The sequence below is a fragment of the Schistocerca cancellata genome, chromosome 7 (genome assembly GCF_023864275.1).
Source record: "Schistocerca cancellata isolate TAMUIC-IGC-003103 chromosome 7, iqSchCanc2.1, whole genome shotgun sequence".
Lineage (NCBI taxonomy): Eukaryota > Metazoa > Arthropoda > Insecta > Orthoptera > Acrididae > Schistocerca > Schistocerca cancellata.
The window spans coordinates 330417567-330639495 of record NC_064632.1 but is presented as its reverse complement, the minus strand read 5'-3'; the positions used below and the strand labels follow the sequence as shown (position 1 = coordinate 330639495).

At 43.0% G+C, this 221929-nt stretch overlaps 1 protein-coding gene across 1 annotated transcript; it reads right to left on the bottom strand.

The window, feature by feature from the left end:
• Positions 1 to 3590: 3590 nt before the first annotated feature.
• LOC126092004 (sodium-coupled monocarboxylate transporter 1-like) lies at positions 3591 to 195470 on the bottom strand. The gene is made up of 15 exons (XM_049907380.1): positions 195377 to 195470; positions 142324 to 142558; positions 116394 to 116553; positions 102804 to 102869; positions 100935 to 100986; positions 92682 to 92749; positions 86343 to 86497; positions 80567 to 80707; positions 76485 to 76593; positions 62422 to 62531; positions 54570 to 54759; positions 40801 to 40887; positions 36049 to 36233; positions 20120 to 20312; positions 3591 to 4978 (listed from the first exon to the last, which is right to left on the bottom strand). Exons 2-15 carry the CDS (start codon positions 142512 to 142514, stop codon positions 4913 to 4915), a joined length of 1773 nt encoding a protein of 590 aa, XP_049763337.1. The 5' UTR covers positions 142515 to 142558; positions 195377 to 195470; the 3' UTR covers positions 3591 to 4912.
• Positions 195471 to 221929: the final 26459 nt, after the last annotated feature.

Here is a 221929-nt window from a genome sequence, read left to right as displayed (position 1 = left end):
CGTTACAAAGTGGATGACAAATTCACACACCATTGCGGCCTTCTACTACGCCTATCACATTTCTTGGCTGGCCTAGTGGACTTTTCTAGCCTTCAAGCAGTACTACAATGTCGTGGACATGTAAACTGTTTATAGTTGGGCTCAGCCGACGAAAACTAGCAACTACAGCAAATGATTTGTCTTATTGTGCAGAGAGGAGCTAATTATTAAAATTTCTCTCGAATAAATTACATTTATACATTGTTTTTACCTGGAAAATGAACAGTTATTTATGTTTGGTTTATGTCAACACTCTACCAAAGTCTTTCAATTCCCGTTAGTTTCAATACAAAAACTGGTTGCAAATATATTTGAAGAGAAGCTCCTACAGCTTTTATAGTTAGAATTCGTCCTTCTGAATGAAAACTTATATTACAATGCAATACACATCGGCACTAACACACACACACAATTACGTTAAAATGGTGATAATTTGACGTATGTGCTATCAAATACATGTAAAGATGTTGTTTGATCTCTGTTCTATGTTGATATTGTCTTTTCTGAATATGTTTGTGTGTACACTTTACATTGCATAACTTCAACGTTTACACTAACCAACTGCAACCAGACTTCTTTTTTAATCGACTTTAGCAGGACTATTATCTCTGTAGTCCAACGTGATTCGTATTGCTAGTCTTGTTCTACTCAACGAAATTACTGTCATACAATATAGTTTCTACTTTATTCTTGTGAACTTAATCGAACATCATATACATAAATTAAAAACTTTCAGTGTTAGCACTGCCTCATACTTTCTACGTAGACAACAAAAATACGAACACACATTCACACAAGCAAGCCAGAGAAAAGCCATTAATGTAGAACAATATTAATAATACTAATATACCATCATGTGCATTTTATATGAGTATATAAGAATAAACCACTAACGCAGAACAATGTTAATAATGTTCACATACTATCCTGTGCAATTTATGTGAGTATACGTTGTACACTAATTATGGTCTGTATTTAATTCCTTAACGCCACTTCAGAATTTCTATTATTTTTATATACAGAAAAGGCAAATCTTGTCGCTTCAGTTTTTATTATCTTCCTACTGACGAAACAGTTCGGTAATTAACATCTGACTGTGCTCATTTAAATCCGATTAATTGTTGGGCTCGACTTCCCATCTTAGACAAAACTTTACGCCAAGGCGTTTCAAGTTGAAACGTGTGCACACTTTGTTGTTTGTGAATGAAACCACATTCAAGACCTTTCATGATACGAAGATGGCCATTGGTGCTCCCTGTGTTCTTATATGGCTGTGAAAGTTCTTGAAAAGAGCCGAATTTTTCTCTATGAGGTGTTATGTGAACCATGGGCGAAAGAAGAACCAGTGCTTCCATTATAGAAGACATTAGCATCACACGAAGTTTATCTTCTCTTATCAGTGGAAGATACTTCCAATTCCTTCTGCACATTTTGAAAAGAAAAGGGGATAATTTAGAAAAGACCATATTGCAAGGTTAAATCGATGGCAGAAGACCGCGAGGAAGAGCAGAAATTAGATGGTTGGATCAAGCGAGGGAGGTTACAGGCCTACCTCTTTGTACTGTATTAAGAAGAGCTAAAGATCGTTGTGGATGGAGACATCTTGTCGAAAATTCAATTACTTGATAAATTAATCAAGAAATGAGTTGACAACACTTGGTAATGAGTAAACTGACTAATAATGATGTTTATTTGCTGAGTAGGAATCCTGGGTCCCAGTCCAAATTATTTTTGAAATGTTAGTTATTATAAGAAATATGATTTTACATGCATTGAAGACCAACGAGTATCGTGATAATTGCGTTTTGTGGTATTAATTTGTATCTGGATTGATTACCACATAGAGCGGTTTTCTCTTGTAGTAACAATTTTGTATAGTCAAAAAACTGTAACAAAAAGAGACTAGAAGTTCGGTTATGTGGGCTGCATGCAAAACAGCCTGATCACAATTCAGGTCATTTGGATATTTTTGGATATGAGAGTATATTATATGTTCGAGCTGTTGTATCACTTTCATGTTTTATCTATATTTGTGTTTCAGAAGCAATAGCAGTGCGTATGGTGTGTATGATGCTCCACTGACACTAATGTAGCAGTTGATGTACTTTCAGTTTTAACCCTTTTGGAATCGCCACTTTCCGAATGTACCAAAACGATACAACAGCACACAATGAGGAACCTAACCTGATTCAAACAAAATGGATGTTGTACCAAAGTGTTCTAAACAGTGAAGATCATATTAAAACTTCCGGGCTGATAGGCCGTGGTCGAAGTATAAAACTGGCTCCTGACGTTTCGTCTCCGACTGCGGGAGACATCCTCGAAGGTAAAGCGGCGAACTGCGAAGAGGAAGCGCTGATTATATAGGCAGTACAGAGGGCGCCACAGTCGATCGCGTGGCGTCGGCTAAGAGATTGTCTCTGGTAATGCCAACATTCTCGATTGAAAATAATCGATCGTCACGCTTGCGGTGCAACGCTGACATCCAAATTTTATCCAGTTTAACACCTTCGTCTTTCCTGTTAAAATTATTACGATGTTTATCAATCTCGATAGCCTCTCTATACAAGTGTGCATAATAATGCGAGGTTTTTGATATGACGCTCGTCTCGCTGAATTTTATTTCATGATTACCTTCCTGGTAAACATGTTCCGCTACGGCCGATTTATCCGTGTGACCCAGGCGGCAATTCCTCTTATGTTCGACAAGACGGGTGTTCACACTTCTCTTTGTGGTACCGATGTAAACCTGTCCACAACTACAAGGAATTTTATATACCCCCGGTGTAGCCAAAGGGTGTCGTGCATCTATTGCCGACCTTAAAAATTCTTTTATTTTCCTAGTGGGTCTGAAAATAATTTCCACCCCATACTTGCCTAAAACTTTCCCAAAGCGATCTGTGACCTTACTGATGAACGGAAGAAAAACTTTGCCCTTGGACGACTGTTGTTCGTCGTTACTCCTGATTCTCTGCCTAGAGCGAAGTGCTCGATCTATATCCTTGCTAGAATAGCCATTCTTCACGAAAGTTGACCGTAAATGTTCAATCTCATCTTTTAAATAAACAGGTTCACAAAGTTTGTGCACCCTATCTACCAAAGTTTTCATTACACCTCTTTTTCGTCTAGGGTGGTGGTTTGAATCTTTGTGTAGATAACGATCAGTATGTGTGGGCTTTCTATGCACCTTATGGCCCAACGTTCCGTGCCGTCGTTTAATCACAGACACATCCAGGAAGTTCAATTGCCCATTCCTTTCCGTCTCCATAGTGAATTGGATTTTCGGATTAATGCTGTTTAAATGTGTGAGGAAGGCATCCAACTCCTCTGCTCCGTGTGTCCATACTACGAACGTGTCATCGACATAGCGATACCATCTGGCTGGTCTCTTACTGGCAGTCTGCAACGCCCGTTGTTCAAAAGTCTCCATAAATAAGTTAGCAAAAATATTTTAAAAATTGGTACTAGGATTGCTCAGGGAATAGGTTATAAGGATTTAGAGATGATTTTCAAACAAACAAACCGTACAGAACTCTTAAAATTAACTTCGTTGTATTATCACTTTTTGTACACAGTGAAACGTTCTGGCATTTAGTAAACCAAGTTAAACAATATGTACTTTTTTACGTAAATCATTTTAAGAGACAAAACAGATTTACGGAACATTTCATACTTGCAACGAAAATTTGTGGTAACTGCAAGTCACAAAAATTTTCGTTTAAAGTGCTTTCGCTGAATCACTGGTTATCCTATCCACTCACATTTCTCGTCATTCCCTATGAATATGAGGAACTGATACTGTCAGTACCCTTCTGCAAACATGACAAAAAGTCTTCGTTTATGTGAAAGGTCCAAACCTACGCAATACATTAAATGAAGAAAGTTTCACCAAAAAAAGTAAATTTCACTAACCATGAATATCGTGCCAGCACAAAGTACATGGTAATGGTTGTTAAAAGTCCACTGAACTATTCCTTAAGTAAGTAAACGAACAATATGAGATGTAAAACAATGGAGAAACATGACACTTAATACATAAAACTTCAGTTACATAGACAAAATAAAGTTCAGTGAATGTTTGTTTATTAATTCGCACCTTGCTTAAAAAACACGTCGTAACCTATTTGTAACAACGGCACAGGAAATGTCATATTACGTTATCTCCAACGTAGACGAACATTTTTATGTGTGTTACACATGATATATCACTATTTCTGAAATGAGATTTTGTGTGTGACATATTTTGAATGTTTTATACACTCTGAAAATAAATCAGCGGCTACAGCTTGGAAGAAACTACTCTACGATATGGTCACATCTTACTTAAGACTCGCGACAGTAGCGTTCTTAAGCTATTCATGAGGATACTGTATCCCGAATACACATGTAAACTGTTTCTTCAGATAAAGTATCATTGCACGAAACCATGTAAAAAGAAGTTACGCAAGTACACTCTCGATCAATGTGATTAAGTTCCAAACTCAACTATCAAACTGCACTCAATTAGTCAGGTCGTCTCAGGACGATTCATTTCTATGCTATTTTCTGTATTTTGCACCAAGCAATGTGAATACCTTTTCACTTTGTTGATTTAATACTTCAAAAGCTAACGAAAAAAATCAAGGACACAGCAAATCAACATTTTGCCCATCAGAAAAGAAAAAAAAAGGGCTTCCAGTCATTTTACATCCGTTTCGTAAGAAGATTTGCGTTTATCGTTGGTTAATAGATATGGGATATCTCAAGTCTTTAAAGGTTGTATCTTAATCACAAGATTCCACCTTAGTATCTTATTATTATTAAAGCTCGTCACCGAATTCATTATCATCCTGAAAATTGATAATGTATTAAGAAAACACTAGAAAGTGCTGCGTCAGTCCACGTCTTTCAGTTTTCTTCTGTCCTCTTCTTCTTGTGAGATTACCCGCATCTCAACCGTCTGAAACATAAATCGTAACAATATATCATTAATTCGTTGTAAATAGACACCAGTAGATAGTGTGGTCGTGTATAGAGTTTAAACACTACGTTAATCAAAGGCTTAAACATAGCAATTCAGTACCGTGGATCACTTATGACTATACCAATTGTTAATTATTTTCCATTGATTCATGGTTTAGTAATTAATTTTTGTCTTTTTTCGATGAAACACTTACTAGTCTTGCTTGAGTAACATTGCAGTGCAGTTGTTATTGCAAAATATGTGGAGAAAAACAGTCACATTACGAATATCAGGATGCCGATAGCGAAGGGCACTGGTTTCGTTCTCTGCAAAAGAACTTGTGACTTCTACACTGAAGAGACAAAGAAACAGGTACAACTCCATAATATCTTGTAGGGGCCCCGAGGGCACACAGAAGTGCAGCAACATGACGTGGCAGGGACTCAACTAATGTCTGAAGTAGTGCTGGGGCGAACTGACACCATGAATCCTGCAGGGCTGTCCATAAATCCGTCAGAATACGAGGGGGTGGAGTTCTCTTCCGAACAGCTCGTTACAAGGTATCCCAAATATGCTCAATAATGTTCATCTCTGTGGAGTTTGGTGGCCAGCGTAAGTGTTTAAAGTCAGAAGAGTGTTCCTGGCGACACTTTATAGCAATTATGGACGTGCGGGGTGTCGCATTGTCCTGCTGGAATTGCCTACTTCCGTCGGAATGTACAATGGACGTGAATGGCTGCGAGTGATCAGAGAGGATGCTTACGGACGTGTCACCTGTCACAGACGTATCTAGACACATCAGGGGTCCATATCACTCCAAAAGTACACGCTGTAAGGGATCAACCGCCGCTTACGAATTGAGAACAATATATCATTGCTTCTCGCAGATCGCAGTCGGTACTATCGATAGTCCAGTGTACGGTGCACCAGAGTAGTGTTGGGACTCCAGACAAGTAAGTTGTTAACTGTAAGCGAGCAAGGCGGATTTCGGTAGAACGGCCGACCGCATTTACAACTGTTTAACGGCTGTGTGAGTCCCCCAACTTCGTCGGCCTGACCTCCAGAAAATACGAAAATGGCATTAATTGAGTGATTTGTTGATGTGTTTAAGTGTTCATTTGTGCACCGTGATTACGCGACAGCCATGCCGGACACCGACGATTTGGACTGCAGTGAGAATTGTGCATTCAGTGCTACATGAAGATTATCGGCGTGTGACGACATTAATAGGCGACCTGTGATGAGTTAACCGTTATTACTTTGTCAGACGAAGGGGGGTAACTGCCTCATTCGTGCTGTTTAGACAATAGATATAGAACATTAACATCAAATTATGTACCGATTATTGCTATCTGACATCCTAATTAGCTTTGTTGGATTTGATACGAAACAACTCCCGTGCAAATATTAACCCATCAGCCTTTATCAGTTACACACGCTCAAACTATTCTAGGCTGTTAGGCTATAATCCACTAGTCAATAATGGTGAGTGTAATAGGGAGTGTTTCAACGCCCCGCACCATTACAGAGCCTTGCCCAGCTGACATGCAGCGTCCGTGGATTCACGAGGTTGTCGCCATACCCGTACGCGTCCATCCGCTCGATACAATTTGAAACCAGACTCGTCCGACCAGGCAACCTGTTTCCAGTCATCAACGGTCCAACGTCGGTGTTGTCGGGTCCAGGCAAGGCGTGAAGCTTTGTGTCATGCAGTCAGTAAGGTTACACTAGTGGGCCGTCGGCCTTGAAAGCCCAGGTCGATGATGTTTCGTTGAATGGTTCCAACGCTGAGACTTCTTGGTGGCCTAGGATTGAAATCTGTAATAATTTGCGGAAGGGTTGCACTTCTGGCCGGCCGGTGTGGCCGAGCGGTTCTAGGCGCTTCAGTCTGGAATCGTGTGACCGCTACGGTGACAGGTTCGAATCCTGCCTCGGACATGGATGTGTGTGATGTCCTTAGGTTAGTTACGTTTAAGTAGTTCTAAGTTCTAGGGGACTTATGACCACAGATGTTAAGTCCCATAAAGCTGAGAGCCATTTGACCCATTTTTTTGCACTTCTGTCACATTGAACTGTTCTCTTCAGTCATAGTTGGTCCCGTTCTTGCAGGATCTTTTTCGGACCGCAGCGATGCCCGAGATTTGATGTTTTACCCTATTTCTGATATTCATGGCACACTCGTGAAATGCTCGTAAGGGAAAATCCTCACTTCATCGCTATCTCGAAGATGCTGTGTGGCATTGCTCGTGTGCCAACTATAACACCACGTTCAAACTCACTTAAATCTTGATAACCTGGCATTCTAGCAGCAGTAACTGATCTAATAACTGCACCAGACACCTGTTGTCTTATATAGGCATTTCCGACCGCAGCGCCGAGTTCTGCCTGTTTCCATATCTCTGTATTTGAGTACGCATGCCTATACCAGTTTCTTAGGCGCTTCAGTGTGAAATGATACAATTGAAAGTAACGTAATTTTCTCCAACTTAACGTTTCAATTTTATTTTTTGTGTATTTAAATGTGTTCTGAATGCAACAGTCAAGTTTCATGGTTATACATTAGTTTTCTTTCTTCTAGAAACAATCACAGAACACGCTTTGAATTGAAACCAGTGTCCGCCATGCATTTCCACCATCAGAAACGTTTATGTACCATATGGTGAACATAATGTTATTTGATTGTGCCTAGTAAAAATAAAGGTAACTGTTTTACACCTATCAGTCACTTTTCACCATAGAAAAAAAGCATCCTTATTTTTTCCAGATACAGCCTTTGTTTTGAAACTGATGCAATGCCCACTTTGAAGTCGTTAAAACGGAAAAAATTGATTTTCAGAAATGAGGTAGGTATAACAAATCGGCTTCACGAACTTGTGAAACAATTTATTTAAAACACGCATGCATGTAAAAAGGAAGATGACATCATTGTGCTTCACAACACAGGCGCAGCAGTATCGTATTTATCCGCAGATACTAGGCAGCGAATTTCAATTAAAAGTGCTCCCCTGTATACGAATTACATAATGTGTGTACGAGTACAGGTTTGACGCAGGAACGACGACATACAGAAGGTTCGGTCTGGCCGCGAGCCGTGCGCGGATAGCCAAAGCGGTTAAGGAGACCTCTTATTCGCAACTGCTAATAAATTTCATGTATTGAACACAAGTTATGAAAGTAACACCAACAAATCTAAAAGACAAGTAATGGGATGTAACTGAATTAAGTTAGGTGATAAGGAAATAAGAGACGATATGTAGCGTCGATTCTAAATATTTGGATAGTAAAATAACTGCTGATGATCGAAGTGGTGATTACACAAAATGCAAACTAGACAGTTTTGTTAACATAGAACATAAATTTAGATGTTAGGTCTTTTTGAAGGTATTTACCTGGATTGTAGTGTAGTACATAAGTGAAACATGGACAATAAACATTTCAAATTAGAAGAGAATAGAAGCTTTTAAAATGTGGTGCTTCAGAGAATACTGACGAATAAATGGGTGGATCGAATAAATAAAAGCAATTGGAGAAAAAAAGAATCTGATCGGGTCCACTAACAATATTCAAAGATGTTGGGGCCTCATGTCTTGGTAATGCATTTCCAAGCATTCCTCTAGGCGGCGGCGGAGTCCTACGATGAGGCTTTAAAGCGCCGTTCGCGGATCAGTTTATGGTCTTGTCACCTTTAGCGAGTATATGGGCGAGTGAGTCTTGTGGGACAGCGGCGGAGCTGTTGGCATGTGTAGATGATCGTGCAGCATTGGGGCAGATTACCTTGCACGGAAGTTCGGCGGTGGCATTTACAATATAGGACAGAAAAAAGGTCAGCATCGGACGTAATGATATCTGTCTTTTTTTATTGCACTGCAGATCTAAATTTTAACTGACGGTGCAGCAATCATCAGTGTGTTAGATGTAGTAATGTAGAATGAACGTAATTATAACGACACATATTGCAGTCTAACTCTGGAATGTGTATCGTTACAATTACGTTGATCCTACATAACTGCTTATAACTGATGTAACCTGACTGGTGTAACCTGACTGAGATAGCACGAGATCATGCAATAGGGCTACGAGAAGGTGGATGTTCCTTCTTCGATACTGCAGAAAGACTTAGCAGGAATGTAGTCACTGTACAAGATTACTGGTAGCGACGGTCCCGAGAATGTATGGTCGCAAGAAGACAGGGCTCCAAGCAGCCACGTGGCACTAACGACCGGAGAGACCATCGAGTTTGGTGATGGCTCTGGCGCTTCGTACTGCAGCTGCAGCAGCAATCTGAGCACCAGTTGGCACCACAGTGACACAACTAACTGTTACAAATTGGTTACTTCAAGGACAGCTCAGACATAGGCACCCTGTAACGTGTATTCCACTGAACACAATTCACAGGGCTGTGCGAATTCAGTGGTGTCAAGCGATAGCTCGTTGGAGGTCAGGGTGGATGTCTGTTGTGTTTTCTGCCAAGAGCCGGTTCTGCCTCGGTGCAATGGATGGCCAAGTGTTGGTCAGAAGGCGGCCAATTGAGCATCTGCGCTGGCCGCTGTGGCTGAGCGGTTCTCGGCGCTTCAGTCCGGAACCGCGCTGCTGCTACGGTCGCAAGTTCGAATCCTGTCTCGGGCATCGATGTGTGTGTGATGTCCTTAGGTTAGTTAGGTTTAAGTAGTTCCAAGTCTAGGGGACTGATGACCTCAGATGTTAAGTCCCATAGTGCTTAGAGCCATTTGAACCATCTGAGCGTCTGTAGCCAACCTGTCTGTGGGCTACACAGACTGGAACTGCACCTGGAGTTATGGTCTGGGATGCGATTTCGTATGACAGCAGGAGAACTCTCGTGGTTATCCCACGCACCCTAACTGCAAATCTGTACATCAGTCTGGTAACTCGACCTGTTGTGCTGTCATTGTTAAACAGTATTACAGTGGGTGTTTTCCAACAGGATAACGCACGCCTACAAAGAGCTGTTGTAACCCAACATGCTCTAAAGTGTGTCGACATATTGTATTGGCTTGCAGATCACCAGATCCGTCTCCATTCGACAGCAGATGACAACTCCTGCGTCATACAGAAACAGCATTAACCGTCCCTGTACTGACGAACCAAGTGCAACAGCCGTGGAACCCCATCCCACTAACCGACATCCGGCTCTTGTACAACACAGTGCAAGCACGTTTCTATTCTTCAATTCAACATTCTCACGTTTACACTGATTATTTATGTACCAACATTTCACGTTTGCAATGGCTTATCTCGTACTTAAATTAACTTTTGATCTTATAATGTGAATCACTTAAACAGATTACCTACACAAATACTTTTCTAAATGTCATTAGCCCATAGTAATTATTTTTTGGTGTTGTGATTTTTTTCCACCAGTTTATATGATTTAGTGGATACGCCATGAGGCGTTTTGTAGACGATGCTGTTGTATACAAGAAGACTGTAATGCCAGAAAACTGTAGCTAAATGCAGTATAACCAGCAGACGATCGATGATAGGTGCATCTGCCACTGAAGTTAAATATAAGGGAAGGCTTCTTTCCGTCTGAGGGTGTTGCTGCAACGTAGCGTTACTGCGACGAGGGTATATAAGCACCGACATGTAGACAAGGAACCGGTATGGGATTGGTGTATTGTCAATGTGCGTGCGGTTTATACAGAAGTGTGAACTAGGGCGAAGTTATTACTAAATGCGTCCAAATAGAACTAACGTGCAGTTATCCTTTTCTTGGGTGCCGAAGGACGAATACGTGTACACTACTATCGGAGAATGAAGGATGAACGCTGGAGAAATTACGGCTTGCAGATAATGTTAAACTGCGACAAGGGCTGCTGCTGCTTCATGATAGCGCACTTCCCCATATGGCAAATGCCGTAATGCAGAAGTTACGCCAGATGAAGTGGGAGGCTCTCGAGCACCCGCCCTGTAGTCCTGATCTCTCCCCACGCGATGATGACGCCTTCCGCCCTTAAAAAGGCCTTCAGGAGTCGACGATTCCTGTTGGAGGGAGATGTGGAGCAAACAGTTACAGATTTCTTCACGCAGCAGGGCACGGTGTTTTATCAAAAGGGTATCTCTAGCCTAATGCGTCGTTGGGATTGCCTCAACTCTCAAGATGATTTTTTCTGACTGACATCCCGATTCTCGTGTGTACGGCATTTCAATGGTAACTTTTTAATCGTCCATTACACAACTTTTAATGTAATGTATTGTATATAAACGTCGGCCGGTGTGGCGAGCGGTTCTAGGCGCTTCAGTCTGGAACTGCGCGACCGCTACGGTAGCAGGTTCGAATCCTGCCTCGGGCATGGATATGTGTGATGTTCTTAGGTTAGTTACGTCTAAGTAGTTCTATGTTCTAGGGGACTGATGATCTCCGATGTTAAATCCCATAGTTCTCAGAGCCATTTGAACCATTTTGAACCATTTGCATATAAACAGACGAAGAGATCCATCATTCCTCTTCGATTACGCTACCGGCAGTAAACAACAGTAAACAGAAACAACAGTAGAATACCCAAAAGTAACGGCCTGGAACGATCTAATATGGAATGATCACGTAAAGCCAATTGTAGGAAAAGCAGATGACAGCTTGAGAGTCCCTGGAAATTTTTTAAGAAAATGTAATTCATCCGAGAAAGAAGTGGCTTGCAAAATACTTGGTCGACAGAATCTTGAGTACCGAAAAATGGGGTGAACAGAAACAACGAAGTGAATGAAATTAAACTTCTAGAAATATTAAATGATATCGTGCCGGACGACATATGGGAATATCATTCAAAGATATGGTTCTCTAGGTTGGTAGTGAACCAGTCTAAAAGGCCAATTATAAATTTCAAAGTTGGCGACATCGTCAGTTGATACCCTATTTACTCTACGACCAACGCCGGATGTGGCAGTGAATTTGTTAAATTCGAATTTTATCTGTAAGTACCAACCAGAATTGTATTGTTTTAATTTAAGGATCTGGAAAGGAAGTGTGCAGTTCCGATTCATTAACCAAATATTCAGTTTTAAAAATTTAATTTGACTTGTGCTTCGGATGAATGAAAACTTAGGGCTAGAAATTTTGGGGGTGAACAGAAACAGCAATCGTCAGTGTTTCTTCAGAACGAGATCAAAAATTTGACGAAAATGAAGAACCATCTGGCACTCTTCTCAATCAAAGAGATTATGCTGCGATTAAAGTACATGGAAAAAGTAACCAGTCATTTAGATTGTATGCGTGTAGGATTTTTTATGTAGAAGGTAAAAGTTACGGTGGTGTTTATTAAAAAAATCAAGGTCAGTTAAACACGGTTACTTAAACAGGTCAGAAGTCATTTTACAGTCAAGAAGATTGTGCAGTGCACCCGCATTTAATTTCGTGTAATTCCGGTTTGAAATCCCTATGGCCGCAGGAGCGCATGGAGTCCGACTGTCGCCGATAGAGGGCAACTCGGAACAGAAGGTAGTTAAGGGCTGCGGCAACCTGGAGAGAGAGGAGAGTGTGACGGGCGACGTGGAACGCAAGTGAGACGGCGTGTTGTGGCCAAGCGTCTGCCGTGGTCCGTTGGAAAGAGTGGTGCCATTCCTCACTGCGGGTTTTGGAGGGGCCGAGTGTTGGTCGCAGCCGTGAACACTGCTCGTTAAAGGATACTTCGGTAAAACGCACAGTATTCGGCGTGTCATCTGCTCTTGAAGTAGCAAGCAGTTTGTGTCCATTGTGGTACCGGGTTGGAGTCCAGTCTGACCTTTGCAAGTACTGGACGCGGTGGCGTCTGCGAGATGATACCCGTCGGTTTCCGATTACGACTAATCTTTGTTACATCCTTCTCTCGGCGCACTATAAACAAGCGTTTGTCAATGGGTGCTAGATTTTACGAGAAATCACGGTAAGCGTTGATTAGTGTGCGCGTCACTTGGTCGTGTGGTGTCTATTTTGAGTCTGTATTGTTGCCCGGTGTTATGTATATAAATGTGTTATTTATGAAGCTGTCACTACTCCAAACTGATTTTACAATCTAAGGGTATTGAATGCAGATGTAATTCTTCTGATTTACGAATTGTACTTTATACTCAGTGAAAATTGTTGAATCTAGCTACCTTATTAAAAAAACTAAAGAAGAATGTCTGCATTTGCAGTATGTTTAATGTTTTTCTAAATAATCAACGAATTGTCTTTGTGTTACAGATTAGGTGATTGTATCTCTTGTTAACTGTGATCTCCGTGTGTACGATGATTGAAATTTTTAGTGAAGGTTTCTAGTACCTGGTAGCGACAATCGCCGTCCTATGTTAGTAGAGAAGGAGGAATTATTGCCTCTATCATCATAAATTTGAATCAGTCAATTTTGGCTACTTCGAAGGCAAGGGTATTTTGATAGTTAGTTGCAATAGCTGATGGTTGATATGTATGACATATTCATCTGATCATATGTTTTTCTGTTTGAAATGTAATTTTTTTTACCTTATTTAATATTCTTTACTAGAAGGAAGTGATTTTATACTGTTGCCGTTATGAGATGTTCGCTATCGCTTGTGTTACTGAAATTTAGTCTTTTCAGTCGATGTTATTCTTGGATTTCTTAAATTAATTAATTAGTGTTTTTAGAAATGTTAATAAATTCATCGGCTCAGTACCATACCACTCAACACCAGCTCCCTACCGCATTACAAAGATGTTGTTCGAAAGGTCTCCTTCTGGTTTTATCTATGACTTGTAGATTCAAAGACATGATAATTTTTAAAAACCATGTCACTGACTTAATGTTTTACCACACAAACAAAATTCATCAATTTAATGTTACTGTAACGTAATTAGAGATGCACTCTAAGGCAAAAATCGACGGACGACGAAGGAAGGGACGGAACCCCGTAGATGTGATATAAACGTACAGACAAACAAATGAAACAGAAAAATTGGATGATTTATTCAAGAAATGAGATTCACAAATTGATCAAGTTAGTTACGTGTTGGTCCTCCTGTTGGCCCTTACGCAAGATTTTATTCTGCTTGGCCCTCATTGATAGAGTTGTTGGATGTTCTTCTGAGGAATATCGTGCCAAATTATGTCCAATTGTAGAGTTAGATCGTCAAAATCCCGAGATGGTTGGAGGGACCAGCCCATAATGCTCCAAATGTTCTCAGTTGGGGAGAGATTCAGCGACCTTGCTGGCCAAAGAAGGGTTCGACAAGCACGAAGACAAGCAGTAGAAACTCTCGCTGTGTGCGGGCGGGAATTATCTTGCTTAAATGCAAGCCGAGGGTGGCTCGTTGGGTTGGGTTGATGCGTTTGGGGGAAGAGACCAAACAGTGAGGTCATCGGTCTCATCGGATTAGGGAAGGATGGGGAAGGAAGTCGGCCGTGCCCTTTCAAGGGAACCATCTCGGCATTTGCCTGGAGCGATTTAGGAAAATCATGGAAAACCTAAATCAGGATAGCCGGACGCGGGATTGAACCGTCGTCCTGCCGAATGCGAGTCTAGGGTGGCTCGTCATGAAGAGCAAGAAAACGGGGCGTATAATACAGTCAAGGTAGTGCTATGCTGTAAAGGTACCATTAATGACAACAGAAGGACCCTATTATGGAAAGAAATGGCACCCCTGACTCGTGGTTGTCGGCCGTATGGCCGGCGACAGTCACGTTGGTATCCCACCTCTGTCCTGGGGATCTCAAGGCACGTCTGGAATCTCATTGACTGGAGTGGCATTGTCTTCAGTGATGAGTCTCGCTTCGAACTGAGTCCCGATGATCAGCGAAGACTTGTCCAGAGACATCCTGGACAGCGGTGGGTTACCAACCTGGGCGTCACCCACCATACGACCCAACCAGGAGTGATCGTCTGGGTTGCCATTTCATTCCACAGCAGGTCTCCTATACTTGTCATCCGTGGCACCCATACAGCACAGTGGTACGCCTACGATATTCTACACACCGTTTTCATGCCGTTCATGACAAGCCTTTCTGGGCTTACATTTCGGCAATATAATGCCCACCCGCATAGTGCTTGAATTTCTACTGTTTGTCTCTCTGCTTGCCAATCCCTACCTTGGCCAACAAGGTCGCTGGATATCTTCACAATTGAGAACATTTGAAATTCCATGGGCAACCATCTCCGGATTTGACGAGCTAACGCGACATATGAACAGAAATTGGTAAGATATCCCCCAGGAGGACATCCAAAAACTCTGTCAATCAATGTGAAGCCAGAGAACTTGCTTGCATAAGGGCCAGAGTTGGACCAACGCGTTATTGAGTTGGTCAGTTTGTGAAGCTCGTTCTCTTAAATAAATCATCCAATTTTAATGAAATTGTAATCATTTGTACGTCTATACAAATAAATCACATCTACAGATTTTCGCCCCATTAGGATAATTCCTTCGTAGCGCGTTTTTTTTTTCTTACAGTGAGCAACACCGTTTACTCGGAAAAAAGAATTAAAAATGAAAAGAATTCATCCACTATTCTTAGTTTCGTAACGAGTAAAACGCTGATAATTTTGTTTCTTATTGTCCTAGAACCAAAATCGATTTTAACATATCGCTTTTCATCCAAAGGACCAATAAATAGAAACAATAAACAATTAACACTTCTGTTGCTATTCACGCCCCCCTATAGCGTGAATAGAAGTACCAAGTTTTTATTTTTTTATTTTATAAAACCATGATATAAGTCACAAAACTGAAATTAAGTTTAAAGTTAGTCACAAGATCCATATTCCGAGGCAATTTTGATTCTCATCTTTCTTTCTAAAATTATCAGTTTTTTTCTTTTAAGCCTAGGACCACCAAGTTGTTTTAGGTTACATGGAGTACCAACCAAGGGAAAAATTTGCCCGTATTATAGTAGGCCATAAATCTTGTAACAAGTATTTATTTGAAGTGCCTGTGTTGGGGAAGTGACGTAAGCTTATCAATATTCAGTGACATAGCTAAAACATAAATATCTGGAACTCGTAGTCTGTCCATAAAAGTAGAAATTAATACACAATTTTTCTCTGGTGTAAGGCATATCAAGCAGTAGTGCTCAAAACTTAGTCAAAGAAAGTTTCTATAAACTAGAAACATAAGTTCCATACTTCAATATATATGGGTTATATATGATCTAATAAGTGAATAATACACTTTTCTTCTTAACGAAAACTTCCAAAAACGGAAACAAAACACTTGTAAAAATATGTTGTTATGGTCTTCAGTCCTGATATTGGTTTGATGCCGCTCTCCGTGCTACACTATCCTGTGCAAGTTTATTCATCTCCCGGTACCTACTGCAACCTACATCCTTCTGAATCTGATTAGTGTATTTATCTCTTGGTCTTCCTCTACGATTTTTACCCTCCACGCTGCCCTCCAATGCTAAATTGGTGATCCCTTGATGCCTCAGAACATGTCCTACCAACCGGTCCCTTCTTCTCGTCAAGTTGAGCCACAAACTCCTCTTCTCCCCAATTCTATTCAATACCTCCTCATTAGTTATGTGATCTACCCATCTAATCTTCAGCATTCTTCTGTAGCACCACATTTCGAAAGCATCTATTCTCTTCTTGTCTAAACTATTTATCGTCCATGTTTCACTTCCATACATGGCTACACTCCATACAAATACTTTCAGAAACGACTTCCTGACACTTAAATCTATACTCGATGTTAACAAATTTCTCTTCTTCAGAAACGCTTTCCTTGCCATTACCAGTCTACATTTTATCTCTACTTCGACCATCATCAGTTATTTTGCTCCCCAAATAGCAAAACTCCTTTACTACTTTAAGTGTCTCATTTCCTAATCTAATTCCCTCAGCATCACCCGACTTAATTCGACTACATTCCATTATCCTCGTTTTACTTTTGTTTATTTTCATCTTATATACTCCTTTCGAGACACTGTCCATTCCGTTCAACTGCTCTTCCAAGTCCTTTGCTGTCTCTGATAGAATTACAGTGTCATCGGCGGACCTCAAAGTTTTTATTTCTTCTCCATGGATTTTAATACCTACTCCGAATTTTTCTTTTGTTTCCTTTACTGCTTGCTCAATATACAGGTTGAATAACGTTGGGGAGAGGCTACAACCCTGTCTCACTCCCTTCCCAACCAATGCTTCCCTTTCATACCCCTCGACTCTTATAACTGCCATCTGCTTTCTGTACAAATTCTAAATAGCCTTTAGCTCCCTGTATTTTACCCCCGCCACCTTCAGAATTTGAAAGAGAGTATTCCAATCAACATTGTCAAAAGCTTTCTCTAAGTCTACAATTGCTAGAAACGTAGGTTTGCCTTTTCTTAATCTTTCTTCTAAGATAAGTCGTAGGGTCAGTATTGCCTCACGTGTTCCAATATTTCTACGGAATCCAAACTGATCTTCCCCGAGGTCGGCTTTTATCAGTTTTTCCATTCGTCTCTAAAGAATTCGCGTTAGTATTTTGCAGCTGTGACTTATTAAACTGATAGTTCGGTAATTTTCACATCTGTCAACACCTGCTTTCTTTGGGATTGGAATTATTATATTCTTTTTGAAGTCTGAGGGTATTTCGCCTGTATCATACATCTTGCTCACCAGATGGTAGAGTTTTGTCAGAACTGGCTCTCCCAAGGCTGTTCTAATGGAATCTTGTCTACTCCGTGGACCTTGTTTCGATTCTGGTCTTTCAGTGCTCTGTCAAACTCTTCACGCAGTATCATATCTCGCATTTCATCTTCATCTACATCCTCTTCCATTTCCATAACATTGTCCTCAAGTACATCGCTCTTGTATAAACCCTCTATATACTCCTTCCATCTTTCTGCTTTCCCTTCTTTGCTCAGAACTGGGTTTCCATCAAAGCTCTTGATATTCATGCAAGTGGTTCTCCTTTCTCCAAAGGTCTCTTTAATTTTCCTGTACGCAGTATCTATTTTACCCCTAGTGAGATAAGCCTCTACATCCTTACATTTGTTCTCTAGCCATCCCTGCTTAGCCATTTTGCACTTCCTGTCGATCTCATTTCTGAGACGTTTGTATTCCTATTTGCCTGCTTCATTTACTGCGTTTTTATGTTTCCTCCTTTCATCAATTAAATTCAATATTTCTTCTGTTACCCAAGGATTTCTACTAGCCCTCGTCTTTTTACCTACTTGATCCTTTGCTGCCTCCACTATTTCATCCCTCAGAGCTACCCATTCTTCTTCAACTGTACTTCTTTCCCCCACTGCTGTCAATTGTTCCCTTATGCTCTCCCTGAAACTCTGCACAACCTCTGGTCTAGTCAGTTTATCCAGGTCCCCTCTCTTTAAATTTCCACCTTTTTGCAGTATCTTCAATTTTAATCTGCAGTTCATAACCAATAGATTGTAGTCAGAGTCCACATCTGCCCCTGGAAACGTCTTACAATTTAAAACCTGGTTCCTAAATCTCTGTCTTACCATTATAAAATCTGATACCTACTAGTATCTCCAGGATTCTTCCATGTATACAACCTTCTTTTATGATTCTTGAACCAAGTGTTAGCTATGATTAAGTAATGCTCTGTGCAAAATTCTACCAGGCGGATTCTTCTTTCATTTCTTAGCCCCAATCCATATTCACCTACTATGTTTCCTTCTCTCCCTTTTCCTACACTCGTATTCCAGTCACCCATGACTATTAAATTTTCGTCTCCCTTCACTATCTGAATAATTTCTTTTATCTCACCATACATTTCATCAATTTCTTCATCATCTGCAGAGCTAGTTGGCATATAAACTTGTACTACTGTAGTAGGCGTGGGCTTCGTGCCGATCGTGGCCACAATAATGCGTTCACTATGCTGTTTGTAGTAGCTTACCCGCACTCCTATTTTTTTATTCATTATTAAACCTACTCCTGCATTACCCCTATTTGATTTTGTATTTATAACCCTGTATTCACCTGACCAAAAGTCTTGTTCCTCCTGCCACCGAACTTCACTAATTCCCACTATATCTAACTTTAACCTATCCATTTCCCCTTTTAAATTTTCTAACCTATCTGCTCGATTAAGGGATCTGACATTCCACGCTCCGATCCGTAGAATCCCAGTTTTCTTTCTCCTGATAACAACGTCCTCTTGAGTAGTCCCCTCCCGGAACATAAAGGGTGCTGTATACCACAAACTTTCAAGAAACGCTCTTCAATTGAGACGATGTAAAAATATAGGGTCGTGTATATCACAAACTTTCAAGAAACGCTCTTCAATTTGAGAAGCTATTGTTATTTAGAGATGAAATTTTCCCCCTGCATTAAAAACAGTTAATTCTTAATGAGGGTTAGAGAGGTGGCGACAACCTCCCCATGCGAAGGATTTTGCGAATATGAGTAAACAAATGGAGATAGTACACAAAAGTAATAAAGAAGTGCCCATAAATTTACTTGAAGAAACAACGGTTTTCTGAAGGAATTGCTGGAGTTACTGCATGCCAGGGTTGTGAAATGAAACTTAGACACAGTTTGAATTATTGACACAGGTAGTACCAATCCAGTGCAAAATATGCCTTTGAATATAAAAGTTACATTTTTTAATTTGCAATTTTCAAAATTTTAGCCTGATAAAGGTACAGTATAGTACTTCATAAGGTGAAAGACAAAAATAAAAAGGCCCATAAACATAGAAGAACATTTGTTATGATTAATTTTAATATACCAAAAACTTATGGGCAACATTAGGCCTTGCTTGGTGGTTCTAGGGTACCCTTCATACGGTACTCATCATCGGTATGAGGCCTTCAACAGATTGGATTAATAGAAGCGACATAGGAAATACAGTTAAGAGTGGCGCGTTTCTCAGGTGAAGGTTCAGTATGTTCGGGAGGGTTATGGAGATCCTTAAGGAACTCCAGTGAGAGACTTTACGAGAGAGGTATTACGGGTAACAGACTTCAGTGTTGAAATTCTGTGAGCATACTGCACATTCAGAGACAAGTCAGGTAACATAATTATTCTCATATACGTCCCGCGAAACGATTACCACTAGAAAATGAGAGAAATTCCAACTCATACAGAGGTTTATCGACAGTCGTTCTTCCCACGCACCATTATCGAATGAAAAAGGGAAGGGGAGAAAATGATAGTGGTACGAGAAGTACCCTCTGCCACACACTTTAAAGGCTTGTAGAGTATACATAGTGAAGACGTAGACGTAGAGTGTTCAGACGGGAACGTTACCTTGTAGCCCTTGTCGAGTGGCTCTTTGGGCAGCCAGCGCCGCACCAGCGGACTGAAGAGGTGAGGCCCCGGTCGCGGCTCGTCTTCTCCAGGCCGCACCACGAGGCTCACCAGCTGCGACACCACCATCGTGATGGTCCAGCCCATCGCTGTGTACCACAGGTGTGACACCCGGTACACCGTCCACACATCGCTGTAACCAATCAACATTACAGCGTTCACACCGAAAGAACATATTCAAGAATGGAAAGGAAAATTGAGGGTCTGTTGCGTAACGATCAGTTTGGATTTAGAGAAGGTAAAGCCAGCCGGAAGGCAGTCTCGTGCTGCACTTGATAATGTAAGTAAGACTTACCTAAAGCCTTGTTCGTAGGATTTGTCGACAAAGATAATGCGTTCAACAGTATGGAACAATGCAACATGTTCGAAAATCTCAAGAAAACAGATCTGAGTTGTGTGGAAAAGTGGGTAATATACAAGATCAACTAACATTAATGTGGTCATTAATGTTTGACGTCAACGTGCAATGACCACTCGCAGACGGCATGTGGATGTACCAACAGTGGAGAGTATATAAGGCATGCCGGTTGGTGGTGGAACTCGGTGAAGCTGTCATAATGCTGAAACGGAGCTGACGTCCAAAGGGGCATGACCACTGGCTTTCGGCCAAGGGTGGAAGCATTCCCAAAATGGTACCATTCGAAACCGGCGCCGAGGCAGTAGGTGTACCAGGGGCCACTCATGACAGGGTGAACCACCGCTCCGGGGATGTATACGGGTGACTAGACGTACAAATATTGAGCAACTGATCCAAGTGGCTAACAACAGCGTTTCCTCAACGACCGTTCAGCGAACGTTGCTGCGTGTGGTACTCCGCAACAGGTGCCTGGTTCATGCACCCGTGCTGACTGCTGGTTATCGGCGACAAAGGCTAGAATCGGACTGCAAATGAACGTACACAGAGTGGCTATTTCAGATGCATTATGCTCCGTCAGACAAATGGCCATTGGCGTGTACATCGTGAGACATCTGAAACCAAACGCTTTGGAACAATCATCGGGAGGGTCCACGACGGAGGAGGGAGCGTTATGGTCTGCTGAATGTTTTCGTAGCGTTCCCTACTTGATCTGCAAGGCAAAGTAGATCAGTGCAAGCATGTATTTATCCTTGGGAACCATACTGAGGCTTTTGAGACCGTGTACAATATCTACAAAACTAAGACGAAACAGTAAGAATAAAAGATAAAAAACGAAATTCTTGGATTAAAATGTGTGTAAGACAGGGACGCTGCCTTTCACCCATACCGCTCAGTCTACACATCAAGGCAACTATGACAGACATAAAAGAAAGATTCAGCACTGTGTTTAAAGTTCAGGATGAAAGGGTATCAATAATACTGTTCACTGACACCATTTCTATCTTTAGTGGAAGGGAAAAAATATTACAGCATCTGATGAATGGAATGAACAGCCTTATAAGTATAGAATGTGGCTTGAGAATGGACCGAAGAAAGACAATAGTATTGAAAGGTAACTAAAATGATATTATCGATAGGCATAACATCAAAATTTCTAACCATTAAGCACATGAATTTAAGGAATTCTGGAAACTTAGAAGCAAAATTGTACGTGACGGATGAAGCAAGCAGGACATAGAAAGCGGAGTAGCGCTGGCAGAAAGGGCATTCCTGGTCGAGAGAAGTCTGCTAGTATCAAACATTGGGCTTAATCTGAGGAAGAAATTTCTGAGAATGTATGTTTTCAGCACCGTATGGTACGGTAGTGAATCATGGACTGTCGGAAACTCGGAACAGAAGAGATGTGGTGCTATAGAAGGATGTTGAAAATTACACCTTACGCAGAATGACCGAGGAGAGAGACATACGCAAAACACTCACAAGAAGGGTGAGGATAACAAGACACGTATTAGGACAAGGAATAACTTTTATGGTACTTGAGAGAGCTGTAGTGGGTAAAACTATAGGTTACGACTGAGAATTGAGTATAGCTGTAGTATCCGATAGCGATTAGAATGCCATGCCCAGCTCGCCCCTTCTCATCTGGAAATGATTTTATAATGTGAAAATTTCAAGTTTTAGTATGGTCATTGCTCCACATTAAACTTTTATTTTTGAGTTATCAGTCTTCTGACTGGTTTGATGCGTCCTAGCACGAATTGCACTCCTGTGCCAACCGTTTCATTTCAGAGTAGCAGTTTCAACCTACGTCCTCAATTATTTGAGGACTGTATTCCACTCTTTATCTTAATTTACAGTTTTTATCCTCTACATCTCCCTCTAGTACCATGGAAATTGTTCCCCGATGTCTTAAAAGATGTCCTATCAACTCGTCCCTTCTTCTTGTAAGCTTTTTTTACACATTTCTTTCATCGGCGATTTTGCGGAGGACCTCCTAATTCCTTCATTTCAGTGTTCTTCTGTCGCACCACAATTCAAATCTTTCGATTCTCTTCTGGTCTCGTTTTGCCACAGTCCGTATTTCACTACCATACCATGCTGAACTCCAAATTTACATTATCAGAACGTTCTTCCTCAAATTAAGGCCTATGTTTGACACGAGTAAACTTTTCTTGGCGAGGAACGCCCTATTTGCTAGTGATAATCTACTTTTTATGTCCTCCTTGCTTCGTACAGCATGGTTTATTTTGCTGCGTAGGTAACAGAATCCGTCTACTTCGTGATCCTCAATTGTGATACTTCTCATTACCTTCATCTTCCTTCGATGTATTCCTCATCCATATTCTGCACTTAGTAGACTGTTCATTCCATTCAATGGATCCTGTAATTTTTCTTTACTTTCACTGAGAATGGCAATGTCATCAGCTAATCTTATCATCGGTATCCTTTCACCTTAAATTTTAATCACTCTCTTGAACCTTTCTTTTATTTAGGTCATTGCTTATTTGATGTATAATAGGAACAGTGGGGGCAAAAGACTACCCCACTGTCTTATACTCTTTTTAATCCGAGCACTTCGTTCTTGATCTTGCACCCTCATTGTTCCCTTTTGGTCGTTGTACATATTATACGTTACTCATCTTTCTCTATAACTTACCACTATTTTTCTCAGAATTTCGAACATGTTGCACCATTTTATATTGTCGAACGCTTTTGTCAGGTCGGCAAATCCTATTAACGTGTCTTGATTTCTCTTGAGTTTTGCTTCAGTTATCAGCCGCTAGGACTGAACTTGCCCTCCCTAAGCCAAACTGACAGTCATCTAACACGTCCTCAATTTTCTTTTGCATTCTTATGTATATTATTCTTGTCAGCAATTTGGATGCATGAGCTGTTAAATTGAGTATGCGATAGTTGCGCCCGATTTGGCCTCCCAAAAATGGCTAGGTAGGTCAGTTGAAGAGCATACTGTTAGAATTCTCACGTCAAACAGATAGGTCGATAGTCCAGGATCATCGCTGACACAGACCTCACCGCCTGCCACGAAACGGCGTAAGAAGTTTACTGTCATGGTGGTGAAACTTATATAGAGACCTTGGTTCGCTACCACGCCACTTGAAGCGTTGTGACTTAATAAAACAATCATCTCACTTTCTTATTGGCTCATTCTTAATCTTACGAGTTCGTTTTCGTTTCATAGTTAACAGAAGTTGGTTTCATCACAATGTGCATCTGATTACGACTCCTCGTATGTATTTCACTCTTTGAACTGCGTTGTAAATATGTTACTCGTATTCTGATTGCGTTCTCGTATCCCTAATGTTGAGTGGGGTAAATGATTAAAAATTCGTTTTTGTTTCATATTAAACAGAAGCTGGTTTCGTTGCATGATGTTCTGTGAACTTACGTGTATCTTTTATTGCTTACAAATATGAGTTTGAACTGTTCGACTTAAATGCATTGTTAGTATGTTGCTCGCATTCTACGTTTTTTTTTTGCGTCCATTATCAGTACTTTCTCTCATTTTTGGAGAACTTCGTTGTAACTTGGTAGTCAAGGGAAGCAGGATTCAGTTACGATTTTTGAGGGGGCCGTAATCAGTTACTATTGGTTCCATTTTACAATTACACACATTTATTTTAAACGATAATTCCAGACTCAGCAATAAATAAAGATGTTGTTGTTGTTGTGGTCTTCAGTCCTGAGACTGGTTTGATGCAGCTCTCCATGCTACTCTGTCCCGTGCAAGCTTCTTCATCTCGCAGTACCTACTGCAGCCTACATCCTTCTGAATCTGCTTAGTGTATTCATCTCTTGGTCTCCCTCTACGATTTTTACCCTCCACGCTGCCCTCCAAAACTAAATTGGTGATCCCTCGATGTCTCAGAACCTGTCCTACCAACCGATCCCTTCTTCTAGTGAAGTTGTGCCATAAGCTCCCCTTCTGCCCAATTCTATTCAATACCTCCTCATTAGTTATGTGATCTACCCATCTATTCTTCAGCATTCTTCTGTAGCACCACATTTCTAAAGCTTCTATTCTCTTTCTGTCCAAACTATTTATTGTCCATGTTTCACTTCCATACATGGCTACACTCCATACAAATACTTTCAGAAACGACTTCCTGACACTTAAATCTATACTCGATGTTAACAAATTTCTCTTCTTCAGAAACGCTTTCCTTGCCATTACCAGTCTACATTTTATATCTTCTCTACTACGGTCATCATCAGTTATTTTGCTCCCTAAATAGCAAAACTCCTTCACTACTTTAAGTGTCTCATTTCTTAATCTAATTACCTCAGCATCACCCGACTTAATTCGACTACATTTCATTATCCTCGTTTTGCTTTTGTTGATGGTCATCTTATACCCTCCTTTCAAGACACTGTCCATTCCGTTCAACTGCTCTTCCAAGTCCTTTGCTGTCTCTGACAGAATTACAATATCATCGGCGAACCTCAAAGTTTTTATTTCTTCTCCATGGATTTTAATACCTACACCGAACTCTTCTTTGGTTTCCTTTATTGCTTGCTCAATATACAGACTGAATAACATCGGGGATAGGCTACAACCCTGTCTCACTCCCTTCCCAACCAATGCTTCCCTTTCATACCCCTCGACTCTTATAACTGCCATCTGTTTTCTGTACAAATTGTAAATAGCCTTTCGCTCCCAGTATTTTACCCCGCCACCTTCAGAATTTGAAAGAGAGTATTCCAATCAACATTGTCAAAAGCTTTCTCTAAGTCTACAAATACTAGAAACGTAGGTTTGCCTTTCCTTAATCTTTCTTCTAAGATCAGTCATAGGGTCAGTATTGCCTCACGTGTTCCAATATTTCTACGGAATCCAAACTGATATTCCCCGAGGTCGGCTTTTATCAGTTTTTCCATTCGTCTCTAAAGAATTCGCGTTAGTATTTTGCAGCTGTGACTTATTAAACTGATAGTTCGGTAATTTTCACATCTGTCAACACCTGCTTTCTTTGGGATTGGAATTATTATTTTCTTCTTGAAGCCTGAGGGTATTTCGCCTGTCTCATACTTCTTGCTCACCAGATGGTAGAGTTTTGTCAGGACTGGCTCTCCCAAGGCTGTCAGTAGTTCTAATGGAATGTTGTCTACTCCGTGGACCTTGTTTCGACTCTGGTCTTTCAGTGCTCTGTCAAACTCTTCACGCGGTATCGTATCTCCCATTTCATCTTCATCTACATTCTCTTCCATTGCTATAATATTGTTCTCAAGTACATCGGCCTTGTATAGACCCTCTATATACTCCTTCCACCTTTCTGCTTTCCATTCTTTGGTTAGAACTGGGTTTCCATCTGAGCTCTTGATATTCATGCAAGTGGTTCTCCTTTCTCCAAAGGTCTCTTTAATTTTCCTGTGCGCAGTATCTATTTTACCCCTAGTGAGATAAGCCTCTACATCCTTACATTTGTCCTCTAGTCATCCCTGCTTAGCCATTTTACACTTCCTGTCGATCTCATTTCTGAGACGTTTGTATTCCTTTTTGTCTGCTTCATTTACTGCGTTTTTATGTTTCCTCCTTTCATCAATGAAATTCAAAATTTCTTCTGTTACCCACGGGTTTCTACTAGCCCTCGTCTTTTTACCTATTTGATCCTCTGCGTCTTCACTATTTCATCCCTCAAAGTTACCCATTCTTCTTCTACTGTATTTCTTTCCCCCATTCCTGTCAATTGTTCCCTTATGCTCTCCCTGAAACTCTGTACAACCTCTGGTTCTCTCAGTTTATCCAGGTCCCATCTCCTTAAATTCCCACCTTTTTGCAGTTTCTTCAGTTTTAATCTACAGTTCATAACCAATAGATTGTGGTCAGAGTCCACATCTGCCCCTGGAAACGTCTTACAATTTAAAACCTGGTTCCTAAATCTCTGTCTTACCATCATATAATCTATCTGATACCTTTTAGTATCTCCAGGGTTCTTCTATGTATACAACCTTCTCTCATGATTCTTAAACCAAGTGTTAGCTATAAATAAAGATATCACACTTTATTAATGAAAGAATAAACAACTGTGTAATTAATAGTGCTTTCAGTGCGTTACAATTTACCAAATGAGCATAAAATGCAGACACAGCAAATAATGCTTTAAAATCATGCCATTGTGATCCCAATTAGAATTTTAAGGCAAGTAACGAAAGTCACAGCTGATGGCCTTTAACGCCAAGAACGGCAGTTATATAAAACAAATTAACAAACACACTGTAAAACAGGAATGCAATAGCAAAGGCTAATTTGAAAAGACAGGCAACTGATCACCAAATGGGTGAGTCAAAATGATGCTAAACTTGGTAACACAATCATTTAAACCTGCTGTAACACCAAGAATGGCAATTATATAAAAAATTTAAAAAACATACAGTAAAACAGCAAATACAACAGCAAATGTTAATTTAAAAGGACAAGCAACTGATCACCAAATGGGTGAGTCAAAATGGTGGTAAACGTGGTAGCACAGTCATTTAAACCTGCTGTAACGCCAAGAATGGCAATTATACACTCCTGGAAATTGAAATAAGAACACCGTGAATTCATTGTCCCAGGAAGGGGAAACTTTATTGACACTTTCCTGGGGTCAGATACATCACATGATCACACTGACAGAACCACAGGCACATAGACACAGGCAACAGAGCATGCACAATGTCGGCACTAGTACAGTGTATATCCACCTTTCGCAGCAATGCAGGCTGCTATTCTCCCATGGAGACGATCGTAGAGATGCTGGATGTAGTCCTGTGGAACGGCTTGCCATGCCATTTCCACCTGGCGCCTCAGCTGGACCAGCGTTCGTGCTGGACGAGCAGACCGCGTGAGACGACGCTTCATCCAGTCCCAAACATGCTCAATGGGGGACAGATCCGGAGAGCTTGCTGGCCAGGGTAGTTGACTTACACCTTCTAGAGCACGTTGGGTGGCACGGGATACATGCGGACGTGCATTGTCCTATTGGAACAGCAAGTTCCCTTGCCGGTCTAGGAATGGTAGAACGATGGGTTCGATGACGGTTTGGATGTACCGTGCACTATTCAGTGTCCCCTACACGATCACCAGTGGTGTACGGCCAGTGTAGGAGATCGCTCCCCACACCATGATGCCGGGTGTTGGCCCTGTGTGCCTCGGTCGTATGCAGTCCTGATTGTGGCGCTCACCTGCACGGTGCCAAACACGCATACGACCATCATTGGCACCAAGGCAGAAGCGACTCTCATCGCTGAAGACGACACGTCTCCATTCGTCCCTCCATTCACGCCTGTCGCGACACCACTGGAGGCGGGCTGCACGATGTTGGGGCGTGAGCGGAAGACGGCCTAACGGTGTGCGGGACCGTAGCCCAGCTTCATGGAGACGGTTGCGAATGGTCCTCGCCGATACCCCAGGAGCAACAGTGTCCCTAATTTGCTGGGAAGTGGCGGTGCGGTCCCCTACGGCACTGCGTAGGATCCTACGGTCTTGGCGTACATCCGTGCGTCGCTGCGGTCCGGTCCCAGGTCGACGGGCACGTGCACCTTCCGCCGACCACTGGCGACAACATCGATGTACTTTGGAGACCTCACGCCCCACGTGTTGAGCAATTCGGCGGTACGTCCACCCGGCCTCCCACATGCCCACTTTACGCCCTCGCTCAAAGTCCGTCAACTGCACATACGGTTCACGTCCACGCTGTCGCGGCATGCTACCAGTGTTAAAGACTGCGATGGAGCTCCGTATGCCACGGCAAACTGGCTGACACTGACGGCGGCGGTGCACAAATGCTGCGCAGCTAGCGCCATTCGACGGCCAACACCGCGGTTCCTGGTGTGTCCGCTGTGCCGTGCGTGTGATCATTGCTTGTACAGCCCTCTCGCAGTGTCCGGAGCAAGTATGGTGGGTCTGACACACCGGTGTCAATGTGTTCTTTTTTCCATTTCCAGGAGTGTATAAAAAAGCATTCCACTCGCTGCTCTTCGCCTCAGCAGCAACACGAACCCAAGTTACTGGATAATCGAGAGATGTCACAATGGTGGAGGTTTCTCTACTTGAATTGAAATGCATTCATCTTAAAGCCTGCAGGATCTGGTTTACGATGAGGTCGTGCACCCTCGTGACCACAGCCCTTCCGTCCAGCAGCCCATGCGCGCTGCTAGCGGTCCCAGCATGTTCTCGCACTGTGCGGACCTGGCTCCTCCTGAGTCCCAAACGAAACTGCACACTGACTCGACTCGGAAGAGCCACGACGTCGCCACAAAGATAGGGCCACAGTTACTACCTATCGATAACCACCACTGCTGCTACTAGCGGACAGGCAACGCTTGTGAAACCAAGTGGGGCCAGTCAACACGAGTAGAAGACAAACAAACGCAACCATGTCAACTTAACGGTACGGTCTGGCCGCCAACAGAGGACGGAAACCTACAAACAGCACCAACGCGAGCCGCACCACGGCTCATCTGCGTTAGCAGGTTTTGACAGGTTTGTGTATATCTGCCGATACCAGGCAAGCGACTTTCAAGCACAACGTCTAACATGTACGGAAATACACACAATGGATGTACGAGTACAGTTCGTAGACGCATGGTAGACGACATATGCAAGTTTGGGTGTGGCCATGAGTCGTGTACGGGTAGCCAGAGGATAAGACGACCGCTCGCGATAAGCGGGAAATCCGGGTTCGAGTCCCGGTCCAGCACAGATTTTCATTGTTGTCATTCCATTCTACAGCTGATAGTTGTCATCATTCGCAACTGCGAATTCATTTAATATATCACTTTGAAGATGGCTGTAAGTTTTTTTCTTTTTTTGATTCATCAATCGTGTGACTGGTTTGACGCAGGCCGGCACAAATTCCTCTCCTGTGCCAACCTCTTCACCTCAGAGTAGCACTTGCAGCCTTCATTCTCAATTATTTGCTGGTTTTATTCCAATAAATGTCTTCCTCTACAGTTTTTACCCTCTACAGCTTCCTCTAGTACCATTGAAGTTATTCTGTGGTGTCGTAACAAATGTTTACCATCCTGTTCCTTCTTCTTTAAGTGTTTTCCATATATTTCTTTCGTCGCCAATTCTGCAGGGATCTTCCTGTCCATCTAATCTTCAACATTCTTCAGTAGCACCAGATCTCAAACGTTTCGATTCTCTCCCGGTTTTCCCACAGTCCGTAATTAACCAGAACGCGAGAAACATATTTACGATGCAATTCAAGGGCTGCAGTATGTACAAGAATATGAAGTTGATAACAGCCACACTCTCGAAATTGCAATATTCGGTTTTACACTGACATAAACTTTACCGCCAGTGTACCAGAATCACCGATATATAAACGAAAAATAATATAAACTCGTATTTCGAAAAGGAATAGTACGGATTTATCTCTCGTATCTGAAGTTCACTGTCACGCCACTTTCCATGTCGTAAGACGGGCCTTGCACTTCTGATATTTTGGTGTTGCGTCGTTATTACACTGCTAACGTCATAAGGCTAATCACATCAGACCACTCTCAATCTGTATGATTATTGGTTGTGGTGTTAGCTGAAATCGCAAGTCCACCACGACTGTCTGATCTTATTAGGGATGCTAAAAGACAACATCAGACGGCAATTTCTCACCATACGTACTGAAATTCTGTTCACAATATTGTCCCTCTGCAACAGGAGTTGTTGTTGAATTACAGACGACATTTGACAACGTGCTATTAAGAACATCGTCTTTGCTAAAAACCAATACTTAGGCTAATTATTGATTTTTTATCGTATGAATCGGCATCAGTAGTCATTTTGTACACTTGTTTGGTTTCAATAAAAACCCATGTCATTGCAAGCATGTGTGTCAATTTTTAATTCTTTACTTTATTTTTCCGTGAAGAACTGAATTTTCAAATGTTAATAGGCTTTTGGGCCACCTTGCACATACGAGAGACGATTCGTGATGACGCTGAAAAGCAAGATCACAATCTCTCTACACAACTACAGACAAATCCAGCAAAACAGACAGAAGTTAATTAACCTTCAATGGCTTTCATTTAGGGTACGTTGAAGGACAAACATAAATTTTAGAATGAGGTCCTCTAAACACTGAAAAGTGGAAAAACATACACCACATTTTCAAGCCACCTCACATAAAAGAAATACCACGATCTTGGCACAAAAACGCCAGTCAGGAGTAACAATAATTTGTAGACAAGCTATCGTCCACATGCCACAACCCAAAAGATATCTAGTGCAGTAACATTTAGCGTAAGACACGCCACCTGCCTGACTTCAAGGAACTATTTGTTGGGGTTGTAATTTACGGCTCAAATTGTCGATAAAGATTTTGCCGAATTGTAGTTTCCAATAAAGCTGCGATTTCAGTCCATAATTTCGAGGTGTGCCCAGATTAAGATGTTTATCATCCTCAAGATTTCATAAATACATCTTGAACTAAACTTATCAGTTTCTCGTAGTCGATATTTCGTGAATGAGAACGTCGGCCGCTTCTACCAAAAACAAAAAAAAAAAAAAAACTAATTTGAGTTTCACTGATTGTCGTCCGAAATTTGTACTTTCGGACGTTGAGATCGGCTGTATTGTGACAGCGCATGGTCTGGCGTACAGATTTGAAACGCAAGGTCGTCGTCGATCTTCGCCGGAAGTCACAGAAGTCGGTGCCACTGTGACCACTGTCTAAGTGACAGTAGCATCTGCCAAGGCGTAGCCGATAGTCGCTACCAATATATTAATTTAATGGCTTCCAGAGATGACATCTACGTAACTGTATGAAAAATTAACTGTCTCGTCTTTTGTAAAAGCACATTGTAAATATGGTTGTACAATTGTTGAAATTGTAATTGTGTTTTGTAAAGTATTTGTGGACTGATAGAGAGAACGTCTTTTAAAGCATTTTCTTATTATATGAATGGATAGGGAAAAGTGTCCAGTGCAAAATGTTACTAGTGGATGTTGTTATCAATAATGACTAAGAAAGAACATTGAGGTTCCATGACATGATAGAGATGCAGAAATACGGAGTCTTATCGTAAAGTGGAGTGTAAAATGGATTTACCAGCTATAATAAGTGTTCAATAAATGATAAATGGGTATTTCAAGTTACTGTTTTGGCTGGAAACAGATGGGTATATTCGGTAACAGAAGACTCCGACCAAACAAACCTATGAATGTAACCACAGTCCATGAAATTATTGATTAAAAATCACCTGCAGTTGTGGAGATGCAACGGTATGTGTGATATAGTAATTAATAAAAAGAAAGAACTACGAACAGTGTACAGGGTTGTACAAAGTATTCGTTTTCTCTTACTGCAATCCATATATACAAAAGTTTTTTTTATTTTCCTCCCTATTGTTGGTCAAATGCACAAGTAGTAAACATTTGTATTGAGAATCGTGCTCCTAAGGTTTATCTTTCAAATACTAACCGAAGTTATATGCAGCTTGTCTGCATAAGTTAGATGGCTGTGATTTAAAAATAATTAAAGGAAGGTCAGTTGTGGTGAGACAACGAAAGAGAAAAAGTGGAATGTGTTTCGCTACAATTATAAGTACTGTCATACTCAATTATAGTTACAGCGTGAGGAGTGTACGAGTGAACAGCCGTGGCAAACACGAGGAGATTTAAGATAAAGATTGTTGCCGTTATTAAGACTGGTCCAGTAGTTGTTCTGAGCAGTTGTGTATTGCAGAATCTGTCAATACATAAAGGGCACGTGTGAAATCTCACTCGACTTCCAGTTCAGGGACAGTGCTTCTCATTGACAGTTACACTAAAAACCCCTGTTTTACAGATTCTTGTAAAGTTGTCTTTCTCCACTAAGTGTAAATAATGAGCAATTTAGTATGCAGATGAACAAATTGTGAAGAAGAAAGTCTTTTCTTGTTTAGTCTCATATTTGTGTCTTCTGCTGAGACATTTATGTATGTGTAGATAGTTTGGGATACTTGTGGACTATGTCGTCAGGTTTAGTAACTGTGTTAGAAGTCTACTAAGCATCAGAATTGTAAATGATACAATCCAGTGTAAAACAGGGGACTTAAAAATTTGCTCATCATATAACACTTGAAGCTGTTGTTGCAAAAGGTGCATGCTGTACTGGTTTTTCCAATGTTTGCTACTAACGTACCGTTTTCATTTGAGTCTTAATTGATCTGTGTGCACCTTAGTAGTGCTACCAAACCTTACAGTTTCATCAAACATTAGGCTACATATGATCCATTACTACAATTGGTATTTGTGTTCCTAAAGTGGTTCTAAATTCATATAATAACAAATTTTTCATGTATTTTGGGTGAATTCCAAGTACAGATCCAGGGTCTCATAAAAACATTCAGGTGTCCATTTATTGACAGCTATTTATTTATTTCTTTAACGGTAACTAATCTTGTTATCAGCCAAGAACATTTTTGTAAAAAGAGGATGGAGGGTAGATATGACACTTGGTGCTCTTGTGATGAGGCACTTTCCTAACAGTAAAATGGAGTTGATAGATGAGTAGAAATTAGTTGTATGAACATCTGTGTGAAGTATCCTGACGTTTCAGTAGAAAATAAAAATATTTTTTGAGGCAATTACTGCTGTTAGAGATAAAGTAACTAAAATGTGCAGTGAAAAATTTATAAAATATGGAATGGAGAGGAGCTGTGGTGCACTGGAGAACGGGACAGAGACACATACGAAACCAGTTCTGGAAAATGTACCAAACGAAACCACACTAGAGATTAAAAGGGGCCTACCTGGAAAATTTCTGCATCGCACTGTTTGAACACAGATGTTAGTAGGTGTGAAATTACTGTTTGCAACAGATCATAGGAAACTTCAAACAGGTCTACATTTTCAATTTTTACATCAATTTACTGTGCGAACTCTGTGAAGTGCAAGGCATCCCCACTGCACCAATTGTTAGGGCTTTTTCCCGTTTCACTCACGTATGGAACATGGAAAAAATAATTGTTTGAATGCCTCTGTGCACGCGGCAATTAATCTAATCATTTCTATCCCTATGGAAGCGATATGTTGGGAATATTTTCCTAAGGTCATCATCTGAAACCGCTTCTTAAAACTCAGTAGAGTTTCACAGGATAGTTTCCGTCTGTCTTCGAGAGTCTACCAGTTCAGATTCTTCAGTATCTCTGTGCCACTCTCCCACAGATTAAATCAAATCTGTGGCCTTTCATGCTGCCATTCTCTGTACGTGTTCAATATTCCCTGTTTGTCCTGTTTGGTACAGGTCCCACACACATGAGCAATATTCTAGGATGGGTCGCACGAGTGATTTGTTAGAAATCTCCTTTACAGATTGATTACATTTCCCAAGTATAAACTGAAGTCTGTTGCCTGCTTTACCCAAGACTGAGTCTATCTAATCGTTTCCACTTCACGTTCCTGCTAAGTGTTATACCCAAGTAATTGTATGAGTTTATAGATTTACTGCGGCTCACTAATATTATAAACATAGGATACTATGAATTTTCGTTTTGTAACGTGCACAGTTTTACATTTTCAACATTTAAAGTAAGTTGCCTGTCACTGTACCACTTTGAAATCATATCAAGGTCTCGCTTAACATTTGCTGAGTTTCGTTCAGATTGTACATCGTTGTAGGTAAACGTATCAGCTACGAAAAGTCTGGGGTTACTTTTAATATTCTTCGCAAGATGATTAATAATCAACGTGAACAGCGAGGGATCCAGCATAATTCCTTGAGGTACACCCGAAGTTACACTCCTGGAAATTGAAATAAGAACACCGTGAATTCATTGTCCCAGGAAGGGGAAACTTTATTGACACATTCCTGGGGTCAGATACATCACATGATCACACTGACAGAACCACAGGCACATAGACACAGGCAACAGAGCATGCACAATGTCGGCACTAGTACAGTGTATATCCACCTTTCGCAGCAATGCAGGCTGCTATTCTCCCGTGGAGACGATCGTAGAGATGCTGGATGTAGTCCTGTGGAACGGCTTGCCATGCCATTTCCACCTGGCGCCTCAGTTGGACCAGCGTTCGTGCTGGACGTGCAGACCGCGTGAGACGACGCTTCATCCAGTCCCAAACATGCTCAATGGGGGACAGATCCGGAGATCTTGCTGGCCAGGGTAGTTGACTTACACCTTCTAGAGCACGTTGGGTGGCACGGGATACATGCGGACGTGCATTGTCCTGTTGGAACAGCAAGTTCCCTTGCCGGTCTAGGAATGGTAGAACGATGGGTTCGATGACGGTTTGGATGTACCGTGCACTATTCAGTGTCCCCTCGACGATCACCAGTGGTGTACGGCCAGTGTAGGAGATCGCTCCCCACACCATGATGCCGGGTGTTGGCCCTGTGTGCCTCGGTCGTATGCAGTCCTGATTGTGGCGCTCACCTGCACGGCGCCAAACACGCATACGACCATCATTGGCACCAAGGCAGAAGCGACTCTCATCGCTGAAGACGACACGTCTCCATTCGTCCCTCCATTCACGCCTGTCGCGACACCACTGGAGGCGGGCTGCACGATGTTGGGGCGTGAGCGGAAGACGGCCTAACGGTGTGCGGGACCGTAGCCCAGCTTCATGGAGACGGTTGCGAATGGTCCTCGCCGATACCCCAGGAGCAACAGTGTCCCTAATTTGCTGGGAAGTGGCGGTGCGGTCCCCTACGGCACTGCGTAGGATCCTACGGTCTTGGCGTGCATCCGTGCGTCGCTGCGGTCCGGTCCCAGGTCGACGGGCACGTGCACCTTCCGCCGACCACTGGCGACAACATCGATGTACTGTGGAGACCTCACGCCTCACGTGTTGAGCAATTCGGCGGTAAGTCCACCCGGCCTCCCGCATGCCCACTATACGCCCTCTCTCAAAGTCCGTCAACTGCACATACGGTTCACGTCCACGCTGTCGCGGCATGCTACCAGTGTTAAAGACTGCGATGGAGCTCCGTATGCCACGGCAAACTGGCTGACACTGACGGCGGCGGTGCACAAATGCTGCGCAGCTAGCGCCATTCGACGGCCAACACCGCGGTTCCTGGTGTGTCCGCTGTGCCGTGCGTGTGATCATTGCTTGTACAGCCCTCTCGCAGTGTCCGGAGCAAGTATGGTGGGTCTGACACACCGGTGTCAATGTGTTCTTTTTTCCATTTCCAGGAGTGTATTTCGACACCTGACAATAATTCTCAGTCCAATGCTGCATCCTCCCTTCCACAAACTCCGCAATCCAGTCACATATTTCGTCTGATACCCCATATGATCGCAATTTTGATAATAAGCGTAGCTGTGGCACTAAATCAAATGCTTTTCAGAAATCTAAAAGTACTACACCTACCCGACTGCCTCGATCATTTGACTTTCAGGATTTGAAGTGAGAGTTCACATATGATCCATATTTTAGAAATCCTTACTGGTTGGCATGGAGGAGGTCGTTCTGTTCGAGATAGCTCTTACGTTGTAACTCAGAATATGTTCCTTCATTATGTATCTCTTAGATGACATGCAGGCAGTAGGTATACTTTACTTTTACCTGTTGTGGTAGTCGTCTGTGACAGCCACAGAACCGTTGTTGGTGCGGTCAAACTCGTAGAGGCACCCGTCAGTGGAGAATGGCTTGGTGGCGAAGCGGATGTCCCCCCTGGCCTGGTAGGTCTGGGCGCCCAGAGACAACCACGCCATCAGGGCCACGCTGGTCAGGCCGCCCACCAGCACACCCTGCGCATGCGCAAACAAACCATCAGGCACAACTAACGCATCCCAACACTGTAGAGGAGTGCACGTAAGGAGGCAGATCCTGAGACCATGTGCGGTGCCAAGCAGAAGTGTACGACATAAACTAACAGCAAATAGGATCATTCTTGTTCATCTGTTCGTATCGTGCACTTTGGATGCGTAAAGCATTTAGAGTTAATTTGATGTTACTTTACTTATGATCAAGATACGTAGCCACCGCAGTGTTCATTAAGGATTGCGTAAAGCAAGCACGACAACCACCCCGTTAACCCTTTGAGTCTGAACAAAAATATATATTTTTTTTAATTTCACATAATTCAGCTTCATCATCATAGTGAGTAACGAATACAAGAAGAAATTGGTAAAAAGTAAACTATCAATTTTTAAGGAGATGGTTGTACTTTGAAATATAAAAGTGACATATTTCACAAGACTGATGCTTGTTATCGTAGTAAGTAACGAATGTAATATGAAATTGGCAGAAAGTAAACAATCAATTGTTTTAAGGAGGTGGTTTCACTATGGAACCACTGGGACATACTGTTTTCAACCACTCAGTATTTCATATGGTATATTCGAAAAGAAATTCGCATTTTTGCTAGGCCAAATTCCACATCACAAATTTTCCATGAACTCATAACGCCTAAAACAACTTGTAGTCCTGAATAACAAGCAAAAATGGGCCTAAAACTTGACAAATTTTTTTATCATAACTACATACGGACCCAGTGGTTTCATTTCGATAATACTGATAAAAGACGTAGTACAAACTCAGATTTATGTTATAATAACTTAGATACAGTTGCTTTTACTGTTAGTGATCTCAACAAAGCAATATATCAAAATCTTCTGCAGTCCCGTAATACAGTCTGTCACTGTCACGCTATAAGTGACTGATATAATGCACCAAATTCGTAGAAGTACCTCAGTGTACCATTAGAAGTCTCTGACTTGCAATCTCATTGGTAGTTCCACCAGTACTACAAAAGTATTACAAAAATGGTAGTCTCAGGCCGAAACTACTAGGGCTTAAAGGGTTAAGAAGTTACGATAGTTTTTCAAGGGTATAAGTTGCTACAGGCAGGGTCCGAAGGAGAAGTCAAATAGGGCGCTTACTCTAGTTTGCAAGTTAACTTTGCAAGTTACCATTATATACAACACCCGGAGGATGTGGTGTGGGACGTGATAGAGAACACAATGCGAAGTATTTTCTATTCCTCTCTGTGATTCATCAGCCCTCTAATTGTTTGCAGATCAGAATAATGAACTCGACACGCAGGATTCGCTAACCGTCATTGATACACATGTAAGTAGTTACAAAAGCATTTGTGACTCATATTTTACAGCGAAAAAACACAATATGTATATAGCAATCAAAAAAGAGAAATAGGAATGGGAGAGCAAGAAAGAAGTGTTGGGTTAGGAAGGATGTGAGACAGGAATACAGTCTTTCTCTCTTACTATTAAGTGTGTAAATCGAAGAAACAATGACGGAAATAAAAAATAGATTCACGAGCGGTATTACACTTCAGGATGTACGGATAGTAATGATAAGATTCGCTGCTAGGATTGTTATCCTCAGTGACAGTGAAGAAAAATTACAAGACCTTTTGAACAGAAAGACCAGCCAGATGAGAGCAGAACAAGTGTTCAGAGTAAATAAAAAGACGAAAGTAATGAGAAGTAGCAGAAATGAGATTACTGATAAACTTAACATCAAATGGGGGTCAGAAGTAGGCGAAGCGAAGGAATTCTTCCACCTTGGGAGGGATTTGACACATGAAAATGGAGCAGATTTGCAGAATAGCTCTGGTAAAGAGTGAATTCTAAAAAAAAGTCCACTAGTATCAAACATTGGCACTGGTTTGAGGAAGAAGTTTCTGAGTTCTTACGTTTGGAACACAGCACTGTACGAAAGTGTCGTGGACAGTGCGGTAAAACAAGGGCTTCTAAGCGTTTGAGATGAGGTGCTGCAGAGGGCTGTCGTAAGTTATGTAGAAGAGAATCTCCACAGTCTCGGCGAGGAAAGAAATATGTCGAAAACACCGCCGTTAAAACGGGGCAGGAGGAGAGGGCGTGTGTTAAGAGACCAGAAAAAACTTCCTTGAAACTAGAGGAAGCTGTAAAGGGTAAAAGCGGTAGGGAAAGAGAGAAACTGGAGTATATCCAGCGAATATCCCCGTCATTGGGTGTAAGTGCTTCTTGGATGCGAAGAGATAGGTACAGAAATGGTGGTGCTCTGCATCAAAGCAGTCAGAAATCTGAAGAGGCCAAAAAAATCATTAATTAAAACTTCCGGGCTGAATTGCCGTGGTCCATATACAAAAATTCTTCTACTTATATATGGACCACGGCTATTCAGCCCGGAAGTTTTAATTAATGAAAACGCCGGCCGTGAAAGCTTACATGTTATGATCAGGCCAAAAAAATATTTTTAAAATATTTCATTATTTTTTTGACGCTGGATATTGTAGCGTCATATGAAAATGGTTTACTGTTCGAAGCAGGCTATTAAAGCAAGATAAATGATAACTTTTCCAGCAAGTTAAAAAGTCGCCGGTGGACAAAATGGTTTCGACCATCACAAAATCAGGCCTGTTCACAATTGTCCTCCACGATTAACTAAGGCCAGTTACCTTTTCAGTGTTGATATGTTTTGAAGACATATTCTTCCAATTTGCATTATAAAAAGAAATGATGTTCTAAAATGAACAAGAAAATGGAATGGACATAATCGTAGCACAGAATATGACTTAAGGATGAACAAAGCTAAGACGAAGGCGATGAAGTGTAGTGGAAAGAAGAGTAACAACGTGCTTGACATCAAATCTGGGAACGACTCATATTGGCACAAGTGAAAAAACGTCTCTTATCTGGTAAGTAACGTGACACGGGATGGCTGAAACGAGGAAGATATCAAAGGTTCACTGCTTGAAGAAAAGAGGGAAGCACCTGGAGAACAGGGTCAGTGTAACTTGCTAGTGGCGGTTATGTAAGTGATTAGAGTTGCAAATGTGTTTGACAGCTAGAATGGCTACCAGAATGCTTTGGTGTTAGTCGTGTTTAGTATTGTTACCGAGCCTGGTGTAAAGAGCGCCTAAAGAGCGTGAAAGGCACAAGCTGTCGAGTGATTACTGTAAGGGACACAGAGAGGCTCTTGACAGAGTTTGGAGAGGGCCACACTGTGGGTATTCTTTTGACTGATCGGTCAAATCGTACAGTATCCAGAAATGTGGGGAATTCGCGTGTGGCAGTGGCCAGTTATTGGATTACGTGCCAACCTCAGGGCAGGCATACTTGTCTTCAAGCTTCCTATCGAATACGTCTGGCCATAACAAGGAAGGATCGTCATATAGTGCATCAAGCACATGGTATGAGCATCGCATCTGTGCCTACCATCCGAGAACAAATAATGGACTCCCTAAAATATTGCCCGCATCTCGTGGTCGTGCGGTAGCGTTCTCGCTTCCCACGCTCGGGTTCCCGGGTTCGATTCCCGGCGGGGTCAGGGATTTTCTCTGCCTCGTGATGGCTGGGTGTTGTGTGATGTCCTTAGGTTAGTTAGGTTTAAGTAGTTCTAAGTTCTAGGGGACTGATGACCTAAGATGTTAAGTCCCATAGTGCTCAGAGCCATTTGAACCCTAAAATATTCTCTTATCTCACACAATTAACGGGAGACTAGCAGCAGCTGGACTAGGGTAATACCATCGCATAAATAGGCTGCCACTGACAAACAGCTGCGTTTGGTGTGGTGCCGTGACGGGAAAGCGTGGACTGCTAAGGAATGCCGGTGCAATCTATTCAGTGATGAACTGCGGTTTTGCACATTCTAAATGCCCATTGGCCCCGAATATGGTGGCGACCTGGGGAGACGTCTCATGCTTCTAATGTTAGAAAGAGGCACAACTGTGTTAATGCTGGCGTTATGGTGTGTGGAGCCATTGGGTATGACTTCAGAAAACGACTGGTATTGAAGGAACTGACGACGCATCCATGTTTCATAGACAACCTGCATCGTCATGTGTCACCTCGCATGTGATAGTATTATGATGCGGTTTTTGAACTGCTCAATGCTTGACTATACATAGTACATGACTCTATTAATTGTGTGCGTGATGTTGAGGTACTCCTGTGTCCAGCAGGAAGTCCCAATCTATCCTTTGTAAAACATGTGTGGAATCGTGTATCAAGGAAGAACGAAGTTGGTATCCTGAGCGTTCTAATGAAAAACAAGTAGATTAAAGCTTACCACCCTATCGACGTCGGGGGCTTGAGAGACAGAGTGCAATCTTGGAAAGGTCAAGTGAGAAAGGAAGTCATTTGCGGTCTTCTTTAAGAAAATGCGATAGTGCTCACATAGTATGACTCGAGAAACCTCAGCTGGGTTGGCTTGGCGGTAATTTCACCTTAACCCATCGCAAATACGGAGTAAGTCAACCACTACGCGTCCTTTGTCGAGCCTGAATTAGTCTTATTGAACTGCTCCACAGTTAAGGCACAGTGCGTACATCAGCATGGTTTGTTCTGTGACGGTGCTCCTCCCACTTACCCTTGAGTTGACACGTGGGAAGAACATTCCAACAGTAAACAGTCCCAGCGTCGGTCCATTGGTAATTGACCCCAAGGAAATAGACACCTGCAAAAAAGACAATACAACAACTAAAGTTATATCACAAACTAAGAATAAATAAAGCTGTTACCTCAAAGTAGTATATCGATATCGATTTGAAAGTGTAGTAGTAAAACTTAAAATTACAAAGAGGATGAATGTCTTTCTACTAAACAGCTTGACTGTGGTCGCTATACATTACTCGTGAATCTACTGCTCTCAACATTCGAAGATCGATTGTGACCATTGGATCAATATCTGATTGATTCTAGCTAAAAGCTCTTTGGTCCTAAAATTTCGCATATTAAAAATTGGTTTTGCTGTAAAGTACAGTACAAGTCGACTACAACAAAACATAGCTTGAAACTTCCTGCTTATTTTCATATAAATTACTTTATATACTTTTATCGTATCATCGGTCATCATAATATTTTTAACTTTTTCTTTTTGTTTCCTTCTTACAAATAATTTCTCATGTTGACAACGCTTATAACAGTCAGAGACATAAACTATCCGCTGTGAGTTTTGTCAGGGACAGCTTCCATGAGTTAATTCCTCAGAAGCTACGACAGGAAAGCACTGAATTTCCTGGTTTTAGATGCATTTTGAAAATAGATTTTTGAAGTAACTGAAGCATCTCAATTGGAACAGGTCAAAAATTCGGCGTTTCACACACCTAAATACGTATTATTTAAATCTATATGAATGAATTAGAACATCAGGACAGAAAGGTGGACTATTTTTCCCACACATTACCTACACAAAATCTTTACAGAGTCACGTACAACAGATCAAATGCTATTGTTTGATATAGACGACAATAACATATTTTTAGTTTTATTTAGGTTTTCTGTGGTATAATTTTACGTTTATGCCGCTGTCATCCCCAGATTATTCAGTTTTCATCAATGTCTAGTAAATATGATTGCCTTGCAAATAGAAACACCATTCTAGTACGAAACATTATGTCGTACAGAAAACTGGACTTCAGTCAAAATTAACGTCATACAAAACATAAACTGAGCTAAAAGTTATTTTGTCATTATTAAGTGTAGCTCGAATGTCACGAGCCATTGGTTAAAAGAAGATCTGCGTTATCTGAAGGTGAGAGGTGTGTGTCAGTTACAGATATAGACACGATGTGTGCCACACGTGTTACTTCTTTAACTAACACTGGCTTCGTGTGACACAGATTTTACTCTTGAGTTCAAATGGTTCAAATGGCTCTGAGCACTATGGGACTCAACATTTTAGGTCATAAGTCCCCTAGAACTTAGAACTACTTAAACCTAACTAACCTAAGGACATCACACACACCCATGCCCGAGGCAGGATTCGAACCTGCGACCGTAGCAGTCCAGCGGTTCCGGACTGCAGCGCCAGAACCGCTAGACCACCGCGGCCGGCACTCTTGAGTTGACACGTGGGAAGAACATTCCAATAGTAAACAGCACCAACGTCGGTCCATTGGTAATTGACCCCAAGGAAATAGACAACATATTGGCAATACTGATGGTAACCACATTAAAATTCGGAGAGGATGCCGCTATCATAGCCTGTATATAATTGTCAGTGATAAATATACAAAGAAATATACAAAGAAAGATACGCCAAGGTTGAGAGCTCGCTGAATGTGCATTGATAAACTTTAATCACTCTTAGACTTGCCACAAAGTAAAATACTGGCAACTGATGTATTCATACATCGCTGCTCTTACTACTTTAGCAGACGATATGCTTGAGTACAAAGGGACGAACATCTTCTGTCGATCCTGCTGAAGCAAGAAGGTCTTCGAGCGTGGATTACGCTTTGTTCTGTAAAACTGGTCAGGGACGTGACGTCAGACTTCGCTGACCGCTTCTCAGCCAGACACTTTGTGACTCAAACCCACTCCCTGCCGCGTCTGCTGAAGGCGGGGCCGCTCGTTGTGGCTGGGGGCTACGAGCCGCCTTATATGTATTGGACTTCGTAGCAAAATTTTCAGTGGTATTAAGTGCGTGGCCTTCAGTCTATTTTTCGTGTGAGGCGATGCGAATGTAAAGTGGGCGAATAATTTCCGTGTTACCTAGCAATTACTGAATCTTTGTCCATGCTGCTTCTCGACGAGTATGTGGAGTGTGTTCGAATGTTATTCTGTGCTTGATGGTGTCAACAGCTTTTATGATTATTCTTGCGTTAATCACAGAGAAAAATTAAGTTCGAAATTTCACCAAATTATTGATATTGGTTCTGTTGTTAACTGACGGTAACGTGCCACGCATTTGTGCCAAAATTTAAGTAGCGGTTGATTTATAACTCAGCCTCAGGTGTTGGCCCGTGCGGGCATTCATATTTCTTATCCACGCCATTTAGGTAGTTGATTAATCTGAGATTTTTTCCGTCACTTGCAGTAATTTAAATATTTGTAAATTTCGGGTTTTGAAAAGAATGTGCTTAAATTAGAAGTGGTAACACTACGACTGCACCGGTGGTTTTACTGTCCTTAGTGTGGGTAACTTAGACTTTTAGCTTGTATCGCTTCGATGTCGTACACCAGATCTTTAAAGTCCATGGATTTATTAACGAACTGACCCTTAGTTCCTTATAATTTAGTATGCAGGTTAGTGAAATAATTTATAAATAAACAAATCCCGTAGGATTAATAATGTTGTGGAAACAAGATAATTCTCGTTTCAACACGAGAAATATTTACTGAATAGCTGCCTCACTGACCAGTGACTGTTAACACCCTCTCCCTCAGATGTGGTTCAGCAAGCCTACTGCCCTAAATGTCACACTTTCTGAGCACTCAAACACTGATCATATATGTTAGGAACTTTGATATACATTGGACCTTCTTTTGCTTGCTATTTCTTTTTTCCATACACCATAATTTAACAGACGCTGTTTTTGATCAACTTGGTCAATCTGAGTAATTATTTCCGCATTTCTCCTCCACAGTTATCATGTTCGCAGTCAAATCCGTATGCAACATATTATGCAGCACAGATGGTTAATATAAATATAAACGCCTTTTGTTTCAGTTTCCCATCTACGTTCATCATAGACCAAGCTGAGAAGACAATGTTTCCGTTACGTGAACTTTCATTTCAGGGATACAAGCGGCGTAGTTTTTAGTTAAACAAATTTCAGAACATAACTTATTCATGAAGCATTTTAAGGCAGTTCAGGGCTTTTATAGCTTCATAAATCACTCATCCTACTACAGTTCAAGGTTTCAGAGGATAACAGTCATTAACAGAATAATTTTAGGCTTATAACGTATTTTATTTATAGGCTACATGAAAATTATTCTAACTAAATCTCAAGAGACGCTGTGGGCAAGCGATTCTAGAAGAGACAGTTAACTGAAATAAGTATATCCAGAGAGGTCGTGTGTTTGTTGGTGTGTCTACACGTCCACGGGGGATCGAAATACAGGGCTATTACAAATGATTAAAGGAGATTTCATAAATTCACTGTAGCTCCATTCATTGACATATGTTCACGACACGCTACAGATACGTAGAAAAACTCATAAAGTTTTGTTCGGCTGAAGCCGCACTTCAGGTTTCTGCCGCCAGAGCGCTCGGGAGCGCAGTGAGACAAAATGGCGACAGGAGCCGAGAAAGCGTATGTCGTGCTTGAAATGCACTCACATCAGTCAGTCATAACAGTGCAACGACACTTCAGGACGAAGTTCAACAAAGATCCACCAACTGCTAACTCCATTCGGCTATGGTATGCGCAGTTTAAGGCTTCTGGATGCCTCTGTAAGGGGAAATCAACGGGTCGGCCTGCAGTGAGCGAAGAAACGGTTGAACGCGTGTGGGCAAGTTTCACGCGTAGCCCGCGGAAGTCGACGAATAAAGCAAGCACGGAGCTAAACGTACCACAGCCGACGGTTTGGAAAATCTTACGGAAAAGGCTAAAGCAGAAGCCTTACCGTTTACAATTGCTACAAGCCCTGACACCCGATGACAAAGTCAAACGCTTTGAATTTTCGGCGCGGTTGCAACAGCTCATGGAAGAGGATGCGTTCAGTGCGAAACTTGTTTTCAGTGATGAAGCAACATTTTTTCTTAATGGTGAAGTGAACAGACACAATGTGCGAATCTGGGAGGTAGAGAATCCTCACGTATTCGTGCAGCAAATTCGCAATTCACCAAAAGTTAACGTGTTTTGTGCAATCTCACGGTTTAAAGTTTACGGGCCCTTTTTCTTCTGCGAAAAAAACGTTACAGGACACGTGTATCTGGACATGCTGGAAAATTGGCTCATGCCCCAGCTGGAGACCGACAGTGCCGACTTCATCTTTCAACAGGATGGTGCTCCACCGCACTTCCATAATGATGTTCGGCATTTCTTAAACAGGAGATTGGAAAACCGATGGATCGGTCGTGGTGGAGATCATGATCAGCAATTCATATCATGGTCACCACGCTCTCCCGACTTAATCCCATGCGATTTCTTTCTGTGGGGTTATGTGAAAGATTCAGTGTTTAAATCTCCTCTACCAAGAAACGTGCCAGAACTGCGAGCTCGCATCAACGATGCTTTCGAACTCATTGATGTGGACATGCTGCACCGAGTGTGGGAGGAACTTGATTTTCGGCTTGATGTCTGCCGAATCACTAAAGGGGTACATATCAAACATTTGTGAATGCCTAAAAAACTTTTTGAGTTTTTGTATGTGTGTGCAAAGCATTGTGAAAATATCTCAAATAATAAAGTTATTGTAGAGCTGTGAAATCGCTTCAATCATTTGTAATAACCCTGTACTTGTAGTATATATTAGATAGATCGCAAGATACTTCGTTTGGTGAGATAATGGTTGTGTTCTGTTCTTCAGACTCCAATCTATTTTCTCATTCTTTTTCCTTACATTAACTTTTTCGCTCTCGTTGGAACTCATCCACATTGCATCTTCAGTGTATTACATCAGGCAACATAAATCAGCTTTTGGACTATTATGAACAGGATTCAAAGTAACAGCTTATTAGGTTCAAACACTGCACAGGATGGAAGGGGGATGTACTGTTTTTGAACTTAAGTCCCACCTATGCATAGCCAAGTATCACACAGAGCGTGTGGTGATCAATGTTTGGAGAGCCTTCAACTCACAGTGCACAGCAGGGATTTCACAAAATATCGGAAGTCCATATCCTCGGTTTGACTGAGAGAAACACTAACGAAATGCACATTCTCGACATCGTTAAAAACAAAATCATCTTCGACCGCGGTATGCTGGCGATGGATGGCAGATGTGAGATCACCGTGTCTTGTGGGCGGCAGAGGTGTGTCAATTCATCCAGTAAGCATGTTGTTACAAGCTAGTGTTACAGGTGACGTAACTGCCTGTGGTTGGGATTGAAAGAGTGTAGTCTACTCCAGGCCTAACTCAGACCATCAATGTCACACTTGGAAGAGTGGTGCTATTGCCACGTACCTTACTGGAGAACAACTGGTGGTAGTGTTAAAATTCTAAGTGTAAATATCAGTACAAATAAATCAAAGTTTGAATCAGGCTTGAAGGCGTGTTCAGATAGCCTAACGGTTCAGGTGATTGCTTGCAAGAAGCAGGGAACTGCGATTGTGTCCGTGTGTGGCGCAAATTTTCAGTTGTCATTACGTACAAGCCCCCCATTTCGGCTTTGATGGGCCATTCATTGCCGAGCTCCTGTCGTGTCATTCTCTTCCACTGTCGTCATTCTGAAGAGGTGTGCAGAACATGGGTCAGTACAGCACTCACCAAACTGATGTCAGCTTTCCAGAAGTTGGAACCACTGCTTCCCATTCAAGTAGTTCTTCCAGTGGGCACCACTAGACATATGAACCCCGTTAAGATACACTCACGAAGAAAAATCCAAGAGTTTTTGTACTCTTAGTGCACATTTTTTCATCCTTCTAAGCCATACATCATGTCTTACGCCGGCGATAATAGCCTTCTTAGGCGCCAGTAGAGAACTTCTCCAGAAGTTTTTCCCATTGATCGATAAAACTGATGAAATTTCCTTGGGCTAAGGATTTTCTTGATAGTATTTGAAAAATAGAAACAGAACAGGAACAGAAATATCTTGGAGAAAATAAAGTTAAGGACAAACCACTCAGTACTATAGACATCAGGTGCTGACTGCATCTCGCACAACTAAGTCGTTTGGGGTGCCGCAACCTCTGACCCTACGGAAAAGAGCCCGCATGAACACTGAATTCTGAACTCCGTGGCCAGACCGGCAGCGCTGCAGATGTGTGAAGCACCGCACCTTTCCCTGCCTTCGCAAGGTCACGTGCCGAAAACAAGACCTTCCAAGAGACAGCTATTTAGGCCAGCGTGCGAGCTTAGCAGAGCAGTTCCACCGCAGCGAGCAACCAACCAGAAGATCTCCGCTACGCCTCACTGGGGTCTCCGCCTCCACTCCCGGGACAGCACGCCGCCTCCTCCAAATGGACTTTGTAAACAGCGGCGTGGTAGCTGAGAGCTCGTATAATATCTGCCAAGGTAGTACCACGTCTTTCCTTTGTGCGTCTATCCTTGCCGGACTTCGAAACTTTTCAAAATTTTTTGACTGTCCTTTGGAGTGCTTGTGTAAGATACTTTGACGGTGTTTTGTTTCCGCTACGTAAAGTAGAGTGCAGACTTTGTTTTCAAAGCCCAGAACTGAGGAACTTGCTTCATGCTGAACTTAACTTTAAAGTTGAGCCAAATCCCGAAATATGAATAAAGAGTTTTGTTATTAATTCCACGTGTTGAGGAGCGTAATTATTTTTTAGGATTCTGGAACACTAAGTTTGTTTGCGGAAGAATTTTATTTAATTTCAGACTTAAAGGATTTTTACCTGCGCAGTAGGTTGACGACTTTGTTAACGTTGTTTTAGAAGAAGAAACTTGTGTTACTATGGCTACCTGTCGGTTTAGTGGACATCTCCGTGGAACCAGATATATCACAAACCATCATGTAATCTACTATGGTAAAGTAAGAAATGTAGATACGACATTTTTAGGGGTGATGGAAAGAATAGCATGGGTAACGCATGTATTAACTTCATGCTGGCATTCGTTTATTTAGTTAGCACTGCTGTAAACTGACGATATCCTCAGAGACCTCAGATATCATAAATGAGCAGACAGTCAAAAAATTTTATCTATTAATAAATATTTAAATTAGCTCCTGGACTGAATACACCCTTTTATGTACCTGTTTGATTATAAAAATACCGTAAAGAAAAGGAATTGCCCAGAAGAATACTGCGCTCCTCTGATGATTATGTGAAAGGCGCATATTTTGTTGTTATCAACGCGTGTCGCAGGCTGAGACGGGCCATGCTGAAGGAACGCCGTGGACAGAGAGAGGTGGCTGGGTGGGAGCGTGGGTAGTTCTGAAAACGTTGGCGACGAATGACGTAGGAATGCGTGCAACCCGTATTTATGAAATTAACATTGGGGATATAATGTGGAGGGTACAAGAAAGACGCAGAATGGCATGTACTAGGGCGATCTTTAAAATAATCCGATTTTTGTACGTGAAAACGCTTAAAGATTGCAAAATACAACAAGTTTTATTAACGTTCTACATTTTGTTCTTCATGTCTACATATTTATTTCTCAGTATAGTCAACCTGACGACGAATATATTTCTCTCAGCGAGAGACCTGTTGATAGTGTCACAGTCGAATGTTTGATTTTGTGGGCGGAGCCACAATCTCAGCTCTGCTTGCTCCGCTTCGTCACTATCGAAGTGAAGTCCTCGCCGGTGTTCGGTGTTCTTTAAGTTTTGGAAACAGATGAAAATCGGATTTGGTCTAGTCAAGACTGTATGCATGGTGATCGACGACAGTAAACCTAAGGCGTCGGAATGTTGCAGATGTCGCAGCGCTCGTCTGTGGTCAGGTATTGCCATGCTGAAGGAGAGGATGCTGCTTGTGTTGAACTCTTCGCATTGGATACTCGAGTTCAGCATGTTGTTTTCAAACACTGAAATAGTTACATTACACATTGCCATTTTACACGCTACAATTCTGGGCCCTCTAGCGACAGATTACTGCAAATATGTAGACGTAAAGAATACAGACGTAGAATGTTATAACGTTTATTTTGCTTAAAAAGCTTTAAGAGTTTTTACATAAATAAGTCGGAGACATTACGTTTCAGTACGCCCTCGTAAAGTAATAGAACAAATTTTATTCGATAATGTAAGGAGTGTGATTATTCAGTCTGGTGCATACGGCACTAGTTTTATTAATCAACGGTTTGTACCTTCAAACAAAGCGGAAATGGTAACCCAGAACTTCAGATGAGTGATTTCTTGTCTCTTCTGTCATTTAATCATATTTACACAAATCGTCGGAGAGAAAGGAGTGCAACCAGACCTGATCACTATCTTACAGGTGACAGAGCGCATATCATTGGCATGCGCCAGAGGACACTTCTTCAAATGTACAATGCAGGGCACTCTTTGAATAGAACACCACAGGATGCAGGTCTCAAGAATAAATTTTGCTTGTCGCTCAGTCGTTCATGAATATCTCCTTTTGCGATCAGACTTCACCAATTAAAGAACTACAACCGTGGTTCAAATAGAAAGTAGATTCGACATTTAACGGACATCAACGTTTATAGTGAGGAAGATCCATAATGTGTTTGGAGTAGTCTTGAGAGTGTCTTTTAAGATGGCACATTCTTCTAGTTTTAGTAATTTGTTTCTGTTTCTGTCATTAAGTGGTTGTAATACCAAAAAATGTCGAATTTCCTGGTTCTTCCCTGATCACTTACTCATCGAGAACTATAATTAACTATGAAAAAATTGTTCAGTTTTTTCCTCGGGTTCCAATTTTCAAGCAGCAAATGTTCTAGCATAGTTGCTCTCCTGAATGTAATGTAACAGCATAAAACATCAGATTTTCCACGAGCCAAACATATATATTAGGCTTGGTGGTAGGAAAAGTGATCGGTCTGGCGCCAAGATGTTGTTGATGCTGATCCTAAGGGTAGAGACATTTTTTTCTGTGTTGCTTGGGGCTTTCCCGACGGACATGTTGTATATATGGTTCTCGGGCGAGACGTCGGATGTCATAGTGAAAACTCCACAATATTTCATCAGCGCAACTGGCCGAACACACTGCTAAGACATGACCAGAGCCCCCTATTTATACCTGTCTTAGGCAGGAAGTGCGCATGCGTGGAGGCGCCAATATTCGATGGCCAATAGCGACGATATCAACCGATAGCTGGAAAGACAGCAACGCCACCTACAGGATGAAGAACCAAAGACTGGTCCAATTCCAAATGGTGATGATTTGCTTGCATAAAAATGTATGGGCTATGATTTCTACTGGATTGGGGTTATCGCAAATCGAAGTTGGCATTAGATTTATCCCTTGCCTCATATCGAAAGACAGATCCATTTATATGTTTCTGCGACTAGATCTTACCAGGATGCCCCCATGTTAGTGGGCAGAACCTGGAATGCTGGAATGAATGTTGCTTCAGATCTGCCTCAAATTGACTTCCGGGTATGTTAGAAGCAAGAGATGCCTTAGGATATCCTGCAAGAGAAAGTACAAGGTATGACAAAATGAAAACGAGGCTGTAGTTAGAAGCAAAGAAATTTTTCGTAACTATTATAATTGCAGTTTTTGTGGAACTGCATAGCTTTACATAATTGCCACTGACATTGATATACCGATCCCAAAAGTAGAAATAGGATGTTTGGGTTAGTGATGGATTGAGTCTGCCACATTCTCTTGCACTTCCTTGTTACAGATGAATCTCTGACCTTTCAGAGATTGTTTTAAGTATCAAAACTATGCGAGTAGAATGGTCAGATACCGGGATGTAAGGAAGATGTTCTAGGACCTCCTACCTAACTTTATGAAGCAGTTCGGGAGTCTCCTAGGGCAAATGTCGCCCAGCGTTGTGCTGGAGAAGCACTGTACCATGCCAAAGATTCCTCTGTGGACTGTTTGAGCCTCAGCAAAATGTTGTAGTACTGCTCAGCATGAAATGCTGCATTGCTTGGTAGCCAGTCGATGAGTAGAGGTCATTCTTTGTCGAAAGATAAACTGAGCATAACTTTTCCGGCCTGCGGTGCAGAATGGATTTTTTCTGGACGAGGGGAGCCGGGATGCTGCCACTCCGTGCTCATCCGTTTGGAGGCCGGGTCGACGTGGTGACACAATGTTTATCAGACGCCGAAGTCTGAGCAACGAAAATTTATCCTTGCGCCCCGTAGCTCAACACAAGGGTTAGGCAAATACCCATTCTCGACGTCGTTTGTTTCTATGAAAGATCGTTGCGCTCCTACTGTGCTGAGACGTTGCCATAATGAAGCTTCTCGTGGGTTATGTGATGTGTAGTTCCTGTGCTTATCGACAGTTCAACAGCAATGTCACGTATTGTGATGATTCGTCAGCGTGGGAGCCGAAATCGCGGTGCTGGTGGTGACAACGTGCGCCTGCCCAGGGCGTGGCACATCCTTGATGCTTACACGTTTTGTCACATAGCCTTGACGCCAATGGAATATAGAGCACTGTGCAAGACACTGTTTTCCTTACATTCTGCGATAAATTTCTGAAGAATGCTCCCCTTCTGCGTGAAGAAATTGGATACCCGGTCTTGTGCTGATCGGGAGGAATCCATCATGCAACGAACTATGGAAACTACTCTCGAGAAATGAGGAAAATGCTGCGAAGCCGTTAACTTCGCCATTTCTCAACAAATACATTAACCCACTGGAATAACATACAACATCGCTACAGCGAAGAGCTCTTTTTTAGTAGGCATACCTTGTAATATAGACGGACTGTCTGCTGTCTCAGAATGATTCGATCAATGCAAGTTAGTTTCAGATAATAAAGTTTAATACAAATTCGTGATGAGGTTTACCACGAAGACGGATGTTGTCCTTACATATTCGATGATGACCATTGTGTTGAATGAAACTATGGTTCCAAGACATTTTCAAGTCTGAAACATCTATGATGTATATACGCAGAATGAAGTGACGAATGAAATTTTGTACCAAGTCCGGGATTCGAACCCACGTATCCTGCTCATTAGACAGGTGCACTAACCATTATGTCAGCTGACACAGAGGCTTTGCACCACTGCAGAGGCTACTCTAGTTCACCTCCCTCCTCAGTCCAAATTCCCATTCACGAATCAGCCCACTTGGTATTCTCCCTAAACTCGAAAAGCACTGCAGAGGTTTGCCAACTGTTTTGGAATAGCACCTCAGCATGGAACGAAACGGGGGATCGTGCCGGAAACCTGGGCACAGAGGCTTTAATTAAATGAAAGTATATCCTATCAGAAATCTTTATAAGTCTCGAACATCTATGATGTACCGGGTGATCAAAAAGTCAGTATAAATTTGAAAACTTAATAAACTACGGAATAATGTAGATAGAGAGGTAAAAATTGACACACATGCTTGAAATGACATGGGGTTTTATTAGAACAAAAAAAAAAAAACAAAGTTCACAAAGTGTCCTGCTACGGTCGCAGGTTCGAATCCTGCCTCGGGCATGGATGTGTGTGATGTCCTTAGGTTAGTTAGGTTTAAGTAGTTTTAAGTTCTAGGGGACTGATGACCACAGATGTTAAGTCCCATAGTGCTCAGAGCCATTTTTTGAACAAAGTGTCCGACAGAAGGCGCTGGACAGCGAAACGTCAATGACTGTCCATGATAATCGTGTATAAAAGGAGCTGTAATGAGAGAGAGAATCAGATGCGCCAGCAGTCGCATCATGTTGACGTTACCTGAAAAGGCGCTTTTAGTGAAGCTGTATTATCAGAATGGAGAATGTGCTAGTTCAGCGTTACGATCCTATCGCCATAGGAAGGGGATTCGAACGGGTAAAGGTCCGTTGACAAATGCAGCTGTGGCGAGAATGATTTCGAAGTTCGAAGCCACGGGTTGTTTAGACGATAGACCCCGTAGTGGCCGACCGAGCACAAGGCGTAATGCTGCTGAGACAGTTCAGGAAGAAATGGAGACTGTAGCGGGTTCGTCTATGCACGGGGAAGTCAGCGCTCGTGCAGTCGCACATCGCACCGGCATTCCATCCACTACTGTTTGCTTGGCACGGAGGCGTACCCTCCGACGCTATCCGGACAAAATCCATCGGCATCATGAACTGTTACCTGGCGATTTAGTGAAGCGGAGGGCATTTGCGGTGTGGGCGTTTCAAAAGATGGCGGAAGATGACGATTGGTTGAGTAACGTGTTGTGGACCGACGAAGCTCATTTCACGCTCCGAGGGTCTGTCAGCGCCCACAACTGCAGAATTTGGGCTACCGAAAATCCTAGAACTGTCGTGGAAACTCCATTGCTCGACGAGAAAGTCACGACATTGGTTGGATTTACCACATCTACCGTTATCGGGCGTTTTTTCTTCGAGGAAATGCGTGATTCTGGTTTTGTATCTGCTACCGTGACGGGTGAGAGGTACGCTGATATGTCACAGAATCGCATCATCCCCAGCCTGGCTGATAAACACCTGCTGGAACGTACGATGTTTATGCAGGATGGCGCTCCACCCCATATTGCTAGACGCGTGAAAGATCTCTTGCGTGAGTCGTTTGGTGATGATCGTGTACTCAGCCGCCACTTTCGTCATGCTTGGCCTCCCACGTCCCCAGACCTCAGTCGTTGCGATTATTGGCTTTGGGGTTACCTGAAGTCGCAAGTGTATCGTGATCGACCGACATCTCTAAGGGATGCTGAAAGACAACATCCGACGCTACTGCCTCACCATAACTCCGGACATGCTTTACAGTGCTGTTCACAACATTATTCCTCGACTACAGCTATTGTTGAGGAATGATGGTGGACATATTGAGCATTTCCTGTAAAGAACATCATCTTTGCTTTGTCTTACTTTGTTATGCTAATTATTGCTATTCTGATCAGATGAAGCGCCATCAGTCGGACATTTTTTGAACTTTTGTATTTTTTTGGTTCTAATAAAACCCCATGTCATTCCAAGCATGTGTGTCAATTTGTACGTCTCTATCTACATTATTCCACTCCAGTACTGGAATAAATGGAGTGGAATAATGTAGATAGAGACGTACATATTGACACACATGCTTGGAATTACTGTACTGGAGTGGAGTCCGAGAGAGCACCGGAGGCCTAGAGGAAGACCACCAGACAGATGGGACAAAGACATCAAGAAGATCGCTGGTAATACCTGGCAGAGAACTGCCTAAGACCGTCCCACTTGGAGAAGGCTTCTGAAAGCCTACCTGAATTCACGACTCGAAGAGGCCACATCATCTAATTATGGAATTGGCTGATGATGATGATGATGATCTACATTATTCCGTGATTTATTCAGTTTTCAAATTTATACTGACTTTTTGATCACCCGGTATATACACAGAATGAAGTGACAAATGAAAATGCCAAGGAGAGGATTGGAGCCCGGGTTTCCTGCTAACTAGACAGACGCACTGACAGTTACATCACCCTGACACAGGGGCATTGTACAGCTGCATAGAAACAACTGGCATGTCTCCTTTCACAATGCAAGTGAGCTGAGGCGTTATTGCTTGCTGAACAGGAGACCCGGGTTCGAGTCTCGTCCTTGGTACAAATTTTCATTCGTGGCTTCAGACTGCAAATATGCAACATGGTATTAGTTTCAGCTCACAGAGGCATATTCACAGGCAGTGAACGCCGTTTGTCTCCGTAAGTTAGGTTTAGGGAAAGAGCAGGCAGGGTACCTGCAGAACTGCCGATCCGAGCCTCTCGACGACGAAGACCAGGGCGGTGCAGGTGGCGCCCGAGATGACGACGACGGCCTTCATCAGCAGGTCCGCCTTCCTGTCCGACAGCCGCCACTTCGGGAAGAAAGTCTTGAAGAAGTCTTCAAACACCACGGCTGCCGTAGAGTTCAGCGCCGTCGACATGGAGCTGCGTGACACAGTCAAATGTTTTATGGATCATTCATGAACTTGGCTTGTAACTGACTGGAGTATCCTATGCAAATTCAAAGCCAGAACAGAAAAGTTTTGTATAAAGATCAGTTCATGGCGAACATCAACAGAATGTCAGTCAATGACGTCAGCCTCAAAAAGAAGTGTGTTCACACAAGGCGGAATGTCAACACAGCAACACTACGCTTAGCCCAATAATGAACTCTTTAAAATAAGGTTCGTAGTGATACAGATTTTTGTACTGTACCAATGAAGGATTGGTTGCCTAGGAAGTATGTGGTAAAATATGACTCACGGTATATTGTATGTAAATTTAAATGATTTTTCACAGTAATAATTGTTTAAAATGAAATTACAAAGTATGTGTTTGGGTTTTACTTTGTTGAATGTACGTCGTAGAGATGAGGTGAGCACTGAAATCTGTACTTCGTGTAACCCGCATCTAACAAGACTTCCTGCAAACGTGACGTCATTCCGACGTCACACGCAATATTGAAGACGAAAAGAGCTGTCTATTGACTTTCGTGTTCGTACGTCTCACAACACGTGAGGCGAACAAGGCGTTCAATACCATAACATTCTCCTCAGAGACATTTAGAGGTTAGGTTTTTTTCTTTAATGGAGGGTATGTTAACCTCGAAGTTATGCTGTTTATAAATGTGAAAATTTTTGCATTCGTGTGGAATGCTCTGTGGGTAAGGGGAAGATTAAAGTATTTGCAAGAATTAATCCCGAAACTTACAGAAAATGTTGTAGTATTTTATCTAATACGTCTTCATCAACTCACAATGTGAGACATGCAAAAAACATACTGAAGCCATGCATGTATATGATCAACATTGTCCGTTATTAAAAAGGGTAAATAGGGATTCAAGCAAACTGTTTAAAAAAGGTTCAAATGGCTCTGAGCACTATGGCACTTAACATCTGAGGTCATCAGCCCCATAGAACTTAGAACTACTTAAACCTAACCAACCTAAGGACATCACACGCATCCATGCCCGAGGAACTGTTTAAAGCGGCAACTCATTTAATTTATGTTATACGAATAAATGCTGTTTGAAAGCTCCATCCCATTGAGGACCTCTCGAAAACGTGTCGGTATTGGTACAGGTTGTTCTAATAAAATAACGAGAAACATCGCATTGATGGTTAAGGATGCAATTTAATTGATAGGCATATTTGTTTGGCAAAGAAGTGGTCTAAAAGAACCAGCTCGTTAGACTAAATTACCTTTTAATTCTTTTGCAAATGTATCAGTCTTTTCTATGCCTTTTGTTCAAAGTGGTAGTTTTTTTATCAGATGATCAACGTATTTTGAATATTTACTCATATTTGGGTGTTTCACACATAATTCACGATTTCACACTCATAACACTACACCACGATGAGATCATGGTGCAGGAGGACCGCCAATAAGTCATTACGTGACATTTAATTATAATAATAATTATACTGAATCGTACCAAAAACGAAGTGTTTCTATAAATCTTTGCTACCGTTTGTGCCGTCAAAAAGACGTCAAGAGTGCACGAAGTCTTGTGAACACTTGCCCGTGTGAGCCGGCCTGGGTGGCCGAGCGGTTCTAGGCGTTACAGTCTGGAACCGCGCGACCGCTACGATCGCAGGTTCGAATCCTCCCTCGGGCATGGAAGTGTGTGATGTCCTTAGGTTAGTTAGGTTTAAGTAGTTGTAAGTTATAGGGGACTGATGAACTTAGAAGTTAAGTTCCATCGTGCTCAGAGCCATTGGAACCATTTTTTTGCCCGTGTGAGAACAGCTCGAATCGAACGCTAACGAAAATCGATAGCAGTTCCTGTGGTTGTCGATAATGCATGTCAAAATGACTTCACGTTTGCAGAAAGTCTTGTGAAATGATTGTTATCCCTGTACTTCGCACAGCACTGAAAATTCACGTCACCGTATGCAGCTGACATGGTCAATGAACGTCCACCGTAAGAAGAAACCCGAAGCTGTGCGAAACCTCCTGCGGCGACTATGTGTACAATGAAACAAAATGAATAATACGCGAATGATTGAATGTCAGCGTTGTAAGTAGTTCTTGTCTGGCCACGACTAAGTGAACTACTATGTCGCTACTTGAAGTTTTTTCGTGTGTGGCATGGTATTGCATTTCTTATTGGTGAGTAAACCAAGTTGAAGTTATCGGGAACATGACTAATAACGGTCATGTGCTGAAGTTTATTTTCAAAATGTATCTTCATGAAAATAAAATCAATTGAGCATAAATATATTTAAAAAATAAATGGTGCAGTATAAACAGCAACACGAATTGATAGCAGTGACGACGATCATCCGCTTGAGAGGTGAAATAATATCGGTTGTCTCTTTCCTAAGCTGACTAATTTAGCGAGATGCCTCAAATGTGACTAGCGAAAGAAATTTCTGTACGGTATGGAACCTTATCTCGGATGGGCGAAGCAAAGTTGATCCGAGACGAGTCGATTCATTGCAAATATATGGACAGGGATTAATTTTGGGAATTTTGTTCCTGATAAATTTATTGTGGTATCGATAGCTACGATGCCACGGCGTAGGTGGAAGTTCTTAGGTTGGCACTACGAAACCGACACCGACGACAGCGCCCTCTAGCCGGCGCTGTGGAGATCTACGAGCTCCGCTCCAGATTCTACCCATTTGGGTACGCAAAGTTAAGTAAAAGAGTTGTAACCTAATTGTAGTACCGAGTGTTCTAACTTTTCATGCTCCTACTCACTTCCTACATTCGGCCTACCCTTCAGTTTACAGGAACAGACCCACGCGCCGCCTTCCAGGCGGGATACAAAATTTCTAATTTCTTAGGTGACCAAGTTCGTATATGGACACTTAAATCAGATCGAACATCGTTACAAAATTTGGTAGTTACGTAGTTTTCCTGTAAAGTTCCAGACTGTTTCCAGATTTTCGTTGTTGCATAAAGCTAGCTATTTTTCTTATGGATTACAATGACGTCACGATTAGAAACTGCCACTCAGGAGTACGCGTCTACAGTGGAAGCAAACTTATCTGACAAGGAGACGGCGCGAGCGTGGGGTCGGGGATTTGTCCGAAATTTTGTGTGGTGAAAGAGGACCCGTAACACCTCACGTGGTTAAAATATTACGACGCAGTACCCGGAAAATCCCGGAAAAAAATCGATCCAAAGTTTCTTAGGTGCCTTATGAGTATAAATGTTAGTCCATTGCCGAAACGCTAGAGGTCTCGAGTTCGATTCCTGTTCCGGCACTTTTTTTCTTCTGTTGCTTGCAAAATTGCAGCGCATTGTTACAGGAGAATCGTGAAATTAATTCCCAGGAAGACTGTATAAAAATTCATTCTATAATTCACCATCAGTTATCGTCACCAGTATTCCGAGACATGATTCAATATGCATGGTTTGCCTCAAAATTATCAGAAACTCAAAACATTTTCGTAAATGTTAATGGGGCATATTTTGTATAGATTTATTGCGAACGCCCAGTGATTGTAAAAAATCCGCTTTTATACGTTGCGCAAGATGTCGCAAAAATTATTGCTTTGTTTGTTTTTACGATAATTACCACTGCGGTTCTTCTTTATAATTATTATACACTCCTGGAAATTGAAATAAGAACACCTTGAATTAATTGTCCCAGGAAGGGGAAACTTTATTGACACATTCCTGGGGTCAGATACATCACATGATCACACTGACAGAACCACAGGCACATAGACACAGGCAACAGAGCATGCACAATGTCGGCACTAGTACAGTGTATATCCACCTTTCGCAGCAATGCAGGCTGCTATTCTCCCATGGAGACGATCGTAGAGATGCTGGATGTAGTCCTGTGGAACGGCTTGCCATGCCATTTCCACCTGGCGCCTCAGTTGGACCAGCGTTCGTGCTGGACGTGCAGACCGCGTGAGACGACGCTTCATCCAGTCCCAAACATGCTCAATGGGGGACAGATCCGGAGATCTTGCTGGCCAGGGTAGTTGACTTACACCTTCTAGAGCACGTTGGGTGGCACGGGATACATGCGGACGTGCATTGTCCTGTTGGAACAGCAAGTTCCCTTGCCGGTCTAGGAATGGTAGAACGATGGGTTCGATGACGGTTTGGATGTACCGTGCACCATTCAGTGTCCCCTCGACGATCACCAGTGGTGTACGGACAGTGTAGGAGATCGCTCCCCACACCATGATGCCGGGTGTTGGCCCTGTGTGCCTCGGTCGTATGCAGTCCTGATTGTGGCGCTCACCTGCACGGCGCCAAACACGCATACGACCATCATTGGCACCAAGGCAGAAGCGACTCTCATCGCTGAAGACGACACGTCTCCATTCGTCCCTCCATTCACGCCTGTCGCGACACCACTGGAGGCGGGCTGCACGATGTTGGGGCGTGAGCGGAAGACGGCCTAACGGTGTGCGGGACCGTAGCCCAGCTTCATGGAGACGGTTGCGAATGGTCCTCGCCGATACCCCAGGAGCAACAGTGTCCCTAATTTGCTGGGAAGTGGCGGTGCGGTCCCCTACGGCACTGCGTAGGATCCTACGGTCTTGGCGTGCATCCGTGCGTCGCTGCGGTCCGGTCCCAGGTCGACGGGCACGTGCACCTTCCGCCGACCACTGGCGACAAAATCGATGTACTGTGGAGACCTCACGCCCCATGTGTTGAGCAATTCGGCGGTACGTCCACCCGGCCTCCCGCATGCCCACTATACGCCCTCGCTCAAAGTCCGTCAACTGCACATACGGTTCACGTCCACGCTGTCGCGGCATGCTGCCAGTGTTAAAGACTGCGATGGAGCTCCGTATGCCACGGCAAACTGGCTGACACTGACGGCGGCGGTGCACAAATGCTGCGCAGCTAGCGCCATTCGACGGCCAACACCGCGGTTCCTGGTGTGTCCGCTGTGCCGTGCGTGTGATCATTGCTTGTACAGCCCTCTCGCAGTGTCCGGAGCAAGTATGGTGGGTCTGACACACCGGTGTCAATGTGTTCTTTTTTCCATTTCCAGGAGTGTATGTATAAAAATTGAATGTTTCCCAATCGAATTTGTTATTCTGATTAAAAACCCAATGATTCTCCTTATATACTTTACAATGAAAAATGGAAAACCCACCGCCATGAATTGTGTTGTTGAACAAAAAGAAAATAATTTTTATTCAATAATGTAACTAATTTGTTAAAGATAATGTAGATTTGGGAAACTTTCTGAATAATTGGTGGAATAACAAAAGAAAATGAAACAGAAAAAAAAAGTGCCAGGGGAGGAATAGAACCCGAGACCTCTGGCGTAAGAGTCCGAGCCCTAAACATCTAGCGCCAGACGGCGGCTCGGCAACGGTCTAACATTTTACACTCATAAGGCACCTAAGAAACTTTAGATCGATTTTTTCCGGGATTTTCCGGGTAGTGCGTCCTAATACTTTAACCACGTGAGGTGTTACAGGTCCTCTTTCACCACATAAAATTTCGGACAAATCCCCGACACCACGCTCGCGCCGTCTCCTTGTGAGTGTAGCCCATCAGCAGGTGGGAATGTGTCTCGAGCGACACCAGCCAGCAAACAGAGAGTGCTGCCATTAAAACGGTCGCAACAGCAGCGCGGCGGACGCGCCGGACCGGGTGGGCTATACACTCCCCACGATGCCTCGTCCGACCGCAGCCTGCCCGGTTCGAGCATTCGTACTCGGGCAAGTCGTGCACATGCGCGGTGGAGTGGAGCGAATATGAGCGACCAAAACACCCTATTGGCAGTCCTGCATTGGAAACATTCAACTACAGCAGTGCTTTATAAATATACGTCTCAAAGAGCTGCACGACTTGGTACCGCTTACGGGCAATCTTTGCGAAATGCATGAAGAGATTATTTCGTGATCTAAAGGAAACAGAAGTGTGAGTGAACTGAAAGTGCTGTTTCAGGGGAAAGCACGAAGAATATTTGGATTTAACATCCCGTGGATATCGAAGTCATTAGAGACAAGTGTTGTTCCAATTTTCAGTTCAAGGGGAAAAGTACTCTGAATAGCTAAAACATTGTGACCAGTGCTCACCGCGACGTTGGATGCCATCTGCTGGCGTTGGGGCACGGGACGCTGTGAGGAAAGTATGTCAGCAGAGCAGAGACACGTGGGGGATCACTCTAGCGAAGACATGGGCTGCAAATGGTGAAATTCATTGAGATAAGAGACTCTTACGCAGCCAGATTAATGTTACGCAGAGTCTGCGAACGTATATCTCGAAAACAGTGAAGCTGATCGAGTGTTCATGTGCTAATGTCGCGAGCATCTACAGAAAGTGATAAGACAGTAAAACTACCACTAAGTGCTGAGTGGTTGGACGTCCACGACTCTTCACAGAAGGTGGGGTTTGGAGGCTTGTCTGTTCTGTATGACAGGATAGATGGTGATCTCTGGTATCTGTGCCGGACGGCACAATGCTTTTGTACGTACAGGTACGTCAGAGCACACCGTTCATCATACACTGTTTATCATGGAGCTCTGCAGCAGACTTCTATGTGTTCGCATATTGACGCAACGACATCGATAATTTTGACTGTAGTGGGCACGGGACCATCGGGATTCGTTCGTGGATCATTGGAAACGTGTCGGCAGTTCGGATGAATCAAATTTCGTGCTCCCTCAGGTAGATGGTCGTCTCCAAAACTCCGTCATGGAGGCGAACGGCGGCTCCAAACACGCACCGCGCTGCGGACTCAGGCTGATGGGACCAGTATTATGGTATGGAAAACGTTCTCCTGCGCTTGCATGGAACCTGTGGCGGCAATCGAAGATATCATTTCAGCAGCTGATCACCTGCATCTCTTCATGTTTGAGGTCTTCCCTGACAACGCACATCTTTCAGCGGTTATAACTGTCGTGTATCGAAGCCAGAACAGTGCTAAAATGGTTTGAAGATCATGATAGTCAAATCACGTTGACGCCTTCGCCACGCAATTCGCCTGATATGAATCCTATGGAACCCTTCTGGGTCGCTATCGGGCGCTGTCAACACGTAATAAATCAGGGGCTCTTTTATTTAAGGGAATTATACGACCTGTGTGCAGTCATCTGATGCGGCATGCCTCTACAAACCTACAAAAAATGGTAGAATCGATGGTACGCAGATCGGTGCTGCATTGCATTCCAATGATAAACCAACAAGCTATTAACAGATGGTGTAATGTTTTGGCTCGTCAGTGTAATGGCTGTGCTCAGATGCACTGCAGCAACCAAAAGGTTTCCATTGATGGCTGTCAATTTACGAAAAACAGCTCAGATACACTGGAGCAACCAAAAGGTTTCCATTAACGGTTGTCAGTTCACGAAAAACAATCAATAGGTATAAATAAGATGAGGAGGAAATATGCCAGATCATTAATGTCTTTTTCAGTGTGGCTTAGGCAGGCGCAAAACCTTCAAGGCAGCCTTGAAATTCAAGACAGAAGACACACCAAAATTTTTCAAGCCCAGACCAGTAGAATTTGCCATGATTATCACTTTTGTATTCAGTTTTTATCTTCAAATACGATAGAATGTGATTACACATACTTACTGCTATGTGATCTAGGTTCGTAAACATGTTTCAAAATTGCAACTAACGAGAACTCTAACAAAAATAAACAAAGAATTAAACAGTTTGGCGTACCTGAGAGCGGCGCTGAAGATGCCGGCCACGAAGAGCCCCGTCAGTCCAGGGAGGCCGCTGAGCGAGTCCACCACCAGCAGCGGCAGCATCTGGTCCTTGGCCCGCGCCACCTGTGCCACACCAAGTCAACAGTTTTTATGTAATCGCAGTAACTTCTCACAATAACCGACTAAAGTGTTTATGGATTCCTGTGTACTTTAGCCTATCCACTTACGTCCTATAAGTAATCAGCCTACAAAACCTAAGTGGGATTCTCATGTTATAACGGACTTTAGAAATTCACATGATCACAGATACGTAATGCGCCACTTAAACGGTCAGTGGTATATCTGATGCACAATAATATTGAACGTGTAGGGAGGAAGTTAAGAGGTTGCGCAATAGTATTGCGAACATCAAAAACGTTGGAAATATATTGCGCTACCTGGAAATATTGTGTCGTCTGTCATCACTGTTAACAATATCCTTGACAGTCTCTCACGTGCTGTAGAGACAAAGGAAAGTAGATTAGATAACGTTTGTTACTGTTGCGTGGAGCCAGCCGGAGTGGCCGAGCGGTTCTAGGCGCTACAGTCTGGAATCGTGCGACCGCTACGCTCGCAGGTTCGAATCCTGCCTCGGGTATGGATGTGTGTGATGCCCTTAGGTTAGTTAGGTTTAAGTAGTTCTAAGTTCTAGGGGACTGATGACCTCAGAAGTTAAGTCCCATAGTGCTCAGAGCCATTTGAACCATTTGTCGAATGGAACATGAGTTCAAAACAAGACGAAAAAGCATTGTTATTAGAGTGCATCAAAATTATAAATCATTGCTGTCGAGTATTAACTGAGTGAAAGCTTGTTATTCTTGGGAATAATCTAATACTGATAACAAGAAATGATAGTAAGGAATATATATATATATATATATATATATATATATATATATAAAGTTAAAATACCCAGACTAGTGAACAGGGGTCGACAGAGGTTCGTGAACTTACACCACTTATTCCCTGAACCACCCATTTCTGAGCCATAAATATCCTTTTACACTACTGGCCATTAAAATTACTACACCACGAAGATGACGGGCTACAGACGCGACATTTCACCGACAGAAAGAAGATGCTGTGATATGCAAAGGATTAGCTTTTCAGAGCATTCACACAAGGTTGGAGCCGGTGGCGACACCTACAACGTGCTGACATGAGGAAAGTTTCCAACCGATTTCTGATACACAAACAGCAGTTGACCGGCGTTGCCTGGTGAAACGGTGTTGTGATGCATCGTGTAAGGAGGAGAAATGCGTACCATCACGTTTCCGACTTTGATAAAGGTCGGATTGTAGCCTATCGCGATTGCGGTTTATCGTATTGCGACACTGCTGCTCGCGTTGGTCGCGATCCAATGACTGTTAGCAGAATATGTAATCGGTGGGTTCAGGAGGGTAATACGGAACGCCGTGCTGGATACCAACGGCCTCGTATCAGTAGCAGTCGAGATGACAGGCATCATATCCGCATGGCTGTAACGGATCGTGCAGCCACGTCTCGATCAATGAGTCAACAGATGGGGACGTTTGCAAGACAACAACCATCTGCACGAACAGTTCGACGACGTTTGCAGCAGCATGGACCATCAGCTCGGAGACCGTGGCTGCAGTTACCCTTGACGCTGCATCAAAGACAGGAGCGCCTGCGATGGTGTACTCAACAACGAACCTGGGTGCACGAATGGCAAAAAGTCATTTTTTCGGATGAATCCAGGGCCTGTTTATAGCATCATGATGGTCGCATTCGTGTCTGGCGACATCACGGTGAACGCACATTGGAAGCGTGTATTCGTCATCGCTATACTGGTGTATCACCCGGCATGATGGTATGGGGAGCCATTGGTTACACGTCTCGGTCACCCCTTGTTCGCATTGACGGCGCTTTGAACAGTGGACGTTACATTTCAGATGTGTGACGACCCGTGGCTCTACCCTTCATTCGATCCCTGCGAAACCCTACATCTCAGCAGGTTAATGCACGACCGCATGTTGAAGGTATTGTACGGGCCTTTCTGGCTACAGAAAATGTTCGACTGCTGCCCTGGTCAGCACATTCTCCAGATATCTCACCAAGTGAAAGCGTCTGGTCAATGGTGGCCGAGCAGCTGGCTCGTCACAATACGCCAGTCACTACTCTTGATGAACTGTGGTATCGTGTTGAAGCTGCATGGGCAGCTGTACCTGTACACGCCATCCGTTTGACTCAATGCCCAGGCGTATCAAGGCCGTTATTACGGCCAGAGGTGATTGTTCTGGGTACTGATTTCTCAGGATCTATGCACCCAAATTGCGTGAAAATGTAATCACATGTCAGTTCTAGTTAAATATATTTGTCCAATGAAAACCCGTTTATCATCTGCATTTCTTCTTGGTGTAGCAATTTTAATGGGCAGTAGTGTACATTGCGCTACTTGGAAATATTGCGTCGTCTGTCGTCACTGTTAACACTATCCTTGACAGTCTCTCGCGTGTTGTAGAGACCAAGGAAAGTAGATTAGATTACGTTTGTTACTGTTGTGTGGAAAATCAGTGCAAAACAAGACCAAATAGCATTGTTATTACATCGAAATTAGAAATCATTGCCAATTTTGTGGGATGTTACGGCAGACGAGTACAAAAGCAGAGGTGTTAAGAATGACATCGTATGACTTTTGCTCATAAAATATACGGAATAGCTATGAAGTAAGATGTTTTTTTAAAAAAATGAGTTACAGCGAACTTACGTACAGATGTTTATCTCTGTGGATATTACTTACTTAGTGCGCGTATTATTCCATAACAGTTTCCATAACGTTTCAAACACTTTATAGTCAAATAATGTAAGGTGAAATAGATTATAAATTCTAAGTCGTCGAAAGAATTGCCAGTAGCAAGATATCGCAGCGTCATAGATACGCGCTGACTTGATGGAACTGCGTTTGTCATTTTAATATTTCTATTAATGATGGGAACATTGGCGTCTGCGGGTACTAATTCGGGAAGGGTGGAGGGGGGGGGGGAGGGACGAGTGACTATGTATGGGAACAGTCAATGTATGCGGAGAACCATTTCCAGTAATGTATCAAATGTTGGACCATGAACACACAGAAAGTTATGACAACCTTTTCGTTTTCGTCCAGCCACAGTATTATCCTAACAAGAGTTTGTGAGTGATCTTTCATGATCCTTGAACCAATTTATCAAATCAAATGGTTCAAATGGCTCTATACACTATTGGACTTAACATCTTTTTCTTTTTTTCCCTTTATGTTCGATGTTGTTCCTTGCGTTTGGTCTGAGCGGATGTCGCAAGACATTCGTTCAAGTTGATAGCTGATTCCTTTTACTCAGGTTTTTTTAAATTTTTTTTTTTATACAGAGGGCGAGCAACCTTCTGACTAATCCATCTGAGGTACTGAGAGCACAGAGGATAGTGCGACTGCCGGGGCTATCTCGCGCACGCCTCCCGCGAGCGAGACCCACATTATCACCTTATATGTCCACACACTACATTCGTAGTGTCCCTATCCAACACACTCATTACTCGTGGAAGACATTCTTACAAAGTCCCGTAAGAGTTTGGGTAGTATGTGCGCATCCGCACAAGAGAGGAAGGTCATGGCCGGTGTTGCAAGAACTATATACTTATAGGGACGGGATGGGTAGAGCGTCAGCCATGTAAGCAGGAGATCCCGGGTTCGAGTCCCGGTCGGGGCACACATTTTCACCTGGCCTCGTTGATATATATCAACGCCCGTCATCAGCTGAAGGTATTAATATATAATTCTAACCACAGACTTTTCCGATGAAGGAATGTATGTTTTAGCACCATCAATATCTGGCAAAATAAGAAATGCTATGGGTTTTGGAACAACCTAAGCGAAAACATCACATGTTTTGTTTGTACCAAGGATGTGCTTTTTCATAAGCTACTGACCTTACCTTTCCTCAGTTCCTCACTTAGTAAATTTCATAAGCCACTATTTCAGAATTCTCTCGCAATTGCGTCTACACATGTTAATGAGATGACTGTGTAATCTCCTCTGTGTTTCGGCAAAAGGAGCAAAGTGCAGTATGGCAGCTACAGAGATATGTGAGTTTTATTCAAAATTGGTCACTCATGAAGCTTCTCTGAAAGTTACAAACTGTTAACAAGCTAAGCGAAAATAATTCGCTGTATTTTCAGCTGAATTCTTTGTAAATACTAACCAGGGCACAGGTAACAGCAGATCCTACTGCATTGTCACCATGCAAGTGTGGGTGTGGAGAGCTCCACTTAATATTTCCAAAACGATTTGAGTGTAGGCTTCAGTTAAGAAGGGACTTCATTCCAGCTCTTGGCTCTTCCTCTACACTGCCTGTCTGCAACCCCACCACCACTGCTCTCCTCACACTTTCCGTGCCCACTGTGTGTCTACCGGCCACGTTATTCTGCGCAGATTATATCACCAATCGACAGCTGATCCCCACCTTCTCTCCCATCACAACACCCCTTTAAATTGTGCCCTCTGTAGCGCTGCCGGGCCGAAAGCCCATTTGCTTTTATATAATGTGTGCCATCACCATTTGTGGTCTTTGTTCTAATTTGTAACGAGTTTCTTAAACTTATAGAGAGCACCTTTTGTGCAACATACGTTTAAATTCATAGAGTTTATATGAACATAATTTCTTTAACTGGTTTTCTTTACCATTGTATTCCCCCATTTCAGAATTTAGTCATATTTTATACATGAATACTTACATGCCTTAATAGTAAAACTGCCAAATATCACCTCCTAACTCTCACACTTTTGATAAATTCAGGTTTGAGGCTCCATGCATTAGTCAGGCACCAGTTTCCCTGTTTCCAGAGACCTATGACTCAGTAATGAGTTCACCTACAGATGTGAATTTTTTATGCGTCTAGTACAGGCTGTTCCAGCTCGTCGGCTTCGTTGTGAGCCGCGGAGCGCTCCCTGCTCCAGGGAGCCGTGTCGCTCGCTGTGACCATTCAAGTGGGCCCGCACGCCGGCAGGTGGCACGGCAGGCTGAGGCAGGCGGCAAGGCAAGCGTTTTGATGTGCCAGTTGCGTCTTACAAGATCGACAACCTCATACTTTTAGCTCCTAAGACGTGGTGACATGCTACACCAGGAAATGCGATGTTCAGGAAATAAATAAGAAACAACTGTTTTATAAGAAATTGCATACTAAATTTATTGGGCCTTTGTAGCTTGACTTTTCTTTTCATTACAAGATCGAAAATATCAGGCGTCAAAGTGTTCACAGCGGTAATGCGGAGGATGGCCTTCATTGTTGCATCCTGAAGAAACGATCGTTCCTTACTTTTTACTCTTTTCATTGCTGAGAAAAGCTGCTCACAACAATACGTAGATCCAAACATGCCCATGATCTGAGCAACATTGTTGTGAAGCTTGGGAAATGTTTTTTGCTGTAATGAACGATACCATCATGACAAATCCAACGTGTTGTAGCACCTGTCTTTCAACAAAGTTGAATTTTGCTAATCAATAATCTCCAAATGAAGGATGATGACAAGTCATCGGGGGAAACTGAGAAAGGAATGCTGAACACCTTAAGTTCCATTTCAAAACTAGTGAGGTCTCGGAATCGTGTTTCAAACGACGTGATGAGCTGCTTTAACTTTGCTTGGTAATCGCCGAAAGTAGTACCTTCAGGTAGTTTTAAAGAAGCAAGACGATTGAAGAACGTTAAATGTCCATTATTCATATGCCTCTCAAATAAACGTAACTTTTGCATGAACGCTTTGATCTGGTCGTGCATGTCAACTATTAGCTGCCCTTTGCCCTGCAATGACAGATTTACATTATTTAGATGCATAGTTATGTCAGCTAGGAACGCCAGCTCTGATATCCATTTTATATCTTTCAGAAAACGCATTTCTTCCCCTTTCATTTCGAGAAAAAGGGTTATTCCCTCACGAATGGCAAAGAAAACGTCAAGAAATTTTCCCCGACTCAGCCAACGAACTGTACTGTGGTAAGGTATATCCCCATACTCCGCTTCCATATCTTTCAGGAATCCTTTGAATTGGCGATGATTCATACCGTGACGCCGCACAAAATTCACACACTTCACGACATCTTTCATTACGCCACCTAGCTCTATTGTTTCAGCGCACAGTGCCTCTTGGTGAATAAAACAATGAAGAGTCAAAATGTCTTTCCCGAATTCGTCCCTGAGTTTATTTTTCAAACAAGAAGCATAACCTTGGTGACACCCGATCGTTTGTGGTGCACCGTCTGTCGCTACAGAATGGAGCTTATCCCACGGCAAATTCATATTGTCCACTGATTCACAAACAGCTTCAAAAATGTCACGTCCTGTTGCGGTGTAATCGAGTGGTACCACATCCAAGAGTTCTTCAGGTACTTGCAGCTCCACGCAAAAAAACTGCAAGCTGAGCACAGTCCGATATGTCGGTGCTTTCGTCAAGCACTAGCGAAAATGCAACAAAGCTCTCCGCCTTTTTCCTGAGCTGTGTCTCTAAATCCGCTGCCATGTCTAGGATTCGTCGAGACATTGTTTGCTTCGACAGGCAAACCCCTTCAATTGCCTGCACCTCCCTTGGAAACAAACATTCTGCAACGGCTACCATGCACGATTTTACGAGTGGTCCCACCGAAAACGGCTTGCCACTCGTCGCAATGATGTGAGCCACCCTGCAGCTTGCTCGAATTGCAGACTCAGTAGTGTTTTCTCCGCTCTCATTCACCTGAAAATTATAAACGCATTACAGATCACGAACTATGTTGCATGTTTTGATACCCTCCGTATTACGAAACCGTTTTTAAACTTAACGTCTCCTGGTATGTCGTTCTTAAGCCTGGCCACCAGTTCCCTGCGTGCAACGCCTTCTACCTGATCGTAGTGCGCTGCGTGAAGACGTGTATAATGTCGTTGTATATTGTACCTCTTCGCAGAATTAATTACTTTATGACATACAAGACACTGCGGACGACCATCCCTCTCAATGAATAGAAAGGTATCCTCCAATAGAGGTACAGGGCTCCCGCGGCTAGTCATAGCTGTCATTGAACACGGATTATTGCGTCAGTTGCGGCTGCATGCGGCCAGGGGGCAGTGAGTTCGCTTTCCCCCTCCACGCGGGCTCCGAGCTGCTGCCGTGAGCGCTCCGGAGTGCTCCGGCTCCCTGGAGCTCGGTTGGAACAGCCTGGTCTAGTACGTAGGCCATTACGCTGACATAATTTATAAAAAGTAGGCTTCACCATTCATATCTTTTATGACAAAAGTTGAAATAACACAGTTTTTTTTTATATGTCATAACTTTGAACCAGGATACACTAGAGAACTCATCTTGTGCACTGACACTATTCAGTTCGAATATTAAGTACAAATAAGAAGAAAAAGAATTTGTCATTGCAATTAGTAGTTCTTATCTTCACTAAAAGATGACTTCAACGCAAAAGATCGACAAATTTGACGAATTTCGAAGTCCTGGGTGTTGGTGGAGGGTATGTAGACATTTGAATCTCAACTTGATTTTTTGCTGAAATGTTTATATATCTGGTAGCAATTTTAGGTACAATGATGAATAACCTAACTATCTTTATTCATAGACAAAGAACAGATTCAAAATACCACTTGCATACGTAATCCACATTCAACACTACACAGCATTGGTAAACAAACATCATGTATATTCCTTAAAAAACTGTTACTAAAATATTTGTGGTTGACCTGTAGATCAGAAATGCAATCAGGTGAGAGCTGAAAACAGTTAGCAATCAATTTTATCGATATACACTCAGGCGCCAAGGAAACTGGTATAGGCATGCGTATTCAAATACAATGTAAACAGGCAGAATACGGCGCTGCGGTCGGCAACCCCTATGTAAGACAAGTGTCTGGCTCAGTTGTTAGATCGGTTACTACTGCTACAATGGCAGTTTATCAAGAGTTAACTGAGTTTGAACTTGGTGTTCTAGTCGGTGCACGAGCAATGGGACACAACATCTGCGAGGTATCGATGAAGTGGGGATTTTCCCATTCGACTATTTCACGCGTGTACCGTGAATACCAGGAATCCGGTAAAACATCAAATCTCCGACATCGCTGCGCCCGGAAAAAGATCCTTCGTGTTAGGAAGAAAAACCCATGTTTTCGCTGTTGTAAATAACAAGAAGATTCACATACAGAAACGACTTATTTTAGTTAATCTGAAAGAGTCATGCACAACGAGATCCATGGCGTTATTATGTTCCATGTTTCTTTGCAGGAGGTTAAATCGTGTGAAGGTTTCTTGAAACACAGTTACATATACAATGAAGACAGTTCAAATCATGCATTCCTAGTCATTGCTGCTAATACCTTTCTAATGATCAGCGTTCCAAGATATGCAAATGGGGGCGCTGTTGTTGTGGAATCTCATGAAAATGATTTGTGAGAACAGCAGCAAGTCAGGCAAAATGTGGCTTTCAAATATGGCGAAATCTGGTACATAGGACACATTTCCCAGGCGTCACATGAATTTAAAGATGTTGAGGTTAACTGTATGGCTATTGATAAATAACAGTTCCTTTCAGGAAATTCGCTGTTTGTGACCTTTTCACCAATATTATACATATCTCCTATAATAACAAAGACGCAATGTACGGTCCTGTAAACGTGATAATAAGTGCTGTGAAAAAATCATATCTCTTGCTCTTAAGTGAACTGCTTTCGTTTTTGCATCAAGGAAAACAAAGTTATATGCAAGGTGGAAGAGTTTTAAAAGTACAATTTCCTTCTTCATACTTGAATTTATTTATGAGACCGTTCTTTGAAGAATTTTTTTAGCTGTACATAGTGGTACATAATTAAAAAGCTACTAATGTCTCTGATTATAATTTGCATCTCATCTTATGTTTTGTTGAAGTATCTTTTAATTTACGGTAACAGAATATGGATATATCACCTCATTTGTGCACACAAGCTGTCTCTTTCAATTTTTTACATTGAAAAGCTAATTGACAGTGAAATACAACATATATATTGAGAAAAATGATTGTTAACTTTTCAGTTCTCACATGTTTACATTTCTGACTTATATGTTAACCACAAGTATTTTTGGAACTGTTTTTCAAGGAATATACACGGTTTGCATTTAACAGTGCCCTGTAGTGTTGAATGTGGATGACATGCGTAGGTGGTGTTTTCTTTCTACTCTAATGAATAAAGATAGTTGGGATATTCATCTTTGCACGTCACACTGCTACCAGATGTATAAACATTTCAACTGTGTACGTATCTCGTCCTCCCTCCATCCCTACGCCCCCAACCCAAGACTTTCAAATTTGTTAAATTTGACTTTTTTTGCTATGGAATCATCTTCATGTGAAGGTAAGAATGCAATGCTAAATCCTTTTCATTGTTATTTGTACTTAATACCAGTACTGAAGAGTTACAGTACACAAGATGAGATCTCTATTGTTCCCTGTGTAAAAAAAAATCACCAATTTAAAGCACAACATGGAAAAAGTGTCTTTCAACATTTTTCACAAAAAATCTGAATGATATATTCTATATGTTATACATTATACCAACTAGTGGCCTACTTGCTAGAATTGTAAACAAATTTAGGTCTCATTACTGCTCATTACTGAGCAGCACGTCTCCGAAAATGGGGAGATTGCTGCCTAACTAATGACTGGATACACACCCTTGAGTTTTCAAACCTGAATTGGTCAAAAGTGGTCAGAGATAGTACTGTGCTATTTGACAGTTCTACTATTTAAACATGTAGGTGTTCATGAACCAAATAATACCAAAATCTGAAACTGTCATCTTAAGATTCACCATTGATTTTGTACGGAATGACCCTGCATCATTTTTCGTCAAATATAGTTTAATGAAGTTCAGCAGGTGCGCAGTGCAAGTTTCAGTTACGTGTTCCTGACATTGTTAGCCTTGGGGTGATGTGAAAAATATGAAAACTGAAGAAAACGTCATAAGCTGAGAACGCTAAAAAAAAGCATTTTGCTGGGTGACCGGTTTCGACAGAGCTAAAATATCATCATTGGATCTTATGATTTAAAATTTTGTGCAACATATTGTCCGTCGGTGTTGCAAGAGGTCCACATCGGATATGTACTTCTTACTACCATGAAGATCACTAAACATCGACATTCACATATAAAATAGTCATCTAATAAAAGCTCGTTTAGCGATCTCCACGCAGTTATCGTTTCAGTCGTTGTTAAATAACTCCGGCGCAGCTTCTTAAGTAGCAGAACGTGTGTGAATTTCTTCTTCTGCATTAATAATGCCTTTGCCCACAACTTTCCCTCGTCTTGTTAGCTCTAGAACAGCCAAGGTAACTCGCTGTTCTTGTGTTTGTGTAATGCCAAGTGGATTCTCGTAGAACGTTACGTTACGTTATACCAATCACAACTAGCAGTGGGAACAGGACGGCGCTGTAGTCGCTGAGTACAATCGATCGGGACGTGTGTAGGCTGGTATGAAATTAATCGGTTGGTCGGTCGGCCGATAAATTGATGCGTGTATAGGCCGGTCCGTTAATGCCGCATACACACCGACCGCGATGCGCTTGGACTTCCAACCGCGCCGCTGTGCGCAACAATTTACGGTGTCGGTACGTCAAAGGAAATGGTTCATTCGTGTGCGGCTCTGTTTGGACAGCATTTCTCGTTTTCCATTATTATTCAAGTGGTCGGTGTACACCGCAAGTTTGCTGCGCAGCTACGAACACTCTTGTTCTTTCTCCGTAGTTCTGCTCCGCTCAGTGCAATTTTGCGCTTCTCTGCTTCGTGCTTTCTTGCGCGACGCCGTGCGGAACGTCGGCTGTGGAAGCGGCTTTAGACTGCGAGAAAATTTTAAACTGACAGATGCGTGTTGGCAGGCTTTTGTTTAGATCCCATAAATCATCTAAGTAAAGGACTCCAGAGCTTTTGTGAGACATTTCTTACTTGTATTTATTAATATCAGTAATTGTTTCAGTCCAAGTGAGTGCATTATTCAGTGGATTCTGGGAACAATAAAAATTTTACCTTTTTTGTTATTCCAAGGTTATACGAGGGGCGTTCATTGAGCAATACAACACATTTTTTTCGATCAGTTCCAGTTCGAAAATTGCGGAATTTTTTGTGAGACATCCGGCTTCAGTCCCTGTAGTTTCACGAGCTTCCGATAGGTTGCGGCGCTATACGTAGGCTTCAAAATAGCGTCTGTAACGGAGGTGTGCTCCAAACAGAGCATCGCAGATATTCTTAGGTGCTTTCAGAATGTCTTCTTAGACCCCATCCTGTCCGATCTCCAGCGTGCCAGTCGCCCGCACACAGCTGTGACTCCTGTAACGCTGGAACGTGCGGACACTCTCATTCTAGGTGATCGACGAATCAGGATCAAACACCACACTGCACAACAGGACATCTCTGTTAGTAGTGCTGCCTCATCCACTCTTGGCCGGCATTTGGGATATTCAAAGGTGTTTGCCTGAAGGCATCTCGCTCCTTTTGACTTCCATTTGTTCGACCTAAAGAAGGAAGCACTCTGTGGAAGGAGAACATGGATAACAGGGACGTTATTGATGCAGCAGGACGTTGGCTCCAACGTCGGCCAATAGAGTTGTGTCATGCTGACAAACAGGCCCTGCCAGTAAGGTGGCGTAAGGCTGTTGCATTGAATGGGTGTTGTTTAAAATTAGGATTTTATAGCCAAAATAGTGGGGAATAATGAGGTGTATTGGAATACCAAATGAAACCAACAAGCTTTCAGAAAAAAAATGCGTTGTATTACTTACTGAAAGCCCCTTGTATATTAGAGATATTTCACTTGAAACATGTCTGAGCCGTGCTGCGGTTCGGGTTGGTGCCGTTTGTAGGTCTCCGCCCTCTTTTGGAGGCCGGTCCGTATCCTTTAGTTGGCATGGTTGCGGTTGTTTGTCTTCTTCTCCTCTTGACTGTCGCCACTCGTTTCACAAGCGTTGCCTGTCCGCTAGTGGCAGCAGCGGCGGTTATCGATATGTAGTAACTGTTGCCCTATCTTTGGGGCGACGTCGTTGTTTTTCCGTGTCGTGCCAGTTCGGTTGGGGACTCAGGAGGAGACAGGTCCGCGCAGTGCGAGGACACGCCAGGACCGCTGGCGTCGCGCATGGACTGCTGGATGGAAGGGCTGTGGTCACGAGGGTGCACGACCTCACAGTAAACCAAGTCCTACAGGCTTTAGGATGAGTGCATTTCAATTCAAGTAGAGAATCCTCCACCATTGTGACGTCTCGCGATTCTCCAGTGACTTCGGTTCGTGTTGCTGCTCATAGTGTCGCCGAGGCGAAGAGTAGCGAGAGGAGTGCTTAGGGAAAGTGCATCTGATAAGCTTTCCTCGCCTTTTGATTACTATTTACTGCGTTCAGCTTGTTACAATTTGTTAAGTTCAGGCAGCGGTATACTTTCCTGCCTGGTGGCCGCCAGCGCCCCATTTTCCTGCCCTGGGGGTTAATGTATGTAGTGGCAATGTATGTTTCCTCGCCTTGCCACTGCTTTCTTGATTCTAGGCCATTTGTGATTCTTTTACTCTGGTGGTAGTGAATCCTTTCTCGTTCGGGCGCGCTAAGCACAGTATTCTAGGGGCGTCGTGCAGTCCGCTGCTTCCGGCTTTGGCATGTTGTTCCATTCTTGCATTTGGTTTATTGGACGTCAGGCAGCTTTAGCAAGATTGTCATTAGTCATTCGTTAGACTGCCACTAGTGTGAGTTACCATCGTGTGAAGTGAAAGCAACTCTTGGCTGCCTATCTCATTTTCTCGCGAAAGTGTTTGTTGCGGGACCTTTTAGAGGTCGTTTCCTGGAGCACCGTCTGTGACTGGTCCTTGTGTTTTATTATTGTATTATTTATTACCATACCTCGTAATAACTACATTGAACGTTATGTATGTCTAGTTAACAGTTACAGTCACCTTCTGGAATAAATTAAGCAGTGTAAGAGTTATGTTACAAGGTTATCATGATCTTATTACACCCGTTTGGTGGTCAGTTGCTTGTTTCTTTTAATTAACCTTTGCCTGTATTTCTGTTGAACTGCAGGTATCAAAAATTTTTATATTATTACCGTTACCGGCGTGTAAGGTCTTCAGCCGTGATTGTGGTCATTTGCTTAGAAAAAAATAATTCGATACTTGTATTTTAGCAATAAGCCTTAAAACCTTATTTACTGCTATTCCTGGCATCTGATACCTTATGCTGTGTTTGTGGCCACTAACTTTTTAATTGCAGTGCCGGCCTGAGTGGCCGAGCGGTTCTAGGCGCTACAGTCTGGAACCGCGCTACCACTACGGTCGTAGGTTCAAATCCTGCCTCGGGCATGGATGGGTGTGATGTCCTTAGGTTAGTTAAGTTTAAGTACTTCTAAGTTCTAGGGGACTGATGACCTCAGACTTTAAGTCCCATAGTGCTCAGAGCCATTTTTGTAATTGCAGTGAGTTCTTAAACATTCTTAATTTATTGCCATTCTTGATTCTTGTTGTGTAAAGCCTTCAGCCATAATCACAGTGGCTTGTTTTTTCAAAAAATATTATCTGTATCTTTTTCTTTGGTAATTTGCTAAACTGTAACGCACTGAAAACACTATTATTTACACAGCTGTTTATTCCTTCATTAATAATGTGTCCTATTTTCTCATTTATTGTTGAGTCTGGAATTACTGTTTTAAAAATAAATGTGTGTAATTGTAAAAGGCAACCAATAGTAACTGATTACGGCCCCGTCCACAATCGTAACAGAATCCTGCCTTCCATTGACTAACAGGTTTCAATGGCAGGTTTAATTCACTTATCACATAGCTTGGTAAATTCTGCTAAAACGTGAAACATGAGCTATTTTTGTCAGTAAAGTTTTCTCATAGAAGTAATACTGGGAGGGTTGCTGTTGCTTTACAGGAGCTACTCAGTTACAGGAAAGTGTCAGTTTACAAAACGTTAGGTTTACTATTTACACTTTCTGTCTCTACACATGACCCGCTCATGAGCCCAAGGCAACTACTGGTACAGGTGACAAAGCAAGACACAGAATCTGGCAAATACCTTGGTGGTGAGTGGATCGCAGTCGAAATATTTGGCGAAGATGAGTAGGCCGCTGTAGATGCTCATCAGGACGAGGGATATCGCCCCCACAGTGAAGATGCACACAGCTCTGCACAGAAATTACAAACAGTTGCTAGAGCACACACATGGTGTTTCACAAGATGTGAAGAGCGGGTGGATTACAAATAATACACTTTTTCTTCTCCAATACTCTCACTGACCCTCTACATATCTGTACTACTAAATGGGTAAAACGGTCACCAGGTCCTATTAAAGGTTGTCTGTCTAACGGCTTCCAGGGTCAATCAAATGTTAATTTTCAAAATTTCATATAATTATTGACCGCATTTAAAAATTAAAAAGACTGTCACAACTTACTCATAAAGAGCTATCAGTGCCAAGGCATTTTCCATAACGCGCATTACCAAGGGGGCCCCACCCTAAAAATTGTAAGAAATGAAATTCGTTGTTGTATTATATCAGACGTACTGACGTGTAATCACGGTCCCCAAACTCGTAGTAATAGGAACTAATTTTCAATCACATATACTACCCGCCAGCCTGTGTGGCCGAGCTGTTCTAGGCTCTTCAGTCTGGAACCGCGCGACCGATACGGTCGCAGGTTGGGAATCTTGCCTCGGGCATGTATGTGTGTGATGTCCTTAGCCTAGTCAGGTTTAAGTAGTTCTAACTTCTAGGGAAATGATGACCACAGGTGTTAAGACCCATAGTGCTCAGAGCCATTTGAACCTCATATACTACCGACTTTATAACCACCACAAAAATATATAAAACGCAGATTTGGTTCATTGTTTTTGACTTTAGCTCTCAACATACTTTTTGAAGAGATACTGACGTGTAAGTAAGGCCCTGAACTTGAAAATATTGAATACAGCCTTCACTGGGGAAAGTGACGTCTACTACTGAGATTCAAATTTTTGGGTTAAGTTTAACTGAATATTTAAAGCATGTATGAAATCTGGTAGAAGAACTCTTTAAAAACAATAAATATATCAACTAATTCTCAATAACATGTACTACCCACTTTACAACCAATTTGTAAATTTTGAATATGACCATCATTGGGAAAGTGAGTTCTACTACTGAGACTTACATTTTTGGGTTAAGTTTAACAGAAACATTTAAACATGTATGGAATCTGGTAGAACAATTAATTAAAAAAGGAAATATTTTTAAAAGCTTTTAAAATGTGGAGAAACTGAATATGCTACAATACTTTCAGAAGATGGGCATCAAGTATCCCCCCCCCCCCCCCCCCCTCACCATAACTTGGTATTGCGAGGGATGATCTTACGTGAAAGGTTTACCACAATAATTCAAGTATTAAAGTTAGAAAGTGTATACATGTATTGAGGCAGCTTAACTCACAGCGTGCAAATTACCCAGACTATAGTATATTATAGTTAAAATGCATTTTAACCATAGCTGCTTTTATTTGTACCTTAATGTCTACCGGTTTCGGTCGTGGACCATCTTCACAGGATATCTACCAAAAGCACACGTTTCATGGGCTCTTCATTCACATGTGCTTTAGGCTATTTTCCAATATTTGAAGTCAAACGTCCCGTTTCTGGAAGAGCTCTGTCGCAGTGATAAATAGATTTACTTGTGAGAGGTCCACGTTCTATTCACTCCTTGCTAAACACCTGCCACAGGTTTTAATTCTGTTAACAATAGCACACACTGCGTCTTTCGTTGTGGCGTCTCCATATTGACAGTCAGGAGTATGGCCGCTTGCTGCACAGTAAACTTTAGTGTACATGAACCATACGAGTCAGCGTTGTTCATGAAGTGGTAATCACAATTTAGAGAGTGTCTCTATCGATAGCATATTTACCGAATACCATAAAATGTCGAGTTCTTTCGTTACAAACATTTGATTGTGTGTATGTCTAGCCCGAACACCGTGTACCAACGCTAACAACGCGGCTTCACATTAGTTTGATGTCTGCTGCCGCGCCGGCCGGTGTGGCCGTGCGGTTCTAGGCGCTACAGTCTGGAACCGAGCGACCGCTACGGTCGTAGGTTCGACTCCTGCCTCGGGCATGGATGTGTGTGATATCCTTAGGTTATTTAGGTTTAATTAGTTCTAAGTTCTACGGAACTGATGACCTCAGAAGTTAAGTCGCATAGTGCTCAGAGCCAACCATTTCTGCTGCCGTGCCTACATTATTTGGTCTTCAAACACTGGAACAATATTCTAGAATCGGTCGCAACAACGTATTGCATACGATTTCCCTTACAAACGCACATTTTTGAACTGAATAAACGTGGTTGCCCCACTTCATACTGCTTTTCGTTTATACCCCCAAATAGTTATACGATGGGTTATACTCATCATGTTCACCACTAACGTTCTAGCCATATTCTACCTTGTTCAGTCTCTTTGTTACAGGCATTATCTTATATTTGTCAACATTGAAAGAGAGCTGCCTTTCATTACAGCAAGTAGAAATTTTGTCCAAATCATTCTGCAGTTCCTTTCCATCGTCCGATGACGATATCTTCTTGTACTCCTCAGCATCGCCAACAATTTTATAGCGCAGCTGATTCTGTCTTATAAATCGTCTAAGTAATTTTGACCACACAGGAGGTCCTATTCGCCGCCTAGTAACCTCCTCATCCCCATCCCGGACTTTTTAAAGAATTTAACTCTCATGCATAGAACTGCTTCAAACGTCTGATTATCTTACAAATCAGTTGATGTAGTAATCTAGTTTTTCCACGCATCTCAGTGTTTATGACTTCATATCTCTTGAAATACCTGTTGTACGATGATATGGTTTTGCAGGTACATTCAGTAGTACACCTGCATATTGTTCTGAAAAATTTCTTGAGAATAGATATAGTAACAAAGAAGTACTAAAATAGACGTCACGCCTGATGGTGAAGTTTTACTGCATGAACAGCGAAAATATACTAAGGGATAATGTTTCTTCGTTCTACGAATTTGTGTCGAGTTTCAGAGACAAAAAAAATTCTGGGAGGTTTGTAAATATGTGTAAACTTCGTGGGAAGTGGTAAAGTTGTCTCATTCTCAAATGTTGGGAGAAAGTAGTCTGACTAATCTTTGCGCCGTATGTTACACTCCATCAAGTCATACACACAAAATCTAACTTTAATACTTGTCATGAAGTGTTAACCTTTAACTTAAGATTATACCTCTTAATTAATAGATTATGCCAGAAATTTGTAACTTCAGTCAATATTTATATGAAACTGCCTGTACACAGCCAAGCATTGCTTTGGCTCAGTTTGCTTAAGTGGAGAAGGAAGAAGAGAGAAAGCACACGTTTCTAACAAGTATGAGAATTGGATATACACCCTAATCGCCTTCTCCTCTGCTGCCTCTGTCCATCTCCTCCTCCCTTCTCTTTGTCCATTACCCCTTCCTTCACCCCCTCTCTGTCCATCACTTCCTCCTCCTGTGTCTCCAACTCTGCTTACCCCCTCTTTCTGTCAATCTCCTGTTTTCGCTCCCTATGTTCATTTCCTTCCACCCCTCCGCCCATCTCTTTTTCCCCCTACCCAACCCCCCCCCCCTAACTCTCTCACTGTGAGTCTTGTTTTCTGCCTGTGACAAAAGAGACAAAACCGCACGTTTTTACAGCAGAGCGTTGTCTTTATCGCAGCCGGTTTTGAGTGTATCTTGGTAACAATATTTTCCCTCTGAGCATTACATATACTGTACATTTGTATGTTATATGTACTGAAAGTATATAGCCTATGTCCATCCGAATTTTCATTAGAGTATCGTGTACAAATCTGAAGTAGACTGGTCAGGAACTTTTCGAGACATTTGGTAACAACATTCCCCTATTACATATTACATATTGTATTGTGTATTGTGTGTACTGAAACCAGGGATCTAGAAATGACGGAGTGGCTTCGTCCCACCGTAGCCCTCAGTGGTCCACAACCCCACAACAGGCCACAGTAGTCCACCCACCCCACCGCCGTCCCATACCGAACCCAGGGTTATTGTGCAGTTCGGTCCGCAGATAATGTAATGACTGGGTTCACTTAGTCAAATATTCTGCGAGCCAGTCACACATACTCACATGTTGGCCTTGGTGAGCGTGGGCAGTGCGAGGTAGCGCTGCATCATGATCTGGTGGACGCCCGCTATGAACAGCCAGTGTATGGCGCCTCCCAGCAGCAGGCTGGGTAGCGCCTGGCGCACCGTGGGGTCCAGGTCCAGTCTGTAAGTAAGGTAAACAGACTGCTCTCTGTCGCTGATCTTGCAATAAGAAGAAAACAAATACAAATATAAAAGGATCGGCAAAGGTGGAACTTCACGCCTTCTTCGAGAAAACTGAATTTAATCCAGGCAGTCAGTTACTGAACTATGTGAAAAAAAACGTAAATTACTTGCAAACTACGGCTTTCGGACACTTAATTCGACACGAAAAACGTCGAATAAACATCATTACTACAGGTAGGACGGGAGAGGAAACTGATGGAGTACGTCGAATACCTAGGTGACTGAGCAGGACATAGGTTCCAGGTGCTGCTATAAGATGAAGGGGTTGGCGCAGAAGAAGAATTTGGGCGGGCCGCATCAAACCAGTCGCACGCTGATAACCCCCTCCAAAAAAAAGGTCACTACAGATATTCGGATTTAGGTTATGACATTTTCGATATGCCTGCCATAATTGGCGATAATGTGGCGCACACGAAGAGTGAAATTCTGAAAGTCTCGGAATATCGATGCTGTCGATGACCTCCTGAATGGCTATTTTCTGCTGAGCAATTTTTTGGGGGTTTAGATAATGGGGAAGAAATCACCTTCCAAAACCTTCACGTACCTTTTGGTAGCCGCCGTTCCAACAAGGAATATCGAACCGATTATTCTATGACTGGACATTGCAAACCCCACTGTCACCCATTGACGGTGAGATTTCTCGATGGCAAAATGCAGTGGGAATGCATTTACATCTGTTGGACGAATGCTATGAAAACAAACACTCCAAACCGATGTTTTACGTAAGTCACATGCAACGAAAATCTGTAACGTAACCATCTGTGTGTGGCATGTTTATCATTAAGTATTATTTATATTTTAGGACAATAAAACTGTAAAAAACACTTCACATATCACAAAGAAAGCGTGTAAACCGTCTGAGGACGAATCACAACGATTCGAAACCGGTAACGGTACCCTTTGAATAAAGAAACTGAAAGTAAATTTGTGGCTGGTTGCTGTCCTACCACCATCAACATTTGTCTTCAAACAACAACCACGGTCTCCATCATGTTATCATATGACAAAATTGCACACAGTCCCATACTCTGTGACAGAGCGTAGGGGAACGATGCGGGAGACCCGCACCGCCGTACTAGTTAAGGTCCTAATGGAGACGGTTTGCCATTGCCTTCGTCCAACTGTAATGGGGATGAATGATGACGATGAAGACGACATAACAACACCCAGTCATCCCGCCGGGAATCGAACCCGTGATCCCGTGCTCGGGAAGCGAGAACGCTACCGCGAGACCACGAGCGGCGGACATCTTTATATATAATTGTAGTTAACGTCAGAAATATCCTGCAATTTCGAATAAATTTCATAAATTTGCTAAATCTGCAATTCGTCACCAATATATGTTTCTTCGGACATAGTTAAAAATAAGTACTACATATGGAAATTTGGTTCAGCCCTGGAAGCGAGATCGGATAGCCGAATTGGTTACGGCGATCGCTCAAAAAGCGGTAAACCCGAGTTCGGGTCCCAGTTCAGCACAAACTTTCATATTGCACTAACAGATAAAAACTTCATTCTTAATGCAGCTAACGTCAGAAAGATCAATTGAGAGTTGGGTTGGGTTGTTTGGAGGAAGAGACCAAACATCGAGGTCGTCAGTCTCAGCGGATTAGGGAAGGACGGGGAAGGAAGTCGGCCGTGCCCTTTCAGAGGAACCATCCCAGCATTTGCCTGGAGCAATTTAGGGAACGGGAAACCTACAAAAGGATGGCCGGACGCGGGATTGAACCGTCCTTCTCCCGAATGAGAGTCCAGTGTGCTAACCATTGCGCAACCTCGCTCGGTCGTTCAGTTGAGAGTGAATTCATAAATCTTTTACAGTTTCAGAATAGTCATCAATGCCAGTTTCAGGAGCCATTTTTAAAAATAAATGAAGGAATGTTGACCTGCCGTGGGGCGTACCGACATAGTCGGTGCAGTTGCGATAACGCTGCGTCGTGGATGGTGCCGTGGGTGCCACACGTGCATAGTAAGCAGGAGATCCAGGCTTCGAATCCCGGTCCAGCACACATTTTAGCTGGAGGCCGCTGCTACCGCTTAATGTCCCGCTGCTGCTGATAACCAGTGATCCCCCTTCCATTTACATATAGTGTTTCACAGGTGCGGGATCTGCGTGGTGCCTGTGCTTTCGAAGGAACAGACACCACGCATTCATATAATTTTATATTATAGTTGATTGCCACAATACTGTTTACCTAGTATATACAGTATGCATCATAATATTGTACGTAATCTGGATGGCCAATACTACGTGCTCAGTAACTTTAATTTTCATTACATCTTAATTTTACTCTACTTCGATCCTTCTTATCAAGTATAGGTTAATCAGTTTCATATTAGCCTCATCCGCAACTGTCTTGCTTTCGTTGTATTAGTGCGGATATATGTGGCCATTCGCCATTTGGTAATTTTAAGTGCCGCTGCCGGTTAGATTGCCCAGCTGTTTCGCATCCAGGCCAATGTGATGTAAGCATAACTCTACTTTGTGGTCTACTTGCTGCTATAACAGTTCAGAGGTATTTGTAATTAATCGTTGGTTTTGAAACCTCCTCTTACAAAAATTTATGAATTACTGTGCTGGTAAACCTCTTACGTTATTTGATTTTCAAACAGCTGAGCAGAACTGAACGTACTCAGACATTTCTCTCTTTATTTATTCTGATCAACATTAAACTGACGCCGGCCGGAGTGACCGAGCGCTTCTAGACGCTACAGTCCGGAACCGCACGACCGGTACGGTCGAAGGTTCGAATCCTGCCTCGGGCATGGATGTGTGAGATGTCCTTAGGTTAGTTAGGTTTAAGTAGTTCTAAGTTCTAGGGGACTGATGACCTCGGAAGTTAAGTCCCATAGTGCTCTGAGCCACTAAACTGACACACAATATTTTTAGCGCAACGCAATCTGACTTTCAATAATCCCTACAAAAGAATAGCCCCGACTAACAATAACCTATACCTTTCATGAATCACTTACCTCACAAAAATCTTCGTTACTCGAACTACTGCAAGACAGCGAGCGCCAATACTGCCAGCTAAATAAGATTCTAACTACTGAAGGCACTAACTACTGATAGGCATAGTTAGCAAGTGAAAGATTTTGATAGAGAACGAACAATGTATTTACCTTATTAGTGTTCAAAAGTCATTATATATATATATATATATGTATACATATATATATATATTACTCTCTCTGATGGATTCACGTCCAGATCATCCGCTCTCAAAACTCCGCCATCTCTCTCCCCATATCCACCACTGCCGGCGGCTCACCTCCAACTGCGCAACGCTACGCGCTGTTCACATCCAACTGTCCAACACTACAATAGCAAATATTCCAACAATGCCAATCAGCCACAGATTGCACACAGCATAGTCAGTGATTTTCATAGAGAGCGCTACGTGACGTTACGAACATAAAAACCTAAACAGCCTACTTACAGTTTCCTTTATTGGTTTGTCAGACCACGTTTCCGTTATAGCTGTGGGTTGATTTACGAAATTTTTTCGTCTAGTTTCTGACTGTTCCTTTTACTAACTATGATGGTCGAATTTTCATCCAGACGGTTTTATGTGTATGTGGCTGACATAGACCTTTGGTAGCCGGCGCAGTGAACTTCGTTTGATAGCCTTACGTGAGTGTTGTTTGCGGTTTTAATTAAGCTATTGGTTCACTTGGAACAATGTCTTATAATGCTTGTATGATAGTTATTTAATTAGAATTCGTTTTCCTGATAATGACTAACCGCTGCGGAACGCGTTATTTTCAAACAAAAATAACTTTGCAACCATGACTGTCTTATTTTCAATATAATCATAATACACTACAATACACCATAAAATTCTTACAGTATGATCAGCATTTCTGGCAAGTGGAGGACGTGGTTACAGGTCCCAGCTGAAAATTTGTGCCATACCGAGATACAAACTCGGGTCTCCTTCTCACTAGGCAGATGCTCTGTAAATCAATATCCACTAGCAGCTAAATGTCATTAATTACTTTGCGTCTTGATCCTTACTGGCTCCAGGATCAAACAGCATCTGTTCTTTCAGGTAAGTCCGAAAGAACAGACACCACATAGAGAGCTTTAAGTATTCATGTACCCTAAGCGCTGTTAGGGAACGGAACGCTAGAGACATATTCTAGAGCTGGTTCAAAGAACACTCTGCCACGCAGAAAATAGTATAGTTATACAAATATTGTAACACATTATGACATATTTTTACTGTTTATTTTTTGAATATAGTTTTCTGCGTATACTTTCATACTACCTTATTTATTGTACGTTAGCATTCTTACAAACACTGATGATGACGATATTTATCGCCGAAACTAGTTTGGGGAAAAAACAAGTAAACAAATAACGAAAAGTGTTTTGCGTCAAGCCAGACACACAATTCCCATATTGTTATTGCAATGAAATGAATACCCCTAGCTGCATACAGGCGTCGATATGTCAACGGGGACAGTTGAAAATTTGTGCCCCGACCGGGACTCGAATCCGTGATCTCCTGCTTACATGGCAGAAGCTCTATCTATCTGAGCCATAGAGGACACAGAGGATAGTGCGACTGCAGGGACTTATCTCTGGCACGCCTCCCGTGAGTCCCACATTCGCAACTTATTGTCCCGCACTAAATTCATAGTGCCCCTGCCCATTATATTCATTACTCACGGCTTTACTGCCGATTCCCGTAAGAGTTCGGGGAGTGTTTGTGCATCCGCAAAACGGTTCAAATGGCTCTGAGCACTATGTAACTTAACATCTGAGGTCATCAGTCCCCTAGAACTTAGAACTACTTAAACCTGACTAACCTAGGACATCACACACATCCATGAGCGAGGCAGGATTCGAACCTGCGACCGTAGCAGTCACACGGTTCCGGACTAAAGGGCCTAGAACCACTCGACCACCGCAGCCGGCTGTGCATCCGCACAGAAGATCTACATATATATTATATATAGTTAAGGCTCACCGGCCATTTGACCATCTTCTTCTGTGCGGATACACAAACAGTGCCCGAACTCTTACGGGAATCGGCAGTAAAGCCGCGAGTAATGAGTATAATGTGCAAGGGCACTATGAATATAGTGCGGGACAATAAGTTGCGAATGTGGGTCACACGGGAGGGGTGCCAGAGATAAGTCCCTGCAGGCGCACTGTCCTATGTGTCCTCGGTGGCTCAGATGGACAGAGCGTCTGCCATGTAAGCAGGAGATCCCGGTTTCGAGTCCAGGTCGGAGCACACATTTTCAACTGTCCCGGTTGACTTCTATCAACGTCTGTACGCAGATAGGGGTATTCATTTCATTGTAATTTCATTCTAACGCTCTGCATGGTCACCAATGTTATCTGATCTTTCGGACATGTCCGAAAGAACAGATACCATCTTCATATATATATCTCATATTGTTGTTTTTCTATGCGAACACGGTCCAAAAGGAAGAGTTCCAAGATAAAATTATTAAGTGTTAGACAGTTCTAGAACAATATGAGAACGTTGAGATTTAACTGGAGCGTTAGTGGCTGTGTAGGGCCAGTGAGGCCAGGCACTTGAGGACGTGACACTCACGCTGGAGGATCAAGGCGGCCCGTCTCGACATTGCGGCTCCAGACGACGGCCAGCCCTCCGACGTCGATGGTGCCCTTGATGACTACCAGCAGCACCGCCCCGAACATCATCACTGTCTGCACCACGTCCGTCCACACCACTGCCCTGATGCCGCCCTACGACATCGAGAGGAGCGCCACTTTGAATTAATTCCTCCTAAACATCACATTTACCTTAAGATTGGACAAGAGAAAGAAAAACAAATAGGCACTTATGAATAGACACGAAAGTGAGGTAAAACTAGGTTAAGTTTCTCGTTCTGGCCCTAGAAGGGCCAATCGGGCGCGATCGACCGCCGTGTCATCCTCTGCCAATGGCTTCACCCAATGCGGTTTGAAGAGGCATTGGAACTGCCACTAATTGATCGAGCATCTCCTCAGTTGGCCCCACAAGGCTGAATACATCCCGCACCAGTACTCTCATCAGGGAAATCGAACGTCTCCTGCATGGCAGTCAGCCGAGCTGACCATTCAGCTACAGAGGCAGCCACTCACGGAAGTAGTTCTCGAGCCATATAGGCGTGTTTTTTCAACTTGGTAACATTTTTGAGTATCGCCACTGTAGTAAGCGATCTGCGCATGCGAGCAAAGTACCATCATCTATTGTCTGGTATCCCGAACCGACGAGCTCGAAAGCCCGTCAGAACGCTTGGACGTAGACGACAGCTGCTAGGCGGCGCTGCTCATATTTGTGAGCACGGATGTCACTGCATCATCGTTAGACACGCTCACCACCCCACCCTCACTCCTACCCCAGCGGCAGCCTATGGGCGCCTGCGGCCGCCTGTAGAGCTAGCATAACAGGGGCCCGGTCCTCAGTCGTGATCCGACTGCGCTCTCATATTGTCCATTGTACTCAGCGTTGCATGGTTCCCGACATTGCTACGTACAGGCTCTCTATTTGTTCCACTTTGCCATTTTGTCGTGTTGTGTTTCGTGTTCATCAATTGCTGTTGTTGTGTTGCGGGGAGTCGACATCCTCGGACAGTCGGCCGGCGCCTCCTGGCAGTGTCCAATTTTGGTTACTATATATAGGGTACCTACAAACAGCATGTCGTACTGCACATCACCTCGCCCCACTTGTCTGCCTTTGTAGTTGAGTGGTCAGCGCAGCTAACTGCCATCTGGGGGACAAGGGTTCAATACCCGGTGCTTCCAGGGATTTTTCCTTCGTGAGAGGATTGGAACGGGGTGCAATCAGCAACATGGGGCCAACTGGGGAGGTACTCGACTGATTAGTAGTGGCTCCAAGCTCAAGAAACCCGACAATGACAAGGAGAGCGGTGTGCTGACCCCATTCTCCTCCATACCACATCCGATGATGCCATTGGAAAAGGATGACACAGCGACAGGTCTGGTTTCATGTGCTCATCAGGGCCTGAACGAAGATAATTTAGTACTACTTACTTTCCTCACTCTCTCTAACTAGTGGAAACCAAAGAAGGTGATTCCATACCCTGTGATCTTGGGATTATCTTTCACAGTCCTTCATACAGGCTTGAATCAAGCAGTCAGTCTGAACAGAGGTTAAATTTATAAGATGATATCAAGGAAGCCACTGTAGGATTTATACAAGCTAGAGACAAAGAAATACTGGCAGTAAGGAGCAACAGTGGAGCATGATAGTTGCAAGATGTAGGATCCTGCCGTGTTATGCAGACGGCAGACGGCGGATTTCTTCCCATCATGTGAATCACGAAGATCATTTACATCTCCAAAACAGTAAACGTCATACTCGACTTTCCTCTTCCTACTCCTGTAAGTGCGTGAGACCTTAGTCAGACTTTCGCCAACATAGAGCCTAACTCGAGGTAGGCACTGCCTACGTGGACGCTGCGTGTTGACTGCTTAGCTGCACCAGTGCATAATCCTAAGCAATGTGAATGTTTGGCAGTCCTATCAAATTTGATGGCGCTGAACGAATTGAAACACTAACAGCAAAAGGAGAAGATAACGAAATAAGGGTAGACGCTGGTAAAAAGATAGTTTCGTGAGAGGTGTAAGGAAACATCTGAGGTAGTTTATCCGATAGTTGGAATGATACTGAAATAGCAGAGTATCTGGGAAAGTGTAATAAGACCTCGCCTATCCCCTAAGGGAATATGTAAAGTCTTTTGAGGAGAGGAACGAAGCCAGCTGACCAGTCAAATTCTGAGGTTACTGGGCGTAGCTATCATGTAATAACGGTAATCATGTTAGCGACCCCTGCATCGGAAAGCGCGAGTATTGGGGAAACAGCAGACGAGCAGGTAGTATAGAATTAGACAGGCGGTGAGGTACTCCACTCTGAAGGAGTTACAATGTCGCAGCAGACCATTGCTCTCGCAGCTTTATAGGAGACAAGCAGGTTGCCTGTAGAATGAGGTTTTCACTCTACAGCGTAGTATGAGCTGAAGCCCCCTGGCAGATGAAAACTTGGTGCTGGACTGGGACTCGAGCTCGGGACCTTTGCGTTCGCGGGAAAGTGCTGTACCCTTCTTCCTTTTCTGTCGAAAAGGGTCTTAAGAGGTAGCTGTTGAGCAAAATGATGTAATTCCAGTAGCCAACTGTGACACAACTGTTGCTACTGATGATAATCAGATGAAAAAATGGTTCAAATGGCTCTGAGCACTATGGGACTGAACATCTGAGGTCATCAGTCCCCTAGAACTTAGAACTACTTAAAACCTAACTAACCTAAGGACATCACAGACATCCATGTCCGAGGCAGGATTCGAACCTGCGACCGTAGCGGTCGCGCGGTTAATCAGATGAAATGAAAGCTGCGACTGTGACGCATCTTTTGGACCATCCAGGTGAGTTGGATGTTCTAGGTAAGAGGGAAATTGTGGTAGCGAGTGATGTCACCGAGTAGATAGCGAATAAACGAATGAACTGCATCTCTTACAGAATAATGATGACAAGTGGGAAAACCTTGTTTCCTCGCAGAAAGATCGTACCGACTGCTAAGTCGTGCAATTTTACTTGGCAGAGCTACCAGATAGGCTAGTGTCTGCATTTATACGGTATGCAGTATCCGACAGGGAATTGGTTTTGAGGACAGGAGTCGAGGTTGATGATAGTCGTAAGAGAAAATTCTGGTGTGGAGAAATGATGGCGGGTCTTAGTATGCAAAGACATGAACATCTTTTCGTTGAAGCGGGAGCCGCATCCAACTGCAGATAGATGAGACTGAAACAGAACTAATGTTCAGCACTCGAAAAATTTGGAAAGCTTGTGTATATAGCATGTTCCAAAGTCTGTGCATCAAACATCTAGGGCTGAAACATCACGTCTTGGGCAACAACATTTGTTAGAGATAAAGTGTTTACTGACGCTTTGCGGCGACATTATTTGGTTTTGGTTATGGCGCTTAGAGACGGCAGGGGGCAGGCACACTACGACGTGCATGTATGCAATGTATGTTGCCTATAATTCAGTCGATCGTTCAACATGAAATGGGGTAGATAGATTCAATTAAACTCCCTGATTCATTTTGTAAAATATCTTATAGACACCCTTTCTTAACGTATTCTTGTTGAAAACTACTATCAGTTTTCTGATGTAGATAGAACGCTGCACACTTAGTAGATCGTAGGAGTTCAATGAAATCTCACCGTCCCAGGGCTGACGAATACAAATGGGCACCTGCCACATTTAAGGCAAATACTTTGAAACATCATGTTTAGTATAATAATTAGTGCTTTCCTGTTGTTTGGTTGTGTCATGGTATTGTATCTGATAGTCGCATAGTATGTGTGTGTAACTTTTCCGTAGTATATTTTCTACATTTTATCACTTTTGTTAGGTTAGTGATAATTGTGGGGTTTCTTTGTCCTCTGGTATCCTATTTCGTAGAGTAGGCAGAAGGTGACTGTGTGGCAAGATAACAATCTGCTTTTGACAGAAGTTTGGTGTACATCCATTGAGATCAGTGTAATCGAGTGCAGTCAGTCAGCATAATACGAGGGTCCTCAGTAGAATTATATTTTATCACAAGCCTTAGAATTTTGTCAGCATGTATTCAACGTAGTTCATCAAGTAAGATGTTCCATCTGGTTTCTTTGTATACCTTGAAAATGTTCGTAACGTCATTGTCGTTGTGTCTTTGATGTGTCCTCTTTTGAGTTTAGATGTGGTATCCTGAATGATATTCTTGTTCTGTGAAGCTTGTTTCTGCTGAATGAAGAACGCATTGTTTTGATTACTAATTTGTATAAGTGAGCGCCCCATATGTGCTGGAGGACTGTGATCTTTAGCTTATGTTTAATGGTTGTAGATTGGTCAATTTTTGCTTTGATTATACTTTTGGGTGAATTTGTTACTGTGGAAAATGTGAAGTTCTTGAGGTGATAATTACCTGAGAACACTCGAAGTGTGTTATGTATAGGCCGTTGAGTTAAAGAGGTTGGATAAGGATGTGGTTTGTTTGAGACGGTGTCAGCGACTAACGTTTTTCTTTCGGTATGCAATATAAGTGTCCAGGCTTCTTGCTTTGTTTTTTAGGGCGATAGTGAAGTTACCAGATATATATGTTGTATGTGTGTGTGTGTACGATTCTGTGTCGTGTATATTTATGTGACCAGCCTCAAGGGAACGCTTGGTGCCTCAATTCGTCGATGTCGAGAGAAATTTTGATATGAAAGAGAGGCTTTTTGTGATCTGCGCATCAAGAGAACGCTTGCCCTCTAGTTATGCGAGTATTAAGAATTTTCCTTTTTTTTTTAAGGGAAGAAGGCTCAATGGATATGTTTGATATGTCAACATCATGATCCCAAAGGATACCCTCCGAAAAATGTAACGTCTGATGTAGTAAGGGATTCAACAAGAGCCTTGGAAGCTGGCTGTAAATGACTTATTAGTAGAAAAGGCTAAATAAATGTAGAAGTAAGCTATGATTGACTTAAAACTGAACGTACTTGGCGGGCTTCTGTTCAACTGCCAACACAGACAGCGAGTTGAAGGTAGAGGAGGCAATAATCTTGGGAAAATTGAAAAGCATTTTATTAAGTACAGCAACCAAGGAATCCAAAAGAGGATCATGGATTAAAAGACTTGTGAAAAGGAATGCACCAGCAAGATAAATAGATAAATGTGCTGTGTAGAAACAGAAATAAGGCACAGTGAGCATAACATTGATTTTTGAAGTCAAAATCGGCTTACAGTTGGTCCATAAGACCTGTCGCTGTAATCGAGGGCACCTTAACAGCTGTGAAGTATGTGAACATTATTACGAATCATCATTCCCTCATGCTTGATGTCTTCCCTGATGGCAATGTCACCTTCCACCAGGGCAATAGTCCATGCCACAAGGCCAGAATCGTGCTTTGGTCATTGCTCAGCATAGTAGTGAACCCACGTTAATATCTAGGCCACCAAATTCGCCTGACTTGTTGGAACACATCCAGGAAGCTATAACGCGCTAGCTCCGAGCCAACAAACCACTGGCCCATAATTTATGGCACTTGCATGCCTCCGAAAATCTCCAAAGCACTTGTCGAATCTATGCTACGTAGAACCGCTGATATACTGCATTCCAGATATAGACCAACACCCTATTAAATCACGTTATCAGCGTAACTACTACATGAAACATACAGTATAATCTGTTTTCTTTTCGTTTCTTTTTTTAAAATATTCTATTCTTCGTCAGGTCCTACTGTTTCTTCCCTCTACTGCTTCTTCCTGTGCCAAGTTTATTCCTGAACAGCTTACCAAATGACCTGTAATCTGTTCATTATTCTAGAAACAGTCGACCAAATACTTGTTTCCTTACTACTGCTTTTTAGTATTTCTCCATTTTGGACTTTACTTGTCCGCTTAAATTTTAAGAGTCTTCGATAGCACTTCATTTCAAACTCTTCTAAATTTTTTGTTTCAATCGGATTTCCGATAGTTCAAGTTTCACTTCCACACAATGCTGACTCAAACGTGCGCTCTTTAGAACTTCTTCAATTTTTCCACATCTAATACCAAAGACCTTTTCATTCAAGAATGCTTTCTTAGCCCGTATCATTCTACTTCTGGTACTCTCCTTGTTTCAGACATCTTATATGACCTCATTCCCTAGACTGGAGAATTCTTTCACTACTGTGTTGAGCCCAAGTCTCACCCATACATAGATTTAATCCTCATATACAGTTATGGTAAGATCGCTTATGCGGCCTTACGAATGAAAATCGTATCTACGCTGTACACAATAATTTACGTTGTATTAGTAGCAAAATAAATTTTGTTAAGTCAAAAATGAAAGATGTCTTATGAAGATGCTGTTCTAAAATGCATCCAATTCAGTATCGACTGAAAGGACAATATAGCTCACCACACATGTGTAGAAGATGCACACAATGCACACCACAGGGGAAATGATGTGCAAGTTCACGCCAGTAACTGGAAAGAAATAATAAAGACAAATTAACCAAATGGAAACATCACAAGTTATTATTTACTGATAACAAAATTAAACATATACAGTCAAAATTGTGGACAGGAAGCACTTTTCTAGTCTCTTTAGAAGGAATAGTTGTGGATGATATGTAAAGTATGGTTTGCATATCAACAAGCGAACGCAGGAGAACATTCTCGTAAGACGCGGTCTAGTTGGAACCGGTTCACTGTTTAACACAGCATATGCGCAAATAATCTGATATATGAAAATGAGTGTTTGTTTGTTCGTCTTCTGTGTTCTGATGCCATTCATTCGATTATGGTGAAATGTTGGTGAGTCCTTGCGCATAAGACCACGAAGATTTCGAAGGGAGTAAGAACCACGTACCACTCATAGAGACAAGTGCGAAAAGGGGCGTGACATATAAGCTTAAGTCAGAAAAGTCTACATCAATGTCAGTCAAATTTTGTATATACATGACTTATTATTTGTATAACAATTTGTGTAAAGATATTGTGTGGATAATATACCCCAAACGCATAATATGACACTTAAAAATATTCCATAGAGACCAATACTAGTACGAAATCCATAGTTCTCAGTGTCTCTAGACTTCCTGGTGACAATCAGGATGACATTGCGCCCCCACATTTGGAGGTAGGTGGGGTGCAAAGATTAGTGACGTATCACCATATCTCTGCAACGGCTGAAGGAATTTCTACAAACATTTGCACATATATCACTTGCTAACTGCAAAAATTTACTGTTGCAGTTACACTCCATAACAACACTATAGCTGAGGGTGTGGGATGGAAAGGAGTGTCATAAAAGCATAACTTAGTAACTTCAACCAAATTCGGCACATACATAACTCGGTATTTGGATAAAAGTACAGTGGGATTAAAGTACCTCTAGTAATGCTAGAGCTGTGGTGAGGATGAGAAGGCGTGACATGTAAGGAACCATAAATTTTGCCACAATGTTTCGGGGCAAAAGATCATGTCACATGGCTCAACACCACAGATACACTACTGGCCATTAAAATTGCTACACCAAGAAGAAATGTAGATGACAAACGGGTATTCATTGTTCAAATATATTATACTAGAAATGACATGTGATTACATTTTCACGCAGTTTTGGTGCATAGATCCTGAGAAATCAGTACCCAGAACAACCACCTCTGGCTGTAATAACGACCTTGATACGCCTAGGTATTGAGTCAAACAGAGCTTGGATGGCGTGTACAGGTACAGCTGCCCATGCAGCTTCAACACGATACCACAGTTCATCAAGAGTAGTGACTGGAGTATTGTGACGAGCCAGTTGCTCGGCCACCATTGGCCAAACGTTTTCAATTGGTGAGAGATCTGGAGAATGTGCTGGCCAGGGCAGCAGTCGAACATTTTCTGTATCCAGAAAGGCCCGTACAGCACCTGCAATATGTGGTATCTAATTATCCAGCTAAAATGTAGGGTTTCGCAGGGATCGAATGAAGGGTAGAGCCACGGGTCGTAACACATCTGAAATGTAACGTCCACTGTTCAAAGTGCCGTCAATGCGAACAAGAGGTGACCGAGACGTGTAACCAGTGGCACCCTATACCATCACGCCGGATGATGTACCAGTATGGCGATGACGAATACACGCTTCCAAAGTGAGTTCACCGCGATGTCGTCAAGCACGGATGCAACCATCATGATGCTGTAAACAGAACCTGGATTCATCCGAAAAAAATGACATTTTGCCATTCGTGCACCCAGCTTCGTCGTTGAGTACACCATCGCAGGCGCTCCTGTCTGTGATGCAGCGCCGAGGGTAACCGCACCCATGGTCTCCGAGCTGATACTCCATGCTGCTGCAAACGTCGTCGAACTATTTGTGCAGCTGGTTATTATCTTGCATACGTCCCCATCTGTTGACAAGGGATCGAGACGTGGCTGCACGATCCGTTGCAGCCATGCGGATAAAGATGCCTGTCATCTCGACTGCTAGTGATACAGGGCCGTTGGGATCCAGCACGGCGTTCCGTACTCGTATTACCCTCCTGAACCCACCGATTCCATATTCTGCTAACAGTCATTGGATCTCGTCCAACACGAGCAGCAATGTCGCGATACGATAAACCGCAATCGCGACAGGCTACAATCCGCCCTTTATCAAAGTCGAAAACGTGATGGTACGCATTTATACTCTATCCACGAGGCATCACAACAACGTTTCACCAGGGAAAGCCGGTGATCTGCTGTTTGAGTGTGAGAAATCGGTTGGAAATGTCAGCACGTTGTAGGAGTCGCCATCGGCGCAAACCTTGTGTGAATGCTGTGAAAAGCTAATCATTTGCATATCACAGCATTTTCTTTCTGTCGGTAAAATTTCGCGTCTGTAGCACTTCAGCTTCGTGGTGTAGCAATTTTAATGGCCAGTAGTATATATTAAATATTCTCTCTAGAGTCGCATGGTGTAAAACAGCGAAGAATGTCAGCGATAGTTATTCACGAAACGACCATCAATTACTCTCACAATTAAACATTGAAGTGAGAAAAGTCATGCGATAGCTATATACACATATACAGATGGTGGTAGTAGCGCGTACACCAAGTATAAAAGGACAACGCGTTGGTGGAGCTATCATTTGTACTCAGGTGATTCACGTGAAAATATTTCTGACGTGTTCATGGTCGCACGATGGGAATTATCAGACTTTGAACGCAGAATCGTAGTTGGAGCTATACGCATGAGACTTTGCACTTCGTAAATTGTTGGAAGATTCAATATTTAGTGATCCACAGTGACAAACGTTTGCCGAGCTATAGCAGCAGAGGACCGACGTGAGTGCCTTTGTGAACAATATAACATCGCCTGCAGCGCCGCTTCCGGGCTCGCGACCGTATCGGCTGGACCACAGACGACTGGTAAACCGTGGCCTGGTCAGATGAGTCACGATTTCAGTTGATAAAAAAGAGCTGATGGTAGCATTTGAATGTGAAGCAAACCCTATGAAGCCATGGACCCGGTTGTACGGGCTGGTGGTGGTTCCTTAATGCTGTGGACTGTGTGTACATGTAATGGGCTGATCCTCTGGTCCAACTCTACCGATCGTTGACTAGAAATGGTTATGCTCGTCTACTTGAAAACCGAGGGAAGCGTTCATGGACTTCATGTTCCCAAACAACGACTAAATTCTTGTGGATGACAATACGCCATGTGACCTGAGCTCAATCGTTCACGATTAGTTTGGAGAACATTCTTACTTTCCCAATTCTGGCCAGCTGTAGAGGCAGCATGGCTCGGTATTTCTGCCGGGTCTTTCAGCGACTTGTTGAGTCCATGCCACGTCGAGTCGCTGCACTACACTGGTCAAAAGGAAGCCCGACACGGCATTAGGACGCATCCTATGATGTTTGTCACGTCAGTATAAGTTTCCCCAGAATTTAGATGTAACTGCAGAGCGAAGTTCGTTTGGGATGAAACATATGTACAAATGTATGTGAGATATGTTAAATATACGTAAAATATACGTTTGTTTTACATATATGCGACAAATGTGTACGCGTACAACGCTACAGGGGGAGAGCTACGTAAATTAATCCTAAAAATCATTGTCTGTCACTTATTTTTTATATGCAAATGGGTCGGCTTCATGTATGTGTACCTATTTAGAAAGAAAAACAGAAATTACAAAGCTAGTATATTATACACATAGGGGTATATCCTCCAATGTGACTACAGTGATGCCCTAATCGCTTCTACACAGTTTATTAAGCCATCATTGACAAACATTACGAGAAGAGGACATTTTTTAGATATATATATTTTTTCGACTTCTTATTTACAAGTTAAAGCATAGTCAATTCGAGGTTCGTTGTTGTTCTGCTTCTAAGACTTTGTTGTGCTTTACGGCAGTTATTTTTTTAATCTATCACGGATTACGAATTCTTTCTGCTCACTGAGACGATTACGTATCAAGGTGAGGGAAGGAACAACGCAAGAGTCCCATTATCGTCTCTACCACGATGGCCTTCCTAGCATTAGACATTCACAGTTTATCATCTTCGCTGCATTTCATGATTTTGAGAAACGGTGAATCATCATCCTGTGGATATTGTCTGTCGAATATTTATTGTATATCTTGATAAAAAATAAAAACACGTACAGCCGTCCTTATGATTTTATTTTATTTTGTCGCTACCAGTTTCGATGCTTCAATGCGTCATCTTCAGGCTGTTTTGATGCGGTAGAGGTGGATACGATCCCCATGCATAACCCATCAGTTGCCAGCCGTACTGGATTCGCAGATAATGTGTCAGCACTCCAGCCATCAACTAATGTGCCTCATTTATTATACTCAATAAAATTCTTCTGGGTTTGAGGCTGAATTGTTATCTACAAAATTCCGACGTTTCGGCGACTGTTGCAAGGCGCCTTCCTCAGGGTGTACTGCTAAACTGCTGAATGAGCACTAATTTGTTTACTTATATACTATGGAGGAGTGCTGTCATTGGATGTGAGGATTAGGAGGAAGGGTATTAGGAGTTCATTTTATTGGTCTTTGCATTGCATGTTGTCATTGGAGGAAATAGGCGTTTTCTATTGGAGTTTCCTTTACTGCTTGCCATTGGTGGAGCTTGGCGAATAGGAAACTGAGCGGCACCTACAGCGTAGCGTTGTTTACTAACTGCCTAATATCGTCTAGGCCGCGTCAGCTATTTTGTCTGAAGCAGAGAGGGTGTAAAATGTAGATTGGGAATGGCAAGAAAAGCGTTTGTGAAGAAGAGAAATTAGTTAACATCGAATACAGATTTAAGCGTTAGGAAGCCTTTTTTGAAGGTACTTGTCTGGAGTGTAGGTCTGTCTGGAAGTGAGACAGTTCAGGCAAGAAGAAAATAGAATCTTTTTGAATATAGTGCCACAAGAGAACGCTGAAGATTAGATGCGAAGATCATGTAACTAACGAGGAAGTACAGAACGGAACTGGACAGGTAATAAATTTGTGACACAGTTTGACAAAAAGAATGGATCGATTGCTAGGACACATTCTGAGACATCAGTTGATCACCAATTTAGTCCTGTAGGGAAGTGTGAGTGATAAAAGTGGTAAGTGGATACCAAGAGACGAATACAATATGCTGGGTCAAAAGCATGTGGGTTGCAGTAGTTATTCGGAGATGAAGAGACTTACATGGGATAGGGTAACACTGAGAGCTGCATCAAACTTGTCTCCAGACTCAAGACCATTTTAACAACGACACATGTTGACATCAAAGAAGATAGAAAAATAAAATTTTTACATGTTTTGTAACGAGCAGAAGACACCCAAGAGTACCATTCTATCATCACACATACACAGTAGTCTTGGCGCTGTAAATTTATCTCCATTGAACTACGGGGTTGTAAACCAACATTATTGAGGCCGTTCTTCGGTATCGAGCCACCTTCCCGTGCCTTCTCTTTGTACAGAGTGACAAATATTGAACTATATAAAAAACGTAAATTATTTACAAACTACGGCATGCACACACTTTATTGAACATGTATGAATCACTACAGATATTCGGATTTGGTTATGACATGTTCAATGTTCGTGACATCATTGGCGATGATGTGGCGCACACAAATAGCGAAATTCTGCTAAAATGTTGGAACATCGATGCTATCGATGAGCTCCCGAATAGCTGTTTTCAACTCAGCAATGGTTCTGGGTTTATTGCTGCACACCTTGTCTTTTATACAGCCCTACAAAAAGGAATCGCGTGTGTTCAGATTCGGAGAATATGGTGGCCAATCAAGGCCCATGCCAGTGGCCTCTGGGTACCCCAGAGCAATAATGCAGTTCCCAAAGTGCTCCACTAGGACATCAAACACTGCTGCTTCGGTGGGGTCGAGATCCGTCTTGTATCAACCATATCTTGTCGTAATCTGGGGATGAAATGATCTTCCAAATCCACGTACCGTTCGGTAGTCACCGTGTCATCAAGGAATATCACATCGATTATTCCGTGACTGGACATTGCACACCACATAGTCATCCGTTGAGGGTAAAGAGCCTTCTCAACTGTGAAATGCAGATTCTCAGTTCCCCAAATGCGCCAGTTTTGCTTATTGACGAACCCATCCAAATGAAAGTGGGCTTCGCCCCTAAACCAAATCATATTCACTTCAAAGTCCTGTTCGTCAGCCGGCCACTGTGGCCGAGCGGTTCTAGGCACTTCAGTCCGGAACCGCGTGACTGCTACGGTCGCAGGTTCGAATCCTGCCTCGGGCATGGAGGTATGTGATGTCCTTAGGTTAGTTAGTTTAAGTAGTTCTAAGTTCTAGGGGACTGATGACCAAAGGTGTTAAGTCCCATCGTGCTGAGAGCCATTTGAACCATTTTCCTGTTCGTCAGTTCTGTGGACAATAATGTTGGTGAAACACAACCACTGTTCCAGAGCCCTGGGGCTTAATGACTGACGGGTTTGAATTTTGCCGGCCGGTGTGGCCAAGCGGTTAAAGGCGCTACAGTCTGGAACCGCGTGACCGCTACGGTCGCAGGTTCGAATCCTGCCTCGGGCATGGATGTGTGTGATGTCCTTAGGTTAGTTAGGTTTAAGTAGTTCTACGTTCTAGGGGACTGATGACCTTAGAAGTTAGGTCCCATAGTGCTCAGAGCCATTTGAACCATTTGGTTTGAATTTTGTGTGGGAAGAGATGAAGGTCTTCAACAATAATTTGTTGCAATGTCTTTCGATTGATTCCCACCTGTTATGCAGCTCGTCTGATTGGCGCTGCTTTCAAACACAACGTATGTCTTCTTAAGTTTTCAGGAGTTTTCACCCTTTTTGGACGACCGACATTGCCAACCCTGTCATCAGGAAGACTACCCGTTCTCTCAACATTTCGAATCAAATTCTTGATTGTTAGCACACTTGGACCGGTTGTCTTCAACTTGAAATCGGTCGCAAACTTCCTTTGAGCCGCAGTTGGGCTGTTATTGCTCGCATGGTAGGCCTTCACAAGCGCTATACGCCCAGGCGCGTTGTACCGCGACATTTTCACGTGCAGATATCCGCCGGCTGGTGTGGCCAAGCGGTTCTAGGGGCTTCAGTCTGGAACCGCGCGACCGCTACGGTCGCAGGTTCGAATCCTGCCTCGGGCATGGATGTGTGTGATGTCTTTAGGTTAGTTAGATTTAAGTAGTTCTAAGTTCTAGGGGACTGATGACCTCAGATGTTAAGTCCCATAGTGCTCAGAGCCATTTTTTTTTTTTTTTTTTTTTTTTTTTTTGCAGATACCCGACAACAACAAGGCGTGTGTGCATGCGGATACTAATTCCCATCATGCCCCGCGGCGAACCGTGCAGTTTGGACGTCCGGACGCATACCGTTCAGAAGTTATGAAATTGTTACCGTGTAAGTCGCAATGGAGGCTTTTCATATTAGGTCCAATACTTGTCCAATCCTACGTCAATGTCGTATCTTCTGTTCTGATGCTCTTCATTTACTACATGTATAATGATAGTGAGTTTATGTACGTAAGTGAATAAGCAATTGACTTGAGAACTTCTGTTTAGAATCTGCTCATGTTTGCAATGTAAATGGTGAGGAGTAGGGAGCACATTCTTTCTGCAGTATTTATTACTATCAGATACTTGTATAAAATAATTCAATAGCCCTATTAAAATTAAGGCAGAACTTGGAAATATTCCTGCCCTAACGCAACGTCAAATTATATTGGGAGTCCCAAATGTGCTTAGTGTCTAGCAGTAAGCTCTTGGTAAGAGCCAAAATAAATGGTGGATTGACTAGTCGACATTTGCCCTCTTAACCATAGTCACACTATCTTCATCGCCATTATTATTTAATTAAATTATAAGGCAAGGAGTTTCGCCTTTGTCAGAAAAACAGGGCTTAACGTGGCTCAAAATGTGCTACAAAATGCATCACTGACTCTATCACTTGCTACTCTTCGATTGTCTGTATTAGGTAATAAATTATATTAGGCAGATATATCACGTGATTAGGACATATGTAGCAAATCTTATACATAATTAATTCTTTTTTCAAAATGTGCAGTCTGAATATAGGACTTAATTAAATTAATAAAATTATAATTTCCATCATAAAGTTTTGTCGAATTGAGCATGTTCATTATACTTTTCTCTTTATGGAAAAAGTACTGGACCGTAAATGAACAGTTAATTCTCACCTTGGTTTAAAGCTATGGCAGGCATGAAAATGACCAGGGGAATCCAGCATATCTGAAACAGAGAGAATGGAACACACAGACATAGTTAGAGGAAACATTCGAGATACAAAGAAATATTTGGAACTTCGGCATTGCGCATTAGTGTTCCATTGAAGATACTAAGACAAAGGTCTTGCAATTTCCCTCGTAATATACATATGCGCCATGTACTCTAGTGAGATTGTGTTATCGACACCTGAGTGAATCTGAAAAGGACCTTGTAGATCTCCATTTGGCTAGCAGGTTGAATCGTGCAGTATAAAGATTCGTGGAGCATTCAATGTGACAGTGTCCTTTGTTGAACAGAATTGGAGTGTCAACGCCAGCATACCCATCTTCAAGGTTTCGGTAGGCCACCTAACCAACAGAATAGAGGATCGCCGTAATGTACACCATCGCATCGTATCCCCTTAACTTCTGTGCCTGATGTACGAGAACAAGTTATGAACAGCCTCAAAACTCTCTATCGTCCCATACCACTGATCGTAGACTTACAGCAGCCAGACTACCCCAAGCATAGGCTGCCACTATCACAACAACACAAATGCCTGAGTTGTTAGTGGTGGGGTGGTCAGCAAGCATGGAGTGTCAATGAATCGTGTCACACCCTCTCCAGCAATCAATCAGGGTTAGGCACTATACCAGACCACCGTCGCTGGAGTCACTAGATATGACTTCAGGTCATGGTTGGTACTGAGGAAATTCTGAAGTACAACGGTGTGTCACAGACATCCTGCGCCCTCATGTGTCGCCTCTCATGTAACAGTATCGTGATGCCACTCTTGTGTCCTCTCCTGGGGCGAACTGGGCCAACTGTTGTAACTGATCCTTGATGTTCCTGATATGTGGGAAGGAGATCACGTCTGAGCTGGTCCCACAAATTACTGGGGACAGATTTTGGATCTTGCCAGCCATACCAGTTCCAAAACATCATGCATGATATTCATGGTGGGAAGGAGATGACGCCTGAGTTGGTCCGACAAATGTCCTAATGGGGACAGGTTATGGATCTTGCTGGCCATGGAAGTTCCACAACATCATGCAAACAGTTTATAGAGGCACATGGCATGTGTGAGGAAGCGTTGTTCTGTGGAAAAATTGCATTACGATGCTGTTGCAAGGGAGTGACACATGAGGAAGCTGGAATCTGTGACATCCTTCCAAACCAACTCAGTGTATCCATCCAGGCCAGGCCAGGTCATACTAATAAGCGAGCTCATACTACCAAGTTCTTTGAAAATTTGACTCAAATGCAACACCCTCATGGACTGCATTCAGTGGCATCAAGGTCATGGCTTCACCGTGAATATCAAGGACATCAAGGATGAGTTACAACAGTTGTGGCCCAGTTTGCCCCAGGGAAGGAATGTCAACGCCAGCATACCCATGCCAGCATACCCATTCCAGCATACCCATGCCAGCATACCCATGCCAGCCAGACTTGAAGTGAAAATGAGGAATTCAATATCCATAGGGTTATCAGATGTTCCGTTTCTTATTCTTGTAATGTAGACACTCCTTTACATTAGGTGTTCTATATACTACACTGTATTTTGAGAAACTCATAAATTCAATAACTTTTCTAAGTAAAGCCTAAAATTACATAGATATGCGAAGAATTTCTTGTTTCACTGTCCTTAAGAACGCACCTTCCCCCTTCTGCTCTTATAGATAAGACAACATATACATTTAACGCGAAACAACATAATTTGCTAGGAAAGAAAATCCTTAGCCCTTCCCTTTTCCTCAGGTTTCAAATGAAGCACAATCACACACTAGACTGTCATCATGCTCAGGTACATAAGATCAATTTACAAAACTATTACTTACCACTCCAATTATGAAGAAGAAAGAGCCCAGAATTCTCACGCTTTTGCCGAATCTCATTTCCAAGTACTGTAAAAAGAAAGAAGAACTCATTAAAGTATTGTGATGCTGACATTCACCTGGAATCCTACAAATTTGAACGAAACTATTATTTTGACGACTTTACCGTCCATTAAGTGGCCTGGTGCATATTTGAAAGAAAAAGTCTCTAACAGACAAAAATAAAGATTTTCTCATAATTTTCTGCTGTTTTAAGAATATGCAGACAATGTATGGCCTAAATTAATAAGTGTGTGCAGTTGAATAAAATAATGAATCATAAAAATAGCTGTGGAATCCCTCTAAACTAACAAACCAATCTTTTTTGTTTCATCATTTTGTATAAGTTGTCAGCGAGAAAAAAATATTCATAAAGTTTACTGCAAGTTGGTAAGTGCTTTCAATCTGAAATACTGGATGAATAAGTTCTTACTTGCGGCGGGTACGCTTCTTTTTCAAATTCATGAAGTTCGAATCACAAAAATACCTCTCCCAAAGCAGTCGGTGGAACTCTAAAAAATTCATGTGAAAACCGACTTCTATGTTTTCTACCAAGCGTTATATACTACAATCAAGTAGGATTCTTTTCGACAAGTAGCTTGGCTGTGTGGCAGGGCACTTGCTCATTGCATGGGGAGTCTTGGTTCGTTTCCAGGTGGACACAAATTTTTGAACAATGTTGCATGTTGTATGAGCATTTACGTGAAGCATAAAATGCAAAAAGATAAAATAAATTAGTTTGTAGTTTTTTTACCTACACGAGCTTGATTAACAATGTTTTTTAAAAAGTCGGTAGTTAGGGATTTTTGTTTGCACTGTAAAATGTATTTTTGTGAGAAACACGTGTTTAGAAATAAGAAGACGCACACTTTTAATAAAAATGACAATTAGATGTGTTAATTACGATACAGTTTATGTATTTAATATTTTAATTTGAATTGACTGGAAACAAACGGGAGAAACAATGACCAACACAAGACGCTGTACATTTCTTCTTTTGTACTACAGCCATCAATCCTTCTATTTTCAAAAACTCATGCATTAGCACCGGCAAATTTGAGAATTGCATCCATCTCCTATCTTGAAAAATGTTGTGTTCTTCTTTTGTTTTTCATTTTGCCACACATAAAAAATGGACTAGTAGAGAGATGTAACCACACTTTTCCTTGTCGACAAAAGTTCTAGCATGTGACAATGACGTCACTCGCCAGCGATTGTCTATAAAACTTATGCATATAGGCGGCAGTGTGGACATTTAGGTCGCTATTAACAGCTCTGCATCTTCAGGGTGCCTTCCAGTACAATACACAGAGTTAACTGCGGTCAGATAACGAAGGCTTGCTGACATGATTAACATTGGTGGACCGCAGATATATTTTAAACGTGCTTTCCTTTAGCCATTGTCACGCGACCCTGGTTATCTTGCTTTCTGACTGAGGTTGATGCACTCAGCCACCAGTGTCGCCAGACCACACGGGCTGACACCATTCCGGTTGCCAGGAACTGCTACAACCTGATGCAATCTCAGTTATAACAGCTGCTCATTGCCTCTGGTCCAGATCATTTGGCGTGATGCACATACGCAGCCATTGCTGTGAAGTTAGCAGTAGCAGCTGGATTTAAACCTTAGTGATCCAGCTCATTATCTTTGGGTAGCAGGTGTACCCACTTTGGCAGAGAGCCACCGACCACATCCAGTCACCCTGCCTTCTGTCATAACTGGTGTCTGGACCATCTCTCCCTGTGACACTGCTAAACGAGTACAGTGAAGGACTACAGAATTACTTAGGAGAGCAGTGAGATGTGGTTCAGTATCATTTATTTGCCAGTGAAGAGTCTTCATGGTAGCCTAATAATGACGAAAAAAATTATCTAACGGAAGGATTACGATGGAACATACAAGTGCAGTTGATATTTTCTAAAGAATGCCAGTAGTAAAACAGGAAAAGATGCCAACAAAATAAGAAAACAATCGCAAACCAAGGGTACAGGCAAGATTGTCTTCAATCAGCTGAACAGCTTAATTTTAAATAAAAGAGAGTTTAATAGTTATAAAGAACTATTCGTTACAAAAATACTACAGCCATCTTATAGTTTCAGGGTAAAAAAGTTGCAAGTAGAACTTAAACTAATGAATCCACAATCATTTGACATCAAAATAATAAAGAAATGTTAACAACACAGGAAGCAGGCGGCATAGGCCACAAATTATAAAATACTGTCACAAATGTTATATTGTTCCTAGATGTATTAAGGAAGGAAATTTGGCACAAATTAAGAAATAATCACCCATATGAAAATTTTTAAATTACCCTTTTACAAGCTTTAGAATTTTTAAATGGAAACAAATTTCTAAACAATCTCTGTGGTACACACGGCGCGCAGTACTTGATAGCTCATTTACAACAAGCTTCTACTTGTTCAGTTACGAAAACCACATTGGGAGCCTACTGTACTACAACATAAGAACGCGCAAAACAAGGAAAGAGGGCTTCCTGCGCACCCAGTCAATGGTGGTTTGACCCAGCTCGGAAAATATCCCCTTATTATCTAATGAGGCAGCAAACAATGGCAGCCGGGTGGCGACGCTGAATGACGTGGCCCCATGCCTCCCTGCGAGACAGAAAGAACGAGACATTCCTTGCCCACTTTCGACGCGCCGGTTGGCAATGCACTCTACTGACAGAATCGAGGCGCACGCCCTGCAGTCTTTTTCAAACGGTTTTTACTTAACATTCCTTTTAGATTCGTATGTCAGCTTCATGGTGAAGTCAGCAAAATTTCTATAATGGCAATACCTAATGTGATATTCGCATTTTAGTATGACTCTGCGTAATATTCGAGGAGTTTGCAATGAAAAATGGAGGTCCATATGATTTTGCGTTTGCTACATATTGTACCATATGTTGCAGCGAACGAAATTTAGCTAAGATAAATTAGTTAAAAATAATCATGATTGTAGGGTCATGCCGGCCGGAGTGACCGTGCGGTTCTAGGCGCTTCAGTCCGGAACCGCGTGACTGCTACGGTCGCAGGTTCGAATCCTGCCTCGGGCATGGATGTGTGTGATGTCCTTAGGTTAGTTAGGTTTAATTAGTTCTAAGTTCTAGGCGACTGATGACCTCAGAAGTTAAGTCGCATAGTGCTCAGAGCCTTTTGAACCATTTGTAGGGTCATTTACTACACCTACGACATGTTTTGGCCTTCAATATTAGGCCACCCTCACATAACGCTCCATCTGGTTGACACTGATGACACTTGGAACAGCTGCGGTCAGCATAGCTGTTCCGTGCATCAACAACTCCAGCGGGATGGTGTATTACCTGAAGATGGACTTCTACGTACTAGAGGCAGGAACCGGTCATATTTTTAATAAATGACTGTCTGATTAAGACGGTTTTTAACTAATTTTACTTAACTGACGGACTGCCGTTTCCCAATAATCTTACCTGAAATATTGAACACTGAACTTTTGTTTGGACTTGTGAGAAGGCCTATGTCCGTCTCCACTCTCAAGAAATTGGAATTTATCTAGTACGTTCACTTATGACCAAATGCATAAGGAAGTTAAATTTTCCGTAACATTCCTCACATATCCTAAACTGTTCGAGATATCGATATGAGATTTTGGCAAGTGATTGCATGCAAAGAGGTAAGTACTTTGCTATGAGATTCACTTACAGAACTTTCTTCTCTACGACGATATAGCAGAAGCTATGGTTTTTATTTTGTTTCTTTCAATCCAGTGTTGCAATTTCCTTAACAGTCTTTCACAGTTATTGAAAGGAGAACTTGGTACTATAAAAATAAACATGAGATTTCTTCTCCTACGTTACTGAAAACCAAAACAGAGAGGTTTTCTGTGAGCTACTGACCTCTCCGGTCGCCAATTGCGTGTTGAATATGGCACTCTTTCAGAATTATGTCGCAATGGCGACTGCAAGGAAGATTGTCCAAATTATACTATGTTTTGTTGAAAGAAGCAAAATTAAAACTGTCAACAAGAGAAATGTGGCCATTAGTCATAATTAATGGTGCCTCTTCAAATGAGAGAAGATCAATTTAGACAAAAATAACTCGCCAACTCTGTTGCAAACCATGCAACCCATCGTACGAGTATTTTTAATTTTGAATGACTGGAATGGAAACTGACCAAAGGATTTTCTTCCTGTTCTTCATTTGAGGAGTGTGGAAATAATTCATAGCAAGTAGTGTTCCATATTTTTGTTCCTATTCCCCATCATAGTGAACTGCTGATCATCTTTACCTTAGTTGTTTTTTGATATGTTAAAAATAAATATATATATTCATAATCTATTTTAACTTTGTTGAGCAGTCTCAAGCGGTTCATAGAGTATTGACTACTACGTTTTTGTGACATTGTTTGCAACAGATACAACGCCACCAAATTTGTTATTTCTCATAAAACAATGCTGCATTTTTGCTGCAGAGTAGAACTGACCTAACAAAGCTCTCCATAGCTCTAAAACTGTGAACACAATGACGACTTTTAGAACCTTGCCAACTATTCAGAATATCTTCTGGCAAGTTTAAGGGGGGATGTAACGCCCTATCCTGGCAATGTTAAATTTGGTGACTTGGTTTCCCTATATTTCAGGAACCACTGTAGCCATTAAAATGAGTTTTTTTATATAGGACATTAAACTGTATGTTCTGAGTCTACTGAATTATAATAATTGCATTTCAGCCACTGCTTTCAGAAATATGATTTTTTAATTGCACAGTTAAGATTTTGTGTACTTTTTTGTACTTTATCCTAAATAATTTTAATTATACATAACATTATGTTCTTCTTTTAATTCAGTAGACTGAAGATATGTATGTTATTACTAACTGAAAATTTGAATACTCTACTCGAAGTGGTTTCTGAGATTTAGGGAAAATTGCAACAGAAAATTTAAATTTTCAGGAACGGCGTCTAAACTTTCAAAAGACTGTAACTAACTTAATATATGCTTAATTTTTTTATTTCTAGTCACTCAGAAACACTCTGCACCACATTGTATATCATCCTCTTGATCTTTTTCCAAGTTTTTTCTTCTTGTCTTCTTTCTGGACTCCTTAGTGACCAACTGTACTGCATACTCTGCTTTATCATTGCGAACCTTGTCCATCCGTTCAAGTTCTTTGATGTAATTTGATCCAGGATTAATTTCCATATGCTGTAGCACTTTCACCCTACCAATGTTCCCATTATTAAAAGCAATAACAGCATCTCTGACCCGCCACTTTAGTGTCTTCATTCCAACAAAAATATTTTTTGGTAAGCGAGTCCATATAAGATTATTGAACGACTCATTGGGATTTTGAGCCTTAAGCAATTCAGGATTTGCCAGATCTCTGTAAATAGGTTTTATTAATCCATGACTGCTGCTGGGAAGGAATGTTTATGGCTGTATGAACTGTTTGAGTACTGGGCATTGCGGTAATTGCACCATGAGTCAGGTCCAGGAGTGCAAAGGTGGTGTACTGGTTTTCCATCAGTTGACAGTCTGTGCAAGAAGCTAGCCCATACTGCCCGCTTCATTTTCAACAAATCCTCAGTATTATTTCTAACGGTTATTACTTAATACTGCTGTAGTTCGTCAATCATTTTGTCTGTCAGCCTTTCTCTTATGTTTTTGTCATCAGAAAGTCTCTTGTCTCCCAAACTTTGTTTCAACTTCCTCAACCTGGTGCCCATCCTCTTGGGGACATGACCTTTATAAAACAGCAATCCACAGCCTTCTATATAATAAACTACCGATTTCATTAGATCCTGAAGTTACGCACGTAGAAATTTTAACAATTTAAACCGGTGTAGATTATATTTTAAAAAAAAATAAAATCTTTCCCATGTGAGTATATATATATAAACAGGTTTCCAAATCTATTAGGCAAGCAAAAAGGAAGTACACAAAGGCACAACTGGATGCCATAGAAGAAAATTTCCAAAACTATAATACAAGAGACTTCTACAGAACTTTCGCAGATAAAATACGAGGATATATCCCTCAAAATTTATGTTTCAGAAAACCAGATGGTAAATTAGCCCTAACAAACCAGGAAAACTGTCAAGTATTGGCTCAATATTTTTCTAACCTACTAAATTGCCCAGAATCTAGTATAAGGTTTCCCAAAGAAATCAGTGACAACGCTCAACCGGATTCATTACCACCAACACAGGAAGAAATCAAATGTCACATTAAAAACTTAAAAAATAATAGAACATCTGGCGAAGATGGCATTGTTGCAGAGCTATTAAAAAACCTAGGACCAAAGACGTTGCAAGAGCTCACAAAAATAATAACAAAAATATGGGAAACAGAAAAATTACCAGAGGATTGGAAATGTGCCCTTATTCACCCGTTACATAAAAAAGGAGACAGAACAAATGTCAATAACTACAGGGGAATCTCACTTTTACAAGTCACCTACAAAATTCTCTCAACATGCCTGCTGAAAAGAACACAAGAGCAGCTGGAACGCCAAATTGGTGATTATCAAGCAGGCTTCCGCCCCGGTCGCTCATGCATAGAACAAATATTTCATTTAAAGACAATATTAAAACACAAAGCAATTAGAAATGCCCCCATAATTTGTACATTTGTAGATTTTAAGAAAGCCTATGACTCAATTGACCGGCAATCTTTGTTTAACATTTTAGAGGAACTTGGACTTGACTCCAAAACACTAAGGCTTATCAAAGAATCACTGACAGACACTGTATCTAAAGTTAAATTCAGGGGAGAAATCTCTGAACCTTTTCTCATAAAAACTGGAGTACGTCAAGGTGACGGGATATCTCCACTTCTGTTTAATATAGTCCTGGATAAAGTCATTAAGGAATGGGAAAAAGAATTAAAAAATCAATCCTACTGGAAACCAATCCATCTTGGTAGAACCAAAGACAACGTGGAGGTATCTTGTTTAGCATTCGCGGACGACTTGGCCATACTTGCAGATGATGAAGAAATCGCCACCAAACAAATAGAGATCCTTAAGGAATGCGCGGATAAAGTAGGTTTACAAATTTCGTTTCAAAAGACAGAATTTTTCTGTACGAAATTCCATATACACAGTTTGAACACAAAATATGGAATAATAAATAGAGTAAAACATTTTAAATACCTAGGTGAAATTTTGGAGCCAACCGGAGGAGAGAAAGTTGCACAGAAGATCAGACAACAGAAAATGAAGAGAGCATATGGTATGACACATGAAATATACAATAAAAAATGCATCTCCTCGAACACAAAAATCAGACACTACTGCGCAGTAATTAAGCCAGCAGCACTATATGCTAGTGAAACGCTCACACTCCACATGTGACTTAGAAAAAATACTAAAAGAAGAACGCAAAATTATGAGAAAGATTTTAGGTCAAAAATTAACAGAAGAAGGATACCGGATACAATCAAGAAGAACCACAGAAACTATATCAAACCTGGCAGCAGACATAAGAAGGCGAAGATTAAAATTTTATGGACATGTCACTAGACTTCCCCCCACACGACTCACCAACAGAATTCTCACTTACATAGAAAAAGTCAAATCAACAACACCATGGATTAGCCAAGTAAAATTAGATTTACAAAAAGCAAATATTGAACTTAAAGATGTCAAAGATAGAAAAACTTTTAGAAATAAGGTGGAAAAGTGGATTGTATTGTCGGAGAAGGAAGCACTAAAGAGACCAGGAACAAAATGGACAGAAGAAAGAAAAAGAAGACATGGAGAACGAATGAAAGAAGTATGGAAGAAACGACGTCAGAAAGCTTTGCGTGATCCTTCTGGGTCCATTCGCGATAAGTAAGTAAGTAAGTAAGTATATACACTCCTGGAAATGGAAAAAAGAACACATTGACACCGGTGCGTCAGACCCACCATACTTGCTCCGGACACTGCGAGAGGGCTGTACAAGCAATGATCACACGCACGGCACAGCGGACACACCAGGAACCGCGGTGTTGGCCGTCGAATGGCGCTCGCTGCGCAGCATTTGTGCACCGCCGCCGTCAGTGTCAGCCAGTTTGCCGTGGCATACGGAGCTCCATCGCAGTCTTTAACACTGGTAGCATGCCGCGACAGCGTGGACGTGAACCGTATGTGCAGCTGACGGACTTTGAGCGAGGGCGTATAGTGGGCATGCGGGAGGCCGGGTGGACGTACCGCCGAATTGCTCAACACGTGGGGCGTGAGGTCTCCACAGTACATCGATGTTGTCGCCAGTGGTCGGCGGAAGGTGCACGTGCCCGTCGACCTGGGACCGGACCGCAGCGACGCACGGATGCACGCCAAGACCGTAGGATCCTACGCAGTGCCGTAGGGGACCGCACCGCCACTTCCCAGCAAATTAGGGACACTGTTGCTCCTGGGGTATCGGCGAGGACCATTCGCAACCGTCTCCATGAAGCTGGGCTACGGTCCCGCACACCGTTAGGCCGTCTTCCGCTCACGCCCCAACATCGTGCAGCCCGCCTCCAGTGGTGTCGCGACAGGCGTGAATGGAGGGACGAATGAAGACGTGTCGTCTTCAGCGATGAGAGTCGCTTCTGCCTTGGTGCCAATGATGGTCGTATGCGTGTTTGGCGCCGTGCAGGTGAGCGCCACAATCAGGACTGCATACGACCGAGGCACACAGGACCAACACCCGGCATCATGGTGTGGGGAGCGATCTCCTACACTGGCCGTACACCACTGGTGATCGTCGGGGGACACTGAATAGTGCACGGTACATCCAAACCGTCATCGAACCCATCGTTCTACCATTCCTAGACCGGCAAGGGAACTTGCTGTTCCAACAGGACAATGCACGTCCGCATGTATCCCGTGCCACCCAACGTGCTCTAGAAGGTGTAAGTCAACTACCCTGGCCAGCAAGATCTCCGGATCTGTCCCCCATTGAGCATGTTTGGGACTGGATGAAGCGTCGTCTCAGGCGGTCTGCACGTCCAGCACGAACGCTGGTCCAACTGAGACGCCAGGTGGAAATGGCATGGCAAGCCGTTCCACAGGACTACATCCAGCATCTCTACGATCGTCTCAATGGGAGAATAGCAGCCTGCATTGCTGCGAAAGGTGGATATACACTGTACTAGTGCCGACATTGTGCATGCTCTGTTGCCTGTGTCTATGTGCCTGTGGTTCTGTCAGTGTGATCATGTGATGTATCTGACCCCAGGAATGTGTCAATAAAGTTTCCCCTTCCTGGGACAATGAATTCACGGTGTTCTTATTTCAATTTCCAGGAGTGTATATACAATTTCAGGGGAATGCTGTAACCCAGGATGTGTTTAATAATAAACAGCTAGGCCTTAAGTGGAGTTAGAACGGAATAAAAACTTTTTCACAGTGAAAAAGTTTTTATTCCGTTCTATATATATATATATGATTTTATTCGGAAAATTGCAAATTTTATAATGAGATAAAAATCAAAACTCTGAAAAAGTTTTTATTCCGTTCTAACTCCCCTTAAGGCCTAGCTGTTTATTATTAAACACATCCTGGGTTACAGGATTCCCCTGAAATTGCTACAGAATGAGCGATTTATTTTCATGTGAATTGTTAAACTGTTTTCTTCAGAGAAGTGTCATCAGTGATCAGTTTAGCGTAACACATACATTTATGACAATGCCACATTAAGTTTTGCTTTTTTTTCAGAAACACAGTATAAATTGCACTAACTCACCTTGTAATACCTATTACAGCAGAATCTAGAAATGGAGTGTGTTATTAAACAAACAACAGGCGACCAGACAGGTAAATGCCTTACAGAAAACCTATTATATAAGAGATTTCACGTTTATTTTCAAACTAACAATTTTTTTCGGTAGCTATCAACGACTTTTTAGAAATTACAGTGCTGAATTCAGAAAATTAAATACAAACTGTATCTTCGGCTATATCGATGCTGATAAGGTTGTTTCATATGTGTGCTAACATTTGAAAATATCTCGTTTCGCTGTCTCAAACGGTTCAGCAGTTCATTCTCGCACGCTTGCCGTCATGTGCTACATAAATTCCATTTTCTCGAGATCGGAAACAGATAGAGACCTCCTCCCAAGTATAAAGAAAAAGTTATTCTCTTAGCTAAATTTCATTTGAGCGACATATGGTGTAAAATGCACCAAATGCAAAAAAATAGCGACCCATATTTTTCATTGCAAACTTCTTCGAATTTCACATGGTGTATTACTATTACTTAAATGCGAATACCACAAAAGGTATGATGATTAGAGAGATGATGGACACTGCACCATGAAGCTCACATACATAGTTGTACGTAACACAAAAACCAAATCTTTTTGATTAATAGTTTCTATGCAATCACAAGAGAAAGACTACAGAGATAATCAGCGCGCATGGCGTTCTATTTGTAGTGGCACTCTCGCACCTTCACTAGCAGACTAACCATCGTTCTCTGTGTGTACCCGCAGGCACGAATAGTTGCTCTAAACACTGCAGTGAGTTGCCACGAAGAGTATCAACTTTCTTTCTGTTTTTACATTAAGAGGGCAGAGTTGCACAAATAATATACATGATTACACCAAACGGATTACCAAAAAAAATGAGAATTTGTGCCAAAAATAATACTGCCTAAACAATATCCAGCATGCAACATGAGTATCGTTATGCATATTAAAAATTAAATACTCGGAAAAAAAATTCATACCAAAGGGGGAGTGGTCCTGTGGCCCTAAACATAACTACAGGCTTCTGCAGACGAAGATATGAAAACAGCTTATCTAAAATAAGATTAGCACCACATTAAAACAGGCACATATATCAAAGTCACTGTTAATTTTATTTCACTTTCCCAAAGCCCAGCCATAAGCCGTAATACGTCTTTAGCGAATCAGTAATGTCTAACTGAAGTCTTAGAAGTTCAAGCCTATAAATACTCCTCATCAATCGCCACACTGGATGCCGAGCACCCACCGGCATGCCTTTGGAACTCTTCATCAAGGGCCTGAGGCCCACTTAACTGCAGATGTCCACCATGAAACACAAAGAAAATGATCGCAACCAAATGTCACATTCCTGAAACAGCTAATTTTCTAAACTATTCGTGTGTTGCTGTCATTAAAGTATACCGTGCGTGGCAAAATGGCGCTATCCAAAACCGGAGTTGAGGCAACTGTGGTGCACCACAGGCTACACATGACAGGAATGAATGACGGCTGCGGAGACGTGTACAGGAGAATAGATGTACTACTGCTGCGAGATTTATAAGTCAGATAAACCAATGGGACACCAATACTGTCTCCTCAACGACCGTTCAGTGAACATTGCTGCATTTGGGCCTCTGCAATAGGCACTTGGTTCATGCACCCAAGCTGACTGCTGTTCATCAGCGATGAAGAGTGGAATTTGCACACCAGTATCGCAGTTGTCCTCTGAGTGGTGACATATGGCCTGTTGAGATCACGTTTTGTGCTCCATTGGTCGCATGGCCGTTGGAATGTACAGGGTGAAACTTCTGAAAGCAAATACCCTGTTACAATCGCGGGAAAGGTCCAGGCCAGAGGAGGGAGTCTTATGGACTGGGGAATGTTTTTACCATTATGAAAGGCAGAATGAATCAACACAAGTACACATCTATCCCTCTGGACCATGCCCACCCCTACATGCAGTTTGTTTTTCCTCAGTATGATGGCATCTATCAGCAGGACAATGCAACGTGTCACAGACCTTGTATTGTACGTGCGTGGTTCGAAGAGTACCAGAATTGGGTCACCATTCTCCCCTGACCACCAAACTTCTCGTAATTAAAGCCAATTGAGAATTTGTTCGATCCCTTTGTAGGGCTGTCCTCAACACGTAGCTCAAATGGCCACCGCACTGCAGTCGCCACGGCTCCACTTCCCTGTCGGTACCTTCCAGAGCCGCAATGAGTCTCTTCCAGCAGGTCTCACGGCTGACTGTGCTACAAAAGGTGGTTATTCAGACTACTAACAGTTGGTCACATTAATGTGACAGAACAGTGTGTGTCGTCAAATTCTAGCAATCGTATTTTACCTCCACTCATGCTCATAAATTAAGGATAATGCTGATACATGGTGAAACAATGCTCTCGAGGGCGGATTGCGGGTTTAAATCACCTCGGGGTATGACCATGCGGTGCATTTAACCTGAGGTCGTCGCACGGTGGCGCTGGCAGCAGTCCACATACGCAGAGGTGTGTTGGTGCATGTCAGAGTACGGTGCAGCGAGTAAGTTTGCAGACGTTTTCAGACCTGCTAATGGTGACTGTGTGCTGAAAATAGCTCAAACGACACATATTGATGACGTTATGAGGGATAGAATACTAGGGCGATTGGAGGCTGGTCAAACACAGCAGGTCGCAGCACGGGCCCTCTGTGTGCCACAAAGCGTGATCTCAAGATTATGGCAACGATTCCATCCGACAGGAAATGTGTCCAGCGGCTACAGTACGGGACGTCCACAGTGTACAACACCACAAGAACACCAGTATCTCACCATCAGTCCTCGCAGACGGCCACGGAGTATTGCAGGTAGCCTTGATCGGGACCTTACCGCAGCCACTGGAACAGTCTACAGACGATTGGACAGACATGGTTTATTCGCACGGAGACCTGCAAGGTGCATTCCATTGACCCCTGGTCACAGGAGAGCCCGTAAAGCCTGGTGTCAAGAACACAGTACATGGTCATTGGAACAGTGGTCCCAGGTTATGTTCACGGACGAGTCCAGGTATAGTCTGAACAGTGATTCTCGCCGGGTTTTCTTCTGGCGTGAACCAGGAACCAGATACCAACCCCTTAATGACCTTGAAAGGGACCTGTATGGAGGCCGTGGTTTGATGGTGTGGGGTGGGGTTATGACTGGTGCACGTACACCCCTGCATGTCTTAGACAGAGGAACTGTAACAGGTCAGGTATATCGGGACGTCATTTTGCACCAGTCTGTCCGCCTTTTCAGGGGTGAAGTGGGTCCCACCTTTCTCCTGATGGATTATAACGCACGGGTCCACCCAGCTGCCATCGTGGAGGAGTACCTTGAAACAGGAGATATCAGGCGAATGGCCTGCCTGTTCTCCAGACCTAAACCCCATCCAGAACGTCTGGGATGCTCTCAGTCGACGTACCGCTGCACGTCTTCAAATCTGCACGACACTTCAGGAGCTCCGACAGGCACTCGACAGGCACTGGTGCAAGAACGGGTGGCTATACTCCAGCAGCTGCTCGTCCACCTGACCCAGAGTATGCCAACCCGTTGTGCGCCCTGTGTACGTGTGCATGGTGATCATATCCCATATTGATGTCGGCATACATGCACAGTAAATAGTGGCGTTTTGTAGCACATGTGTCGGGACGGTTTTCTCATCTTATCACCAATACCATGGACTTGCAGATCTGTGTCGTGTGTGTTCCCTATGTGCCTATGCTATTAGCGCCAGTCTTGTGTAGTGCCGCGTTGTGTGGCACCACATTCTGCAATTATCCTTAATTTATGAGCAAGAGTGTATAAACACTCGATTCAGTCAGTAAAACTATGTCGGACCTCTAAGACAGATATTTACGAACATACCTCGTACGTGGAGGTGATCTGCAGATCGTAGAAGACGGGCAGGAAGGCGACCGCATTAATGATGGCGCTGACCAGCACACCGATGGCGATGTAGCTGTACTCGGCGCCGTACAGGTACGCCTCCGTGGCCATGCCCAGGAGCGTGATGCCGGATATGAAGCTGTGGGCGCAAACACCGCCCTCAGTCATCTTAATCAGGCTGAGCACAGTCACTCGTAATACTACTTAGGCATTACAAGGTCTATTCGTGAAAAGCAAGGTTGGAATCTGTGATAAAATTCTGCTGGCTTCTCCGCTCTTTTCGTCAATTTCGACTGATATCTCTGAATTCACATCTAATCGATAAATCTAGATGATAAAAGTTGGTTCTAATGTAATATAACAGACTGTTTCAGTTAAAGGCGATACCTGTTAACTCACACAAATACCTGGATGTCGTAATCCGTAGGGATATGGAATGGAACGATCACATAGGCGTAGATCAAACAGCTGACACACGTTGGGTCATTTACTGGGGAAATACCATCAGTCTATAAAGAAGATTGATTATAAAACACTATATGACCTATCCTAGAATATTTCTCAAGTACGAGGGTCGTTCAATAAGTAATGTCCCACATTTTTTTTTTGTATCAGAACATATTTATTGTTAAGAGTCAGAATCTGGTGACAATATACCGGGTGAGCAAAAAGTCAGTATACATTTGAAAACTGGATAAATCACGGAATAATGTAGATAGAGAGGTACAAAGTGACACACATGCTTGGAATGACATGGGGTTTTATTAGAACCAAAAAAATACAAAAGTTCAAAAAATGTCCGACAGATGGCGCTTCATCTGATCAGAATAGCAATAATTAGCATAACAAAGTAAGACAAAGCAAAGATGATGATGTTTACAGGAAATGCTCAATATGTCCACCATCATTCCTCAACAACAGCTGTAGTCGAGGAATAATGTTGTGAACAGCACTGTAAAGCATGTCCGGAGTTATGGTGAGGCATTGGCGTCGGATGTTGTCTTTCAGCATCCCTAGAGATGTCGGTCGATCACGATACACTTGCGACTTCAGGTAACCCCAAAGTCAATAATCGCACGGACTAAGGTCTGGGGACCTGGGAGGCCAAGCATGACGAAAGTGGCGGCTAAGCACACGATCATCACCAAATGACGCGCGCGAGAGATCTTTCACGCGTCTAGCAATATGGGGTGGAGCGCTATCCTGCTTAAACATCGTACGTTCCAGCAGGTGTTTATCAGCCAGGCTGGGGATGATGCGATTCTGTAACATATCGGCGCACCTCTCACCCGTCACGGTAGCAGTTTTGCTGTCCAATGCCATCTGTCGGACATTTTGTGAACTTTTTTTTGTTCTAATTAAGCCTCATGTCATTCCAAGCATGTGTGTAAATTTTTACCTATCTATCTACATTATTCCGTGGTTTATTAAGTTTTCAAATTTATACTGACTTTTTGATCACCCAGTACATCAACATATCTTGTCCATGTACTATTTTTCTACGTAGCCTCCCTCACGTTCTATGGCCGTACGCCACCGTTATGGAACAGCGCGTATTCCCTGCCGGTAAAAGCTCTTGTCCCGTAAGGGCAGCCATGTTTCCACTGCATGACTGACACTCTCGTCATCTTCAAAGTGTGTTTCACGTAGAGAATCTTTAAGCTGCCCAAAGAGATGGAAGTCCGAGTGTGCCAGGTCTGGACCGTAGGGTGGATGAGGCAACGATGTCCAACCAAATTTGGTGATGTGTTCCCGGGTTCTCAGACTTGTGTGTGGGCGTGCATTATCGTGTTGGAGCAAGACTTCTGCTGGATTCTTGTCCGATCGAACACGTCGAAAACGGTTCTTGAGTTTATTCAGAGTCTTCACACATGCCTCTGAATTGATGGTTGACCCTCTTGGCATCACATCCACGCCATCACAATCCCAGAAGACTGTTGTAAACTCCCAACAGAAATAATATGTATAATTACACTTATAACATTCACATTTAATATAACCTCCCAACAGTTTATAATTCCGTAACCTCGCAATAATAACATGACTAACCTCCCAATAAAAAATTGGCTCACATATAACCTTTCAGTAATTAACTGACTGTGAATCTAAACTGGTAAAATTGGACGTCAGCAGTGCTGTGTCGTGCCCCTGAAAGATCATTCTGAATACATTGAAAATTCTTACCTCAATGAAGTCGCCGGATAACGCGTATATATCTGCTCCTATAAGAAATTTCTCTGGGACCGCCCAGTGCAATGCTGGCCGCTAGATTTGTCATGTATAAAAAGAAACTACTGGTTTTTCTTTACGATAATCGGGATGACCATGGATTGCAGAAATTAGTAAATTCTTTAAATTGAGATGAATGATTGTCTAAAGTTAATTTTATAAGAAAGATTATTATGAAAAGATTTTAAAAAATATTTACATGGAACTTGATATAAAAATAGTACAAATTTAGTTGTAACAAATTAGATTTGCACGTGGCTGCTTTTACCTTATACTACATCGCTCAGGCACGACCGGTCCAACCGCCCGACTGTCAGCTACCTCTACTACTGCCGACACAGCTCCTACTGCAGCCGACACTGCTCTCTGGTCTGCGATTCTATTATAGCTTACATATCGCAGGCAGCGCGTGAGCAATTCATCGAAATTAAATCTGCTCGAGTGCGCTAGCAATAAATTCCTTAGTTATGGACCTCTTACACTGTCCCCATGACTTTTCCGGCAGAGGGGGTTGTCTTGAATTTCTTCTTTTGTGGTGAATGAGGATGAAGCCACTCCATGGACAGCCTTTTTGTTTCCGGCGCAAAGTGGTGTACCCAGCTTTCATCCCCCGTAACGATCTCTGACTGAAAGGCTTCTCTGTCGGTCTCAAACCACTCCAACAATTAAGAGGACATGGCCTTTCTTTGAATCTTGTGGTCCACTGTGAGCATTCGTGAACCCATCATGAGCACTTCTAGGGTGGATGAGGCAACGACGTCAAACCCAGTTTAGCGATGTGTTCCCGGGTTTCGCAGACTTGTGTGTAGGCGTGCTCTATCGTGTTGGAGCAAGATTTCTGTTGGATTCTTGTCCGATCGAAGAGGTCGGGAACGGTTCTTGAGTTCATTCGGAGTCTTCACGTAAGCCTCTTAATTGATGGTTGACCCTCTTGCCATCACATTCACGCCATCACAATCCTAGAAGACTGTCAGCATGATTTTTGTGGCAGACGGGGCTGCCTTGAATTTCTTCTTTTTTGGTGAATCAGGATGATGCCACTTCATGGACTGTCGTTTTGTTTCCTTCACAAAGTTATGCACCCAGATTTCGTCCCCCCTAACAAGCTGTGACAGAAAGGCCTCTCCGTCGGTCTCAACACTTCCAACAATTCAAATGATGTGGCCTTTCTCTGAATCTTGTGGTCCATTGTGAGCATTCGTGGAACCCATTGTGAGCACCTCTTTGAATATTCGAGAGTCTCGTTCATTGCAGACACACTTCCAATGCATACCGACAAATGTAGAGCCAATTGTCGAGTTGTGATGCGCCGCTCGGCACGAATAATGGCATCTGCACGATTCAGCATGTCTGGAGCAGTGGCCGTGACAGGACATCCCGAGCGTGGCTGATCAGGGAGCTCTGTTTCTGCATTTGGTTGGTTGGTTTGGGGAAGGAGACCAGACAGCGTGGTCATCGGTCTCATCGGATTAGGGAAGGATTGGGAAGGAAGTCGGCCGTGCCCTTTCTGAGGAACCATCCTGGCATTTGCCTGGAGTGATTTAGGGAAATCACGGAAAACCTAAATCAGGATGGCCGGACGCGGGATTGAACCGTCGTCCTCCCGAATGCGAGTCCAGTGTCTAACCACTGCGCCACCCCGCTCGGTTTTCTGCATTTCCTGAGACTATAACTTTCTTTACCGATCGCCCAACTGTACTCCTATCAACTGCAGCATTTCCATACACTGCACACAAACGGTTATGGATGTTCACGACGGTTTAGCAGCACTCTGCTTGTAACCTGAGTGGTATGTAGACGCCATTTTGACATCTTACTAGGGATCTGCCAGAACGGTTCGAAACTTCATCGGCGCAGAGAACAAACATCAAATGCCAAGCACCAAGAAAGACGTTTGTCTATGTATGTTAATGGCTTTTCAAAAAATGTGGGATATTATTACTTATTGAACGACCCTCGTATGTGCGAGCCATACCAAACAGGACTAACAGATAATACTGAACGTGTACAGAGGAGGGCAGCACGAATGGTCACAAGTATGTTTGATCTGTGTGAGAGTGTCACGGAGGTGCTGAAGGCGACACCTCACACAACTTAGCGTGGGACAACGCCGCTAGAGATTAAGGCACAGTGGCTATCGAAAGAGACCCGTCACGCCAGCCGACCATCTGACTGTGAGATGACGCTGCAGAGGTCATCTAGTCCACGTCGACGACATAAATTATCATGCAGACTGTACGTCGACCTGAATCGTTGGCAAAACTGTGTGGAAGGTCTGTACAAGGAACTATCTGTGAATAATGTAATGCCAAGTCTTATAGAACGTATAAAAATTACACGTTTGTTAATATGCCTGGAACTCTTGAATGCTTATGCCTGTCGCTATGGTCGCAAGTTCGAATCCTGCCTCGGGCATGGGTGTGTGTGATGTCCTTAGGTTAGTTAAGTCCCATAGCGCTTAGAGCCATTTGAACCACTTTTGAATGTTTATACACTTAATCTTGACACATGCGATTCAAATACTTGCATATTACCGTTCCAGACGACGGCATATTACTTCGTTGCTTGTGTGGGAAGGTGTACATTATTATGACACTTTCCACAACGTCAAATTATTTGTGAGGTAGGAACATAAACTTTTATTGTGGTCATTAATTCATTGAAAAATATCCAGATATTAGAGCAGGGAACTTGCGAACTTTAGTGCGGTGGACACTGTAATGTGAGAAGGAACCACATTTTGTCTGTAGGAGCCATCCCCTTAATTATTGTTAAGAAGTGCCACTTAGACAAGCTGCGAAGTTGGCATCATGTCATACTTCCAAAAGAAGAACTACAGAAGCTATAAGCATTAACTCTTTCGTTTCCATGTTGTCTCATATGTCAAACCATTCGTAGAAACAGTTCATGTATATTGCACAACAACAGTGAAGTTTATGTTTTTCCTTCTTTTCTTTTACATTTCAGGGACAATTGTAGAGACTAGCCTGTAGGACTTAACAATAATTCTGAAGCATACGATCAGCGGTGTCGCAATATGTGAATATTGTTAATTTATTATGTTTATGGTGAAGATGTGCTTGTAATTATGTCACTAATTGTTTAACACTGTCTGTATTTGACGTAGCAGTTATTACACTTAGTTCCCAATATGTAGCTATGTGCCTCACCTTATTCATACAGTATCAAAAGTGTATGTAAATGAGAATTTATCCATTGTTTTAGTAGTCACAGTATTCTGTTTGCATTGACGCATGTTGAATGTAGTCATGATTATATGCCTTAGAGAATTTACAACTTTGTACTTCTACAAAATCATATAACATGAATTTAATACGATTTGCTTTTATTATGTTTTGTTGTCATGTACTTGTGTCTCCGTTAAAGTCTTTCTTATTCTTCAGTGTAATATACTATGTAGTAGAATATCTTCATAATACAGCAAATGATTTGGTTTTGTAATATAATAAGTGTGGGTGTTGTAGCTGACTGTAAATAGATTTAAGTATGTGTATGTGTGATTGTCAACCTACCATCTTCGTTTATGAACACTGTAAGAATAATTAGTATGTGTGTGTAATATTGCACGAATTGGTGTTTCTCCTTGACTTATATGACTACACAATTACACTTTTCCACCAGTATGTAACGGGTTAACCTTCTTCACTTATGATATGATACTCATCAGATGATGAATGAGTGAACAAAAACAAAAATAGTACTCAAAGCCCAATAAAAATATCCTTCACGAAATTGTGCTACCGATACAGAGAGACAATTATTGAACTGTATGAGATAAAATCGTCATAACTTATGAACCGTTTACGTTAGGACGTTAAAACTGCACGGCTGGCCGCGGGGCATGATGGGAATTAGTATCCGCATGTATGGTTTGGTTTAGCGACGAAGCCCACTTTCATTTGGAAGGATTCGTCAATAAGCAAAACTGGCGGATTTGGGGTACTGAGAATCCGCATTACGCGATCGAGTAATCTCTTCACCCCAAATTCGTGACTGTGTGGGGTGCAATGTCCAGTCACAGAATAATTGGTGCGGTGTTCCTTGATGGCATGGGGACTACTGAATGATACGTGAAGGTTTTGAACCTGATTTCGACTGGATGTGGTTCATGAAAGACCGAGCTCGGCCCCATCGAAACAGGAGAGTGTCTGATGTACTGGAGGAACGCTTTGCGGACTGCATGCTGGCTCTGGGGTACCCAGAGGCCACTGGCATGGCTCTCAATGGGCCGACATATTCTCCGAATTTGAACATATGCGACTCCTTTTTGTGTGGTTGTATTAAAGGAAAGGTGTACAGCAGTAACCCCAAGACTATTGCTGAGTTCAGTCATTCACGAGGCCATCGACAGCATCTATGTTCCGACACTTCAGCGGCTCATGCAGAATTTCGCTATCCGCCAATGATGGCAGGCTTCTCGAACATGTCATAACCTAAATATGAATATCTGTAGTGATGTTTATATGTTGAATAAAGTGTGTGTGTGCCGTTGTTTGTAGTTTTTTTTCCTTTTTTTTATATAGTTCAATAATTGACACACAGTATATCTCAGAACAATTTCATCGACATCCATTTTAAAGGCAACGATTTGATGTTACACAGCAGTTTACATTCAGACTGTCACATAACATATTCTACGATGAGATACGCACATCTCCCTGGCCGTTGTAGTCTTTTAACGCTGCAACCTAACTACAGATATTATTCAATACTATCAGTACCTTATCAGCTAATTACGTCTTCTCTTCCTTTCCTTTTATTACAGTGAGGGACGCATTATTTGCTACAGCCTTGGAAAACTGTTTTCTAGCTGGCTCGGGCAGCATGAAAGCTTACTTAAAAAGATCACAGAGTCATGAATTTGTTAGGAAATGAAAGCTGTCCTTCACAGCAGGTGGACGACGCCGTATCCACTTCATCCCATCTTTAACCCAGCAGGCGGCTCAGGGGCTGCGCCGTCTACCATAAAACGCCATTGTGCAAGTCAGAAGACCAAATCCTTTTGGGAAGATAGCATGTGAAGCCAAGTGTATCCAGCAGAACGGGTAAAGAATGAGACACACGATTTCCCAACGGTCACGACAGGAAAGAATTTTTGTTTAAAATCCTTGCATTGGGCCTCATAATAATTATTTCTGTAGAATGCATGTATTCTCGTGCATGCTTAAGTAAGCCATTTGATTGGCCATTGTTAGAAACCTGTCATGACATGGGAGAGAGTTTCTGCCTTTCACCCCACACCAGACGATCATTGGTTGACCATAACAAAATCCGCAAGAAAGGAAGCTAGTTTAACTTATTTACAAAATTATTATCGGTCGGAACTCAAAAGTTCTGCTGTAACTGGCTAGCGAGATTCCTGCACTGGCAGAAACAGCCAGGTTTTCGAGAGAGTTAAGCCAGGGGTCACTCGTTGCTGAGTGATGAGTAGACAGCAGTTGTTGCTGGGATATCAATAGGCAAAGATTTAGTGCTGAGGCGTCATACAATTGATGTCTCTGTACTACAACTGTGTACAGACGTTGAGCTGAGTTCGGAATTTCCAGACGTTACTGCCGCTGTCTTCCACATTGACAATGTAGAGGCTACTAAACTTTCATCACGACTAACTGCACAGTTTCTTTTACGTTCGAAGCCAGCTTTTTGCTTCTATCATGCGCTTTGGAGATTCCACTCTTGTTCTTACTGTTTCTTTCCTGTTCTTTCTTTAAACCCCATCCATTCTGGCAGTCATTGGCGTTATCCACAATTTATTCTCACGATTATGCTTTTATTTGTTCGCCCGCATGTGCCAAGGTTACATTCCATAATTATAATTGCTTGTCCATTTATTAAATTTCACATGCGTATCCTAATGCATAATTCATATTTTGATGCTTCATAGCAATAAACCAAACCGTTACAGTGACCGCTTGTTTCTGTTGTAGACAGCTGAGCCCCTTCATTAATACACTGAAGCGCCAAAGATACTGGTATAGGCATATGTATTCAAATACATAGATACGTAAACAGGCAGAATACGGCGCTGCAGTCGGCAACGCCTATATAAGACAAGTGTCTGGCGCAGTTCTCCCTCGTCTCCTTCCGCCTGGCAGATCCTCTCAGTTTTGTTCGTTGTCATCCGTGTGCTACGTCAGTGTTGGGTTCGGTGCTGTTCTCCCGTGATGTCAAGAGCTGTGATTTAAATTGTGTGCTGGAATTGTACGTAGTGTTACTGTCAGTGATTGTTGTGCGCTACGCCGCCCATCGCTACTTTCATGCTCCGCCCATATGTCACCTTGTGTTTCTTTTGATCGTCACAGTGTCTGGTTTTTTTGTGTATAGTTTTTAGCTTTTTATCGCCATTTTACAGTCACTAGTTTTTTACGTCATCGTTCACTATGTTTCCTCTTTTATATGTCTGTTTCGCCCTATTTTCACCTTTCTGTCGTTTTTTGAATGTCTCCATGTTCTGAAGAACGGCGCCTATGCTGCTGCCAGCCCGCCCCGTGTGGGGCATTGAAATACAATTTTAAAAAATGGACCAGTTGTTAGATCGCTTACTGCTGCTACAATGGCAGGTTATCAAGATTTAAGTGAGCTTGAACGTGGTGTTATAGTCGACGTACGAGCGATGGGACACAGCATCTCCGAAGAAGCGATAAAGTGGGGATTTTCCTATACGATCATTTCACGAATGTACGGTGAATATCAGGAATCCAATAAAACATAGAATCTTCGACATCGCTGCGGCCGGAAATAGATCCTGGAAGAACGACACCAACGATGACTGAAGAGAATAGTTCAGAGTGAATGGGGTGCAATCCTTCCACAAATTACTGCAAATTTCAATGCGGAGATATCAACTAGTGTCAGCGTACGAACCATTCAACGAAACATCATCGATATGGGCTTTCCGAGCCGAAGGTCCATTCGTGTACCCTTGATAACTGCACGACACAGAGCCTTACGCCTCGCCTGGGCCCCTCTACACTGACATTGCACTGTTGATGACTGGAAACATGATGTCTGATCGGATGAGTCTCGTTTCAAATTGTATCGAGTGGATGGACGTGTACTGGTATCGAGACAATGAATCCTAGGACCCTGCATGTCAGGAGGAGACTGTTCAAGCTGGTGGAGACTCTGTAATGGTGTGGGGCGTGTGCAGTTCGAGTGATGTGGGACCCCTGGTACGTCTAGATACGACTGGGATCCCTGATACGTATATATACGACTGTGACAGGTGACACGTACGTAAGCATGCTGTCTGATCATCTGCATCCATTCGTGTCCATTCTGCATTCCGACGGACTTGGGCAATCCCAGCAAGACACTGCCTCACCCACTGCTATGGAGTGATTCCAGGAACACTCTTCTGGATTTAAACACTTCCGCTGGGCACCAAACTCCCCAGACATGAACATTATTGAGTGTACCTGGGATGCCTTGCAACGTGCTGTTCAGAAGAGATCTCCACACCCTAGTACTCTTACGGATTTATGGGCAGCCCTGCAGGATTCATGGTATCAGTTCCCTCCAGCAGTACTTCAGACATTAGTCGAGTCCATGCTCGCCGGGGTCATACACGATATTAGGCAGGTGTACCAGTTTCTTTGGCTCTTCAGTGTATATCCATGTGTGGTGCAATACTCATATTACCACACTTGACTCGGTCGTGCCTAATAGTTATTCCTTCAATAAGATGTTTCCATTGTGCGACATTGTTCTTTCCTTAATTTTGCATTATCTTATGGGAAGTGTTCCTTCTATATGTGTCACCAGGGATGAAACTTATAGTATCTTAGGTGTATGCTAAAGAGCTTAACTGGCACTACACAGTAAGGACGAAGTCATACATCAAAATTAAACACAGGTATACATCAAGTTTAATGTCCCATCTATATTGTCATCATTATAGTCGAATAGCTATATCGAATGGACAGAGATGGATTGGGAAAGCGGCTGTGACACTGCTACAAGAAAAAATCCCATCGATTGCTTCAAGTAATTAAGGAAAAGTGGAAAACCTAAATCACGATTACCTCTCGAGTATGAGGCCATCAGGATCGACATTCAGTGAAAACCTGGGAAAGCTCTTCAAAAACTTCATTTTTCACTTTCTTAAGTACGTGACTGTAGCTCTATTGCCTGTTTCCCACAGTAATACTATTAGACGCAACAAACAATCTAGAAGATGAGTTGTATGGAATTGATAATGTCCTGAAAAAGATGTTTCACGATGTAAATCGATCAAAGTGAAACAAAGGTATTGAAGCGTATTTGAGTGTAATAAAGTGATACTGAGGGGCTTCGATTAGGAAATGAGACACTGCTAGTAATAGACAAATTTTGCTATTTCTGGAGCAGAATAGCTGACTGTTGCAGAAATGAAAAGGATGCAAGATGCAGGCTTGCAATAAAAGCTTTCCTCAAAAGCAGATAGATGTTAAAATCGAATGAAGTTTTAACTTAAGAGGTGTGTATTGAGAGTAATTTCCTTGAGTGTAGCGTTGTATTAAAGTGATATAAGCCGGCCGGTGTGGCCGTGCGGTTCTAGGCGCTTCAGTCTGGAACCGCGAGACCGCTACGGTCGCAGGTTCGAATCCTGCCTCGGGCATGGATGTGTGTGATGTCCTTACGTTAGTTATGTATTAGTAGTTCTAAGTTCTAGGAGATTGATGACCACAGATGTTAAGTCCCATAGTGCTCAGAGCCATTTATACCTTTAAAAGTGATATAAACAGCGCAGGAAATAACAGAACAGAAGCATTAGAAATGTGAGAATGAATCTTTTCGTGACGGCACTATTGTATAAAATATTCTCGAGCTTCCGGCGATTTCAACTATTATCTTCGTCAAATGGAACTGATTGTTAAAACTGCTGCTGTGAAGGCTCTATATAGCCCAAAGGCGGCTTCTGTTTGGTCGGAAGTTACGTCATGCTGTCGCAGATGGTGTCAACGTCTGCGCTCGTGGCGCACTGCTCCTACTATAGCGTAAACATTGCGCCGAATATCTCTGACTCTTCTCTTCGTCGAGAGCTCGCTTCCATACAACGCTAAGATTATATCCAACGTCACGATTGAATGTTTCCTCATACTAAAGCATCTTTAATTATAGAGGCCCAGGATGCGGAAACCTGGGACAAAACATTTGTTTCGTCAAACAGTAGTTTATATTCGTTTGTAAGTCTGTGCCCGGCAACTGCAGATTTCTATAGTTCTCGATTTTTAGTACCGTATATTACAGTCCATAAGAAGCACTTTTTCCTTCGAAAAGGAGCCTCCAAAATGTTTTCACCCGAAATTAATATAATAATGTCCAGCGTTTGATTTAAAATTCATCTCAGTCTTAATAATGGCCATGTATTCGACTGCGCGGGATATCTATGTCTTCTATCTGGCAATATTGGATTCAACTGGCAACAGCAGTGCACCGATGCGACGAACATGAGTTGCGGTGATTCACAAGCCTGCAAATACTGTCCCCCTCCCGCCCCGCCGGCCGCTGTGAACGAGCGGTTCTAGGCGCTTCAGTCCCGAACAGCGCTGCTGCTTCGGTCGCAGGTTCGAATCCTGCCTCGGGCATGGATGTGTGTGTGATGTCTTTAGGTTAGTTAGGTTTAAGTAGTTCTAAGTTCTAGGGGACTGATGACCTCAGATGTTGAGTCCCATTGTGCTTAAGAGCCATCTGAACCTCCCGCCCCGCCATCATACGTCATTGCAGTCTACGGAGCCAGTGAACTTGAACTGAAAGTGATTTGTGTTATCGGTAACAGTACAATATTTTATTAGTAGCTAGTTTCGTAATGGAAAAAATTAAAAGGTATTCATATGATGTGGGCTATAAATTGAAAGTAACAACTTACGCAGGAGAACATGGAAACGGAGCAGTTGAGTGGCATTCCGGTCCTCCACCAACAGAAAAAACCATTCGCGATTGTCTGTCTAGCAAAGAAGAACTGAAAAAAATGAGCAAGACTAAATGTTCAGATACAGGACTTAACGCAAAATGGCCAAAACTAGAATATGACGTGTTGAAATGGATTCAAGGACGCCGTCAGAATGGCATAGGAATTAATACAAAAATGATTCAAAAACACACTCGTAAGCTAGCTCTACAGTGGAACTTAACAGACTTTAAGGATGAAGTTGGTTGGTGCTACAGGTTTTTGAAGTGTCATCGACTTAGCACGCGAACAAAAACCAAAATATCTCAGAAAATTCCACAAGAGTATGAGGAGAAAATATGATCATTCCATCTCTTAATTATTCAACATCGAAATGAACATAGTGTGGAAATAAGCCAAATAACGATTTGGGACGAAACTCCTCTCACATCTGATGTTCGCTTAACAGAACTATTGCCATCTGTAACTAATGGTACTAAACTTGATCAAAAGATCATTTTCAAGCGCAAAACAATGTCAAAACGCTCTGAAATATCACCAGGTGTCTTTCACGTACATGACAAGAGATGGATGGACGAAGCTAGTATGAAATTATCGATTAACAGAGTGTGCGTTAGACGGAAAGGTACTTTATTGAAAAAGAGTTCACTTCTTGTGCTAGATCAGTTTAGTAGTCATTTGAAAAATTCTGTTAAAGAGAAACTGAGGCAGGGAAATACAGAACTTATTGCTATTCTGGGAGGACTTACTTCACAATAGCAATGTCTTGATGTCTCGATAAATAAACCACTTAAAGTGTATATGAGAGAGGAATGGAAAATTCATGCCGAAGGGAACTTTAAAACGACCTACAATGAAACAAGCGTGTTAGGGGATAAAACAGTCGTGGTCTAAATAAGACATTGTTGTTAAATCTTTCAGTAAGTGCGGCATAAGTATCGCTCTAGATGGCAGTGAAGGTCATCTTATACATGAAGAGGGCAACGACGACGACGGAGAGGAAGAAGAAGAAGAAGAAGAAGAAGAAGAAAGTTAAGATGACGATTTTTAGGGACTTTAAAGGTCAGTTCGGCTTTATAAACTAAGATTTTTTTTAGTCAGGCTTTGAAATCTAATACTAAAAATGGTAAAAACGTTTCTTTTTTTTTTAAGAAAAATTGGTTAAAAATTAAAGTGTGTCTCATAGTCCGTGGGGTCTTATAGTCCGTGTGTAGTCAATGAATATTATTGTTTCCTGGTTTTCCATCAGACGGCCTGTTGCGAGAATTCATCCAGTACTCGAGTGATGTGGGTTCCAGTTACTCGTTAGTCTTACATACCCTTATTTTGTTCTTGTTTCTACTCGGTCACGCGGGCGCTGCTACATGATACTGGCCTAAGCAACGGACTGAAAGTGTAATCAGCTGTATTCGTATAGGGATGACTTGCTTTTTTCTGACGTCATGGTTAAGCAGGTAAACTTAATGTCGTTACTCGGCATTCTGATTGAAAACTGAACTGAGTTGTTTGTGAACAGGTTCGAGACACACGACTCGAACATGTTCACAAAGAATATACAGAGTAATATCCAAATATGCTGTCCCCCATCATGCCAGACACTACAGAATGGCGCACGAAAAACTGGTTCCGAGTACTAGACTGCTCATTGTTGCCTGTCAGTTGTTATCTATTGTTTCGAAGCTGTTACGATTAATTTTGTACTGTCAGTACGAAGCCATTGCGGATTAATTAAGACGTGTGAAATAAATATCTCAGCGAGAAAGCATTATCCTCTTCAAGAAAGAATCGCAATAGTGGAGGTGCCTACAGGTTTATTTAAGGAAACGTGAGACATTCTTGAAAACAAGTTTCCTAGTGTTTCCATACCAGCAAAGTGGCGTACTACAGGGTCAGTTGCAAACCCAAAAAGAATCGAGACCCATTTGTTCGTACAAGTCCTGTGATCGCCAATATTCGAGCACGGATGTCCCATAGTCCAAAAAAGCTGATACCTAAATTGTCGCAACAACGGAACGTTTCGCATAGGTCTTCACAAGGTGTTTTACACTACATGGGGATGAAGTACTGCAAAATGCCATGTGTCCAAGAACTGAATGAGAAAGATAAAGCAATACTTGGGACTGACTGTACGTCACTATGTCAAACAGCTGAGAACGGAATGTTGGATCCACTGCTGTATTACATGCCTGATGAAGCCTGGTAAATAAACAATGTTATTCGTTTACTGAGGAATATCTTCACGGTGAAAAAATCAAAGTGAGGTGTGCAGTGTCAGCAAGTCGGATTGTGGGTCCCATATTTTTTGAAACAACACTAAGCATTGCTGTCTTTATGCGAATCGTTGAGGCATTTTACGCACCGTTGATTCCCGATACGTATATTGTCTTTCAAGAGATTGGAGCGGCCTGTCACACTTCACACGAGTAAATCTCACGATATCTTGAAAGAGTAATAGAAGAAAGGACTGTCAGCAAAGGACTGTGGCCACCGCGTTCGCTGGCCCTAACCGTTTGTGAGTTTTATCTGTGGGGCAATCCAAAGAGAAAAATGTACGCAAACAACTCAATAACATTAGAAGACTTAAAGGACAATATTCGTAATGAAATATTGAAAACTGATGCTACAGAGTTGTGCAATGCGTATATTAACATGTTGACGCAAAAGTGTACTGAAGCAAAAGGAGGTCATTTTCAGCACTAGTGTAATGTAATGTAGAAGACAATACAAGATCATTTCGGTAAATAAAGCCCTTGCATTACGTTATTTGTTATTTCTTTATTATCTGATTATTACTTGTCTGTCTATTTGTTGTTGTATCTGTTCGTGGTGGGCAACAATTCGTGCGTAATTGACGAGCAGTCTGTACTCAGGGCGCCACGCTTTGGGCAGAACCCCCCCCCCCCTACCCACCCACCCGCTGTGTCAGTAACAAGTTTATTCGATTAGCTGATATCAATATCTGTGTATTCTGTAACATGATTCATTACTTGTATGCTCTGTTTGAATTTCGGTGGGTGTTGAATAATGAGGTTAAATGACGTCTGCATATTTTGTAAATGGAGTGATTTTCTAATGTAGCGAGTTATTAAGAAATACCGTGTCGATGTCACCATTTTTTTCCAAATCTTCCTTTACTCAAAGCCACCTGCTTATGCAATATTACGGTTGCAGGCCACACAGTGATTACTTGCCTTCTTCAACAGCACCGCCACTCACAGATACGTTACACATTCCATCATGCTAGAAATGTCTTTACATATTACGTAATTCTTTTGTCTTTTTGGGTTAGTACTCCGACAGCAGACTGATGATAAATGCGGCAGCACAGACACCACACGCTACAGACCAACCATCAGTAAGTGTTCAGAGAAAATCTGTTTTACTGTGGACGCAGTTCTTGCATTTCCGTCACTTTTAGAGTTGTTTCAGATAACACAAACTGCGTAAACATATGCATTGCACGAAAGAGGGTCTATAAGGCGGCCCTATTACTTTAAAATATCATAATATTTTCACATCCAAGTTCCGCTTATTCGCCGTGCAATACTAACTAATCATTTCTTTCTGAGACATGAGTTGATTTTCAGTTGCGTTTGCCTGTTGTCAAATTATTTAATCGCATGCGTTTTCACTAGGGCTTCCCGGAAAAACGGCTGTATTCAGTTACATATATAAGAGGTGATCAAAAACTTTTGATTTGAGGGCGTTGTTGCAGCGCTGATGCGACGTAGTGCGACTCCGAAGAGTTTATAAATCGGTTACTTACGAAAGGGCTCATTTCACTTTTTTTTCAAATACAAGTTTATCATGAAAATGGATTGTGCCAACATCCACGCATCGTTTACTTATGAAAGGTCTCTTCTCGCACAAATACTTTTCAAGATACAGCCATTGGAAATCTGTCTAGTTATGAAACGGCTCATGTCAGTGACAAGAGCTCTTTCTTCAATAAAGCATGGTTGGCAGCAGTGGTCTGGTAAACAGCTGTATTCACCAGTCTGTGTAGTTTACAGTTCTATTCTTCATCGTGATTGTTATTGTTGTAGGTTAGTTTCAAGTAATATCTTTAACCGAAAATAACTTTAAGAGTTGTTAAAAAGATATCGTGTGCTCCTAAAAAGTGTCAGAGAGTGATAATGACGTCGTGGAAGATAATAAACGTATATGAGGAGTTTGCAAGATCTAGAACTACAAAGTAAATCGTATAAAAAAAGGCAAGAATCCATGGTGTGAGTATATTAATTACAAAGGGAATATTTCTCAAACTCGAAAAACAGGGACACCATGGTCGTAAGCTGATTTATTTATTTTGAAATACCTTAGATCTAGACAGTTCTGTAGGTTTGTGTTGTAGGTTATGCTTCAATTTATTGCGTTTTGTTGTTTTACGTCAGCGCTAACTTAGCCTATATCTTCAAGTCTTTCATTTTTAAACTAATTTTGAAAGAATTTTGTAGGTACAGAATGAAATGATTCAACAAGTTTTCTGAGGAGGAACAAATTGGCATTATTAGCAGAGGTGAATCTTTGCAAGCAAAGATGAACAAGACTTATTTTATCAATCATTAATAGAAGCCCTTCCAGTGAAAAGTAGAAGGTCTAGATTGAAGCCTTACCCCACTGATGACAAAGAAGAGGAGTTTACTAAACCTAAGCATTCTGTCGAACATGTGAGCTCATTTACGTTTCATGTTGTGGCCGGTGAACAACAAGTTAATATTTGCAAAAAAGCTTTTCTGAGTTTGTATGACAAAGGAGATAAAAAAAGTTAGATGTCTGAAAGAGTTAATTTTAAAAGATGAGTCGCCTAGAGATTTGAGAGGACAACAGAAAAACCGTAAGACTTTTCCACAAGATTATACTGACCAAATCAAAGACCACATTAATTCATTCCCCCTAAAAACTAGTCACTACTCGTCGAAAGAAATACGATATTTGGACTCAAGGCTTAACATAAAGAAAATATACAACATGTTTTTAGAAAAATATCATGGTCGTGATTTTATCATAAGGTATTCAACGAACATTCACCGGTTTGGAAGGCCCCAAATTGACACTTTCTGTGAGTGTAAGATGCATAATACGCGAATCAAAAACCCTCAGCTTAGTGATATAGCAAAACGAGTAGCTGTTGCACAGTTACTCATGCACAAAAGGCGGTGTAACAAATTTTATACTTCTTTACATTAAACAAAACAATACTGTGCAGAATGTAATAATGCTATGCTTTTGTGTTTTGACTACGTGGCAAACATTTCTTTGCCCACAGTGCCAGTTCAGGTTGTCTATTACCTTAGTCAGCTGTCAGTTTATCCATTTTGTATCTACAACAGCAGTACTGATACAGCATCCTTTTACTTGTATCACCAATGGGTTGCAGGAAAGGACAGCTATGAAGTTTGCTCTTTTGTACCGAAGTATATCAATGATAATATACCAGAAAATGATAACGAATTGTGCATGTACAGTTATAATTGTGCAGGTGAAAACAAGAATCACTTAATGATTAGGTTCCTACATTCTCTCACAGACAGTGGAAGATTCAAAAAGATTGTGCACAGACTGCCCATAAGGGGCCACTCTTATCTGCCCTGCGACAGAGTCTTTGGCCTTGTCAAAAGAAAATTAAGGAAACGTGACAGATATTACATAATAAAAGAAGTACGTGAAGTGATACTACCGTGTACAGTACAGGGAAAGTTTAGTGTTGATTTGATAGAAACAGAAAATATTTTGAATTTTCAATAATAGGGGCCTCAGTTCTATAAAAAATGTACTGTTTCAGAAGAAACCAAATCTAAAAAAGAAGGGCAAAACAGAATATCTTACTATTTCTAACTGCCATGAATTCTCGTTGCAGCAATCAAGCAAAGGAAAAGTAACAGTATCAGATTTTATTGGTGGAATCCTCTACAACACATTCAAACTAGCTATCCCGACACAATCATGCTATTCTCTACCCATACACAAAGCATACACTGAAAAATACCTATTCTTAAAAAGAAAATGGTTGTTGTTGTTGTTGTGGTCTTCAGTCCTGAGACTGGTTTGATGCAGCTCTCCATGCTACTCTATCCTGTGCTAGCTTCTTCATCTCCCAGTATCTACTGCAACCTACATCCTTCTGAATCTGCTTAGTGTATTCATCTCTTGGTCTCCCTCTACGATTTTTACCCTCCACAACGCCCTCCAATGCTAAATTTGTGATCCCTTGATGCCTCAAAACATGTCCTACCAATCGATCCCTTCTTCTAGTCAAGTTGTGCCACAAACTTCTCTTCTCCCCAATCCTATTCAATACCTCCTCATTAGTTACGTGATCTACCCACCTTATTTTCAGCATTCTTCTGTAGCACCACATTTCGAAAGCTTCTATTCTCTTCTTGTCCAAACTAGTTATCGTCCATGTTTCACTTCCATACATGGCTACACTCCATACAAATACTTTCAGAAACGACTTCCTGACACTTAAATCTATACTCGATGTTAACAAATTCCTCTTCTTGAGAAACGCTTTCCTTGCCATTGCCAGTCTACATTTTATATCCTCTCTACTTCGACCATCATCGGTTATTTTACTCCCTAAATAGCAAAACTCCTTTACTACTTTAAGTGTCTCATTTCCTAATCTAATTCCCTCAGCATCACCTGACTTAATTTGACTACATTCCATTATCCTCGTTTTGCTTTTGTTGATGTTCATCTTATATCCTCCTTTCAAGACACTGTCCATTCCGTTCAACTGCTGTTCCAAGTCCTTTGCTGTCTCTGACAGAATTACAATGTCATCGGCGAACCTCAAAGTTTTTATTTCTTCTCCATGGATTTTAATACCTACTCCGAATTTTTCTTTTGTTTCCTTTACTGCTTGCTCAATATACAGATTGAATAACATCGGGGAGAGGCTACAACCCTGTCTTACTCCTTTCCCAACCACTGCTTCCCTTTCATGTCCCTCGACTCTGGATGGATGATATAAAAAAGCTTGTTCAGTTCGTCCCTGAGGAACATGGTTTCTTTTATAACGAGGTGATTCAGGGGCCTACAGTTGAAAAAGAACTGTGAAATTTAATGATATGAGACTTTAATGTTAATTTGTGTTTGTTATAGACCAATTCCCATGTATCTGTTATAGCCAATCTCAGTTGTGTATACAATGTTTAATGTAAAATAAAGACTTCATAAAGTCTCGATCAATCACTGCATTTTGTTTCACTTTTGTCTCAATGAATAGGCTTTTGTCAGCCCTTCTTTTATGAAAGGACTCTTGTCAGACAACTCTGATAGGCATTATCATGCAACATAAACACATAATTGTTTTTTAATCATCGTTATTATTAGCGCTTAGTAGAATCAAAGTAACTAGAATAAAAAATCTGTCGTATTTAGTAATATTAAGAAAACAACAGTTTACTTTTCGTGATAAGAGTCCTTTCATAAATAACGGCTTCTTATAAGGACTGATATTTAGTCAAAGAGTTAGTGTGGTATCCGTATCTTTCCGAATGGCGTGCGGTAAATCCGGAAACGTGGACTACGATGACGTCATTACCGAATGCGTCCAAACAGGACCATTGTATTGTTGTTCTCTTCTTGGCTGCCAAAGGTGGGATAGGGGGGGGGGGGGGGTTCGGTAGGCATTCATTGGAGAATGAACACTGTGTGGGGGGTAGCATGTCTGGCGAAAACCACCGTCCAGGAAAACTCCAACAAGTTACGACAATTCAAGTAGGTGACACTCGAGCACCCGCCCTATAGTCCTTATCTCTTCCCACGCAATTATCACGCCTTCGGTCCATCAAAGAAGCCGTTCAAGGGTCGACGATTCCTGTCCGGCGAGGATGTGTAGCAGGCAGTTATGGACTTCTTAACGCAACATAAACAGTGGTTTATCAAACGGGTATCTTCAACCAGGTACGTCGGTGGGATGATTACCCCAATGCTTCCGGCGACTAACTTATCGATTCTGGACTTTACGGCCTTTACCCCTTGTAATTCATGCAGCGGTTGGACAAAACTATGGAAACACCGGGAGAAATGGATAGTTGGACGTAAATGCAGGTGCTAGCGAAGCCTGCAAGTTGCTCTTTTCGCCGGCAGGTGTGGCCGAGCAGTTCTAGGCGCTACAGTTTCGAACCGCGTGACCGCTACGGTCGCAAGTTCGAATCCTGCCTCGGGCATGGATGTGTGTGATGTCCTTAGGTTAGTTAGGTTTAAATAGTTCTAAGTTCTAGGGGACTTATGACCTAAGATGTTGAGTCCCATAGTGCTCAGAGACATTCTTTTTGTTGATCTTTTCCATTTGACGGCATCAGTGAAATTTCCTCAATACGTTTGCAAGCTTCAGTCGTGGTCAGAACAGTGTACTGTGGAGCTATTGGTTAATTATGTCGGAGCTAAATGAACCTGAATGTGAGCAAAGTGTTGGTGCTCCTGTGATGGGTGCTTCCGTAACAAAGTAGTCGAAGTGTTTGGCGTTTCAAGGAGTACTGTATCAAAGATACAGATCAAGGAAAGTGGAAAAACATCATCCTCTCCGTCACAGCGCGGACGAAATAGGGTGTTGAGTGAATGTGACAGACGAACATTAAAGAGGATTGTGACGAAAAATAAGAGGATGCCGCCCACAAAACTAAATGTCGCACTCGTGGACGCTGTCAGTAGCAAAACAACACGATGGGAGCTCCATAAGCATGGAAGTGCAGGCCGAGCTGGAATTCCACAATCACTCATCAGTGACGCAAATGCCCAAAACAGGAAAACATACAGCCGAAGCCACAGAACCTAAACCATGGAGAAAGAGGGAAGAAAGTCATTTGATCGGATGAGTATTTTTCCAGACTTTTTACAACTTATGTCCCCGTTAACGTTCGAAGAATCAAACATAGCGGAGTCTCGATGATGATTTGGGCAGCCACATCGCTTTGTTCTTCTGGCGCCATGGGGACTACCAAGGTAGTATTACTGCCGAGAATTACACGACCATTTTGACTAATCACGTCCATCCCATGATATAGTGGTGGTTCCAAGACGACGAGACCCCTGCTGAGACACCTCGCATCGTCCAGGACTGGTTTTGTGAACACGAGGATGAATTGTCTCATCTCCTCTGGCTACCAAAGTCACCAGATCGCAGCCATATTGAATATTTGTGATCTACTTGGAAATAACAGTGCGGGATCGCTATCCACCTCAATCATACTTATCTGAACTTGTCATTATTTTGCAGGAAGAATGGTGTAAGTTGCCCTAGAAAACTGTACAGTACCTGTACTTAACAATTCCGAGACGACTGAAGTTGTTTTGAATGCCAAAGGTTTCCTTGCACCGTAATGGACGTAGTAATGTGTTGTGCTTTTGGTGCTTCCTAATGTTTATCCACTCCAAGCACTTCTTTTGGTTTGAGTAGTTAATGTAAATCGCCGCAGTAGTTCAAAGTTTCGAAATTCTTTTGATTTACAAGTGAAGGTCATCTCTTTCGACACTCCGTTCATTGGCTACCAAACTTTCCCACATGTCTATCAAGTGTACAACAATAATAGGGATAGTATGTCTAGTTCTACAGCGCTTAGTAGTTGACAGGAGGTCATCTAGCGAATCCTAAATTATGTCTGTGGTTCAACAGGGAAGTGCAATAGGCTTTCTGCTGTTCACAACCTATATGAACGATTTAGGTAACAATCTGAGATGTCTTCTAAGATTTTTTTACAAATGATGCTGTCTTTTACAGCTGAGGGAAGTCATCAAAGGATTAAAATTACGAAATGATTTAGAAAAGAACTGATAACTGCGAAAAATAGGAGTTGATCCTGAAGAATAAGAAGTGTGAGGTCCTTCACATGAGTACTAAAAAGTTCTGTGAACTTTAAGTTACACGATTAATCACAAAAATTCAAAAAGTGCCGCTTCACCTAAATACCTGGAGGGTTACAAAAACGAACCACTTGAACTGAAAATGAAATGAAATGATCGTGTGGCATTGTATGCCTGGAGGTCCCAATGGGGTTCGGCCGCCAAGTGGAAGTCTTATTTCAGTCGGCACCACACTGAGCGACTTGGGTGCCGATGATGAGGACGAAATGATGATGAGGACAAGACAACACCCAGTCCACGATCGGAGAAAATCTCCGACCTGGCCGGGAATTTAATCCCGGCCCGCTGCATGGGAGGCAACGTTACCACTCAGCTAAGCAGGCGGACTTCCGTTTGAACTGCAACCATCGCCCAGAAAATGTGGGTTGGGCGAAATAAGTATTGCGTTTTATTGACAGGACAGAAGATGTAAAAAAAAACAAAAAACAAAAAAAACCTTTCTCCAATGAATTCTAAAATATTTTGTCCACTTCCACCTACATAGGGAGGAATGACTATCATGATCAGGGAAATCGGGACTTAGAAGGAAAATTTTAGGAGTTCCTTTTCCCCAAGCACTGTACGGACGTACACTACTGGCCATTAAAATTGCTACAAGAGAAGAAGAATTGAAGATGATAAACGGGTATTCGTTGGACAAATATATTATACTAGAACTGATATGTGATTACATTTTCACGCAATTTGAGTGCATAGATCCTGAGAAATCAGTACCCATAACAATCAACTCTAGCCGTAATAACGGCCTCGATACGCCTGGGCATTGAGTCAAAAAGAGCTTGGATGGCGAGTACAGGTACTGGCCAGGGCAGCAGTCGAACATTTTCTGTATCCAGAAAGGCCCGTACAGGACCTGCAACATGCGGTAGTGCATTATCCTACTGAAATGTATGGTTTCGCAGGGTTCAAAATGGTTCAAATGGCTCTGAGCACTATGGGACTTAACTTCTAAGGTCATCAGTCCCCTAGAACTTAGAACTACTTAAACCTAACTAACCTAAGGACTTCACACACATCCATGCCCGAGGCAGGATTCGAACCTGCGACCGTAGCGGTCGCGCGGTTCCAGACTGTAGCGCCTAGAAGCGCTCGGCCACCTCGGCCTGCGTTTCGCAGGGATCGAATGAAGGGAAGAGCCACGGGTCGTAACACATCTGAAATGTAACGTCCACTGTTCAAAGTGCCTTCAATGCGAACAAGAGGTGACCGTGACGTGTAACCAATAGCACCACATACCATCACGCCGGGTGATACGCCAGTATGGCCATGACGAATACACGCTTCCAATGTGCGTTCACCGCGATGTCGCCAAACACGGATGCGACCATCATGATGCTGTAAACAGAACCTGGATTCATCCGAAAAAAATGACGTTTTGCCATTCGTGCACCCAGGTTCGTCGTTGAGTACAGCATCGCAGGCTCTCCTGTCTGTGATGCAGCGTCAAGGGTAACCGCAGCCATGGTCTCCGAGCTGATAGTCCATGGTGCTGCATACGTCGTCGAACTGTTCGTGCAGATGATTGTTGTCTTGCAAACGTCCCTATATGTTGACTCCGGGATCGAGACGTGGCTGCAGGATCCGTTACAGCCATGCGGATAAGATGTCTGTCATCTCGACTGCTAGTGATAACGAGGCCGTTGGGATCCAGCACGGCGTTCCGTATTGAATCTCGACCAACGCGAGCAGCAATGTCACGATACAATAAACCGCAATCGCGTTAGGCTACAATCCGAACTTTATCAAACTCGGAAACGTCATGGTACGCATTTCTCCTCCTTACACGAGGCATCACAACAACGTTTCACCAGGCAACGCTGGTCAACTGCTGTTTGTGTATGAGAAATCGGTTGGAAACTTTCCTCATGTTAGCACGTTGTAGGTGTCACCAATCTTGTGTGAATGCTCTGAAAAGCTAATCATTTGCATATCACAGCATCTTCTTCCTGTCTGTCAAATTTCGCGTCTGCAGCACGTCATCATCGTGGTGTAGCAATTTTAATAGCCAGTAGTGTAGTTTGAAAGTTGTCCTATGCGGCCTCTTCCAAACAACTAAGTGCCAGTTGCAAAGTTATCATCTAGCTGTAAATGTCTGAGAAGCGTTCAATAAGTAATGCAACACTTTTTATGTGGATGCACGTTTGTCTTACTGGATTCCAGTACACGAGACTACAAAATCTACTTTTTCGACATAATCTCGTCTAAACGAGACAGCCGTACACCATCTTACTGGAAGGGCCTGTGTGCCTGCATGATACTACTCTACTGGCTGACGGAGCTAGTGTCTTGCTGCATCAGCAACCTCCCCAACACCCATGTACTGCTTCCTGGTGGAATGCGTCCGTCATTGGGCTGAACAGATGGAAGTCGGAAGGTGTGAGTTACGGGCTGTAGGGTGGAAGAAGAAGAATAGTCCAACGAAGTTTTGTGCGCTGCTCTTGGGTGGGTAGACTTGTGTGAGGCCTTGCGTTATCATGGAGAGGGGGAAGTTCGTTTGCATTTTTGTGTCGACGAACACGCTGAAGTCGTTTCTTCGTTTCTGAGGGTAGCACAATCCATTTTTCATCACCTCTGACGATGTCTGACAAAGAATTATCATGATCATCCTCGTAACGCGCAAGAAACTCTGCAAAAATGGTCCTTCGTTTCTCTTTAAAGTCTTTCTGTTACGCTGCCCTTGGGCACACATCTATGAATTCCCCAGTTGGTGGACGAGTGTGTCAGCGCTACCAACGAAGACCTCCAGCTGAGCAACGTGGTGTTTGACCTCAAATGGCAGTGTCTGCGCGTTCCAACACTGCTCGAGCCAGAGCTGTGTGCGACTGGTCGCCTTAAGGGAGATCGGACAGGTTTGCGTGACCTTGTTGCGATGATGACAGACGCCTCTCCCAGCAACGCACTACGTTTCCAGAATGACACCTTCACTCTGCAGCGGAGTGTGAGCTGAAACGTGTCAGGTACATCAGCGCACACTGCGCTGCAGAGTGAAAATTTCATTCTGGAAACACTCCCCGGCTGTGGGTAAGCCACGTCTCCACAATATCCTTTCTTCCAGGAGTGTTAGTTCTGCAGGGTCTGCAGGACAGCTTCCGTGAAGTTTTGGAGGTAGGAGACGAGTTACTGGCAGAATTGAAGCTGTGACGAAATGTCATGAGTCGTGCTTGGGTAGCTCAGATGGCAGAGCATTGCCCGCTATAGGTCTCGAGTTAGAGCCTCGGTCTGGTACACAGTTTTAATCTGCCACGAAGTTTCAACTCACCATGTATTGGTTCACTGCCAGATCTCCGCAGATATTCTGCAAGTGCCTATGAATATCTGCGATGTTCTGGTAAAGGAAATGGAAATGAGAGTTTTGCGTCATTGGCCGGAAGGCCCCTTGCGGGGCAGGTCCGTCCGCTTTGGTGCAGGTCTTATTACATTCGACGCCACATTGGGCGACCTGCGCTCCGGATTGGGATGAAATGATGATAAAGACAACACAACACCCAGTCCCTGAGTGGAGAAAATCCCCGACCCAGCCGGGAATCGAAACCGGTCTCGTAGGACGTCAATCCGTCACGCTGACCACTCAGCTATCGGGGGGAACGTTCTGGCAATGCGACGCAAGAAACTCAATGGCAGCTCTCTCACTGGAACGCACCTCTGTTGCAGACGCCATTTTGAAGGTTACGTATAGGCACCCTCCAGAACTTCATGAAACTACAGTGGCTGAAGTGGTAATACTTCACGATGTCCCACAACAAATTCCCGACTTTTTAATTCAAAATAGCCACAGAAAAAAAATTTGTTGCATTATTTATTGAACGCTCCTCGTAGATATGGATGATGATGGGCTCGACTCTCCAGCGTAAGCAATGGTCACATAGAAACTGCAGAAAGGAGCAGCGCACTCACCTGGAAATTAGAGACATGGATATCGGAATGGTGCTCATGGAGCGGCCTCCCATGAGGTACTCCTCGACATTGGCAGCTGGCGCGCAGAAGCCGTAGTAGACGCCGATGGCGGCGCTCACTCCCAGCATGCCAGCGAACACGGCGTAGTCCACCGCGCCCATCAGGGGCGCAGCTCCGGTGGATGAGTCCATCCTGGGCTCCAGTCGTGACGGTAACCACTGTGTGTCAGGCAGTGCTATGACAAAAAAAGAGCAAAAGCAGAAATGTAGAACTCTGTTTCAAAATGTTCCATTAAACATGAAATTCTATGAGTAGTGGTTCAATTTTCTTCTGGCAGAACTGCAAGGATGAATGATATATATTGCCTGAAAAAAAAAAGTAGAGAAATCAGAAGGGAAGCAAGAACGAAGTGAAACTTCACAGACTGAGAGGGTACGCCGTCCTACAGATATTGTATTGGAGGCAGATCTGGGAATCTTGCTGGCCACGGGAGTACCTCAGTATCACGCCGACAGATCACATAGTCAAGTGCCAAGTGTGAATAAGCGTTGTTCTGTTGAAAAATGGCCCTATGACTTTTTCGAATGAGAGGTAACATATGAGCATGTGGGGTGTCCGTGACGGACTGTTGTCTCATAATTCCCTCAATCACTATCAGCGATGACTTATTCACAACTCATACCCGTTGGGTCCCCAGACCATAGCACCAGAAGTAACACTGCTAAGCCGGCCAGAGTGGCCGAGCGGTTCTAGGCCCTACAATCTGGAACCGCGCGACCGATACCGTCGCAGGTTTGAATCCTGCCTCGGGCATGGATGTGTGTGATGTCCTTAGGTTGGTTAGGTTTAAGTAGTTCTAAGTTCTAGGGGACTGATGACCTCAGAAGTTAAGTCCCATAGCGCTCAGAGCCATTTGAACCATTTGAACACTGCTATGTCTCTCCAAAACGTTAGAAATGTAGTATCTCAGTTTCATTTTGTACCTCCAGCGTAATAAAAACTCATATTGCTACGTAATATTGAACCGATCTTATCAACTACCATGAACTAGGGTAAAGATTTACATTACACTCTGCATTTTCTTTTGTCTCCCTCGTTTCGAAAGCGGAGACAATACCAGTCCATGTTCATCAGCAGTAAGAAACAGACGATTTTTGTAATGATGTCCGCCGTTAACTGATATCTGCAATTACATGTGGTGTAACTAGCGTGGCGTAGTTGTTTTGAATAATTTTACGAAGAAATATATAAAGGGTACAAGCTTGGAGAAATAATACTATGCTCGAACATGAATAAACAAGGCTACTTTTGTGTCTTCTGTGTTTTACTAATCACAAGGGATTTTCATGTTCCCACAATCCTGCTTACAGAGCACCGAAGTATGAATGAAATATTTTATAACATTTCCTGTCCCATGAAGTCATCAACATAGTTAATTACTAAAACATTTGTATGACGCTAAATCAAAAGTATTTGTGAGCTTTGAACTGATAAACAATTGTAAACTCACGACTGATGGATGTTATAATATTGATGACCATGGCAGGATCTGCCAATCGTAACTGAACTAATATAGAAATTTTGTTATTTGTCAAAAATAACTAATTCAGTTCGCACATATTGTTACATGGACTTTACTGATACGGCCCAGGATAAGAGGAACAAACATCCACGTCGACAAGCTAAAAATAAAAAAATAAACTTGACTGTCTACAAAGAGCAAGTTGCATTCTTTTTTTTATTCATATCTTGAAATTTGTAGTAGGAAATTGTCTACTAAGACATAGCTGTTGAGGTTGCATTACAATGAAACTGAGAAATAGAAATACCTGTAATTTGTAGAAGCAATTTGAATTTTTTAGTAAATGTAGGTAGTTTTGATAGTGTTTTGTGTTTTATATGTTCCATTTTTCGACAGAACACTAGGAAATTGTTTCCATAATTTGGTCAGCCATTGTTGTACACAATTAGCCTATGAGCCCCAGCTTAATTGTAGTTACCCTAAGTAAGTTTGTGATACACAGTAAAGTGATTATTTCAATTTTTTGACATGTGTCATACATTGATTTTAACATGGAATACATAGTCGTATTACGTGTAGGGTGGATGATGAATCGTCAGTTACCGAATCTGAAGCTTTGTGTGATGGTACAACTGTGCAGATTACCTACGGAAAAATGAACCAACTCTAGGCATTTTCAACAACACTTCAACAGAATAAACCAGCATGGGCAAAGAACAAACCTGTATGAGCGAAAACAAAACCGAATTACAGAAAAAGTCAGTAGAATAGATTCAATTTCAGAAAAAGTCAACACAATAGATTCAGTTGTGGAACACATGAACACAACAGAGTCAGAACTACAAAAGACTTACCTACTCATAGCTGAGCAAACCTGCTTAAATAGTGAGGAAGCTACAATTAACGAAACCGTTAAATAACTGTCTTGCTGAGCGAACAACATTTCCGACGAGATAGAAAAGCACGTTGAAAGTAAGATTGATGAGCAAGATTCCTCACTACGCAAATAAATGTCCAATTAGTCTGCACAAAAAGGTAAAGAAAGGAACCCATATATTTTCCGCGATCAAAGCGAACGTATTAAAAGCAAAATCATTACAGCACTCCAAAATCATCTACGAGACATGGGTTATGCATTTCCGAGGTCATGTAAAGGTGATTAAAAAACTTTATTGTCAGCCACACCGATCAAATGAATAATCTTGGTCGTGAAATGAAATTAGTGAACCACGAAATAACAGAATTAAAAAATAGCTTGAAATTATTAAAAGACGGTGAGTCTATTTTCGATTAATCTAGTGTAGGTGGCCACATCAACAGAGATAACAAGGCAATATGTGTGCTCCTAATGAAACAAAAGCAACGTCCGGAGGGAGGGGGAGGGAGGTGCCTATTTCATGGAGGAAAATAAGTCCAGACAATAGAAATTTATGCATTTTCACTGGGATAATGAGAGAGCCATCATATCGTCTTCGTAAAATCATTTTGAGGTGTCATTCCTAATAGCTAGAATGACACACAGAAAATTAAGTTCATGACCGGATACACGCAGGGAAACTCTACGAGATACTCACCTTATGATGACTTCAACAAAGCATTTTTTCGAAGTACTGGTCAAAAGAACATTAAGAAGCATTATGTAAAGATGTGTTTAATTCTGTGTGCTTACGTCGAAAGATATTTAAATAATACAAAGTACTAGCGTGAAGAGTTTGCACCCGCTGATGTATTAAAAACGTTAAAGGGAAAACTCCCCTTCAAAATCCAGGAAAAATCAGTGACTGTTTCTGATGATAAAGTGCACGAATTTATATCCACAATCGATAACGTCAATCTGCTAGTGGAAAACAGGGATAGCAACAAGAACAATTGTTTTTCAATAACAACTGGGGTCACATGAACAAACAGAATGGGCTATGCTTGCATGAGAATTCACGAGAGTTGCAGGCTCCACTGATGCCTGAAAACACTCATGGAAAGTGGCATAATAATGGTAATAATGATGCACTGAACTCACGTAAATCAAGTAATGGTAATGCCTAATTCTGACCAGACAGATTATCCCCAGTATGCTGGTCGAAGGGGGTTTGAGAGGTGCAGATCTTAATGTCCACATGTGCTAAAATGATGGCGTGGACATGCGGGATGAATTACAAGCTATCCTTGAAAGCCCTCCAAACTTATAACCTACAGAGAAACATTGAATTATCGCCGTTGAAACTGAAAGAATTGATACAGTGGTACTTATTTATAAAAGGGCTAAGATAACATTTATCTCTACAACCCTGTTCAGAATAATTTCTGAACTCAAGAAGATGCCAAAATTGTCTGTTAGCACATATGGAATCCTAGGTGTCTCAGGCACACGAAGCCAAGATGTTAAGCTGTAGACCTGTCTTGAAGCAGTAGTGAAGAAACCAATAGTGTGTCGCACCTTCTGTATTGTCCAGGTGACTGACTGCATCCTAGATGTCGATTATCTTGCAGGGAAGTACGCAGTGATCGACTATTCTTTGGGAACATTAGTTTTACGATTAGGTTACCGTACCTTAGAGGTGAGGCCAAGGCCAGTTCCGACCCAGGTCTTCTTGTTAACACCTTAGACACTTGCAGTTTCAGTGATAGAATAATAGACATTGAGAATGAAGTATATGAATCGAGTCATGCTAGTGAACATTAGTGAGCCTATCTGCATGGTGTCCTGAACAAATACAGCGACATTTTTAAGAAAGGCCTGAAGTCTAACTAGAAGTTGTACCCTGCCAACCAGTCTGCTGTTATACTGCATACTACGGGCAAAGAGATCCGCTGTTACGAAAGAAATAAACCAGATGTTACGTTGGGGAATTATTAAACCACGCAACGAATCTATTATAACTTCTCGCAGTGATCATTTATGGGTCTCTTCCTGGACAGAAGGTTGGCGACCACTATGTGGTAGCACTGCATGAAGTGTTTAGCAAATATTTCTGGCTGTATTTAAGAAATGCGACGAGCAAATCTCTTATTACACTATACAAGCTGATTATTTTTGACAGTTGACAAGCCTGATGCACTTCTCTCAGAGAGAATCGTTGCTTCCTGTGACCTTTACCAGATCATCCACGGACACATTAGTGTCGATCTTGCCACAATAACCAGAAGCGAGACTCATCAAAGAACACCACATAATGCCATTCAGTGTCCCAGGTCAGTTTCCCTCTACAACTTTCAAACTCTCTGTTATCTATGATACGACGTGACTTTAAAACAACGAATTGCAACGAGATCCCTAGTAGGCTTTCAACAATCTGTTCCCGATGGTTCTTGGTAACACGTTGTCTACTCCGTCCGGATTTCAGTTGTCATCCGGCTGCTCATATGAGCCAGCCGAACAGTGGCACGAGCTTCTTTTGGTGTAGTCCTTCGGGAAGGTCTCGCGACTGCTCTGCTCCCTACACTGAGAGCATCTCGTCACCACTAACTGCGCAACTTGACTGATATATAATGCTCCCGTCTTTCTTTCGTTTTTTCTTTCACTGGTGCCATGTCCCTAACTGCCGCAGGGTCGGCGTTGTTAGGAACGGATGTGGCAAGGTTAGGATGAAGCGGTGGCCGGATGCCTTTCCTGCCGCTAACCCGTACCCCCCGGGACGGTATCAGTGTACCCCAGATGTCTGCGTCTAGTGGAATTCATGGAATAGTGCGAATGTGTTCAGATGTCGGCGAGTCGTGTAACTGAGGCGGAACGTGGGGACCAGCCCGGTATTCACCTAGCGGGATGTGGAAAACCGCCTAAAACCACATCCAGGCTGGCCGGCACACCGGTCCTCGTCGTTAATCCGCCGAGCGGATTTGACCCGGGGCCGGCGCGCCTACCCGAGTCCAGGAAGCAGCGCGTTAGCGCTCTCGGCTATCCTGGCGGGTCGTATAATGCTCCCGTCTCCCAATGAGTCTTCTTTGTTCAAAGTGCTTAAGATGGCAATAGGCTGGATCTGCACATCTATTACTGCCGTATCATCATCTGACGAAATCTCTCTTTCTCACTCGCTTTCATTTTCTTGTATATTTCAACGCTACTTGCCCGTCTTTCTTCTCCTGTTTAAGTAGCTTTCTAATCTTCCGATTTCTGTTTTGTTTCTGTTACTTGTTTGATCATAATCAGAGTGACTGAACCAGAAGCTATGCTTGCTTATGTCTTACAGAGGGACGAGCGGAGGCGCTCCTGCGTGGAGTCAGGATAGCTGTATAATATTATTAGAGTTCAGTATTTTATTCTCAGTGTTTACAAGTCATCGTTCTCCGAACAAACCTCAGCTGTTGCTAATTCAGCAACGTGTTGGATTCCAACTGACACCTGTCGAGTTAGCTCAGTGCTTGCACGCCCAGGAGAAGATGTCAGCGTGAGTGGGCCCCCAGCTGACTGCCAGAGAGCAGGCGCTGCCGTTGCCGAAGCGCGAAGTTGTCTCGGATGGGCTGCTGAGATCTACTCAGTTCAAATTCTACGATGACACTTGATGACTCATGCACGATGTACCTGGTGTTGGTATTCGCGTCTTCGGTTGATCTCCTCCCTGCCCCTGGAAGGGTGTCAGCACCAGAAGGTGCCTGTGTGTTGAACATGAACGTGGACCCGAAGCTGTCTTGTTGCTGGCTTCTGAATTGCCATCTAGTACAGGCAGCACTCTGCGATGTGGCGTTGTCTGAAAACAATCACTTTCTTCATCGTAGATGGCAGGCGACAAGCAGCATGAAGTTCATGAGGTGAAGGCTACTATCTAGAGTACATCTTCGGCTAGTTCGTAGACTGTGCTGGAGCATCTAAGACATAGACTCACTGCAGTATTGCAATCACGGAATCGAGTGTGCTATTACTGTGAATGCCATCAATCCCAATGATCAACTCACGACGAGAGCTGCAGAGGTGGAGTATTTAAAGGGAGCTAACGTGAGGCTATGATGCGAGGACTTGGGAACCAAATCCACTGGCGACCGACCACACGATAGCCGGAACTGCTGCCCCAGTAGCGACTACGCACCAGCAGCAAAGAAGAAGAAGACCTCACTAGTGACACCAAGACGACAGTTCAGAAAAGAGAAGGAAGAAAACACATAGGCAGCTGTAGGAACAGCAGTATAGCCTGCTTAACATGCGATGAAACAATGCAAGAAGCCTTAAGAAGTCACGAGCTGGGGGGCTATGACGCGAGAATCGATTCGTAATAACCGCATGTCTCCTCTTATTCTGCTATATTCACTTAACAGTCTATTAACTGGTGTCAGTCTCTTGCAACATCTCACGAGCTAACGAATATGCTTGTCTCTCTTCTTTGGTTTTTTGTCGCAGTCTACTGAATTCGTATCCTCCTCGGCATACGGTGTCGTAATGTGTTTCACTTGCGACCGACTGGCTCGCTTCCTGCCTTGACCTCTTTCTCTGGCATGACTTGTGTTTGCTTGAGGCAATTTGAACGAGACTTACCACCCCTTTACTAGCCCGTGCCGCAACAGCCCGTGAGTACGAGAGGAAGCTGATGCCTGGATTGGCAGGATAGTCTCCTTAGCTGCAACGCACGTGCCGATTTTAATATGGACGGACTGTACTGTGTGGAGACCTACTAAAAACTGGGCCAGACCGTTATCGGGAGTTTTAAATCTCACGAAAGACGAATTTTGGGAGGATCCTCAGCCTTTTGACTTCGTCTCCTGTGCCAACCTGTTCACCCCAAGGTAGCATTTCCACTCAACGTCCTCAGGTATTAGCAGGATGTTGTCATATCTATGTCTACCCTCACAGTTGTTACCTCTACTGGTCTCTCTAGTACCTCTCTTCTCATTGCACTTTGTCACGTAGCCTGCTACTTTCCTCGTTGATTCTTCTCGGGGAACAACCTCATTGCTCATCTTGTCAGACCATCTAATGTTAGAAATTTACCATATCTCAGCTGCAAGGATATTATTTTTCATTTTCCTCTTAGTCCATGCTTCATTCCTCCTTGCTTCTTCCGTCATGTCCTCATGTCTTCTTTTGTTCTAAGGCAGCGGAAATCCTCCATTTCGTCTACTTCGTGGTCCGCCTGCAAAACAGGAGATCTTCTGTGAAGTTTGGAAGATAGGAGAGTAAGTACACCCCTTAAGTAAAGCTGTGAAGTGACATCATGAGGCTTGCTTGGTTAGCTCAGGCGGCAGAGCATTTGCCCGCGAAAGGATAAGGCCCCGAGTTACTGTCCCAGTCCGACAGAAACCTTTAATCTGTCAGGGAGTTTCATATCAGCGCACACTATGCTGCAGAGTGGAAATTTCGTTCTAGAGCTTTCTGTGTCTTTCTTAAGATGCATTTATACCTGTAGCCTATGCGGCTAGCTGCCGTGCGACTGTGCTTGTCCCACACGCAAGTATAGGCAAACGTGTAATCTACATCTGAATCTACATCTACATGGTTACTCTGCAATTCACACTTAAGTGCCTGGCAGAGGGTTCATCGAACCATTTTCATACTTCTCTACCATTCCACTCTCGAATGGCGCGTGGGAAAAAGGAACACCTAAATCTTTCCGTTCGAGCTCTGATTTCTCTTATTTTATTATGATGATCATTTCTCCCTACGTAGGTGGGTGTCAACAAAATATTTTCGCATTCGGAAGAAAAAGTTGGTGATTGAAATATCGTAAATAGATCTCACCGCAAATAAAAGCGCCTTTGTTTCAGTGACTGCTACCCCAACTCGCGTATCATATCAGTGACACTCTCACGCCTATTGCGTGACAACACGAAACTAGTTGCCTTTCTTTGCACTTTTTCGATGTCCTCCGTCAATCCTACCTGGTAAGGATCCCATACCACGCAGCAGTATTCCAGCAGAGGACGTACAAGTGTAATGTCGTCTGTCTCTTTAGTGGGTTTGTCGCATCTTCTAAGTGTTCTGCCAACAAAGCGCAGTATTTGTTTCGCCTTCCCCACAATATTATCTCTGTGGTCTTTAGAATTTAAGTTGGTCATAATTGTAATTCCTAGGTATTTAGTCGAATTGACAGCCCTTAGATTTGTGCGATTTATCGTATACCCAAAATTTATCGAATTTCTTTTAGTACCCATGTGGATGACCTCGCACTTTTCTTTGTTTACTACCAATTGCCACATTTCACACCATACAGAAATTCTCTCTAGACCATTTTCTAATTGGAATTGATCGTCTGATGATTTTACTAGACGGTAAATTACAGCGTCATCTGGAAACAATCTAAGGGGGCTGCTCAGATTATCACCTAGATCATTTATGTAAATCACGAACAGCACAGGGCCTATGACACTACCTTGCAGAACGCAGGTATCACTTCTGTTCTACTCGATGATTTACCATCTATAACTACGAACTGCGACCTCCCTGAGAGGAAACTAAGAATCCAGTCACACAACTGAGAGTTACTTCATATGCACGCAATTCAGTACCTCTTCCTCAAGTGGAAGCCTATACTTCCGTGTGGGGGCAAGGTACAGCCACATGGCAACTAGCCGCAAGGCGCACATGTGTGAACGCAGCTTTAGTTAGAAGACATCACCACAACTGGAGAAGCCAGCCGTTGTGGCAGAGCGGTTCTATGCGCTTCAGTCTGGAACCGCGCGACCGCTACTGTCGCAGGTTTGAATCCTGCCTCGGACATGGATGTGTGTGGTGTCCTTAGGTTTAAGTAGTTCTAAGTTCTAGGGGACTGATGACATCAGATGTTAAGTCGCATAGTGCTCAGAGTCATTTGAACCATAACTGGAGATGGCGTATGGTGTAGCTGTAGCTAATGTGTTACAGCCAGTATTGTTCGTGATGTAATTTCTCGATGAGTACACTGACAATTCCTGCATAAACTACAGAGAATTTGCAAACTAAAATTCATTTGCTTGGCCAACTGTTTATTCAGTAATTCAGATCAAAATTTTTCTTTTATAGAACGATCTTATGCAGATATCGAAACAAGCAACTGTGAGGGAGATTCCCTGGTAGGCAATACACGGCAGATTCAGACAAGGGAAACTACGCCACATTCTTTGATAATAGTCGCCAAGTCAGTCTGCCTGTGAAGCCCGGAGGACGCACAATGCTTCGCTTCGTTCATTACTGGAACTTTAATTGCATTTTTCGAGCAATGTGCTTAGTCTAGGAAAATCAGCTTCACGAAACCAATGTAATGTGACCATTTTACGTAAGAACTGTATAGCTTTATTGTGTACTGACTTATCGTTTGTGAAATATAGAAAAGTAGCGATAAGTCTTTACATATTGGTTTGTGTGAGAAAAAAGGCACGTAATTTTTCGAGTCTTTTCAGCGTTATCTGTATGTATTTGATTTACCATACACAAAAAAGTGTTACTCTGTAAACGAATGGTCTGGCGCGTAATGTCTATGGACCTATGGTTGTTGCATTTACAAACGCTGCTGTTGAATGCAAGGACGTGATATTGTTAGAATCTTGTAACATAATTCAGAGTGACCTGCAGATGATCAGCCTTCATACGATAATTGTGTGCTGGCTCTAAATACAACGTATGACAAAAAAAAGTTATCCGACAGAATGGGAAGAGGAAAGGAAATGAAACTTCATGGTTTGCTACTTTGGTGACTGCAAAAACGAATAAAATTGACAAAGAGCTAGGTAGTACGAGACCATTTATCAGAACACAATTTTACCCCTTCTCGCCTGGATACATTCACTGATTCGGATGGGAAGGGCGTCATAAAGTGGTTGTATCCACTCCGGGACCAAACTGGCCCACAACTGTTGTAACTGGTCTTGGACATCCGGGATACTTGATCTGGGACCGAGCAGATGTCCGAACTGGTCCCACAGTAGTTCTATCGGTGCAAAACCTGGGCATTTTACTGGCCACATGAGTATCTCAACATCATGCAGACAGTTCTTAGAGAGCCGGCCGAAGTGGCCGAGCGGTTCTAGGCGCTACAGTCTGGATCCGCTTGACCGGTACAGTCGCAGGTTCGAATCCTGCCTCGGGCAGTGTGTGATGTCCTTAGGTTAGTTAGGTTTAAGTAGTTCTAAGTTCTAGGGGACCGATGACCTCAGATGGTCCCATAGTGCTCAGAGCCATTTGAACCAATCGAGTTCATAGAGACATGTGTCCTGTGTAGACGAGCACTGTCCTTTTGCAACATAGCACCATGATACTGTCGCATGAGGACACAGGATGTCCGTGACATACCTTGATGTTGTACTGTTAGAGTTCAATCAATCACTACCAGCAGTTATCTAAAGTAGACGATGGCTTCCCACACCAGGACGCCAGGAGTAACATTGCAGTTCCTCTCCAAAACATTGCAACATTAAAACGACACTCCTCCCGAAGTCTACATCTACATATATACTCCGCTAGCCACCAAGCAGTGTGTGGAGGACGGCACTATTCGCTCCAAAGTCATATTTCCCCCCGTCTCCGGCCATCCTGATTTAGGTTTTCCGTGATTTCCCTAAATCGCTTCAGGCCAATGCCGGGATGGTTCCTTTGAAAGGGCACGGCCGATTTCCTTCCCCATCCTTTCCTCACCCGAGCTTGCGCTCCGTCTCTAATGACCTCGTTGTCGACGGGACGTTAAACACTAATATCCTCCTCCTCCTCATATTTCCCCCCCCCCCTCCCCCTCTGTTCCACTCGCGGATCGCGCGAGGGAAAAACGACTGTCTGAACGCTTCAGTACGAACTCTAATTTCCCTTATCTTTGAATGGTGATCACTGCGCGATTTTAAATCTGGTTGTAATAATATATGCTCTACATCCTCGGCGAAGATCGGATTTTGGAATTTAGTGAGCAGCCCTTTCCGTTTAGCGCGTTGTCTATCTCAAAGTGTGTCCCAATTAAGACTTTCTCTGAGATTTGTAACGATTTCGCGATGGGTAAAATTACTAGTCACGAATCTCACAGCTCTTCTTTGGACCTTCTCAATCTCTTGAATTATACAGACGAACAACACTCTAAGACTGGACGAACTAAAGTATTGTAAGCAATTTCCTTTGTTGAAGGACTGCATCGCTTCAGAATTCTACCAATAAACCGCAATCTAGAGTTCGCTTTACCCGTTACTTGTGTAACCTGATCGTTCCATTTGAGATCATTTCGAACAGTCACACCCAGATACTTGACGGATGTTACCGCTTCCAAAGACTGGGCATTTATTTTGTACTCGTAAATTAATGGGGATTTCGATTTGTTATACGCACTAGAGTTCACTTAATAATATTGAGAGATAAATGCCAGTCATTACACCGCGCATTTATTTTCTGCAAATCCTCATTGATGTGTTCACAACTTTCGCGTTATACTACTTTGCTATAGACAACAGCGTCATCGACAAACAGTCTAAGGCCGCTGTCAATACCATAAACTAGATCGTTTATGTAAATCACAAAAAGCAGCGGACCTACTACGCTGCCCTGGGAAACACCTGATGTTACGCTTGTTTCTGTTGAAGTCTCCCCATTCAGGACGACATACTGCTCTCTGTCTGTTAGAAAACTTTCTATCGAACCGCATATGTCATCGGATACACCGTAAACGCGCACTTTTTGGAGCAAGCGACAGTGCGGAACTGAGTCGAGAAATATGGCATCAACCTGGGAGCCGGTATCTAGAGCCTGTTGTATATCATGCACAAAGAGGGCCAGCTGTGTCTCGCATGACCGCAGTTTCCTAAAACCGTGCTGGTTTCTGCAGATGAGCTTCTCAGAGTCTAGAGAGGTCATTATGTCTGAACACAAAATATGTTCCACGATTTTACAACAAATCGATGTCAGTGAAATTGGCCTGTAATTATGTGCATCCGATTTTCTACCCTTTTTATAGATAGCTATGATCTGGGCCTTCCTCCAGTCCCGTGGAACTTTCCGCCGTTCCAATGATCTCTGATAGATGATGGATAAGAATGGTGCTATATTTGTAACATAGTCAACATAAAATCTTACGGGGATACAGTCTGGGCCAGATGCCTTCCTGGCGTCTAATGATCTTAACATATTTACAATCCCATATACACTAAACACTATGTCAGCCGTGCTTGCGTTTGTTCAATAATTGAAAGGGGGGAATGGTGCTGCAGTCCTCTACCGTAAACGAGATTTTGTAAGCTAGATTTTGAATTTCTGCCGTCTGTTTATCATCATCCGTTACATTACCATTACTGCCAGCAAGAGAAGATATTGAATTGTTTGTAGCGTTCATAGATTTTACTTACGACCAAAATTTTTTGGGGTTATTTTTGAATCTGCAGATAATATATTGCTTTCAAATTCGTTAAAAGAATCTCTCATTGACCTTTTGATAGCTGCTTTGATTTCGCATAATTTCTGTTTGTCATTGGGGAAGTGACTACGTTTAAAACAACTATTCAAAATTCTCTGCTTTCTTAACAACTTCCTAACATGGTTGTTGAACCAAGGTGGATACTTTCCCTTCCCTATATTTTTGCTAGGCACAATACCTTTAAATTCCGATCAAAGAGGCTCAATATATTTGTGTCCTGCGGTGAATGCTTGGAGCTGACTATGAAGATATTCATTAATGACACTTTTATTTGCTTTCTCAAACAAGAAAACTCTAACCTGTTTGATTTTTTTGCAACTTCCACTGACATAGAAGCCACAACGACATTATGGTCGCTAATACCTTCCTCTAGATTAACTTCCTCAAAAAGATCAGGTCTGTTGGCCGCCAAGATATCTAATATGTTCCCATCTCGAATTGGTTTTGTAACCAATTGCTCAAGGTTGCATGTTGAGAGCGCTCGTAGAATAACTTCAACGAGTCGCTGTCATACTCGCCGCTGATGGTCATCAGGGCCAGCTCAGAACTGCGACTCATCGCTGAAAACAATGCGACGCCATTCATCAGCAGGCCGTACATCCCAGTCAGCGCAGCACTCCAAAGGCAGCCGCCTGTGTTGTGGAGTTGATGGCAGCCTATGCATGGTATGGTAATACCCTAATCTGGCTGCTACTAGTCTCTGACCAATCGTACGGTGTAAGTAGGCTGTTTATGTTTTCTTTATGTAAGTAGGCTGTTTATGTTTTCTTATTGGCAACGTTACGTAGCGCTCTGTATGAAAATCACTGGCTGTGCTGTGTGCAGTCTGTGGCTAGTTTGCATTGTTGTCTGCCATTGTAGTGTTGGGCAGCGGCAGCTGGATGTGAACAGCGCGTAGCGATGCGCAGTTGGAGGTGAGCCGCCAGCAGTGGTGGATGTGGGGAGAGAGATGGCGGAGTTTTGATAATTTGTAATACTGGATATTATGAACTACTATATATATTATGACTGTTAAGGTAAATACATTGTTTGTTCTCTGTTATCATCTTTCAATTGCTAACTATGCCTATCAGTAGTTAGTGCCTTCTGTAGTTTGAATCTTTTATTTAGCTGGCAATAGTGGCGCTCGCTGTATTGCAGTAGTTCGAGTAACGAAGATTTTTGTGAGGTAAGTGATTTGTGAAAGGTATAGTTTAATGTTTGTCTGGACCATTCTTTTGTAGGGATTTTTGATAGTCAGATTGCGTTACGCTAAAATTATTGTGTGTCAGTTTAAGCACAGACGTGTATAAATTGTTGTAAGGGGACGTTTCAACGGGATGACACAGAACGTTGCAGAGCGCCCCTTGCTCGTTCCTGAATGATAGGCGCTGATGTGAAAGGAGTACGATGTGCTTGGCACACAATATGGGGGACTCTCCCTTGTAATGGTCAGACAACAACTTTAACGACGACTATGCCTGTCCTCACATTCCCATGGATTCCAATATCAGGCCACTGTCAGATGCGAATGCCCTACATATTTAGATATTCCATGATTTCGCCCTCCAACTAAATAGAGATCCAGAAGGAGGCCCCTTTCAAATTCTGTTAGGTGCTGATAACGCTGTCTCATGCGAGTACCTCTTATCTCCGTGTATTTCACAGTGATCACTCAACGCCTGACACTGTTCACATCTCTTATACAGTACACACATCCACGTCTGGTAACAACACCTCTGAGCTCTTGGTGGTTGTTCTAAGAGTTAAAGAGAATTGCAACTGCAACCATTTGCATAACCGCTGGTATGTACATTAGTGCTCAAAAGTATTTTGTAGAAAGCATTAGTTACAATTACATAAAGGTAAGTGTGTAATAGAAAAAACTGCCAGTAGATAACTGAAATGTATGTAATTACAATACAGTTAGTTATAACCAAAGTTATCTTACATTAATACAGAAATAAAAATTCTTCTGGGTCAGAATTAGTTTGTTGGTCTAAATATGTAAGAATATAACAAAACTATTTTCTGATATGAAGAAGAAATCAGTATTTCGTTGCACACCCATGGGCTTTGACCACAACTGTACATCTATTTGACAGTGAATCCACAAAGTTTTGCAATCGGTCAAGTGGGAGTTTTGACCATTCGTCCAATATGGCAGCAGCAAACTAATCCTTGTTTGAGTAGCTTTTACGACGAATACATCTGTTCAATGCATCCCCAGGTGTTGAACTGGAATTAGATCTGGCCTCTCCCGAAATTATATTTTTTGTCTGAAAAAAGTTTTGTAAGTGACAGGAAGTATGCTTTGAACCACTGTCCCGTTCAAATATCCAGTTACGTGGCTTGTTCTTCCTTCCATGTGGAACCATATCCTTTACTAGAATAGCACGGTACAGGAAACAATCCTTTCTGCCTTCTATTTGAACTAGAAGGCCAATCCCATGTATGGAGAAACATTCCCAAAGCGTGACGCTGTCAACACTTTGCTGAATGGTCGGTACCTGGCACTCTTTGTTGTCTCTTTGGGTCCCTTTGTTTTTTTGGTCGATGTATCTGCTGCATACCACCAGAAGAAGATTCATTAAATTACCTTCATCAGTCGCTAAAACCTTAGACCAATCTGTAGCATTCCAATTTTGATGTATTTTTGCAAACTCTGTCCTGAATTTCCTATGTTTTGAATTTATGAGTGGTCGTCTGCCATTTAACTCACCTACTACTAGGCAATGTTTTACAGCAGAGACGTGTAAGTTCAGTTTGATACACCAGATCATTCCTAATTTGTCGAACCGATTGTCTTGGATCTGCAGCCTATTGCTTACAAATCATTGTCTTCCCTCCATGTTGTTTTCAAGAACGATCTGAACGTGGCTTTTAGGCTACTGTTTCCTCCTTTTTCTTTCTGTCGGCTCCACACATATATTAGTTGTCATGGCATGACATAGTCTCTAGCAATGTTAGACTGCGACTTTCACTTCATTAGAGCATGTAAAACAGCTTGTCTCACATCAGCCGAGTATTCTTTGTCTTTTGGCATGCTTCTAGTTGTCTCTACAAATACACAAAAACAGTGTGAATGCCTAAGTAACAATAGTTCATGAATACCCTACCAACAAAGCAAAATTACGAAGTTTTTCTGTGGTAAAGGAATTTATACTGATCGCACACTTTTATTCGGGGGAACATCGACTGCTGAGAAAAGCTGCACCTCCCTTTCCCAGAGCAGCCAGATTATAGCGGATAAAGGAAACGAACAAGTAAGCGATTAATGTATCACAGAAGTGGGATGAGAGTTTAAGCAAGTCGTTACAAGGAGTAGGTACAGTATTTTCAGTTTTATAAATTATACTAACGATTACTACGCTCAGCAAAGCACACAGATCAACACTGAATTCACAATGGCTACTTAGTGTTATGGTGCACAAGACTGTTACGTAGCTAAGATTGGCAATGAGTGTAAACAATCCAGAGCGGCACGAAGCAAGTCCAGTTCCGCCGATCACAGAGGCGCAAAGCGAAAGTGTGTGACTAGTACTTACATTATTATTGTGTGACTTTGCTTGTGTACTAGATATGTAACGACAGCAGCGTGAAGTACTTGATGGAGTGATATAGTTACATGGGTTGCTCTATTGCGACTGCATGCAGACAGTACTGATAACGTAACACGGAAACAAGAAACTACTTTTGAGCGCTTCTCTATGTGTGGACAAAGTTACATCGACATCTGAACATGTCTTCTGCTGCTTTAATTTCTTTTGTCAGACAGTGAACAGGAAAATGTATTCTAACCGATGAGCATATATTAATGATTAGTCAATGGAATCCGCCACAATTCTTTCCTATCTAAGAATGTCCGTCCAGAGCGATTAAAGGTAGGACAACTGCATAAAGGTAGCTGTGGGAAAGTTAATGTTAAACTCAGATTTGTTGTAAGAAACCTAAGGAATTGTTAGTCTCCAATTAATTCTGACAACTCTTTAAGCAAGACGGAAGTGGAGAAATCTCACACATAATTCTATCAACTTTATTTTTCCTCAAGATTATTTTATGCCAAAGTAAGGTTTTGTCCTAATAGGATTGCCTTGGTAGGATACCAAAAACGTGAAAATATGTTATTAATCTCTGTGACTCGTAAGCTGAGAATTATTTTGAACTTAGTTATTAGATTTATAATTTTATATTTCCAATTTGATTTTATCGATGTACACGGTTTATTTTTTGTTACTGCACACTACATTAGTGCAGGAGGGGTATTTCTTATAGTTCAAAAATAAGTCAACAGTTCATTAAGCTTGATATTTGGCTATTTATGCAAAACCATTAAATAATTTTTTGCAAAAAAAAGTGTGCTATTTTCTATGTTGCTGCTTTCATTCTCGGATTGGCAAACAAACTGCTATCTTCTATAAATTGAACTAATTCTTTCCCTTGTTGGAATAAATTTGTAGACAATTAACGTTAATGAAAGTCAAGTATCGTATTTCATCATAAAACGAAACGTTGATTGCGTCTAAATCAAACATAACTATGGAAGTACAGTATAAGATCTGAAATAATATTTGTGCAGCCCCGTCAAAATGCTCAACTGTGTGTGAATTCAGTGGTTCAAATGGCTCTGAGCACTATGCGACTTAACTTCTGAGGTCATCAGTCGCCTAGAACTTAGAACTAATTAAACCTAACTAACCTAAGGACATCACACACATCCATGACCGAGGCAGGATTCGAACCTGCGACCGTAGCGGTCACGCGGTTCCAGACTGAAGCGCCTTTAACCGCACGGCCACACCGGCCGGCAGTGTGTGAATTCCTAAGGGACCAAACTACTAAGGTCATCGGTCCCTAGACTTGCACACTACTTAAATTAACTTATGCTAAGAACAACACACACACACACACACACACACATGCCCGAGGGAGGACTCGAACCTCCGGCGGAAGGGGCCGCGCAATCCTTACATGGCGCCTCAAACCGCGCGTCCACTTCGCCCGCAGCCCCGTCAAACTCAGTCTCTCATAGCTACCTTTCATAGCCACACGTCTTCGTACGGGAAGTAGGATACTGTATACACAAATCATGGCCAGTGCGAGCTCGTAGTTTCCGTGGCGGACATCTCCGATGTCAGGAAAAAGCATTGAACCGACGCAGCTTAGCTGCCGAGAAGTTTACACTGAGTTGGCAAAGTCATAGGATAGCGACACGCACGTATACAGATGGATTGTACCGCGTACACAAGGTACAAAAGGACAGTGCATTGGCGGAGATGTCATTAGTACTCCGATGATTCATGTGAAATGGTTTCCGATGTGATTACGCCCGCACGACGGAAACTAACAGATTTTGAACACGGAATGGTAGTTGGAGCTAGACGCATGCGGCATTTCATTTCGGAAATCGTTAGAGAAATCAATATTCCCAGAGTCACAGTGTAGAGTGTGACGAGAATATCCAATTTCAGGCAATATTTCCCACCACGGATAACCCAGTGGCCGACGGCCTTCGCTTTAAGACCGAAGGCAGCTGGGTTTGCGTTAAATTGACAGTGCTAACACAGAATCAACATAACCGCAGTAACCAATGTGGGACGTACAGTGCGGCAAAATTTTGTGTTAATGGACTACGACAGCAGAAGACCGACGCGAGTGCCTTTGCTAATCGGACGACATCGCCTGGGCTCGTGACAGTATCGGTTAGAGCCTACCCACTGGAAAACTTACACCACAAAATCCTACATCGGTAGCACTTTCGTAATTATGGACTGCTATTGAGGCACAAGCCTCAATATTTCTGCAAGGCACTTCCAACAATTTGTTGAGTCCATGTTACGCCGTGTTGCTGCAGTACTCCGGGCAAAATCAGCTCTCCCATGACTTTTGTCACCTCAGAGTGAATCATGCTTAGTGCCACCTTGGCTCAGAGGAGCCTAACATTCTCGCTAGCCGTCAGTTCGATTCAAAATGCATCACATCTTAAGCGGAAGTGTTTTGTGTCTGAGGCAGATTCCGCACGCCCGTTCTTGTGCAGCTACTGGTGCGACCTTGTGGCAATTTAGTAGGCTAACGTGGCGTCTATTGGATAATGGAGACCTAATGAGGCACCACGATGTCGCGGCAGGAGTGCCACTTAAGGACACGTACGTGCTATCGGCACGCCATCCGCCATTCAACGAGTTCTCCAAATGGCAGTAGCCAGTGGCCAGAACTTTATTTCTAACTAGCTATACCCGGCGAACTTGGTCCCACCTCTGAAAATCTTTATATGTTATAGCTGACCCGGCAAACGTTGTTCTGCCACATAAATTATCTCTAGTTTATAAGAATAATGTATACGAATAACACAATGTATAGGTGTAAGACAATAGCGGTTGTTGGAGGGAGCTCGTGACACAAACAATAATAATGGACGAAAACCGTGTAGGGAGTGAGGAGAGGCGTAGGGGTAGGTCCGGCAGTATCGGCCACTATTAGTTCCAGCGTTTCTACGTTAGATCGCGCGGATTTAACAACTGCAGCCGAAACACGGCTCGGCAGTGAGCGTACAAACATAGCGGCTATTTCGTGTCGAAACGTGTTCGCCAGCCAAGGCTAAGTTCTCAAGCATCGATTTTTATCGTACGTAAAAATATTGCACGATTAAATTATTTTAGAGGAACGAAGGAGAGCATAGGAAATTCTTTGTTTCACTAAAAGAATTTGATCGTATGATATATTTCCGTACGATAAAATTCGATGCGTGTGCGCTAGACCTGAATGTCGGTTTGGTGAATGACGCGTGCTACTTAGTTAAACTTCTCGGTCTAGTTACGTCGATTCAAAGAGGGATATTCGAGTCGTTGCTTCTGGTAAGTTTTCTTCAATTACCTATCTATCGAATAGTGAAAGACTATCACCGGTAGACACCTGAAGGGGATAACTGATCGAGTAATAATTGATCAGCTATCGACCGGGGTTGAAAATTATTAAATTACTAAAATCGCTATTAAAAATAGGGGTTGGTGGTAGAAGGGTGAAAATGTAGAGTTGCGTGTATTGTGTAATGCCACATCATAAAAAAATAAAATAAGAAGTTCTGTCCAAAAAATAAGAAAAAATTTTTTCGGATGGACCTCCCTTATCACTTACGGTTATGAAAAACAGATTACGACCGATTCTCAGACTTACCGAATATACATGTAAAATTTCATCAGAATCGACCGAGCCGTTGATCAAGTGATAATTGATCAATTATCGACTGGGGTTGAAAATTATTAAATTACTAAAACCGCTATTAAAAAATAGAGGTTGGTGGTAGAAGAGTGAAAATTTAGGGTTCCGTGTAATTTTTAATGCCACATCACAAAAAATAAAAATAAAAAGGTCTGTCCAAAAAATAAGAAAAATGTTTTTCGGGTGGACCACCCTTATCACTTAGGGGTATGAAAAATGGTTTACGACCGATTCTCAGACCAGACGTACCGAATATAGATGTAAAATTTCATCAGAATCGATCAAGCCGTTTCGGAGGAGTATGGCAACTAACACTGTAACACGAGAATTTTGTATTCAAGGATGTATGCGCTCACGCCCCTGCTCCCCCCGCCCCCTCCCTTCCGCGTCCCACAACCTCTCTTTTGAGACAAATAGAAAGCCACATCTAACTGAAACTTAAGATTCCGATACAATATGTACGTTTTAACTGAAAGGCACAAATATGACTATAATTAGGCACATTTATTATACAGGGTGTTTTTTGGAAACAGTGATCAATACAGTATTATATTTCAACTAAAGTTCAGTCTTGATCACAACACTTATTTCTCAAAAACATAGGTGACCGTTTTCGGTTATACACTTCTGGAAATTGAAATAAGAACACCGTGAATTCATTGTCCCAGGAAGGGGAAACTTTATTGACACATTCCTGGGGTCAGATACATCACATGATCACACTGACAGAACCACAGGCACATAGACACAGGCAACAGAGCATGCACAATGTCGGCACTAGTACAGTGTATATCCACCTTTCGCAGCAATGCAGGGTGCTATTCTCCCATGGAGACGATCGTAGAGATGCTGGATGTAGTCCTGTGGAACAGCTTGCCATGCCATTTCCACCTGGCGCCTCAGTTGGACCAGCGTTCGTGCTGGACGTGCAGACCGCGTGAGACGACGCTTCATCCAGTCCCAAACATGCTCAATGGGGGACAGATCCGGAGATCTTGCTGGCCAGGGTAGTTGACTTACACCTTCTAGAGCACGTTGGGTGGCACGGGATACATGCGGACGTGCATTGTCCTGCTGGAACAGCAAGTTCCCTTGCCGGTCTAGGAATGGTAGAACGATGGGTTCGATGACGGTTTGTATGTACCGTGCACTATTCAGTGTCCCCTCGACGATCACCAGTGGTGTACGGCCAGTGTACGAGATCGCTCCCCACACCATGATGCCGGGTGTTGGCCCTGTGTGCCTCGGTCGTATGCAGTCCTGATTGTGGCGCTCACCTGCACGGCGCCAAACACGCGTACGTCCATCATTGGCACCAAGGCAGAAGCGACTCTCATCGCTGAAGACGACACGTCTCCATTCGTCCCTCCATTCACGCCTGTCGCGACACCACCGGAGGCGGGCTGCACGATGTTGGGGCGTGAGCGGAAGACGGCCTAACGGTGTGCGGGACCGTAGCCCAGCTTCTTGGAGACGGTTGCGAATGGTCCTCGCCGATATCCCAGGAGCAACAGTGTCCCTAATTTGCTGGGAAGTGGCGGTGCGGTCCCCTACGGCACTGCGTTGGATCCTACGGTCTTGGCGTGCATCCGTGTGTCGCTGCGGTCCGGTCCCAGGTCGACGGGCACGTGCACCTTCCGCCGACCACTGGCGACAACATCGATGTACTGTGGAGACCTCACGCCCCACGTGTTGAGCAATTCGGCGGTACGTCCACCCGGCCTCCCGCATGCCCACTATACGCCCTCGCTCAAAGTCCGTCAACTGCACATACGGTTCACGTCCACGGTGTCGCGGCATGCTACCAGTGTTAAAGACTGCGATGGAGCTCCGTATGCCACGGCAAACTGGCTGACACTGACGGCGGCGGTGCACAAATGCTGCGCAGCTAGCGCCATTCGACGGCCAACACCGCAGTTCCTGGTGTGTCCGCTGTGCCGTGCGTGTGATCATTGCTTGTACAGCCCTCTCGCAGTGTCCGGAGCAAGTATGGTGGGTCTGACACACCGGTGTCAATGTGTTCTTTTTTCCATTTCCAGGAGTGTATTTATATAACCATCTTCACACCCATGGCTTCCTTGGAGGATGGTAGGCGGAGCTCTCCTCAGCTGCTACGAAGTCAACTCCGCCTACCATCCTCCAAGGAAGCCATGGGTGTGAAGATGGTTATATAAATATACCCAAACCGGTCCCTTTGTTTTTGAGACATAAGTGTTGTGATCAAGACTGAACTTTAGTTAAAATATAATCTACACGACAGCTAAATTTGTCACAAACTTTACACAAGGTATCTGATTTTAAAGAAGTTATAGCTGCTGCTATCCTGTTCTTCACTTCTTCTGTGATACGACGCAAAGAGGAAATGAAAACACCTTCCTTCATATATACCCACAAGAAAGAATCGCATGGGAACGTGTCTGGCTATCTTGGAGGCCAAGAACGCAAGGCAGAATCTCGGGGTCTCGTGGGCCCTATGCAGTGTTGAAACAGGGTGTCATTGAGAAACTGACATACGTTGTGCCGGCGTGGTGGAGCTCCATCCTTCTGGAAAATGAAGTCATCGGATTGGTCATGAAGTTGTGGATAAAACGAATTCTGCAGCATTTGAAGATAGCTCATTCCAGTCACTATGTTTTCCTCAAAAAAGAAGAGACTATACACTTTTTCACGACAAATGGAACAAAATACGTTCACTTTAAGTGAGTCTCTTTCGTGCTCAATAACGTCATGAGTATTGTGGAGTCCCCATATTTGCACGTTACCGCTAACATGCAATGTTGTTTCATCCCTGAAAATTAACCGTGATAAAAATGTAGAAAGATGTTCGTGCTACTGGTGGTGGACATACAGAACATTTGTAACAGCATTGCTAAAACTTTAAGTTTTTTGAGTATTTTGCAATATATTCCATGTTTGTAGTATGTTTTTATCAATAAATATGGAGTTCTGAAATCAGATAATGCTTTTGGAAACGCCCTTCCACAGCGAGGTACCTTGTATTATATCTCCATCAAAAGGTAGATTTATTTAAATTACCAAATACGTCTTTTGTAGGCCATCGCTGGCACTGCCGGCCTCTATGGCCGAGCGGTTCTAGGCGCTTCAGTCCGGAACCGCGCTGCTGCTACGGTCGCAGGTTCCAATCCTGCCTCGGGCATGAATGTGTCTGACGTCCTTAGGTTAGTTAGTTTTAAGTAGTTCTAAGTCTAGGGGACTGATGTCCTCAAATGTTAAGTCCCATAGTGCTTAGAGCCATTTGACCCATTTGAACCGCTGGCACTTTCTAGCAGCGGATTGTTTTTTTTTCATAAAAGTTTCCGTAATTAGTGATTACAGTGCTTGATCAAAATCACTATTGAAGTATGTATGATGCCAGCGATGCCTGTGATGAGAAATACTGTATAAGGGACACATCGCTGACAACTATTGAATAGAAGGAAGTAGAAGACCGTACACTTGATCTAAAATGTTTATTAACTAAGCTGTATCAATATAACAGAAGCGACATTATAAGACGTAAATCCAAAGAGAAAGTATTCAGGACAACGATGTACAGTGTCGCTGATATTCCACATCCTCCGCACTGTGGTCGACTTCCGGTGGGGCGACCAGATGGACTGGGCTGGTAACATGCCTTCCAGCTGGTGTAAAGAGAATGACAGTTAGAGGTAGTGCGGCTCTACCTACTTGTAGTTCTTTTTCTCTCACCCTCTTCCACGTGCGGGGGAAGAACGTCCCCTTTTAGAAGTACAATATCTCCAACCCGGACCTTCAGAGCTTTGCCAGTGTTCTTGACTTGACAGAAAGTCCGAAAGACCAATAAGCACTATTTGCACCACCACCTCCAAAAGTCTTCGGATATCTTCTGCTGAAGCCTAAATTGCCTCACCAACTGAGTTGTTTTTGGAGGCTCAGCGACCGTGAGTAGGGTGGTCCGTCTCCCTCGAACGAGTGTGCTGGAGTGAGCACTTTATCGTCAGTTTGTGTGACAGGTCTTTAAATAAGGTCGGCGTCTGTGTGCTCGAGTATTGTTTGTAGACATTTCTCATCCATGCTGCAGCGCTCTAGCGCTTTGTGGAGGCATCGTTTCGTTGAGTCAGTCATCCGTTTGCGCCAGCTACCCCATCAAATTTCCATGTGATAATCTGTTATGCGACGAACCGGCGTGTCTCCTCAGTAGAGATAGCGCACCGTACTTCTGTTACCAGTCGGTTACCTGCATGGAAAGTTTTGTATTTATCACTGTAAATAATGTGTGGAACGCGACGCCGACTTACAGACCTTTGAAGATCTAGCAATAATAGGTCCGTTTTTGAGTTGGCGGTTGGTTCCAAATCGACAGCTCTAGTTACAGCAAAGGTGATTAAATAAATTGTAACACTAACTTGTAGTGAAGTCTGAGGTTGCCCGCTATGTGTTCCCCAGTCTGCCTCGAATGACCAAGTGATGAGGCAACTAAAGTAAAATGTATTTGCAGATTCCTCTGCAGGAGTCAATTGTACGTGGTCGTTTTCAATAGATTCCAAAATTAAATGGTCGTAAACGCGTTTTTGGTGATCATTCTGCATAGTTTTATCTGTAAGGCCTCTAAACTCCTCTCGGCTCTGTGAAAGTTGTTGGGTAGAACGATAGCGAATTCTCGAAGGAGGCGAACAACTCGTCGCTGGTTTGCAGGCATGTACGTTGCAAGAAATTCTTTCAATACCGCTGACCCTTTCCCATCCATTAATCATTCGTGATCGGTGCTGGTTTCGATCTATTCATACTGCCGAGAGCTACGTGTAATGTCATTATTCGGTTTCTCAACAGCTAGATTAATGGGCGTAGTGGTTGAGTGTTTAGCTAAAATGCATCCACAGACAATTCACCCGAGATTAGAGGGAAAGAATGGTAGAGACAGAGAAATGCATATCGGCGGTGCTCTGTCGACTGTTTTCCAGTAGTGATCCGCTACATTAGGTAATTCATAGGTACATCACCTTGTCTGCAGAGGGGTGCGTCCACTGTGTATTTGATATTTTGATATATGTAGACATGTAGCATTTTTCGTGAAGCTATGTAATTTCTAGAAAGCATTGAGCCTAGAATGAAGTTTTTGCATGCGCTACTTTGCTTGAAACGCACAAATCGACGAGGCGTGGACGCCGAAGAAGATTCAAAAAAATGGTTCAAATGGCTCTGAGCACTATGGGACTCAACTGCTGTGGTCATAAGTCCCCTAGAACTTAGAACTACTTAAACCTAACTAACCTAAGGACATCACACACATCCATGCCCGAGGCAGGATTCGAACCTGCGACCGTAGCGGTCGCTCGGTTCCAGACTGTAGCGCCTTTAACCGCTCGGCCACTCCGGCCGGCGAAGAAGATTCGAATGCATCTTCTGACAAAGGCCGAGTATCGGTAACTGGTAGGCTTAGATTATCGAACGTATTTCGGCAAATGAATGCGGATTGACTGCCTGCATCCAAAGTAGAGCGTCTGAGTCGGCTCTCGCCTGTGGGTTACGATACACGTTCCGTCTAAAGGTACGTGTAACTTGGGCGTCCCGTGACGGCATTGACCGCTGAGCTATTACTGGGACGCTGAGAAAATGATATGGTTTGCGGTATTCAGAACAACTATGTACAGTGTCACAGATCTTCCACGGGGTAGACGAATGGAAAGGAGACAGTCTATTGAACATGATGCGGGTGTTGGTAAAGCAGGTAGGTGTGTATATATACTTGTTTGGCCAATACATCACAGATTCCGACAGGTTGTTGGTATGTTTGTGGAGATATGTGGCATTAGACGCATACGCACAGGTCACGTAATTCGTGTAAATAGCGGTCCACGGATTTGCGTCCACGGTAATGGCGCCCGACAGCGACCCAAATGGGTTCCATAGGATTTACATCAGGTGAATTTGGTCGCCGAGACATCAACGTGAGTTCACTATAATGCTCATCAAACCACTATAGCTCGTTTCTGGCTCTGAGACACGGACAATTATATTGCTCGAAGATGGCATCGCCGTCGGGCAAGACATCAATCATGAAGGTATGCAGGTAGTTCGCAGCTGTCAGTGTGTCTTCCATTACTGCCACAGATCCCATGCAGTCGCAGAGAATTTCTCCCATAGCATAACAGTGCTCACACCAGCCTTTGTCCGTGGCGCACTGAACTTTTCGAGCACAGAGGGGTGGTCTGCTGCCGTGCTCCATGTCCAACAACGTACGATGAACGGTATGCTCCGAAACCCTTGTGCCTGCACCAGCATTCTACTGCGAAAGTGTTGCCGGTGCAGGATTTTGTGCACGAACTGGGATCTCGATTATGTCCCATAAATTTCTGATGGGATTCATGTCGGTCCGTCTGGGTGCCAAATCATTCACTCCCATTGTCGAGAATGTACTTAAATCAATCGCGAACAATTGCGGCCCGGTGTCACGACTTCGTTATCTGGGATCATGAAGTCCATGAATGCCTTCAAATACAGTCCTGGAAATGGAAAATAGAACACATTGACACCGGTGTGTCAGACCCACCCCTACTTGCTCCGGACACTGCGAGAGGGCTGTACAAGCAATGATCACACGCACGGCACAGCGGACACACCAGGAACCGCGGTGTTGGCCGTCGAATGGCACTAGCTGCGCAGCATTTTTGCACCGCCGCCGTCAGTGTCAGCCATTTTGCCGTGGCATACGGAGCTCCATCGCAGTCTTTAACACTGGTAGCATGCCGCGACAGCGTGGACGTGAACCGTATGTGCAGTTGACGGACTTTGAGCGAGGGCGTATAGTGGGCATGCGGGAGGCCGGGTGGACGTACCGCCGAATTACACAACACGTGGGGCGTGAGGTCTCCACAGTACATCGATGTTGTCGCCAGTGGTCGGCGGAAGGTGCACGTGCCCGTCGACCTGACACCGGACCGCAGCGACACACGGATGCACGCCAAGACCGTAGGATCCTACGCAGTGCCGTAGGGGACCGCACCGCCACTTCCCAGCAAATTAGGGACACTGTTGCTCCTGGGGTATCGGCGAGGACCATTCGCAACCATCTCCATGAAGCTGGGCTACGGTCCCGCACACCGTTAGGCCGTCTTCCGCTCACGCCCCAACATCGTGCACCCCGCCTCCAGTGGTGTCGCGACAGGCGTGAATGGAGGGACGAATGGAGACGTGTCGTCTTCAGCGATGAGAGTCGCTTCTGCCTTGGTGCCAATGATGGTCGTATGCGTGTTTGGCGCCGTGCAGGTGAGCGCCACAATCAGGACTGCATACGACCGAGGCACACAGGGCCAACACCCGGCATCATGGTGTGGGGAGCGATCTCGTACACTGGCCGTACACCACTGGTGATCGTCGAGGGGACACTGAATAGTGCACGGTACATCCAAACCGTCATCGAACCCATCGTTCTACCATTCCTAGACCGGCAAGGGAACTTGCTGTTCCAACAGGACAATGCACGTCCGCATGTATCCCGTGCCACCCAACGTGCTCTAGAAGGTGTAAGTCAACTACCCTGGCCAGCAAGATCTCCGGATCTGACCCCCCTGAAGCATGTTTGGGACTGGATGAAGCGTCGTCTCACGCGGTCTGCACGTCCAGCACGGACGCTGGTCCAGCTGAGGCGCCAGGTGGAAATGGCATGGCAAGTCGTTCCACAGGACTACATCCAGCATCTCTACGATCGTGTCCATGGGAGAATAGCAGCCTGCATTGCTGCGAAAGGTGGATATACACTGTACTAGTGCCGACATTGTGCATGCTCTGTTGCCTGTGTCTATGTGCCTGTGGTTCTGTCAGTGTGATCATGTGATGTATCTGACCCCAGGAATGTGTCAATAAAGTTTCCCCTTCCTGGGACAATGAATTCACGGTGTTCTTATTTCAATTTCCAGGAGTGTAGTCTCCAACTAGCCGAACATAACAATTTTCAGTCCATGAACGGTTCAGCTGGACCATAGGTCCAATCCATTCCATGTAAAAACAACCGCACCATTACGCAGCGACCACTACCTTGCACAGTGCCTTGTTGACAACTTGCAACACACGAATCCTATCATCAGCTGTTACCAGCTGAAATCGATACTTATCTCACCAGGCCATGGTTTTCCCGTCTGTTATCTCGAGCCCAGGAGAGGCGCCGCAGGCGATGTCTTGCTGTTAGCAAAGGTATTCAAGTCAGTCGTTTGCTGCCACAGCCAATTAACTCCAAATTTCGCTGCACTGTCCTATCGTATATATTCGTCTTACGACTCACGTTGATTTCACGTTATTTCACGCAGTGTTGGTTGTCTGTTTGCAATGACAATTGTACGCAAACAACGCTTCTATCGGTCGTTAAGTGAATGCCTGAAATTTCGTATTCTCGGCAAATTCTTGACACTTTGGAGCTCGGAATTCTGAATTCCCTAAAGGTTTCCCAAATGCTCCAACTACCATCCCGCGTTGAAACTCGTGGCGCCAAAACCACGTCGGAAACTTTTCACGTTAGTCACCTGAGGACCAATGACAACTCCGACAATGCACTGCTCCTTTGTACCTTCTGCGATACCAGCGCCATCTTGTATACGTGCATATGGCTATCTCATTACTGCTATTTCCTCAATCTAATGAAATTTACTTGCACATTCCACAATATACTGAGGAAAGATAAAGTAATGGGGATGTGCAAATTAATATGAATGAACTTTAAAGAAGTGACAGGGGAAAGAAAAACGCCTTTTTATAGAGGCACAGCGTATTCAGTGAGAATTCGATTATCAAATAGCGTTGCCAGATAACGGAAATCCGAACAAGTTCTATCACAGAACGACTAGCAATGTAGGTATCTCTCATGAGCAATAGACCAAGTCGTGCTGAGTAAGATATATTTTCTTTGTGGAAAAATGACTATAGACTGGTCAATTACATATCTCGATTTTTCTGTCTTTTTTTTTTTTAATTGTAGCCTACAACAAAGTTTATTAAATGCCGTCCAACCACATACATACTGTCTATACAGAAAATCATCTATGAACTGGAAGGAGCACTTCCTCAGAAAGGATTTCAATGTATTTCTAATACTGTCAGTGCCCGCCAGCCTGCAAGCTCCTTTAATTCGGAAGAGAGATGATCAGACACTATTATGGCTGAATACTTTATTCTTTTCTGCACAAGAGTAAAGATAATTTATGGATGATGGAGGGTACTGTTGTTCTTAGTATTATACACTGACGGAAAAAAGTCGCATCACCAAGTTATGCGACGTAAACAAAAGTTGGTAGGCGAGTTTATACATTTCAAAATGATGTCTATTCAGATTTCACGCCAGTCGCATAACAGTGGCGGTTGTGGCGTCTGTATGAGGATGCACATCAGCTTTGTTTTAAATACACGCTGCAACAGACGTGAGTATTAGTTACCTTTAGAGATTGGGCGTGGCGAGTATTAGTAAATAATGCCTTTAAGGCGACAAAGAAGCCATTATCAGCAACTCATTGAGTTTGAACGAGGTCGTTTAATAAGGCTACGAGAAGCTGGATGTCCTTTCTGCATAATGTATAAAGACTTGGAAAGGATGTAGCCACTGTACATGATTGCTGGCTGCGGTGATCGCGAGAATGTACCGAAGAAGAGCGGGCTTCGGACGGCCACCTGGCACTGCCTAGAGGAAAGACCATCGTGTTCAGCGTAAGACTCTGGCGCATCATGCTGCATCTGAAGCAGCAGTCTGAGCACAGTTGGCATCATAGTGGCACAACGGACTGTTACAAATCGGTTACTTCAAGGACGGCTCCGAGCCAGACCCCCTGTAGCGCGCTTTCCACTGAGCCCAAACCATCGCCATTTGCTGCTTCAATGGTGTCAAGCGAGAGCCCATTGGAGGGCAGGGTAGAGGTCTGTTGTGTTTTGTGATGGAATCTGGCTCTGCCTCGGTGACAGTGGCGACCGTGGTGTTGGTTAGAAGGCCAGTTGAGGACATGCAAGCAGTCTGTCTGCGTGCCTAAACCACTGAACCTACATCTGGACCGAGGGAGGTGGCGCAGTGGTTAGCACACTGGACTCGCATTCGGGAGGACGACGGTTCAATCCCGCGTCCGGCCATCCTGATTTAGGTTTTCCGTGATTTCCCTAGATCACTCCAGGCAAATGCCGGGATCGTTCCTTTCAAAGGGCACGGCCGACTTCCTTCCCCATCCTTCCATAATCCGAGCTTGTGCTCCGTCTCTAATGACCTCGTTGTCGACGGGACGTTAAACACCAATATCCTCCTCCTCCTACTTCTGGAGTAGGTGTGCGGTGCGATTTCGTATGGCAGCAAGAGAACTCTCCTCATTATCCAAAGCACCCTGAAAACAAATTTGTACATCAGTGTGGTGCCATTCATGAGCACCATTCCAGGGATGTTTTCCAACTGGATAAAACTCGCCCACATACCACTATTGTAGCAAATATGATCTACGGAGTGTCGACATCTTACCTTGACCTATTCGATCACCAGGACTGTCTCCAATCGAGCACATGTGGGATATCATCGGACGACGACTCCAGCGTCATCCATAAATTCAATAAACCGCCCCTGTATAGACCAACCAAGTGCAACAGGCATGGAACTCCATCCTGTAAATTGACAATACGATGTACGCACGATTGCACTCTTGCATTCAACACTATGGCGGCTAAAACACTTCACAACATTTCACTTTTGCGATGACCTATCTTGCGCTTATATTAACCTATGATCATGCAATGTTAATCACTTACACATGTTATTTGGATAAATGTTTCTCGAAGTTTAATTATCTATATCAGCTATTTTTTGATGTCGCGATTTTTTTTCCATCAGTATAGTTATGATTGCTACTAATATTTTCGACTAATGCTGATTCTTCACAACAAATTTCGTGATGGAGTAAATGATTTGCGAGAGCGTTGTTAGTGCACGCAATTTATTAAACAGTTGTTTACCTGAAGTTAGAGGATCGACACTAGATATTATGCTTACAGCACGTTTCTGTGCAGTGAATGCTAGGTGTTACGTGTGGAATTTTCCCAGAAAATTATTCTGCGTGACATCAGTGGCTGAGAGTGCGCAAGGTATGCAAATTTTCTAACGCTTTCTTCACCAAAATCAGCAATTACACGGATTTCTATCTGTACCATCCCTGTACATATATTCCAACATGGAATTTGTGGTGACAACATAGATTCATTCGTGAAAAGTTACAACATTTATGCAGCGCACACTAGACCACATGTATTTAGTGGCTGTGAGCACTATGGGACTTAACTTTTGAGGTCATCAGTCCCCTAGAACTTAGAACTACTTAAACCTAACTAACCTAAGGACATCACACACATCCCTGCCCGAGGCAGGATTCGAACCTACGACCGTAGCGGTCGCTCGGTTCCAGACTGAAGCGCCTAGAACCGCTCGGTCACTCCGGCCGGCCGTATGTGTTTAGATAACACTGTACAGGAATGTGTGAACTACCCAGTAGGTCTCATTTTTAATTATCTCACAGCAGAACAAAATAATAAGTGTTAAATCCCAAGTATTCAAATCCAAATCGAAAGATTTTCTTGCGGTTAACACTTTTCATTCTACACAGGAGTTCTTGGCAATAGCTGAGAACCCCTCTCTGCAATGTGTTGCTTATTCGTACACTCTCTCTCAATTTTGTCGCGGGTTCCTTAATTCTTTAATTCTTTTCTTTATAAATAATACCTGGACCACGGAAACGATCATGTGCGACAGTTCTCTACTTATCCTCATATAGCGAGAGGTGGCAACACTTAATGCTCCCATGAACATCGCCATCCGTGGTGATCGCACACTAGTATATTTATGAACGAAAAACCCGCTGTGTAACCTTTCCTTTTGGCGTTTTGTACATGCCACCTTTATGGTAGCGCGATATTACGGCGCGTCATTAGAGAAGGTCTGATACGTAACACCAGTTTCAAAACAAAGTAACAAAACCGGAACATCCATTCCACAATACCAAAATATTAATAGAGGAAATTTCTACACTGCTGTCCTACATAGTTCGAAATACTATCCTGTAAATAGTTCAGAGGTTCAACACCTCTGTTCTCATTTGTGCCCAAACGTCTGGAACAATCCTTGGTGCGATAAGGCAGTGCCTGTGTTGTTCAAAAGAACGATGCTACAATCCATCGGACATGCATGCACTGCGGTGAGTATAGCCGTTACGAAATGCATGAAACGTATTCGCAGTTTCTAGTATGGAAAACCTTCAGCTGTGCAACGGAATGGAGATGAGTGAAATCTGTGCCGGACTGGCTCTCGAACCCGGATTTCCCGCTTTTCCAGAACTGTTGCCTTATCTTTAGGCTATGCGATACGACTCACGGCCACATCCAAACTTCCACATGTTGTCAACCATGTGTGTACAACTCGTACATCTATTATGTATATTTCCATAAGGTGGAGACACTTTAATTGGCCCATATCGAATCTGCCCGATATATTAACGAGAGTCGGTGTGCCAGCCAGTCTGAATGTGGTTTTTAGGCGGTTTCCCACAGCCCGCTAGGTGAATATCAGGCTGGTACACAAATCTCACCTCAGTTACACGATCTGCAAACCTCTCAGAAACTTCCGCCCACTTTCACAGGGGTACACAGGGTACACATATTCCATCACGGGAGGTAATTTGGTGACGACAGGAAGGGCATCTGGCCATCCCTTTAACTAGCCATGCCAAATCCGTTAACAACCATATCGACCTTGCACCAAGGTGTAACAAAGGCACAAGAAAAAAAAGGGAAAATGAGAAAAAAGTGAAATGATCATATGGCAGTGATTGCCGTGAGTCCCCACCTGGAGGAGTTGGCCGCCGAATTGCAAGTCTTTTCAATTGACACCACATGGGACGATTTGAGTTTTGATAGTGATGAAATGAGGAGGAAGATAACAGAACACCCAGTCCGCAGGTGCAGAAGATCTCCAACCCAGTCGGGAATCGAGCCTGTGCTCACTGCATAGCAATCAGACGCCCAGAGAACTCAGCTAAGGAGACAGATGACAATGAGGAGAGACAGCATAATTCCAGTGCGCAAAATATACATTGTGTACCCATCCAGTCTTTGGTAATGAGAGCACTTAACAATTTCCAACACACTGTAAATACTATTTCGAACAATTTCTTCACTTACAGCCCCACAAAATATCGAAAGAGAAACGGGTTACCGGTTATTATATTCTTATTGTTCATGTGATGGGACTTTAGAATCAAGATGACGTATTGACTTACTGCTTCCTTACTACTAATTCTATTCGAACCATATTTTACAGGCAGTAATCACATGTACCGCTGAATGTACGTTCCCAAGGGAACTGTGATAGTACCGCTGTTTTGCTCTGTACGTAACTGATTTGGCGGACAGGGTGGGCACCGATCTGCGGTTGCTTGCTGATGATACTGGGTAAGGTGTCGAGGTTGACTGACTGTAGGAAGGTATAAGACGACTTAGACAAAATTTCCAGTTGGTGTCATGAATGGCAGCTACCCCTAAATGTGGAAAAACGTAAGTTAATGCGGATGAGTAGGAGGATCAAACCTGTAATGTGCGGATACAGTATTACTGGTGTCCGGCTTGACACAGTGAAGTCGTTTAAATATTTGGGCATAATGTTGAAAAGTGATATGAGATGGAACGAGCATTTGAGAACTCTGGCAGGTAAGGCGAAAGGTCGACTTATTCGTATGACAATTACAGGGCAGGTTAAGGCCCAACGTGGGTTAGGTTAAGGCCCAATGTGGGTTAGGTTAAGGCCCAACGTGGGCATATGGGACTCTAGTGCGACCAATTCTGAATATTACTCGAGTGTCTGGGGTCCGTATCAGGCTGAACTGAAGGAAGGCATCGAAGAAATTCAGAGGCGGGTTGCTAGAGTTCTTACCGGTAAGTTTGAACGACACGCAAGTGTTACGGAAATGCTTGGGGAACTCAAATGGGAATTCCTGGAGGGAAGGCAACGTTCTCTCCGAGAAACACTATCGAGAAAATTTGGGAAACCGGCATCTGAAGCTGTCTCCCAAACGATTATACTGCCGTCAACATACATTGCGCGTAAGAATCACGAATATTCAAGAAATTAGCGATCATACTGCGGCATATACACAGTCGTTTGCCCTCACTCTACTCGTGAGTGGAACGCGAATGGAAAAGACTGGTAGTGGTACAGGGTACCCCCCGCCACGCACTCTACGATGACTTGCGGAATATCTATGTAGGTGTGGAAAACTATATCATTGTACGACGCATAGTATAGGAGAAAAACAAGCTTTTCAGAAAAAAAAGTGTATATAATTTTAAATATTGCTTGTGTAAATATTTATGAGTTTAAAAACTGTATTGGAAACTAATTCTCATATGACTCTACCACATATGGCCCACGTTCTACAAGCAAAATGAGAAATATTGAATACATTAGCTTAATTGCTATGTAATCAGATGTTTGAGGCTGCTTTTATACAGGGTGTTACAAAAAGGTACGGCCAAACTTTCAGGAAACATTCCTCACACACACGTAAAGAAAAGATGTTATCTGGACATGTGTCCGGAAACGCTTAATTTCCGTGTTAGAGCTCATTTTAGTTTCGTCAGTATGTACTGTACTTCCTCGATTCACCGCCATGATTTCATACGGGATACTCTACCTGTGCTGCTAGAACATGTGCCTTTACAAAGTACGACACAACATGTGGTTCATGCACGATGGAGCTCCTGCGCATTTCAGTCGAAGTGTTCGTACGCATCTCAGCAACAGATTCGGTGACCGATGGATTGGTAGAGGCGGACCAATTCCATGGCCTCCACGCTCTCCTGACCTCAACCCTCTTGACTTTCATTTATGGGGGCATTTGAAAGCTCTTGTCTACGCAACCCCGGTACCAAATGTAGAGACTCTTCGTGCTCGTATTGTGGACGGCTGTGATACAATACGCCATTCTCCACGGCTGCATCAGTGCATCAGGGATTCCATGCGACGGAGGGTGGGTGTATGTCTCCTCGCTAACAGAGGACATTTTGAACATTTCCTGTAACAAAGTGTTTGAAGTCACGCTGGTACGTTCTGTTGCTGTGTGTTTCCATTCCATGATTAATGTGATCTGAAGAGAAGTAATAAAATGAGCTCTAACATGGAAAGTAAGAGTTTCCGGACACATGTCCACATAACATATTTTCTTTCTTTGTGTGTGAGGAATGTTTCCTGTAAGTTTGGCCGTACCTTTTTGTAACACCCTGTATAAGGGGAGTCAAATGAAAAGGAGACGGAAGGAAATAAGTAAGTAAACTGTTCAAAAGTAATCATTGTAAATGTTAATGGCTTTACTCCACTGTGCCTTCATGGAAAAATTTTTGCGACTGCCTAAGACATCATGATTGTACCCAGGCGTACACCTCTTAATCCAAAGCAAATAAATGGCCACGATTATCTTTCCTGAAATCTCCAAAAATATGGAAATTACATCGGGAGGGATCGAGACTGTACAGAGGGCGTGTAAGGGTTTCCCAGCGACTCTTCTGCAACGTAGTCGAAAGAATCTTGCCAACATGTAGGCTCGCCGTAGATTTGCTTCAGACGGAGAGGTGCGCGCCCCATGGTTCCGTAGGCAACCACAAATTTTGCCGTGCGTGTATCTGTCTGGTTGTCCGATTGTTAAGGACATTTCTTCTCAGAAGCCGGTCGACGTATCAAGCTACAATTTATGTTACGTATAAGGTATTCGGTCCCTTGACGGTGTAGAAACGTTAAGTTCCTAAGTCAACGAAAACAAAAGAAACGATCATTTATGCCACGTATTTGGTTCTCGAAAACTCATTCATCAAAATCCATAAGGTACTTCCAGTTAAACTAGAATTATGAAATTTACGAACAAGCTAGGTTTTGCAGTACAAGTAAAAATAAAAATCTGAAACTTGTTAAACTATAATTAAATCACACGAAACTATCTGTTTGTCATTTGAACGTTCATTGCATTCATTATTTGTTAAAAGAACAATAGACGAATATTACTGCGTGCAAGCATAAAAGATAAGTTGTCATGTTTTAGCAAGTAAATAAAAAATAAAATGTTGTAGTGTCTGTGTTGTTAAGAAGAACCATAGAATGTTCCTTCAGAAACGCATTGTATCCGAAAGATCATTGCATCGTTCTTAACAACACAGTCACTGCAATGTCGTACTGATCCGCCGATAGCAGGCAGCGACTTTCAATTAAAATGTCATCCCCTGTACGGGAACTGCATGATTTGTGTACGAGTACAGGCTGTGACGTAGAGACGACGACGTATGGAAATTTAGGTCTGTCCGTGAGTCATGCCCAGAGAGCCAAAGCGGAAGCCGGCACGGTAGTTCAGCATCTCCGGTCAGAGGCTGGCTGCCCTCTGTAATAATAATAATAATAATAATAATAAATAAAAAACTGCGTGAAGTATTCAACGATCATCTTGAAGGGCTGTCGTGTGACGTCCACCCGGACCAAACTCCGATACCGGTAAAACTTAAAAATTAAAAAAAGGCGGATAAGACGACCGCTCGCGTAAAGGGGAAATTCAGGTTCGAGTCTCGGTGTAGTACAAATTTTCATTTTCGTCATTGCCATATACAACTGATCTGTGTTCGTATTCACAGCTTCGAATACATTTCGTGTCCAAATAAAAAATGCTTTATTAAATTTTCTCTCTCTACATATACAGGGTGGTCGGAAATCGCCGTTACAGACTTCTTGGACTTGTAGAGGGGAGTGAGTACATCGTATTTTGAGTAGGAACCCATGTCCGGAAACGTCATCCAATGAGACTAAAGAGCGTCAAAGTTATAGGCGCGGGCGTTTCTAAATGTACGTACACACGGGTTGATTCCGTGATGATGTTACAGACTTTCTAGGATGATGGAGAACGATAAATGTATTAATTTGAAGTAAGGATCCCTGTACCGGAAACGAACGAGTCGAAAATTATAAACGAAAACCATTCTGATACATCTGACAGTTGAATACATGTACCGGTTCTTGTGTTGCGAAGAGTGTAAGGTTGGTAACTTTCAGTAGTGGTAGAGTGGATAAAAACGATAAAAAATGTCCATAAACGTGGGCTCTAACAGCTATGAACACTTGCTCAGTAGAGGAGATGTGTTTCCCATTAGTGAAGATGAACGAATAGTCATAGCTCCTCAGGTATGCAATGCAAATGTGAAATGCTGGTGCGGTCGTGCTCAAAAGTATCCGAACGACCTGAATTGCATTTCGCCTGATTCTCATGCAATCCACATAACGCAACTGTCTAGCAGGTCCTCTAATCGCTCCTTGGTACAGTCGTTTGACTATTGAAAATGGTTCCAACAAGTCACCACTAGAAAACACTGCTCTGTATCGCAATAACTCAAGATGTAAAGTAATACTACGATACTACAAATATCAGGGAAATATCACAGGTAAGAATGTCCTTAAGGCTTGTAAGTTTGAGTATGACACAGCATACCAATGAAACACAGACCCAATCAAAATCTAAGTGAGTAATATTTTACCACTTCGTGACGATAGAGGCACGCTTGTGTACAGATACTCAGTTTTATTAAAACAGACATTCGTCGTAAGGTTATCGTGGGTAGTTTTATTTCATTTTTTTATAATACAATTCACAATTTTCGTAAGTTTTCCTTTAATGTTGTTAAAACAATAGTAAAAATGAGAGAGAAAGTAATCATCAACGATATATGCGAATTCTCTGATGTTGTCTATAACAGTCTGAAAATGCACATGCAGTTTATTGATTACATGCATGAAGAAAACTTGTTATGAGTTAAAGCTGTCAAACAAAGTTTGAAGAAGAATAAAATGCCACTACCAGACGACAGTTAATGTAGAAAATACTTTTCCGACGTATTTTGGCACGATGCACTCTACCCATACATAATACAAAAGTTTCGAGATGCATCTACTGTCTGGCTGTCTATTAAACCTGAAATGAACAAAATGTCGCAGAAGTTAGCCCTTTTTTCACATAGGACTATTTTGGGTTGAGAAGTGAAGGAAATTATGTTACAAGTTCCAGTAGATTGATGATTTTAGCAGACAGCAGAATTGCGTTTTAAAAAATATAGCAGTGACATGTCATCTACCATGCGCGATAATTACCATTACGCCACTAGCTGACAAGTAGTTATAACAGCACCAGAAGTCAACAATAATTCCTCCAGAAATTCTGCATTCCACAGCGCTGTGGGGTAATGCATATCGCAAGGTCAATACTTATGAGAGACAAAGAGTTATACCTTTTCTTTTGCACTGCGCGACGTTTTCAACAAACAGATAGCGCAATAGAGTAGCTCAAGTGGAAAGGAACACTTCCTATTTAAATTTCTGCATCCTACACTGTTGGCAGTTCTGTGTTGGTGGCAGTTACGTGATTTTATTTTGGTAATTACAAAATAAAGTTGAATGCATGCACTGGGTAGCTGAGGCAGCTAGTTCATGGTGATTCGGTCAACCAAGTAAATGAATTTACTGAACATGCTGCAAATTGATACAGGGAGCCTGTGTGTCAGAATTCTCAGCCAGTGTGGTACAACGGCGTTATGATAGAAAAATGAGCCACTGAGAGGAGGATTTGGTGATCTGTTGGGCTGATGATAGGTTCATATATCTATGATCTGGGTTCGATTCCAACTACGGTCAATGATTTTAGATAGGGGAGATAGATTCCATTCTCTTCTGGCTCCACCAAGTGAAGAAGATATACCGGTAATGGCATAGTGGTCTGAAATTCACATTAAAAATGATATTCCTTCTCTACCAAGTAGATGTTAGGTTGAGCCATAATAAAGTCTGGTGTGGCGACATGTAGAAACTCTATCACCAGTAACCTTTCCTATACTAGTTATTTACTTGTAGTGATGAAACAAACGCTATGTAGGCTCACAGGACACTTATTCCATCTTTTATCTGAGCTTCTGTATGTCGATAAAATTGGTTCTGAACTGGAAATGCAACTCAGACCGCCCTTAACGCGGAATTTGACCCCTTCGTGACAATACAGCTCGGCTACAATTTGTTGTTTGTTCAAAACTGCAGATTCCTCAACATCTCCACATATTGCGCGTGAATGGGTTCGAATCCTGGCCCGGCACTAATGATTTCATTATGTATTATCAAGCTCCAGCACACCTATCTGCTGGTGGATAATAATTTCGATTTTTAATGTATTTTCATTCGTTGCCAACACTAACGATATTTGACGTTTTTGACTCCCAGTGAGACACAGAACTATTTGCGAGATCACTGTAAGTTCAAGATATTATTCCGAGCTGCTGGTGGAGAAAAATTCGGTAGCTGACGTCTCTTTGTGTGTAGTCAACAACGATATGTGTGGGGCTCTATTCCCTGTGAGCACTGAACTCTTCTTCATATTATTTCTAGTTCAAACATGCTCACATGTCACTGCTGGTGCAACAAACCAATATTTAACGTTCGTTTTCTCTAGAATATAACAGCGATAGGTGCCGGGTTGGAGTCCTGGGAAGGAAAAAAACACAAAGTTTTACCTCACGGTATTTCAAATAAGTTACCTGTCAAGGAGCAATATTTAACATCTCTCGTAGTTCGTTAACAGGGACGATACGTGCTGGGTAGGAATTCGCGTCCGTTAAAAATGTTTGCGTTATGTAATTTAAAGTTGGTATTTGCTAATTGATACTGTCTAAAATCGAGGTATATCACTCTCTGTATGCCTAATCAGGAATGACTGTTAGTTTCCGTCAGTCACGAAATCTTTGCTTAGTCTGCATGACCTGGGTTTGAATCCATATGCAGAACGAGACGGTTCGTCGTGTCATTTGATGTTCATACATATTCTCAACTAGATGCTCGTGAATAGCTTAAATTTTTAATGTCATTTTGTGTTAAATAATAAGTACGGTATGTTACTTTGAAGAGGAAATCATGAATACGACGAACTTACTACGTGCATTACCTATCTGACGTAATAATGGGAGCGGTAACATTTCAGGTATGTCATTTATTGTAATAAATGTGAACTTACAAGCCTTAAGGACAGTCTTACCTGTGATAAGGTGTTCCCTGATATTTGTAGTATCGTAGTATTGCTTTACATCTTGAGTTATTGCGATACAGAGCAGTGTTTTCTAGTGGTGACTTGTTGGAACCATTTTCAATAGTCAAACGACTGTACCAAAGAGCGATTAGAGGACCTGTTAGACAGCTGCGTTATGTGGGTTGCATGCGAAACAGGCGAAATGCAATTCTGGTCGTTCGGATACTTTTGAGCATGACTGTACATTAATAATCAGTGTAACCGCCAGAATGTTGAATACAAGCATGCAGCCGTGCATGCATTGTTTTGCACACGTACTGTATGCCAGTTTGTGGGACGGAGTTTTATGCCTGTTGCACTTGGTCGGTCAATACAGGGAAGGTTTAATGTTGGTTGTGGGTGACGCAGGAGCTGTCGTCCATTGATATCCCTGTGCTCGATTGGAGACAGATCTGGTGATCGAGAAGGCCAAGGCAAGATGTCGACAATCTGTAGAGCATGTTTCCTACAACAGCGGTATGTGGGCGTGCGTTATGCGGTTGGAACACACTCTCTGGATGCTGCTCATGAATGGGAGCACAACAGGTCTAATCACCACAATTAAGTACAAATTTGCAGTCAGAGTGCTTGGGATATTCAGGAGAGTGCTCCTGCTGTCAAACGAAATCGCACTCCAGACCATAATTCCTGATGTCGCTCATAGGATAGGAATTGCGAGGGTTATTCGGAAAGTAAAGTCCGAGTCGCCGTAACTAATCGAATGTTACACAAACACAGAAACGCGCGAGTGCACCGACACCCGGTATGCCTTGCTCATTCAAAGACGCCATTTACGTTGCTTTTGTCACGGGGTGCGGTTTACAGTGTCCAAAATGTTTAAAACATTCGATCAGCCCGACGACTGTGAAATACGGTAAGTGGTTAGGTTTTTGACACCAAGAAAAACTCAAGCAGCGGAAATTCATCGCCAGATAAATGAGGTGTACGGCGTGCTATGAGTGACAGCGAAGTGCTTACGTAAATGGGTGGACATGAAAATGTCCGTGACGAACCGCGATCAGGCCGACAATCAGTGATCTGAGAAGATTTGTTCAAAGCCGTGCACGAAATGATTTGTGAAGACCGGCGGTTCACCATTTCGGCTTTAGTATAGGAATTTCTGAATGTGAGTAGAACAACTTTGCACAAAATTGTCTCTGAAAATTTCTAATTTCGCAAACTGTGCACACAAATTGTTGCCAAGCTGCTTACTGAGAAACACGAAATGGAAGCAGTGGGTTGTGCTCTTGATTTTTTAGATAGATATCGTAAGGAATGTGATCGTTCTTTAGAGAACACTGTCACAGGGGACAAGACGGTTTCTCACATGACTCCAGAGTTGAAACGTCAGTCGATGGAATGACGTCAGACGACATCAGCAGTCAAACTGAAGACCAAGCAGACAACCTCAATACGCAAGGCTATGGAAACCGTGTTTTGGGATATACGTGGGGTCTTGTTAGTCGAGTTTATGCAGCAAGCGACTGAAATAAACACAGCCGCTTACTGTGCTACGCTGACTGAACTCCGTCCTGCAGTACGGAAAAAGCGACGCCGCCTCCTGATGTCTGGAGTTTTGTTGCTGCATGACAATGCCAGAAACCATTCTGCCTTTACACCCAGAATCTGATCACATTTTCTGGATGGAGACATATTGTCCACCCACCGTAGATTCCTGACTTGGCGCCGATCGGTTTTTCTAAAATAGTTTCTCGGCTGCGAGCACATGGCAACAGAAGCAATTATAAACTGATTGCCGTCACAGGCAGCAGACGTCTATGACGTAGGGATACAAAAGCCATAACAATTATAAGAGGTCCATGACCAAGGAATTTGTTGCTAGCGCACTCGAGCAGATGTAATTTCGATGGATTGCTCACGCGCTGCGTGCGATATATAAGCTATAATAGAATCGCAGACCAGAGAGCAGTGTCGGTGGCAGTAAGACCTGTGTTGGCAGTAGTAGTGGTAGCTGATCGCCGGACGGTTGGGCCGGTCGTGCCTGAGCGATGTAGTATAAGGTAAAACAGCCGCACGCATATCTAATTTGTTACAACTAAATTTGTACTATTGATATATCAAGTGCCATGTAAATGTTTTAAAAAATCTTTTAATAATAATCTTTTTTATAAAATTAACTTTTTGACAATCACTCATTTGAATTTAAGGAATTTACTAATTTCTGCAATCCATGGTCGTCCTGATTATCGTAGAGAAAAATCAGTTGTTTCATTTTATACATGACAAATCTAGCGTCCAGCATTGCACTGGGCTGTGCCAGAAAAATGTCTTATAGGAGCAATGCGTTATCCGGCGACTTCATTGAGGTAAGAATTTTAAATTTATTCAGAATGATCTTTCAGGGCCATTACGAAGCACTGCTGAGATCCAAGTTTACCAGTTTAGATTCACAGTCAGTTAATTATTGAAAGGTTATATATGAGTCACATTTTTTTATTGGGAGGTTAGTCACGTTATTATTGCAAGGTTACGGAATAATAAACTGTTGGGAGGTAACGCTCAATATGAATGATATAATTTTTTTCTGTTGGGAGGTTACACAATGGCTAAAACCCTGAGTTACTTGACAAAATCCTGTACAAGAAACAAAGAAGGAAAATCTTCCCCTACATTTATGCCACCTCTTCAATAACAACCACACCAAAAATCTACTGGTGTACTATTCCATATCTAGGTAAGCTATCAGACAAACTAGCCAAAACACTGAAATCCCAAAACTATTAAACGTCATTTTACGTAAGGGGCACTACAGCTTCTCGCTTCCCACGCCCGGGTTCCCGGGTTCGATTCCCGGCGGGGTCAGGGACTTTCTCTGCCTCGTGATGACTGGGTGTTGTGTGCTGTCCTTAGGTTAGTTAGGTTTAAGTAGTTCTACGTTCTAGGGGACTGATGACCGTAGCTATTAAGTCCCATAGTGCTCAGAGCCATTTGAACCATTTGGCACTACAGCTAATCTCCTATTCAACAGCAAGGACAAAACAGATAAACTAAGCAACAGTGGGGTCTACAAAATAACCTGCACCGACTGCAATAAACTGTACATTGGTCAAATGGGCCAGTTCATATCAACATGGCTGACTGAACATGAACGCAGCGAAGATTAAATAAATCAGACTCCACCTTTGCTGAACATGTGCTCAAAGAAGGACACAAATATCTAACACACATAGAAATGCTACATATAGCCAACAAAGGCAGAAAACTCAGCCCACTAGAACAACTTGAAATTAACGAACACTTAGCCCTAAATCCCCATCTGGTCCTAAATGACCAATTGCAACTGAGCACATCACCACTCTTAAACATTACACAGTACAGTGTACCTGCTAATAACCACAAAGTGTGCCAATAGTAAACAAATTCACACCCCAAAATAATGTAATACCCCTTATGTGTGTACATTCCTAACTGTAACTCAATTGTAACAATGTAATATTTGGTATATATTAATGCACAATTTTTGTAATAACAAAATGTAGCCTCCAAAGAAAACATCGCTGTTGTACAACCAACCATTAGTGTCCAGTGCAACTGTTCACAACAAATACGAAAAATTGTAATTTTGTAATAATGTGTATTCTAAATAATTCTAATTGTTGTCATATATGATACTGACAAACCATAAAATGTCATTTATTATATTAAGGGACAGTTTTACATAACAAAATGTCAAAACACCCGTTTGTCAATTCCAAAGACAATACCACAACTAAAGATCGTATATAAGCGCGTTGTATCTTAGTGCAGAATGTGTGGTTCGTAATAACACAAGCTCCTTGTAAACAATAGCCAGTAGTTATCTGAAGATGGCACAATAAGCCGAAAACTAGTTTACACAAATAAAAATCAGTAGAACAAAAAAACGGCCAAAGTGTTATTCAACCCTCAATATGGAATTGTTCTGTCAAATGGTTCAAATGGCTCTGAGCACTATACGACTTAACTTCTGAGGTCATCAGTCGCCTAGAACTTAGAACTAATTGAACCTAACTAACCTAAGAACATCACACACATCCATGCCCGAGGCAGGATTCGAACCTGCGACCGTAGCGGTCGCTCGGCTCCAGACTGTAGCGCCTAAAACCGCACGGCATCTCCGGCCGCCAATAGTTCTGTCAGGAAGCGACGGAAGAATCCATAAATAAGCTTGTAGAACGTTGTGACAAATGTTTAAAGAGGTTTGTAAAGTGTGTAAAAACAGAGAAACATATGAGAAATTAGATATTAAAAAAAGGTGTTTGAATAAGATTGTGATGGTGGTATGTTTTATAAACAATTGGATCTTACTTTCCGAATAACCGTCGTATATGAACTACAGCGGTCGAGATTCAACCTTCAATTTTTTTAGAATGCGGAACGCGAGAACCGCCACCCCCTTCTCTTCCTCCCCCCCCCCCCCCCCCCGACCCCCTTTCTTCTTCTGCTAACATGGCACAAAGGGACTGGTATGTCTATAACGAGGACGACTTGATTTTCTTGGTGGAAGGTCTGCAGCAAGGCATCCATCGTTGGGAAATATACGACGCATTGTAGAGAATAGATAACACCATCACTAAGTATCATCGTCTTGCTACGTTTTTTGGACATGATAATTACAACTTTGTGGCTAGCGCTCGTCGAGTGATTGCATAATTGTCCGCTTATTGTAGTATTTTTTACGATGCTCCGTACTCCAGTCGGTAAAACGGAGCCCTTGTGGGATCACTTTGTTGTCCATCTGTCAATCTATCCGACATTTTCTCAGGAATGGTTAGACGTATCACGCTGAAATTTATGTCACGCATTAAGATCTACGGTCCCTTGGTGGTGTAACAATCTGAAACTTCTAAATCAAATCAGTCAAACGATACGGCTATTTGGCACATATTTTGATACACGCAAACTCACTCACCAAAACCTGCAGGGTAATTCCCCTTGGCCTAGAATAATGAAATTTGGCAAGAAGAAAAGTTCCACAGTAAAAGTAAAGAGAAAATATCCAATTTTAAATTATAATTATATGACATGAAAAAAATCTTTTTTTTATCTGACTGTATGTCTGTAAAGACCCCTTTTTCTCAAGAACACGCCGGCCGGAGTGGCCGAGCGGTTAAAGGCGCTACAGTCTGGAACCGCACGACCGCTACGGTCGCAGGTTCGAATCCTGCCTCGGGCATGGATGTGCGTGATGTCCTTAGGTTAGTTAGGTTTAAGTAGTTCTAAGTTCTAGGGGACTTATGACCACAGCAGTTGAGTCCCATAGTGCTCAGAGCCATTTGAACCATTTCTCAAGAACGCGTAGACGTATCAAGTTGACATTTATGTTACATACAGGAATCTATGGTTCATTGGTTCTGTAATATATACAGTGTGAGTTGTCTAACATTACCACTGGAAACACCTCCCAAACCACGACAAGCACTGAATAACCAATTCCACAGACCGAAAGTGAGGAGAGGGGCTCATGGAATTGGTTAATACAAACCATTGAGAAATGCACGGTAGTCTGATTTTTGTCCCTTACTTATGTTCTTTTAGATGGAAACCTGTTATTACTTTTGATACAACTGAAAATAGAAACAAATACTCAATCAATGCCGTTTGTTACATTGTAAAATGTTAAGTACATCCGGAGTAATTTGTAACGTAAATTTGACGCTTGAAACCTCAGACGTTCAGTCGCGTGTTGTAACAAGCATGATCTGTAGGGGTATGTTTACGAGGACTACAATGTTTACGAGTTTGGCTGTCTCAGTGTCTGCATATAGCGCTTGCTGAATTAGTCCTTGTACTCAGAATAACTGTAATACACTGTGTTACCGGACGTCTGTGATAGTATACCGTACACAAGTAAGAATAGAAGTACGCACAGTAGGAATGTGAGAAGGTCACAAGTATAACAGTGTGTAAAGTGTTGTAAGAACCCTGAAAATATTTTATTCTAACTCTGAAAAGGCAGAGATGGTACTCATCTATGGCGAGTGTAGCCAAAATGCAGCTGCAGCCTGCAGTTTGTAAGCAGAAAGGTACCCGAATAGAGATCATCCAACGTGTCGCATTGAAAATATCTTCAAACAATTGTATGCAACAGGTATGGTCGTACCACGCAAACGGGTCCGTAACAAACCCATCGCAGGAGAGGTAGATGCAGTTGGTTTGTTAGCTGTTGTTGCCGTGAGCCCACACATGAGTTCACGTGACATCGCTAGAGGTAGTGCAATGAGTCGAAGTAGTGTAATGCGCATACTTCGTCACAAATTTCACCCGTATCATGAGTCGCTGCATCAGCAATTACATTTAGATGACTTTAATAATCGAGTGAATATCTCTCAATGGGCATTAACAGAGAATGCGTTGCAGTTCTACCTGTTTACCGATGAAGCAGGTTTCACAAGCCACAGTGCAATGAATTTACGAAACATGGTCAGTTGACAACCCTCGCTGGCTTCGACAGGCAGAACGACAGGGACCGTGGAATGTAAATATATGGTAAGGAGTAATTGGCTACCATCTCATTGGGCCCCACTTCATTGAAGGTACCCAAAATGCTGTAAAATACATCGAGTTTCTACAAAATGATCTGCCAACATTGCTACAAAATGTCCTGCTGGAAACGTGTAGACGTATGTCAACACGATGGTGCTCCTGCACATTCTGCAATGAACACTAGGCTGACCCTTGACAGAATGTTCGACGGGCGTTTTACAGAACGTGGACGCATAAATAACACCTTTAGACTTCTTTCTGTGGGGTACGTTAAAGGATAACGTGTACCGTGATGTGCCTACAACCCGAGAGAATATGCAACGTCGTATTGAGGCAGCCTGTGGCAACATTACACCAGATGTACTGCGTCGTGTAAGACATTCATTACGCGGTAGACTGCAAATGTGTGAAGCAAATGATGGGCACCACTTTGAACACTTATTGGCCTGAAATGCCAGGATACACTCTTTTACATTCTGTAATCGAAAACAAAAAACAAATTTGTAAGTTAACTACTTTCTCATGTTATGCACATTTTCTACTAACGAATCAGTGCCGTAGAGTATTCTTTAGAGAAAAAGACTAATAAAAATGTTGGCAAGTGGACGTAACGCGCTGTTCATGTCTCTTCGGCACCTACGTTACATCACTGCTCTTTTTTGTATCCCCTAGTTAATTCGGTTCTCTCCGATACCCACGACTGAACTGCCGCGGACTTCCTCAAGCGTCAACTTCATGTTACAAATTACTCTACATGTATTAACATTTTACGATGTAAGAAACTGGACTGATTAAGTATTTTTTTGTATTTTCAATTGTGCTATAAATAATAACAGGTTTCCATTTAAAAAAAACACATAAGTATGTGTTGAAAATCATACTTCTGTGTATTTCTCAGTGGTAAGCATTAACGAGTTACACCAGCCCCTCTCCTCACTTTCGGTCTGCGGAATTGGTTATTCAGTGTTTGTTGTGGTTTGGGAGGTGCTTTCAGTGGTAATGTTAGGTGACTCACACTGTATAATCTTCTAAGTCGAAGCTATCAGAAAGTACGACCTTTTAACGCATAGATTTTGATACTCGCAAACTTGCTCATTAAGACTTGTAGGGTACTTCTCGTTGACCTAGTCTCAAGACATTCGGCAGGAAGGAAGGTTTAGAAGTAAAAATAAATGAAAATATTCGACAACTGTGAATGTTTAATTACATCACACGCCAGAAAAGTTTTCTTTCGTCATTTGCTCTCCGACTTCAGACTTGAAATTAACACATACTTTGAAGTCGTGGAATCGCTGGGACTGGTATCTTACAGGGTGTTTCAAAAATGACCGGTATATTTGAAACGGCAATAAAAACTAAACGAGCAGCGATAGCAATACACCGTTTGTTGCAATATGCTTGGGACAACAGTACATTTTCAGGCAGACAAACTTTCGAAATTACAGTAGTTACAATTTTCAACAACAGATGGCGCTGCGGTCTGATAAACTCTATAGTACGATATTTTCCACATATCAACCATGCGTAGCAAAAATATGGCGTAGTCTCTGAATGAAATTACCCGAAACCTTTGACAACGTGTCTGGCGGAATGGCTTCACATGCAGATGAGATGTACTGCTTCAGCTGTTCAATTGTTTCTGGATTTTGGCGGTACACCTGGTTTTTCAAGTGTCCCCACAGAAATAAGTCACAGGGGTTCATGTCTGGCGAATAGGAAGGCCAATCCACGCCGCCTCCTGTATGTTTCGGATAGCCCAAAGCAATCACACGATCATCGAAATATTCATTCAGGAAATAAAAGACGTCGGCCGTGCGATGTGGCCGGGCACCATCTTGCATAAACCACGAGGTGTTCGCAGTGTCGTCTAAGGCAGTTTGTACCGCCACAAATTCACGAAGAATGTCCAGATAGCGTGATGCAGTAATCGTTTCGGATCTGAAAAATGGGCCAATGATTCCTTTGGAAGAAATGGCGGCCCAGACCAGTACTTTTTGAGGATGCAGGGACGATGGGACTGCAACATGGGGCTTTTCGGTTCCCCATATGCGCCAGTTCTGTTTATTGACGAAGCCGTCCAGGTAAAAATAAGCTTCGTCAGTAAACCAAATGCTGCCCACATGCATATCGCCGTCATCAATCCTGTGCACTATATCGTTAGCGAATGTCTCTCGTGCAGCAATGGTAGCGGCGCTGAGGGGTTGCCGCATTTGAATTTTGTATGGATAGAGGTGTAAACTCTGGCGCATGAGACGATACGTGGACGTTGGCGTCATTTGGACCGCAGCTTCAACACGGCGAACGGAAACCCGAGGCCGCTGTCGGATCACCTGCTGCACTAGCTGCGCGTTGCCCTCTGTGGTTGCCGTACGCAGTCGCCCTACCTTTCCAGCACGTTCATCCGTCACGTTCCCAGTCCGTTGAAATTTTTCAAACAGATCCTTTATTGTATCGCTTTTCGGTCCTTTGGTTACATTAAACCTCCGTTGAAAACTTCGTCTTGTTGCAACAACACTGTGTTCTAGGCGGTGGAATTCCAACACCAGAAAAATCCTCTGTTCTAAGGAATAAATCATGTTGTCTACAGCACACTTGCACGTTGTGAACAGCACACGCTTACAGCATAAAGACGACGTACAGAATGGCGCACCCACAGACTGCATTGTCTTCTATATCGTTCACATCACTTGCAGCGCCATCTGTTGTTGAAAATTGTAGCTACTGTAATTTCGAAAGTTTGTCCGCCTGAAAATGTACTGTTGTCCCAAGCATATTGCAACAAACGGTGTATTTCTATCGCTGCTCGTTTAGTTTTTATTGCCGTTTCAAATATACCGGTCTTTTTGAAACACCCTGTACCAGTACCGCCGAGCGAGGTGGCGCAGTGGTTAGACACTGGACTCGCATTCGGGAGGACGACGGTTCAATCCCGGGTCCGGCCATCCTGATTTAGGTTTTCCGTGATTTCCCTAAATCACTCCAGGCAAATGCCGGGATGGTTCCTCTGAAAGGGCACGGCCGACTTCCTTCCCCATCCATCCCTAATCCGATGAGACCGATGACCACGCTGTCTGGTCTCCTTCCCCAAAACAACCAATCTTACCAGTACCAATGGCGATAATGGACAAAAATCTTCGAGATTATCGATTCCTGGAATGGCTGCACGGTTTATACAGGGTGGTTCATTGATAGTGACCGGGCCAGATATCTCACGAAATAAGTATGAAACGAAAAAACTACAAAAGAACGAAACCTGTCTAGCTTGAAGGGGGAAACCAAATGGAGCTATGGTTGGCCCGCTAGATGGCGCTGCCACAGGTCAAACGGATATCAACTGCGTTTTTTAAAAATAGGAACCCCCATTTTTATTACATTTTCGTGTAGTATGTAAAGAAATATGAATGTTTTAGTTGGACCACTTCTTTCGCTTTGTGATAGATGGCGCTGTATTAGTCACAAACGTATAAGTACGTGGTATCACGTAACATTCCGCCAGTGCGGAACAACCACAACCTGCAACAAATGATGATGCCCAAGTAGGTGTTTTAGGTGCTGCCGCGGCTAATCCGCTCATCAGTAGCAGACAAATTGCACGAGAATCGGGAATTTCATAAACGTCGGTGTTGAGAATGCTACATCAACATCGACTGCACCCGTACCATATTTCTATGCGCCAGGAATTGCATGGCGATGACTTTGAACGTCGTGTACGGTTCTGCCACTGGGCAGAAGAAAAATTACAGGACGATGACAGATTTTTTGCACGCGTTCTATTTAGCGCCAAAGCGTCATTCACCAACAGCGGTAACGCAAACCGGCATAATATGCACTATTGGGCAACGGAAAATCCACTATGGCTGCGACAAGTGGAACATCAGCGACCTTGGCGGGTTAATGTACGAGGTGCATTCAAGTTCTAAGGCCTCCGACTTTTTTTCTAATTAACTACTCACCCGAAATCGATGAAACTGGCGTTACTTCTCGACGTAATCGCCCTGCAGGCGTACACATTTTTCACAACGCTGACGCCATGATTCCATGGCAGCGGCGAAGGCTTCTTTAGGAGTCTGTTTTGACCACTGGAAAATTGCTGAGGCAATAGCAGCACGGCTGGTGAATGTGCGGCCACGGAGAGTGTCTTTCATTGTTGGAAAAAGCCAAAAGTCACTAGGAGCCAGGTCAGGTGAGTAGGGAGCATGAGGAATCACTTCAAAGTTATCACGAAGAAACTGTTGCGTAACGTTAGCTTGATGTGCGGGTGCGTTGTCTTGGTGAAACAGCACACGCGCAGCCCTTCCCGGACGTTTTTGTTGCAGTGCAGGAAGGAATTTGTTCTTCAAAACATTTTCGTAGGATGCACCTGTTACCGTAGTGCCCTTTGGAACGCAATGGGTAAGGATTACGCCCTCGCTGTCCCAGAACATGGACACCATTTTTTCAGCACTGGCGGTTACCCGAAATTTTTTTGGTGGCGGTGAATCTGTGTGCTTCCATTGAGCTGACTGGCGCTTTGTTTCTGGATTGAAAAATGGCATCCACGTGTCATCCATTGTCACAACCGATGAATAGAAAGTCCCATTCATGCTGTCATTGTGCGTCAACATTGCTTGGCAACATGCCACACGGGCAGCCATGTGGTCGTCCGTCAGCATTCGTGGCACCCACCTGGATGACACTTTTGGCATTTTCAGGTCGTCATGCAGGATTGTGTGCACAGGACCCACAGAAATGCCAACTCTGGAGGCGATCTGTTCAACAGTCATTCGGCGATCCCCCAAAACAATTCCCTCCACTTTCTCGATCATGTCGTCAGACCGGCTTGTGCGAGCCCGAGGTTGTTTCGGTTTGTTGTCACACGATGTTCTGCCTTCATTAAACTGTCGCACCCACGAACGCACTTTCGACGCATCCATAACTCCATCACCACATGTCTCCTTCAACTGTCGATGTATTTCAATTGGTTTCACACCACGCAATTTCAGAAAACGAATGATTGCACTGTTCAAGTAAGGAAAACGTCGCCATTTTAAGTATTTAAAACAGTTCTCATATTCGCCGCTGGCGGTAAAATTCCATCTGCCGTACGGTGCTGCCATCTCTGGGACGTATTGACAATGAACGCGGCCTCATTTTAAAACAATGCGCATGTTTCTATCTCTTTCCAGTCCGGAGAAAAAAAAATCGGAGGCCTTAGAACTTGAATGCACCTCGTACGGTGCGGCATTATGGGAGGAAGAATAATTCGTCCCCATTTTATTGATGGCAATCTAAATGGCGCAATGTGTGCTGATTTCCTACGTAATGTTCTACCGATGTTACTTCAAGATGTTTCACTGCCATGACAGAATGGCAATATACTTCCAACATGATGGATGTCCGGCACATAGCTCGCGTGCGGTTGAATAGCATATTTCATGACAGGTGAATTGGTCCTCGAAGCACTATACCATGGCCCGCACGTTCACCGGATCTGACGTCCCCGGATTTCTTTCTGTGGGGAAATTTGAAGGATATTTGCTATCGTGATCGACCAACAACGCCTGACAACATGCGTCAGCGCATTGTCAATGCATGTGCGAACATTACCAAAGGCGAACTACTCGCTGTGCCGACCGCGGTGGCCGAGTGGTTCTAGGCGCTAAAGTCTGGAATCGCGCGACAGCCACGGTCGCAGGGTCGAATCCTGCCTAGGGCGTGGATGTGTGTGATGTCCTTAGGTTAGTTAGGTTTAAGTAGTTCTAAATTCTAGGGTACTGATGACCTCAGAAGTTAAGTCCCATAGTGCTCAGAGCCATTTGAACGTACTCGCTGTTGAGAGGAATGTCGTTACGCGTATTGCCAAATGCATTGAGGTTGAAGGACATCATTTTGAGCATTTATGGCATTTATGTGGTATTAACAGGTAATCACGCTGTAACAGCATGCGTTCTCAGAAATGATAAGTTCACAAAGGTACATGTATCACATTGGAACAACCGAAATAAAACGTTCAAACGCACCTACGTTCTGTATTTTAATTTATAAAACCTACCTGTTACCAACTGTTCGTCTAAAATTGTGAGCCATATGTTTGTGACTATTACAGCGCCATCTATCACAAAACGAAAAAAGTGGTACAACTAAAACATTCGTATTTCTTTACGTACTACACGAATAAGTATTAAAAATGGTGGTTCCTATTTTAAAAAAACGTAGTTGATATCCGTTTGGCCTATGACAGTGCCATCTAGTGGGCCAACCATAGCGCCATCTGGTTTCGCCCTTCAAGCTAGACAAGTTTCGTTCTTTGTAGTTTTTTCGTTTGACGCTTGTTTCGTGAGATATTTGGCCCGGTCACGATCAATGGACCACCCTGTATACAGAATTAAGCTCGTACATAACCCTCAGAGCGCGAGCCCGACTCACACCTGACCAACTTTTAGTGACGGGCAGTCCGCACTGAGCGACGGCGTTGCTGTCCATACCTGGGCTGCCACTGCCGTGTCGAAGTGCGGCTGGCTGCCCTGGTTCCTCCGTCAGTTGCCCACGGCTACACCCGCATGGCTCCGGGCCGACGTCCAGACCTCAACTGCTGCGCGGCTCCCCTGCAGCCAACTGCCGCCTGCTCCCTCTCTTAATCAGAGTCCCCACCACAAGGAGCCGCAACTCACGGCGCTACGAGAATTTGTACGCTTGCATCTGATAGATAAGCCACATTCCACTACGCGTCACAAGTTGTTGAAGGTATGTGTTTTCTCTTTACGTCACAGAGTGCGTACACAGATCGTAGTAGACCCTGTTTAAATAGAGCCTGACATTGTCTTTTACTTACTTATCTAACGCTCCAACCACATGTAAATTAACTGGCCATCATACTTCCTTCGCTAGTTTATTGTTATACGTTGTCCCGAGCGGGTTTTGTACGGTTAGTTCATGGTCGCTATGCCATGTCTTTTGCGCGGAAGGAAGTGCTCCTATTTTGTACGCAGACCCAACCAGTCAATACGTTACATAACACCAGAGAGAGTCTACAGCACATACTGTGATACAGTGCAAAATTATGACATATTATAAGTGATCTGCTGAAAATTGTTTGTGGGCAAAAGAGCATTGTACATCGGGACCAACCGGATGAGGCAGTGCAGTTGTTCAGGCACTGACTGCATATTCGGGAGAATGGAGTTTGCTTTTGTAAACCATTTCAGAAAAATGTCAGGACGGTTCCTTCGGCAAGGCCACAGCCAACCACCTATCCTATCCTCCCAAAACGATCGTTGTAAAATTGAATAACAAATAAACAAAAAATTGTGCTTCGTGCCAGATGCCTCACCTGTGGAGAGGCATCTGCGGATTCTTATTTAATTTACATTACCGGCTGAAAATTTTTCGATGACCCATAATATAAACTATATTATTTCTTTCAGTGTTCAAACACATCGAACAAACTATATAGACCAGCCCACGTATCAAAAGGTAGGATCACCTCTGCTGCAACCATCTGACATGCCCATCTGTACCTTTTTCAATAATCTCACAGCAATCACTGTCTGCTTCACGCAGTAAAGGAATTATATAAAAAAAATTTATGAATATACCAGAGATTAATGCGTAAAGCATTTGCTGCACAAAAGAAGCTTTACGCTCTTCGTTTATTAGTTTTAGAATAAGTTACCTTTCGCTGTTATCCTGTCCTTGTGTTAAGACGTGCTGTGCCATTCCTTACTGATAAAATTGGGTTAAATAATGAAAGTGATTTGGAAGCAGAGCGATTTCGTCTTATGTGATACCATGGGTCCCAGCTACTGAAATTCTGGAAAATTTTTACTATTATTTTAATTTTATGCAGAGAATTTAAATGGAGACGACGATCTTCAGGGCGGCGCTGCTCAACAGTAGAGGTACGTGAATGTGTTCATCTTTTTCCTTTCGTGGCCGCTACCGTCAATTTCAATACATTTGCCGCGACATTCAGAACCTGCAGACTTTCTTTTCAGTTAATTTAGAAGTCCACGCATTTACGTTCTAAGATGAATAAACGCATTTAACTGTAATTCTTTTTATCCAGGCAACGGTGGATGATTGCACTCAAAATGTATGTGCCTCTATTCCGTTCGTATGTTTGCATACAATTCAGTGTGTACAAGCGAAACTATATTTAAGACTCATTTTCTACACAGTATTGACGCTTATTTTATTTTTGACCACTCATTCGCGAATGTACGTGCCCTCTTAATTGATGTAGTCGGTCGGCCGTATTCTTTAATAACATTATTTGTAACATTCAGTTGCTTAGTTTCCACAATTGAACTTTGCCTGTGCCGCAACAGCGGAATACACTACTGGCAATTAAAATTGCTACAACAAGAAGAAATGCAGATGATAAACGGGTATTCATTGGACAAATATATTATACTGGAACTGACATCTGATAACATTTTCACGCAATTTGGGTGCATAGATCCTGAGAAATCAATACCCAGAACAACCACCTCTGGCCATAATGACGGCCTTGATACGCCTGGGCATTGAGTCAAACAGAGTTTGGGTGGCGAGTACAGGTACAGCTGCCCATGCAGCTTCAACACGATACCACAGTTCATCAAGAGTAGTGACTGGCGTATTGTGACAAGCCAGTTGCTCGGCCACCATTGACCAGACGACTTCAATTGGTGAGAGATCTGGAGAATGTGGTGGCCACGGCAGCAATCGAACATTTTCTGTATCCAGAGAGGCCCGTACAGGACCAGCAACATACGGTCGTGCATTATACTGCTGAAATGTAGGGTTTCACAGGGATCGAATGAAGGTTAGAGGCACGGGCCGTGACGCATCTGAAATGTAACGTCCACTGTTCAAAGTGCCGTCAATGCGAACAAGAGGTGACCGAGATGTGTAACCAATGGCACCCCATACCATCACGCCAGGTGATACGCCAGTATGGCGATGACGAATACACGCTTCCAATATGCGTTCACGGCGATGGCCCCAAACACGGATGAGACCATCATGATGCTGTAAACAGAACTTGGATTCATCCGAAAAAATGACGTTTTGCCATTCGTGCACCGAGGTTCGTCGTTGAGTACACCATCGCAGGCGCTCCTGTGATGCAGCGTCAAGGATAACCGCAGCCATGGTCTCCGAGCTGATAGTCCATGCTGCTGCAAACGTCGTCGAACTGTTCGTGCAGATGGTTGTTGTCTTGCAAACGTCCGCATCTGTTGACTCAGGGATCGAGACGTGGCTGCACGATCCGTTACAGCCATGCGGATAAGATGCCTGTCATCTCAACTGCTAGTGATACGAGGCCGTTGGGATCCAGCACGGCATTCCGTATTACCCTCCTGAACCCACCTATTCCATATTCTGCTAACAATCATTGGATCTCGACCAACGCGAGCAGCAATGTCGCGATACGATAAACCGCAATCGCGGTAGGCTACAATCCGACCTATATCAAAGTGGGAAACGTGATGGTACGCATTTCTCCTCCTTACACGAGGCATCACAACAACGTTCCACCAGGCAACGCCGGCCAACTGCTGTTTGTATATGAGAAAGCGGTTGGAAACTTTCCTCGTGTCAGCACGTTGTAGGTGTGCCACCGTCGCCAACTTTGTGTGAATGCTCTGAAAAGCTAATAATTTGCATATCACAGCATCTTCTTGCTGTCGGTTAAATTTCGCGTCTGTAGCACGTCATCTTCGTGGTGTAGCAATTTTAATGGCCAGTACTGTATTTATTTCGCGACATCCACAATAACTTTTATTTCAAAATTTCGACGACCGACTGAATAAAGATTTTTCTAACAATAACAATAGCAGAACATAATAATACAAGAGGACGCGTTACAACGCCCAGTATCCAGTTTGGGGCAACTGTGCTCACTGCCAGGATCCTTGTAGTGGCCACCTCGGAGCTTCGATTTGCTTGACCTCGATCTCTTCAATGTTTTGGAAATTCAAGACGCAAAGCCACCTCACAGCTCATATACGTCAAAACTCTTTTCCGTTTCCATTGGTATTTTCTCAGCCCTCCACCAGAGTCAAAGTTTCAAGGCACATGTCACACAGTTGCTCACAGTTGTCCCTAAATTTTGTAAAGTACTAAATTTGCTATTTGGTCTTCAAGACGAGTTATGTCTCCAAGATAAAGGGCTCTTGACACTTGTCTTCAACAGCTGATGAGTGATGTCCACGTAGTGGTCAAAGAACCTACAGGTCTAATCAGAATTTGTGGTGATTTCAAAGCAACGGTTAATGCTCAGTTAGTGACAGACACTTATCCTATTCTTAAAGTGAAGAAAATTATGTAGAAACTAGCGGGGGTAACGTATTCAAGGGAGTAGGATTTTCATGTTGCTTTCCTTAGTCATTAATACTAATTTGGACCTTAATGGTATAACAGAGTTTCATTTCGAATCATAAGTGCCCTAACAATCTTCCAGCAGCACCTTGAACATTTATCTTGGATGTTCTCAGAACGGCGGACTACCTTGAGCACACTCTGACGGCCAGCAAAGACACCACAGACCTCACCAAAAATCTAGATATACCATTCTCCATCTTTGGATGTGCCAACTTAAAATGCAATAAATGAGAATTCTTTGTATATCAAGCGGAATACCTTGCACACACCCTCAGTGCCTCTGCTATTCACCTCTTTCCACAATATGTTGCAGCCATTCAGAAACGCCCAGGACCTAAAGATAGTCCTCACCTGAACTCCATCCTTGGGCTACTCAGCTACTGTCGTTGGTTCATACCACATGCTGCAGCTCTGGGTGAACCACGTGTCTGACTGGCCATGACACCAAAAAGCGTCTCACGTTGCCACCGATGCATTGCGCTAAAGTTCAGGTGCGGTGTTGTCTCACTTGGTTGATGGCGTGGAATGTACCACTGTCTTCATGCCAAAGATTCTAAATGCAGCTCAAAGAAACTGCAGCCAAAAGAAACGGAAGCTCTTTCCATTATCTTCACCATCAAGAAATTTCAACGGTATGTACATGGCTGAAATTTCACACCGCTAAGAGACCACAAGCCTCTGCTGCCAATGTTAGAGTCCTCTGCGTCCGTCCCAACCAAAATGGCGTGTTAGCTTCAGTGCTGTCATTGTTGCTTTCCAGCTGTGGTTATGATGTAAAATACAGGTTCACAACACACCATGCTAATGATGACTTGTTGTCACGGCTGCCCCTAGGTCAGAACCCAGGTTTCAGCGCAGACTCTGAAGTATGTTTCCGCATCCACTCAGAGATCTATCGCCAAGCTCCACTTGGCGTTCATCTTGTCTGGCATCAAATTGCTGGATATCCAGTGCTGTTGGATATGCTGTGCTATATCCATCAGCGCTTGCCGTCCAATAAATAGGCCTTGAGTCAATCAGATTTCCTGGCTTTCTAGTACCAACGGCAGTAGCATTGCACTCTACAGAGGTTCGTCCTAGTACAAGGAGACAATGAGCGGACAAGAGTTCTCATTCTCCAATGCACTGCAGTTCTGAGTCCTCGAACTGCTTCACTAGGGCAACTGGAGCATGGTACTTACAAAGAGGCTGTCATGCCAACATACCTAATGGTGAGTTATGGACTCAGACATAACAAATATGTCCACATCCAGCTCTGCCCCAGCTAGGCATTACTTTCCCTGGCCAACGGCTTCGTCTCCATGGTCACTTAGAATTTGCCAGTTGCTTTGTAGAGGCCATATGGCTTGTGGCAATTCGCACTTGATCTGGCTTTCCCCTTTGCCATCAAGATGACTTCCGCATCTTCTGCCTGTGCTATATAGCTCTTCGTCACTGACAATAGATCCAATTTATGCCCACAAACTTCCGTTTGACGCACCAACGGCATTTCATTCTCACACACAGGTTATTTTCATTCCGCTTGTTAGTCGAGAGATTTGACTGAACTTTAGAAACACACATGGTGAATCCCTACCACATTATTCAGTCGACGATGCTCTCACCGTTTTTCTATCTTCCTAGCAAGCCACCCTGCATGCTGGCTCCTCGCTTTGCAGAAAAACTGCGAAGGGTCCACAGTTCTCCATTATACAAATTCAGGTAGGCTCACCACACCCTCAGCAGGCTCGCTAATATCGCGCTTCCTTCCAAGACCCTGCTGGGCCCTCACCTTCTCCCAGGATCGTCCATGGTGGCTCCCTGCTACTGTCACACACCTCCTTGACCAAACAATGCTTGAAGATGAATTACAGCATGGCACCCAGTGCAGGAACCATGTAAATCAAGTTCGGCTACGGTGGGATCCGACGCCTCCTTCAGGATATCTTACATTACTCTGTGTTCCATAAATGCTACCATCATGGACCCTCCTGGAGGTGCCACCTATGCAGTGCCTCCTCTGGACGACGCACATCAGCACGATTTCAGGCGTCACATCATGATAAACGCATGGATGCAAACCCATACCCAGCTTCGCCCCCACCCCCACCTCCTCCCTCCCCTCCACAGGACGGTGGCCTCCGACATCGCTGATGATTCTGACGTCTGCCTCGATATCTCCTCCCTTGCCCAAGGGAGTGGGGGAGACATCAGGCACCGACTGCACCATGCAGAACGTCCAAGTATGTAGGCTTACAATGAGGTTCTCTCCTATGAAACGAACACTGGGGAAAGACTGAGTTCATGCACGGCAATGATAGGTCGGTTGTGTAATGCACCTCTTCCTGCTTCTGCGGTGTCTCGAGCCAAAAATAAACCCGCATGTATCCTACAGCGAGGCTGCGACTAACCGACAAGAATATTTCAGCAACGCCTTGCTATGGACTCTGCTACTATCTTTCAGGACAGCATTTCGCCTCCTCTATCTGGACTCTGTGGTCAGCGACGTGCTAGCTGGGACTTTGTACGATATGCACTGGTTTTACTTCTCTGACAAGATACTGCCCCAAGACTTTACCTTGTCCATCTGTTCTAGTGGTCTAAGAAAGTTTCTATACGATTTAACCGTAGGAACTTGTCTTGTGAAATAAGACTTTAAGATATTTTGGAAGTGTTTGCTTCCACGGTTTAACGCTTTGAAGGGCGGGCTTCACTATGGCCTACGACATTAATTTTTCAGTTCACTACTCAAGAGCTCTATTGTCAATTACCCAAATAATTGTTGATTAAAGTTTGATTAGAGACATGTAAATCACAATGAAGTATTTTTGCCCCGTATCTACGACACAAGCTGATATTTCATACATGTACGTGGATGTGTTGTGCATTTCTCTCTCTAACTCTGCTTTGTTCTGATATTCTTTGTAAGTAACTCTTTAGACCTTCCACAAATCTGCAAGTAGTATTACTTTTTAGTCAAATAGAAATACTTCGCAGACGGATTTCTGTGTGGTCAGTGGCACTAACCACACCTTTCTTCTCAATCCAGTACATTCTCTCTTCCACCCAGTATGTCTCGCCGAAATAGAATATCAGAGGAAGAATGTTACCGAATATTATTTGACGTAATTCCTTCTACTGACCACTGTGTTGACAGTGATGAAAGACATGACAATGATCCGCCTTTCACTTCAAATTTTGCAACTTCTAGGTTTGTTTACAGTCGTTGTTTGAGCAGTAGTGATCTGAGGGTATCAATGAAAGTGATGTGAGACAAGTGGGAGCAACGCGGTGCTTTTCGCTGTTACATCGACAGTCACGATAAACTGGAGCCAAGAAACAAGTGCTGATCAAGTATCCTTATTTATTGGCAAAGGTGGTGTTGCTGCAGGAATAAAGAACAAACTGAACCTAAAGCTAATTGACTTATTTGCGAGTTTTTTGATGAAACGCTTATGAACCACATAGTGTTTAAATCCAATTTCTATGTAACACAGACAGCCAGACCTTTCGTCCCCACCAACGAACATGAAATAAAAACTTCTATCGGAGTAAATCATTACATGGGAATCACTTAAAAAGCTAGTTACAGAGATTACTGCAGTACATAGCCAGATCTTGGTGAAAGTTGAACATCGATACTAATGCCAGTAAAAGGAGTTAGTTGGTTACTGAGTAAGTCGCACCTCAGTGACAAATCTGTGGCTGCTGACAGAAACAGTGAGAATTATGAAAAACTACACCAACCACATTCGTCGCTAGATCAGTTGAACAGGAAATTTCAGGTTTGCTACACACTACATCTGAATCTCGATATTGATGAAGCACTCGTTAAGTTCTAATGCCGAACATCTCTCAAGCAGCACATGAGAGACAAACTCATAAAGAGATGTTACGTGATGAATCGTCATGCAACTTTGAATTTGCTATTTATACAGAAAACGTTTTACAGCCTCCAGTAAGAAGATTAGGGACCAGATTGGTTATAAATACAACCACTGACGTTCATGGAAAGAAACATTATTTTATGGTGCATTATATTACATTATATGATCTGTTCAAGAACCTATTGTTCGATGGTCTTCATGCTTGTGAAACAATAAATCCCGAAAGGGAAAATGCCAATACTTACGGAGGAAAAGTAAGTTGAGAGACTATAACTCTATTACAGATTTAGCAATGATGAAGTACTTATCAACAGATGGAAAGATAACAGGCCAGTTAACATCATTTCTCGTCATGCCATCAGATGCGTCCACGATAAGTCGCATGATGAAAGACGGAACAATAACCAATCCCATTTGCCCTGTTGTGCTGAAAGATTAAAATTCCAGTATCAACTATGTGGATAATTTTGATCGACCGAAGTCAGCCTATGCTACAGACAGAAAAAGCAAGAAATAGTGGATAAAATCGATCCTTCACTTTATGGACTATCGTGTAATTAATGCATTCAGTATGCACAAGGAGATTGAGATGGAGCAGTTCTCCAATAGAAGATTGAAACTTGGAGTTAAAAAAAAAGGAAAAGAACCCGGTACGAACTGTGTAGATGTGTCCAGTGTGCCAAATATCTTTGTGCCTGAGAGCAGGCAACAACAGTTCCAAGAGATACCGCGAAAATTAAAATAAAGTTATACCGAAGTTGAACTACCACCTATCGAACTTGTATACCATAATGGGGTGGTGGTTAACTGCAGTGACCACATTTAATGCCAATAGTTTGTTGTTGGCAAGAAGAGATTTTACAAAGATACTGTAGGAAAACGTACCACAATAATAAAACCATAGTGTCAAAAGTGAATCAAGTCTGAAATATGTACGTTATTGTCGTGCCCCTCTAGTGTAAATTTTTATGGCGTTTACTGTAGGAAAACGTACCACAATAATAAAACCATAGCGTCAAAAGTGGATCAAATCTGAAATATGTACGTTATTATCGTGCCCCTCTCGTGTAAATTTTTATGGCGTTTACCTGCCCCCCAAAGAGTTACGTTAGAATGTGGACTTTATTTTCATACCCAGGAATTGAGGAACTTGTTTTATGTTGAACTTTAACTTTAATGAGACGTCAGGAGTGTTGTGTTCTCGTCAACAGATTATATTCATTTCTGGGAACTTAATTATTTTTTGGTTCAAGAACTTTAATTTTGTTTGCCATTGGATAAGGATTGTTTATTATTCATTTGCGGAAGGAGTTTGTTTAATTTCTGATTTGAAGGCATTTTGCTTCCATTTGAATATTTTGTTAAAGTTGTACTCAAGAAATAAACGGAGATGCCATTTACCAGTGTTAAACAGCGTTATCAGCCTTTCACATCGATTAAAACGGGCTTCGTTGTGGGTCTCCATTTGGGCAGCTGGTCGAATCGTACAATACATATGTTTGTGGGGCATTAGGTTGTGACACTGACCTGATGTCGAACTGCATGAGAACGTGATGCCAGGCATACTCAACAGATTAGCAGCGGCCAGACTAGAGAAGTACCCGTCCCATGCATAGACAACCGTTAACACCACAACTGAGACGATTGGCTTTGGAGCTGTCACGGCCAGAAAGCATGGACTCCGGATAAATGGCGTCGGACTGTTTTAGAATGAACCGTGGTTTTGAACTCTCAGTGGGCATGGCGGCCAATGGGGAGAGGTTCCGTTCTTCTAATGTTTTGGAGGGGCACAGTGGATGTTCTCCTATCGACGTTGTGTCGCACCTAGCAGTAATTGCAGGAGATCTGGGAGCACAATGGTTCGTCACGGACCTCATGTGTTAACTCCCAAGCGACAGTAACGTGGTGCTATTTTGCAATATATCAATAAAACTAAACTAAACTCCGTCCGAACAGGCCATGAAGACCCAACGGTACCGACCGGCCGCCGTGTCATCCTCAGACCACAGGCGTCACTGGATGCGGATATGGAGGGGCATGTGGCCAGCACACCGCTCTCCCCGCCGTATGTCAGTTTCCGAGACCGGAGCCGCTACTTCTCAATCAAGTAGCTCCTCAGCTAGCCTCACAAGGGCTGAGTGCATCCCGCCTGCCAATAGCACTCTGCAGACCGGATGGTCACCCATCCACGTGCTTTCCCAGCCCAACAGCGCTTAATTTCGGCGATATGACGGGAATCGGTGTTACCACTGGGGCAAGGCCGTTGGCTCTCAATACTCGTTTGTAAATGGTGGGTGTCTCTATGAACAGTCTGCTGGATAATGAGGTGCTTCCATGGCCAACAGGATCCCCACATATGTCTCCGACAGAACATGTGCAGTAAGAGGTTCGATGTCAGCTCCGTCGGAGTGCCAGTTTCCGGGATATCTAGGATGAGGTACAACTGTTATGGACCAGGTTGCCTCGGGAGAGGTCACAACAGAATCAGTGCATGCCACAGGGGGTGCAACGTTTGTTAACAAGTGGGCTCATACTACCAAGTTGTTTATAAATCTGTCTCGTGTTCGTAATCAATGATATAACATCACATACCCTGACAACTTGTCACGAAGTTTCACCTCGTTACCTCTTCCGCTTACGGGTGTTTTTTACTGACAATGGCCGGCCGGAGTGGCCGAGTGGTTCTAGGCGCTACAGTCTCGAACCGCGCGACCTCTTCGGTCGCAGGTTCGAATCCTGCCTCGGGCATGGATGTGTATGATGTTCTCAGGTTAGTTAGGTTTAAGTAGTACTAAGTTCTAGGGGACTGGTGACCTCAGCAGTTAAGACCCATAGTGCTCAGAGCCATTTGAACCATTTACTGACAATGTATCTGGAGTGTAATGTGACGAAAACACAGGAACCTGATAAAAACTGAACGTGTGGGAGACAAGGAAATGGTTACGGTGTCCAAGAATGTCCACATCAGATGGAAATATATGCTGCATCGAAAGGCTGACCGAAGTCGACCGTCGCATATACGTGGTACGCAATGCACACGGATCAGCATCTCAGTTGATTGCGTAGTGGATGCCTTGCGCAATGCAGTGGACCACCAGGAGACGTGTACTCGTTGATCACCGCGGCAATTCTCTGACGAGAATAAAACCAAGCGAATGTGCTCGTCTCCCTGTCACCTACTACGTAATCAGTCGGAGAATGTTCCCTTCCTACGTCGTATTAACACAGGGAAGGAAACCATGTTGACGCAAGTTATGACGCCTGAGACGAAGAAATCCTCACTGTCATGGAGACCATATAACACTAAGGGACAGGCGTGTTTTTGCCACTAATTTCCGTAAATATTATCTAATTTTGTAGTGGTAAAAATATGGTGTATTCGTAGCTTCGAAATTTCATCTGTCAGTAAAGCAAAATATCTTTATTTTTTTTTACCTCAATTGGTAAAAACGGAACCCTTAGGAGACCATTTTGTTGTCTGTCCGACTGCTAAAAACCCTTTTTCTCAGGAACAAGTACACAAATGAAATTGTAATTTGTGTCATAATACTAACACCTAAGGCGACTTGGCGGTGTAAAAAACTGAAGATTCTAAGTCAGTGTGGTCAAAAGGTACGACCATGTATGACACATATTTTTATACTCGCAAATTCACTCATCAAAACCTGTAGGGTACTTTTCATTGACCTAGAATCATGAAGTTTGGCAAGAAGCGAGGTTTCACAGTACAATTAAAGGAAAAAAATTCGATACCTGCTAATTTGTAATTACAGAATACGAAAAAGTATTTCTTTTTGTCATTTGTTATCCGACTTCAAACTTAAATTAAAACATTGTCGAAACTCTTACAATTCCCAGGACCGACATCTTACTAATATCAGTGTCGATACCGGGCAAAAAACCGTAGATATTCTTGATTCCTGGGATGTATAAACTGCCTACCTACGGAACCCTCCTTTTTGTATTTTATCTGCATTTGTTGTTGTTGTTGTTGTGGTCTTCAGTCCTGAGACTGGTTTGATGCAGCTCTCCATGCTACTCTATCCTGTGCAAGCTTCTTCATCTCCCAGTACCTACTGCAACCTACATCCTTCAGAATCTGCTTAGTGTATTGATCTCTTGGTCTCCCTCTACGATTTTTACCCTCCACGCTGCCCTCCAATGCTAAATTTGTGATCCCTCGATGCCTCAGAACATGTCCTACCAACCGATCCCTTCTTCTAGTCAAGTTGTGCCACAAACTTCTCTTCTCCCCAATCCTATTCAATACCTCCTCATTAGTTACGTGATCTACCCACCTTATCTTCAGCATTCTTCTGTAGCACCACATTTCGAAAGCTTCTATTCTCTTCTTGTCCAAACTAGTTATCGTCCATGTCTCACTTCCATACATGGCTACACTCCATACAAATACTTTCAGAAACGACTTCCTGACACCTAAATCTATATTCGATGTTAACAAATTTCTCTTCTTGAGAAACGCTTTCCTTGCCATTGCCAGTCTACATTTTATATCCTCTCTACTTCGACCATCATCGGTTATTTTACTCCCTAAATAGCAAAACTCCTTTACTACTTTAAGTGTCTCATTTCCTAATCTAATTCCCTCAGCATCACCCGACTTAATTTGACTACATTCCATTATCCTCGTTTTGCTTTTGTTGATGTTCATCTTATATCCTCCTTTCAAGACACTGTCCATTCCGTTCAACTGCTCTTCCAAGTCCTTTGCTGTCTCTGACAGAATTACAATGTCATCGGCGAACCTCAAAGTTTTTACTTCTTCTCCATGAATTTTAATACCTACTCCGAATTTTTCTTTTGTTTCCTTTACTGCTTGCTCAATATACAGATTGAATAACATCGGGGAGAGGCTACAACCCTGTCTCACTCCTTTCCCAACCACTGCTTCCCTTTCATGCCCCTCGACTCTTATAACTGCCATCTGGTTTCTGTACAAATTGTAAATAGCCTTTCGCTCCCTGTATTTTACCCCTGCCACCTTCAGAATGTGGAATAGAGTATTCCAGTCAACATTGTCAAAAGCTTTCTCTAAGTCTACAAATGCTAGAAATGTAGGTTTGCCTTTTCTTAATCTTTCTTCCAAGATAAGTCGTAAGGTCAGTATTGCCTCACGTGTTCCAACATTTCTACGGAATCCAAACTGATCTTCCCCGAGGTCGGCTTCTACCAGTTTTTCCATTCGTCTGTAAATAATTCGCATTAGTATTTTGCAGCTGTGACTTATTAAACTGATAGTTCGGTAACTTTCACATCTGTCAACACTTGCTTTCTTTGGGATTGGAATTATTATATTCTTCTTAAAGTCTGAGGGTATTTCGCCTGTCTCATACATCGTGCTCACCAGATGGTACAGTTTTGTCATGACTGGCTCTCCCGAGGCCATCAGTAGTTCTAATGGAATGTTGTCTACTCCCGGGGCCTTGTTTTGACTCAGGTCTTTCAGTGCTCTGTCAAACTCTTCACGCAGTATCTTATCTCCCATTTCATCTTCATCTACATCCTCTTCCATTTCCATAATATTGTCCTCAAGTACATCGCCCTTGTATAAACCCTCTATATACTCCTTCCACCTTTCTGCTTTCCCTTCTTTGCTTAGAACTGGGTTGCCATCTGAGCTCTTGATATTCATACAAGTGGTTCTCTTCTCTCCAAAGGTCTCTTTAATTTTCCTGTAGGCAATATCTATCTTACCCCTAGTGAGACAAGCCTCTATATCCTTACATTTGTCCTCTAGCCATCCCTGCTTAGCCTTTTTGCACTTCCTGTCGATTTCATTTTTGAGACGTTTGTATTCCTTTTTGCCTGCTTCATTTACTGCATTTTTATATTTTCTCCTTTCATCAATTAAATTCAATATTTCTTCTGTTACCCAAGGATTTCTATTAGCCCGCGTCTTTTTACCTACTTGATCGTCTGCTGCCTTCACCACTTCATCCCTCAGAGCTACCCATTCTTCTTCTACTGTATTTCTTTCCCCCATTCCTGTCAATTGTTCCCTTATGCTCTCCCTGAAACTCTCTACAACCTCTGGTTCTTTCAGTTTATCCAGGTCCCATCTCCTTAAATTCCCACCTTTTTGCAGTTTCTTCAGTTTCAATCTGCAGTTCATAACCAATAGATTGTGGTCAGAATCTACATCTGCCCCAGGAAATGTCTTACAATTTAAAACCTGGTTCCTAAATCTCTGTCTTACCATTATATAATCTATCTGAAACCTGTCAGTATCTCCAGGCTTCTTCCATGTATACAGCCTCCTTTCATGATTCTTGAACCAAGTGTTAGCTATGATTAAGTTATGCTCTGTGCAAAATTCTACAAGGCGGCTTCCTCTTTCATTCCTTCCCCCCAATCCATATTCACCTACTATGTTTCCTTCTCTCCCTTTTCCTACTGACGAATTCCAGTCACCCATGACTATTAAATTTTCGTCTCCCTTCACTACCTGAATAATTTCTTTTATCTCGTCATACATTTCATCTATTTCTTCATCATCTGCAGAGCTAGTTGGCATATAAACTTGTACTACTGTAGTACGTGTGGGCTTCGTATCTATCTTGGCCACAATAATGCGTTCACTATGCTGTTTGTAGTAGCTAACCCGCACTCCTATTTTTTTATTCATTATTACACCTACTCCTGCATTACCCCTATTTGATTTTGTATTTATAACCCTGTAATCACCTGACCAAAAGTCTTGTTCCTCCTGCCACCGAACTTCACTAATTCCCACTATATCTAACTTTAACCTATCCATCTCCCTTTTTAAATTTTCTAACCTACCTGCCCGATTAAGTGATCTGACATTCCACGCTCCGATCCGTAGAACGCCAGTTTTCTTTCTCCTGATAACGACGTCCTCTTGAGTAGTCCCCGCCCGGAGATCCGAATGGGGGACTATTTTACCTCCGGAATATTTTACCCAAGAGGACGCCATCATCATTTAATCATACAGTAGAGCTGCATGTCCTCGGGAAAAATTACGGCTGTAGTTTCCCCTTGCTTTCAGCCGTTCGCAGTACCAGCACAGCAAGGCCGTTTTGGTTAATGTTACAAGGCCAGATCAGTCAATCATCCAGACTGTTGCCCCTGCAACTACTGAAAAGGCTGCTGCCCCTCTTCAGGAACCACATGTTTGTCTGGCCTCTCAACAGATACCCCTCCGTTATGGTTGCACCTACGGTACGGCCATCTGTATCGCAGAGGCACGCAAGCCTCCCCACCAACGGCAAGGTCCATGGTTCATGGGGGGATCTGCATTTAGTAACACGAATTTAAACAATCTTTGCAATTTTATCTAAATTATTATTACACTGGACCACTGTCAGTGGCGAAATGTTATGAAACGTTTCGTTCAAAAATGGTTCAAATGGCTCTGAGCACTATGGGACTTAACATTTAACATCTGAGGTCATCAGCCCCCTAGAACTTAGAACTGCTTAAACCTAACTAACCTAAGACAGCACACACATCCATGCTCGAGGCAGGATTCGAATCTGCGACCTCAGCAGCAGCGCGGTTCCGGACTGAAGCGCCTAGAACTGCTCCGCCACCGCGGTCGGCAAAAGTTGCGTGTTTCTTATGTTTTTCAGAGAGTAAGCTGTAACGGTAGCGACGCTTCTGGGCCTTGCCTTATTACATCAGAGTGCATGCGCTTCGCACTCCAGTAGCTGCAACGGTACTGAGCGGATGTGTGTGTGTGTGTGTGTGTGTGTGTGTGTGTGTGTGTGTGTGCGTGCGAGCGCGCGCCTATCTCATGCAAGAAAAGAAACTAATCCACCATGAGGCCAAATCATATTTGAGACCAAGTCATATTTTACGAGCTACAATGGGAGCGAAGTATGTTGGCAGATGATTTAAGCCCCAAACAACACCAAGATCCTGTCCTAACATCGTCAGCAATCAACCACAATTAACCAGATTGTTCCCGTAATAACAAGAGCTGATGAAGCATTGTCGCAGAGGGAGGCACCATCCTCTCAGCAGCATCGATAACAAGTATGACTGTTACACCACATTAGCTCAGAACTTTTACCAGGCATACACAACGAACTTTAGTGAACAGCTAAGTAATAATGCTAGTTGGGCAAAAATCCAACTCATCAATCTCAGTCATTGTAACACACCTTCACTGTATAACAAAACCGAGTGTCGTTAAACTGTCAAAGAAAGAATACATCACAATTAATTATGTCAGTTTTGTTTTATTTAAAAGTGGTGTAAATTGTCCTGTAACGACGTCTAAGTTACGTTAGTCAGTTTGTACAATATAGCAAGCAGACACAGTGCTAAATAATGCTGTGAGTCTGCAGTCGATCTGCATCAGTTCCGGCCTGCTAAGCTGCGCCGGCCGCTGTGGCCGAGAGGTTCTAGGCGCTTCAGTCCGGAACCGCGCTGCTGCTGCGGTCGCAGGTTCGAATCCTGCCTCAGGCATGGATGTGAGTGATGTCCTTAGGTCAGTTAGTTTTAACTAGTTGCAAGTCTATGGGAGAGATGACCTCAGGTGTTAAGTCCGATAGTGCTTAGAGACATTTGAACCATTTGTTTTTGCTGAGCACCAGATTGCTCCACAAAACTCAGTACTTAATATAGACTGTGCAACATATCCGACTAACATAATTAATGCAAAAGGGTGGCCCTAGAACTAAATTCCAAGTGCTGGTATTTCTATAATTTCCTGTTAACCAACGTCTTGGAAGGAATTTACTAGTTACATACTAAAAGCTTGGTTCAAGTAAACCCGAATATTTACTAAACTTCTAAGTGAGCACAAATTCAGAAAGGACATTACAAGATTTCTAATAGAGAACACGGCAACAACATCATAAATGAGACATGCAGTTAAACTGTAATCTATGCACACTGAAGCGACGACGAAAATTTGCACCAAGGTCGTGATTCGAACCTGCATTTCGTGTCCAGTGTTCACATGTGCTAACCACTGCACCCCACTGGCACTGTAGCTTTGCACACTTGCATGGAATGCCCTAGTACAACTCCCTCCTCAACCCAAATTCCCATTCTCCCCTCAGTCCTCTTGGTATTCCTTCTGAACTCGAACGACATTGTAGAGACTCTCCAACTGTACTGGAATAGCACCCCAGTATCGAATTAAATGGGGTTCTGCCCGAAACCTAGGCATAGGTGCTTTTAATCAAATGAAACAATATGCTTCAAGAGACCTTTTCATGTCTCAAACGCCCGCGATGCACACTACTGGCCATTAAAATTGCTACACCAAGAAGAAATGCAGATGATAAACGGGTATTCATTGGACAAATATATTATACTAGAACTGACATGTGATTACATTTTCACGCATTTTGGGCGCATTCATCACGAGAAATCAGTAGCCAGAACAACCACCTCTGGCCGTAACAACGACCTCGATACGCCTGGGCATTGAGTCAAACAGAGCTTGGATGGCGTGTACAGGTACAGCTGCCCATGCAGCTTCAACACGATACCACAGTTCATCAAGAGTAGTGACTGGCGTATTGTGACGAGCCAGTTGCACGGCCACCGTTGACCAGACGTTTTCAATTGGTGAGAGATCTGGAGAATGTGCTGGCCAGGGCAGCAGTCGAACATTTTCTGTATCCAGAAAGGCCCGTACAGGACCTGCAACATGCGGTTGTGCATTATCCTGCTGAAATGTAGGGTTTCGCAGGGATCGAATGAAGGGTAGAGCCACGGGTCGTAACACACCTGAAATGTAGCGTCCACTGTTCAAAGTGCCGTCAGTGCGAACAAGAGGTGACCGAGACGTGTAACCAATGGCACCCCATACCGTCACGCCGGATGATACGCCCGTATGGCGATGACGAATACACGCTTCCAATGTGCGTTCATCGCGATGTCGCCAAACACAGATGCGACCATCATGATGCTGTAAACAGAACCTGGATTCTTCCGAAAAAATGACGTTTTGCCATTCGTGCACCCAGGTTCGTCGTTGAGTGCACCGTCGTAGGCGCTCCTGTCTGTGATGCAGCGTCAAGGGTAACCGCAGCCATGGTCTCCGAGCTGATAGTCCATGCTGCTGCAAATGTCATCGAACTGTTTGTGCAGATGGTTGTCGTCTTGCAAACGTCCCCATCTGTTGACTCGTCGATCGAGACGTGGCTGCATGATCCGTTACAGCCATGCGGATAAGATGCCTGTCATCTCGACTGCTAGTGATACGAGGCCGTTGGGATCCAGTACGGCGTTCCGTATTACCCTCCTGAATCCACCGACTCCACATTCTGCTAACAGTCATTGTATCTCGACCAACGCGAGCAGCAATGTCGCGATACGATAAACCGCAATTGCGATAAGCTACAATCCGACCTTTATCAAAGTCGGAAACGTGTTGGTACGCATTTCTCTTCCTTACACGTGGCATCACAACATCGTTTCGGCAGGTAACGCCGGTCAACTGCTGTTTGTGTATGAGAAATCGGTTGGAAACTTTCCTCATGTCAGCACGTTGTAGGTGTCGCCACCGGCGCCAACCTTGTGTGAATGCTCGGAAAAGCTAATCATTTGCATATCACAGCACCTTCTTCCTGTCGGTTAAATTTCGCGTCTGTAGCGCGTCATGTTCGTGTTGTAGCAATTTTAATGGCCAGTAGTGTATACACTCCTGGAAATGGAAAAAAGAACACATTGACACCGGTGTGTCAGACCCACCATACTTGCTCCGGACACTGCGAGAGGGCGGTACAAGCAATGATCACACGCACGGCACAGCGGACACACCAGGAACCGCGGTGTTGGCCGTCGAATGGCGCTAGCTGCGCAGCATTTGTGCACCGCCGCCGTCAGTGTCAGCCAGTTTGCCGTGGCATACGGAGCTCCATCGCAGTCTTTAACACTGGTAGCATGCCGCGACAGCGTGCACGTGAACCGTATGTGCAGTTGACGGACTTTGAGCGAGGGCGTATAGTGGGCATGCGGGAGGCCGGGTGGACGTACCGCCGAATTGCTCAACACGTGGGGCGTGAGGTCTCCACAGTACATCGATGTTGTCGCCAGTGGTCGGCGGAAGGTGCACGTGCCCGTCGACCTGGGACCGGACCGCAGCGACGCACGGATGCACGCCAAGACCGTAGGATCCTACGCAGTGCCGTAGGGGACCGCACCGCCACTTCCCAGCAAATTAGGGACACTGTTGCTCCTGGGGTATCGGCGAGGACCGTTCGTAACCGTCTCCATGAAGCTAGGCTACGGTCCCGCACACCGTTAGGCCGTCTTCCGCTCACGCCCCAACATCGTGCAGCCCGCCTCCAGTGGTGTCGCGACAGGCGTGAATGGAGGGACGAATGGAGACGTGTCATCTTCAGCGATGAGAGTCGCTTCTGCCTTGGTGCCAATGATGGTCGTATGCGTGTTTGGCGCCGTGCAGGTGAGCGCCACAATCAGGACTGCATACGACCGAGGCACACAGGGCCAACACCCGGCATCATGGTGTGGGGAGCGATCTCCTACACTGGCCGTACACCACTGGTGATCGTCGAGGGGACACTGAATAGTGCACGGCACATCCAAACCGTCATCGAACCCATCGTTCTACCATTCCTAGACCGGCAAGGGAACTTGCTGTTCCAACAGGACAATGCACGTCCGCATGTATCCCGTGCCACCCAACGTGCTCTAGAAGGTGTAAGTCAACTACCCTGGCCAGCAAGATCTCCGGATCTGTCCCCCATTGAGCATGTTTGGGACTGGATGAAGCGTCGTCTCACGCGGTCTGCACGTCCAGAACGAACGCTGGTCCAACTGAGGCGCCAGGTGGAAATGGCATGGCAAGCCGTTCCACAGGACTACATGCAGCATCTCTACGATCGTCTCCATGGGAGAATAGCAGCCTGCATTGCTGCGAAAAGTGGATATACACTGTACTAGTGCCGACATTGTGCTTGCTCTGTTGCCTGTGTCTATGTGCCTGTGGTTCTGTCAGTGTGATCATGTGATGTATCTGACCCCAGGAATGTGTCAATAAAGTTTCCCCTTCCTGGGACAATGAATTCACGGTGTTCTTATTTCAATTTCCAGGAGTGTATATGCAGACAGAACAATGAATGAAAATTTGTACGAATGGATGTGTGTCAGGCGGGATTCCTCATTTCTTCCAATGCGGATGTCGTATTCTATTACATTTGGAGCGCCTCTGTAATGCTACTGGAGTTTAGTGGGAATACAAAGCGGGCTGAGGCGTGAAGTGGATTTGGACTGCGGAGGGAGATGTGGTAGGCTAATCCATGCAGTTGGGCCATGGTTGCGTAGTGGTTAGTTCATCTGTCTACTGAGCAGGGCACTGGGGTTCGAATCCTACCCTTGGTACAAAGTTATATTCGTCACTTCAGTATACAAATAAACATCATAGATGTTTGAGACTTGGAAAGGTCCCTAGATCCAATACGATTTTCGTTTGATTAAATTATAATAAGCAATAGTACAGTCACCAAAGATAGTTTGACAGAGAAACTTGACTATTACAAATCAACTTCTTGACCTTTTAATATTGTACAACACAGCTACGAAGTGAAGCTAGTGATTGTACGGTCGGGCAGGTAAGAGGACGCGAAATTACATGCAACTTGCCTGTCCGCCGAGTCATGAAGAGCCAGCGTGAATTTACTGACACGTTAGCAAATATTTATTTCCGTTTCCCCTAACCAGCCAATGCTGCTAGATATTCTCATCATTATGTGTGTGTGGACATGCAAACTGAGTGAAGCAGATGGATGTCCCGTCGAAGTCTGCTCTTCAAGCGAACTCTGTCTCTCTACTTCTGTGTCTGCCATCCTCGAGTCATCTGCTACCAGAGCTGAAGTGCACCACCAGAGAGAAACGCTACTACTCGAATGAAACCTACCGCGGGACTGCCCCGAGAATGAATGCCACTACAAAGAATACCAGGATGCCACGTGAGTGAATGCCAGAGAGCTACTAGCGTGAGAATCCGAATGCTACCAGAAACATCAGTGAACACCTCTCCCGTTTTGGCTTTGCCCAGAGTCTTCATCGCAAAAATATCTCCCACCAATGAGCACGAACTTCATCGCGTGGCGCTAGCCAATCACGTAATTTTTATGTATTTAAATTCTCCCACAGTGGACTGCCTTAAAATCGTCCTCTAATGGTTCGTTCTCCCACTCGCGCCATCGGGTCAGGGTTTCAGATATACAGTATCTTTTTCACATAATAGTTACCTAAGAAGTGGCCATGTTAATATGGTCAATGGTATTAAAATGATTTGAGTGTCCAGAGATAATGTGAATAAATAATTGCATGAACTAATGTAGTTAATACCGGCAGTGCTTGTGCTGCTACTGCTGCTGCCACTAATAGTATAATAATAATAATAAAGACAATAATAACAACAATGATAGCTGAAGAGACGAAAATAATTTTAGGTGTACAAGGTAGATGTTTTCTGATACACCGAGTTCTGGGGAAAGGATATTTAAGGAGAATGTGCGAGGTAAGAATAATGGTGTACGAGGAAGATCTGGTTGGAAAGAAGGATGTACAGGAGCAACGAGTATGTAAAGGAACAATAGTAGGCATTATTGTTGCTTCATTATATATGTCATTAACTGTCTTCAGATTCTAGAGATGTCATTCACTTATCTGATGTGATGTTGGAGGTTATTCCTGAGTCGGGTTCCTGCTACTGAGAAAGAAAAAGCGGCTGAACGTTGGAGAGGGACTGAAAGGATTTTGGTCTGAAGGGAGCGGGATTTTTTGCCATGTTGTTCAGACAACATCGTTAAGGTCGAGGAGAGATAAACGATTAAACTTGTAACTGCTGCACCTGAATATGTACAATTCGCACGTCATTGCGATAAGCGTACATGTGGTCGATGTTACAAACTTTCCAAACATGTCACGCAGATACGCAAAGAAAATAGACCCCAGTCGAGTGTTTGCATTTAGCAGCAGAAAGCCCTGGGTGCGACTGATTTATCACCATATTGTTACGTAGCGTTAAGTAGCACGAGGCTTTCCTCGGTTCCAGTTTATCATGATGACATAGTGGATGACTTGAAGTGAGCTTTTATGATGATTTGCGTACTGAAGCTTCATTTTACCAGTACTGACCAGGTTGTATTAAGTTCGTGAGGTAACTGTTTTATTTTCTTAATCTAACAATAAAAGTGATGTTTGTTTCAAGAAACCCTTCTAACGAAGGAAACGATTTTCAAACATATAATCGCTCATTTTACTTTGGATCAATACAGGCGACATGACGAACTTTGCGTAGCAATTCTGGTCCAACAAAAATTTATAGATAATGTGAATATAGGCCTAGAATAACCAGAACATACTGTAGGAATCAGACTGCAAGAACTTATCTTTTGTAATACGTATAAACTCCCATCAGAATTTTGGCCCATAGATATATTGCCCAAGGTCGAACACCCAGCTGTGTTCACCTGAGAATTAAGTGTGCACTACAGTACTTGTGGCTAGGTACAGTGCGTTAATATGGACTGTGTTGAGAGAGACTATTATGACAGTTATGTATTTTCTACATATGTATGACATACATATGTATGACATACATGACGGAACTGTCTGTTGATCCATTGATGTACACTGTTTTTCTCCTTTAAGATGACTGTAACAACTGAAACCGATAGAGAATAAACATAAAATTGCACAACTGGTGGCACAAACATGCTTTTCTCCCACAGCAATGAGACGTAGTTTAAAACATTGAGTTAGCAACGGGATAAATAAATCTGAGCAGACAAGCGTTTGTAAGTAGGCTGTTTAGGTGTTTATGTTGGTAACGCCACGTAGCGCTTTGTATGAAAATCACTGACTGTGCTGTGTGCAGTCAGTGGCTGATTTTCATTGTTGGAATATTGTTATTGTAGTGTTGGTCAGTTGGATGTGAACAGCGCGTAGCGTTGCGCAGTTGGAGGTGAGCCGCCGGCAGTGGTGGATGTGGGGAGAGAGATGGCAGAATTTTGAAAGGGGACGACCTGGACGTGCGTCCATCAGAAAGAGTAAATTTGTAATACTTTGTATCATGAACTGATATGTATATGATGACTTTTGAATATTATTAAGGTAAATACATTGTTTGTTCTCTGTCAAAATCTTTCATTTGCAAACTATGCCTATCAGTAGTTAGTGCCTTCAGTAGTTAGAATCTTTTATTTAGCTGGCAGTATTGGCGCTTGCAGTATTGCAGTATGAAACTTCCTGGCAGATTAAAACTGTGTGCCCGACCGAGACTCGAACTCGGGACCTTTGCCTTTCGCGGGCAAGTGCTCTACCATCTGAGCTACCGAAGCGCGACTCACGGCCGGTACTCACAGCTTTACTTCTGCCAGTACCACGTCTCCTACCTTCCAAACTTTACAGAAGCTCTTCTGCAAGGTTCGCAGGAGAGCTTCTGTAAAGTTTGGAAGGTAGGAGACGTGGTACTGGCAGAAGTAAAGCTGTGAGTACCGGCCGTGAGTCGCGCTTCGGTAGCTCAGATGGTAGAGCACTTGCCCGCGAAAGGCAAAGGTCCCGAGTTCGAGTCTCGGTCGGGCACACAGTTTTAATCAGCCAGGAAGTTTCATATCAGCGCACACTCCGCTGCAGAGTGAATATCTCATTCTGGAGTATTGCAGTAGTTGGAGTAACGAAGATTTTTGTGAGGTAAGTGATTCATGAAAGGTGTAGGTTACTGTTAGTCAGGGCCATTCTTTTGTATGGATTATTGAAAGTCAGATTGCGTTGCGCTAAAAATATTGTGTGTCAGTTTAGTGTTGATCAGAATAAGTAAAGAGAGAAATGTCTGAGTACGTTCAGTTCTACTCGGCTGTTTACCAGCACAGTAATTCATAAATTTTTCTAAGGGGACGTTTCACGTTAAAATACAATGTACATCGTGTGTAGCAAAATATATAACACAAATATGTATGAAGTTTTCGCAAGATGTAAGGAAAATGTAGAGCGTCTTAGACTGACTACTACGGCATATCGGTAGTTGCCAAACATATAATACGCAGATCGATAGGACTTTATAAGTGACATCTACTTAAGCAATTGTTCTGTAGTTGTCGCACACAAGGGGATCATGCTTCTGAAATGTGGTACGTGCACTGCTCAGTCAAAACAAGGTGACTACTGCCCACCGTGACGTTGGATGCCGCCTGGTGGTGTTGCGGGCAAGTGACGCTGTAGCAAAAGTGTGTAAGCGAAGCAGACAAGGCGGTGGGGGATCACCCCAGCGAAAATATGGGCTCGAAATGGGGAAATCCATTGAGATAAACAACTTTAAGGATGAGCAGATGCACCGGCCGCAGCGGCCCAGCGGTTCTAGGCGCTTCAGTCTGGAACCGCGCGACTGCTGCGGTCGCAGGTTAGAATCCTGCCTCGGGCATGGATGTGTGTGGTGTCATTAGGTTAGTTAGGTTTAAGTAGTTCTAAGTTTTGGGGACTGATGACCTCAGATGTTAAGTCCCCTAGTGCTCAGAGCCATTTGAACCATTTTGATGGGCAGATTATTATTACGCAGATCCTGTGAACGAGTATCTCTAATACGGTGAAGCTGGTCAAATGTTCACGTGCTACTGTCGTGAGCATCTACGGAAAGAGGAAGGAGGACAGTGAAACTACCATTAGGCACTAAATGGTTGTACTTTTACGACCCTTCACAGAACGTGGGGTTCAGAGGCTTGTCTGCTCCGTAAAGCTGGATAGATGGTGATCTGTAGCATCTCTGTCGAAAGAGCACACAAATTTTTCGGAGTAGACTGTTCATCAAACGTTGTTGAACATGGAGCTCCGCAGCAAATCACCCTTACGTGTTCACATGTTGACCCAACGACATCGTCAATTACAATTGCAGTGGGCACGGGACCATCGGGTTTCGACCATCGATCAATTCAAAAAAGTCTGATCTTCGGATGAGACTTTTTTGCTGCAATTGGTCGATGGTAGTCTCCACAAACGCAGTTATCGAGATTAAAGGCAGCTCGAAACGTTCAGCGCTCCATGAAGAAAGGTTGGTTAAATGGCTCTGAGCACTATGGGGCTTAACATCTATGGTCATCAGTCCCCTAGAACTTAGAACTACTTAAACCTAACTAACCTAAGGACAGCACACAACACCCAGCCATCACGAGGCAGAGAAAATCCCTGACCCCGCCGGGAATCGAACCCGGGAACCCGGGCGTGGGAAGCGAGAACGCTACCGCACGACCACGAGATGCGGGCAAGGAAAAGTTGGTGGGAGCGTGTTATGCTATGGGAGACACACTTCTGCGCTTACATAGGACCTGTGGTAGTAACCGAAGACACGCTGGGAGCTGCGAACTTAACGCATGTCTTCATGCTTGATGTCTTCCCCAACGGCGATGTCATTTCCCAGTAGTATAATTGTCCGTGTCTCGCAGAATCAACCGTGCTACAGTGGTTTGAGGAGCGTTACAGTGAACTCATGTTGATGTCTCGGTGACCAAATTCGCCTGACGTAAATCTTAAGGATCCCATCTGGGTCACTATCGGGCGCCATTACTGCGTACTCAAATCGGCGGCCCATTATGCCCACTATTTACACGAATTACACCAGTGGGTAGACATCTAATGCCGCGTACCTCCCCAGACGTATCAAAAACCTGTCACATCCTTAGTACGCAGAATCAGTGATGTACTTCGTTCCAAAGATGGACAGACACGCTATTATTTAGCTCATCAGTATATAATTGCAGTTTTCCATTCTGCAGGTATTGATTCCGTCTTACAGTTTGTTTCTATTGAAGATTGTAGTTCTAATTCCAGTTGTAGTTCTCCACTTTTTAATAACACAGTGTATACGTGGTCTTCACCGAAAGCCTTCTTATTCTTTAATTTCTTTATTACTTGCTGAATTTTGTTTACTGACGGCGTGGTGGTTTGTACTACAGCTGCATTAGGTTCTACAAATTTAAAGAAAGACTGTGGATCATTGCTGGTGAATAGCACCTTATTACAGACAAAACCGCGTTTCCTTTGCCTTCACGGGCAAATCATTAACTTATCGAATAGAGTGTTAGGAGTTCTTAACCAGGAGCGTATTACATAACCTCATCTGCGTGCTTTGATGGTCTATTTTATTCAGTTTTTGCGTGTTAACTTAATATATAATAGACATAGTCCTCGCCTTTTTTTGTGTGGGAAAGTAAACCGATTTTGTAACATATTACCAGTTCCGAATCAGGAGCGAATTAGTTAGTTTCACCTGAGTGCTACGGTTGTTCGGTTTTTGAATATCTGCGTATTAATGTAATTCCTGGACACAGTTCTTGCATTTTCGTCAGGGTCTACAGCAGAGTTCCGCAGCACATGTCGATAGTCCGTTTGTCTCATAATATGCAAAGATCAGCACATTCCTCAAACTGGGGAACTATCAAGAATGGGGTTCCACAAGGGTCGGTCTTGGGTGCTTTGTTGTTCTTAATATATATTAATGACTTGCCATTCTATATTCACGAAGAGGCAAAGTTAGTTCTCTTTGCTGATGATACAAGTATAGTAATCACACCTGACAAACAAGAATTAACTGATGAAATTGTCAATAATGTCTTTCAGAAAATTACTAAGTGGTTCCTTGTAAACGGACTCTCACTGAATTTTGATAAGACACAGTACATACAGTTCCGCACAGTAAATGGTACGACGCCATTAATAAATATAGACCTTAATCAGAAGCATATAGCTAAGGTAGAATATTCAAAATTTTTAGGTGTGTCCATTGATGAGAGATTAAATTGGAAGAAACACATTGATGATCTGCTGAAACGTTTGAGT

Coding starts and splice junctions, on each gene's coding strand:
- LOC126092004 (XM_049907380.1), bottom strand. CDS start 142,514: ATGGACTCATCCACCGGAGCTGCGCCCCTGATGGGCGCGGTGGACTAC. Junction 100,987..102,803: donor TCTTCTTCATAATTGGAGTG/GTAAGTAATAGT, acceptor TCTCTGTTTCAG/ATATGCTGGATTCCCCTGGT. Junction 54,760..62,421: donor ATCTTCAGCGCCGCTCTCAG/GTACGCCAAACT, acceptor TGTGTCACGCAG/CTCCATGTCGACGGCGCTGA.